Source organism: Chlamydotis macqueenii, chromosome 22 (assembly GCF_036417535.1).
Source record: "Chlamydotis macqueenii isolate bChlMac1 chromosome 22, bChlMac1.mat, whole genome shotgun sequence".
Taxonomy (NCBI): domain Eukaryota; kingdom Metazoa; phylum Chordata; class Aves; order Otidiformes; family Otididae; genus Chlamydotis; species Chlamydotis macqueenii.
In genome coordinates this window covers 2,512,975-2,744,883 of record NC_141577.1, presented here as the reverse complement: position 1 = coordinate 2,744,883, position 231,909 = coordinate 2,512,975, and the positions used below count along the sequence as shown (strand labels likewise).

Here is a 231,909-nt window from a genome sequence, read left to right as displayed (position 1 = left end):
TAGTCAGGGTCATAATTACAGGCATCTTATGACCTGTGGAGCAGCACATTTCTTTCAACCGAAAAAGAAAGGAGTCCTAAAATAGATGGTTTGGTCTTCTGCAGAGCTTTGGATTAAACCTAAATGGATTCTAACAAGCAATGGCGATCTCCAGCAGAATGCTTTCTTCGTTTGTTTGTTGGTTGCTTTTTTTTTTTAAATCTAGAACAAACTGTGCACAGAAGTGACGTGGCAGAAAAGCAGGGATATAAATTGCCATTCCCTGGGCCGGAGTAATGGCCTATTTCGCCCTATATCCTGTCCCCTAACTGCCTGCCTCCCTGAATTTCCTCCAAACTGACAGTGGCCAGCGTCTTTTTAATGAACTGAATAAGTAACTAAATGGGTAATTAACCAAATGAGCATGACGATAATTTGATTGCGTTTTCCCCACTCTTAAAGCACAGGAAATAGTAAGAAAAGTAATAATTCAGTGACCAGCAGGAATTCAAGGAGAAGAACAGAGCTAGAGGAGCTGGGGGGAGCTCTCACTAGATGCTGCTGTCTATAAATCTCCCACAACACCGGGGAAACCTCTGTTTGTTTTGTTAAACATTTTGATTTCTTGATTTGTGCCTCCTCAGTGGGGGGAAAAAAAAAAACAAAACAAAACCCTATCGAATGGCTTGAAGCAGATTTTCTTCTTATGGTTTAACGTTACAATTAGCAATGGTTATGGAACACATCATCCCGCTGGACCCCGCAGAGCCGTACAGTTACGCACGCAAAGTCAGACGTCGTATCGGGATCACCAACCCGGTTTTGCAGAACGGAGCTTTTGCAACATTAGCCTGGAGCGCCCGTTGCTTCCCCGCCTCACCGAGAAGGTTTAAGCGGCAAATCAAACTGGGAGAGGGAACCAAAAGTTAACACAGCGGCAAGCAGCCGTGATGCTGCTGGAGAGGCTCCAGAAATGGGAAAACTGGGAAACAACGCTCCCTGGCCCTGGCCGTCCCAGCCTTTTGCGGTGAATGTCCTCTCGCCCACCGCAGGGAGACAATGCTGAGCACCGCGGAACCGCTCGGGAAGGAGCACCCCGCCGAGGAGCAGGGCCCCAGCTGGTCCCTGCAATGTTCTCACCTGCAAGATCAATCCTGCCAGAGACACACGGAAGCGCTAATCAGCTCTGTTGACACGGCAGGCGGCGGGTGACAGTCCATTTTCACCTGCACACTCCAATGGATGCCCCGTTCTTGCCATCACAGGTGGAGGGTAAACACTCTGCAAGGGACCTGGGACCGGGGAAGCAGAGCAGCTCGCTCGCTCGCCATCAGTAGCAGGGGGCCGCTGCAGGACGTGGGCAGCATTGAGGCTGCCAGACATCGACATTTCCTGACAACTTTGGGAAGAAGGAGGACTCTCAGGAAGGAATTTGGCTGGCAGTGGGCAAGGAGGACACACTGCCTTCACACCCACCTCAGCCTGGGACACTACAGGAGAGGCGAGTGGGGCCTCCCACGTGCCGAGCAATCCCTCCGCAAAGCTGCCGTGCGCCGAAAGCAAGCGCTGCAGGGAGATGCTGACGGTCCGCTCTGCGTCCCAGGAGAGCCAGGTCATGATTTAAATACCACTGACAAAACCCCTCCATCCAGGTAGCACCCATCTGTGAGGACACACGTGAAAGAAAGACTCTGCAACTTCTGCTAGCTGGAACTTCAGCAAGCACCGCTCTCCGGCGATCCAGCGGCACCTTGGTGGGGAGGACAGGGGCAGAAACAGACTGGCACCAGGGGCTGCCCACCAGCCTGGGCACGGAGGAACGAGGCAAGGTTTGTCCCTGCCCATCCCTAGGGAGGATCTGTTTAAATATACCATGCTTAGGCCCATAGAAAGTCAGCTTGAGGAGCTCTGTGGAGCCCAGACAGAGAGATTAAGCGCAAAGCTCCCTGTAAGCCTTGCAGAGTTCATTCCGGGGTTGTGTGATCCAAACGGCACGCTTGAGCAGCTAGAGAGGAGCTCAGTGAATCAAGACGTTTCTATTCCTGTCCACTCCGCTAACCTGCCCTGTGATCTCCACTAAATCACATCTCCTCTCTGCGCCTTCATTTCCTGCACCTGAAATAGCAGGAACACCAGGATCCTTTTCTTCTCTGGAAGCAGCAAGCTCATAGCAGGAAACCTTGTCTAGGCATTACAGTAACAGTAACATCGTCTTTACGAATACCAGATTGAGACAGACGACAGCAGAGGGCAAAAGCCAGTGCAAACACCAGTCAAACAATCCCTGGAATGAAAAATACCTGCCGTGCTGCAGTTGTGCACTACACCACAGCCCCACGGCTGCCGGGCTGCCTCGGGAGCTGGGGACAGAGCAGAAAGCTGAGCTCAGGGGCTTCAGGCCAGCACTGCCCGGCTTTGGTTTAACACCAGGCAGCGGCAACGCACCCAGGAGGGCTCAGCATCGCTCTTCTGGAAGGGAAACGGAAACTTGGGATCACCAGATTGGGAGCCAGAGACACAACCTGCAGTTTTCCTCCTCGTCTGCCACATTTAGGGCACTGTGTCCCCTCTAAAAAATGTTCTGCTGTTCTCACAGGTGGAAGAGCGACGGATGCCAGTCGTCAAGCAATTAGCCAGTGGCCTAGGAGTTGCAAAGACAGCTTATGTCTTCATGGACACTTGTTTTCTAACTGCTGATGATGCTGATGACTTTCTAACGACTTGTTCATATTTTCTGCTCAGCTCTGGGCACTCTGCGAAGCAATCAGTACCTAGTAAAGAGACTGCAATGCTTTCCTCTGTAAATATCCCCTTAAATTAGGAAGTACCGGTCAGCCCATGTCACTGGAGAGAAGCAACCACTGCCCCACAGCTGGTGTCAGCCCAAACAGCTCCCGTGGCTCTAACAGGGCTCGGTGGGTTGATATTCAGTGTGGATCTGACCCTCCGGGCTGTCCTGAGGGCTCTTTACCAACTTCTACCACCGACAGGTTTTCCCATATGACTACTTGTCTGCCTCTGCGTAGAAAACATGAGAAAACATGACAGCTGTTCATCCTTGATAGCTTTTCTACCTATTTCTCAGCCCTCCTGGTTTTCCCTTTCTCAACCAGTCTGTCCTTGCTGAGTTTCCTTCGTTGCAACGGATCTTCACACGGATTTGTTGGTGTAGAGCAGTCCAGGGAGTTATGGCAAGTTACAGGATAAATTCAAGCTGTTTCCTCCTTTGTGGGTGATCTCTTTCTCCCCCCACCCCCCCACCCCTCCCCCTTTTAGGGTTCCTTACAGGATCAACCTTCATTTTTAAGGAGGGAGGGCGAGCTCCTGTCTCTGTCACAGCTCTCTGTGCTCCCATTCCTGCTTTGGACTGGGAGGCTTCAGCTCCGTAACTTATGTGGGCCTACAGAGAAAAGACACACTCCGGACCACGGAGGCTTTGGATATCTCCGAATATTGGGTACAGGACCTCGGAAATTGTATCTTGTGTACCAGGTATCTCAGGACATGTAGGAGTTTTACCCGGGCTGCTCAGCATCCCTGCGCTATTCCCAGCTTTTGTCCTCAGAACAACCCCCGCCAAGGTTGTGTAGCACACACACGCGTGTATAAATACACATATCTGCAATATTTGCCTGGAAAATAAAACGGGCGAACACACGTTCAATTCTAAGACATACTGCAGCCTGGACAATTTCCCTCTAATGATGGAAAATATTCCCCGATTCCTGCTAGGCGGAGATGTGCTGTTGCCCTTCTTACACCGACGTAACACTGGCAGAAGCTCCCTCACCCCAGGAAGAGAGGTAGGTCTATACCGGAGGCGTGCGTGCTTCCCAAACAGGGAAATTCAATCTGTCAAGAAAATTCAATAACAACTTTACCATTTAATTGTACCCCAGGGCCCAATAGAAATCAACAAGGATGGTAGTTGTTGATTTTTCGTTAACCTTCTCTTAAAAAGGTCTCAAAAAATAACTGTGACGTTTGGCTGGCTGGCTGCATGTACCTGTGCAAGACGTACGGAGATCTACGGGGAAAAAGGTGTTTAAAGCTGCAGACTGGATCCACACAGAAAACACTTAAGCACTGGCACAGCGCGTGGCCATTGTTAGGTAAAAGAAAACACCCTGGTTTGATTTACGCATGCAGCACTCGATTTAACAAGTGTAGCTACAGGCAATTGGAAAACAGTCAAAATGGTGAATTTGCTGCTTACACTCATTTCGACTGTTTCCTGAAGACAATTTGCTGTTGCTTTTTGGCACGTTTAGTGTTTTTTCAAACCACACAAAGGTTATGCCCAGTTCTCGTAATTACACAGCGACTTTCTTGGTATAGGTGCAGCTGGGCGCCTGCCATGCGCTGCAGCATCCAGGGTTTTATTTCCGGGGGCCGCCTCCTTCACGGCAACTGCCGGGGGGTTTAATGCTTCGGTGGCCCCTTTCATCAGCACGGGGCCGGGCCTTTGCGGAGCTGCACTTAGCGAACGTATCAGACGGGGCTGAGGCAGGGGCAGTCTGATCAATAAACCAAGCGCCGGCTGGAGTTACTCTGCTTGCCAGGATGGCGCCTGCAGTTAGACAGTGCCCAGGCAATTGGAGTACTGGTTTTGTTTCTCTTGTTATTAACTGTTTACATTGCAGCCATACCTGGAAGCTTCTGGGTGTCGCACAGCCACCTAAGACAAGATGGTTTTTGCCCGGAGAAATTTAAGTAGATTGAAAGTTGGGGGTGGGGGGGGAGAAGGGAAGAGCAGAGAACAGCATTTGCTGACCAGTGGCTGTCAGAACTCACGTCCAGCCGGGTATGAAACAGCGACGCCATCCAAGCTCTCTGCCTGAGCTCACAGAGCAGCTCTGAAGCCCTCAACTGACAGGAAAATCCTGTCACATTTGCAGCTCAGGAGTTTTCCCTTGGTGGTTGGCATGGACAAAAAAAAATCCTATATTGGCTCAATAGGCGAGTCAAGCTAGGGCTTGCCCCTTTGACTGTGGGGGATTCTGCTTGGGGTGGTGTTTGGGGCGGCAGGAGGGACTCCAGGCTGGACGGGCTCAGCACTCACTCCTCGTTTTCGGCTGTGGACTGGCAGGCTATCACTGCAGACAGTGGCAGCAGCCGCAGGGAGCCCCACACAGCAGCTCAGCGCTCAGCTCCGCACGCAGCTAGCACTGCCGGCTATTCCTGACACAGAAAGATGGGCAGCAAATCAATCACTCCATCGCTCCTGGAAGGGTTTCACTGTCTCTTCACAGTTCAGTTCCCTTTGACTACAGAGACCAGACGCCGCAGGAGCACAGTCGTGCTATCTCCAGCAGAACCTGTGCCCAAGGAACAGCTGCCGCACAAGCAGTTTCGTGTTTTCCGTTCCTCTTGGACCTCCGCAGATGGCCGCAGCAAGCACCCGGCCACCTACTCTGGCTGAGACGGCCAAGCCAGTTCGGTTTGATTCCACAGAGCGCAGGGCTACACCAGGCCGTGCCATCATCACCACTCCCTCTCCTGCACCGAGACTTTGCCTCGGCATCGCGCCCTTCAACAGCAAACACCGTGCGCTCGGGCAGGAACGGCGCCAAAGGCCCAGCCTCACAGGATTTTTGTCCCAAATCCAAAACCTAGGCCCGACGGGAGACCCAGGTTTGCCTGAAACCCCCGCGGTCCCCACAGGCCGTGCCTAGGGAGGGATCCCGGCGGACCGAGGCCCGCGGGACGCTGACAGAGCAGCCAGCGCCTCACGCCACCCCCCTGCCCCTTGCAGGTGCCGCTCGTTAGGCCCAGCCCCGCGAACGGGGCCCACAAAACGGGGAAGGGGCGGGGGGGGGGGCAGCGCTTCCCCTCGCCGCCATGGCCCCGGGCTGCCCTGCGCCACGTGATCCCTCTCGCGAGCGCCGGCGGTGGCGTCATCGCTGCGCGCCGGCGCGTGCGCGGGAGCGGGCGGGGAGGAGGCGGCGGCGGCGGAGCGACCGGTTCGCTGTGTCACGGCCCGGCCCGGGGGGACGGCGCAGCGCGGGCGGCCATGGAGTACCTGATCGGCATCCAGGGCCCCGACTACGTCCTGGTGGCCGCCGACACGGTGGCGGCCTCCAGCATCGTCCAGATGAAGCACGGTGAGAGGCGAGGCCCGCGGGCCTTAGCTTCCCTTAGCTCTGGCCTCCGCGGGGCAGGCCCGGCGGGGAGCCCCGGCCCTGGGCGGGCACCGTGCCCCTGGGCTCCGGCCGGGAGCAGGCGGCCGGGGACGAGCTCCGTGCCCCGGGTGCCCCTGGGCTCAGGCCGCGGCTGAGAAGAGGCCGTTAAAGGCGGTGCGGGTGAGGGGGGAGGCTGCTGGGCCTTGCGGTTTGGGTTTCATTCGCCGTAGGGGCCGCTGGCCGGTCTCTGTCGCTCTCAGCGAGCCCGGGTCTCAAAGGGCCGGTTGGTCAGAGGAAAGTTTCCAAATCTGAGCCGATATAACTGCCCTGTGCCGGGCTGTCACCTCACCTTGCTGATTCAGGTAAGCACTGGCTGGTTAACCCAAACCTTGCACTTTACCATCGTGTAGATGTGCTAAAAAACTGCACGGGGATAACAGCGGGTGAGATAAAATGCTTGGTTGTGTCTAATTCACTGGTAAAATATAAATCGTGGAAAAAAAGGAAATAATGGAAGTAAAAGCATCACTGAAATCTGTAGCATGTGAGCCAAGCTGTACTGAGGTTTTGGTTTCTTCCTGTGGTAAAACACGTGGGGGATTATCAAGCTCATTAAATTCTCTAAAATGAATTTTTCTGCCTACTCTTGCAGTACCCCGGACCGGAACTTGTTTACAAGACATAGATTAGAAGCTTACTTACTAGATGTAGTGACCTTTTAAATCTAAATACTGTGGTTTAGAAACTCTCTTTAAAAAAAAAGTTGTCCATTGCCGTATTGGTAAACATCCCATAATATCATGAATGTTGTAGCTAGCAGTGCTTTTACCGAAGATATTTAACTTCAGGTCTGTGAAAGTCAAGTGGAGTAGTGTTAGAAAGCTGGCTGCGAAAGGTGGTGGCACATACAAAGATAACGACTTTAAACAATTTTTTGTGAGTTCAGATTGGTTCCGAGTAGGTTTATTGGGAAACTTTAAGGAAAATATACTTAGGATATGGCATTTATTTGTCTCTGGGGGAGAAAATCCCCCAAATTTCAGGTATTTGTTTAGAGTACTGGCATTTACTAATACTTACTTCAAATTGCAAATCGATTGCGAGGGCTGCTCAGTGTCAGTGGCCGTTCCTGAGCTCTCAGACGCGCGGCTGCTGGCTGCTTTAGTAACTCTTGAAATCGTCTCAGATTGTGACACCTCTTACCTCTCTTGCAGCACAGATTATTCAGCAGCCTTTAGTGAAATGAAAGTCAAGTGGAGGTGGAGATGTACTGTTGTTCTCTGGACCTACCTTCAGCGCAGAGAAGCGGTCTTCCTTCAGCACCAACAGCTTCGGTTTTTCTGTCTCGGATATCTGGGTGCTAGTCCGCTCTAATTAGATGAGACCGCAGCGTTAGAGCGAGCGCAGAATTGCCTTCAGCGTTGGCATCCTAACAACGTGGATTCCCTCACACGCAGACCAGTTTTTTTAAAAAACTGCAGTTTCAAGTGAAAGTAATTGTTATGATATTGGTAATATATTCTTTCTCATGACTGTGGCTCTTAATGTTGTTTTGCTTTGCCTAGACCACGACAAAATGTTTAAGATGAGTGAAAAGATCTTGCTCCTGTGTGTTGGGGAGGCTGGAGACACTGTGCAGTTTGCAGAATACATCCAGAAAAATGTTCAACTCTACAAAATGAGAAATGGTGAGTTAAGGAGAATGATTACTCGCGGAGGGTTCGGAAGCGGAGTTAGTGAGAGGTGTAGTTTGCGCTTGAATGTTTGGGAAGTTCTCAAAGCTTCTCTAGCTTTAAGGATTTCTGTGTTTTTAGTGTCCAGCAAAGCTGGCAGTGAAGGCGGGATGAAGAAATGGAGATTGGGTTATATAGTATAAAACAAAAGGGTTATCCAACGCCCAAGCTAGCCTGTTTGTGATATAAGTGACACAATGATAGGTTTGTTAGTAAAATATTTCTCTTAATATGTCCATCCCGCTTTCCTGATATACCGGACTGAAAAATTCAGGCTGCATGCCCACAGTATTTTAATTTTTTGAAGCTATATATTTTCATGATGTATACAGATACGACCTACCTGGATTTTGAGGGCCCTTTTTATGCTTGTAGCTTTCAGAATAAACTGAAATTTGATAAGTGAGAATTTATTATAGAATATCTTGTTCTTTCAAAATGGGAGTGAACACGAATATAGGTTTGTACTGTTATCAAATACACACATTTCTTCTCCAGGTTATGAATTGTCTCCTACTGCAGCTGCGAACTTTACACGACGAAACCTAGCTGACTATCTTCGGAGTCGAGTGAGTAATAGCTGAAGGATTTTGGCAAAGGCTTACGGGGGAAAATGTCCGTTTTCAAATAACGGAGTCTGAAAAAGGTGGTGGCTTCTGTCTTTAGTGATGGATTCACTTCGCTGAAAGGATATTTTATTAACAGATGACTTGATTTGCTTATTTAAAAAAACTTATCACATCACTTACCAATAACTGATACAACTGTAGTCTTAAAATTCCAGCCTTGGGCCCAATAAGCACTTTGTCCCAAGCACTGCAGACAGCTAAGTGAATTAAGCCTCTTTAACATCGAGATAAGGTTGTCAGTTTTCATGCAAATACACTGAATCCGTTTAATCTTCTTGGAAAACGATTTAATAGAGCAAAGCTGTTTGATGTACTTAGCGAAACAAGTCCCTTTTGTAAACAGCAACGTGAGGCTTTTGGTAAATATCAAACCCAAGCTGGAGCTGTATTTTCAAGTTGCTACACTGCAATTACTGATTTTTCTCATGGTAATTTTTTCAAAGTATGGAAAGATGCTGTGAAGGGGCAAACAGACTTTTAACGATCTGAGGTCAGGAAGCGTTTCATTAGCATTCTTCTCAATGTGCTATGTGAAAGAAAATAAGAAGAAAGAGGATGTTGGGAATGAAGTTGAACAAACCTATTGGGGATAGGGAGCGGGGTAAATTAAGTTGGTATTCTGCACAAGCCTGAAGTGATGTCTGACAGTAGCAAATAAAGGCCAGCATTAACTTCAGAGCTGTACTGTGGAGGATTACGTGTGTGAGGAGTGAGGCCCATTCGCTTCAAGAACTCATCTGCAGGAGCGACCCGCGGTCGTTGTTCTTGTCTCTGACGTGGATGACAGGTGAAGGTAGCAAGTCTTTGAGTTACTAAGGTTAGAGTGAGGCAGTGGAAGAGCTGGGTGCGGGGTCCTGCCTCAGTCTCATATGTGAAACGCTGCTCTTCTGGTTTAAACTGCTTCAGCCAGCTCCATGGATTGAGCCTGGTCGGTAGGTGGTGGTGGGCAGTGATGCTGCTTGCTCTAGCTTTTGGAAGGTCGGCGTGCGTTTAGCGGAGCTGTGTGCTGGTTTGGGGGTTGCTGGGAAGCGGTAGTGCTGGCCCAGAGGGCTGCGGGCTGCCTGGTGCCACGGATTGTCTAAAGGGCTCTGACCTGCCCGAAGGGCGCGGGTGGGGCTGACGCTGAGTGTCCTGCCCGCTTAAGCAGATGCAGCCGTTTCTCACACACGACTCCAAGTACCACGGACAGGAGTAATTTAACAGGCTTTTTGGTAAATTTGGCCAGCAGGACGTGACATTGATGTGGCACTGTCACCTTCCTCTGTGCCATGTCCCTTGAGTCCTGATCCTCCCTGCGTCTCCCCTCCTTCCTGAGCCCCTGCCTGTCTTCCAGCTCACCTGCTCCAGATGGGTGGCACAGTGGGGAGGACACTGGCACAGGCAGATGTGTTTATTTACCGGAGACAAAATGTTGTGCTGTTGCAGATGGCAATGCCCTGGAGCAAGTGGTGCACTCTGACACCGCTGTCACACTACAGTGATCTCTGTACTATAGGGAGAACTCTTTTTCTTTCAACGTAGCACTTAATTATTTGTTTGTGGGATTTAGAACTTGGTGATACAAACCTTGCCATCAGAATTTTTTTCCTGTGGATTGTGTTACATTTTCGTAATTTGTGGAATACCGGGAGGATTAACACTAGCTCTCTGTGTCTATTTAAATTGCATGTGGGATTCCTGGAGGCTACTGATTTAATTATGTGGATGATAAAAATAAAACGAAAAGGTAAAACATGCCACTGCCTCCTGTTAGGAGCAGGAAAATAGTTTAGAAGTAAAGTTTGGTGGGGGAAAGGTGGTTTGTTGCTGTGTTGCCATTTGCCATGTGAAGCTGTTCCTGTTGTGGAGGACTAGAAAGTCTGAGCAGGGGAGTGGCTAGCGCTGAAACGGTAGTTCTTCAGGCATTGTTCAGTTGTCTAGGCCCAGCCCAAAACAGAGCTTGTTCTGCTTTGTTAATCACAGTCTGGGTTCCTCTCCATGTAACCTAGTTTGATTTAATTTGTGAACCTTGTGGCTCGTGTAGCCCAAGTTCTTGATATCCTGGGAACAGCTGTCTTGTAAGGCAATGCCTCCAAGTTGTTCTTCAGGTGGAAAGTATCAAGTGCAATGACATTGGGCTTGTAACTTAAGGCCATTTCATTGCTGTGCTCTTGTCTTTAACTGAATAGTCAATATATGGGTTTTATTACACTTCTCTTTTCAAAACATGGGGTTTGTACTCCAGAGTGGATGTGAAAAGGATCTTTGTTGATTTCAATTTGTGTTGCAACTGAGGCAAACCTAGAAACTGCTTTGGAGCCAACTGGCTTTCACAGAGGTGAGTGGTGCTGCGCTCCCTCTTCCATTGTTATCTACTTCAGCACCTCACTTGGTTCACCTGCTGAACCAAGTGCCAAGATTTAGTACGCTTAATACACTACTGAGGTTGTGGGGTGGTGGGGAACAGGAAAAATAACCCCTTGCCCCTGCAAACCTGGTGGAAGTTCAGTTTCTTGTTGCGATGCTGTGTTTAATTATAGGTGACAGGGTCTGGCTTGAGTCCACGGGAAGAGTGTCAGTTCCTCTCTCCTTGTCCGCGCTTGGTGGGATGCTTCCTCACGCCCACCTTTCCCCCCTTGCTGTGACTTTGGCTTCCGCCAGATGTCACGCCGCTGCTTGTCACCACCCAGCCTCCCGCTGCTGAGCTTGTTGGTTTAGCGTATTTATCACAACTGTTCTCTTCAGCTGCAGATTCTGAAGAATTTCACACATCTCTTAATTGCTGTAGTTATTTTAAATCAAACAGCATAAAGTGCAAAGATACTTGGGATGGGAAATATTGCCTCTAATAGGAAGGCAAGTTTGGAAAAAAAAAAAAAAATTACTCTATCCTGGAGTGTCAGTCATCCACTCACTTGGTAGAAGACAGCAGTCTTGGATGGATTTAGTTATCCAAAGCCGAGGCTGTCTTTGGAACGGACGGAAGGATTGAGATGTCCAAGGAATGCCAGTCCCAGCATAGAGATGGTAGTCCCACTAAGACAGCGCTGAGGTGCAGTCTGCAAATTTCACTTGTAATCATGGATGTAGTAAATAAATCACGTATATTTTCTAACGTTTAAATCCTACCATTCTTGAATAACAGGAAGGCATGGAGGACACTTTACTTGCGTTTGAGTTTTTAGAAGTTGTCTCATGAGCCGTTAGCAGGAGAACTTGCATCTGAAAAACAGCTTAGATTTGTTTAAGTCTAACACCATTTATTTATGGTTGAGTATCTCACATATGCCAATGTTGGTAATTCAAAGTCACACAGTAATTTGAGTGATCTTGTGTCATGGCTCTTAAATATCAACTTGTGTGATGTTTCAGAATAAATGATGAAATACAGACTAATTAAATGAATACAGCTGCATGGTAACTTGGTTCCAAATATTCTTGAATGCTTTGAAGATTAAATCACATAAATCACTTATGTTTGATATATAACTGTAGTCTACTTTATTCTTTCTACTATATTTTTACTTTTCACTGGCTAGTATCTTGTGATTTTTTTTTTTTTTAGTGCAATTTCACTGTGCTTAATATCATAGGAAAAAGTTCATTTTGATAAAGTTAATGTTTTGGCTTTAGGGTGAAATTGTGCTTGCTTGTTCTTTCTAATCTGTTGTTAGTTGCATCATCATTTTTTTCTTATTTTGTTGATCTAGGCTTTCCAGCATTTTAAGAGAGATCCTGTTAGTATGAATAATTTAATAAGAAACATTATGTAAATATGAAAATACTGGAAGTACATAAAGGCTGTTTTAAAAATATATGTATATACAATTCCCAAAGTTTCTTCTGAGCTTACATTTAAAAATAATACAGTGCACGCGTGTTTTGTGATCTTAAAGTACCCATCTTGGAAGATGATGTGTAGGGACATCTGCTTTATTCATTATGGTGGAACACACTGAACCTAAAACATGAAAGAAACTGCTAGGGAATTGCTAAATTTTCTACTTTAAGAAAACTGTTTCCAACCAAACAAAAAAGCTACTGCTAAGATAATGTTGCAGTCTCTTAGTAGTCAGTTTTGAATAGAAATGAACCGGTTCCTCAGATCTTCATTCACGTTGTCAAGTTAGCCTAATATTAAAGATTCAACTTGGTATGTGCAATAAAAAATCTAACTGCCAATTAACAGGACAGCATAACACTGTATAGAAGTGTTTACACTGTATGTAAGCTTTCATATGTGCGAAAATGGCGTGTGGTTAACAGCAGCGTGACTGAGAAAAGAGCATGCTAAATTAATAAAGAAGTTCTTATAAGCTGCAAAATGTTCACATTGTGCTCACATGTCGACAGTAAAAATCCACAGGTTTTGTGTTGAGATGAAAGAATCTGGTGTGAGAACTTGATTGAAGTTTTCTTAAGTTTGAATGTGCCATGAAAGCTTTTGAGGAAAAAAAAAACCTCACACACTAGCTCTCAGAAGAATCAGGGGTTTATGTTTTTATTTGCTTATGCATTCTGTGTTACCAAAAGACCTAATCATTTTTAGCTTGGGACCCATAACCTGCAGACAGCTTTGATGTAGTTGGTAGTGGCATCTTATGGTGAAGAACTGTGCAACAAACTGTTGCTGTTCTGTAGGTGGCATGGGGAATTAAAACTCGGAGATTTGGGTGTGCCTGCTTTAATGAAAGCATGGTTTTTGTTTGTAGACCCCTTACCACGTCAACCTTCTCCTGGCTGGCTACGATGACCACGAAGGTCCTGCCCTTTATTACATGGATTACCTCGCGGCTCTGGCTAAAGCTCCTTTTGCAGCACATGGGTATGGTGCATTCCTTACCCTCAGCATCCTTGACCGCCATTACAAGCCAGGTGAGTTGAGTCTATGGAGAAGAAAGTTCTCCTGTTACCGATTAATGAATTAAAGGCTTAAACTGAGAGACTGACATTTGCTGAGTCAGAAGATCCAGCACAATTGCTGTAGTGCTACAGATTTGAACTTGACTTTTTGTTAGAATGAATGTAGCTTTAAAGATTGCCTTCTGTTTTTGCTGAAAAGGTAATGTGAAACTAGTCAACTCCTTAAAGTGTTTTCCTGTTTAAAGCACAACAGAGTGTAAGTGAAGGAAGTTCCAATTTATTCTAAAACATGACTAGACTTTCCTGGGCCATTAGCTGTTAGCAGTCTGTTTCTAATAAATAACATTTTGATAACTTTATCTTCTGCTTGCTTGTCTGTTGGCTGTGACGTGTACATTTTCCCAGAGTATCAATCTTCAGAGGGTGGTCCCAGATCCTGTGGCTCTTGGATTGGCTTTGTGTGTGATATGTTAAAAACATAAAGTGAAAAGATATTCCTGGCGAGTTTGTCTTCGGTAATCTGAAGTGGTGGTAAAGATTGGTTGGTTTAGTTTACAGTTTTAAGCGTATGGTAGCTGTTGATCACAATTCTTGTACGTGTCTGTACCTGTCTTAAGTTTTAGTTTTAGCATCATAATCCAGTTCTTACACTGCCAAGGAATAAATATGGCCCCATACCCACTTTACCGATGTACAAATCTTGGAATATTGTTAATCTGACATCTTTGGCTTTAGTTACAAAACTACTTTATTCCTGTGTACAAAGCTGAGTTTAATCTCATAGCAGAGAGGTTTGCTTGGTAACGGTTTCATCTGTCTCCTGCAAGGAATGTAGCAATAAACTGACAATTTTATTCTTTATTCAGACTCCTGCCTGAACAGGGGATGCAGCTCTGGAGCAAACTCTAGAAACAAGTTTTGTGAGAGCTTAGTTGTTTTCTGGTCATGTCCCTTGAAGATTATACTGCTCCATTTCCACCATTCCTTGTGAAAAGAGAAAAACAGTGAGCCACAATACGTTGTCATGCCTTGTCATCCCTATAGAGTGCTGGATTTTATCCTAATGTGTGAGAACAGTAGGGGCATCACACACGTGCCTTTCCCATTATTAAAACCAATACCCAGCAGGGAACGTAGCACTGAAACCAATCTCCGCCTACTGTCACTGCCTTGCAGCCGGCTGTGGACAGATGGAGCTGATTTGAAACTGTAATAAACTCGAGGAGAGAGAGACGGCTGGACTTCTCCGAAGCCCAGTCTCTGGCCATGGGAGGCAAAATTCCGTCATGCTTCCCATTCGGTGTAACAAATCGATTCTCAATGGCTTGTTGCAGCATGAGCGCTTTGGTGCAGGACGTCCTCGGTACATCTGGAAAGTGTTTTCTGTGAGCTGGGAAGGAGAGGTTTTGGTGCTCAGCTGAAAAGTTGTTTAAATTTAATAAAGTTTCTGTTGCGAGAGATGGCCTCTAATTCAGTCAATCTGTGGATGTTTTCTTTCAGGTATGACACGTGAGGAAGCTGTGGAGCTCCTAAAAAAATGTCTAGAGGAGGTGAGTTTCCAAACTTAGGCCCTTAAAATCTTGAGAAAGGAATGTTTGTTTGCATTCATTTGCTGATATTTTCCTGTTCCTCTTGTAGCTTTTTTTTTTGCTATCTTTGCCAGAAGGAGTAATAAATGCACATAGACCAGATGTGGAATAGCTACTGAGGAAAAGGATTTGTGGGCACTTGCGTTGTCTTAGCGTGGTTCATGTCCTCTAGAATGTAAACTTGAAGCTTAATTGGTTTCCTTTACTTCTGCTTCTTCCATGCTTAGCATAATATTGGTACAGATAGTCTTTGACTTTTTTCTTTTGTGTTTATTCTGAACATAAACTACGCTCTTCTCTTTTATTTAAGCTTTGAATGAATCTCATCTCTTTCTGTCTTTTGTTGAACAGCTTCAGAAACGCTTCATCCTAAATCTGGCTTCTTTCAATGCCCGGTTCGTTGACAAAGATGGCATCCATGAAGTGGACAATATACCCCTTCCAAAAATGACATCCTAACCCCCGAGATCTTTCTTCAACAGTCGTCTTTGTTCACTTTTGGTTTTTTCTATTAATTTGAGGCTCAAAGTCATGTACTGCACTGGGAGATCAAATAAAGATTGACGTTTGTATAGCCAGTTTTATCTTTTTATTCCACTGATCCTTCCTGAGACTATTTAAGTAAATTGTTAATTACAACGAAGGTGAAACTTGGTTTACTGTTGATGGGTACACATTCAGGTTACTTTTTCTTTCCTTTACTCGTCCCTCCCAAGTTTATTTTTCCAAAGATGCTACTGCTGTTTGCTTTATTAAATGGTAATAATCAGGTTTTCAAAGACTTAATTTGCTTTTCTTTTGCTTTGTTTCAGTTTAAGTGAAGGGTGAAGGAAAAGATTTTCAAGTAGAATGGATTTTGAATTGCTAGTGGCACTTTTAACTCAGCTGGCCATGCTTCTGTTACTAGGAAGTAATATTCTCCTGCTGGCACAGTAGGCTCCTAACTACATTAAGTATTTTAAATATAAACTGATTTATCAATTGTGATTTTTTTCTTGATGTATATGTACATCTAGAAGTATGTGAAAGCAGTTAATTGAGAAATAAAATGGCAGCACTTTTCATAAATCTTTGAGTTACTCTCAGCTAGCTAGAGCTTTGTTTCCCTGAGAACAATCACTGGTCAATCTGGGCTCTGGATGATGTTTCCGTGTAAAAACTCCATTCTTAGAACAGGCTCAGATAACTGTCATAGAACGGTTTGAGTTGGAAGGGACCTTTCAAGGCCATCCGGTCCAACCCCCTGCACGGAGCAGGGACATCTCCAACCAGATCAGGTTGCTCAGAGCGAAGTTCTCAGTTGAGAAAGGTAAGTGACAGACCTGACTATATTTGTCAAAGCTCTTTTGATCTTGCCTGAGTCATGTGTTTTACAATGTTAGTCTCTTCCCCAAAAAGTTGTCAAGTCTTAAAGACCAAGTATTCCCATTTTACTGAACAGGTGAGAACTGGGTTAGAGACTGATACTTGCTTAACTCATCTGCCTCTTAAGAATTAGATTTAAGGGTGGGCAGTCTTAACTGAAGTCTCATCAGGCTTTGTAGTTTAATTCTTTCCAGAATGAGTTTAATTACCAGCTGGTTCTGTTGTAGTCATGGCTGCAGTGGCTTTTACTTAAGGCCAATGGCATGTAACTCTGAAACATTTTGCTAAAATTTAGTCTCTTAAAACTCTTATCAAATTTTTTTCCAATGTAAGAAAGGGAGTCCCCAGCCTGATTATTTTCTCCTGGCAGGTCACATCTAACCTGAGTAGAGGAGGAGTTCTAGTTCTGCGACTGAAATCTCACCCCTTTGTGTTGCATTAATGTATTTGTTTAGCTTACTATGCAGCATCTCTTAATTTATTTTACCACTGATGCTGAATGTTTTTGCAGGTTTCCTGTCTCTCTTTTCAAAGTCATTATGGCGGAGTGCCTGAGCTGTTGTGATATGTTTGTCACTGCATATCAAAGTAGCAATGCCTCGTTATTGGAGATAGTCGTGATTTCAGACACCAAAACCGGGGTGTGGTGCTATCAGATCATGTGAGTCTGGCAGAGAATCCGCCTGGAGTTTTTATTGGCACCTATTTGCATGCAGGTGATTAATAAACATAAAACAATTATTCCCTTGCAAACACCCTTCTGGATCCAGGTTGGAGTGGAACATATGTTTTGCCCGAGGGCAGGGTGCAGGATCTGAATCCCCCTTTGAGTGAAAGATACAGGAGTTGCATCAGAAGCCTCCAGAGCAGCAACCTCGAGGAATGAATAGATACAGACCTCTGTTGCGAAGCAGTAGAACAAAAGAATTGGCCCACAATGAGCCTGGACTCCAGGCTCTAATGAAGTAGATTCTTTCGAGGACTTTCCAAGAATTTACACTTTCTAAGGAAAGGTATAATGCTTTTGCTGTGTAACTTTGGATTGTTTTAAAGGTCTACAGTGCTGATCTTTACTTTTGGAAATATTCAACTTTCCTTTTAACACTAATATATGGAATTTCATTGGTTTTTTTCAATGTTTCAAGTTTCCCGTTTGCGTTACTTAATGAGAAGAAAACCTCTTACCTGCTTCAACTTTGGCCCTAAAGCTTTTGGAAACTGTATGTTGCCTAAAACCTAGGAATAGCTTTTGGAAAGAATTCACTTTTCAATTTGAAAAGCATCTGTATTTGTCATGACAGGCCTCTCTCTCTCATAAGAAATCTCTGAAATAATTGAGCACTGCAAGAATGTACTGCTTTGTACTAATAAGTTTTTTTGTTCTTCATATTATTTTTTAAAAATCAATGTAAACCAAGGTAACGTATTTCTAGGGCATTGTAGCCACAGTGAGCTGTTCTGCTTTGCTTTGGCCGGTAATTCTGACCATATGTTTTACTACCAAAGCCTCAGGGCCCAAAGAGTTAACAAGGCACTTTTTCTCGTTTTAGGTTTCCTATTTAAAGACGGTCTCTTCCTGAGCCCTGTGGTGTAACAGATCATTGCACCGGCTCATCTCTTCAAGAGCTTGGAGTTCGCTCTAAGATCTGTTTACAAGGGAACGGAGCCTCTGTGCCTTAGGCCACGTTACTTTGGGAGCGCTTTGCTGAAAGAAATATGTGAGTGTAGGTGCAGTGCTCGTAGGTATCTTTCTTGGTGTTAATTAAACCTTTTTCAAGGAAGAAAATCTGCATCTGTAGACCTTCGTGCTTGCTAGAAACATTGGCACAGAGGAGGTCATCAGTACGCAGACAGCTGGCTGGTGTCATTGTACTTAGCACAAGTTTGTAGTGTTGTCAAGACAGTTCTGCAGTCCTAAAAGTGACTACTTCTGCGTAAACCTGGGAGCCCTCAGCAGGTCTGCTTATGAAAGTTAGTGAGCCAATGTAGAGACTACACAGCAACAGAATAATCAAAGATAAAGAAATAAAGTGTGTTTAGAGCAATCCTGTACAGTGTTCTCAGCAGTCTGAATTTGACTCCTGTTGATGGTGAAGGGATTAAACAATCGCTGGCAGAAACTTTGTTGGTAACAAAATGGAGCTGTCACTTATCAGAGTAGAGATGTAGGAGCAGAAGGAGAGATCAGGCTAAACTATGCCAAGGATGTGTTTTCAGTTGCTCTTGTTTCTAGTTTAGACAGGAGATTCCTACACAAGTATTAGCTGATGCCACAGCTGACGTTACGGATTATGTTCGTAGTGCTTAGGATTTGTTGATTCCATTTTCCAACCTGAAGCAGGGACGGAATATTCCTTTTGTATAAAATGGCTTGACATCTAAGGAAGGAAAAACCTCTAACTGCTACCCGTGAAGCACTGTACATGCTATGTCTGTAAGGAGAAATAAATTTAATCCTACTCATAAAAACTTTATCCTTCAAGCCATTTTCAATTATTTTTCTTTAGATGTTTAGCCTTATACAGAGTTTCTGTGTGTTATCAGTCTGCCATCAACAGTAATTAAGTGCAGGAAACTTTTTGTGTGAGCACTGGTCAAACTAAACAGACATAAGTTGTTTTAACAGATTTTAAAAAACAAAATGGAAACGGTGAAATTAAAGCATGCATCTTTTTCCCATGTTCTTGACTATGTTGATTTGAACCTCTGTGTACTCCTGACTTGCTGAGAACTGTTAAAAATAAGTTAGTTGTCTTGAAAATGTGAAGTGACAGTTTAAGTGTGTTGTTTCTGTGCTAATGTGCAATTAGGTAGTTATCCAATAAGCTTATTCGTGTAGTCTAACTCAAGACAGCTGTGGAAGGAATAGAGAAAGCCTTTTGCTGTTGAGGAATAGAGAGAGGGGAAAGGATGTTTAAAAGGATCTCTTCCAGAATTGCCAGTGTGTAATGTAGGAAAGCATTAAAGGTTAGCAAGATTTGAGAAAAATCAAATTCTGCTGATCAAATCTATAGAGAGGTGAAACTAAATGTGGACAGATCTGAATGCCAGCAAGTGTAGTGTAAGCGTGGATCTATAAATTAACTGTAGGGCAACCGTGCAAGGTGGGGCCAACCTAATAACCTAATTGGCTGAAACGATGACTAACTAAGTGTATTTTGATTTGGGTGAAGTACCTGTTGCTTAGTACAGGATTTTTGATGTCATCAAATACTTCTAGTGTTTATGTACAAACATGAAAATAGCACATCTCCTTTAGTCAACTTGCGGAAGACAAAGCTGGCTCCACCATATTTTGTGTTGGTGTTCTTAGGATTATTGGCTGTCCTGCTACAGTACCACCACAGCGGCTGTGGGCTTCAGCGATGCTTGATCTCCTCTTGCTAAATGCTGAGCTTGAAATGCAGCAGATGCCACTCCCTGCCACCAGAGCTCTTGGGACTCTTAGTTTGTGGAGAAAACCTGTGCACCTCTCGAGCCTCTTCCGTTCAGCAGAGGGCAGTGATCTTGCACGCACACCACTGCCTCCTCCAACTTGTTTGGCCTCTTCATCTCTGTGCAGATCATCTGATGGTCACAGAAACTCAGCCTTACAGAGAGCAGATTAATGCCTTGTCCAGCAGCAGCAAAGAGGATGTACAAGGTTGTTGCTTTCCTTGGGAGATGCACATTTTATTTTTCATGAGTGTTGGACAGTTGTCCCATGAAGCAGGTATTTATCCATGTTTTCACATGAGGGCTAAGATAGCTAGTGACTTGCCAAAACCACCAAAAAGACTGACTGGAATCCATCCTCTGCTAGCTAGCCCAAGCACTAATGAACAGGGACATAAAGTACATCTTTAAGTTTTTTAAAGATCATGCCGTTTTCCCTTGCAAAAGTGCTCTTGGCATTTACTACCATGTGCTTGAAGTGAGGATGCTCACAGGATTTTATCAGCAACAGCATGCTGGGGAGGAAAAGCTCCAGCACCATGTGATAGCGTTTTCAAAGAACTTCCTGTGATCCCGCAGGAAAAAAAAAAAAATTGCTTAAGAAAAAACATCAGGAAAAGTCTGAAATGGCTGTTTTGGAATGTGGAATGCTAGAATACATTCATCGACTTATATTCAACAAGCATGTAGTGCACTGGGGCCATGACTGAAAGATACCATGATGGTCCTGGGTTTAGCAGCAAATCCACTTGTCTGTGTCATTAAAATGTCCCCAGTTGGAGTACATGGGAGTTGGAAACATTAAAGTACGTAACCAGACTCTGACATCTGGGAACTGGAAAGACATTTCCTAAGCTGGCAGATAATTTTGTGGTTTTCTTTTTTTTTTTGAACAGCAGTTCTTGAATCTTTGAGACTTTTGTTACTGGGCAAGGCTTTACAGGATGTAAAATGATCTCCAGCGTTTACTTATTTCTTATTTTAAAGTGCTGAAGTTCATTTAACGCGGTAAGGTTCAAACCTGTTTCTCTTTTTATTTTTTTTTGTTATAATCTTTAAAATCGTATAGCTCTGAGTGGGCACCTTGAAGAAGAAAACAATTAAGACTGGGCTCCAACTTCACTTGTCTTACAGTATTCACTCATGAGGAACCTGTCCAAATCATCACGCTTGGGGCTTTGCTCTGGTACATGTGATGTTCCTAGGCTGATGTGTGAGTATTTGCCGTGGTGTTTATTGCCCGGGCTTTGATGAAGCACCAGGAAGGCTGGCTGTGTGAACACTGCCAGAGGTCAGCTTGCCTTCATCGCAGATGTTTACATAAGCTGCTTAAAGATTTGAGGTTAACCTCTGCTGATGTTTTTAGGAGCTGTATAGCCATACGGTTTTGGTTTTGGTTTCCAAATTGGCTTCAAAATTTGCAGAGAACTAAACCAAAAGGGTTTTTTTAATGTTCAGAAATTGTGAAAAAGCTTATTAACACATGGCATTAATAGGAAAAAAAGTGTATTTGCCCTAGATGGGACTGAACAGAGCTATTTTTCCCCACAGCACTCGCTGAATTACTCCTTAGCTCAGCAGAATCAAAGGCAGTGACAACTTTTTTTTAAGAATACTTCAAAACAGGAACATTCCTTTTTTTTTTTTTTCCTTAAAGTCTTCAGACTTTACTAGGTAAGACCTATAGTGTAAATTCTCTAAGCCACCCATCTTTCTCCCAAATGTTATGAAAGATGCTCCATAGGGTGGTCAGGTTTCCTATCTCTTTTGCCTCGTTTTCCTGCAGACAGCTGGAGGCTTCCCAGTTTCCCTGAAGCCTGCCTCCTTCCCTGGCGCACCATGAGGCGGTGATGGGCTCCCCGTCCCACGCAGGGCTGCGGATGCGCTTGCTACCATTTTGGCCCTAAGGAGCTGTGCCAAACCCTGACTTCCTTGCAAAGAGATCCTGAATGGGGCAGAGTGAGATTTATCTGTGCTAAAAGGCTAGCGTGGTAATTACTGTCGTCTTCTGGAGGCTCCCTATGATGACCAAATTAGCAGGAACCTCTAAAAGCTGTAATATGCTCCTGATGCATGACAAGGCTGGGGGAGAGGAAATGAAATGAAAATGGGTCAGGAGTGGGAGGCCGGGGCTGAAGCAACTCCCTGTGGTGCCAGGGTCCATTTAAGAGTCAAAACAGCGGCGCATTACCAAGAGGGTGTAGAAAGGCTCTTTTCCTCTGAACTGAGCAAACTGGCCTTTCCACTAGCCTCCTCCTCAGCCGTGCCTGTAGCACCTGCAGCACCAGCATTTGGCGTGCTGCCTTCCTGGTCGGGATGCTTTTCCACCTTGGTTTTTGCAGCGAACCAACAGGCAGCGAGGTAGAACAGGGATTCTTAAAGGAGATAACTTTTTATCATTGGAGATAAAATAATAAACTTATAGACTGTATCTTTGTCTGAAACAGACTGATGAAACTAATTTGGGGGGTTTTTTGTGGTTATGGTGCTAGACTTGAATTACGTGTGTTTGGATCCCAGCTTTTTCCCAAACTCCCCATGTCTCCCTCTGCAAATCGCTTTAACTCCGTATGTCCCGTCTATTTTCTGTGAGATGCAGGTCACTCTTTCCTTTGTAATCTTGTCTACTGAAACAGAAATTCAGGGGTGAGATCTCTTTGCCAGGACCTAGTGCAATGAGGATTTGATGTCTGATGGCACAAGGCACTACTGGAATGGAAGTGTCACCGTCCTGAAACACGGTCACATATGCTGACTGGATCGGATTGGATAAAACAGTTTCATAGGAAATGCTCCTATTCTGAAAATATTTACTGCATGCTGAGAAGTAAACCAGTTGGAAAAGAAATATCCCTGGATGATACAATCTGTGCAGGATCATAGAATCATAGAATGGTTAGGGTTGGAAGGGACCTTCAAAGGTCATCTAGTCCAACTCCCCTGCAAGGAGCAGGGACATCCCTGACTAGATCAGGTTGCTCAGAGCCTCATCCAGCCTGGCCTTGAACGTAAGTCCTCAGGTTAGAATTCCTGTACCTGTCAGAGCAAAGTCTCCAAACTGTGATGACTTTCATGAACTCCAGAATAAAAGCGTGCTGTGTTTCACACTGATGTTCTAAAGCTCATCCAGTAAAAAAAACTCCATGGATCCACCTTGATCTACTTGATCTCTAATGGAGTAGGAGTCTTACTATGGAAGACTTAGAGTGTCCAATGGGAAGAATGTGATTTACTTCTTACAGCATGCACTTGAGGATAAGTAAATCCAAGATGCCATTGTGGAATTAGCTGAAACGTATCTGTTCTGCGAGATCATAAATGGAATCACATAGAACACGTGGAATTTTGGGTGTGGACAGAGGAAGATGGTGAACTGATTATTCGGTTTTGTTGAGTGCAGGTCATTCAGTCACATCAAGAAGTTGCAGCCTCTTGGGATTCTTTGGCCAGTTTAAGGCTTTGTACAGTGGAAAAAAAAAAAACTCGAGGGCAACCCAAGGCACTTCTGCACGACAGACCCATCATGAGGTGAGAAGGCTGCAGCATCCAGGCACATCTCGACGTGCTGCTGAACTTCGTGACGTGGAGCAATAGCTTGATCTTTCTCTGAACTCATTTCACACCCTGAAAAAAGCTGAGTTGTCTCCATTTAACCAATCTTGTTTGGCTCTAACCTTTGCTACTAAAATGAAGCCGTCCTTATGGGAAACGCTTCTGAATTTCAGGGTGTAATTTTAGCCTTTTCTCTGCTGAAAAGAATCAAATGAGAAGCATCTGAGGGTGTCAGGATAAAAACACACGAAGGAGCCATCCGGAATAACCCTGGCATCAGTTTTGCTGCCTGCCTGCCTCTGAGGTTACTGGGATGCCTCAGCACTGCGATGATGGGGTCAAAGCCTGGGTGTACGTTCAATGTCTGGAATTATTATTGCTCTTCGTGGTATCCCGGTTTAAAATGCAGTGATCCTCAGGTGGCCACACTGGGAATTCTTTGCAATGTAAAGGAGGTCAGACAGGAAGACCAAAATGACACCTTCTGGCTCCGCACGTTCGGATTCGGCGTAATGACTGGGTTAGACTCTTTCTCCCAAAGTCTGTTCGGATAATTAAGGCTGTAGTCGTACGCCACACACGACATTGTGCTTATCTGTCTAGGCTGCTGAATCAATCGTCTCTGAAATGAGCACTTTGTCACCCTTGCAAATAACACTTGGTTTACTGCCTGATTTAAAAATATTTTCGGTTTCGGTGTTTTCATTCAGCTGCACTGACAGGAAAAACTTCCTTTGCTCACTGATGGCGTGGCTCCTTGGATTCCGTATGCAAAGTCTGGAATTTAATGGACTCTCTCATATATGAAAGAATGCATTAACTACAGGTCAGCAAAGTCAGTTTATTGTGTTGTTTTAGTATGGAGAGCTATTATTATGCTGTTGCTTTTAAGGTAGCCTGCTTAAAGGTGATGATTTAGTCTATCCAAAGCCATGCGGATGCCAACACAACGTCTGCTTGTTTACATTAATGTTACAGACTCACAGGTCAAAGCTAACCTCGGTTTACCCTTGGGATAGCTGACTGTTAGGGAATTCAGAATTTTTGTTAATGTTCTTCTTCTTTTTCACTTGTCAAGGATTGTCATGTGGTTTCCCTGGACTTGTCATTCATTCAAAACTAATTCAAAGAAGATTTTTTTTTTTTTTCCCCCAATTCCCCTTTAGGATTGAAATTCCAGCATGTTCTATAACAAGCGTAGAAACCATGAGCCTGGATCTATTTTTACTCTTTGACACAATCCCACGTATTTTCCCACGACAATATTTGTAATCAGTGTGGGAATTTATACCAGGGTTGAACCCTGAGTTGTGTAAAAAAATGCATTTTTTTGCCTCTTAGGATGGAAGGGCAAAGAACACACCAGTGGACGGCCGTGTTTGACAGCGAGCCGGGAGGGGAACTCAGTACTGACTCATTGCAAAGGAGAATTGGCCCAGCACAACCTCTGAAAGCTGTGCTCTTCTCAGACATCTCTGTGGACCTGCAGCAATGAAGGTGTCCAGAATTTCTAGTCCTTTTTGGAAGTGGAGCTCTCAAGGCATTTAGAAAGTTGATCCTACATGACACGTCCACCGTCAGGCTTGAGCATCTGTGGCAGAACCAACAAGTGAATTCAAATCATCAAACTTCCTCCCAGTTAAAAGGTAATTGGTGGCATGCTGGTCTTTCTGGCACCAGCCTCTTCCTCATAAAACATTCAAAAGCCTTGCAGTTACCCAGAGAGGAAAATGAGGAGGGAGGTATTTTTCCGCCCGATGGACGTGGCATGTAATTACTGTGGGCAGATCCGGATTCTTTGTGTTGCTCATGGCTGCTACGTCTAAGAATTCCTTGATATTCAAAGAGTGCCCTAACCAAGTCGGGTTTCCAGAACATGATTACCTTACAAAATTATTTTCCACGCCTGCATATTACAGTGTGCACACATACACTTTCATCACGTATTGCAATGGCGTTTGCTCTCCTCTGATATCTGGCACCAGAGGATGTCTGCAAATTGAATTACTTCAGGAGAGTTATCCTAAATAACCCCATGTAGGGAAACCTGTATTGTAGCACAAAAGCACCTTACTCTTCTTTATCATAATCCATTTTAAACATGGATTATGCTGATGCAGAGCAGGGCACTCCTCTTTTGGAATAATTTTAGACAGGAATAGTTTTTGTGCTTTCGGCTCACACCCTGCATTATCCGGAATAGCTTTGAAGTGTAAAGAAGCCTCTAATGTGTCTGTAGTATTTCCATTCTGCTCCCTGGCTCCTCCTGCTTCCCTGGCTCTTCCTTTGGGAAGGTCCAGAGCCAAACCAGACCTGCAGAGCCTGTCATTTAGGTCTTTGCTTTCACAAATTTCATACCAAGGGACGTTTCCAATCCGATTCCTGATTTAAATGCATCCCTGAGCTTCTGAGGGGAGTGTTCGGATGCAAGTTTCTGACTCGGAGCCATCCCCACAAATTGTGTTAGTACGTAAAACGTTTCCTTTCACACTTCTCTGAAAGGGAGAAGGGTTTGTGTTTCTAACCTCCTGTGGTTCCTTTTGGGACAGTTTGGAGTTTTTTTTTTTCCTCTGTTATCGTCAGCCTGTTCTGCAACCTCCAGAGAAAACTGATGGGTACAGCTCTGAGAAAGCCCCGGTATAACGAGTTCTGCGATGGCTCAGGCCTGTGCCCATCTGCCCAGGCTCTGCCTGTGATGAGCGATGGACGCGTAGGGGACTGCAAACGTGCTCTCTAAAATCACCCCTCTTCCATCGCGTCAAAAGCCGTTTACACACCCGCTTCCATGAAACACCACGGCTTCTCTCTTGTCTTCTGGTCATCTATCTAAACCGGCTTCCTGGCTATTATTTGGTGTCCTGCTCTAGTTTTAGTGTCATCGCTCCCTGTTTGTTGTCACTCCTTTACAGCGTTGTTTCCCATGCCTTTGCCGTGTGCCGCTCGTGTCCCTCACAGGCGGCGCGGCTCTGATCCCCTCCCTGCCCTCGCACAGGAGTCGGTTCCCACCCAAGATCTCCCTGGCCGAGAGACGTGGGGCTGCCCAGATCTGCAAGCGCCGTTCAGACAGAGCAATACCGTGCAAGCGCAGGTATGTCACGTGCTATAATCTGTTTTCTGCTTTGTTAATCCTTTTTTTTTTTTAACATTTCCCATCATTTTGTTTGTATTTCCAACCTCCTGTGAGTACGAGGAGGCTGTTCTCATGCCACAAACATAGCAGCTAATCTAGAGCTTCACTGCATACAGATTAGCAGGGTTATTTTATCTGCTAATTTATCGCTCGTTGTCTTGATAGCACAGGGTCCTTCTGCAGCTCCTCGCAGACAGGTTTAGATCTGACTGTCCGGAGCAGCTCAGAAACATCCACAAACACATCGTTTCACTGTTCATCTCCGGCATCCTCAGAGGCGCCGGCCGGCTCGGCTGCGACGGCTTCTGAGATCAGGGCATCGCCGCCAGCTCCTGCCATTCCCTGAACTCTGTGACTGCGCAGACCAGTCAAACGCCAGCCATCCAACTGGAGGATGCAGTTTCTTAAATCTATAGAGTATTTCGAGATACTGCCGCAGAGGCAGAAGGATCCTTGTTAACAAAGACGACGGAGGTGCTCTCTTCAAATAAAAAGAGGTTTATTAAGATAATGAGAATGACATCGTAGTGTGGGTGTTGTACATCTATTGCAGCATTAAGAGAAACAACAGCAAGTACAAAATCCTGCAGAACTTCTATAGTCATCATCATCACAGCCTAGCTTGTCCATGCTACAGTTTTGTGTACCCAAAACTTCATTCCCATTTCTAATGGCAGAAAATCCAAAGACTTTCATCTTTAAACAAAAAAAAAAAAAAAAAAAACAAACCCCAAAACAAAAAAAAATTTTAAAAAAAGGTAAAACAAAAACCCCCATTCAATTTGATATAAATAACTTGCACTGGACATTTTAAAACTTTTGGATTTTAATTACACATAAATAAATATATACAGATCTAGAACAGTTCAGTTTGGCCTGGTTCAAGTTCTGCTCCTTGTGCTTTATTAATTATCATTAGTTTTAGAAACTCGTGTGCTGTTATCTGTGGGTTTTGGAGTTTTAATAAGTCCTGGGTTCAACTTCACCTGCTTTATCCCCGGCTGTGACCGCGGCGGTGGGGAAGGCTCTCCTCGCTCGGTTCCTGCCCCGGGAGCCGTCGGCTGTGCGGCCGTACAGCTCGGGGCTCCTCAGCCCCGGGGAAAAATCCGCCTTGAGTCTCAGTTTGGAAACTGTAAACGAAGTCTGAAGCTGCTTTCAATCCAAAGCAGCTCCACTGGCGGTAGGAGTGGGCTGTAGGTGGGGAAAGAGGAAGGTTTCCTGCGTGTTTGCTGTCAAAACCAGCTGGTAAATCCCAGTACAGCCAGCGGTCCAGCCCCCTGCCCTCCGCTGCTCGCGCCTCTGGTTCCTGCATTGATGAGGCTTCTGCTCGCTCTTCTCAGTTTTTCAGTGGGAACAAATTCCTGGGGCGTGTCAGGATTTCGCTGTGGGTTTTTAAAAGAACAAAACAAAATAAAATTGCACATGACTTGGCTTCCTGCATCCACGATTTTTAAAAAAAAAAAAAAGGCAAAAGCCATTAACCTGGCTCATTTTCTCAATCTCTCTATGTCCATTAGAGTTGTTTTGTTTTCTGCTTAAATTCCTTAAATCTTTTTTTTCTCTTTTCTTCGTCTGCTTTACGAGTTTCATCCCAAGTTCAAATGTAGCACTTCAGAAAACAGTGCACTGGGTCCGTTTGCCCCCCCAGTGCTGCTTGTGACTGGGAAAGCTCCCGCCGGGGCGAGGGAGGGGGACGGCCCGTTATTTCCGATGCTTCACTTCTTTTTCTGACGCTTTGGAGTCTGCGGCCGTGTGCCCGTTCCCTGTGCTGTTCATGAACATTTTATCCAGCCCCTTGAGGGACTCCACCAGGTAGTTCTGGAAGGCCGTGAGCGCGGCGCAGATGGCCGGGCCCCCGAAGCCGTGGGTTATCAAGCTGAAATGAGTCAAACAGCTCTGGACGCCGGGCTCCAGGATGAGCGAGGGGCGGCTGTTCCCCAGCGGTGAGCGGTCCTGGGCTATCAAGTCTGCAAACTCTTTACAAATTTGCCTGAAAGAGAAAGGGTGGCGTTACCGTAAATGCCGTTGGAACGCCGCAGGGACACGGGTGTGTTTGGGGGCTCTTTTCCTGGGGCAGCACCCCAGGAGCTGCCTCCCCTCTGGGAGTTTTCGGCTCCAGGCTGGGGAAAGCCCCTGGGTGCCGAGTTGGAGGTGGTGCAGCTCGAAGGGGGCCGTGCGGCAGCGCCGAAATGCTCCCTGGGGTCAGGGTGACCTCTCCCGTGTAGGAGCGAGCCCTTTGATCCATCCAAACTATTCACCTCACTGCACACCTTCCCGACTCACGTGCAGCGTATGAGACCATCTCCTCCCCGCAGGAGGGTCAGCTTTTGGGGCTGTTGCTGCCTCGTTGCCGCCTGTACTCACTTGGTAGCCAGCAGCATGTTTTTCCTGGTGTGGAGCTCCGTGGGGTCGGAGTGCTGTCGGCACAGGTACTCGGCCGCCGCCTTGGCTGGGAACTCCGTTTCGCAGACGTACCCGAAATCCCGAGCCAGGTGAACGGCTTCCCCTGCGAGCAGGACAGACTATGAGTTTCTCACACTCATCTGTAGGACAATTAGTCCCCGTGGGTGCAAAGGAACCATCGCCGGCTCTAACAGAAGCTGGTTCCTCCCTTCGCTAGCTTCTAAAAAACCACCAAGCCGGTGCTGGCGTCGCAGCGGGACGAGGTGGCTCTTGGGCTGCTCCTCCAGAAGGAAGAGCGGCAGAGGCATTTCTCACTCGGGCACTGCCCTTGCTGCATCTTTCCCTCCCCACTTCTTCCAAAATTTCCCGCTTGGCCTCTCCGCTTTGAGCAGAGATTTAAACAAGGGGCTGGAGGGCGGAAAAGTGACCTTAGCCCCATGACCACGAGACAAAAGGGGGATGTGAGAAACGGGCAGAAGGACGGGGTTTACATCCTCCCGCAGCGAGCGGGGCCCTCGGGCCGGCCGTGCGGGCAGCGTATCCATCACCCCGTGGAAATGCCCACCCACTGACGGGATTGATCCATCTCCAGGCGTCCCCGTGGAAATAATCGGAGCTGATGGCAATTGATCATGCCCCACACCCCAAATCCCGGTCAGGCAGGCAGAGCTAATTTGACTGGCCCCCCCGCTGCTCACACGTATGAGGCCATCCATCCTAACGGCATTAACCTAGATCCCGGCACGGCCTCCCAGCTCCCGGAGCGCGGTCCGTGAAGCCATGTTATGGGGAAGGTGTCCGTGCTTCCCGTACGACTGCAACGCTTATCCTGCTCCTCCAAAGACGGAGCAAGTGAGGTACACCTAGAGAATTGGCCCTGCAGCTGTTTGTACGTTAAAAAAACAACCAGAAAGTAACGGCTGCTGAAAACCAGTTCTTGTGACAGTAAAAAAGAGCTGTGTGAGCTCCCGGTGAGAGCCAAGGCTGGAGCCAGGGTTTGTTTCCTCCGTGAGTCTGTGAGTGGCTACGTGGCTGAGCGTTTCGAAGGCAGCGTGGATGCTGGCTCGGAGGGGTTTCAGCAGACGCGGGTTCAGCTTTTGTGAGTGGTGTCAGGGCTCAGGAGAGCGCGCGGGGGGCAGGAGCCCCCGGCAGGCAGGGCGGCCCCGGGAGCCTCTCCGAACCCGCACCTCTTTCTGAGAGCTTCGGGCTGTTTCGGAAACTGAACTCCAGCCCTGCCGCTCGCCTGGGTCGGTGCTGGAGCTGCTCCCACGGAGCAGGTGCCCGAGAGAGGGCAAGCACTGGGTGCGCGTGGGACGGGCTCCCAAAGGAGCCTTTCCACCCTCGGGGTGCTCCCTGCCTTCCCGGCACCCGCTCTCCCCCAGCCGTACGAGTGGCTCTGGGTCAGTGTATAAAAAGTACATCATTAGTGCTCAAAAACCCACCCAGGATTTTTTTTTTAAATGAAGAGGCGTTGGGAAGGCAGAGGGGAGAAAACAAGTTCAACCAATTCAGCAAATGTCCAGGAAAGAGGGTGCCTGGGGCAGAGGGCACAAGCCCGTTTCTGCATGCTGAGTAACGACAACGTAACAGCACCTTCCTCTGCGTGAGGCGTCTCCAGTACCACCACACTTACGCACAGGAGGAAATAACATCCAGCGAGCGCGCGTGGCACCACGCTCTTATTTACTACGAGCTGGCAAGCAGTAACCAAAACATCAGCAGCCACCTGAAATCGAAACGGACATTTCTTCCTTCCTTTCTTTCTTCCCTTCTTTTCTTTCTTTTCTTTTCATGGAAATCAGCCTTTCATTCAGCACGAACCAACTGCCCTCAGTAACAACCTCCGCCTAATGAAGCGGGTCATTTAATTTGCTGGCAACAATGGAGATGATTTTCTATTCAGAAACTGCAGGCAGCTGCCTCCAGCACGCCGGGCGCAAGCACAATGGATTCCAAAGCTCGAAGGGAGTCGGAGCTGTCGCTGCGTTTGTTGGCGCCCCTTTCTCCCAAGATGCGGCAGCGACCTCATCGTTTCCACAGCGCGAGAAGTGGGAGGGGAGCAGATACAGCAGTGGCTTCACGCAGGGGCACCTGACGCAGGAGGGCGGGTCGCCGAGGCCGTGCCACGTTTTCCGCCGTTACCCCTTCACGCCGTGCTCCGAACGGCCGCCACGACCTCTACCTCCACCTGCAAGAGCTCGGAGCTGCGCGGCGTCTCCTCCGTGTCTCGCCGGACCACGTTGTCCCGGCGGAGGAGGGCAGGACTCGGACACGGGCCGCCTCCTTCTCGCGGGAGACGAGGATCGGACCCGCGCGTGGGGACGGAACGGGGCGACGCTGCCCGAGGGCGGCACAGCCCGCAGCGCCCCAGTCGCGTGGGTGCACAGCCCCGCGGAGGAGCTGCTACAGCCCTGGCAGCTTTAGTCAAGCTTTTTTTTGTGTTTGGTTTCTGATTGAGCGCTGTTAGGAGGAGTTCACAGAAGTGAACGTACGCTCGGATGTAGCCGAGAGGAAGCGCGCAGCCCCGGTCAGGCTGCGGGCGCCTTTCCCCCATGGGCTGCGACCGGTCCGAGAGAAATATCTGAGTTTGGGAAGGCAGCCGTGCCTGAATCACGTGGACACTTACACGGGGCCATTTCAGCCGCAGCCAGCGCTGACCACGGCATACATTAAGCGTTCTCGTTTGTGGAAAGCTGCAAATGAGGGGAATTGGAAGTTTCCGCACTCCCGTCCTCCGCGGGCGCGGAGAGCGACTCTTACCTTCCACGAGGGACGTCAGCAGGGTGACGTTGGCAGCTTTGCGCCTTCCTGCAGGGAGATTTAGTCCGATTTTCTCTAACCTTTCCCTCAAACACCGGCCGCCGTTTTTTGATTTTGCTCTGAAAAAAGAAAACAAGGAGCAGAAAAAAAATTATAATGTTAAAGTAACTATAACTAATCACAGCTTAAGCTTTTAGGTTTGAAGGGAAAGAAGACAAAGCAAGAAAAAAGCCATTCCCCAATATTCCACACCCCAGAATTTCCCGTCTCCGTCAACCTGAGGGGCAAGAGCTGGTGCCGAACACAAAGCTTGTTCGGCGTCACCCCCTGCATTTCTGCCCTGCGTCCTCGGGCTGTCCCGGGGCTCTTAGGAGCAGCGTACCTGCGGAGGACTCCTCCGAGGAGAGAGGCGTTGAGACACTCGGGGGGCGAGAGCCTTCTCTGCACCTCCCCGACCGTCACCTTGTACTTGGAGGTGGAGCTGAGAAGGGAGAGGCGGCCGGGCACGGAGCAGAAGACCTCGTTGGGATTCGTCACCCCTCCGATCAGGCCGTCCTTGTTCATGGACAGGGTGGAAATGGTGGTGCCGTTGGCCTTCGAGGGGATGGGCACTGGGAGACAAGGGAGGGAGAGAGAAGAGGAGAGGGTGGCTGAGAGACTCCGGAGCCGGGGACGCAGCTCGGTGACTCTCCTGGCAGCTCTCCGGCCCCAGCACCCGTGCGCTGCCCTCCGCGGGCGCCAGCGTGGCCGGCTGGGGTATCTCACTCCGTTTCCCATTTCCCTCAAGAAAAGAAGAGAGGTGGGGTGATGGAACTAAACTAAAAAAGAAAACAAAAAATATGGAAGAAGCCTGGACTCTGCTCTCGCCTGCTTTCCCACGCCGCCCGGCCCTGCTGTAATTAACCCCACGATTTGGGGTTGGTCTCCTGGAAGGCTGAGGGCTGCCCGCAGCATCTCCGTCTGGACCTGCGACCGGCTTCCCCTCCCTGTCTGCCCCGGGCACCCGCAGAGGTTCGGTGGCAGGGCGAAGCGCTGGCTCGGCGCGCCGGCGCGGGGGCCGCTCCTCTCCCGGCTTGGGGACGGGATGGCAGCTGCAGCCCAGCTCCGTCCCACCGGACAGGATTGGCGGGGCTGAGCCTCCACCTCCACACCCTCCGTAAACCCGGGACACGCTGGCGGGCCGAGGGCCGTGTCTGCCAGCGTGCGCCCACAGGAACCAGTGGAAAGAGTTTCCTTGACTTCAGCTTTGGGATTAGCCCCACAACAAGCTGCAGCCCTAAACTGCCACCATACCAGGCTTAAAGGAAGCTTGAGAAGATGGTAATTAATCCAGCACAGACTTCCTTTTACTTAACGGGCAGAAGCCCGTTAACACAAGAGGTTGGATGATGGTGGTGGTGAGCGCGGCACCGCACCGGGCCCACGGCATCGTCGCACTGGGGCGAAGCGGGCACGGTTTTCCCGTACGTCATTCCAGTAAGAGACGTTCTTAGAAGCCATAAAGCTTTATGGGTTAAAACCGGGGCTGAAACTTGTGCCAGGTCTCTTTGGCTTTTACGTTCTGAAATTAACAATCAGTTCAGCTCTGGAAAAAAAAGCAGGTTTTGAAGGAATCCAGGGAGGACCGCAAACGCCATCGCTCCGCATCATCGCGGCCCTGGCGTTCTTCGTGGTTCCTCGGTAACCACTGTTCCACAGCCACGTTCGGATGGTTCCCGCAGGTAACGCGGCAACCACTACCGGGGCGAGAGGCAGGCTTTGTAAAGGAGAGACACACGCCCAAAATGGAACAGAAAATTAACCGGGGAGGGGACATCGGCTGGAGCCGTCAGGGGTGCTTACAGTCAGCGTGTTGTAAACAGAGCTCAACAACTTGTTGGTCTGCCAATAAAAAAGTCTGAGGAAAAAAAAATGGGTTTAGACTAAGAGATGAGTGGAAAGGAGCTGAGGAGACCAAGTTTCCTCTCAGCGTGAAAGCTGGACAAAGCCAGGGGAGCGGCGGGCGAGGTGCACCCACGGTGCTGGCGGCAGGTGCGGTGTTTGCCGTGCTGGGGGCCGTTCAGGGAAGAACAACTACGGGAACGTCACCACGGGACGTAGGAAACCAGAGCTATTTCCAGGAAGCAGCAGCTTCAAAGCTTTCTTCCCCAGCCCAGAACAGGTTATATCTGTCTCTAGGGAACACCCTAAAACACAAAGTTTCACAGAGACCCGTGCGTTGCCGCCGAGGCATGTGTGGCGGCAGGGCCAGGGACCAGCGGATGGGGGTTCTGCTGCAGCAAGGGTCCCCAAACCCAACCCCCCTGCGGAGCTGGCGTTCCTTGCAGCATCAAACGCTCTGTCTGTCCACGAAGAGCTCCGCGTGATTTACCTCCTCGCGTATTCGTGCGTGCCTGAAATCATGCGGTGGCGTGCGTGCGAGCCGCGTGCATGGCTGGGGCCCGGCATACGCACGGGGGGCTGAACGGCCATGCGGGAGAGAGGGGGATCGTGCCCCACGGCACGTGTCCGTGCGACGTGGCGCCTGGGGAGGGGGCGAACCCAGCAGGGCAGGGTGGTGGGGAGGCGCGGTGGGATGCTGATGGCATGGAGACACCACGATGCTTTTGAAACGCGTCGTGGCGTTTTTAGGAACGATGCTACTGTCGGGAACGAACCCCCTGGAGAGCTGGAGCCCAGAGCCCACCCCTGCGAAGGGTCCGGGCAGCCCGGCTGCGCGCCGCCAGCAAACCGTGCTGGCCCAGCGCCCGTCACGGAGCGTGAACACGGGCATCGCTCTTCTGCCTGGAGGCCGGAGCCCCGCCACGCTCGGCACGTGCAGGCGTGGGACGGGGCCGCCCGCGGCGCGGGGCGCTGGCACCCTCAGCAGCCGGGCGCGCGGAGGGAGGGAGGGAGCGGGCGGCCGGCCCGGCATCACGCAGAGGTTAGCGGCAGCGCTGGAAACTGGGCCGGTCTCTGGAGCCCTGTAACAGTGCTTCAGCCGTTAGACAGCGTTGCCTCAACACAACAAGGATAAACACAGCCACGTTCGCCATTAATTATTAATTATTGTTATTTGGCCTCACCTGCTGCTGTTTGCCTGGTCTGATCTGCAGCTTGTTTGCCCATAAACATGCTGCAGGAGGGAGACAAGCTACCGTTAAAGCCTGACAGCTTTGTTTCCTTGGCTTTGGGGGAACCAAAATTGTCTCTCGTCATCTGAGTAAACCAAAAGTCCCCCTCGATCTTCAGCTGCTGCTTTCCCGTTCCCGCAAGCAGCAGGTGATCGGAGCACCTGAGCCAGCCTGCAGACAAGAAGGAAGCATGAGACCGGTGCGGGTCGGCGCGGCGCGCGGCCGACAGCCCAACGCCCCGGCGCGCGAGCACGCCGACCCCCTGTGTCCGCGGCGGGCGGGAGCTGCCGGCCCCTTCCAAACCAAGCCGGGCGCATGCGGGCGCCTGGCCCCGCCGGGAGACACGTGCCGCTGCGCACGGCGAGGGTTCGCCCGGGCTATGGGGCAGAGAACTGAACCGCTGGGGCGGTGACGGGGTTTTCACGGGCGCCGGACGGCCGCGACGTGGGTGGGAGGCACTGGGTGCCGAGTGGAGGAGCGGCTGGACGCAGCATGGACCTGAGCCCACTCCCACCCGTGACCGTCGAGGACGGGGTTCCCAGCAGAAACACGCCCCAGAGACGCTCATTCACACCGCGACGGACCGACACATGACACAGGCTGACAAGGAAAGGGTCAGGCGCCGGTGCCCAAACCACCGGTGCCCAGGTGCTCAGCCCCCTCCCTCTGATCACTCACCCTGATGACGAGTGGGACAGGGCTCAGCTGGGGCACCCCACCCGCCCCACCCCACCCGCCCCACCCCACCCCACCCCACCCCAGGGAGCTACAAAGGGCGAGACCCAAGCTGCCGTTCCCTCTGCAGGGCTGTGTTGGAGTAGATTCAGCCAAGGAAAGGGGAAGAAGAGGAGGATGTTAGGCTTTTAGCAACTGCTCAGAAAACTCCTGAGGAGCGTGAGGTTTTTTTTCTCTCGTGCCTTTGTTATCTGCTGTTACTATTTCCTAACCGGCCCTGTATGAGTTCTGCGTGCTGTGTGATGGATGGGCGAGCTGGGCAGCCTGCAGCCATTCCCAAAAGCTGGGACCTGCAGCCGGACCCACTGGTAACTGTGGCCCCCGGCCAGGAGCCTCGTGGCAGAGCCGCGGCTGAACGAGAAGGCGAAGGACCGCGCTGTGCTGCCACCAGACCTCTCCTCAAGCAAGAAATGCTGGGAGCGCGGGGGGCTTTCGAGAAAAGGAGCCGCCACGTGGGTCAGCATCACCTGGGAGATGGGGACAGGGGGAGAGGGACTGGAGCCCTGGGCATGGTCCTGGCAGGGTGAGCTGGCGGAGAGACCGTAGATGTGTCTACATGGGGAGGGGAAAAAATAAAATCTTATCCTGTTCCCTGAAATCCCTCTGTCATTGAGGTTTGGTTGCTTCACTTTGTCCCCCTGAAGTTTGGGGTTTTTTTTTCCTCTCTTTCCTTAGCTGCCAGGTGCTCCTGAGGGGTTTTTTCTCCGTGGGAGGGCTGCTCACTTCAGATCAATCCTGCTCCTTCTAATTCAGCAAATCCAAACGGCCTTGACTGCTGGGGCTGACCCCCAGCTCCTCACACCGAGGCGAGCTCGGCTGCGGATTTCCCAAACCCGAGCCCCGGTGAAGCGTTTTGCCCCGATGAGCCTCCAGTCCCAGGGATGCTGCGGGGTTGTACAGCGCACGGGTCAGAGGGAATGGGTTTGAAAGGGAAAACAAAACTGGTTTTGAAATAAGGTTGTGCTGGCAGACCTCAAACAGCTTCCAGTGTTGCTAATCCCCAGCCCAGGGCTGGTACAGGACCAGTCACTCCAGTCGTTAACTGGTGTCTGTGTGAGCTGGGGAGAACTGAGGCACAGAACAAGTGAGATGATTTACCAAAGATCAGGCGTGTGGGCACGATCCGAATGCGGGCACGATCCGAATGCAGGCACTTCTGCGCCGCGGGAACGCTTCTCGTAAGCGATCGGGGTGTTGCAGCACTCGCTGGCGCTTGGGCGGTAGCTACAGAAAACCGATCGGGCACGGCCCCCGCTTTTGGAACTCTGTCTTTTCAGTGCAGTGAGATATTTGTCACTGCGTCATCTCGTCTCATGATGCTCTTGTATTTTGAAGTTTGGCGCTGAGCGGGGCAGCGTGCCAATGACAGGCGTGCGACAGCGTGCTGACTGCGGGAAGGGGAACCATCCTGGCTTCTGCTGTGTAATGCCACGGGAAGCGTTTCCGTGAGGCCGTGCATCTCGCTGCCGCTTTTAACGTCGCGAGGCAGGCACCGCCTGCGATACGCTACGTCTCTCGTGCATGCAGCGAGCAGCAGGGCTGTGACACCAGCTCCCGCGCGCGTCGCCTGCCCTGGTGCTGTGCCGCAGGTACGCGCGGCTTCATCCTCCCTTCGTGCTCTCGCCTCAGAGATGCCTTCTTTGTGCTGAACCAGCTCTTGTTTGCCTTTCAAACACACCAGGGGTGAAAACCCCCGATTCGGAGAAAGCGAGCGATTTCAATGCAGTTCCTGGTTTCCAACGGCTTTCCTGAGCTGGAGCACGCCCTGCCTGCGCCCCGCTGTCCCTCAGCGTCCCGGGCAGCCCGCAGGCTGGGACGGCTCTGCTTGGGGGATCAGGTTTATAATGTCTACCTGGGAGGGATGCTATGTTACCCGGCTCAAACTTGTCAAGCGATCCCTGGGTGAAAGGCTTCTCCAGGGGAGAAATCCCTGGGTGGTAAACGTCGCCTGAAGGGGTTGGGCTGGCGCCCGCGCACGGTGCCAGTGATGCTCCCCAGAGAGGCGTGGGAAGGCGATGCCCGTGAACGCGAGGTCCCGATACCTCCAGCGATGCCGCGGGAGCGGTGGGATGGCGCAGCCTGGTTTCTGCGAGGGCTTTTCGGGAGACACCGGGCAGCAGGGTGGAAGAGAAGAAACACCTCTGAGCTGATGTCACTCAGTTGTGAATCTCGCTGATGCAGCAAGGAGCCTTGCGCCTTCGCGGTGTCTTGAGATAAAGCACGGAGGTTCTGACACTCTTCTGCTTTGCAGGGGTGGGTCCTTTGGCTTTTAAGTTCCAGGCACAAAGAAGGAGCAGAAGCAACACGTTCTTCAAAGGCTTTTACCCAGGGAGCTAGAAAGCCTCACAGAATTTCCTGCTTTTCCTCAAGGAGTTTTGCAGGGACCCGTCAGCAGCCCCGTGCCTCCGCTGCCATCTGGGGTGACGACGCTCTGTCCCCGAGCCCCTGCGCTGCAGCCTCGCTCCCTCTCCTTCCCTGTCTGTGTTCACAGGCGTTTGTGTCTGAAATTACCACCGTGACTCCCGAAAACGGCCACTCTGACACAAAAAGTGGTGCCCGTGCCCAGGGCTGGCTGCGTGCCTTCTGGCTTTTCTAAGGGAAAGGAGATTTTTCCCAAGAAAAAGAGAAAGATGGAGTGCTGACTCATTTCCTTATACCTGCTTCCAAAATGATTTGTAAGCAGGAAAATTTGTGGTATTTGGACATGGAACCGCTTATCCTGGTGTTACTTGTCCAGCTCCGTTTCCAGCCGGAGCTCAGGGGGCTGCAAGGGGAAAAACAAGCCCAGCGGGAGCGTACGGATCGCTGCCCCTCTTACCAGCCTGTTTTCTTCCCTCCTTCGATAGGTTACAGGTAAATCCTCTTCCTCAGCAGCACCGAATCCCTGGATATCAGAGCTTTTGTTGCAACATCCCTTTCAAAAGTGGGAGTGCGCTGCAGCTCAGACGGCGTTTGAAGGAGGTACCGGTTCATCCTCCCGGGAGCCCACCTGGCACAGAGCAACCTCTTCTTTTCAGGCACAGCGCTGTCTCCAGCCACCCCAAAAGGCTCTCAGCCCCCAGCCCCTCACTGGGGCCATGCACTGGTCAGTTCGGCCTCATTGGGCATCACTGCAGATTCGGGGCAGCAAAAAAAAAAAACCTGTGGGAGGCTCATGCCGTGTTGCCCCGGGAAGGGGACCCCCGCACCCTGCAAAACTCTTCCAGCTGCTTCTCGCCACAGCTGCTGCGGTTTGCTTACGCGGTGTTGTGGGTCTGGGGACGGCAGCCCTGAGCCCCCTGTCTCGGCTCCCTGCAGCCATGGGGGGGGTCCCTGCGGCTCGGCGGCGGTGGGAAGCTCTGGTGATGGGCGCTCGCGTGTCGCCCCGGCGGAAGGTGAGGGATTACTGCTGCCTTTCAGGAAGAGCTTTCAGTGAGCTAACCTAACCTTCGTTTGAATGTCTGTGATATAATTTATAGGATGGATACAGATACAAAGCGGTAGCTGCGCGTGGGCGTGAGCTGGAGGCAGCTGCTCCTGCCACCCCTCGAAAAGCCGTTCCTCACCGGGGAGCTGCTGCCGGGTTCGGCTGCTTCCGTTTCCCGGTGTTTCAGCAGAGAGGTATTTATGGACGGGCCGGGGAAGGAGGTCGGTGCCATCAGCTGTATTTCAAACCCCAGTCTGTAATTATCCCTTCTTCCCGGAGGGGGTTATACAGGTATTTTCTTTATCTTGAATGCACAACCTGAACCGAGTCCCCGTGTCAAAGAGCCTCTCTAGGAAACGCTGTAATCTCCTTGAAGGCCTTTTCAAATGGAAGGATGGAAAGAATCTTGTGGGTTTTATCTCTGGGCTTTCCAGATTGCCAAGTCCTGATAGGGAAATGGATCTCGGACCCTCGGAAGAGGAGAGGGAGCAGGGACACAACTCAGCAGCCGAACTATTCCCATGAGAAAGCTCATCAGGAGCGGTCCCATGCCTATGCAAAGCTCCCGTACTTAACATTTTGTTTCCAATGCAAATCAATACATTAGGTTACCAACTAAATGTGAAGGTGCCATGTGATACGGATTGCATTTTTATCTTTCTGTGCCTCTGTTTTACCCAGCGAAGCGTGGCCACGTGTCATGGCTCCTGGGGAGCTCTGGGCCGGATCGATGGGGCGGGAAGGTTCAGCCTCCCTGAGGGCGGCAGACGCGACGTCCCAGTTAAGGACGGTACCTGTGTAGTACGTTGTGCCTCGATAGGAATGGCCAATCGATGCAACAACAAAATTTCCTCTGCAAAAGCACCCCAAGCTCCTTCAGGAGTGGGAAGGGGATTAGTAAGTGGCTTGCAATTAATAACTTCAGCTAATGCATTTCCCTGCTTCACCGTTTAGGAGTGGCTCTGCCTCAAAATGCGCTGCTTGCTCAGAATATTTTGTGAATTCTTTGGGAACTGCTCACAAACAGTTTGCTGTGAGTTCCCACGCATTTTCCTGCTGTATTTCATTTTATGGATCGGGCCGTGCTGCCTGGGGAGCCTCCGGCGCAGTGGCCGGAGCAGCAGCCTCAGGAATACCCCGCCGGAAAGCAGCAGTACCAGTGGTTACGACATCCTCCAAACGAGTGAAACCTGCGTGCCCAGACCTTCAGGGAACAAATGGAAAAGGATTTGGGTTCTGCAAGTATTTACTGCACGTGGGTTTTGCCCTCATGCAGCAGAGCCCCCGTCCCCTCCCCTAATGCTGCACTTGTTCCCTTTACGACTTCCTTTGAAAAGTTGGTTTGGTGCAGTTATTGATTATTTCACTGCCCTGACTCAGTGATTTTTAATCTGTAGCTAAGTCCGTTCACATCTGTGTTTAAAAAAAAAAAAATAATTTACATTTCAGTTCAATTTAAACTGCTCCAGATGGATCCAAGCAGCTCCATCTCCCCTCGTACGGCATACGTGCTTTTGAGGAAAGGGAAGGTGAGAAACTGAATCCAGAGGCTGGAGAGCCCTGAGATCTGAACCCGAGGAACCGGGAACCTGTGCTGCTCCGTGCTGACACCAAGGCAGCGTTCCCATCAGCGTCACCCCAGCCCGGTCCAACTGTGCTGCGTGGCAGCGAGCGCTCCCAGCCTCACGCGCACCCCTCCGCTCTGCCCCGTGGCGTTAACCATCGCAGGTTTATTCAGTTACCAGCACAAACTCCCATTACGTCTTGGCAGCCAGTCTATGGGATCTTTATGCGTTTAAACAGCGTAATCCATTTTACAGTGACATGCTTGAGAGGTTTTCCCTGTGTTCCCTACAGAAGCGCCTGAATTTGTGCGGCTCGGCTCTGCGTAATCTGGGAAGGCAGAACAAAGGTGCAGCGTCTTCCGCGAGCGGCAGCGGATCCCGCGTAAGCCACGGTAACGTTGCTATCAATTTGTTAAAGTGCATTCAGATTATTGAGGGGCAAAAGACCCTTCAGCAAAGATTAGACGTGAAGAATAAAGGGGAAAATACTTCTCTTCACACGGAACACGCTGCCAATCCGCAGAGGGTGCGGGAGGGTTTCGATGGGAGCCTCAGACCGCAGCCCTGTGAATCCGTCGGCTCGCTTGCCTGGGGATCGCTCTGGGGAGAGGCACCGCTCGCCCACTGTCACAGCAAATGCACTTTTATTTCTCCTTGCTTGGAAGATGCCCTGGGTTCCCAGCGCCTGCGCATTGGCAGGATGTCTGGCAAAGCGCCGTGCCCCAGCCAGGACGCGCGTCCCGGGGCAGGCGCTGGGAAACCCCTCTGCCACAGCCAGGCCCCACCGCGGTGCCAGGGAGGAGCTGCGGGCACGGAGCAATGTCCGTGTCTTCCCACAGGGAAAGCTCCAACCAGCCACAGAAACAGCCTGGGAGAAGCCAGCCGGCTGCACGGGAGCGTGCGAGCGGCTGGCGCTGCTCTCGCAGTGCCCACAAACCCTCTGATGTTTCTTCAACAACTGGCCCCGTCTCTCGCTCACTTGGGTCTTGTGCTCGAAGCAACGCTAAATGCCCTTGGTCAGACCCTCTGCTCGCACCCCACCAGCCCCAGGACCGCGACCGCGCTTCCCCCGCTGCGTGGGGCCATCTCAGGGCTCCCCGGGAGCACACCATCCCCACGCAGCCGCCGTGCTCCCTGGGACCAGTCTGACCAGTCCCGAGGGAACAGGGCCTGACCCGGTCCCTCGCTGCCTGGCGCCTCGGCCCTTGGGTGACTGATGCCAGATAAATGCCTGAGATAGAGGGTGGGGAGACACGGCCTGGCTGGAATCTCAAGCATGTGCCGCAGATGCTGCAGAAGCTGCGATGGATTTTTCGGCTGCGAAGGTGAACCTGCTCCCTGCACCCCTTGTCCCACTCCAGAGCCCCTTACTCCCAAGCTGTGGGCGCGCACGGGGTGTTCTGGGAACATTGAAGTGCAATGGGTGCTTTGGGCTCATTTCTGGAAGCCCCTCCTTGCTCCCTCGTACTCCTCCGCTCTTCCCCACCAACCCCCTCTCAAACCGAAGGCGACACCCGGACACGGCGGAGCTGGGCATGCAGCAGCTCCGAGCGCTGCATCCACATTTGCTAATTAGTTTCTCCATTAAGAATTAAAACAAACAAACAAACAGGACAGCAAGAATGAGTAATTCCCTAGGATCACACAGGAAAGGGTGGGATGGGTTAGTGGTTAGGGTGCCAGTCTAGGACTTCAGAGAACCTCGTTTAGGCTCTTCAGATAATTAAGAGAGATTGCAAACAATTTTTTTTTTTTTCCCCAGAGATCACATATCTTGGAATATTACTAAACAGGGAGGAATGGTCTACGTTTTGCAGATTTGGTGTGACCCGGGGCTGGAGGCAGGCAGGATGGCTGGGGACAGCCAGCCCCTGGTGACCCCCTCGCCCACGAGCGCGGATGCCTGCAGCCCTGCCCGCCCCAACAGCAGCGTCTGTGGCAGCTGAGCACCGGCCAACCCAGCGGGCAGCAAAAATAGAAATCGGGGAAACCAGGAAAGAGCCGCTCCAGCGCACCCGCGGTGCCTCGCTGGGCGCTGTCCCATGGCGAAGCCTCACCGCGGGTCCAGCTCCCGCTGTCGATTTGACTCGTGAGCCGCACGCCAAAAAGCAACCCAAGCTGGCTTTTCTGAACCTGCCCTTTAAGAACTGCTCTTTCCTTCTAACGAAGAAAAAACAAAATTCATTTAAAAACATCTAATTAAACAGTAAGTCATGACAAGGTACGTGAAAGTTGGAGATAACGCGTGCCTGGGGGCACCGGGGAGGTTGAGACAAAGCCCAGCGCCTTCACCGGTACCTGCGTGCGCTATCTCACACCAACACACACCTGGCTTCATCCTGCTGCAATTAGAGGACATTAAAAAATATAATTTTAATGGAGGAATGGTGATCTGGATGCAGTTCACAGCAAAAACTTTCTTTTAAGTCTCTCTGTTTGATTAGGAGGTGTTCCTGCATGCACGCATGTGCGCGCGCGGGGGAAGCGCCTGGATCGGGAGGCGCGAGCGTGTTTCGACGAACGCTGCGTCTCGCGGTGTGCGCGAGGGCTTGCCTGCACCTCCCAGCCTTCGCGAGCGCCGCTCGGGCAGCGCAGCCGCCCGTCAAGACCCGGCTTGTCCCCGGCGAGCCCCTGCTCCCAGCCAGGTAAAGCTGCAGAGAGCCGGCAGGGCTCTGCCCTCGGAGCCCTGTGCCCGTCTGGCGTCCGCGCACCTCCGCCCGCGGCCGTGGACAGGCTTAGAACAGCCGTGTCTTCGCAGCCCGGGGTGTTTTATAGGATGACCTCATTTATTACCTCGCTCGTCACAGGAAATGATGTTTATCTAATCTACCATTCTTTCAAGATTTTTTTTTTTTTTTTCTCCCCTGCCACCTCTGTCTTCACGTGGCATTTCTTACAGCTCAATTCCTCCCCACGCCGAAACGAAGGGGAAACAGCACCGCTGCCGCCATGCCGGCACCCTGGTCCCGCTGGCAGCCCCGCACGCGGAGCCCACGGGGGCATTTTTGCAACAAACCCTGGAGCTCGCGCGCGGGGGTGAGTGGATTGAGGGATCTCGGGCTTAATCTCCCTCCTCTGCTGCATTCTTCCGTAGTGACAGCTCCCTCTCGCAATACCTCTAAGCGTGGGCTCGGAGCCCCCGAGGCACAGCTTTCCGTCCGTCCAGCGTCCCGCCACACGGGTCCACCTTCCCGAGCAGAAACGCTAGCCCTGCCACGGCGGAGCGGCTGAAAACCCTCGGATGGAAGTTTACACAAAACCCAAACACAAAGGTGAACGCAACAGCCCCATCCTGCTGCCCCAACGCCAGGCCAGGGTGGCGCTGGGCCCTGGGGCCAGCGCGAGCCCGCACTAGCTGCACCCTGCTCCGTCGGCGCTCCGGGTTGTGCCGCGCTGCAGCCAAAACCGCTCGCCCACCAGCGGGATGCGCAGGCCCCGGCGGCTCTCCCCACTCCCATGGCTCGCAGGGCCCCGGCCCACCGCCAGTGGGACCCCGGGGAAAGAGATTTGTATTTTATTTGCAATTAAAAAGGCTCCAGCAGAAGCCTTTTGCCATGGCAAAGCAATAAAACCCCTCCTTATTTTACGACCGAGCTGCAGGATTTTTTTGCTACCGAGCGCAATGGCGTAACGCTTGATTTCCTCGGCAGAAAATCGCGCTCTGGGCTGAGGGAAGGGCCCACGCCAGGAGCACCGGCTGCTCCGGCCTCGCTGGGTCTCTGACCGTTCATCGGTGGGGTTTCGCGGTGGGACGCGAGTAGCTGTCACGGGGGTTAAAAAAAAAAAAGGGGGCTGCAGCTGAGCAGAGCAGAAAATACCTGTAGCTGCTGTCGCCTAAAGCAGCCAGAGCCCTGGACTAAACTTTTTCAGAGTTGATTTTACTGTTTTCAAGTCAAATATTTTCCTGGTCTTATATAAATATTTGGGAGGAGGGGGGAAAAGAAAAATAAAAGAAAAAAAAAAAGAAAGAAAAGATAAAACCAAAAAGCCCAAATCAAACAAATACAATAACAAAAATGAGTCAGAAAATAATTTCCGAAGCACTTTCGAAAAGGAGGAAGAGCAAACAGCCGTGTATACAAAAATATTAACAGAATCTCTTCTACCCTCCTGGTTTTACCCACGCCTGAGCGCATCCCCGCTTGCCACGCCAGCGCAGCCGGGTGCGAGCGGCGCAGACCCCCGCAGCGACATCAGACCGCTGGGCTTTGCTTACAACGGAAAAGGGGGGGAAAAAAAAGGAAAAAGCAAACCCGCGAGCAGGGACGGTGCATCCCGCACCGGGCAGCGCGAACCCCGCAACCGGGTCATGCGGGGGGGACACGGGCGGTGACAGCCCCTCAGCCCAGTTTGGTGCTGGTTTTGACTGGGGGGTGCCTGCGCTCGGCTGGACCGCGAAGCGCCTGCAAGCCCGGGAGTTAAGAGGTGGATTTCTTGGGGCAGGCGAGTGAATATTTTGTTGAACCGGGACAGCAGCATCTCGGCAACCGACTGGGGAGCGACGGAGCAGCGATTGCCGTCGGGTTTCTGTCCGACGGCCGCACCGGCAGGAACCCGAGGGTTACTCATCCCCAGTGCGGTCATCGGAGATCCCGCGGCGATTTATGACAAAACCGCGCTTTTTAACGTTTCCCCTCGCTCCCCACTTTGGGGGGGGTGGTGGGCGGAAAACCCCGAACAACTCCCCGCCTTCGCCGCCGGCCTGGACACCGCTTGGGATCGGCGTCGGATATTTTTATTTTGGTTTTGTTTGTTTGTTTTTTCGAGGGTTTAATTCACCCCGGCCGCGGGGGCCGGGGCTTCCCCTCGGGCTCAGCCCCGGTGTGGGTCTGGGGGTCGGCTCGGAGAAGGCGGAGCCGGGGGAGTAAGAACGACCCCGTATTATATATTAAAAATAAAATAAAATAAATGAAGCGGGCTGCAAAGTAATTCGCCTGCTCCCCACCGCAGAGCAACCGGCTCCGTTATTTCGGGGACCCGACGGCTCCGGGGGTGACCGGCTGCCCGGGCTGCGGCGGGATCCTGAACCCCCCCGGGCTGCAGCGTCCAGAATTCCCCGATTTTTCTCTGTCTTTGTTGATTTCTCAGTTGCTCCAGCAAACTCGGGGCTTCCAGCTCCCGAGTAGCGGCGGGGACGCGCCGGCAGCATCGCCCTCCGGGATGCGGAATCCGGTTATTCTCCAAAATACGCTTTGCGTCCGTATTCCAAACACGGCAGGGAAAAAAAAAAAAAAATAAAAAAAAAAATAAAAAGAACAAAACAAACACACCCCCCCCCCCAAAAAAAAAAAAAAAAAAAAAAAGAGAAGCGGAGTGGGAAGAGCAAGTGTCCGCAGGGACTGGGCTGCAGATGCCCTGCACCCGAGGGCCCAGCTTTTCTGGGTGATTTTCTTATTTTCAAAGGAGAGACCGGAGGATCGGCAAGCGGATATCTGGCACTAAACAACAACAAATCCTCCCAAAGGCGAGGAAAGCGAAAATTTCGAAGTAATGGCACGTTTTGGGGAAAAAAAAAAAAAAAAACCAAAACAAGAAAAAAAACAACCAACCACCAAAACAGAAAAACCCTAAAACGTACTGGAACTTCAGCCGGCTTCCACACGAATATCCCCATTTTCTGAACGCGCGCCCGGCACCCCTGCCCAGCTCGTCGCAACCGTTTCTCACGGGGGATATTTGCCCAAACGCCTCTCGTGTGTCCTCATTAAAGCTCAAACAACGACGGTCATTAATGCTCCGCGGAGCTGCCGCCCGTAGCGACGCCGTGTCCCTGGAATCGCGATTTTGGTAGAAAAGGGACCGTAACGATCGCTGGTTGGTTTTGTTGGTTTTTTTTTTGGTTTTTTTTTTTTTTTTTCCCCCGGATCAGCGTGGCCGGTGGGCTCCGGCCAAGCCATGGGAACGACCCGTCGGGGCAGGGACCCCCGGACGGTGCCAACGACTCGAACCCTCCCAGTGTCGGCGGGGCTCTGCCGGGGTCGGGGGCAGCCCCCGAGGTGCTCCCGCTGTTTTACCCGGCGGTTCCGCACCGGCAGCCGCGGGGCCGGTTTCCCCAGCTGGAGACCGAGCCACGGAGCAGCAGCTTAACCACCTCCTTTCTCCTACATCATTTTGTTAAACAAAACAAAAAAAAAAAACCCACAGAAAATCGCGGGGAGAAGCCGAGAGCAGCGCTTGAACATTGCACGGAGCCGCGGCCGCACCGGTCGCTCCCGGCCCCGCCGCTCCCTCGGTGAAGTTTTTAATGAGAAAAATATTTTAGGGAGTTGAGCTGCTCTCGCCACGGGCTTTGTTCGGAAGCGGAGGGGCCGTTCAGCAGATCGGGAGGGTCTGCAGTGAATTGGGGAAAGCGGCGGGAGGCAGCGGGGACCGGACGGGTCCCCCGCACGCAGCTCGCACCCGCCGCTCCCAGCACGAAATCCCGTTCCTGGAGTCTCCGTAGCCCCGGGATGCTTCCCGGGCCGGGGGGGTACGGCTGCCCGGGGATCTCCGGGATGCTCCCCCGGCCCCAAGCACCGGCAGCACCGGTTCCAACGGACGCGCCTCTCGTTAAACGCATCGTTTCCCCCCGGTACGAGCCCGCTCCGCGCGCGGGGCGAGCCCCCGGGGGTCCCCGGTAGCCGGGGGTGGGAGGACGCGCAGGGATCCCTCGCTTTCGTTTCAGCCCCGACGGGAGGGGAGCGGCCCCGCGGGGGGGAATCAAATCCCGACGCGGGGGAGCCCCGAGGGCAGGAGAGGGGCCCGGGGCCCGGTGCCGCGTTCTTACCTTTCTTGATCACGGACTGATCGAGCAAGTTCATCCCACCGTCCTCCACGGCCTGAAACAACCGGGGAAAAAAACACCCGTCAGCCGGCGGCTGCCGCGGCCGACGGGCACCGGTGGGGGGACAGCGCGGCCAGCAGGGATGGCTGGGACACGGACGAGCCCCGGTAACGGAGCTACCGGCCCGGCTGCCCTCCTTGCCCGGGGGTACGGACGCCGAGGGGCCCGACCCATCCCGTCCACCCGTCTCTCCTCCGGGCCTCCCTCCCGGCCTCCCTCCGTGTCCCCCCTCCCTGCCCCTGGTACCTGGATGTCCTCGATGCCGTGGTGGCCGAGGCCGTGGAGGCCCAGCGGGCCGTCGGGGAGGCCGTGCCCGCCGTCGGGTAGCCCGTGGAGCAGGCGGGGGACGGCGGGGTACTCGCGGCGGGGGTCGAGCCCCAGAGCCCGGTGGGTCTGTGAAAGCAGCCCCGCTTCGTCCTGGCGACCCCGCTGCGGGGGCCAGGCGGGCTGCTGGTGCTGGTGCAGCGGGCTGAGGGCCGCGTAGGGGTCCCCGAGGTGCGGGTACCCGGGCTCCTGGCCCTGCGGGTAGGGCAGCGGCGGCTGCGGGTACGGCGGGGGGAAGTAGGGCGGCTGGAAGTCGGCGGCGGGCGTGTGACAGAGCGGCGGGGCCGAGCCGTAGGGAGCCTGGTTGAGCGCGGGCAGCTGCGGCAGACGGGCCCCGGCCGGTGCCCCGGGCAGCCCCTCGGCGCGGTCCTGCGGCGGCGGAGACAGCGGCGGTGAGGCGGGTGCGGACCCCCGACCGATCCCCCCCCGTCCCGCCCCGTCCCGCACTCACCATGCCCGGGTAGCTGTGCACCAGCATCTGTGCGGGCCCGCGGCGAGCCCCGGGCGGGCCGGGCCCCGGGGGTGCCCCCGCCTCCGCCCCCTCTTATCCCGCCGGAGCGGCGTCTCCCATCGCCCTCCCGCTCCTCTGCGCCGGCCCCGACTCCATGCCACGCCAGTTATAGCGGCGGGGGCGCGCCCGCCGCCACGGGAGCGCGCGTCAGAGCGCAGGGCCGGCTACGCGCCGCCCGCTCCCGTGGGGCCCCGACGGCCGCGACCGCTCCCGTGGGGCCACGACGGCTGCGACGGCCCCGACCGCTCCCGTGCGGCTCCGACCGCTCCCGACACCTCGACGACCCTGACGGCAGCGGAAGGCGGCCGCGGCGGGGGGCACCCACGGCCCCCTCGAGCGCGGCCGGTGCCGCTCCCCGCGCCGTCGGGCGGCCCCGCTCCCCGTGTCGCACGGTACCGCACCCCCAACCTCCCCCTCCTCCTCTGGTGCCACCCCTCGGTCCCCTTGTCCCGGGCCGCGCCGCTCCGAAGCCCCGTCGGGGAGCCCCGAGGACCGGGAGGGCCCGGGGGCGCGGCGATGCTCCGCGGTTTCACTTTATTAGAGGAGCAGGGAGTGGGTGCCCCGGCCGTGAGCACAGCGAGGGCCCCGGCCGCAGCCGCAACCTCCGCCCGACGGCAACAGGAGCAGGGCCCGGGGCCGGTCCTGCCGGGAGAGCCCGGGGCTGCCCTCGGGGCGTTTCCCCTTCCTCCCCGACGGGGAGCGGGGAGGCCCAGCCCAGGCCCGGGGAGAGAGAAAAGGGTCTGGGAGTGCTCCGGGCCGGGGTCCCTGCCCGGGGGCACGGGCGGGAGGGCGGGCGAGAGAGAGCGAGAAAAACCGGGGAGCAACGGCAGGCAGCGCGCCCGCCTCCCGGCCCTCCCCTCCCTCCTCCGGCCCTCCTCCTCCTCTCCATCCCTCTTCCTCCTCCTCCATCCCTCCCTCCCTCCCTCCGTCTGGGCCCTCCCTCCGGGGCAGGGCGAGGCGGGCCCGCAGCACCGGGTCCCTGAGCACCGAACACCGGCGGGGCGAACCGGCCGGACGGGGCGGCCCCGGGGGGCTCAGGGGCGGCGGCCCGGGCAGCGGCACAGAGTGATCCCCATTGACCCCCCCCCCCCCTCCCCACGGTAACACGCCCACGCGGGTGCGGGGATGCACGGGGATGCGCGCCTCGACACCCACTCGCGGGACCCGGACGCCCACGGACAATGGCGCACACTCGCTCGCTCCCCGCTCCCCCTCGGCCCACGGGTGCCGTGGCCGGGCTCCGGGGCTGCCGTTTCCCCCCGCGGGGTCCCCGCGGCCTCACCGTGCCACCCGTGGGGAGCGGGCTGCCCGTCGCTGCGCAGGGGTTTCCACGGGTGGCAGCGCGGCATTTGCGTGCGAGCGGAGAACAAACCCTCCACCCCTGGCCGCGACGTGGGATCGACATTAAAACACAACCCCACATCCCGTTTAATTTAATTCCACTCTTCCCGCCCCGAGCTACAGCTCCCTTCATTTTCATTTTTCCTCTGAATTCCCACAACTCAGACCTCTTTGATTTCCAGGTTTAATTAACAATGCTCATTAAGTGAATTTTTATTCATTTCTTTTAATATTACCCTGCCACCTGTCTTTAGGAGGCAAGGGCTGATCATTTATTCTAATTTATTTCTGTTAAAGATGGCATTTAGGGGAGGAAGGAGGGATGCGAAGGGGTGTAAAGGGCCGAGCTATTCAAATCTCTTCAGCCCCCCTCCAACGCTGCTCAAGGACGCTGCTCCTGAAAGTTCTGGTTTTATTTTCCACCAGATCTGTTTCATTTGCTAGGAAAAATGGGATTGGACACGCTGTATTTTGCAGTTGTGTTCCAGTTTGCTCTTAACGTCCCTTGCTCGTCTCATCCCTATAACGCCGAGTCTTTATCCATCGGAAAGAGGTGAAACTGCACAAAATCCGGGTGGGAAGGATGAGACTGAGCAGAAGAAACCCGCAGCACCCGCAGACAAAGGGAAGGAAAAACAAAAGGCAAAGCTGCCACCACTGCCACCAAACGCGCTGGGCAAACTGGGCTGGTTCTTCCCCAGAAGCCCGGCTCCCATCGACACCTCAGAGAAATGTGGCTGCTCCTGTCACTTCCCACATCCCCTCCCCGGGAATCCGGGCGCAGAAGGAAGCTCCTTGCTATGGGGCTGGAGAGCTGGGCAGGGCTTTGGGAAGAAGGATGGAGCTCCCATGAGGGGTGGGCAGGGACCGGGGCAGCCCCCCGCGCTGCTCAGGCCTCGCACCCCCACCACCCTGCGACATCTCACGGCAAGAAGTTTGTGGAGGGGGCTGTGCTCAGCTCAGCTGTGCTCAGCGTGGCAACCAAATAACAGCCTTAAGAAATATTTAATTTTATTCCCAGTGCTTTTGGGGCAGTGTGAATGAACATGGTAAGAGAACGTCTGCTGTGGCTGGCTTCGGAACGGCATTATGACATTTAGGCGAAACAGAATGTGCATCTGCTCCTCTGGGGCCTCATCCGTCTTGTCCAAGCCACGGCGAGCGATCGTCTTGTTTCTGGATGCTGGAATGCCGCGGTGTTGAAAACGCACTGGGAGATAAAGCACGGTTTGCTCCGGGATCCTGCTCTGTGCTGGGATCTCAAAGCGCTGTGGCAGACACGGGACATTTGGTGATGCCATCATCCACCTTCCTGGCGCTAGGGGACCGATGCTCGCCAACGCCAGCCGCTGCTAGCAGAACCCGCGGTCGGGCTGGCGCGGAGTAGCTGAGGAGGCAGCTCGCAGCCTTCGAAACCACCTTTGATGGGGCACCACCTCCTTCGCGCCAGGCTGAGCCGCCCCAGGCATGCCGGGACCTGCGAACTGGCACGAGCAGAGCCAACGGAGACGCCCCCGTGGCAGGAGGCCTCTACCAGCTCCAGTGCTCTCCCCTCCTGAACATTTTGTGCTCCTTGTTGTCAGAGTCCAGGGGTCCCGGGGGGGTGGGGGAAATCAGCCTTTTAGGGGTGCTCTGTCCGAGAACGTGTTTGGGAAGCGGTGTCCTGGGACAAGGAGCCCTGGCATCTTCTCTGGCATTCAGCCCACTGGCACCCCGGAGCAAGGCTGGTGTGTCACCCCGTCCTCTGTCAGCTCACGGGCAGCCAGGAGGAGCACGTTTCATGCTGTGCAAAGAAATAACTGCATGCCGAGCCATCAGGGTCTCTGGGAGGGTCCCACTTCTCAAGGCACGGATGGTCCATCTCACACCTGGTGGGAATTTCCACCGAAGAGTGGGAGAACGAGGGACAGGTGCTTCTCTCCAGGTACCTGCTGGTGGCCAAACCCCACTGCCCTGCGATGTGGTGAAGGATAAATTGGAGGACTTTGCTGGGTTCTTGGTTTGCTCCCAGGTAGCCTGCTTGGGACTTAAAAGACCAGTAGCTAAAAGTCTCTGGGTCTAGGACTGCTCTGGTCTTGGATGGGGTCCAGACTGGATCTCCAGTGAGGTGTTGTGGAAGCTCCTACCACTGCCCGTAGGGATGAACAACGGCCAAGCCAGCGCTGCGAACCACAGCGAGCCCAGTGCAGCGTTGGGGGAGAGTGGAGAGCGTCCTCCTGCTGATACAGGCGCGTATCTCTCATTAGCACTAATGATAGCCTTTTGTTAATGGGAAGCCCACACCCTTTGTCCAGAGGCTGAAGGGCACATAGGACTGGGAATGGTTGAAGGTAAGCATCTGAGGGTTTGGAAGTTTTCTCTGACAATCTGAAACGCGCTTCTGACTCTTCCAAGGCATTGATGTTTCCGTGGGGTGTAGGGATGAGGTGTTCCTGGCAGGACGGGGAGACTCTCCCAGCCCACGCTCCAGCAGAGTTATGCTCTTTTCCAAGGCCAGGAAGCTCATTTGCTTGTTTGGCTTGCATCGCTTTCTCTTGGTAGCACCTACCTTTGTTCCGACTTGCATTAACACTTCAGGGCCGAGCAGGAAAGATCAGATGCTTTTCCTGAGCAACAGCAGATGCCTCCTCTCTGGTTGTGTAAGGCGTTTGCTTTCACAGAGTGGCGAGCTAAAAATACAGCATAAAAGCAAGAACGCACCCAGACTCAGCCCTCCTCTCAAGGCGGGTCCTCACTTGATTTTCCTTCCATCGCGCGATTCCCCAGCCCCCCCAGCATGAGTTTCGAGGGTAGCCAGGAGAGCCGTCTGTCCCCGGCGAGACTGCTGCTCCCAAAGAGCTCCTCGCCTGACACCTGGTGGAAAAGCCTCCCTGGTCCGGGCTGCAGCCCTATCAGGCAGCTCTGCTCCGGACGGAGTCATCCTCCATCAGACAAGCTCTGGAATATCGCTCCGTCCCGGCTGCTCTTCCTGGGGGTTTCTATGTGTCCAGGCTCATGGGCTGCCAGCCCAGGCGCAACGTGATTTACTTCCCCATCGCACATGTGGGTACATTTTTATGCCTGGCCTTCCTCTCTGTAAAGCAAACTACTTCTCAGGCTGTCGGGAGTCCGTGAGGCGTAACTCACTCACTTCTGCTCTTGCAATCCGTACCTGACGGCTCTGGAGAGAGCCAAGGCCTTTGCAGGTTGAAGCCCTCGCCTTGCAGGAGTGGAAAACTCCCCCTGCACATCCCACCCCTGCAGCGAGAGGGAGCCCGAGCAAACGCAAATCCCCAGGGCCGTGCCTCCTGCGGGTGTTCTACAGGGCAAGGGGTGCTGTGAAGGCTTTCTAGGCACAAATTTGGGGTGACGGCACCAGTCATGGACAGGAGCAGTGGGGTTGTCCCACAGCACAGCAAAAGACCTTCTGTACATCTTCACACCAGGAAGGGACAGGTCTGTGCCAAGTTACAGGGTCATTCTCCCTGCTAGCAGTATATTTTAAAGCTTTTTCTGGTTTTGCCTTTTGCAGCCTTCTACGTGCAAGGCCAAGGTAGTTCACTAACATGTGCAGGCTTCTGACATAAAATAAGGTGACATCCTGAGAGACTTACTGTGAGAAAATCAGGAGAGTATATTAACGGGAGAAGCAGGCAACCTCCCAGGGCCCCGGGATGAAATAAATGCCAACAAACAAAGTAACAAAAAATATCTTTAATAATAATAAAAAGTACATTTTTGCAAAAAAAAAGAATACTGACTGAAAGTCAAGCAGATGCATGTTGAAATGTTCTGAGGCAGCAAGGGCTCTGCACATCAGGCTGTGGACAGTGCAAACCCCGCTGAGCTCTGCTGCGCCACTCCAGTTTGATAAAGTTTTGTTAAAATGTTTGGGTTTTTTGTCCCTACCCAGCACCAAAGGGTGCAGGAGAAACGCTGAATGGATCTCGTGCAGGTGTCTGGCTTAATTTCCCACACCAGGGTGCTGCTGGCTCTTCACTGCTCAGACAGACACTGTTCCAAAGCTGCCATGCCGTAAAGGTTGGCCCACTCCGCGCCGCGGTGGGACAGGATCACGGCCCTGCACGGCTTGCTGGCTCTGGCCAGCTCTACCAACACGCCCTGGAAAGCAGCAATGAGCTCAAAATCCACCGAAGCTGGAGCGACGTGGGTCAGGAACTCCGAGAGGCTTTCCAGCCACTGCGCCTCGAGGACGGCCTGTGGCAGCCAGGGGAAAAGCGGCACGCAGCCGGCCAAGGCCTGCATCCCCAGGAACCAGAGCTCACGGACGTCAGCCCAGGCGCTCGCGTAGGCAGGCGACACGGCCGCGGCCAAGCGGCTGCTGCCGGGGTCTGCTTGGGCGGCGTGGGCCTGGGACAGGAAGCGAACGGCGGCTCCGAAGAACTCTTTGGCAGACTGGGTCCCCTGAAGAACTTGGAGGGGGAGGAAGGAAATGAATGACTCCGTACAGAGCTCGCTCGCCCAAAGGAGGGACCCTTGGGCGGGTCTGCCTGCAGCAGGGCTTTCAGGGAGAGCGCAGCACCGTCCTCCTGCCCTAGAAATCTCTTAATCCCAGCGCGCTGAATTTTCTGCATATTCCTTGCCCCTCCAGGTTTTTGGTTTTGTCACTTTTCCAACAGACCTGTTTCCCTCGTATTCGCTTTCTCTCCAGCCCAACCACTCAGACCTCAGTCTCTGCCCACGCAGAGCAACGCGCGGCTTTGCCAACGGGAACTTTCCTTACCTGCTGCGCTTGCGAGGATCCTGGCCATCATCAGGCCTAGAGTGGCAAAGTTTGCCGCGAGAACCAGGCGATCTTTCTGGGGCAGCAGGAGTGGAAGAGACTTCAGCAACATGTCCATCAAGGAGGAAAAGGCTTTGTCTTGCCTAGAAAGAAAGCAAACCCTCAGACACATTTCCTGAGCGGAGCCAGAAGCACCTGAAAACGTCAAGGCTAAATGCAGCACTAAAAAAGTAACGTAACTGGTATTGAAAAATATTTTTCAGCGTAGTGTCCTAAAACATCCTGCAAGCTCATTTCACAGTGAGCTCATTTCACCCTCTTTCCTCCCACCGACAATCTCGCGGCAAGCTCCTGCGGCTCCGTTACCTGACGAGGTGCGGAGCTGTCACGACCAGGTTAAGGAAAATCCCACACGCTGTCTGGAGACTCATTTCAGTGCTCGTCAGAGCAGTCAGGGACCCAGGCTCGGCAGTCAGCACCTCCCACTGGCGCAGGAAGTACTCACACAGCAGTGCCGGTGCCCCTTCTGAGATGAGGATGTCCCGGGGCCTGTCCTCTGCTGTTAAATGGCAAAAGCCAGGTAGCAGAAATCTGGAAGGGGAAAAAAAATCAGAAAAACAAGACAGAACGGGTCTAAGCCCTGCATTTATATCCACCTGGGGGTGGGGGGAACAAGCTATGGAACTGGCACAGTGGGGAGAATGGAAAATAGATAAAGATTTGAGCATTTTGTGCTAAAATGCATCAACTCTGTGCTTAAAATATGCACCTCAGAGCATCCTGGGGTAAGCCAGAGCCTTCGGTGTTGACCAGCTCCGGTTGGGGAAGGCTAGCAGCCGGGTTGCCCTCTTTGAAAAGCTTCTTGGCATAATGAACAAGGAAAGGCAGGAGCTCACAGATTTCCTGCTTGAGGGAGGACGTCTCTTCTGCCATCCAGGCTCCAAGGATTCGAACAGAAGCAAATACGAAAGGATCTTGTAACTCCTCCTCTTTAACCTGCACGAAGAGGAAAGCAGACAGAAAATCACACGTTAGAGCCGCTGTCCTAGCGAGCTACTGCAGGTATGAAACCACAGTGGGCCAAGACGCACGTTTCACCCTACGCAGCTACAGCCACGAGCTGCTGAGCACCCACGAAGCGTCCCAGTGAACAGCTATCAAAGCCTCCCACAAAAACACACACAAACACGCTCTTTGCTCGAAAGCCCTGCGTCACCTGTCTCAAGTAGAATATCACAGCTCCAAACGCCTCCTCCATGATCCTCATGAGCTGCATTTTCTGCACCTCTTCTAGCAGCGGTTTCTCTTCTCTCAGGCACTCCTGAATCCCCATCTCAATGAGGACATAGCAGGCTGTTACCACCTCTTTTTTCCCCTCCGCCTCCAAAGGATCCGGCTCTTCCAGGGTCAGGCGGACCTCCACACAAGCCAAGTTCACCAACAAGGCCAGGAACTTGCTTCCAGCACTCCCTGCTGGGATCCACTCTGACCCACAGGCCTGCACGAGGCAGGCAGCAAGCTTCAGAGCAGGGTCCCGCTGCGACTGGCTGAGTTTACTGCCCAAGATGTCGGCCAGCCCTTTGTAAAGCCTATGGAGGCACTCGCAGCCCTGCGAGTCCTGCGTGAGCAGCAGCGACGAGGGGATGAAGTGAGGCAGAAGCTCACACAGCTCAAATTTGGTCATGTCTTCAGCCTTGAGAAAGTCATCGGAGAGCTTGCTCAGCACAGCCAGGAGGTGCGGAGCGTCTCTCTGCCAGCACTTCGCCTCTGCTACGGCCAACAGCCCCAAGAGCAGCGCCAAGGCACGATCAGAGCCATAATTACAATTCACGTAGGCCTGGCACAGGGCAGACACCGTCCCTTTGGTCACCAGCTCTCTGGGGCCCCTGGCAGTGGCCATGACAGCGCTCAGACACTGGTATACATCATCGATCATGGACGTGCCGTCCGGATCGCAGGGGGAAACCAGGACATCGTTGAAGGTTGGGATTTTGTTCAGGATCTGGGAGTGACCAGCTAACTCCGGATCGGTGCAGAAACACGCCAACAGAGTGAGGCCCAGCGCTCGGAAGGTGTGTGCGGGGCAGCCTGCCGGGGGCTGCCTGGAGTGGAGCAGGCGATTCGGAAACGTGAATCCAATAGCGTCAAAGATCTGGCGACGGGTCTTAGCGTCTACTTCTCCGGCTCTCACCGCTTTGGTCACCTGGAGGGCAAACCAGGGGTGAGCGCGCAGCACAGCAAGAGGCTTTGATAAATTTACGGGAAAAATAAGAAGCCTAAATAACTTTGATTAGTACGGAAAAGCGAACCCCTGGTTTGGTTTAAGTGCTGATCCAGGGCTTTACCACAGTGCTCGAAGGGCGCGGCAGCACTGACCAACGCTCAGCACATCCCAGCCGAGGCCAAGCTCCCTTCGCCGTGCCGATGGCCTCGTCCCGAGGTTCCCAACGCCAGCAGGCACCGCTGCAAAGGCCGCTCGGTCGCCCCCGTTCCCAGCGGCGGCCTTCGCCTTCCCCCTGCCCCGACCTGAGGCGACGGCGCCCGGGGCCGCCGGCCCGCAGCGGTTCCTTACCAGGAGCAGGGCTGCGAACTGCTCGCTGTCGTTTCTGGCGTCTCTGAGCACACCGAGGCACCTCTTCAGCGTGGCGTGCCCGTCTCCCGAGGGCGAGGCCATGGCCGGGGAGCTCGGTTTGCGAACGGGGAGTAAAACCGGCGCCGCCGCCACCCGCGGCCTCTCAGCCCCTTCCCTCACCACCGTGCCGCCCGGCCTTCTCCCGGCCCCGTGCCGCCTCTCAGCCAATCCGCGCGCCGCCGCCGAGCCACCGGCCAACCGCCTGCCGCCTTGTTGGGCAGTCCCCGAAGCCACCGCCTGCGAGCGGCCTGTGGGCAAATCACCTGTGGCTGCGCGGCCTCCTCGCCCGGTGGCTGCGGGAGGGCGGTGCCGCCCCTCCCGCCCCTCCCCTCCCCTCCCCTCCCCGCCCTGCACTGAGCCGATCCGGGACAACCGGCTCCGGAGCTCCGGCACCGACCGGACAGCGCCTGTAGAAGGGGTCCCGGTTCCGGGAGGCGGCGATTCAACTTCCGGGTGAGGGGTGAGCGGGCCCCCGCCGCCGCCGCCATGGCCGCGGGGCAGGAGGCCGCGCTGCCCCCGGCCCCGCCGCGCTGGAGGCCCGGCCCGGCCCCGCCGCCCGCCTGAGGCCGCCGAGGAGCCGCCGAGCTCGCCTCGCCATGCGCCCCTGGTACGTGCCCGCCGCTCTCCCTCCTCCCGGCCGCGGGCCTCCGCCCTCGGCGTGCCCTGCCAGCCGGGCAGGTGCGGGGCGAGCCCGGCTACTCGGCGCCTACGCCCCGGCCCCGAGTCACCGCGGCCGGCGTGGACCGAGCCGTGCTCGTCCCGCGCGGGCAGCCCCCGTGGGGACCCGGGGGGTCGGGAAGTTTCCTTAACGACCTCCTGGCTGAACAGCCGCGGTTTTACACCTCCCCCCGTGAAGTTTTCTTCCCGCGTCCGTCCCTTCCAGCGCTCCTGCAGCTCATCTTCGCTGCCGGGCAGCTGAGTGGAATTCCCTCGAGGTTTGAATATCTTCAGCACTAATCATCGTAGAACGGTTTGGGTTGGAAGGGACCCTAAAGCCCATCCAGCTCCAGCCCCCCTGCCCTGGGCAGGGACACCTTCCACCAGCCCAGGGCACTCACAGCCCCGTCCGGCCTGGCCTGGGCAGATCTCTGACTCCTTTTAACTCTTCAGAAATGGCAGATTTAAGTCCTTGTGCCTAACGGTGTTTCATTACTCTTTGAAAACACATAATTTTTATTATTTGTGACGTAATTAATATCACATCACCTGGAGCTAATTTAGATTTGGGTAATGTGTGGGGCTGTAAAAGGGCCTTTGGCATTAGAAAGGCTGAGAAGGAGGATCAGGGCTTTCATGATCTCTGCCCTGCGGAGCAAAATACGAGGCAAGCCAGGTCTTTATCTCCGTGTTTCTCAGCATTGCTGTATTCTTGTCTCTTTGTTTCTGACTGGTACCAGCCAGCGCCAGCGTGCAAGTGATGGCATTGCCAGGCAGATGTGCTGCGTTTATCAGTGCCTCTGTTGTGCTCGGGCTGGCTGGGTGTCCATTGCCTGTGGCACATTACAGACTGAAATTTCCCAAACGTGTCTTTGGAGTCCAATAGGTGATGATATTAAATATTCTGCCACGGAAAGTGGTGGAGGAAGAAGTCACAAGGGTAATGGGAAAGGCCGTCGTGGTGGCCTGCTGCAGTTCGGCACTGGAGACTTCGCTGCTATGGATTTCGTTTTGGTATCGTACACTGATAGTCACTTAGCAGCAGCTGGACTAAGTCACAGCGGATAAGATAAGACATTGCTTTTCCTGTGCAAATGCTCTGTGCTCTTCATAGTGTCGACTGGATCTGTGTAAGAACATATCAATTATCGGTCAATGTTTTGTTTCTTGTTTGTTTCCAGAACCCCACTGCTGCCCACAAAGGCCATGGAGAAGAGATTGGAAGCCAAGTCCAGCATTAGCGCCCGATTTCTGTCACGATACTGCCTGGGAAAACCTGGGAGGGAGCTGAGAAGTCTGCAGCTGTTCTTCCTGTGTGCTTGCCTGTGTGCCTTGTGCTCCTCAGCAGGTGATTCTTCTGTGCTCTCTGGGGCTGTGGCTGTGTTTTTAATTTTTATCCCTCTCACTTGCTTAAAATATTCTGAGAGGAAAGTGAAATTATTTGCTGCTAGACGTTGTGGCTGACTTAAACAAACAAACCCTCACCCTTAAGAGTTACTAAATGAGCTGTCAGAAGGGTAGGAGAGATGTGGGAATAAGAGAAGTCCTTTCTTAAAACGCTGCGTGGTTCTGATAACCAACTGCTGTTTTGAGTAACCGGGTGGTCAGCAGCAGGGTGTCTGTCTGTCCCACGCAGCTACTGCTGCACATCTTCACACGCAGTACTGGCTTTCAGGCGCTTGTCTGTACCTCCTAGAGAGCTTTCTCTGAGCTGAGAATCTTTTTTTTTTTTTTCCAGAATTAACAAGGGATACTCTGGAAAATAATTTCAGCTAAGGAATACTTGAAGCAAGTTAGGGAGGCAGGAACGTTTTTTTTTTTAAGACTCTCCCCAAACACACTATGTCAATAATCTGTATTTGCCTACAGGCAATTGTTATGTTTGGTTTTTTATTTCCTGTTCAAGCTTGAGTAACCAACCCTCCTGCTCAAGTAAATAACCAAGTTAATGGCTTGTGTGGAAGTTTTGGCGTCATAGATTGTGTGGGGTTTTTGTGGAATTTAGAAAGTTCAGATTCTGACTTTTCAGAGAGGTGCGTTAAGTTCCTGTCAGTGTTTTGAGGCCACATCTTCACCAGGAGGTGGCATTTTCCCCATGTGTACATGTAGCCCTCACCAGATCTTAGTTAAGTTTGTTCTGTGCCATTTTTCCCCCTCTTTGTTCAAGCTGCAGTGAATTATAGGTTTGAGGCAGTGGTGACCTCGGTGTTTATCAGCCTGCGTGACAGCTGCTTTCCTTTTGCTCTCTTCATGGCAGCAAGGTATGAAAAGGGGATGCTTTTGCTTTGTTTTTCAGTTGTGTGGACACGTTCTCTAGGCTGCTGCAGCGTCTCTTGTTTCTCCAGGCCTTCCTGGATACTTAATGAGTGACAGATTTGATTAAGCTAATGAGCTATGTGACCTTAATAGCTAATTTAGAACCTGGAAAGGCATATTCGTATTCCTGGTCCTGGTCCTAGCAAAGGGTTCTCAGTGCTGTTTGGATGGTGTGTCACATGGATCACGTGTTTCCTTGTAGACTGGGCTTCCTGCTTGGTATTTCCTGTCTTTAGCAATATCTTAGAAGTCTGGAGCTAGAGCTGTGGATCCTGTGTCGCTCTTGGAGGGTGTCTGGGACAGTGCTGCTGTGTTTGAGGGCTGGTCTGATTGGGAGAGTTAAACCACAAAGGCTGATGCCTGTGCAGAAATAAATATAATTATATGTGACACTTGTCCTGCCGTGGACACTTTTTCCACTGTAGAGTTTTTGTCTTTTTGTCTTGTTTGTGTCACTGAGGCAGCAGAGTTTGTTGAACTGAGGAGGAATTATGACTAGAAGTTATAATTACCCTAGAAGTTAGTGTGATCATGTGGAGTTAGGTAAGAGCAGCTATGTTGACATAATTAGTTACATGTGACAGATTTTAAAAGTCTGTAGAGTCAAGTCTTTAATCATTAATCTGCTATCAGGAGGGATTAACTGCCTGAGCAAATCTGTGATCTTATTAATATAAACTGTTCTTGTCCCTTCCGTTCCCCTGCTGTTCAGCAAAGCTGTGAGCTGCATCACTGGGACAGGAACTCCCGAGTTCCTGAGAAGAGCAGCATTTTTTGTACTGATATACTAGGGAAGGAAAAAAATGACAAAAACATTATTAAGAAGTGACTAAGCACACCCGCTGTGCAGGCGTCTTGTGATTTGTGTTGTGCAAGGCTGGGCAGGCTGCTGGGGCTTCGGAGGGAGCTCGTCCTTGGGGCCGTTCCTGCTGATGGGTTTCGTGTGCTTTTCTTTGAAGCTGCTGGCATTGCTGCAGTCGGTGACCGGATTTGCTGGCCTGCTGGTCTGACCCAGCCTGTGAGTTCCTGTGTGCAGCTGCTGCGTGTGGTTGCACGGGGTCCAGCACAAGGGACTGGAACGGACCGAACAGGCTGCTCTCTCAGTGAGCAGGAGTTAGTAACTCTGCCAGGACTCACAGCTGCCTTCTCTCCTTTGGTGCAGGTCCGTGTCTGCTTAGTGCAGTGCTGCACCAGGTTCTATGGAGGTCCCCGTTTGCGGTTCCCCGTGACTTGGTCAGAGATCTCAAGTGTGTTCTGATGCAGCTGATGCTAGCTTTCTGGAGCCTTGTCTTTAAACTGCCTTTGCTGAGATGGCTTGACGATAAGCTATAAATTTGCTTCCTGCTTTCTGATGTCTCAAAACCAAACTTTTCCTCATGGCGGTGTGAGTTCCCGTTTTGGGTTGAAATTTTTGGTGTAGCAAGCGATTCCACGCAAAAGGTAGATGAGTATGACCATTGTCCTTTATTTTAAGCAAGTCATACGAGGTTATAGAAATGCTGCGACTTTCCCCTTCCTCCTGTGCCTGGGGCGTGGTGCAGGAGAAAGAGGAAAGCCACAGCACTTTGATATCACTGACTTTGGGTGTCAGCTGTGATTCAGAGGTCAGAGTTCCTTGCCATCTCAGTAGTCTGAGGTTAAGTGTCTTTCTGGCTGGAGTTTAAAGTCCTGAAGTCAAATGCTTCAAGTAGCCTGGACCAGGCAGAATGGAAGAAACCTGCATCCATCTGTACTGCTCTAGTCTCACAGAGAGTTTTCCAGGCTTGGTGCTTCAGGAGGTTGAGGCTGACCACTGCTTGTGAGCTCCAAACTTGATTGGAAAAATACCTCCCCCTCTGCACTTCTGTCTGTGTTGTGTTTGACACTTGGAAGGCTTCCTCCTACGTGAGCCGGCTGTGGCTCAGCAGGGCTGTTGGAGTTGTGCCGGGCAGCGGGGACCTTGCATGATGTCTTCCAAGAATCACAAAACGCGCTGCAGTGCCATCACCAAGTTACTTTTATTTGGTGGATGAGACATGGAGATCTGCGTGGTCTCGGCATGTTCCATCCTTAATGAGTTTGTAACTTGGAAGTGGCAGGAGAAGCAGGGTGGGACAGGGGAGATAGATCAGCAGCCTCTACATCCATGCTTGTTAATTTGTTCAGTTCCCACTGTAGTGAACGTGGGCATAATACAGCAGGAAGTCTGTATTTGTTCAGAGTTACTGGAATAGTAATATGTTACTGAGCTTTTCTTTGTGTGCTGTCCAGAAATGGAGATGAGGGTACTATAATTTAATTTCAGACTTCTTTGTTTTAATGGAGAAAAAAAGCTTCCCATTTGTGTTGTGTTCAAGAACTCCATTCTTGGCAGGCAGGGAGCCAGACGTGGAGCATGTTCTCCAGCTGCACTACTCAGAGTCCAGTGACATAGTTTGTAAAGTAATCTTCCAGTGACCTATTATCCCTTGGATGCTGAACACAGCACAGCGTAACAGTCCCGTAGGTCGTTAGTCTATTTTTAGGGAGTCCTTAATCTGCAGAGCTCGGAATTTTGGAAGCCTTCAATCCACTGATCCTTGCAAGCACTCTTAATTTTTCAGGCTAAGGAAAAAAAAAAATATCCATATGCAAAGCAGTTGCCGCTTTACTGCTGATCTGAGATCTGAAGTAACTTCGCTCCTGAAAAAACATGTTTGGCAGATAATTTCTGTTACAGAAAGCACTGCAGCAGAGCAGGTGGCGAGGACAGGCCTTGCAGACCTCTGTGGTAGAAGCTGTAATGACTTCTCAAATGGAGCAGTTTCAGCCAAAATAAGTGACTGACCTCAAACATCAGTGTGGAAGAGGAAAAAAAGCCCTTACACTATGAACCAACCCAAACTTGGTTTCCGTAGTTCTTCAAGGCAAACTGTGGGCAGAGAGGTGATGCTGTTTACTGGTTAGAATAAGAAACTGCAGTTGGGATTCCTGGGTTCAATTTCTGGCTCTTAACTTGCTGTGTCACCTCTGCCTCACTGTTCAGTCTGGGCCTTGCAGTCTTCTCTGAAACACAAGTGTTTCTGTTTTCTTTTTTTGTTGTAGATAGTTAGCTCCGTTGCCATCTTCTTGACGGCACTTTCTTGGATGGTGGTCCCATTGATAGGAGATTATTGCTTAAAAACTTGTACAAGTATTGGATGCTGAGGCCAGTATAGATTCTGAGAAGCCCCCATTTTACTCTCCTGTACGCTCTCTCCTGCATTACTCCTGTGCCCTAAATTCATCTTGACAATAGTGATGAGCATCTGTTGTCCACCGCTTTAAAGGACTGAGAATTGCTTTTGTCTTCCCTCTCCTTTCCCAGATGCAAACTGGAACGGATCTAAATGCGAGCCAGGGAAGATCCTGCTTGGTGTCCATTTGAGATCGTGGGAAGATCACCGTCTACAGCTTCTGGAGGGGTTTCACACTGTACAGTCCTGTCAGGCTGCCTGCTGCCAGAGCCCCACCTGTGATGCCTTTTGGTTCTTGGAAAATACATGCATACAGGTGAACTGCACTATGCCTGGCGCGTGTCAGGCAAGCAGGACTGGCTTTTCTGACTCCGTTTTGGTGTTTATAAAGAAATCAAAAAGCACAGAGCACTTCTTAAATTTTCAAACAGAAGGTGATGCGAAGACCTCGTTTCACAAGTGGTTGGACTGGGTCATCCCTGTCCAGTGGAAAAAAAGACTGCGGAGGTCATTCCAGAAGCGGAGCTTGGCAGGTAACAGGGTGGAACTCCTGGAAAGGGATGTAGCAGCAAGTCCCAGCAGTGAGGCCGCAACCAGAGCGTCAGACAGCAAATCTAGAAGCATCCAAAGTGAAGCAGAGCACTTGAAGGATCAAGTACTGAGGCGCTTGGTGGCAGACAGACCTGTTCGTGAAGGCCGTCCAAGTCAAAAGAAAGACTCGCTGACGAATGGACAGAATCCAAGAGAGGAGAAAACCAAAAGCCCGTTCCCTCCTAAAAGCAATAATGTGAACAGATCAAGCGATGCAGACGATGTTAGCTTGCTGCAGGTAAGTGGCATTGCTGGGGCTGAAATGGGACTGCCTTGGACAGCTGTCACCTTCCTGCTCAATCTTGCGTTACGGAGACTTTGACTTAAAACTGCCCAAGTGATAAGATTCCTTTCTGGATGTCTGCTTGCAGCCTCCCGTCAACAAGGCAAGGCCAAGGGTCAGGGGTTTTGTTTGGTTTTTGGGAGGCAGGGATTTTTTTCCCCGCTCTTCGTAGCTGGGATAAACTGTTTCTAGGAAGGTGAAGGGAGACGGAGGTGATGATAGTGCTTATCCATTGTATTATCGCACAGCGTACTTGCCAGATGGGAAGGAAAGATGAGATGTGATGTCAGTGTTACCTGTAGAAGTACCTTTTTAGATCCAACAGTTCCTTAAAACCTTTTGCCGTGTGTCTAGGATTTGGCACTGCTGAAGCCTCATGCCTTCTGGAGACTTGACTGAATTTGTTTCTTTCCTTTGTATTCAAATCTTAATTCCAGGTAGGGCTGTGACTGGTTTGAGCCACCACCCTGCAGAGCAGGACGTGGAGAGGAGCCAAGGGACAGCGCTGAGAGCTGCGGGGCGGCCTGTGTGACGTGTGAAATCATGCACTAAAACTTTTGCAAATGTTTGATTTTCCAGAACCCCACAACACTTAGGGCTGTCTCAAGAGCTTGGCTTTCTCTCTCCCATGCAGTATTGCAGCATTTCCACCTTGCCTGTTCTTTCCTCCTAATATTTGAGATTTACACAGTGACCCCATTCTCTCAGTTGTTACGCATGCGATGTCTAGGGAGACTTTTTCACAGCCGGTCTTAAACGTCTTCTGTTGCTCTTGGGTAATTATCGTTCTGTCTCCCTGCCGGTTCAGTTTGCAGCGTTGCATTCTGAGCTGTCACATTTTTACTGTTCAATGCCTGTCCAGTAAACTGCAAATATTAAATAGCATGGATTAATCAGCTCCTGAATATTGCTAAGTATCCAGGATTTCCCATCTTTAGGAAGCTCTCTCCGTTGTCATTAAGGTGCGCTTTTGGATGTATGCTGAGGAAAGGTTTTTCTTCTCCTTACTGGTTTTTGCTAGCAAGAAAGTCCAGATTTCTTGACAAGATGCAGGTTCACAAAAATAAAAACTTCTTACTAAAATATATTTGCTGTGATGGAATTCCTGGCAGTCGCATTTCTGAGGTTTAAGATACAGTTTTTGAGGAAGAGAAAGGATTAAAAAATCCACCTTAACAGGAGAGTTTAATTGAATCTGGTTTTAGCCAGCCCTGGGCTAATTCCCTGGTTATTGAACCATCCAACTTGCACTGGCAAAATATAAGGCAAGCTTTGCAGGCGTCCTTGCGTTTCTGAGCTGAGAGCAGTTTAATTTAGGGCAAGGATCTAACATCCAAAGCTGTGTACTTGGGACGTGGCCAGCCTTTGCCGGAGGGAGATGTTAAGCAGGGAGTTTTCCAAGTTGGGTTGGTTATAGGCCAGGATCAGTAAAGTTACGCACGTGCTGGTATCAGTAGAGTTTCACCTGAGCTAGATTTGGTCCAGTGCATGGAGCACATGGCTGCAGCAGGTGAATGTATTTAATGCTATATCCTTAAGGAAGATTTGGAAAGTGAGGAGAATACTGGATCATTACTGCGTGCAAAGCAGGTCATACGTGGGAGCATCAGACATCTCAAGTGGGAAAGGACATTTGAGGTCAAAGTGGCTCTTAACTCCTCTCTAAAAGGAGCAAAAGAAATGAATGTGCATATTCTCCCCTTCTGCTGATGAGTATTCAGCGTGTGGCAAGGCACATCTTTTCCTTTGCTCCGAGAGACTCGGGGAAAAGTCAAGTGACTGTTTTAGGAAAGTATTGCCTTGCTGAGTTGTGATTTTCCTCTTACAGTTCTGGTAGCTCCGTAGCCATCTGCAATGTCCTTTGCTAATGTGCCGCTAACATTAATTTGTGGTTTTACTGTATCCGTGCTGCGGAACCAGGGATGGGTGAAGGAGAGGATAGACTGCAGTGCACCCTGCTCGTCAACCCTTAAGGAAGGGTTCTCTTCCCTTAAGGAAGAGAAATCTATGCTTTTCTGTAAGTGAGTGACATTTTCCAGGCACCAGGTTGTTTTTCTGCCTCGTGGTAGGAATACTTGTCAATTTTAAAATATAGCAGTGCATTTAATAGCCAGTTGGGAGAGGTGTTTAAGCGCAGCACTGCTGATGAGAGGAGGTGCTGCAGCACTGCAGCAGCTCTCCAGGCAGACTGGAAAAGGCTGCAGCCTTTAAAGTGGAGTTGTTACAACTGAGCCAGAGAGCTCCTTCCTGCACTCGCAATTCTGGCTGCTACTCTTTGACTCTTGCTGTCGTGCTTCCTGCTTTTTACCCCACGAGGAAGAAGGAAAGGTCATTCTTCACAGCCAGCCCTGATTCTTTAATGGTTTGTGACATTACCCACGTTTTTGTATCTTAAGGGTCTTTGTAGACCTAGTGCAAACAGCTGGGAGCACGATCTACGCTGGGAAGAGCCCTTTTTGTAAATTCAGACCAGGCTTAGCAAAGAAAGGCCTGTTTAAGTTAAAAAAATAAAATTCTAGAACACAGATGTTTTTCTTTCAGGTAACTTGGGTTCAGTGCAGATTCTGATGTGCGCAACTGCTCTAGTTCCATCTTACAGGTACAGGACCCAGCCAGGGAGACCAGGTTCCTTATCGCAGGCCAAAGGTAGTTAAGGGTCAGAATCAAAAGTGCCTGGTGCTCCTACAGTCACTCTCAGGCCAATATGCCACTTCTGTCTATTTTCTAAGCTAATGAGATAGGACAGCTGGCAAACTCCTAGTCTCCTCATTTATCCCCAAGAATGAAATCTTCTGTTCTTTACTCTAAAGAATTCAGGATTATGGAGTAAAGATAAGAAATGTCTCAACTTGCAAGCATTAGAGGCATTTTTGAACTGTTATGTTGCCCCAGGCAAAGCTTATCTAATTCAAGCTCTCTGCAGACATCTAGCCGTCAATTCATCCTGAAGACTTCTGGGAGAAAGAGGATCTCTCTTAACTGTAAAGTTTTGTTGTTGGTGGTTTTTTTTTTTAGGCATTAAAAAGTGAGTCAAGGAAGCATCCGGCTTGCTGAAAATATTGCCGGGTGAAGTGGAGACTCCGCCGCTGCGCCCGGCGGGCGGATGCTGGTCTCCTGCACGCTCTGTGACAGCTGTTCCTGGGACATGTCTGGGCTGATTCGTGCCAAGCAAAACGTGGTTCCCCATACTGGCATGGTCATGGAGACTTTCTGCTCCTGTGCCTTTCCTAAAGAGTCTGTCTCAAGTTCCCACCTGGCTGTTCCCCTATTGTTGTGCCGGTGTTTCTAACTTTATCTTATTCGATTACTTGGCAAAAGGGAGTCAGTATTTGGAGCTGACCAGAGTTAGGGATGGGTGTAAGATAGTGCTGCGTGGGACAGCCAGCTGTCCTGAGGCTGCCGATGGAGAGCAGCACAGAGCAGTATGCCAGATTTTGCCTGCATCTTTATTCCAAAGAATCCGTAGTTTCGTTAAGGATAAAGGAAGCCGATCAACAAGCAAGCAAATGGAGAAAAACAGCTTATATTCATCATGCTAATAAATAGTGTTTGTTTCTTTGGTCCATGAAGCCCAGAAGTGAATCAAACATATAAATAAATAAATAGAGATGTTTTACATTCTGTGACTAGGGGAAAGTTAGCTGAGATGTGGAGAGAGGAAATGATTCGCCCAAAAATGCAAAAAAAAAAAAACTTATTGCAGAGAAGCCTTCGATACCTTCATTGCTATTCCTGGCCAGGCTGGATGTTGCAGTATGTGCAGGATGGCTTTATTTTTACAACTGGCATTTAGTGTTTTCTGAAGGCCATCCCGTTTACAGACGAGGATGTTGCCTACCATGGTCTGGAGCATTTTTACAGTTCCCATTTCCTGGACTGAATGCCAGCAGCATGGTATAAAAGCTTGAGAATACTTGCTCCAATACGAGCTTCTGATCAGCTCCTGTAGCGGGGAGTAGTAGTGGGCGATTCAGCTCTAAAACCCTTCTCAAGTCAAAGGTAGTAAATTGCTCTAGTTTAAATATTTAGCAGATGTTCTCAAAATAGTTAGCTCAACAGAATGTGCTACACACATGTACTTCACGGTGGAAGGTCAGGTGTCAAGAATATTGCCTGGCAAACTAAGAACTGGAATGGGGCTAGGTACTGCAAAAGGAATTTTCTGATGAAAGAAAGGAAATTGGTCCTGCCACTTTGATTGTTTTCAATCAAGTGGCTCATCCTGGATGGACGTGAGCAAACCTTCTGCCCGCAAGCGCAGCTCCCTGCCCCAGCAGCGTCTCCTGTGGCATGCACGCAGGGAAATGTTTGTGTCGGGTCACCTTGCTTTGAAGAGCGATTCTGAAATAAATTTCCTCTTGCTGCAATTATTTGATTATTACATAGAAATGCCATTGCAGTCCTCGTGCTTTATGCTTGCCAACTGCGCGGCTTTAGAAAAAGAAATACGTGACCAAAATAAATGGCCCAAATGAACCCCAGTTCCTGGTCCTTGGTTTTTGCTTCTGTCTCGTTCCACGTCTCCGTTCTTTTAGCTCCACTCACTGCAATTTTGAACCTGGATCTTCTGTCAGGTTTGCCGCATCAACAGCCTTGGTACTTAAGATGCTGTAGTTAAATCTATGGTCTTAACTGGTGCTCAGCTGAGCTAGAAATGGCCTGTGTGGTGTGTAGGAAGAACATGGAGAAACAATTCAGAAGAGAAAGCAGTAAAACTTCCTGCTTCTGGGAAAAACAAACCAGGACTTCTCAGCCTCCCTAACCGGAGGAGGTGAAGTGCAGCTTCTGGTACAACAAACACCATAAACCAAAACTGACATTCAGTGTTCAGTCAAACTAAGGTAACTTTTTCTTTTACAGATCCATGCAGGAACATCTGCACCAGAACCATCGGTGTTGGCTACCTTCTCCAGTCCTGGAGCACAGGGCTTGACAGCCGCAGGAAAGACCGAGAAGCCTGGGCAGCCAGATGACGCTTCGGTCCATCCTGACTCCTCAGATATGTTGCCCACAGTCAGCTCTGTGCCAGGGAAAAGCACAACGAAGATGCAGACAGCTACTTCCGAGCCAAGTGGAGTTCCCACAAACGACAGTGTTTCTACAGTCCAGACCAGCGTCGCTACGTCACCAAGTACTACTGCCACCACGCCAGGTGAGAACACGCAGTGCTCCAGCAGAAGTCATCTGTTCGGGTGTTATTGACAAGCCATTGCAGCATTGAAAAATACGAGATCATTTTTACACTGAGGGTGGTAGAACCCTGCCTCAGGTTGCCCAGGGAGGTGGTGGATGCCCCATCCCTGGAAACCTTCAAGGCCAGGTTGGCCGGGGCTCTGAGCAACCTGATCCGGTTGGAGATGTCCCTGCTCCTTGCAGGGGGGTTGGACTGGATGGGCTTTGAAGGTCCCTTCCAACCCTAACCATTCTATGATTCTATGACTTCAGGAATTATTTCTTTGAAGAAGTGCTGAGATACATGCTTCAGCGCACATGCTGGTTGGATCCCATTAAGTGGAGGTCTGAGAGTGGGACTGTGGCCCACGGTGGGACTGATGCTTTTCCATCCCTGAAACGTCTGCGTGGTTCAGCCATGGAGGAAAGCAGCGTACTTGGCCATTAGCCCATGCTTTGCGGCAGAATGACGTTTCTGTTCACATTAGTGTTTCTTAAAACAAACTATACAAAATGTATAAAAGCCAAAATGCGCTCTGGACAGCTCGGATAACTCACCCAGGCCTTTAGCTCACGCTCTTGTGTGCGTACAGTGAATGTGTACTGGTATACTGGTCGTGTGGTACCTCAGAATTCAGTTAATCCCGTGTGCTGAAGTATTCACAGCTCAATTTCTTTTGAATTTAGGGTTCCTTTCCCTTACAAGGGAACAAATGGAAATTGTAAAAGGAACGCTGCATCCAAAGACATTTTTGGCAGGAAGCTGATTGGATGGTTGTGCTAACTAGTTAGTATTCTTTTTAAGGGCTTACCCCAGCGACAGTTGGAAAATACGTTTTAAACATCTCCAGTGGCTTGTGTTGGAAAAGCGATGTACTCAGGGCCTCCTTGTTTTGCTAAGTAATACAAAGATGATGTGAAGGGTGGTTTTTTCAAGTGAGGTTTTGGGTTTGTTTTTTTTTTTTTTGTGGGTTTTTTTTTTGTTGTTTTTTTTTCTTACTGAGATCAGATTTCTTTTTGCCTTGGAACTCTTTGCAGCTGAAAGACTGATGGAGTTGTAGTAGCCCAGGATCTGGAGTAGCTGAGAGGGGAAAAAGAGAATTTGGTGAATTTGTTTTCTTTTAGTTAACTGGTTAATTCCAGTAGCTAATGAACAGGTGGAAGAAAGGCTAAATGTTTAATGATATTTTCCCAGTCTTTTTTAACTTGGATTTTTTTTGTGCATATCTCTGAAACGTTATCTTTGACAGGGTCAAACTAGGGTAAAGCAGCTTTATTTCTTGTTTTCTTTTCATAATTCCCGGACCTGATAATAAAAAGATAAAAATAAAGCAAAAGGGAAGGGAAGAGGAGGATGAGGAGGCTGAGAGGTACTCTTAAGAAATGTGATCAACTTCCTGCTTACCTAAATGCTAATAACAAGCAGAAAAAAAAATGTCACTGGCCATAGTTTTCAAGTCTTTAAAAACAAACCGCCTGTCAATTTCTTTGGAATGGAATGGCAAGAAAATTCTTAAAGCACGGGTTGAAGAAAAAATACAAATAAAAGGAATGGGTTTGTATTTTGAGTTTCCATGCTCAGTGTGGGAGTTATGCAGTTTTAAAAGAATTCTCTTAGCTCAAAGCAGTTTTTCAAAAAAGAAATGCCATGGATTCTTCATGTATTTGTGGAGATCTGAAATTGTAGTTTGGAAAATAGTGCTGTTTGTCTTGCTCTGCCATGAGACTGCAGCTGAGGTCTCTGCCAAAACCTGTCAGGTAAAACCCTTTCCATCCCGCTGGACCTGGGTGAGTAGATTCCTGTACAGCGCCCAAGAGTCACGTTTCAGCTCTTTAGAAAAGGAGCAGGAGCTGCGCAGGATTTGCAGAGAGAGAGAAATGACTGAGTAATTTTGGGCTTGTCTTAAAACTGTAAAAACCCATTAGTGCTTTTGCAGTAACAATGAGAGCGAAACCTGAAACAGGAGCTGTTTTGAGTGACGGGATGTTTACAAAATACAGCCGTTTGTAGCTGGTTTTTATTCCACAGACTAAAGCCAAGGTGCTTTTTATGTACATGTCTGGTTTGTTTTGGTTTTTTTTTTGTTTTGTTTTGGTTTTTTTTGCTATTCCTCTTTCAATTCTGTGCTTCTCCCTCGCAGTTATGAAGGAGCTGGTAGTTTCCGCTGGAGACAGCGTCGAAGTGACCCTGCCAAAGAATGAAGTTCAGCTGAATGCATTTGTGCTTCCTGAACCACCACCTCGTAAGGCTTCCCTGGGAATTCTGCTAAGGGCTTGTGATGGTGAAATGGCAAACAGGCATTGTATGCAGCATTGAATAAGGACAATCTTGAAAATGTCTTGTCAGAAAACACTTTCCTGCAGAAATCTTTCATCCTGTGCTATTACCTCATGCTGCCTCTCACAGAAAATAGCATGACACACAAAAAAATTGAAGTGCAATGAAGTTATTAGATTTGGGAGATGGCATATTCTCAAAGTGGTGTGTGAGGAAGCAGTGGATCTTCAGCATCTGTTTGTGATATTTGCTGATAGGTGACGAGCTGTCTTAGCGAGTGATCTCTCATTTGTTGGATTGAAATCTGATTTGGGGGGTTAATACATTGAGGAACACATCTTTATACTCTCCTCATTTCGTCATGCAAATTGTTCACAGGTATTTGTAAAGTTCTTACCTGCAGCTCTGTGCACAGTGGCAGCGAGAGACTGCGGAGAAGCCGCAAGCATGTTACGTATTCTACAGCAACGGGGATAGATGAGATGCATTCCTCTTCGGAAACTGGCATTATGTTGTGTCTGCAGGATTTGAGGGCACAGTTTTTCTCTCTTATTATCCTGGAGCTGTGATTGTTCCAAAGCTCTTTAGTGCCTTAGAGGCTGAAAGATGGATTTTGGCTCCAGAGTAAATGTGTTTAGAAGCACAGATTGTCTCTTTTCCTGGGTATATTCCCCAAAAGCTGCAGCCAAAATTCCAAGCTGTCTCATTTCTCCATAGTGCAGCAGAATGTGCCTTGTAAATGTTTAATACCTTTGCTTTTCTTTAGCATGGCAGAAAGGCAGTCTTTTAAAAACTAACGTCTAGACTTTTTTTTTTTTTTAAGGAACTACTTACTCCTATGAGTGGGAATTGATTACTCATCCAAAAGACTACAGTGGAGAAATGGAAGGGAAGCACTCCCAGACCCTTAAGTTATCTAAGGTAAAGCTTTTGCTGCTTAGTATCCTGTTGTGTGAAATACCAAGTGGAGAAGTCAGGGACCCTGGCAGCCAGGGAAGACTTGTATGTGATCTCAGGATGAATAGGAAATTGCACGATGGGCAGGCAGCCAGCGTTTTACTGCAAGCCCTCTTCTAAGTCTCTTCCAAAAAAGAGATTGATCTGGCGTGAGAGAAAGAAGAAACTGATTTCAGAATCTAAAAGCTGCCTACAAGCAGTGTGTCAAGCCGTACAAATGCCACAATTTAACATTAACAAAGGGTTGTGAATATTTCTGCTACTGACGCAGTGTGGTGGTCTGTTCAGGTCTGAAGCCTTGTACTACCCACCGAAAAAGGGACTTGCTGGTTCCATTAACGAGAGCTGTGGAGTACCTCGCAGCACGCTGCTTTTAGACAAGCTCTGACAGTGAAAGGATTGCCAGTTTCTGCACATGGGGATTCTTAACAAGGGAATGGCCTTAAATATTGTGTGAATATACAGTTGTGTATTTATGAGACGTGCCTTTGAGCATCTTGGATTCTGCTGCACTTGGAAAAAATCTGCAGGCTTTAGTCATGATAACATGCAGAGAAAAGCCCTTCGAAAGGAGCGTGTCTGTCTCTGTCAGGGTTTCAGCCTTTTGGATACCATGATTGTTGTCCAACACCTAGTCCTTCGCTCCCTCAGCTTGGTTTAACAGTGAATGATGAGGTGACTGCCTGACTCATGCCACCTCGAAGAAGAAATGCTTTCTTTTGTAAAAACACACACAAGAAGAGATTTTCTTCTTTTGCTTGCAGCCTTTCTCATCTCAAGTGCAATCTGCTAGTACAGATTCCTGTGGCCAGACAACCTGAACTAATCTTTGTTCTCTCTCTTCTGTTAGCCTATTGTTGCTGGAAAATAAAGCTTGGCTGACAATCCTGTGGCACCTGTGGTAGAAATATTAGTGTTTGATTGCCACATAGCCATTGTGAACTAAAAGATATGTAACACCGTTCTGGCGTGGAAACAGTCCTTTGCTGTGTGTGCATGAGTTGAGGTGTAATTGCCTGTATTTTAGATTGCTAATGTGCTACTGTGCCAAAGCATGGTAACTTGACCTTCTAATAGCTCCTGACAAGGTGCTACCATCCTGAAATTAAATAATCTTTTGTGTTTACTTCCAGCTTACTGTTGGTCTGTACGAATTCAAAGTCGTCGTGGATGGGGAGAACGCACGTGGAGAGGGTTACGTGAATGTAACGGTGAATCCCAGTGAGTTGGTGGAATTGTATCTTTTCTTAACTTCGTCTCTCTGACAAACCATGATAACTTCTTCACGGTGTTTTGCATATTTGACTGCACCCTGGTTTAGCGGAGTGAAAATTCCTTGTGAACTTGGTGTATGTGTATGAAGTCGTTTCCTGAGATCTGAAACTGTTGCTAATACACGTAGCTATTTCTGCTGTACTGCATACAGGCCAACCCCGCAAGAAAAGAGCTGGAATACTGATACAAAAGTGCTTAGCAAATGCCTCGCCCTGGAAGGCCACTGCTTCAATAAAAACTAGCTGTAATCGGGTAAAAAGCTTATAGCAGCAGGAGCAAAAAATGAAGGGAAGCCAGAGCTTTGAAGCTCCTTTGGAGGTTCTTTTCTTCCCTGTCCAGTAAAGAATATAATTCCCAGCCACGGGCAGGTCAAATCTCATTCCTTACTGCAGGCCATGGTTTGCAGATGAGCTGGTATTAGATACAGGAGCTTGTGCTGTCTGTTCCACCAGGCCTCACTCGATAGATGGCCTGTGTAAAGAGGCAACCACGGGTTCTGCATCTCCTTTTATGCAAAAAAGTCTTTATTTTGCACACTTCAGCAAGACTTTCTACAACCTTTGTAGGCAAAGAAGTGCTCTTGCACTCCCTAAATTAGCAAGAGTGTGTGGCAGGCCTTCTGGATGCTGCTGCTGATCGTTTCCTTATAAGCAGTGAATCTGCAGCTGGCAGCATGCATCAAAATCATTCATTTTTCAGAGCAGCAGCCAAACTTTGGCAAGAAGCTCTAGGTGCTGCTCTGTTAGAATGGTCTGTGCTTGAAGGCTTGACCCAGTATGGGAGAACTGATGCAGTGCAGCCATTTCCAGAGCACTAGTGTGGTGGCACTGCACCTTCTTGATTTTTTTTACATCCCTTTTATTAGTACTGTTTCCCCGCGTTGGTGTGTAACTTGCTGAAAGCATGAATCGCTGTCATTAATTGAGCAGTTCTCTGCAGTTGGTCTGATCAGTGGCTGTCTTGGAGCAGTTCCACGCTTTGGACTCCTCTCCTGGATGAGGGGTTAGATAGGGCTGGGGAGAGGGAAGAGGATATGCAATATGTCCTCTGCCTTTGTGCACCAGGAGTAGCAAGCAGAATAGTTTTGCGGAGTTCCTTGGCCAGAGCTTTTTATCGTGATCTGCCTGTAGATGTCCTTGTAACAGCTCGGTTATTGTTACAGAGCCTCGGGTGAATCAGCCTCCTGTTGCCATCGTGTCCCCACAGTTCCAGGAGATTTCGCTGCCAACCATTTCAACTGTTATTGACGGCAGCCGTGAGTACCTGCAAGCCTGGTTTCTGTGTGTGTGGCTCTGGGCTGGCCCTTTGGATAAAGTTTCAGAGGAACTGGCTGTGACACTTACCAAACATACTTTAGTGAAAAGAATCAGCCTCTCTTGCCAGGAGAGGGGAATACGCACACGGCAGCACCTCTCCATATTTCCTTTTGAAGAGCACTGGCCTTAGCCATTCTCCTAAAAAAGGAAAAGCTCTAGAGGTTGCTACTTAGAATTTTTAAAATTACTGTCAGTCAAAATTACTGACTTACTGTATTAAGCTTCAAATATATTAGTTTGCTAACACATCACCTTTACTGATCCTGGCCTGCACTAGAGATTTCAGGAGTTTCTTTAAATATGTTAGAGTTATCTTACCCCCCACTAGTATTATTTTGTTAGCGTTTTGTTTGGGGTTTTTTTGTCTTCCCCCAGCACACAGACAATCCTGGGATTAAGGGTGCTGGAGTATACCTGGGAAGCAGGGTAGAGGAGAGTATGCGGTTTGGGTATCTGAGCATAAGAGAGACCTCTGGGCTTGGACCAAAAACGCCTTTGCCCGCTGAGCCCGGTACTTAAGTAGGGGACTGAACATCTGGGGTTTGTGAAGCAGTGTTTTCCATCTCCTCATATGTGCGTTTTCATCTGTAATTGAAACAGAAAGCACCGATGATGATAGAATTGTCAGCTATCACTGGGAAGAGCTGAAGGGTCCTTTGCGGGAGGAGAAGGTTTCTAGCGACACTGCCATATTGACGCTGACCAACCTGGTACCCGGGAATTACACGTTCAGGTGGGTTATACCTGGAAGAGTTGATCGGTTCTCATCTCTTAAGAGTAAAACGTATAGGAAAACCCCACAGGGAGAGAACTTTGTTTTGTGATGTACTCTCTCCACTCCCAGATAAATGAATAAGGCCTAATGGTTTCATGCATGTACCTGAGTAACAGATCGCAGCTGATTTTACTTTAATGTTTGGTTTATGTTTTTCCTTTGGTCTGCGTTTTGGTGTGATGTCCGTGTGCACTGCAACAGCAGTTTTATTTAAAATAAAACAAACCAGAGTACCTATAACTGAACACTGTCCTTAAGTGTCTTAAGTTTCTAACTCTTCTTTTGCATTTCAGTTAACTCCAGCCAGTGTTTTGTATTCAGCTCTGATTTTAATTTTTTTTTTTTTTCCTCCCTCCTCTTCAGTCTAACAGTAGTGGACTCAGATGGTGCCAGTAACTCCACCACTGCAAACTTGACTGTGAACAAAGCAGTGGATTATCCTCCAGTGGCAAATGCGGGCCCAAACCAAGTGATCACCCTGCCTCAGAACTCCATCACCCTCTACGGGAATCAGAGCACCGACGATCACAACATCGTCAGCTATGAGTGGCTGCTCAGCCCTAACAGCAAAGGGAAGGTGATGGAGATGCAGGTCAGTGCAGGTCTCAAGTACTCAGCCTGGATTACTGGCTTTTTTTTTTCTGTAATCAAACCATTTTTAATTGACTGTTAGCGAATATCTCTTGTAATCCTGTCAGGCGTGTAATGATTAAATATATACTTAAAACTAAATCCACGTGAAGCTGGTGTTGGCTTAGTGGCTGAGCTGGTGCACCGCTCTAGCCGCGGGTTTTCCCTGGCGTCCTGCTTCCTTGCTTCAGCACTGCAGTTTTAAATGCTGCTCGAGAATGGAGGGTTGAGAGGAATCAGAACTTAATGGCTTTGGATTCTGATGTCCCGTACAGCAGGTCTCAGCACAACTTGCTCACACCCACGTATCTCACTTTAACCTATGTGACTGCTAGGGAAGTGTGTTCTTTCTCTGTTCAGCTGCTGACTTCTCAGAACCTCAGAGATGGCTAAATCAATGATGGTATAAAAGGGGTGCTTAAGTGCTGTCAGCGGGCGTGGAAGCCAGGCTGTGTGATCTTTTAGGTAACGATCAGTCAGGATGGCATTTAGATGCACAGGATAACCCGTTGTGCCAGGTCATGCGTTCCCTAAACTGGGCAAACACAGTGAACAGGATCTTTTGAGTTGGACCTTGGAGTCTAAGATTTACTGGTACTGGCCAGACTCCTCAGTCCTAAACAGTAAAAGCTAGAACTTGTGTCCATATCATCATTTTTCTTTTAAAGATTATTACTACTCTCAAATTCATGGAATAGGAAAGTCCATGGTGAATCAAGTTCACGATGCGTATGATTCACACAGAGCTCCCCAGAGGTTTTGCTCGAGTTGCTAACTACAGAATCTCAAAAGGTCTGAACACCTGAATGGCATTACTCTTGTTACGTTCCACAAGAGTTTCCTTGTTGCTGCACATAAATTTAGCTGTAAGTGCCTTGCATGCTTAAGTGGCACAGACTTCTGGCCCCGTAGCAGACGTTAGTAATAAGCCCCTAGAATTTGCTGATAATAGTTGTTTTAGAACCAGAGTCTTCTGGTCTATCATCATCTGTGTAAGAATTCTTCTTAACCCATGAATGTTTTCTCCAAGGGGGTGAGGACGCCAGTCTTACAGCTCTCTGCAATGCAAGAAGGTGATTACACTTACCAGCTAATAGTGACTGATTCTGCTGGGCACCAGTCCACTGCAGAGGTCACCGTAATAGTCCAGCCAGGTAAGCTGCCTTTAGCTGCTTTTGCCACTTCCATTCCAGGGGTTAGAGGCGAGTATCGACCTGTCAACATACTCTAGATCTTACGGTATCTTTCTGCTGCTCTTTCAGAAAAGCTGCTCTAATTTAGGACCATTCCAGGCTAGTGTATTTTCGATAAACCAACGAAAGTTTCTAGGAATGTTGCCTTTCTAGGCTGTTCTCTTATTTTGCACAACGTAGTCCAAGTGACATTATCCCACCGTAATGGCAGGATTGTATTTCCAAGCAGCTGTCTCTGCCCACAGTGCTAGGTCCTGGGACAGGAGCAGGAAAAGTAGTGTAGTACTTAGAGAATGAGAGCAAAAGATCAGAATTCTAGATTTCGTTCTCATTTTATTGCAGATGTGTGAATGAAACACTGATCTGAAATCTTAACTGCTTTTAACCTTACTTCCTCTGAGTACAAGGTTGAGATAGTGGGCACAAAATATACTAGGGATTCTTAATGCGGGGGTTTTAAGCTCCACTTTTATGGTGTGCGTATGAAAAATACGCCATCCTTTTCCAGAGAACAATAAGCCCCCAAAGGCAGATGCTGGTCCGGATAAAGAATTAACTCTTCCTGTGGACAGCACCACTCTAGATGGCAGCAAGAGCTCAGATGACCAGAAGATCATCTCCTTTCTTTGGGAAAAAACACGGTGTGTATAATCTTCCAGATTGTTCTTAAACAAGTATCAGAAGCTTTCATTTAAAACAAGACACACCCCCACATACCTCCCTTGTGTTAAATCCTGGTCACGTTGGGCCCGACAAGCTTTACCAGTGGCTAGAATGAGACAAGGATTTATTTTTCATTTGAGAGAGGTGGAGTTTTGTTTGGGCATTGGAAATGGCTTTGCCTTCGTCTCTAGGCCTGATTCCCATTCTCAGCATGGTTGTGGCTTGTGAAGGAGACCAGCCACGTTCGATTCACAGCGGTGTAATGTGATCTTGGTCTTATGAAGAGACTGACTCTTGTAATCAAACAACAGCAAGGCCTTGTAACTTGGTGCTTTTGCAGTATGTTTGAATGAGGCAGTGCTCTGCTCTTCTCATTGTCATGCTTCCCTTCAAACTCTAAATTCCCTGAAGTGCTTTAGGGAATTCATGAAAAAGTCTGAGCAATTTGCAGGAGCTTTTTCTGTTTGCTAATGCAAAGTCTGTGCTCCTGTAAATGAAGGAACTATTTTTGCTCTATACCTTTTCTTAAAAAAGCTGGCTTATTGTGCAGTTCACAAGGCAATTTGGCTGAAAGTACAACTTTTGTAAACCCTACTTAAATGCTGGTATCAGTGCTCCCCAGGTTTAAAAAGAACAAAAATACTAAACCACCAGAAATTCTGCTTTTTGTTCTGAACGCTGCACTTAATTTTTTTATTATCTTGCTGTAACTGGAGAATAATTTTGCTTTTTGTCCTGGACTCTCTATTTCCTGGCAACTCTCTGTTTGCATCTCCATAAACCTTTCTTGAGCTTGAGCCTCCTGTTTAGTGTGAGGCTAGCTCCTGTGGTCTGTGCAAAGTTTAAACTGATCCTCTTGTGCTTTGGTTAGGGGCCCAGATGGTGTCAAACTGGAGAATGCCAACAGCAGCATTGCCACTGTAACAGGCCTTCAGGTTGGGACGTACGAGTTTACTCTGACAGTTAAAGATGAGAGGAACTTGCAGAGCCAAAGCTCGGTCAACGTCATTGTCAAAGAAGGTATGTCCAGCCATGAGCAGAGCTGCCTGAGACACAGGTTATCTCTGAGTAGTTCAGCAAAACCTGTGCTTAGATGCACAATAAGAGTAAGGAATGGGTGCAAAATAATGTGGAGAGCACTGAAATGTCCTTCTCTAAGTCAGGGGTTTACTCTTTTCTAGAGGAACACTATCTTCAGCTGAATCCTGCAGTATGTCATTTCCCTTCTCTTCCTTCAGGGTTAGAGATTTCTGGGTTACAGTGGAGATCTAATGTCTTTGATTGGGCAGAACCAGATTTTTCTCCAACTGCTTTCTTTCTGTTTGCTTAGAGATAAACAAGCCACCAGTTGCAAAGATTGCTGGTAATGTTGTCATCACCTTGCCCACAAATACAGCGGAGTTGGATGGATCAAAATCCTCTGATGATAAGGGAATTGTCAGCTACTTGTGGACCCGGGACGAGGGGAGCCCTGCTGCTGGGGTGAGGTTTATTTTTTAAATGACAGTCTGCAGCATCACAAAAGTCAGTGAGAGGTAGCGTTGACAGCTCCTGAGGAAATATAAAGCTGATCGTTGCACCTGTTACGTTGTAGTGATATCCTCATCCTTTGTTTCCTGATACTTATTTTGCTCTACCTTTCAGGAAGTCTTAAATAATTCAGACCATCATCCTGTCCTTCTCCTGTCCAACCTGGTGGAAGGGACCTACACATTCCACCTCAGAGTAACAGATGCCAAAGGAGAGAGTGATGTGGAAAGGACCACGGTGGAAGTCAAACCTGGTGAGTCTGGGTTTTGTGCTGTACCATATTTGCCTACAGTGCACTAGCAAGCCCTCTCTTTGTCTGAATACAGTGCACTGAGATCAAGATGTGTAGTCTAGTCCAGCTCAGGACTGTAAAAGTAAAAAGTTTTGGCGGATGTGATTGTATTTTCTTGTGGTTCTTGGGGGCTGACTCTTACTGCTTGCTGTTACCTGTGGAAGTCATAGACTTGCATCCCTTCCTACAGAGTGATTCTGTAATTTTATGTTCAAAGCAGAAACATTCTAGAAAGACACTTAAATAGAAGTTCTAAAGTTCTGTACTATCTACGTTGTCACTAGATCCTAGGAAAAATAACCTCGTGGAGATCATTCTGGATGTTAATGTGAGCCAGCTGACTGAGAGGCAGAAGGGTATGTTCATCCGACAAATAGGTGTTCTGCTGGGGGTCCTTGACTCGGACATCACCGTGCAGAAGATCCAGCCCTACACTGAGCAAAGGTAGGGTTTGTCTGTGAGTGCACACGGAGGGGGATTACTTGAGGGTTTAGTAAACCAAAGGCTCTTTTCTTTTGGGAAGCAAATTGGATAATTGGAACGTGTGGAGATGTTGCTTAATATTGATGTTCCTGCCTGCTCAGGTCGGAGAAATGTGTGGCCAAGCAGGTCTTTCCCCTCTGGAGATGGTGCATTGTCCTCAAAAATAGTTTGCTGCTGCTGTTGTCTTTGCCTCCCAAATCTGTAAAATAAGAACTAATCTTATTTAGTTTTGAAAATTGTGAAGAAGGGTGTTCTACAGCTGTGATTTATGACTGGGGAAATAAGGAGGCTTGCCACAGGAGTAGTTTGGTGAAACGCTGACGCCACGCCAGAGGCGCTGCTGCAGCAATCCCCTTAGCAGTAGCCCTGCACGCCAGCTTTGTGCGGGCAGTAAAGCTAGTATTAAACTACATCAGCTTCAGTTTAATGTAAAATTAAATGTTGAAAACCAGTGTCATTTTTGTCTGAAGAGATAAGGAAAACTTTGGTTTGATTGCCTTTTAGCTTACAGTAAACTCCAGCTGATCTCTGTAGACAATAGAAGTTTGCTTATAGGCAGGGCTGTGGGCCAGGGTCTTGCTGCCTGCCTGGCCAGTGTTGCTCAGCTCCAAGTGCAGTAACCACCAAGTCGTACAAGGGAGGTCCAGCCCAGCTGGATCCTGGCCATGCTGCTTTGCCCTTAAAATACCTGCCTGAGTTCAGCTTTCCGCCTCCGCGCAAATGGCTGGTCTGGGAAGCTCACTGTTCTGCAGAAAAATTCAGCGACTGCTGCCGTGGTGTTGTCACAGCAACAGCTACTCCCTGCTAACAGCAGTCCGTCGCTACTGTAGGTGTGTTTGTGGACGCCTGAACGTGCATGGCAACAGGCTTACCAGGGGCAGAGAGGTAATCTCTTGAAATAAGTGCAATACTGCACTTAATTTTTACTAAAAGTGGAGTAGTTTTAAGGTATATTAAGCACTGAAAAAGATTTAAGAGATGTGCTTAATTCATGCAGCAAGTCAGCAATAAATCTGGAGTTACACTTTACACTTTCCTGAGTTCAGTAATGTTCCTTCGTGTCCACGTTGCCTGCTGTAGCAGTAAAATCAGAATTCATTGTCTGTGCACACCTAAAGAGCTCAGAGCAGAGGAGCCAGCACTTTCTGATGTAATATTACCTTTCTGTCTGCCGTGACCAGGCCAGTTGCCACTGTTCTTCGCTGAGTAAGGCAAGTAAGGGATTCTTGTAATTAATGCTTCATCTGTTTATATGTTTATTAAGTAGAAAAACGAGTGGGAAGTGTTATAAAAGAACAGAGATTATTTTCTGACAGATGGCTTTAAGATCCCATTTTTGCCTCAACTGTCAAAGTAACCTGTACTGTTTGAAAAAAGATCTTTTTCCTCTGGCTGCTAGTTTTTTTTCCCCACATACTCTGAGGGCTTCACTAATAATCCTGTTGACTCATAGGCTCACTGGCAATAATAAATCTGAAACATTCGTGCATCCTCTTGTGAATCTGAAGGATACACAGGGCTCTGCGAGGCTAGCGAGCCTAAGGGAGCAAGTTTTTCCGTTGTAAAGTTAACGGAATAAAAGATACAGAATACAGTATCCTCTACACTTGTGCTTTTTTCTGGCTGTAGCACTTTGCGCATTCAAACTAAGCTTTGCAGAAGACTGTAAACCTTCCCTGTCTCATCTGATGCTGGAGCTCTGTGCTGAGCAGTTAAATGAGCCCCCAAGTTCCACATGTAGTAAGGTCTAAGGATCCTACAGAGAGGGAAGGAAGAGATTATGGAAATAGCAGGACCTTAAAGTTTGGGGGTGCGGATGCTTGGCATGAACATGCAAAGATGTATTTAATTAGCAAACCATTAGCAAACGTGAGAACAGTCCAGCCCTAGCTTTGAAAATATGGATGGATCAGATGTCCCAAAGGGTTTTCTACTGCATGACCAGGTCTACCGTTATTGCTTTCAAGATGGAGCCAGAAGTGTAGTCTTCAGGTAACTTTGGGATTCTGAGTAAGTCCCTCTAATGACAGACTGAGGAGAATTGCTCTCTACCTGATGTTTGGAGAAGCAGCAGATAATAATTTTTGTCTGACTTCCAGCACGAAGATGGTGTTTTTTGTACAGAACCAGCCTCCCCATCAGATATTCAAAGGACGAGAGGTAGCCTGGACGCTAAAAAACGAACTACGGAAACAACAGTCGGACTTCCTCATCTTCCGGGCGTTAGAAATTAACACAGTCAGTAAGTAAGAGTCGCTGTGGTACAAGCTAATGTCTTTTCCCTTCTTCTCAGGTGCCTGCCAGAATAAGGACCTTTGTGTGTGCTAAAAACGCTTGCGTGTGCACACGCATACACTCACTCCAGTAGCTTTTTTGTGTTAGTAAATGGGAAACAGAAAGATGAGTTTCTTAGACTATACAGTCATCGCTTTTTTCCCAATTGATTCTGTCTGTTCACTATTCAACTTCATGTAAATAGTTACTTGTAGTGCTGTTGGGAATATAAGAATTTGCAAAATCAAAAACAGATTGATACTTAGGAAACAAAAATATGATGTTAATGGAATACATCCAGAGTGTCATACTGGAAAAGATAAAACTACAGATCTCGGTAGCTGTGAACATACTCATTTTCTCTGCAGCACATATGTCAGTTTGAAGGAAATGTTTCCTTTCTATCATTTTTTTTACAACTTTATATTAGCACTGGGTGCTTTTTGTGGCCTTCAAAAGCCACTCTTCAGTTCTGTTTGGTCACTTTAAAGGATCTGTTTGCTTCTTGTAGTCTGTGTCACAGACTGGGTTTGCATTTGAAAATCAATCTGATTTAAAAACATTTACTTAAGAAATTCCATAACTTTTATATCAAAATCATGGTTTATTAGGCAAAATTTTCCTAGCATGTGTTATGTTGTTAGTAAAGCGGGAGTTTTTTATTTGGCCTGAGGCTTAATTTACACTCTTAAGGCTAAGCTAAGAGGATGAACTATGGAGTGATGAGATTCAAGTTACAGCCTATGGGGGTTGGCTGTATTGAGCTCTGCTGTCCCATTTTTGCCTCATGTGCACGTCGTTCTGTTCACCTTGCTGATTTTGGTCCCTAGCGTGTCAGCTGAACTGCTCTGAGCATGGCCGCTGCGACTCCTTCACCAAGCGTTGCATCTGTGATCCCTTCTGGATGGAGAACTTCGTCAGGGTGCAGATGGGGGACGGCGAAAGCAACTGTGGTACGTGCAGGCTCCCGGGGATTGTCCAGCTTTGGAGAGCAAACAGGGCTTGAAGCCCAGGGCGGGCAGAGTAACAGGTGGCTGCCTTCTCCTGGTGTCTCTGACATGGTGCTCGCACAATGAGATGGTCCCTACCCTGGTCTCACTGCGCGTTACCTTCTAGGCAGGCGATAGTTGATAGGGAAGCAACTCCTCTTCAGACCCTCTCGGTGAACACTTCCTAGGAGTTGAGTCCATCCTTAGCGTATAAATCACCCCTCTTTTCTGTCGTGCCCCTACAGAGGCTTTCCTGCTACAGGAAAGCAGATTTTATAAATGAACACCCGTTGCAAAATGCCCTTGTACAGCAAGTCCGCACACTGGATCTCAAGCCCCTGGCTTGCGTAGGTGAGTTAGTGGTGCTGGCAGTGACGGATGCTAGCCTCTCATTCTGCAAAGGGTCAGGCCTTTCTTTTTCTTTCCCCCAAGAACAGTAATCTAAAGCGCACACTGTCAGCTGTACGAGGTGCCAAAACGTCTTTATCTCTGGGGTGTTTTGCTTTCAGAGTGGAGCGTGCTGTATGTGATCATTGCATCTTTCGTCATTGTGGTCGCCTGTGGAATCTTATCCTGGATGGTGATCTGCTGTTGCAAGAGGTGGGACTGGGGCCGTAACCCCCACTGTATCAGTGCTTCAGAGACGAGTAGCTGCGTTAGGAGGTGAAAGATTCAAACCCATCGTCCCAGCAGGTCGTCTGCTTCGCCCTGGGATGTTAGTTTTTGTCGCTCTGTTTCAAGTGAAAAACTGAAGTCCTGGAACTCTGGGTTCAGTTAAGAAGCGAGATTTGGATTAGCCTATAAACGTGCAACTAAAGCAATGTTTGTAATGTTTTGCTTTGTGATACAAACATAATTTGAAATAAGCGAGCACTCTAGCTTTGAGGATCAGAGTTGTTTTATCTTCCAGCTTTTGTAGAAATAGACTGCCTCTTAATTCCCTTTCTTCCCCTTTAGACGAAAAGGAAAATCCAAAAGAAAAAGCAAGTACAAGATTTTGGATGCAACAGATCAAGAAAGCCTGGAGTTAAAACCAAATCCCAAAGCAGGTAAAACATGAGAGGGAAGAGCTCAGCGTTTCCAGAATGCTGACTAAGAACGTTTAAGTCTGTGGACTTAAAATCACAGTGTGAAACAAACGTGGTGTTAGGCACTGACAGACGAGTCTCAGGAGATCGAAGAGCTTGTTTCAGATCAGTATACAGGGTGTTTAGTCGCGTTATCTAACTCTTGAGTTTGGAAACTGGGGCTGAAATGGGCCTGGACCTGATGCCTCCGGTGCGTATCACAGAAGTACTACGTGGCTGCCTGTGAGCTGTGCAGACCAGTCTGATCCAGGAAGCCCCAAACTGGGTCTTCGCTATAACTTCTCTTGCTCTAAAGTTTTCCACTGGCTCCTGGCAGTTTGCTTCTTGCCAGCGTGCAGTTCCTTGGCCTCAGTCTAAAGCAAAGCATGAAGTCATGTCACTAAGCATTTCGCTGAACTGATCAAGTTTGGCTACTAAGCAGAGAGATACCTGAAAATGCTCATGGACTGGAGAGAGCTATGTTTATTTCTGCCCCTGTATTCTTACACCCCAAACGACTTGTTCATAAACTTATTCATTCTTCTCCTTGTGAGTATCGGGTTCTGAAAGTTCCACGTTTTAGCTCATCCTCCAGTTTTTCCAGGAAGCAAAGGCTTATCTTAGGAGGGGGACCCATGAAGTCCTCAGTGCTCTGTGTGGCTCCAGGCCCCTTGGCCCATTCCTAAAGTCAGTAATTTGTCTTCAGTGTGCTTAGCCAGCATTTTCCTGTGCACATTGCTGTCCTGGAGAGTGCTAGTCAGGTGCTTTGCAGAGATCATTGAGTTACTTCAGGCTGGAGCAGTTTTGCTGCGGTTGTATCTGATACCTGAACCGAGCCGTGGTCACCTGCTGACTGGCCAGGAGAGGAGGAAGATGTGGGAAAGTGTGTGCGAAGCACAGCCCCACCAAACGTTGGGGAGCACTTCAGCTGCTGAAATACACGTGTCAAATAAGAGCGTGCGTCCTAGTTTTGGTTAGAGGAGGAGTTATTTTAACTGTGCGTGGAAAATAGTCCCTGATCCTTGTTTTCTGCTGGAAATGAACTGCTCATCCTGATATTATCCCGTGTAATGGTGTTCCAGCAAAGTGAGCAGTGCCCAACGGCAGCATTGGAGGGCATGGCAGCGACAGAGCTGATCAGACAACTCCTCTGAGAACCAGGCCGTCCCAGCTGCACAAATAGGGGTACTCTTGAGGAGAAACCCAGTGTTTTTTCCTCCCTCAGCACCCAACTCTGCTTTAATCTGACCATCTGTCACCCTGCACAGGAGAGCCCCGCTGTTGAATAAAGGGCACATTGTTCTGCAGTCTGTAGCAAGTGTGCCTCAACCGTTTGCTCTCTGTTTACTAAACTCATCTTGCTTCTTCCGAGGCTGGCTGCTGACTGAAGTCTTTCTCCCTGCTAGATATGTCCAGGGAGCTTTCTGCTAACCGAGGAAATGTTGTATTTCTCCGTTCAGGAACAGCTAAATTTAAGTATTTCCTCTGCTGACAATGTCAGTAAATGTCTCTCTCCTGTCCTTGTGCGTTAATCTAAATTCAGCCCGCTAATTTATCTCTCTTCCCTTTCAGGCAAGAGAAGCAGGGATGAGAGTAGGGAGGGTGGTAAGGATGCAGCGATCTTCCCTCGCACACTTGCGTGTTCTCTTTACTACAGCGTTAGCCCTCAGAGAGCTTTCTAGGCAACGCCCCGAGCAAGGTCAGGGAGACAAAGCTCCCACGTATCCTCACAGCCCCTTCTGGAAATGTAATTTGCTTTCCTACCAGTTTTGGTGCTTTGCACTATCTTGAAGTGTCTGTGTGACCTCTGTCATGCCAGAGTATCTGAAACAGGATGGCTTTGGCTTCAGCGTTTGAAGGAGTAAGTGACAGACACAGGAAAGTCTGATTAGGCTCCCCCTTTGACATGGTAGGAAAACGAGACTTAAAAGAGAGAATGGAGTAAGGTGAGGTGGTTGACCGGCATTAAAAGTGTTTTTAACTTAAGAATCTTTCTCCTTCAAAGGCAGCAGACAGAAAGCCCAGGTCCTCAACACTAGCCTGATGCACTCGGAATCTGAACTGGACAGCGATGAAGCCATCTTCACGTGGCCTGACCGCGAAAAAGGGAAACTGCTGCGTAGCCAGAATGGCTCCTTACGCAATGGGCAAGTGATGCTCAAAGCCAAGAACCAGAGGGAGGAAATTCTATAGCTCCCCTCAGGCCTTAGCTGCAGCTCAGTGGGCAAGGCCACCCCTGTCCCTATCCTACAAGGGCCTTTGGAGGCCAGTTTGATTAGGACAACGCTGCTAACTTGTTTCACAGAAAATAACTTTGGTTTTGTGGGTTTCTTTTCATTCATTTAAAACTGGTTGTACTTGAAATTGAACTTCAAGGGAAATTAAAGGGAGGAGAAGGCAACTGTGAATCCCAAGCGAAGCATCAGAAAAGACAGAGCTGGCACCTGGAGAGCGGCAGGACAGAACCACTTGGAACGACTGTGAATGTGCAGGACCCTCCTAGCCCACCTCAGGCTGCCGTGGAGGAAACACCCGTGGACTTGCAGCTCGCTTGCCCTGGGAGCTCCTCGGAGAAGGAAGGTCAAGGCTGTGCTTTGAGCTGTGCTCTGAGCTCCCTTCAGGCTCCAGTAGCCTACCACGGGCTACTTCTGCTGTTGAGCAGCTTTCTTCTCTCACTCCCACCTTCCCGAATGGTTTAAGCACTATTTTAATTTAGACTTGTCTGTTCACATGCACTTGGCCGCTTTTGGAGCGTAGAGGAGGGGGAATGTAAACACTACAGTCACACTCCATCAGCTTGCAGGTAGGAGAGGGCTTTGTAGCTGTTCTAAATTATTGTCAGGCTTTTCTCACTGGGGATGTTGATGACGCAGTGCCTGTTCTGACGTGAAAAGCTGGCCTGTCTGTGGTAATTGGCTGGGCTAGAAGACCCCCTCCTGCAGCAAGCTCCTGCTGGGTACCAGAGCCGGGAGGGGACCCCGCCTTTGGTACCTGTGTTTAACATCTGGCCTAATTCCAAAGCTGTGAGATGTTGTTCAGTGGCCCCAGCACCTTCTGTTGGTCGCCAAGCCGTCCGTGAGTCTGGACATTAACCATATCTGTTATGAAACGCCATACACTGGGGGTTTGGGCTTGTTTTTTATTTTTTTTTTCTCCTTAAAATTTGCACAAGCCTGGCAAACAGGGGTTGATATCTTCAGTCCTCAGCAGCTGGCAGCTCCCTCCGGCTGGCAGCTTCGTGGCCTCATGTTGTTACGGCTGAAGAGTCCTGCGTGTTCCTAACGCCGTGCGAAGTACGCGCCTGGTGTCCTTTAATCGGTGGAAAAGGGAACTCTGGGTACCTGAGGGCATCGCGTGGTGGGTGCCAGCAGCAAGAGGCGTCGTTTCTGCCGCCCGGGCTCTGCGAGGCAGGTCCTTTCTCGTACCTGCTGCGTTATCTCACTGTGCTGCTTTCGTGAGTTGCACCCCTGTCCTCGGGCAGAAATTGGCCTCTTGCTGGCGTGAAGGATGCCACTGCTCCTCTGTGGATGGGTGGGCAGTTTATTGCCTGTCTTTGTGTTTAATTTAAAAACTGGAAACTTGTTTAATTGGCTTTTTTTTTTTTTTTTTTTGAGCTATGAAAGCCAGAAGGCTTTAACTTCCTCGGTTCTATTTATATTGCTGCACTACTGATTTGTGTTGAGCTAGATGAAGATTAAACACTATTGAATGCGAGGGAATGTTCCGTCGCTGAATGTGGTCGTGGCTGCTGCTGAGTTTATTTTTCTGGGCAATCAGCTGGCTTCCTCGGGCACCAGCGCCGGAGCCTGCTGCTCTGCCGAGTCCCGAGGCATCCGCCTCCTGCCCTCCCGCCTCTGCCAGGCACAGGGCTTGCCTCTCGCTCGCCTGCGTCACCGCGCGGGCCACCCTCCGGCTTCTCCGTCACCAGCCAGGCTTCCCCTTCCCGGGCTGCTCCTGCACCCGCTCTCCCAAGGGCTCCTTCCCTCGCAGGCGCCTGGGACCACACACGGGACAGCTGACCCCCCGCGGGTGCAGGAGAGCTGGGCGATGGCCGGACACTTAACTCTTGGGTGACGCCGCACTCGGATGCGTTTCCCTTCTTGGGATGTAACATGAACAGACTACGAGAAAATGAGGTTTTGGAGCTGCAGGGATGGATCAGATGTGGTCCTGGGACCGTGCCTGGGAGCATTTTCTGCTCTCACAGCAGAGCTGTTGGGCTCTTGCTGGTTCTGGCCCTGGGGCTCGTGTTTTTGAGCCTCTCGCTCCCGCCCGTCCCAGCGAAGTCCCCCCTGCAGCAGGTCGGGGCTGGGTGCAGGGTTCTGCCATCAGGCGTTTGTTGCTGCAGAGATCAGCTCCCCTCACCGGAGACGCAGCGCGTGCTTTCAAGCAAGCCTGGCTGCTTGGTGCAGAGCCAGGAAGAATTAACATCCATGCAGCTGTTGCCGCCAGCACCTTTGTTTAGCTGAGGTTATTGTCTTCGGCCTCACATTTCACTGTGGGGTAAGGAGCGTTTGGGTTGGGGTGCTGTGGTGAGCTGGCAGCACCGCCCGCCAAGGCTGGATTTTGCGGTGGGCTGTGGCGTTCCCTCCACGCCGAGTTAATCGTTTGTCATCGCCAGCGCAGGTTTGTGACAGCAGGAGCTCCCAGTAGACTCCCAGCTCCCATTAGTATTCCCGGCTGTGCAGCCTCCTCCTCGCTCCGCGTGTTAACCCTCTGTGCCGCTGAGCCCTCACCGTCACCGGGCTGCAGGAAACAGGGACGCGCAGCAGCCGCGCCCCGGCCGCGTGGGAGCACGAGGGCCTGGGAAGCGGGCGGAGGCGCGGGGACCCTCCCAGGTGAAGGCGGTAACTTTTGGCCCGACGCGGGGACGGCGCGGGCTCTCTGCTTTGGCGCGCCGTTAGCGCCGGCCTCTCCCCAGGTGTTATTTTGAAATCCCTCGCCGCCCTCTCCTCCTGCCCGGTGGCGTCGCTAAGATCGCGGCGGGTCTTCCCCGAGCGCCGGGAGCGGGGCAAGGTTTCTGCATTGCTATGCAGTGTGATTGCACAATTAGGGACGCTGGTGACGAGCTACCCGTGAGTGGAAGTTAAAAGCTGAGACATCTGTCGGATGAACCACCGGCTTCACTTGGTTTTCTTTTCTTCTTTAACATGTTCAAGCACTGGTGAAGATGTGGGGGGCAAATGTTGTGATCTAGGTTTAAATAGTTTGCTCTTAAGTCTTTTCTTTGTTCTTGTGTGTAGCGGGGGCTGCTCAACCTGCCTGAACTTTGGTTTAACGATGTTTGTTGATTGCAGTGTCACTTGGATCCAAGTAATTTTTTTTAAAACACAGTATTTCTTGCAAATAAACAGGGAACATGTTTTGCTGCTGCTCAGCTTGCTTCTTTTCTTTCTCCGGTCTCAGCTGGGAGACGGTTCCCAGTAACACCACCGTGCTCTTTGGGCAAGAATGGGAAGTCCTCTCGCATTCCTCGCGCCCAGTGCCTGGCAGCAGGGTCTGGGCGGGCGCTGCTGGCCGAGGGACGGCCCTTGTCCCTGTCCTGTGGCATGCAGCGGGGCTGTGGTGCCAGCACAGCTAAGGGAGCTGCCAAGAGAGGGCCAAGTCCGCTCCTCACTCCGCAACCAGTGCAGCCACCTCTGCGTGCTGGTCGCTGTGCCTTGCGTAGGGCGCAGGAGAGGCCGAGCCTCGCGCGACGGGCCCTGCGTTTGTGTTTTGACCCCTGGTTTGCTTATCTGCCCCCACTTCAGCGCAACCAAAACTCGCTTCTGCTACTCGAAGCTGCCTTTCAACCGAAGCCCTGACCGGATTCGGCATCCCTGGCCCACCCAGGGCTCTTCCCTGGCAGCCGAGGCAGGACAAGACTCTTGATTTCACTGGAAAGCGAAACAGCAGCAGCGTCGGGGCTCAGGCTGCACCCCACAGGGATAACTGTTTCTCCTAACGGAGCAGAGGAACACTTATTAATTAGTGGAGTCCTTGAAGGCGATGACGAAGGCTGCCCAGCTGTCGCTGTGGCTGGCTGCTGTGGGGAGCGCTCCTTCGCGCCGCGGCGGCCAGAAGGGACCCGACGGCACCGCAGGACGCGGGTTTTCCGGAGAGAGGAGGAGGCTCACCTTCAGCGCTGCCCTTCCGTCCGTGGGCATCTCGCTGGGGCCCTTGGAGTTCACGCTGCTCAATGTCACCCAAGGACGTGAGAGACCAACTGTGCTGGGCTCCCCAGCCCACTGCCTCTGCCCACCCACGCCGCAGCAGCTGCCTTTGAAGTAAAGCCCCCCCATCGCCCCCCGGGCACCCACAGCTCCCCATGCCTGGCAGCAGCCAGCCCTTGCTGCTGGAGATCCGAGGCAGCTGGAGGCTCCTGCCTGCCACCGCTGTGCCATGGGTGCCCAGCTGGGTCCCTTCCCCTTGTGTCACCCAGCTCTGCTATTTTTTTTTTCCCTTCTCCTCGCTCGCTGTCCCTGCGTAAGCTCTCCAAAGGGCTGCCCTTTCCCGGCTGCTCCCAGCCGCCTCCCTTTGCTGGCTGCTCGGCATCGCTCCACGTGTGCTGGCTCCTTGCAGAGGTGCGGGCGGAGACCCAGCAGGCGCTCGCTCACTGCAAGGGAGCCCCCGTGTCCCCCAGCTGCGGGCTCTCGGGGCTCGGCTTCTGGGGGGGAAAGCTTGCCACAGCCCCGGGGCAGCGCGGGTAAGAGCCGGGATTGCTCGCTGCCCCGAGGGCAAACGCTGCTCCTGCCTCGGAGCCACCCCAGCTTCGTTAGCGGAGAGAAATCTCGGAGAAACAGATTTTGTTGCAGGAATTTCACAGCTCAAGAAACTGAGGCAGCGGTGACCGCGGCCAAGGCAGCAGCTCAAGGGCTCTGCGCGCCTCTGCGGTGGCCGTCCCGGCGTTTTGGTGGTTCAGCGGCACGGGGAAGCCCCGGGGTCCCGTGGGGAAGCGGGTGCGTGGATGTGGCCCCTGGCACGGCGATGCTGCAGCCGACTGAGCCTGAGACCAGAGTGCCTGCGGGGCTGCAACGTACGGAGCCGCAAATTCAACCCCGAGCTCCCCAGCTCCGCCTGGCCCTCCCTGAGCAGTGCCCGTGCCTGGAGGAGTTAAACAAGAAAAAGGCTCTTTCTGGAGCCTCGAGGGAGAGCGTGTTTTTATTCTCAGCCCTCTGCCTGCGCTGTCCTTGCTCCGAGCATGCGGATTTGGCCCTGCTCCCCAGAGCCTCCCCGTCGTTGGGATTCCCTGGATGGCTGCTGCTTCGCCTCTTCCAGGCGGGCTCTCCCCGGCCTCGGCGCCCGCGCTGCCAGGAGCTCCCACGCCTCACCCGGGAGAGGCCGGGGTCCGCAGGGTGCTCAGCTGGAGGAGCCACCCCGGCTGCTCTGGCTGCGCCCCAGCCCTGGGCCGCAGCACCCTGTGCGTCCCTCCTGCCCGGACGCGGACCCGCCGTTGGTCCCTGGGTCGCTGCTGGCCCAGTGGGTCGGTTCCCGGCATTTTGGGGAGAGCGCGGGCTGGCTCGGGACGGGGGCTTTGCCCAGCAGCGCCTCCCCTCTCCGTGCCCTCGCCTACCGGAGCGGGGCCCCGAGGGGCGTCGGGGTGCGATGCGGGTGCTGCCATGCGGGCCCACGGGCACCGTCACCCTCCGTCCGTCCCTCCGTCCGTCCGTGCGGGGCCCCGCGCGCCAAGTGAGTCCATCTTTCCATTGTTCAAACAATCTCTTTTCCACACGCGGTGCCAAAGCCTCCCCGCTCGCTCCCGCGCGCGCCAGTATATTTAGCTGCCTCTAAGCCTCTACCTTTCCTTATATAGGAGAGGCCAAACGAATTTCGCACTCTCATTATTAATAGCCTGAGAGGAGCTCTTCGGAGCCTGCCAAAAATAGCAGGCAAACAGAGCGCACCCGGGGCGGGGAGGGCGTCGTGGCAGGCGGGGAGCCCCGGGACCGCGGCCGCAGGGACGCCGTGCTGCTTTTTCTGGCTTTTCCCTTTGGGAACCACAATCAGGTGTCTCCCAGCATCCTGCCCCCGCCGCAGCCCCGAGGTGGGGGTTCCCCTCGCCCTGCCAGCCCCTCACAGGCAGAGGTAGGACCGGCGGGAGCGCGGGGGCGGCGGGGTCCCGGGGTGGGCAGAGCAGCCCCGCACCCCCGGGCTGTGCTGCTCCGGATGCTGGAAGAGCTGTCCCATGGGTGCCGTGGCCACCCAGAACGGGTGGCCCAGGGCAGCCCGGGGATCCCCGGCCCCGTAGGATCCCCCCAGCCCAGGGGAGTCCCTATGACTGCGGGGGTGGCAGGTTTCGCCCTCCCAAGAACCCCACGGGCTCCGCTTCGCCCTCCGACCTGCCGCGGGGCCCAGCAGCACGTGTTGGCTCTCCCCATGGCGCCGGTCCAGGACCCCAGCGGGCACCCGGGGGACGCGGGGCAGGGGTGCCTGGCTGGGTGCTGCTGGCTGCCCCAGCTGGGAGGGAGAGGATTTCCCAGCAGAGATCACCCACACGGCATCCCCGAGCCGCGTGCCGGGGCATCGAGCCCGGGACGGGGCGTGCGAAGAGGGGGCCGCGGGGCGCCCAGCAAGCGGAGGGTCTTCACTTGCACCCGGAGGCACCGGTAGCCCAGGCAGGGTCTGCCTTAAATCCCTCCCTCCGTGGCAAGGAACTTCTTCAGCCAAACTGGAGGATGCTGCAAGCTGAACTGGAGGATGCTGCAAGCTCCTGCGGACGAGCCGGAGGAGTCCTGTGGCAAAGTCAAGGCGAGCGGGGAAGCGGCGTGCTCGTGGCGGGTGTCACCGCAGCCCGCCGTCACCAGCCGAACCCGCACCCGGCTGGTGTCACCTCCAGGACCGTAAGTGGCCGTGCGGGGTGAGAGGTGCGGGGTCTGGGGGTCTGCGGGAGGCGGGGGGGGCTCTCCCTGCCGCCAGCGTTTAACCTTCAGCGAGGTGGGCTGGGGATGCTGCTGCCGCCTGCGCTCGGCTCCCGGCAGCGGCTCGGTGTGGGCGAGGACGGGGCGACCCCCCGGGCTGGGGGTCACGGTGGCCCTGCACTGCTCGGGGTAGCGGGGGCGGAGGAGCGGGGCGGCAGCGAATTCTCCATGGGGCTGAGGGGGGCAATGGGGCACCCCCGGCCGGTCCCGGCTGCAGGGGGGCGGTGGGTGGTGGGTGCTTGGGTGGGTGGGCAGTGCAGCGGGGCAGAGCCCGGCCCGGCCGCCTGTGGGTGCCCCCCGGGAGCTGGGATGCCCTCGGCCACCCAAAACGGGGACACCCCACGCCGTGGGACGGGGCGGGAAGGGAAGCCCAACTCCTCGGCGCCTCGGTGTCGTGTTTTGGACACGCGTGGTGGGGGGAAGCGCTGACCCCCGCGGCCGGGGGCACCAGGGCTCCGCAGGCCACGTGCCCGCAGCCCCGAAAGGTGTGATGCCCACAGGCGAGGAGGTCGGGGTGCTCCCCCAGGCCCCCCCACCAGCGCTCCCCTCGCACCCACCTCCCTCCTCCTCGCTGGGCCTCTTGGTGTTTTTTAAGGCGCTCAGCGGCTGCCGCAGTGGGTTTGCTGGGGGTGGCCGGGCCGGGGGGAGCCCTTTGCGGGGGGGGGGGGGACATCGCTGAGCAGTAAAACTTGGAAAGGCCCCTGCGAGGCAGTGACCGCAGAGCCCGGCGGGGCACGCGGCGCTGGGGGGAGCAGGGAAGAAGGATGCTTCCTTTTATAGCCAGGCTGGGGCTGCTGGGTGCCGTGCGAGGGTGCCACCATCGCCAAGCCGGCACCCCCCGGCTCCTCTGCCCGCCCCCCCACCGCAAGGCCGTTCGCCCCCCGCACCCACAAACCCCTGCCCGGGGCAGGGAGCTGCTCTCGGGGTGCGTGAGGGACCTGGGGGCTGCCCGGGTTGGGGGGTCCGGGGAGGGGCGTCTGCAGCCATCAGCGTGGGGCGCGGGGCTGCCTGCGGCAGTGGGGGCACCCCCAGGGCTGCGGGGGGGCTTGCGCTGATGCGGGGGCGCAGAGAGAGCGGTGGGGCAGAGATGGGCCATGGGGTAGTGCAGGGGGGGTGGGAGCGGGCAGGGGCGGCCCACGCTGGGGCTGGGGGACATGGGGTCCCCCGGATGCGGGGAGCATCCCGTGGTGCTGGGTGCGGCCCCCCCAAGGTCACTGGGAGCGCCCGCCCGAGGGCTGTGGGGGCTGCGCCGTGGGACAGGGCTGTGTGGACCCCCGGGCTGGGGTCCCTCCAGCACCGCAGTGGGAGCCCGCCCAAGGTTAGCCCAGGTGGCTGGGGCTGAACTGGGCCGGGATGCCGCAGCCCTGACCCTGCGCCCTGGCTCCGGGGGCTCGGGGTGAGCGCAGCTGCCAGCTTTCGGCTCCCGCTGGGCCCCGACGGCCCCCGGGATCCCGTGCGGCAGCACCCCGCCACGCTGCGGGGCCGGCGGAGCCCGAAGGGTTACGTGGGTGCCTCTCTGGAGCCTCCAGCCTTGGGACACCCGCTCAGTCTGCTTTTTGGGGGACAGGGGTGCTGGTCCAACCCCACTGCTGCTGCTGGGCTGGGGACTTGGGTGCTGGGAGCTGTGGGGTGCCCAGCGGCGGGTCAGTGGGGACCGGCCACGCGGGAGGCCGTGGGGTGCTGGCGGAGCAGCCGGGGGGGGACGGCGGCCATGCTGGCAGCACCAGCGGTCTCCCAGCAGCATCGGTGCTGCCCGTGGGTGCCGCGAGCGGGGCCGGCGTGGTGAGGGGGTGCTTGGCACCCACTGGCTCCTTGCAGAGCGGCGCAGCGCGTGTGGCCATGGCTCCCGGCGCTGAGTCACAGCTGCACCACGCACAGCCAGCCCCGCATCCCTCCTGCCCTTGGCCCGCCCCCCCCATGCCCCCCTCGTGCCCCTGTCCTGGGACTGGCAGAGCTGGGACCCCTGGGACCCTGGCACTCGCCATCACTCCCGGGGTTGGGAGGTCACCAGGGTCAAGGCGCAGAGGGGCTGTGGTGACGGTCACCCCCTCCGTCGCCCTGCCCTTGCCGAGGGGCCCCCCCCCACCCCACTATGGTCTCAAGCCCCTCAGATCTCAGCCGAAACACCCCCCTCTCGTGGGCAGAGGCATCTCCGGGCTCAGACCCCCGGGCGGGGTGGGTGGGGGCGCGGGGGTCACCCAGCCACACCGAGCTGCACGTGCTACTCTGGCACACAGGGCACAGGGACGGGGACAGGGTGGTGGGGGCAGCCACCCCCCAAAATACAAGGCAGCGAGTGCATCCCCAGGCTGGGCACCCTCTAGCCGGCGCGGATGCCCCGCGTCCCAGGCACACGCGTTGGCCGTGGCACTGTCTCGCTCTCTGAACACGCGGGTCCCCTTGCTCCGGCGTGGCCGTGGGCGCCATGGGACCATTCGGGCAGCGCCAGCGCCGGGACGTGCCCGTGGCCGCCGACTCCCTCCGGGGTCCCAGCCTCTCCCTCCCATCCCTACATACTTCTTCATATGCCCATATGGAGTCGGCCGGCGTTATGGAATGTTAAGAAGTATGTATTTTTGGGCTGGGACCCCCACGTCGGGACCCCCCCGCCCCCATCACCAACGCCGGCCCAGGTGGTGCCTGCGGAGAGACGGTGCGTCCCTGGGGCTGGTAAAAAGGAACCAGATCAACTTGCAACTGGATTTGGTCCCCTTCAACCAGCTGCAGCGGCGCATGAGCTACGGCACCCGCTGCGCCCCGGCCCGAGGGGGCCGCGTCCCGTCTGAGAGGGCTCGGGGTGGGGAGTGGGAGCCGGGAGCAGGGGAAAGGGGGTTTGCGAAATAGGACTTTGGTTTTTGAGGGTGCCAGGTGGAGGGGAGGCAGCTGGAGGGGCTGCACCTCGCCTGCCAGCCCCTGGAGATCTCCGCGCTGTCCAGCCCACCCACGCTGCCCAGCACTGCCCCATAACTAGTGTGCCGTAAAGCCCCATAAACGCCCCGTAAGGCCCCATAACGCCTCATAAATACCCCATAACACACCATAATGCCCCATAACACCCCACAGATGCCCCATAGGGCCTCATAAAGCCCAAAAATGCCCCATAACACCCCACAGATGCCCCATAGGGCCTCATAAAGCCCCCAAATGCCCCACAACACCCCACAGATGCCCCATAGGGCCTCATAAAGCCCAAAAATGCCCCATAACACCCCACAGATGCCCCATAGTCCCCATAAATGCACCATAAAGCCTCATAAAAGCCCCACAGATGCCCCATAAAGTCCCATACATGTCCCATAAAGCCCCATAAGGCCCTATAAAGTCCCATAAATTCCCCTAGATGCCCTATAAATGCCCCATAAAGCCCCATAAGGTCCCATAAATCCCCATAGATGCCCCATAAAGCCCTATAAGTCCCCATAATGTCCCATAGATGCCCCATAAAGTCCCATACATGTCCCATAGAGCCCCACAAATCACCACAGATGCCCCATAAACCCCATAAATGCCCCATAAGGCCCCATAAAGCCCCATAGATGCCCCATAACTCCCCACAGATGCCCTATAATGTCCCACAAAGCCCCACAGATGCCTCATGAAGCCCAGCCGCCACGGCAAGGGGCGTGAGGAGCCTCTCTCCGCGCCCGTCGCATCGTCCCCTCCGCAGCCCCGTCCCCGAGGGGGGGGGTTGGGGCGGGGGGCAGGGGCAAAGGGTCCCCGCGGGGAGCAGCCCCGGGGTCCCACCCTCCCCGCCCCCACGCCAGCAGAGCCCGGCCCAGGCGGGGTTAACCCGAGACGGACCGGGAGCTCGGGGAAATCGAAACTCGACGGCACCGTTTCCCGGGGATTTGTTGTGCTGACGTCATCCAGGCCCCGCCCATGGCAGCAGATCCTCGCGGGCAGCGGACGGAGAGGTTCGGGGGCCGGGGTGCTGGGACCCCCGACGGGTGTTTGGGGACAGCACCCCCTTCTCGGGGTGGACGGGGGGCAAAAGCGGGGGGGCTGCTCGCCGGGGGGCTGCTCTCCAGGGAAGTCCTGGGCTGGGAAACAACGCGGGGTGTGGGATGGGGGGGGCTCTGCTTTTGTGGGGTGGCCGGTGGCTCGTGGCGGGGGGGAGAGGGAGGCCGGGCAGGAGAGCGAGACCCCCACGGACCCCGCTCTCCGCCCACGCAAGAAATTCTTCTTCCCCGAAGGAGCGGCCTCCGACGGGACACCCCTCTCTCCAGCAGCCCCCTTCGCCGTCCCACCATGGGTGAGCTCGCGTGGGCCGGGCCGTACCGGTAAAGCTGCCCCTTTCCCGGCGGTTTTGGGGCAAGGACGGGCGGCTGCCCCCCGGAGGGAGGCCGGGGTGGGGGGGCGGGATGGGGCTGGGGCCACCCCTGGGAGCTGACCGGCCCCGCTCTCTCCCCTGTCACAGATTTTCTCAGCTCTGCCATCGGAGCGACCGTGGGCGTGGGTAAGGAGCCGGTGGGCGCGGGGACGCCTGACGCCGTGCAGAAATAAATCGCTTTAACGGGGCTCCCCGCTGCTGCCCTGCGCACACAGACCCCCTCCCCAAAACGCTACCCTCCCGCAGACCCATGGGCAGGACCCCATCGATGCCCCCGGCTGGGGGGGAGGTGGGGTTGGTCCTGGGATGCCCCGCAGCACCCACCCTGCTCTGGGCTGTCCCGGGCGAGCCGGAGCTCTGCCTCTGCACCCCACTTCCATTTTGGGGCTGGGGGACACGGGGGGCTGAGGAGTGACCCGAGGGTGAGGGTTTTGCAGCCTGGGGACACACGCGTGACTGTGGGAGCGTCGCCGATGCTGGACTCGCTGTGGCTGCGGTGCCAGCAGCCCTGGGTGCTCTGGGCTTTGCCAGAGCAGGAATCCGTGGCCACCAGAACACTCTCTCCAAATCTGTGGCCACCAGAACGCTCTCTCTAAAAGCCACGGCCAATGGCTGCCGTAGCGCAGACGCTCTGTGAGCACTCCCGGCGCGGTGCCGCGGGCGACCGTGGCGTCACCGCGGTGCGCCCCATGTTTCGGCCTCCCCAGGGGTCCCTCAGGGTCTCCCCCGCTCTGGGGTGTCCCCCCGGCTGTGGGGACCCCCGATGGCCCCCAGGGAGGTGAGGTCTGGGCGGGGCTTCTCCTCCTTGGGGGGCTCCCTCAAGAAGTGGGGCGCAGCGGGGGCTGTCCCTGGGCTGGTAGTGGGGGACCCGGTCAGGCTGGGGGGGCTGCGACTGGCGGGGCTGGGGGGACTTTGGGCACAGCTGTGTGGGAAGGGGTGGCTCTGGCCTGGAACTCTGCACCCGCTGCTGCAGCCCCCCACGCCTCTCCTCTCCTCCCCGGGGAGGGGGTGTCCCCATCCCTGCACCCCGCAGCCCTCGCTCCCCGCTCTGACCCCTCTGTCCTTCCCGGGGGGCCGGATCCGGCACACTGGTGGTAGATGTGGGGTCGCAGAGACCACCCTAACGCCGCTGCGTCCTGCCTGCAGGAGTGGCACTCGTTGGCATCCCGGCAGGCATCTGCGCGCTGGGCTTTACGGGAGCCGGCATTGCCGCGGGGTCCGTGGCTGCCAAGATGATGTCGGCAGCGGCCATAGCCAACAACGGAGCCGTGGCTGCCGGCAGCACCGTGGCCGTGCTGCAGTCCATCGGTGAGTGGGGAGGGCGGGGGGGCTGAGGGTCATCCCCGGAGGGTTGCGGGGCAGGGGGGGTTATACGCGTGGCTTGCTGGAGAGCCAAACAAAGCCTTTAGCCCACGGCTGGGCTGAATCGCCCAAAACTGTGGGGAAGGGACAAATCCACGGACGCGGTACCCGGTACCACGACGCGGTAGGAAAAGTCAGGACGAGCTGGCGGGTAGGGCACCAAGGCTGAGGACGTCAGGGTGCAGGTAGGTGTCTGCTCTTCTAGCAAGAACAAACCTGCGTTTGTCGGCAGCGCAGGCCAGAGCCAGAAAGGGCCAGCAGAAACGGGCTGGCTGTGCCCGGGGGGCCGAGTCTGCTCCCAGGCAGCTCCCCGGCACAGTTTGGAGGGGTCCCTGGCTTTCTCTGCCTGGTGCTCGGTCCCTCAGCAGGCAGCAGCGATGCTCCCAGGCCATCACGCCTCTTTCTGTCTCCGCAGGAGCTGCAGGTCTCTCTCTTGGTGCCAAAGTTGGGCTGACATCTGCCATGGGCTCGCTCGGTGCAGTCATCGGTGGCCAGCTGTTTGACGGGGGAGACGGCTCGGAGTGACGAAGGCTGCTGAAGCCAGGAGGGTGCCTGAGCCCGAGGTCCCTGCCAGGCCGCGTGGCAGATGCTGGGAAGCCCCCCACAAACCACCCCCCTCTTTCCAACGACTCTGCGGATCTGCGGGAGCAGCGAGCGCGTTGAAACCAATAAAGTTGCTTTACGAGTGCGCGGTGCCGTGGTGGTCGGTGTGTGGTCGGGGCGCCGTCACCCCTCCGGATTCGCAGTGCTCCAGGAACAGACCCACACTTGCAGTTTTTTCCAGTCCTGCGCTCTCCCCCCGTGAAAAGCTGAGACGCTGGCAAGGCTGTAGGTCGGGTTTTTATAAACTGCGCTCAATTCACGTTGTGCCCAGAGCTGTTTTCTCAGCAGCCTCTTTAAATCCAAAGGTTACACCAGCTGCACAGGCACTCACCTGGCTGTGGGTGCACCAGCACAATTCAAAACAAGTGTAAACTTACTAAAAAAACCAAAATACGGGAGGTAAGTGATGGCGTTTCCATGTCACTGTGGCTCTTGGGCGACTCCGGCCTTCCAGGACGACAGAGCAAAGGAGACGCTGGGTCCCGAGGGGTCTCCTGCTCACTGCCGGCATCGGGCACCGCTCCAGCAGCCGCCGGTTCCCCTGCACTCGGTTTGGGGGAAGGCTGTAGCAAACTGCTGGTGACTGATCCAACTACAGCCCATCGCAGAGGCTTGGAAGGGGAGCAGAACTCGGTGTGAGCTGCCGTACGGCCACGCAGGGAAGAGCAAGGCTTGCTGTGAAGATATTAAGCTGCTGTTTTAATGCTGGCTTAAAAACAACTGAACCGTCCCCCGCGCAAAATCCGTGAGCTTCTACTTTTAAACTTAGATTCCAACATCATACAGGAAATGAGGATGTACTCTTTTATTAAGGTTAAAGGTTTTTAATCACTTTTCCAGAATACAGATACGATTCAAACAAAAACTATTTTTGGGGTCTCGATAATTCACTTATTAATACCATACATCGAACTCTATAAATTCTCATATAAGAAAAAGTCTTTTTAATATAGGTTAGGATGCACTGGTGACCTATTTAAATCTTTTGAAGTAACACTTTGCAGTTATATAGCACCTTTCATCACGGGGCTGCAAAGCATCCTACAGAATTTAGCCTCATAATGCCCAAACGAGGTAGGAAAGTCTGGCCAATTTACAGATGGGTACAACCGAGGTACGGACTGGCATGGGACAAAACATGAGGCTTCACCGACACAACAGCAGTGACGTGACGCGTACGCTGGATCCTGGGCTGTGTAACGAGTCAGTGGCTCAACTGGGGAGAAAGCCAAGAGTGGCCACCCACACCCTTCTCTTAAAGAACGAAGCCTGGCTCCCAGCTGGTCGAAAAGACCTTTCCAAATCCTTCTGGCTTTTTGTGGTATAAATACATTAAAAAGTCCAAGACTCGTAGACCTAAGACCCTAGGTATGCCATTCCTTGGCATGTCTAATAGTGACCATGACCATGCCCACATTGGCTAATTTTTCTTAACAGCATCCAGTTGAGATGCTTTGAATAGAAAAATGATGAAACCTAGACACTCAAATATTCGTACTAGTTTCCGGCCGTGCACAAACGCCCACCTGCCCAAAGCACCCTTCCCAGTACCCTGCAATGGCTCCTCTGCTACCGCTCGCTCCGTTATTGCTCGTGCTTTCTGGCATGTCCAAAATAATTTCCTCATAAAGCACAACAGAAAAGAGAAGTTATCAAATGCTTCTTGGAATGGCAAGGGCAGGAAACTGAAGATAAAAATTCAAGATCTTACGGCTCAGCCAGGTGCTCTGGGCTTGACGTGGGAGCCACAGGATGAAGTTAGGAGGGATCTGCTCATGCTAGTGGTCAGACTTAATGAGCAATTTCCCCCTTAAGTTTAAAAAAAATCCTACTTTTAAGAAAGGGCTGGGGTCAACTTCTTAACAAATGCAATACTGTTGTGCAGAAACACCCTGTCCTCCCTCTCCAAGCCAACCGTTTCCTCCCAGGGAAGATACAAAAGCAGAGTTAGTCCTACCTGCCCGACAAACCTGCAGCTGTCATGCTGGGGAAAGAGATTTCTCACAAGCAGCTGGCCACGGTAAGAGGAGAAAGGAGGTGATGGTGTAGGGACCGGTCTTGCTATTTCATCTGCCAAGGATGAGGTGAAAAGCGGTGGCTCACGCCTGCTCCACTCCTACCAGCCATCAGCGAGGCAAGACCTGCAGCTCTGAGAGGCAGAGGACACTGCCATCCAGCTTCCTTGCTCCTACAACTCCTTCTAGACTTCCTCCTCAGCAACGGTCCGTGATTTTTACAGATTTTTGGTGCTCACGCTTGGTAACAAAACACTGTCCTCAAAACTGGATAGTTTCTCGTGCAAAAGAAAGGAACAATAACGGCTAGGCAGCTCAACCGCTCAAAAGTTGTTGTTTTTGTAATCTTGTAAGGCTGATGACGCTACTGGGGACATAGCGCAGGCAAGCAGCTATGTAACAGAAGACAGCAAATCTTAATTTTGCCCCCGCTCTGTTAGGAATGTTTAAAATGGATGACTCACAAAAGAAAAAGGAGGGTTGTGCTGATGGGAGCAGAACTCCAGCACAGACAGAAAGCACAGCCAGGGTGGTTTGAGAAAAGGACTGTAAGGATTTCGTACTGGAGCATTTGTTCTGCTTGTTGTTTTTTTTTTTTAAGGCAACAGTGAAACTATTGGTCAAGGGACTGCGAAGAATTACTGAGATTCTTACCAAAAACCAAAGACTTTATTGCACGTTCAGAGTCACTTCCATGACCCTGGCACTGGAACAGCACCGATGGAGCCGCGCCGCTGTGGGAGCACGCCCCGGGGAAACGCAAAATGGGTGACTGTGCTGCTGCCGTATTTCAAGTCTCTGAGGAGCCATCACTCAGCTGGAGACCACTGCCAGAGAAATCCAGGGGTTTCTTGAGGATCAGTAGTTCGCAGCAGAATAATTCACAAGACAATTTGACTTCTTTTTGCACCTAATCCTGTGGCATTCAGCGTGTCCCCAGTTTCCTTCTTTACTCAGCCAAAGCCAGGACAGAGCAGCAGGTTTGCAGTGAGAACTACCAGGAAACCGCCAGCACCGTGGATGTAAGTCGCACTCCAGAAGCATTTTAAACAAAATTCTCTGCAAAATCCAAAGACTTGCATTAGCAGCCAGAACTGTGAATACACCTGATAATGAGTAACACGACACGCTCACGTCCAAGCTCTCGAACCAGTCTCAAACAAGGATGCCACCAGCCCTGCCCTCTGAAAATGAAGGAGAGATAAATAACGTGTCTAGCAGTGGGAAGGCGTATGACAGAAACCCTGTTAGCAGGAAGCATCATCTTCTGTTTTTCCTTCTCACACTCATCTTTGTCGTTTCTCTGTCCACACTGAGACTACAGCAGGGTTTTTCTCCTTAAAAGAATATTTCAAGCAATAAACATTGGTGCATGGCCAGCAAATGACTCAGATATGTTTATTATAAACAATTTTGTCTAAGTGTTCAGAGCTTTGATCCTGGGTGCATACTCTATAAATATATTTTAATCCTTCAAGGTAATGCATTTTATAAGTCAGTGTGAACTCTGGCCAGGCTGACTAGAAATTCCTTGAGAGGCAGACAGCCCAGGCACACCCCGGACAACGCACGCCATCGCCAAAAGGCCTCCAAGCAGAACGTATCTGACCAGAGAAACTGAAATTACGACAACTTGTTCTGTTAATTATATCATGGAAAGACACTGCACGGAACCCTTTCTCATCTCAGAGCCGTTAAGTACAAGGAGTTAGCACAATGTTCAACAACTTCGCCTTCAGCCAGTCAAGCTTAACGCGATTTCCTTGCTGGGAGAACGTGAGGGGCAAATATCTTTCATTCCAGGTACCTGGAAAAAACTAATGTATGTGAAAGTGTTCACAGACAAGAAAGAGCGAGAGTCTTCTGAGAAAGAAAAGTCAGTAAGTTACCCATAAGATACAAATATACTACTTTATTCTATGGGAATATTTCTATTAATGTTTGCTAAAGGAAAACTCAGATGTGGTATTATTTTTCAGACAATCCCCACCCAACAGCTTGTCCTAACTGCTGCCTTGCTGATTGCCCGGGGGCGGTCAGGGAGGGCAGGGCGTGGGCAAGGGCAGCCGGCCGCCGACAAGAACGGTACACTCTTGCAGGGGGTGCCCAGGAAACACAGAAGTTCCTGGATCCTTCCCCTCTCCTACCAACATCGAGGTCTGGGCAAACCTGTGTGCGACAGACACGGCTCAGACTTCTTTATCCGCTACAGACCTACACACTAATCTTTCCAGAATAATTTTATTTTCCCTGAAGTGTTCTATCAATCATCACAATCCAAAATACCGTGCCTGCTATTTCTCTATTTTAATGTAACTCTAGAGAGGGCCAGGTGAGCGTTCACAGAAGATGAAATCAGCCTACGGGAGCACCACTGAGCCTCCAAGTGCCTGGGTCGACTACTGGCAGGGTACGTTTTATGGCCAAAACACCTCCCTCAGGAGTGCTGGGCCAGGGCACGGAGACAGCAGTATCTTGGATCAGAAACGACAGACACAGATGGGCTTTGATCAGACAGAACCAGGGGCAGGTTTACTTTTCACATAGTTTTCTGTATTAAAAAATACATCAGTGAAATCTGTTACAGGCAGGGACAGGACTACCGAGTACACAACGTCAATAGACTACTTTCTGATTTTATTTTTGTTAAATTACTTTCGTTACTGCTAAAAAAATAATTAAAAAACAAAACCAAACAAAACAAAAAAAAAAGGAAATATAATTCAAGGCTGTTGATTTTCATCTCTTGAAATTTTAGTGACAAGATCAAATATCAGACCCCTGTTACAGAAGATGGATAACTGACCAGAGCTAGATAAAAACCATACAATTCTCTTCTTTAAAAATAGTCTGGGTTTCCAATGAATTTGTGACCACTGGTCATCAGAAACACACATCTACAGCTTGAGAAAACGGAGATACAGACAGTATCTGATAATGTCCTGTCCCCTAAGCACAATGAGGGAGCTTTTCTCTTAAAAAAGACGCAGTAACAGCCAAGCCTTAAAAAAATCTCGTTCGATTTCCAACACTATGACTAAATCTCTTTGGGTGGGGTGGGAAAAAACACACATGGTAATTTTCTACCACAGTTCTGCTGTCAAAAGTAATACTGCATCCTTTGTACAACACTGCACGTGTTGCAAAGGCGGGAAGAGTGCATGTATCTTCCATTTGAAATGACAAGGCCCTCCAGATTTGCCTCATAAAGTAACCAAAAACACAGGAGTAGGGAAAGAGGAGAAAGGAAAGCTGCCTTAAGGGAAAAAAAAAATTTCCGCGCACCACAGTATTTGCTAGATTATATCGACAGACTGCAGAGCTACTGGGCTAGGTAAGGGATTTTCTGCACATACCCCAGGACAGTCACTCTCCTGTACATACCCCGGAAATGTTCGTCCCGTAACATGATCAGTCTGAAGTTTGACCTACAGCACCTCTTCCACGTCGCAGACCGAACAGAGCTAGAGTTGGTATCAGCCCGGACCGAGAGCTAGATTCTGGCGTCGTGTGACCGTTTAACAGCAGCCAGACAGTTGTCCACTTAGATAGCTTCCCTGGCAGACGCGCCAGCGGCTTCTGCCTTCCTAACATTGATCCCGGTTTCAAAAAAAATTATAAAAGCATTTGTGTATGTGTATTTATAACGGAAGGTGTCTGTTTGTCTAAATATCACCATTTTCTCTCTTGTCCTCGTGAAGAGCTCTAGGATCTCCACGTGCTCTTTGGCAGCAAGGACTGCCAGCCATCAAGCTGAGAAGTCACGTGAGCCACAATCTAGCTCTCCATGCCCAACATTGTTATGGTAGATTTTACACAACCATTTTCCTTAAAAATATCTCACAACTTTTAAAAATCCTAAACAGATAAAGGATTTATGCACCACTCAAACAGGTTAGTTCATCTTGAATTTGTTCAGAGGATTTATCGGTGCCACAGGACGTTGTTTCTCGCAGCTTACACAGCTTGCTTCCTTCTAGTTCCAGTTTGTACATCCACTGTGGTTCAAAATATGCCTGTAAGTGACATTATCTTGGCTTATTTGATACACATTTTCCAAAGGCTGGACGTATTCACAGATTGGTGCTTCTGATGTGTATTCAAAGGAAAACACCCCACTTCGCTTAGTCTGATAACTCAATATCAGAGTCCTCTGATTTGACTTTGGCAAGTTCTTCGTGTATCTCCCTCACCATAAGAATACGCGTTAACATGATGTCCAAGGTTCCTGGGTCTATTGGCAATGTGGAATACCACATGGGGCTATTGGGTACACAGGAGCGCTCAGGCTGAAGGTAAAATACATCACTCCTCTGCTTCACGCTTTCAGAACTGTCAACGTAAAGAAAGGAAGAGCACATTATCGGAAGGCTGCATTAACAGTCCTACTCACAGAAACATTAAGGAGAAACAGGAATGAAAATAAAAGTTATATTGAGATGACGACACTGTAACTTAAACAGCATAATTAAAATCTTTTTGTTAGTGACTTGGTTTCCCTCCTTCAACTCAAGAAACAGCTGTTTCCAGGTCACTTAGCATTAGTTGCTTACAAAGAAACAGAGAAAGTTAGAGTGACTTCTTTATAGATGTGGTTCTTCAATCATAGTATCAGCTAATTAATGGCATGCATCTATCAATCATGTCAAGATGCTAACCTGACATTCAATGAAACTGGTTCTAGTATTCCAGAATTACTGTGTACTTTGGTATAGGGAATGTTCAAGAGCTAGCAAAACTTAATCCTGGCTTGCCTGCTCATGGTGCAAAACGCTTAAGCCCATCTACTCAAAAGACCGACTGAGTCTGAGGCAGCTTTCAGGCTCTGGCAGGAAGACACAAAGCTCTCTAGAGCAAGGAGCTCTCCTGTCTGGCCTTGGAATATTGACATTAAAAAAGCAAAGTGAATCTTTACTGCTACTTGCACCGTTGTAGGGGCTCAGCTATGATATATGATGAGCATGAACATGTTTTCCCAGCCCAAGGACAGCTAAAAGCTTCTAATGATATGCAAGTGAAGACAAAGAAGGTAATAAGGAGACAAAGAGTCAGGACAGCTGCTAGGCACGCCTTTGCCTAAGTAACGGGACTATTTGTAGAAAGCTCATTAGGTGCATTTTTGAGGGCAAGTGATTTGAGGTTTAGCTGATGCTAATGAGATGCTCTTTCATTTTGCATGTGCATTTTCTCTGAAGAGAGAAGATCATATTCCACCTGCTCAATGATCTAACTAAAGTTTATATAGCAACAGGAGAGACAAAATCACTTATAACTATGTCCTTGCTATACAGTCTCCTTTCTAACTCCTAAATACAAGTTAATCTCCCAATTCAGCCGGCAAAAGCTATCAGCAGCTTTAACCAATTCACACTTTTCCTACCCTCTTTCACAAGGAACATGATGTCAGGGTATTAGTTATAATCTTCTCAAAAGAAGGATCCTGTATGAGGATTAAGGGAGATGACACTGTCACGGTCACTGCAATAACACCCCACGTTTACATTTACACCCTGCGGATGCGTAAACAGGCATTTGAAGAGTACAGCTCTGTAACTCCACTCTTGACTCACCACCAGTAACACAAACTGCCTATTTGCTGAGCCTAACAGCAGGGCTGATGCTGGAAGTCCTGTCAGCAAGCTTCGATTCACACCAAGGGACCAGGAACCGGAGAGAGGAGCCCACAGCACAGGCACAAAAGGTCTGAGTGGGATCCTTGCCCAAACGCCTGTTCTAGTCTATATACAGATCAAAAATCAAGCTCTGTCACTGACCATTTTGATAAGTAAAATTCATAAAGTCGAACTGGACATCGCAGGGGATTATCTGTATTTTCAGCCATTTCCACCGCTGCTGGAACCTCCTCATCTTCACCACGTTTCCTTTTGCCTACAGATAATTTATCTGGATACACAAAAACAACATACAGACGTTCAGTGAAAAACAGCACTTTCAAGAATAAGCCCGTGTCACTTAGCCTAGCACCCAGCGATGGGACTTCGCATCACCCAGAAACACACTGCTGGAACTGATTCTCTGTTACATATGCAAGTCAACTGGTCTGATCTCTTCGATGGGCAAAAGATTGCATACGCTACAGGCTGTCCACAGCCCATTCCTCTTCAAGAAAATCAACGGAAACTAGTATCTAGCAGAAAAATAAGGAGGATATCATTTTTCTTAATAAAGCAGAATTCATGTAACACACTGGAACTATTCACTGAAGAAGCCAATAGGATCAAAGGCTTCCCTTTTCCAAATATAAAAAATTAGCTGCGAACAAAAATCTGTCTTTGTCTCTGAGGTCAAGAGGATAGTCCCTACTTATATGCAAGGCCCTAGCTTCCTCTAAACTGCTGTTCTCCATTTGGGCTGCCTTGTTTGTTCGCCACACAGACCTAGGATAAATCTGGGCATTAAAAGGGCATGATAAGGGTCTGGACCTCAAGAATACGAAGTCCTGAGAAAAGGACTTCAGAAAGCGCTTTTAGCTCATGCAGTAGTTAATAAAACTTCATGCAAGCCTAGGATGTTACAAAATAAAACAAATTTGCAACCAAATGCGTGGCACCTCTTTTGTAAGTTTTTACTGGATGCCTTGGCTCATGCAGAATTTCTCTTTAAACCTTACTAGGGTGAAAAAAAAATTAAAATCTACAGGATAGCAGAATATTCATAGCTCTGCTTACTGCATAACATGTTTTTCTCCCCAGTCCTTTTTACAAAAGGAGCAGACAACACAAATATGATTGCCAAAACTCAGATGATCAGAAAGCACCCACCTGATTCTACCTCTTGTTTTTGAAAGGGTGGGAAAAAACGTAAATATGTCATCTTAGTGTTATACTTCAGAGTTCGGGTGCGTCTCATAACATGGGCAAAGGAGAGTTTCAGGTGCTCACTGACATTCTTTAGTTGGAAGTATTTGGTGTTGAAGAATAAAAGTGTGTTCAATAAAACGATAGGGGAATATGCACCCAGCTGTTTACATTCCCACAAGTGTTCCTCTTCAATTCTTGAGAACATATAACCTAGAAACAACAGACACAGAAAAAAAGAAGAGTTGTTTATGCAGTTTTAGGGCTATCCCCATATTCAGTTACAAATGAACAGCTTTTACAGGCTGATGTCTAATCTAGCAGATTTTCTGAATTTTCCCACAGCAAGGAAAACATCATCCATGAACAGGGTGGGAAGGCAGAAGTGAGTAACATTAGGCTGGCAGATTTTGCCAGAGATGCAGGTAAGTCCTCTTCCAGCTAACCTTCTATATTAATGAACCACATCAGATCAAATTCAGACCTAACATAAGCAATTGTAATTCCAATAAAACCAAGAACACCTCATGCACAAACATAAGAGGGAGCATGGATAACCAAGCTGTGGAACAGCATGATCTTCCAATACCTGAAGAATGGAGAGACGGATAAAGATGAAGACACCAGCAGAATCTCAGTAAGTTCTAATTTCACTGTACTAAACCACAGTCAGCCAACTGCAAAAATGTATAATTCCTAAGACGTGGAGCGTGATTTTAAACTGTACCATCTTTATATACAAACAGCCCACTGTGATTATTGTAAGTCAGTTATGAAAAGGAAATATGGGGGCCTATAAGAGATTTGTTGTGAAAAAAAAACCACACCACTGTATGCGGCAGTCTATAAGTAACAGGATTATTTCTGTATTAAACAAAAAGTTCATTTTCCAAATGAAAAGCCAGTCGTGGATACATGTATGGAGTTGCCAACATCACTCAGGTTTCACTGATACTCCGAAAAAGGTCTTACATGCTAACACGGCAGGTGCCCAGCTTTATAAACTGCATGATGATACTTGAAGACCAATTAAAAATATCTGCAGAATTTGGGAACTCTTAATTTGTTAGTGACTGAGGCGAGAAGAACTTGGAAGTGAGGAGTGGAGACAAGATTCTAAGGATTTGCTAATGTGACCCTCGGATTTATCAGGAGGAGTATTTTCCAGTGCTGATAGGGAAATACCAGTGCAACTGTACACAGTGTTTGCAGTAACTCATCTCAAATACTATATACAATCCTAGCTACCTGTATTCAAAAAAGATTTGCTAAAAATTCAGGGAAGAGAAAAACTAGCATGTTGACTACTGGAATGGGGAGCCCTTCTTTCAAAGGAGCTGAGAGATTGATCAGAAGTGAAAATATATTGAAGTGTAATCTGTAACTGGTAGAGACAGACATAAAATCCATGATGCTAGTCTACCACAAACAATTACATGGTGGAGAAAGAGGAGACTGATGTGAATGCCTCAGATGACATTCTTCTTCATGGCATTGAGAAAATACTAATTTATAATATGGCTTTGTCATGCAGCTACACAAAACAAAATAATTGTCCTACCATTTGGAAGAATTGTAGGTTCCCAGATTTTCAAAAGTTTTGTAAGTTCAATCATAAACCTGGAATAGGGCTCGGTAAAAATGTTATCTATTCTACCATTTTCAAACAGGTACTACAAGAGAAAAAAAGGAAGACATACAGTTTGTGATTATATAACATTGCAGAGAGATACAGGACATCAGATTCTTTCCCTTTCTTATGTCCCAGTGTCTTATGGTCCAAAACACTTCGTTGAATTCTTCAGTAAGATATCAAATCAAATTGTCTGCAGGGACTGGGACATCCCCAGTATGGAATGAGAGATCTAGGCAAGAATTACTGTCAATATTCCAAGCTCTAGAGCTGTTTTCTGAAAAATCATCATCCTCTATGTGTCAAATATTCTTGAAAAAAAGTCTGCCTATAAAAAACAGAAGAGTTATTGAATATCCTTCTATTGAAAACTTCACATACTAACACCTCCTGACAACAGATATAGGCCCAGTACTAGGCTGCTGAAATAGCTCAACTTACAGCACCAGTGTGAAAGTTCCTTAAATGCTTGTCAAGCAGCAATTAAAAAAAAAAAAAAAAGTTTTCTACAAGCCAGGAGTGTGTATCAGCAAATAAGTCAAAACTGGAACACACAAAAAATGCTGATACCCCTAGACCTCATCAATGGCACTTTGAATTTTAACCCTTTCTACATTTTTTTCAAGCACAGCCAGGAAAAAAAAAAAAAAAAAAAAAGATAATTCTATGCCTAGTCAAGCAATGGATTTTACATTACAAGTAGGTTTTGATTCCCTACATCCAAACGACTGTTTAAGGAAAGGCAAACAAGCTATTCTAAAGAAAAGCTCCTAACAGAAATATACTGAACACTTGAGTTTTAAACAGAAATTAATATTATACTAGGGTTGTATTGCAACTGTTTCAAGGCAGGTAGCAAAGCAGATGGCAAGGACTTACTACATTACTCTTCTCACTCATTAATTACAATGCTATTATTCCCACTGGATTTTCTCTGTAAATACTGCCCACACAACAGGTATTTGTCTAGCCACTGAAGAAGCTCGGTCTTTGCTGGGTGACCTCTTCCATGTAAGCTTGTATATTAGAAAAGAATCGGGCAACTATTTTAGATCCCAAATATTCCACCATAAAGCAGATATTTCTGAGGATCAAATGTTTCCTATACACGAAAAAGCATCAAAAAGGTACGAAACCCAAAGATCTGCATCTGGGTGGAAACACCTAGCCCTCCATGCCACATTCCTCCCAAGTACAGAAGAAGCCTGCTCACTCTGATAATAAAAAGGTCCACACAAATTGGTCAAATATAGAGTTATGACAGACCAAGAATAAAGTACAAAAAGATACATTCTCGCCTCCTCTACAAAAACCAAGCAGCTATATGGGACTGTGGATATAAAGCATAAATAACCACAGTAAGTTTTGCATGTTCTCAGTAACACCCCAATTCTCCGAGTTACCTGCTGAATTCCAAGGCACAAGTATAAGATGCTATCAGGATCGTATTTTTCTCCATTTGGTCTCCGCACCTCTTGAATAAACTGGCACAAGCCAAAACTCAGCTCAGCAAAAGTGCACGAGAGAATGTCCTCCTTGAGTTTCACAGGACGAACTGTGGCCAAGAAAATTATTAGAAAAATTAACTTAATTCAACAGATTAAATCTTCACATATTCCTCATTATTTCATGTGCACAGAACTATTAAATCTTCTACCTCATACGTAAGTACTCTATATGAATAAATTTGTGAATTATTTCCTATCTGGTGGCTAACAATTAAATGAGGATTTAGCCAATAAAAACCAAGCCATCTGCGTGTGCAACCAGTACAAAAGCTGCAACTGGGCAATAAGGCTGCAGGTATTTAAAAGATAAAGCATCTAAATGTTAGGGAGTCTGCTGAATCCAGATCTTTCTTAAACAAGCCCTGCCACGCTTAGTTCTTTACACTGCAGAAGTACTCAATATTGTTTGCTCTCTTCCTCACCGTCCCCAAAAAGCTCAGTTGTACTCTCAACTTAGATTCTCTGCTTGACTCTGAAAATTTGTCCACAAAACTCTCAGGGCAAGCATGTTACACACATCCATGATCAGGGAAAAGGGGAGTTGGACACTACCAAATCCCAGGGCTGCTGTGCTTTTGTTAAAAAAAAATAAAAAATAAAAAAATCCATAATCAGAAAAATAAGCAAAAGTGACATTTACATTGCCATTATCATCTATCACCCTAGTGAGACACAGGGAACATTTCAGCCTTTTAAAGTTAGTTTCAGGCAGGTTGCAGCACAGAAAAGGTAGACTTTTGGAAAGTTTCTTTCCAGCTCTGAAGCTTAGAAATAAGGTGTTAAGATTTTTATGTTGTAGCACAGAATTATTTTATTGTTATGCTCACAAACAAACACTTTGCAAATGAGTTAACTACAGTTTAAAAAGATGGGGCCAAGCTGGTGCTGTCAACTTAGAATTACGGTTCAGTAAAGCTCTGCAGCTGCATAAAGCAGCTCTTCTACAAACAGAATTACTACATGCAAAAGAACACAAAGTGGAGGTTAAAAGACTAACATTTCTAATGTTGAAAATAAGTCTCGTATTTCAGAGCCTGTTTTAATACGTAACAGATCAATTAAGAATGTAATAGCCATGATTTTTAAATCCAGGACAAGACGTAAGACAGTATTCCATAAAATCTTTTCTCCACTCACGGGTATTTTAAAACTCAGTAATATCTAATCCTAACTTTTATTCGAACAATGTATTAGGTCAAGTGCTCTTCAACTGAGTATTTCTGTTTTCACTGAGACAGAAAAATTTACCTGAAAACTTCAGGTCCCCTTGTTCCTCCCGTGCGTTCTTCGATTGGACCCAGTTTTTCCAGGCGTTTACCCCGTACATATACTTTAGTGTCATCCCAGAAACAGAGCATCCTGGGTAGGAGCCCTGCATCAGATTCCGGGGCTCTACAGAAACTACAGACTTCTTCCGTCCCTACAGGCAAACAAACAAACCAAAACAAATAAACATTTAATAAGCTCTTCATCTACGGATGCTTAACTTGATCTCATATAAAAAGGCTATTATGCTGACATGATAACAAAATCCTACTCTCATGACACAATCTGAATGGATACGTACGTATTTTTAATATGTGGACAAATATTAACCAAATTTTTCAGAAAAGGTGCAATAAAACACAATAATTCTCACTGTGAGAAATAGGCACAGAAATACATTCCTCTCTAGCTACACAAGAAAAAATTGATTCTTTCCTGTAGATTATGACACTACCTAAAACACGTATCTTTTCGAGTTTTTTGAAATGATACACATTTTAAAAAATATTCTGCACTAAAAAGAGCATTTATTCTACCTTGTTGCAGAGTGGAGGGAAAGAAAATCTTATCTCATATAGCAGAACAGGAAAAGATACACAGCGTCGTTAAACCGAATTCTCATTTTCACCCCGGAGCAGTATTTTACTTCTGAGAACAAGCATGCACATAACCTTGTTACTCCAAATGCAAGGAACTCATGTTCCAGAAGTGCTTTCTTACCCGTCGTTTCGGCTGTGGGAAGCCATCTCTATGTCTCCGTCTCGCTCGTGAACGTGAATGCAAACCCAGTCCTTTACTGAGAGGGTCAAATGAGTCTGAAGTCAAATCAATACCATTAAGAGTTTAATTACATGATTTACCAGCCCAGGTAGAAGTGTCACTTAGATACTGTGGAATGCCTTACAGTTGGCAATCACACCTGTATATTCAAATCATGCTTTACCTTTGAATAACTAGGCAATTTATGTACTTTCTGTACAAATAAAGTAAATTCTCAGGAAAAAAGCGCCCCCAAATCGTGAGTGTATCTATTCAGGCAAACTGATATTCCTACGCACCGCTCACATGGATCACACCTAGGGACAGCGAAACGATAAATTCAGAGGAGTCAAAAGCAAGGCTACCTGCTACTCCTGTTGAGGATTCTGTAGAATGTTGTCTTTAAAGATACCAGTAATATTTTTTAAATAGTAATTTTTAGTAGAGTTGATATATTACTGCAGCTTTAAATACCCAGTTTTACCACAGGAAAACACATACCCTTCAAAAGTAGGCAGTTGGTACAATGCTTACTCAGAAAATTGTGTGTACTTTTCTACAACAATGCATGTTTCTTCACGCTACACTGACCTGATGGAAAATCTGCCTCCAGGTCCTGTTCCACATCACCTTTGGAGAACTGCTTCAGCTCTGGATCTGGTTCTGGCAGGGCATTTGATCGTAAGGCATAGTGATTTAACTCATCCTCCCAACTATGTGGAGTGGACACTGCTTCGGATTCTAGATCTCCGCTATAAGTGCTACCTTGGTCTGTAATGAGAGTGATCAGATATACCATGTGCCATAGGAAAGGGCAGACAAAAAGAGGATTTTGCAAGAAAAGATACAGCAGGATCAAAATCCGTTTGGGAAAAAAAAAAAAATAAAATCTAACTGACCTTTCTCAAATATCTTGGGGTCCAGGAGGAGCTCTTGCTCAGATGTCTGAGATCCTTTAGAAAAAGAAGGAAATCCGTATCTACAAATGACTTCACAGCTTACATAACTAATACAAAATACTTTGAACACCAAAAAAACCCTATGTATTAGGTCACAATACGAATACACATGATGCACCTTCTCCTCCACTAGAGTTCTCCTAACAGCTTTCTACCTTGGTCATGCTGTTATGGGAGAAACAGAAATGCAGAACTAACCCATGTTTGCTTTTCCAAATGTTTCCATCCCTCCGTGTTTGTTATCTGAATCATCTGCAGAGAAGTACGGTATCTTGTTCATCTCTTTTCAGCTTGTTCCACTTTTATTATATGGGATGATCGCTATCCAACACACTCTAACCTGCACCACCCTCCAAGAATCCACCATAAAAAGCCCAATAGGAAAATATTCTCGTAAAACAGTTGCTCTGTCTTCTTGATTTTGATGCCTTCTGCTAATGCATGATGTACTGATCTGGAGATTACTACCTTTAGTAATCTGTTACTGTCAACAAAAGTCAAATCAGCACCTAGGATCAGGGAAAGGGAATGCAAAGACATTTAAACCACCGCCAGTGCTCAGTATCTAATGTGGATTCTACGCTAAGCATAGCTCTACTGAATGGTGACTGATAAACCTCTGTGAAATTACAAAAGCTTCAGAAAGGTGCAACTATATGCAGCACTTGAGATGAGAACTAAGGAGGAAGAGTAAATTAATCTTAAAAGAAAATACGTTTTCAAAAAAAAGAATAGAATATTGTACACAGAGGCAAAATTATCTCCAAATATACAGTTCAGCTGAATTCCCTGAAGGCTTCCTCACTTTTAAAAAGTAATAAAAACTGCTAACACATGACATGAGCCTTATAGTCCTGTCGAGGCTGGCACTTTACCTGCAGGAACACTTTCATTGTGGAAAATAAATGTTGGTAAGACAACAGGACCATTTAAACCAGCATGCATGCTTGGGAAGCAGCCAATACAGGCCCTACACCTACTTCTCTATTTTCCATGATGGGAGGACCTTCTTCCCACTCATTTGCTTTCCTTTTTAAAAACACCACATACCACTATGAGAGTGTGTTTTTTCTTTCTCCTCATCTTCTGCAATCATTTCTGCCATCTGAAGGAGATCAGCTTCGAATGGATTTGTGGGAATCTTTTCCTTGATATCCTGAATAGTTTCAATGATCTTATCAGCATTATCCAAGGTAGTTGGGAAGAGCATGGGAACTGGTACCTGTGGAACACACGGGAAATACTAGAACATGTTTGGGCATGAAGAGAAACAGCAAATACACAAGGGAGATGCCTCTCAATTAATCTTACATATATTTCAGGACTACTAAATTTAATTTTAAAATAACTCCAGACCGGAAAACTTGTTTCATTGCTGCAATAACCCTACCAATTGGTAGTTTTGTGTGATGATGCTTAACCAAACATGATGCGATAAGGAAAGAAATGACTTCAACGACTCCAAATACCACTTGGTATGGTGGTATTTGCTCTCTGCCCTGTTCAGAAACAAGACTGTGAATCACTTCTCTGGTGAACGGAGGTGTAACTTACAGGTACTGGCATCCCAAGTGGAACTGGTGTGTACTGAGTGTAGAGGTGAAGGGGCACTGGCACAAACACTGGTACAGGAACAGGTACCACAATGATCTGGGGTTGAACAACTTCTTCTTCTGCCATACCAAAAATAGAACAAAATAAAAATTGTTTAACCGCATGACTATCCAGTACACTCCAGAGTGTCCACGACAATTGTTTGGACTTCTGTTTGTAACTTAGTAGGCACAGTACCACGTTTTGGCTCATAGTCATCTTTAACTTTGGCATTGTTGTAACAAGTACTAATACTACAGTTTGGAAATAAAAAGCACTGTGACTATATACACAAATGCCGGGAGGAAAGAGAGTGGAAATAAGTATGAAACATCAAGGTCTGCATCCAAGTAAATGGTGTGTTATTGCAATTATCTCACAACTAACTACAAGACCATAAGAAGGTACCATCAAAAAAACAACTACAATCTTCACACTTAACTTCACCTTCCTCACAGAGAAGTTTACATCCAGGCTAGACACCTCAAGCTCCTTCTATAGTAACAATGATGAAAAAAGCACTCCTCGATGGCATTGGGACTATGGAATACCCTTTGAAGGCGCTTCTGCTTCCTCCCAGCTCTCCTACAGTGGGAGCCTAGAGCACATATGAATCTAATGAAAAGTGAGAGCTGAAATAATCTCTGGGAAGTCATACACTTTATTAAAATGAGTCTGCTCCTGTAGCTTGAGCTGTGAGAGCTAAGAACTTACAAATTCTAACCTCAGGAAAACAAGTTCCCTTCATAGCCTTCTGCATGTCACTTAACTGTTGCACTTCATTCCCCACAGTTAAGATGACTGCAGAATGCTACAGATGAGTTAAAGCAAATGTCAAGATCCAAAGAATAGCAAATGTTTCTCACCTGTAAGGAAACCGCTACTTGGAAAATACCGTACAACAACCTGAAAACTATTTAAGGTTTTAAAATATATTTTAAAATATTCTCTGTTACATAAATCATGCGTTACTCTCTCAACTGCAACATGAGACTTTTATAAAATGGGTAGGAGATTAGATACATACCTGTCTGGCATTCTTTGTTTTGTGTGTGAGGTTTGCAGGAGGTGGCCTTAGTCTGTGTAATTGGCTTGCACAATAATGCTTTGTTTTTTAGAAGCCTAGGTGGTTGTGATGGTGGTAGCTTTAGGGCATCTGTCTGAGTACTAGCCTGTTTGGAAAAATACAAATGAGGGCAAAGTCAGTATTGGTTTGAAGAATATTGTAAGATTAGTATTCGTTCTCTACTGTGTGAGGTTGAACAATTTCAAACTCTCCTTGCCGATAAAAATGATCATTTAAAAGCTATTGCAAAACCAGCTCGATAATGTATTTGGTGCTTTCTGGTCTTCACCTCAATTTATTTTAACCAAATAATAGGCTTTTTTTGTTGCTGTTAACAGTGTAGTGAACAAATCTCAAGAACATTTGGTTTCTGTAGTCAAACAACCTCTATAAACTTCTGACCTTGGAATCTCACTGGTGGCAAAGATATAAAGAGGAATTATGTAAAGATACTTTTAATGACTAAAAGTCTGGCTGATACAGACAGCCAAAAAACTCAGTAAACCGATGTGAAACCACTGAAAATAAATAAAAGTAAAAAATGAACACAAATGCTGACAGTATCAGTATCACTTCCTGATAACACACAGACTATTCGTCCTTGTATTAATTTCATGTCCTGCTAACTGTAATTTTCAGTCACACATTCAAAGAACAGGATCTATTTCACTGGGGAACATTCATACTCTAATCCATCAATGACACTTCAGGTAAAAGCAAGGGTGCCAGTCTTCCAGAACTTAAGAGCTACATAATAAATGCTAAAAGAATTGCAAGACGTATACCACATACTTCAAAGAGCTCAACAGGAACTCTAGGAGTTATTCATGGATAAGCCATGACAATGGTTCTCCACAGCTCCGTCACCACACAACTAGGGAGCGGGGAAGGAAAGCTAAGCTGCAAGAGCTTGGTCATGTCAGCCCCAGCAGTCCACGCTGGTCCCCTTCCTCCCTTTTGATGTCACATCCCACTTCTACATACAAAAGGTAGCCTCAAGTACAGAAGCCACACATGAATTGCTTGAGATCTACAGATATCTCAAGAGCTACAATTTGACAAGCTTTGTCTTAAAATAGCTAACCAATCTGTCAGTGGACAGAAAAAGACTTTTATATCACACAAGTTCTATCTTAAAAAAAAAAAAAAAAAAAAAGCATGTGCAAGCTGGATGAATTTTAAATCCCAATCACAACCAGGAAAAGCAGTTACAAAATGATGGCGCAAAATTCTTGGATACTTTACTTGTTATTGATACAATCTGGGCGAAAGTGAGAAAAAGAGTCTCTCGTAAAACTTACATCTCCTATTATTTTTGCTGTCACAGTAGGGACTGCACCTGTGAAGAAAAAGCATATGCTAGCCTCTGTACTTTTCATCAAGGACCATAACCCATACTCTCCCAAGGTCAAGAAAAAGAATTCCCATTAAGGACATGGACCTGTTGGAGTGAGTCCAGACGAGGCCACAAAGATGATCAGAGGGCTGGAGCACCTGACAGGCTGAGAGAGTTGGGGCTGTTCAGCCTGGAGAAGAAGAGGCTCCGGGGAGGCCTTGTAGCGGCCTTTCAAGACTTAAATGGGGCTACGAGAAAGCTGGAGAGGGACTTTTGACAAGGGCACGTCATGATAGGACAAGGGGCAATGGCTTCAAACCGGAAGAGGGTAGATTTACATCGGATATAAGGAAGAAATCCCTCACTGTGGGGTGCTGAGGCGCTGGCCCAGGTTGCCCAAAGAAGCTGTGGGTGCCCCATCTCTGGCAGTGTCCCAGGCCAGGCTGGACGGGGCTGTGAGTGACCTGGTCTGGTGGAAGGTGTCCCTGCCCAGGGCAGGGGGGCTGGAGCTGGATGATCTTCAAGGTCCCTTCCAACCCAAACCATTCTATGACTCTATGATTAAATCTAATTTTCTGGTATAAGTCATTACTTATACCTAGGTAAAGGAAGGACAAAACTGTAACCATCTGCAGTGAAGTGAAGCATAATGAAGAAGTAGCTATTGAGCTCGGTGTTAAAGTTCCCTGAACAAATATAAACATTCAGGAATACAGATTTAAAAATACAGGCATCATGTTCAACAGTCTTACCCTGTAAAACATTGTTGGAGTTAACCGTAGGCTGGGCAGCAGGGGTGCTCGCAAGGGACACCACATTTGCTATGACAGGGGTCGAGTCCTTTCTCAAAGAAGGAGGGCCTGATGAGGAAGCTGGTGCCATAGAAAGGTTTGCTGGGCAGAGTGAACAGAAGAAAACTAAAATAAGCAATAAGATAATTTATAAAACAGCATTTCTGAAACGACACCCACCCTCCACATTTATCTCCAAAGGAAAAAGCCTGCTGTATGAGAAGGGAATGTAGGTGTCAAACTGCAGTGTTTCAATTTAAACAGGAGCCGGTTCCACAAGCAAACTTAAGCTGCTTTCCAGTCACTGAAACATTTCAGAAGTTCACCATAGCAGAAAGCAGCTTTCTCTTTGTAATAGTATGTGTATTACAGGAGCACTCAGGAAACAAAACGACTGGATGCCTCACTATGCTCGGTATCGAAGAAAAGTAGTATAGGAGACCGCTGAGATCCTGACAAATAATGAATGAGGTGAACTTTATGAGGCTCCCATGGTCAGAGGAATTATTAGGTTCTTTCCATTTGAAAGCACCATGCATTACCACATTACCATGAATTACCACATTACACCAAAAAATATTTTCCTGAGGCACTCCATTATCCTGACAGCCCCCAGTTCAGAGAGATGCCTGGAGACCAGCTTTGCAAAGGCACTTCACGCTTGCCTCAGCTGAAGCTGCAGGCACATTACTGAAGAAGCAGGCCCACCACACATTTTGCTATCCTTACTAACAGCCAAATGTACTGACAAGACCAGGAATGTCACATGGCATAGTTATGGCCTGAAAGGATAAAGTTACTTATGTACTAATCAGGGAAAACAGCTCCCACCAATGTAAGCAGCAGATGTGCACAAAGCTGAAGGGTTGAATATGGCCTGGTGCCTATGATAAACTTTCAGTTAATATTCTTTATTGCTTGTTGGGTACCTTACTGTTGCAGTCACCATCACTCAGTGGGAGATTATGCCCCTCTTTAGGATCAGGGCTATTTCTACCCTTTGTTTCGCCTCCTCTTCCTGTCTTTGTGGGCCTTTCTTCCTTTCTTCCCTTTGCATCTCATTCCCTACAGAAACTCACAGTTCCTATTCCTGTGGGCTTCATTCCCACCCTCCTTCCCATTCCATCTGCTAAAATAATGAGCAAGGAAACAGCTAGAGCACACATTAATCTTAGCATTGATACTTCAAGAACCAACACTTAATGACATGGAAATGGTAACTCTTCACATGCCTACAGGCTACACAGAACTGCCTATTTTAAGTGCATATATGGAATCTGTATTTACAACCATTAAGTCTACTAATTCCACCACTTGATTTTTTTGTTTTAATGAGCACTAACATTCTACCATATCTGGATATGTGTTATCAAGTACAGGAGACAAGCTAGGTATTTAATATGTCTTCAACAGGTATCAGTACATTTTACCCCAACAAAATGGGCCTTTGTTTTATGACAGTGATTAAGAAGCAAGTGCTTCTGTTTCATCTCCTTTAAAATCTCAATCTAGTTTTGGTATAGGAAACAATCTCATTTCATACCCACAGAAGTCTGAAAGTGTCTGAAGTAAGAGGGAGATCTAAACCTGAGCCAATTCAATGGCAATGGGCAAGCCCCCATAGAGGATATATCTTCAAAGGTTCACTGAAGTGAGTTTCCAAACAAATGTTCACATCACTATTGTGCACACCAAAATGCCATACTGCTCGCAGTCTGTTTTACCTGTGTTGTTTGGGGGTGGAGGGTCAGAAACGTTTTGCTGATTACAGAACAACAGAATACAAAGCAGATTGCAAAAATGCTTGATCTCCCCTTGCCATTTCATGGACTCACTGAGTTTACCTTGTCTCTTACAACCATCACACTTTGCCATCTAGGAAAACAGAGTGAGGGAGAAATTAAACACACTTGTAAACAGCAACAAAGAGTATCTGTATAAAAACCTCTCTGCACCCTGCTCAGCAAATCCAGTGTAAAGAAATCTGTAAGGGTGCATAATTTTTGCAGTGTAACACAAAGCAGCAGAACATTCAGTGTCTGTCTTCTCAGAACCCATATTAGGTTTTCTCTATATAGAAAACTGGTACTCCAAAGTTAAGAAGGATTTACTCATCTCTCATATATATGCAATATATTCCATGGATACAGAAGTCAACTACAGGCAGTTCACATAGCTCCTAATATACAAAGATTCTTTTGCTAACATGTTTATATTCTAGATGATACTATGTGAGAGTATTGCTTACCTGGTAAAACAAAACTGTGAATTTAGACATGCACTCCTCTGAGCAAAACTCCTCCATTTTCCCCCCAAAGCGATTCTGGACCAGTTTGGGGGAAGCCTGTAAACAGTAACTGCACATTTTACAGTGGTTTCCCCAGCGCTTAGCCAAGTCATGTTTATAGAGCAGTTTACAACCTAAGAGAAGAGGAAAAAAAGCAAAAAACCAAAACCATCCTTCAATATCAAAATGACATTTGCTCAGCACTTCTAGTTCTTGTATCGAGTTATTTCTATATTTCTATATTTGTTGAAACATACCATTAAAATGTAAAGTGCCAAGAAAGTTCTGTGTTTCTAAACCTAAAAAATAGTTTTCTAATCTAAAAAGATTGTTTCTCTTAGCATCACCAGTAATTTTAAGGCAAAACACTTCTGACCTGATTTGTCAGAAGAGACAGTCTTGCCCTTTCTTACCTTCACTGCAGAATGTTTTATCGACGCCTGAGAATCGAACTGTCTCCTTGATAATTTTCTCAATTCTGCAGTATTCACACATTGCCATTACACTGCTCCTCTTCTTATATTCATCACAGCAGGTCTTCCCACAGAACTGGAACATTTTACCCTGCAACAAAGCCAGAATGCTTTGATTTCAATGTTTTACATCCCAGATAATGCACTTTAATTGTTAATAAAAACTCAGAAGCATATGCCCTTGGAAATCAACAACAGACAGCACCAGCAAATAAATCTCCCCATTTAGCTTTATAACAAAGACAGCACAGTTTTCTGCAGAAAGCCCTCACCAAAGCGCTTTGTCCTGAAATTAAAAGGATCATCTCTGGGACCTGTCCTAGCCAGGCAATCATAGGGTTTGGGTTTTTTGGAGGAGTTCTTTTTCTGCTTTTAAGCTCAAAGAGCTAGTATCAGTAATAATTTTGAAAATGGTTAAATGATACCAAAATCAGTTCCAAATTCCTCCACAGCAGGCCATAGTAAGCAACAGAACAGTACTGACAGACCATTCCATATAAGCTACAATTTCTTGGTTTTCTGTTGAGAAACACGAGCTTGAAAAGCCCTAACCTTTATTACCTTGTAGTCAAGCAGTTCTGGTTTGGTTGCGAACAATCTGTTACAGTGCTGACACCTGAGTTTGACAACAGGGCGGGCAAAAGTGACTTGCTGGGACTGGGCAGCCAGCCTCTGTAGACCAGCTGCAGCTGAACTGCTCATGGAGCTGGGGGACACAGTCGAGGTGGTGCCACCTGCCGATACCGTTGCCCCTGAGGGAATGCTTACAATGACTTGACCTTGCGACAGTGGTACCACTGAGGAGTTCACTCCTGCAGGCTTGTTGAACAAATTCTGCAGGAAAGCAAATCGAGGAAGATACTTTATTTTACAGTATTACCTATTTTACCCGACATCCCAGATATTTACACCATCAACTTATTATTCTATCAATTCAGCTAAGAAGAAATCCTAGATGTCACACCTGAAAAGCTACTACACAATTGTAGCTGCAAAAATTGCGTATGCTCCCATCTGACATAGCCAAGTGATACTGAGGGTTTGCTGAAGTTTTACAGCTGTTGCACTGAACTTGAACACCTGAGGGTGAAACAGAGAAGAAAAAGTGATTTATGCAACATCAAGTTGTATTGCAGGTAGTTTTGCACTGTGCATACAAAAACATGGAATCTGAATGACAAGGCAAGGTACACACAGAAGCTCATGATGAAGTTTCTACAGATTCAGAAGCAGACACTGCAGCTGCAGTGCCTGTTGCTTGCCAGATCCTTTAATTAATCTCCCAGTATCCCTAGGATGTCAGTAAGCATTTTTCCATTTTGCAAGAAAAATAGCGGAGAATATGTTTGCCTAGCTCAACGCAACACCAGGCAGAGGTAACTAAGCTAATCGCCCCAGAGAACACGGGGCAGAACAGTCACAGTGGTGGTATGGCCTACGTCCACTGGGTGGATTTGTCTAGCTGGGAAAGCCATCAGCTGCACTTGCAAAAGCAGGAAATAGATTAAGATGTATCATCATGTTTAAGCTCTCTAAAAACAAAGCTGAAAGGGCTGTACTGTCACTGTTAGGTTCATCTATGACAGAAAGTCCTTATGTTCTCATCTTTTTTTTTTTTTTTTTTAAAAAAAAAAAGCCACTTCCCATCAACATAAAAAAGAATATCAGCCTTAACTTTCAAGACAGATTAAGTCTGGGTATGAGCTACGTGAAATTACGCTTCTAAAGAAGTAAAAGGATAAACTTACCTGCAGAAGTAACCATTTTCACTCTATATGCTGACAAGCAGTTAACAGAGCAAAATAGTTCAGTTTTTCCCAAGTTATTCGCGCTCTCTATCATCTCGGCTGAAGATCTCAAAGATTTACACAGTGTGCAAGGTGTAATTTTAGCTGACTTCTGTGGAAACACGGACATCTGTCATTCATTTGAAACTTAGTATTTTTATTAACCTGGAAATGAATTGCTAACATATAAAACATGTACAAAAATGACTGCCAGTGCACTCAAAACAGGACTTATTTTACAACTGTATTATTTATGATGCAGACATACTTATGTGAGCTCTCCAGTACGCTAGCTATATTCACTTTGACCACCTGAGACTTGGGCTATCTCCCATTCAGGGCAAGCACTACCTTTGTAGACCAGTTTAAACAGTACCCAGGCTGTCAGGGCGAAGGCCTCCAAGTGCAAACAACACTGCATGCTGTAATAGCACGTACCAAGCACCTTGTATCAGAAAACATTTTTGCTGAGAAGTAGCAATTTGCTTACGATTTTTAACACATCAGCTATATATGCAAGTAATATTCCCATTTAACAGATCAGAAAAGAAACAGAGGAGGTTCCTCTCTGTCCCACAAAACCCCAGAAACTATTAGAATGTATCTGAGAGTGGAGTTGAATGCTTTTTAAAAATCAACAAAAATAGATAAGACTTTGAATGGACTGTATTTTCAGGAAGACTAACATACACAAAGTTTTGATGTGAGATGCAAAAGCAGCATAAATCCCTCAGCCTTCTAGATTATTTAATTTGATTTCCAGATTTGTTTCAGAGGACAACTAACGTTGTACGTAATTTTCTGGATTAAATACTTTTACCAGATTTTCTTTTAATGCATTATGCCTCTCTTGGCCTAAACGGCCTGAATAATGGGGCAGCAGAGTCAAGTCACAAAACGAAGTTACACTATCTTATCAGAGGGCAATTTTTCCTGAAGTAATTGCATTAAAATAAGACAGTCAAAAGTAATTGAACTATTATAATAAATTAAGGTTCTCTCAAGAGCTTAGCTCTTTAAGAGGCTTCATTATGATAAAAATTAAAATATTAAAAATTTTAAAATCAAAATAAAAATTATCAACTAATTATTATTTTTCCTCTCTACTTAATTGAAATGCTACAACTTAATAGAGAGCACTCAAACACAGAGAGCATCTCAAAAGCTAAAAAAAGTCACAGTGGACTGCTGCTGAGTGGTCCCACTGTGTCTTCTCTCACACTGGAATGCTCTGGTAGCCGTTCAGCACTTAAGAGAAATAAAGCAACGTGTTTGGGTAAAGATTAAACAGCAAATGGCAAAAGACCAAGACAGTAACTGAAATAATGAACTAATAAATTCAGTGTTTCTTAAAACACTCAAAATCTAATCAAAGATGTATTTTAAATATTCTATCAAAATACACCTGCTTGTACGCTGTCACACATGCTGAACTGCAGAACTTTTTTGACTGTCCTTCTACTTGAAGCAGGTGACATTGGCCAGAGCCACTGTAGCAGTATCCTCCACAATTCTCACAGCAGTTCATGGTCAAGTTGTTAGCCGAGCGGAACTTGGAGAAGCAGGCATCACTGCAGAGCTTGTGTACAACGTTCTGGTAATTCACTTCGTGTCTAATCTAGAAGAAAAGAAAGAATTTATAACAAGGACAGAAAGAATATGTATGTTCATCTCCAAGACAGCAAGTTGTCCTGGTCTAAAGGAAATTCAAACAAAAAAGAAGTTTGCAATTACCACCGCGTTCTTCTGGCACATGCTGCACTTGGTTGAAATGCTGTTAGTGTGAATAGTAACAACAGGTTTCCTTTTCAGTTCATACGTAGAAAGACAGGACTGGCTGCAGAAATCCTTACTGGAGTTCGTATTGTCAAACTGGGCAGTGATTACATCCTTTGGATTTAGAATGTCTCTATGGAAAAAAAAGAAAAACAAACAAAGAGATAAAGAATTAGTGTTGGTTTCATGTCAATTTGCTGTTCTTTCTTTTTCCGCAGACTAAACATTCTCCAGAAGAGGGTGGATTTATTTAATTTAAAGCTTTTCTTTTTGCTAAATACCTGACTTCTTTTTTCTTTTTCTGTTAGGAAAATAGTTAAGAAGTACAATTCTCAAGTAGATATTTTGTGAAACATTTTGTACCTGGACTTAGGCGTGGCCTATAAATACAAAAGGTCACAATTTGTAACCTCCATGTAGTTCAGTCCGAAACAGCCTGACTAGTAGTGTAACTTTCCATCTCTTATCTCCCATCTACAGTTTTGTTTATTTGTTGCTGGATTTAACAAAATAAACTTTCTCCTTATTTTTTTTCTCTTTTGAAACAGTCATCCACAGAAAAGTTCCAAAGCCCTTAAGTCAAAACGCTCGGAGGAAATATGTATATAACTTTCTCCGTCGGAAGGACGGCTCCTTCTCGCTTGTCAGAGGTAAACAATTTTTCAACAGAATAAATACAAATTACAGCCAAAACTGCTCAACTTTATTACAAGGCCTTTTCACACTGACACAGCACATGAAAAGAATAATTAATTGAAGTCTTAAGTTTAAGTTCAGTTGACCTTGTAAAACTGAAAGTAATAGATTTGTTGTTGAAGAAACGATGAACAAAGCAGCTCTCCTTTTGCAAAGTAACTTTCATAACTACAAAAAAATACTAATACACATGAATAGTTCTCCACTATAAACAGACAGTAGCACAATCAGTCTGCAAACGTATTTTTTTAGAATCTAAGGAAGTATCTTGCCTCAAATATATTAATTTACCCATGCTCTATTTCATTTTAGGGATTCAGTAAAGCTATTTTAATCTAGAAGAAATAATACATAAAATATTTTTTGAAAATGTACTCCTGTCAGTTGTTTCGAGAGCACAACAACGTTTTTAAATGGCAGGAAACTCTAGTACCTTTTGAAATACAGTTTTTCATATTTGGTTCATTTAAATAAAAAAAAGGACAAGATGTACACTTTGCAACAGAGGCTTTTAAATCTATATGTATGTAAAATCCCATTAACAAAATGGAACTGAAAGTGGACATGCTGCGTAAAAAGAGAACTGACGCCTTCTATTACCTGCTTGAATATCAATTATTACTAGAACAAATTAAAACACTGTCCTACTTTGAGCAGCTTGAGCAGGTTTTCTTGGTAGAAGCTGGTGGGCGAGAAGCTGGAACAGTGTATCCAGTGAGGCACAGTGTGGAGCAGAAGAGCTGGGTAGAGCCTTTCCTCTGGTATGCCGTTTGCCCCTTCTGCAGGATTTTTTTACAGCCAGAACAGGAAACCCGAACAGCTGTGGCTGGAACTGAAGGAAGCATTTTACTCATGCCAGAGGATGCCACAGCAGGCTGGAAACCTGATGACAGCTGTGGAGCTAAAAAAAAATCCCAAAAACACAACACAGAGAAAACATAGAGTAACTGTTATAGATGTATTGCACATAATTCATTCTGTGCAGGAGGCAAGCACAAAGCTTATGACTTCATTTGGGCTGTCAGGGGCTACGGGAGAATTAAATAGCAGGCGAACTCGCCATAAATACATGCCCTGTGCTGGTTTTCTGCATAGCAGCTTGTTTCAACTACTATTAAGACTGAGAAAGCATTTTTAACATCCCTTTCACATTCAATTTTCCTGTGCCTCAAAAATACAATTATTTTATCATCTCTGAATTTCATTGTCTCTAAAAGAAACTAGTTCTTTTTTTCTCCTGGGGTCAGATATAGCAAAATAAATGCAGAATAACCTGTAAGACTATTTGCAAAGGTGACATATTTTACATATTTAAATAAAGTTAGTCTTGCCTATTCCTTACCAAGAGGACTGCCACTGACTGAAAATACAGCACTGATTTTCAGCTCCCCTTCCTGAGATTTTGGCTGTTGGCCGTACTCCTAAAACAAAGGGAAAGGAAAAGGAAAACAAATACACATATGTAATAACAGGTTACGTGATTTCTATTCATTCATAATGCTGTATTGACTCTTACAGAAGAGTGAGTCTCCTAAGACTGCTCCAAAGGCCAGGTTTACAGATGTGGCCGTGTATGAGCACCACTCACAGAACCTGCTCAGCGGCTCACAGAAAACTACAGCTGAGGGTGTCGTGTAGAAACGGAAAAGCACGGTCGCCTGGTGCATTCCCCCTTCCAGCTGCACTCCAAGACAACTCAGAACTCAACCAGACAAATCTTAACAGAAACCTCTGCTTTCCTCTCACAGAAACTTTCCATCCATAAGTGCTTTGCAATCCTTGCCCTTACTCTGCGAAACAAGCCTTATCTTCAGATTCGTAGATAATAATAACGAAATAGAGACTGGGACCTAGATGGCGAGAAGCGCTCTGTACTTAACCGTGAGTTAAGTACCCTGGAGAAGCTCCGTGGCAGATCAAAGCTGGCACCGCTAGAGCCAGACCATCGCAGTCCCTGCTCAAACCGGCTTCAGTGAGAGGAAAATAACCTCGCACTTTCTACAGGACGAGAAAATCCCTACGGACGGTCGCTTGTGGAACAGCTGACATACTACAAGTTACGAGCTTACTCCACAGCAGCTATTCATACTTTGACACCATGCTTCCTGCCTGTACTCTCCCTAGAAATCTGAACCACAAAGCAGCTTGTAACACTCCACATGTAAATCTTAATAGGCTGAAAAGCATAATCTCCTGGAACTACAGAGATGATAAGATTTAACCTACTTACAGTCATTTGAGAGCAGCAAGGGCATGATGTCATGTTAGGACTGAGCTAAATTCCCAGTTGCTGTCTGGCTGCAAGGTAAGCCAATTCAGAATCACTAAGCAAAATTAAGCTCTCGCTTCTCAGCGGCAGTGAACTGCTGCCTCAGTTTAAGCCATCTCCTAAAATCACACACTAACATCCACACAATACATGCTAAAACTTCACACTTGCCTTACTCCTGTGGGAAAATTACAAGTTTCTACACAGGACAAACTAACTATTTCTCAACAGGTTTCCCAGGAGGACAGGCAATGGTATTTGTTCATCACGTGAACTATCAGAATGAAACATTCAAATCTCAAACAAGAGAAGCTTTCAAGCTCTATATGGGCATGCTGTGAGGATGGGTTTTAAAGCTTTTTTTAAAGTTTTTTTTTTTTGAGTTATTTACAGAAATACAGCGTTAAAGCACTTTAACCGCAGTATTATCCCTAGTCAATACCAGCCAGAGAAACGGAGGCAAATCCTGACATCAACTGTGCATGACCAAGCATAGCTTCACAGCAGCGTAAGAGTACTGAAAGCCAAGAACCTTCAGCTCCAACTACCGGTTATAGCAAGAAATGCTCTTATCTTTCAGGATACATGAAAAAAAAACCAAACCCAAAACCTACATTAATTACAATGTAAAGCAAAACAAAATGAACTTTCATCAGTTCTCATACTTTTCCTGTATCAGGCAGAGTTGATAATTACAGGATTTTACTCCAGGTACTATTATTTTGAACAATACGATATTTGATATTTCAATTCTTCAAGTCTTCACTTTTACTTATTAAAACGATCTTTGATAATCACAGACATCTTGTATTGCATTCCACACAAATCCACACAGCAGATGCCATCTTGGGAGGACAAAAGAATAGACAGATTTCACTAATTTACACGTGGTTTGACATTTTATACGCTTAAGGAAAAACAATAACCAAACAATATCATGGACACTGAACAAATTAGAAGGGCAGTGAAATCTGAATAGTTTCAAACACTTAGTTTACTTCTTTATTTCATTAAGCCAAGAGGATTATGGGAAAAGAAGAAAAAATCTTGGGAAGACAGGCCCAGAGAGAAGAGGAGGTATAGCAGAAGTACACAGAATGATGCCAGAAAAACTAATGCCTGCGGAAGAACACCAGCACTCCAGCACTGATGTAAGTGGGATGAATCACCCTGGAAAGCTTTGCACACCTTTAACTGCATGTAAAGTCCGGCATGTAACCAAAATATTAGCAGTGAGGAGACAGGAATTGCAACACAGATCATTTCCCTGGTGTCACATGGCAAGCCAGTGGCAAAAAGACCAGTTAGAGCTCAGCAATCCTTGCCCCAGCACCACTCAACCCATAGGTCAAGCTTCCTCCATTTTGCAATTACTGATCTTTTACCTGTATCGTCATAAAAAATGTCAGTCTCAACGGAAAGTCACTTAAACACATGCTTAAATTGATATCACTGATGTGTATGTATTTAAATATTTTGCTAAGGTAAGACCTCTAAGTGTTAAATAAATAAATAAAAAACCCCAAACAATGAAGCACTGTGCTTGGAAAGATAACCTTTAAGAGGGAAGTAGCAGGAATGGCACTGTTTCAACTACACAGCTCTACCTGTGACAACTCAAAATATTCCGTCAAACATGAATGCATTTTATTTTCTAGTGAGACAAAGTTGAGATAAAGTGTCTATACTGCCACATATTTAACAATGAAAGCTTTAGTCTCTAACTAAAAATCAAAACATTTTCAGTGACATGGTAACATGACATCAAAAAGTTGGGGGTTTGCGTTTCATGGTAGTGTAAGAGGGAAAAATCCTTCTACTAAACTACGTTCTTCAAGTTAAATTTTGGTCAACAAACCAAATAAACTGCTGAATTTACGTCCAGCTTATGCGGTCAGCTGTCAGACCAAAATGAGAAATGCAATGGGAAACTTACCTCAGAATTATCAGGTTCATCTTTAATTTTGTCTAATAGTCCCTGCTGTGGGGCCATAGCTTTATCATATTCGTCATCCAAAGGCTCCTCCTTAATTCTAATATTTGGTGGAAAGGAATTCCCCAGCTCTTGTCCAATAGATTCCTTACTAGAAAATAGGTAGCTAGACTCCTGAAACAATAATATGAAAAAGAATTCACCCTCCTGCATCTGCCATGAGGAGTTGGGCTGCTGCCAAGGGGAGTTTCTGTTGCAGACCAAGAGAAATAGGTCCTGCCACTGGAAGGTGGGAGAAACGATGGGCAGCAGCTGCTGCCTCTACCTCCCTGCAGCACCCTCTGTCATCCCACCCCCAATCTTTTTTACTCCTCTGGACAAAGCAGAAGCCACCCAGCTCTCTAAGTTGGTTGTCAGTAGGGGCATTCGGCTGTTTGGGCAGTGTCTCCTGTTGATACAGCTGTTCCCTGTCTCATCTGGAAAAAAAGGCAGCAGGTCAGATGGATGCATCCAGGTCTAGATTCGGCTCACCAGTCAGTCAGACCATGCTGAACGTGAAAATGGCTATCAAAAGAATCCTCAATCCAAAGAGAGGGTCAGCAAAATTTTACAAAATTATGTGTACCGTTTAAGTAGCAAAGATGTCTAAGAGTCAGAAGATCAGTTTTCTTGATACTCAAATTTACACTCAAATACAAAATACGTATTTTGAATTAATCCAGTATATTGCTGCACTTGCAAAAGTGTTTGAAAGATCTATAGCTTACCCTGAAGTTAGTTTCTGGAGTTTGTGGCGCTAACTGCGTCCGTAATGTTTCTTCTACTTGATTATGAACTGAGGAAAACATATACATTAAATATAAATGAATACAGATTCCAACGCATTTCCTTTAAAACTATCTACAGTCTCATACCGATCCCCAACCCCATAGTCCGACAGCACCTCAGAAGTATTAAACCACTCCCTTTCTCCTCCCTGCAAATAAGATGCTAATCCTGAAAGAGAACTGATATGTTTTTTTTATTCTATTGGGTCTTTATTTTCCCATTCCAGCAAAATGTTTGTAAAATTCTGAGGCAAATTGGTCATTCAGAATTTTCTGCACTCCAGTGGGTTCTGAACTCTCCTGTGTCTCAACATTTACATCAGAAAATATTTTCCAGAGCAACAACTTTCATCCTTTTCTTTGCTGTTCTGGTCTTTTCCCTTTTCTCCTCTTCTCAGGAAACAGTAGCTTTTGCTTGTTTAGCGTGTATCTTTTAAAAATTCTGCATTTGCCTGGATACTGGATGCTGCCTATGAGCATTTACTATTGCTGTTTCAATTACCAACTACCTCAGGCTGCACAGCTTTCAGCCATAATCTTATAACTGCAGGTATTCACAATTTTCTGAAATACATCTTTTGAGCAGAAATATTCTTTATTTCTACCTGAAGGTAAAAGTAAAGAGACATCTTTAACTCTTCTTCATTTTAAAAACTTCTGTATTGCTTCTCTACGATTTGTGCAACCTAAGAGTACTGATTTTTAAGATGCTGCTACTGAACATACAAAGTTTAAATATCTAAATTGTAAGCTGTGAATCTGAACAAGTAGCCAGGAGGCTGTCACTTGTTGGCCAACCCTCTCTCCATACAGTCTTCTGAATAAAATTAAATCACGTGTTCCAGCCTGGTTATTTTTAACTCCTTTGTTCACTGTCCTACTGTAGCTTTCAGAGCTTGGGAAGTCAAAAACAAGTGTGTGGGCAGCAGATGAGTGGCGACTGTCAGGCTCCCTCAAATGAGAAATGGATTACAGGCATCTGTGGTTATCTCCGTGTTGGCTGGACAAAGTCCAAGACACAAGCATCTGAGGAAGAAGGAGAGCACTCTCCCAGGAAAAGCAGATCTCAAGTTACTCCCTGGCTGACTTCCTGCAGACACTAATACATTTCCAGCAAGTCTTTCCATGATGCTACTATCAAATGCATACTGCTTTAAATACATATACAGTAATGAAAGATTGGTACTTCGCTCAAAAAAAATCTTTCCTGGGCATCAACTTAACATAAACTTAATCATCTTTTATTTTAAGGAGTTCCAAGGTCTATAAAAAACAGTAGGAAAAAAACAAAAGGAAGCTTGAATTGTCACCCATCTTGGTTTAGTAGACCACAACAACAAGGGGTGTGTTGAGGCTTTGAAACAAGCTGTGGAGGACGAGACCCTCCCCTAACGCTGCCAGGCCCTTCTGCAAATCCTACTCCTAATACAGAGCTCATTGTATTTCGGAGATCTTTATAAAATGCTTCCCTACATACAGCTGCGCATATTCTCTTCAACGAGATGATGGTTTTAATAACTAGCCCTATTGCTAATTTCTGTCTAGTTCTTTCTTCCTCTTTGCTGGGTAGCCTGGTCTACGATGTCAACAGTTACCTGCTTTGTCAAGAAAACTGCTTTTCAACCTAGAATCCATATCTTTAGGGATTTTTTCCAACCGTTTTTCACGTTCCTGAAAATGTCCTTCTCTATTCTTGTCCTTTGCTGAAAAAGTCTCTTTGCCATTATCTCTTGTTACGCTAAAATCTTTTCGAACTGATTTAAATACATGGCCCTGCTCAAATGGTGAAGTGAGATCCTTTTGGATTGCGTTCTGAATCTGAATTTCTTTTTCACTGTCCAATTCATGTTCTGTAACTCTCTTGCCCTCTTCCAGATGGTCTTCATCATGAATCGCTGAAGAAAGAGTGTCTTTTGGAGTGAAATTCTGATCATCTTCATTGTCACTCCCAACAACAGGTATGCCTGCAAGATCACCAGAGTTCAGAAAATAATCATCGTCATCATCATCCAGCAGTGAGTTTTCAGATCCTGTTCGATTCTGTATTCCATAAGATAAGCTGTCGAGGGCAGGTGTTAAGTTGTGGTCAGTGTCCTCAGACATTTCTGCATCCAGAATTTCACCACCTAGGGAGGAAAAAAAAAAACATAAGAAGTCAGAAAATTCATCAACTTTATGTGTAACAAAGGACAACTGTTAAGTGTCCTTTGCTAATCTGTCTGATGCTGTAATTCCTTGAGTATTCTAAGTTTTTTTGGGCCAACATTACTGGTAAAACATTGCTGACACAAGAAACAGTTCTGTCCCACTAACCACACAGTGAAGCAGGAGATAAACTGAGTAAAACTAACCAAAGAAATAAAAAACATTAACTTAATTCATCTCATTTGTAACACTTGTGGAGAAGACAATGCAGTGAGGGAACAAGAAGCAAGGGCTAGACAAAGGGCAAGACAGTCTTTTTCAGCAGCAATTATACTTCTGAAAAACATTTTGTGAAACTACAGCCTTATATAAATAAAAATAAATACTTACATTTTTCTGTAATATCAAATACTGCATCAGATTTATCTTCAAACTGTAAAAAGGAAAGCACTATGTCATTATCTTGGTCAGCTGCCACATACTTTGCTAAAAAGTACCCGACCAAAACCAAACCAACAAGAAGGATCACAACTCCTCCTCCTTCCTTTCTTGCCCCAAGCAAAGTTCTATGAATTAAGACTCTTACGCTACCGAGAAGTCATATTTAGCCTAACACCTTCAGAAGTATACAGAAAAAGCACACAATGAAAATTTAGAATCAGTGTTGCTTCCCAGAGAAAGCAGAGGAGATAGCGGAGGGAAGGGAATGTCAAAATTTTCACTTCTACACGAGATACTTGCACCAGGTCAAGATCATAGATTCATCATCACAAGCCTTCATTTTCTCTGAATGTTATAAACAGAAAAATAGCAGGACACACAGCTTCCACTGACAGGCTTCACAGCTCCAAAGGTTTCATCTCTCTAACAGGGAATGTATCCTTTCCAGGAACACTGAAATGTAATGCTTAACTTCCTAAGAGTAATAAGACAATGAGTGTTGTCAGTATGAGCATAACCAAAGAAGAATCAGACGATGACTCTTAAGTGCTGTACAAAACATCTGTTTTCGCTACACATTCTCTGACAGATGTTAAAGTTAATGGTATGTTTGAATGCTGTCTGAAGAAGTATGCACACTCAGAACAATTAAAGTTTCCTTTAGAACGTCCAACTCATCAGGATCCTTCCTTTCTGCCTAGAAGACACCAGCAACTCATTTAAGTCCTCTCTCCCTTCTCTACATCTCCAGCTTTACACTTTCTTTTCTGGTAGATCCTGCTCACACTTCAATTCTTAAGCCATCTTAAGGAAAGTAATGGGATTTGATAGCAAAGGGATGATCTCTAATTTCATTTAACTCAAGTCATTTAGTTGATAAATCCGATATTCCACAGGACTGTGATGGGAACTATCAGTTCAGAAGCTGCCAGCTCCGGGAAAGGATGACAACGTACTGTCTCAGGGTTCATCTGACGGCAAAAAGTCCATCAGTCTCTTCCCAATATCACTTGCAGGTCTACAAACACCAGTTAGCTCCTTCAGCTTAATTTGGCACACATGGAACAATGAGGACCTGTGCAGCATTGTGAATATCAAGAGAATTTGAAACAGCACCAAAACCTTGCAGCTTCTCTGAGCAGATAGTTGAGGCTGGAAAAGTGCAATACAGAACCAAAAGAAAACTAACGTTACACTTTTCCACAAGGCTGATGCAAGTCTATTCATTGTAACTATCAAGTGGAAAAAAAAGAGTAAGGAAACACCTTCCAGGAAGGTTTGCAAGGCTCTGTTACAGCTAGAATGATCCTATGAGCGTCTCCAGAGATGCAAGTTTAATGTTGATCTAGAAGTCCATTTGTAGTCAACTAGGTTCACAATAGCGTAAAATGAATCGCCATAAATACTGGATATACTTAGCACTAATACCAGAAGCTGAGGACAAGGATAGCAGTGGTGTACTGTTTTTACAGAACAGAAAAAGGAACTTGTTGGCATTTGGTAGTAATATCAGAGTACGAAGCCTTGGGAGGCAAAAACAATAGCCTAGGTCCTTTTCTTTTCGCTGACCTTCCTTGAGCCTTTTCTTGCTTCCTGTCAGGAGTGATCTTTCTTCTCCAAAAAAGTCTCAGGCAATTTGCTGCCAGGGTGAGAGAAGTTTTCAGTTGAGACGAAGCATTAGATCATCCTTTTAGTGACGCAGGTTTATATCAAAGTAGTTCTTTAACTCCTTTGAGGTCCAGAGTACCTGTGGGAAAGTATTCAGGTTCTACCACAATCCTGTTCACCTTATACATCCAAATCCTAGGTATTCTTCCTCCTCTGGTGTTAACAGATCTTTTAATAACACGTGACAAAACCAGAAATATTGTTCTTAGGAAAAGAATACATTCTGCAGTCTGGACCTCTCTAACTATTTCATTCAAAGAAATGACAACATGCAAGTCAGCACAAGGGGCCACCTGCAAGAGCGCATTACAGACTACCATAAATATTTTGGACAAGTTGGAAAACATTTACAATCCACCTGGAAGGAATCCAAGACACTTCCCAACCACAAGGTCACAGTAAGAAAAAAAAAAAAAACAACCAAACCATTTTGTTTCTTTTCTCTTTCTATTGTGAGGCTATCAAAATAAGAGATCATCTTTAATATTTTCCTCTTTTAAAAGGTTTTAGGGTACAGATCTGTGTCTGTAATCAAAAACTTCCATTGGAAATTCCATTTATAAAACAGGAACTTCAGCATCTGGTAATACTAGCAGTCCTATCTAAGTCACCATCTAGTTTCTGATGGTGAACAGCATCAGAACTCCAGCATGGTATAAACCCAATGAGGAGAAACTAGGGGAAGTGTTTGTATGCTTCTGTGTCCGGATACAAATGTATCTACCCAGATAAAAACCCACATATATCTCCCCAATAAATTACTCATTCCATAACAGTCTATAAGCAGACTATGCCCTGAAACGAGGGCTCATATACCTTTTTTTTCTGAATTACTGTGAGATATTCTCTCAATTACATACACTTCTATTCCCTTCTTTAATTCTATTACAATCTTGTTTAATGCGATCTCAGGAAGGTATTTTGTATATCAATAGTTACATAAAAATACACCACCTTAATCTGCCATATAAATTGGCTTTCACTGGATTATGGCCTCGTATTACAAAGAAATGTAAGTAATAATGCCCGATTTACTATTTCCATATTATTCGGTTGCATTTCTGCAAGGAATTCCCTCTCTCACCAGTCCTCACACTTCCTCCTTTGATTAGTCCTCATCACTCTTAATTCCCCTTATGTCTTCTGCTTAGATTTTTTAAGATTTGGTGATTAGTGGAAGAAAAGTACTCTAGAGGCAAACATGAAACTGATTCATCAGATGGCGTTTCCTACGGGTCATTTTTGACAGATCTAAGAAGAAGCATCTCAGTACCCCAGATTAAGTCCTAGGTAACTACAGAATGGGAAGGATCAGGAACAGCAAGTTTTCTTTTAAAACACTCTAGGCTCCAACTCCTCAACACAGTCCTCAAAACACACTTGTATTTGTAAAACAAAACTCAAGAATATAATATTTTAAAACACCTTCATTCAATCGCTTTTGGCTACTGTTTTGCCAGAGAATAACTTAATGGTACTTGGTGATTTTAAGTGCTGAGCGTTCCCCAAGAGTTTAAGACAGAACAGGTTAAGTTTGAGATTAATAAAATCAAATGTTTTACGACACACCTTTCTTAGTGATTCTTTTTCATTAGTTAGCATTGCACACAAAGCAATGCTCTGCCTGCTCAGGTTGTAATAAATAAATAAATGAAACAAGAATACAGAAATGGTGACAAAACAATTAGGCATTCCTGGAAGCAATGTCTTTTGCTTTAAATAACTACTCTTTACATAAACACAGCACTGCTTTTATTAAAAAAAAAATATATTCCACCAGCTATGTCACTATTTGTTTATAATTGTGTATTAGACTCCAGGAGAACAGTGTTACACCCTCAGCACTAACCTGTTTTTGCTTGGAGCGGGTGACAGAAGGACACTGTCTACACTTTAATACAATGTGCTAATTTGATATAACTAAAAACCTGTTCAATACTTTAACACTGTTCAGAGTTGCCATAGCATCCATAAATCAAACAATTAATAGATTATGTTTGTGCAATATAAAGAGAGAAGGTGCTTATGGCTACAACCTTGTTTTGTATGCGAAATAGATAATTTCTTAAAAAAATAAACAAACCAACATAACAACTTTACATACACAGGCACATATATTTCTAGCAAGCCTTTTGAAGTTTCATCCCAGGTTTTACTGCCTTCATAAGCAAACTGCGGAAAGGAAGATGTTAAGAAAACTGCAATTAAAAATGGTCAGAGATGATTCTTAGTTTCTTGATGGTACAGTTTCCTTCTTCCTATATACACAGTATAACCCCCCCAGTTCAGAATTCATTAAACTAATAAGGAACACACCATTTTTTTTTTTTTTTTAAAAAAAGTAATTTAAATCGTAATTGCTATTCATGAAGAAGTGCGGTGAGCTCAGGAAGCATCCCCTGACCTTTTACACATGACATCCCTGGAAGGGATGCCAGGCAGCCAGCCAGCCGCGCCGCACCTCTGCTACGGGAAAACTCCACAGCGCGAGCGGAATTCAGCAGCGGGTCTCTCCCGGAGCTGCTTCCCACCGAAACACACACAGACCTATCGATTCATACCTTCGGAGCACCTAGGGAGGGAAGAGCAGAGGGTAACAAAGAGCCAGCCTGCTGCAGATACCTGCTACAGGAAAAGAACCGCTGCGGCAGGAAGAGAACCCGACGGGGTCAGGCGAGCCATAGAGCGCGAGCGCGGTGCTGGGCCTGCAGAGCCCCCTAGCCGCCCCGGCTCCCCGCCGGACAGCTTGCCCCCCCCCGGCCAACCTGGGGCCTGGCACCCCGAGAACACGCGCTTCACTGGTGGGGGACCACGCGTCGCCCTTCACGGGTGAGAACGGCTCCCCGCTGCGCGTGGGGAGAGGGAGAGCGAGAGCGTGAGCGCGGCAGATTCGTGAGGTGTGTCCTTGAGGCTTCCCTGGGCGGCTGAGCCATGCCCAAGACTTCGAAAGATTATTTTTAATCTAGTCTAAGGGTAATTAAATGGATACTATCACAGGTATTTTTAGAGGCAAATCCCAAACAATCACCTATACATGTAAAAAGACAAAGGGAGGCATTTTTCTGTTTCTTGCGGTCCACAGTTTTCCTGTTCAAGAAACACAGTTTTACCTTGCATCTCACTCACTTATGCATCTTCAATTTTTAAGTTTCAGGAAAGAAGAGACAGGCATGTGCTGCTGCCATTTCATCTGTGCATTTTCAAAATTCCGCGTGATTCACCAGAAATCACAGGGAGCAGCTCAGAAAGTAAGTGCATCATCCCTTTCCATCCCCAGGTTTTTCTGACATTCCTGAGTTTTCTGAATACTCACAGGCCAATTCCAAACAAAGCCCCATCGACCTTACGGTTTCCACATCCACCAAACACACACACACACGAGCTGCACACTGTTACCAACCTATATGGGGCCAAGCAGATGAGTCTGTCTAACACACGGGAAGTTACAGCGTGCCTTACTTTTTCTGAAAGATCGGTGGTTTTAATCTATAACTACAAAAAACAGAGGGGGATCCAAGCCCTTCTCGCGTCCACCCACAGAACCATGGATTTGAGAAGGAACCAGCTCTACACGGGAAGGCTTCACCTTGCAACGGTTTTTGCAAAGACACCAGAGTTTGATGGGTTCATCTGAAGCCTGCTGGACGTGTGGGCTTTGCAAATTAAGAAACACACACAGACACAAAAAAGCTCATCAGACAATAAAGACATCCACAATAAAGGCTTTCTTTTAAAACCAAAGAACTTCTCCCCTCAAAACCTCACCCCTGACTACGCACCAAACTTTCCTGCTGCTGGTTAAGACACTCTACAAATAACCACTGATGCTGGGATTTTAGTTACACTAAATCTTAAAGTGAGCTGAAGTAAAGATAATTCCTATTTCTCACAGCATAGGTCTAAAAAATTAAACTGAAGTTACATGGATATAAAAATCACCAAAATGAGAGCAAGGTCCATACCATAGCAACCTATGTTTCTGCTGCAATACTCAGCAAGTCATTACGCCAAACCAAATATTTCAGTTCAGTTACATATTTTAGCATCCCCAAAGAAAGACAGCATTTCTCAAATGACAAGCACATACTTTCGGTCAAAGCTTTCAAAAGTACAGTTATTCAGAAGATTATGTTCTGCAAGGTACACAGTCCCCTCCATTCCATTTAACTCAGAAGCTGAGTAGCTCATTGTGAGAGAGCCATCATGGCGTTTTTTAAGGGAAAGCCAGTTCACACAAAACAACTCAGAAGCAATGAGGGTAACAATGTGGGGTGGAGGACCAGCATAAAACCGCGGAAAGATCCCTCTACTCGATGTCTCCTCCAAGAGGATAGTTAACCTTGTTAGTAACTGCTTGCTACTAGTTATGTTACTAATAGACGGAAAAAAAACCCAACCCTCTGTAAATTAATCTTGAAAGAAAGTGAAACATATAAAACCCAAGTTGTCTGCTTTTTATTATAATCTGTCCTCAAACAAGAAGCCTACAAGATAGCTTTGCATGCAAATGGAGAAAATTTACAAACGTAGCACCTCCTCCTTGTTGACAAACACCGCACGGATTATCGGCTCTCCTTCACAGAATGGTTTACGTGTTAATAGGCCCACACTGGTGAATCATCCCATCTACCAGTAGGTACTGCAAGGTTTTTCCCTTCTTATTAAGAGTTCGGTGCCAACAACAACAATTGGGGGAGAAAACTGGAAAGCCTGTACGTAAATGTAGTTCTCTCTCTTTCAGTATTTCTGCCCTTTGAGAAAAGCAATCATGTGATATACTTTATTCTTCAAAGCACCTTCCTAACTCGTGTTTTCTTTTTGCCTGTTCCACTTGTCTTCCACATTCCTGTACAGTTCTACAATTTTCTCCTCTCCTGCTCTTACAAAAACTGGTATTTCTCTCAGGTGGCTACAATTCCAGTCCCATTTGTAGTTGTTGCCCTAGTTGGCTGCTACTTTTTCTTTTCCCGTGAAGAAGCGGTTCTTACAACAGGCAGCTTAGTCGAATGTTCCACCTTTGCAGATATTATTACCCAAGGCTCTTCAGAATGAAACGCCTGAACACCTGTAAAAACAGGCAGAAAGCCCACTAGCACTGTGTGATCAGAGCTCTCAGCAAAGCTGAGATCGCTTCACGGAGCGCTTGAGAATGGCCCGGTTACAGGAACAACAGGACTGCACAAAACACCTGCAAGGACACGAACAACTATCACAGCAAGACAGTAAAACATACTGACCCACATCTGCTTGATTCTTCTGTTTGCAAATAAGTGATGGAGGTGAAGATCGCCTGACACAGGCATCCTCCCTCCCACGGAACTTTCTTTAAACATATTTAACCAACTAATTTGGTAAGTTCCTAGATAGCAGAAATTTTGCCAAAAAACCACAAAAAAAGTGTAATTTTTTTTCATGGAGCACTGTTAACAACTCCTACCAGGCAATATTAAACATAATAAAGACCTGTTAATAATCTGCATTAACTAAACTGTATTTCACAAAAGCCTTTTTGAGCAAATACAATCACAGAATGGTTAGGGTTGGAAGGGACCTTCAAATAGCAGCATTTAATAAAGATGAAATCTTTCCACATACTTTTTAGACTGTTTTAACAAATACCAAGATTCAAAAAGGTACACAAACAAGTTATTAAAAAAATAATAAAAGAAAGCAAGGACTCCAAGATGTCTCCTGTAAGAATAACTCTGTACAGCTGTGCTAATTCTGTCTCAGGTTCTTCTCACATAAATTTAGACAATTAAGCGTTAGTTTATTAGGCTAGTGATTCAGGTTTCCTCTCTTTCCAATGGAAATGAAGAGATTGCTCCAGCAGCAATTCATCCTGCCCCGGGACTGAGCAGATGATCTTTCAGAGATTGCTATCTCTTACACTGGTGGCAGAAAGAGTCCAGAGATCTCGGGTGACGCTAGACAGATGTGGGTACCGCTTAGAGTGTAGAGATTGCAAATGCAAAACATTTATTTCTACACTTTCCTTTACACTGCCAAGAAAGTAAAACCAAGAATCTCCTACCACAACTGTTCGTCCTGTATTTCTCACCTACAATTTCACACAGTCGGCAAAGACCGTTTCAGCACAGGCACAGCAGACTGACGCACAAAGGCAACTTGCCAATGTCTGTGGGTTCAGAAGAGTCCAGGATTCTCGCACCTTGCTTGTGCTCTACTGTGCCACCCTCCAGGTGAGTTTGCGCTTTCTGACCGCCACTGTGGACAGCAAGTCTAAGACATAAAGATTGAGTCTTAAATAACTGCTGATCCCGATGGCTCTCAGATCCTGGCTAACTCAGGACCAAGACTCGAGATTTTTGATACTAAACTTCTCCAAACTCTTAGAAGACTTCAAATATTTTTCTGAATGTGGACCAGCTGTCAAGTGAGAAAAGGACCAAACATAAAATTTAAGTTTGGGTTTTGTTACCAAAAATCTGATGTAATAAACCTTGGTTATAATGATAACTGATTATCATACATGTTTTACTAAAAACTTCGAAGGTATTAGACACAACACACTTTAAATCTACCTAATATACATGTAAGCCCTTCAATACTTCAAGCTACTTTTAAAATGAAACAGATCTATCTAAAGCAGATAGCAAATATGGTAACCAAAACTAAAGACACTACCATAATTCTTCAATCAGTATTTACAGAAAGGACAGAATATGTAACACAATTTTTGGATCAGTACCAGCTCGGTAAAGCAAAATTACAGTCTTTTAAACTTATTTCCCTTGAAATTTCTGAGTTGCACTTCCAGAGAGTCAAAGGAAAATAGTATGGTGACATAGGTCATACACTCCAGGTCATGAGGTTAGCACCAAGCTGCAGTCTGCTCAACACTGAAATGGGTCTCCTTTTTCCTGACAAGGTTCAAGAGCAGCTCGTGACAGTAGATTTCAATCTCTTCCCAACTCAGCTGCCACGTGGCTTTAGCTTCAGCCTCGTATGAGCTTCTAGAAATAAAGTAATTGCTCCTGGCATCAGCAACATGCAAGGATTGGTTTATCACAGTCTCAAACCTACAGCGCTCATTAAACACTCTGCTGGACCTTTCCAATAACAGTTCATTTTATCCTCAAGTTGTTTTTTCCAGATTGACTCCTGCTCACTCTCTTTTTTATGTTTCCACCAGACAACTAATTAAAAACCCTAAACTTGCGGGTTGAGTCTACTCATCTGCCTCTTTCGCCCCTGTAGAAACACAATTTTTTCCTATTAAAGAACGCAAGGCAGAACCCAGGCTAAGATGGTAGGCACTGAGAGCCCACACGATTCTGCTAACATGCCCTTGAAGTATCCTCTGCTGCAGGAGCCTTATTTTGAAGAGTTTAGATGACCACAGAGAATAAGCGTTACAAGGAAATGCAGGAGTGAGTTACAAGAGCACTGCTTTTCTGCCATTACAACACTTATAAAATGGATGATGGAAATCCTCTGAACAGAGTCAGTCGTTGACAGGAAGCCTTGAAGAAAATTCACTAAATAAAACTTGCTACAAGACTTGTTTAGGGAAATGTCAACGTGAATTGGAATGTCTAGAAGGAATGATGAGATACAACAGTCATTAAACGAGAGAAAAGTGGAGATAACCTCTTCAAGAACATTGGGAGTGATTTCAGAATTAATTTCAGCTATGCTAATCATGCAAGGGGTCTTGAAGCGGGCATAAAGAGCTTACTTAACTTTTCTGTATTTTACGCTACGTGAAAAGTCCTAATATAAAAGACTGAAATCCATTACACTTATTCTTAGAAGGTGAATTCAAAGATCATGACATCAAAGCATCCTTCGAGAGGTGTACGAGCCTTTGCAGAGAAACATTTTCATCATCTCTGTACCATTCAAGAGCAGTTCAGTAACAAAACTTTCTAAATGAGATTATTTCCTTCAATTTTTAATTAAAGCCATGCAAAATTTAAAATCTTTCGCAAACAGCTGTTTTATTGATGTAGACACCCAGCTGTTCATCTGTTCAAACAACATTAATTTCCAAGAGCCCAAGTGTCGAATTTCAGTAGTTAGCACTGCACGCCCCAAATTGTCCTGTCTAGTTCAATGAGTCGACAGAGCACTGTCGTAAATAAATGATCATTCTATTCAAAATACACTCTTCAAGACACTCATGTTATATACAAATTAAAACTGAAATGCCACAAATATTTTAATAAACTCAATAAAAACCATACAAGTAGGGACGTTTCAAGTTCATCTTGATACAATTCAGTAAGTATGAAAAGTTAAATATGCTGATATATTTTCCTTAGACAACACAAGAGTTTTGATTCTGGGCAGAAATTAACCTTCTCTAAAATTACGATTTTGCCATATGAACTTACCAGATACTATTAAATATCAAAATTGGACAAACTTCTATGTCAGTCTTACACTGGCGAAACCTTTACTTTTTAGCTTGTTGCTCATTATCATGGATTGAGCTAAAATACGGCAACTGCTTATCAACGGGTCTTGCGGAATGCCAGTTTCAGTATAGGCGCTTCTGGAATAATAATCTTTGCGAAAGATTTTAATATTGAGAAGAACAATTCTGAATGTGCCAGCACTTGCTAACTTCCTCTCTGAATAAATTATTAAATCAGTCTTTATTTTTCTCCATATGAAGGAACAGAAATTTTCATAAGAAATGCTCATTATTCCTTAGGCAGAGGATATGGAAGAGTCCATCATCTTAACCGCCTGTAGAAGTGGAACTGGACCACTCAGGGGCAGAGAAATGGGATATGCGGGTTTTCCAAGACCTCATTAATTTCGGCTTTAATGCAAGACAGACAAGCGCACAGTATTTACGGTATGCTAATCTCATTCTTCACAGGTTCCATCGGTCATTTGAGCAGCCAGGAAGGATTAACTTCTCCCCATGTTCTCCAAGAACACCTTGATGCATAAACTGGTTCTGGGTTGGGACAAGGAGATGAGGAAATTCACCTCTCAGACTCTGAAGATCACAGACTGATAGAATGCAGGAGCCTTTCTAGCACAGCTAAGATTAACCTCACTGTCAGACTTGGGACCAAGACGACATTTTCCTTCAAGCTAGATAGTATTTCCTCCTTCCTTACTACTCTCGCTTCACTTGCGGCAACTGCCACTTTCCTGGATCATCCCCACATTTCACCAAACAAGTTCCCTCCGTTCCTGCAGGAACGGAGGATGCTGACAATGCCAACAGCACGAGATGCTTTCCATAAGGTACACGGCCATGTGGAGCAATAACTGGTGGAGACTTCTGGACCTACCACTTGGTGGATGATTTGACAACCAATAGAGAAGTGATTTTTCCGGAGACCAATTAAGATGATACTAAATTGACAATACTTTTGGTTGTTCCTTAGCAGATAATTGGCAAGCTTAAGAAGAAGAAAGGCAGTAATCTTTTCTTCTGTTGGTAATACCAGGTAACTCGACCGACAAATTGAGTGTATGGAGGCAGCGAGCACAAAGAGACCGCTAGACAGAAGCGTAGAGATCGCACAACCTCTCTGAGCAACTCGTTCTGATGCTTGATTGCCCTCATTGTGTAAACGTATTTCCTTATGTCCACTAACATTTCAACTACTAGGAATGAAGTTTAATTTAAGATTTCTTAAGTTATTGTCTTACATGCAGCCACTTCCTTAAAAACTTCTTGCAGTTAGCCAAAATCTCGATCCCCCAAAGACTTACACATTCATGTAATATTTGCGAGCGGTTCTGCAAAATTCTTCGAGTTTGCTCATAAATAAGTGCAAGTGTCTGAAAGACATGGGTCTGAGATGATGCAGTGATGTTCATTTCTGTGCAGCTCCTCCAATTAGACCCTGAAAGTCAACTGTTCTGTTTAGCAACAATTAGTTTCACCGCAATCACAAGTTGCATGTTCCCTGAGACAAATTCAGCAAATTAAACTTCTCTCACATATAGGAATGGAAAACTTGAGCTAGTGTTCTTGTCTTTCTCAAGGCTGGAGAACGGGAAAACTTCTTCACCTTTGGGAAAAGGCAACTGGACAGCTCAGAGTCTTGTAGTGGCCTACGGACCCTTCCACACAACTTCAAATGTGGCTTGACCGCCTTCCTATCAGAAAGCTTTCAGTCAAAAGTCACATGCGTGAAGGAAAGAGGACGTGATTTGATGCAAGATTAAAAAGTTACTCTCCTTCAGTTACTTCACAGGCTACAAAGCACAGGCAACAAAGAACATTCCATTTTTTTAAAGGACAGAGCATTTCTTCAAGTAGATGAGGGTGCCCAGTGCACTGACAGACCAGGCCTCAGGATTAGCGTGGCTAATGGTACTGACACAGCGGCTGCAGCCCGAGTACCTACGAACTGGATGAAACTGTCCTCTTGACTCACTACAGCTTGACATGGGCAACTGAAGTAAATTTTAAAAGAGCAGCAAGAACATTGTGTTTTAAACAAGGAGAGAGATGGTGATGATGGATGCTAGTTAGCTGTAAGTTTGTCACAGAAGTGATGCCAAGACGCTTACAAAAATGATGCCTGGACACTCCGCTCAAGGAGAAGTAGGAGAAAACTAAGCAAACCTGGAGGGGCAGCGTGGCTCAAAGGCCAGCGGGGACAGCACTGCTCGCCGGCCCGGAGCGAGCGGGCAGCTGAAGGCCCCGGGCTGGAGGGGGCCCCGCACGCCGGGTCTGGCCACCCTGGCGCCTGGGGAGGCTGCCGGCCCCCCGGCCCGGCGGGACCGCCTGTCAGGGCCCTGGACAGTGGCGGGGGCCGCGGCGCCCCGCACGCTGCATCCCCGCTCAGCGATGCCCGGGCCTCGGCCCCCTCCCGCCCTGACCCCGCCCCCTGACCCCTCCCCTTTGACCTCCCGTCGCGCCCCCCACTCACCCTGGCGCGGGGGCCGGGCCCCTCCTCTTTGGCCTCCGCCATGTTGCGCCCCCCCTCAGCTGTCCCAGCCCGGGGCGAGGGGCCGGGGGTCACTCCCTCTCAGCCTTCCCCTCCCTTCGGGGGGCGCCGGGGGGAGGCTCCACGGGGTGCCGGGGCCGGCCCCGCGCCGTGCTGCGGCAGGAGGGGGCTGGCGCGGGGGCCCGGCGGCTCCCTCAGGGCGGCGGAGGGGTCGGACCCGCCAGGCCGCGAGCCCTCTTAAAGCTGCAACGACAAGCCCAGCGCGGGGCCCTAGCGCGCATGCGCCGCGCGCTTGCGCACGCCTGCGCGTCCCCGCCTCCCGCGCCCCCCCGCGCAGGCGCAGTGGGGGCCTCCTCAGAGCCAGGCTGGGTGGCTCCCCCGGAGCGGCCGGGGTCGGGGGGCATGAGGGGGGGCCGGGGCCTGGGGAGCGGCCCAGCACGGGCACCCCCGGGCGGGCTCGGGGCTGGAGGTGCGAGAGGTGCGAGGTTTGTCCTGGGCCATGTCAGGGCCTGGCGGGCCTCGACTGGCCCCATGGTGGCCGCAGGGCCTGCGACCTCGTGGCATGGCCGCCAGGCCTGGTGCGCGGTGGTGACGGGCAGCGGTGACCCGCTGCGGCACCACGGGCCGGCCGCGCCTTCGCACTCAGCCGCAGGCCAAGGCTCTGTGGTGCGTCTGGCCACGACACGGCGCTCCCGCCTCGGCGCCGCCAGCCGCAGCGCCCGCCTCACGACGTCGCACCTCCGTGGCGCAACGCTGACGCCGTGCTCCCCGGCATCCCGCCCGCCCCCGCGACACCCCGCCTCGCACGCGGCGTCTGGGGTGAGGCTGCCCCGTGGGACAGCGCCAGTGGCGCGGGGTAGGCCAGGATTGTTGCGACTTCCCTTCAGGAACGCTCCAGAAGGTGACACATTGGACTTGCGGCCTTCCTGTTGGAGAGGGTATGTATCTGTTTATTCGACAGGATACTCGACACAGTACACACCATAATTTAACAAAGTAATTGCGTTCCAAACCCAAAGCAATGAAAAGTTTTAACGTGCCTTCCAGCCCAAGTCTGTTCACTTTTAAGTTTGTACTGCCATGGAATCTAGAAGCGCTTCCTTCCTGTGCTCAGTCTACTGCACAGTGGTTTTGAAGATGGCATGGAGCATTTGCAGGACGTTTGGTTTGTTCCCTCTGTTGGAATCAGCCTGAGAATACAGATCAATCTGGTTTTTGTTTGTTGTGCTTCTGCTGTATCACTCATGGATGAACCATTATGTAATTTTCTAGTTAATTTAACATTTGTTGGTACAACTGTAAAACAGCCATGTTTTTCATGTGGGAATGGATGGTTTATATTTGACCACATTTTTCCTCATCTGGTGTTGATCAAAAGTTCATATAAGGGTTGTTTCTACAGACTCAGAGGACTTAATCCCACGAAGATTTGCATATCTGCTTAACCTGAAATACCTGAGAGGTCACATTTCGGTTGCAAAAACCAGTGTAACCTTTCAAGGTTAAAACCTAAATATTTAAAGCTTTGTAATGTTGCCTGTCGTTTTCATACTTTCCAATAATTAAAACACTCAAAACATTAGCAAGGCATAGGCCTGTTAAGAAACAATTTGAAACCATGCGTAAGATACTGATGATTGCCTTTTTTATTGTGAACCATGTCAAACATTACCAGCAACCACAAGCAGTTGATAAGAACAATGTGTTCCCTTCTCCTTGCTACTGAAATAATCTAACTGCTAATTAAAACTTTGTCTTAAAGAGAAATCTCCGCTTCCTAGCTTTATCTGATATGCACAATTAAAGGGGTTTATTAAGCAGCAGCTGCATTTCAGTGGTGAATGAAGTGATCCTTACGTAAACGCTGTCCTTCATCTGGCCGGAAATGCTGGATACATAATATTGGGATTCAGTTAGGAAATCCTGTCAGGTCTGTCTTTAGAAATGACTGCATTCCGATGACAGTGAAATAATTAATGTAATGATTTAATAAGTTATGAATAATGCTTTTCACTTATGCATTAATCCTCATGCTCAGCTATAAAACAATTCCAGCTGATGAGTTATTTTGTGAAATTTCTTACAGAATTTCGGATTTTTTTGTGACAATACATGTTCTAGGTAAACTGTGAGCGTGATATGAGGTTTAATAATTATTCAAAAAGGACTTTTATACTTAGATAGCCACAGAGGAAAAGAATGAATATTTTAGTGTTTTTAATTGGCACAAAATACAGTAACAAGAAAATATCTTAATATGACTTAATATTTATATTGGTATTGCTTTTTGAATAGCTAGAAAATCTAATATAGCCTAAATATAGGGCTGCCACATGTCACGGTTCCCTCAAACACGTCCGCTAGTGCCCTGAGCAGACGGCAGGACATGTGGCTGTTGTGCATGAAAGGCCCCTGTGCCTGCAGAGATTTCCCAAAAGCATGTGTGTAACAGCACAGATGTGCTGTGCATGTGCAGATCATCTGAATTCTGAAAAGGCACGTATTTCTGAATGGGATTTTCTAGGCAGAAAATACGGAGAGAAAGAAGAGGCAGTAGCTGTCTTACAATATAAATATTTATAAGTTACCTAAACAATTAGTAACAATGTTGAGAAATCCATGTGTTCAGAAGTCAGGAGGAAGACCTTAACAGATGAGGTTGGTTTAAGTATTAAGATTAACAAACTTGCATTTTCTTTTTGACCTCTGGTTCCTGAGGCATTATGGTGCACTGCCCTCACATTTTCAGGCTTAAATTTAGAAAGTATGTTTGTGTAGGGGGAGTTGTTTGGTTGGTTGGTTTAATTAAACCTGTATTTTCATATAGTCACAACTCAGGCGTTCAGAATAACCTCAAATACCATGAGAATTCCAGCGGTGTCACAAGACTTGACAAAACTGTTATGATTTCTTGGGGCTACATTGTACATTTCCATAATATTTTATAAAGTGAAAATTTTGTATAACTTGTTCAAGCGATGTAACGGGAACAAACATCTTTATTTCATTGCGTGGTTCTCGTTAGTAAATTAGGGAGGTGATGGAAATACTCAAACTTTCAACGTGCAACTGAAAATGCTTTCAGTCCACTAAACAAACGATTTTGTTAGAACTAGATCCTGTAATTGAAGTAGATCACAGGACGACCGTATGCTGTTGAAGTCTGTGCCTGACGGGAGGTGTGCTTAAGCCGATACTGTGGACAGATGCGAGGGCGACAGTAAGCGTGGAACATTTAAAACGAGATCAGCCCTGGCGTGTTCTGTACACACATCTCAGCCCGTTCTCTGGGTAGGGCATTTGAACTAATGCAGGATGTTTTCCAGCTTGTTCAGACCTAACTTCTGAGTTTAAATGAACTGTATGTGTACTACTGTGGATAAAAAAGACACTGTATAATACATAGATAATGTGGTCATGGCTGGTGCAGAACAGACTGAGATAAATGCCTGGATAAGGCAGGGAAAAGAGAAGATTGTTCCAGAGTATTGTTTTTTAATTTCTTTTTAATTTACCCCTGGAGTGCCCATATTATGATCAGCTGCACAATTCTGCGTGAGACTATTCATCTTTAAAACAGTGACATTTAAAAAAGAAACCGTGGAACCCCTTCCACGTGCGGGCTGCAGTTCAGTGAACTGGATGAATGATCTTTCCGCATACCCACGGGCGCGCACAGCTGAATACAGATCACCCGGAAAACCTGCCAGCCGTACATGCTGAGATCTAGGCACTCCTTCCTCTCTTCCAGCACAGGTTCTCTTCAGAGAACGGCAGTTGCAGGTGTTTACAGTGCCGCAGCGTGTTTTGGGCCAAACACAGATTAATAACAATGAATAATCTTGTTTCCTTTCCAGTGAGCTCAGTGAGCGTCCAAATAGGACAGGCTTTGTAAGGTAGGCTGAGAAACATGGGTGTTGCATCCATTGTACCCACATCCGGGGCCCAAGGAGAGACTCAGAAGGACAATGTAGGATGTAGTGTATAAAAATATGGGACTTTGGAGTTAGCAAAGTGTTATCTGTCCTGACTTCCGAGATACTGCATTAGGAAAGGTTGAACCAGCATCCATTAGACCAGTGTAGTTACACTGGCAAGTCGCTCCTGAACAAACATGCTTTGTGCTGGTAATAGCACAAAGGAGTTGCCTGAGTGAAAGCCAGAGATCCTTTCAGGTTGTCCTCAGTTCCTGTGCAAATTCCACCTTTTCCCAGAGCGGCACTTGGCCTCCGCTGGACACCATGACACAAGGACAAGCATCTAGTCCAGACAACAGGCACAAGACTTGTTAAGAGCAGCGTGCCAGTTCGCTTGGCACATGACACCAAGGATGGAAGCAGCACAGTGCTGGCTGGTTGTGGGATGAGGTGGGCTGAGAGCAGGGATGGAGTGATGTGAAAACTGAGGAAACGGAACTTGGAGATTTGAGGGAATGTGAGAGCTGAAGGAAAGGAAGGCTTGAAATGTGGTGCTTTGCGCACTTCTTTGTCCCCATCGTTGTGTCGGATTGAAACTGGATGTGATGAGAGGCCAGTTCTACATCAAGTGTGAAGAGATGTACTATGCAATGCTAACGAGAGCGGGATCTACAGCCTCTTAGAGGCTGTCCCAGTTGTCAACACATCTGGCCTGGATGCACAGAGAAGATTGTGTTTCAAGCTCAGAGGGAGCTCTAATGGGGAATGAGGTTGAGTCTGGTCTGGGTGAGACAAACTGGAGCCTGGCAGCTTTATTTCCTACCCTCCGTTAAACCTAGAGGCGCATCCCCAGCAGAGCGGTAGTGACAACTCTGGAGGAGATAAGCAGCCAGCAGCCTTTTCTGTCCCAGTGATGAACAAAACTGGCGAAACCTCTTAGTTTTAGGTGGCCCTGTACTGCAGACACTTTCAAGGCAGAGCTATAATTATGTCAGCAAAACCAGCAGAAAAGAAATTGTAGTGGAGTCTCCTCCTGGGGCCTGAGCAGACTGGGGGGACAGGCAGTCCCAGGGGCAGCAGCGAGGTGGGTTTGTTTCCCAGCTCTGGAGCTGGTCTGGCTTTGTCCCTTCGGCTTATGGGGCTGGCTCGCCGGCTGGGATTTGCATTTCCCTGGCGCTGGTCCTGTCAGCGGCCTGCCTCTGCGAGGTCTCCGGGGCTGTAAGGACAAAGGGGAGCAGGAGGCTTGGAAACAACAAAGATCAAGGAAAGAGAAAAGCCAAGTTTGAAAAAACAACGCATTCAGCGTGCTTAGTCATAGACACACAAATGCAGCAGGGCTGGCAGAGGCCTATTTTCATCCTGAAACTCCCCCTCACGTCCCAGACTTGCTGGGCTGTGTTTGCTGTTGAGATAACATCCCCTTCCCCCACCACCCACAGATTACTGAAGGAGCAGCCGTTGCAAAAGGAAAAAAAAAAAAAAAGCAGTTGCCTTGCTCTGCCTGCAGGAGAAATGTCAGGAAGTGTCTGATGGTGGGTGGGATGAAAGGAGGAAGCTGAACTCTACAGAGAATGTTCTAGCTCTGCTCGTGCAAACAAATGCCCCTCTGTATTTTGCTTGATAAGAACATCCAGGAGCAGGTCTTCCTGCATGCAGGACCAGAGTGGGGTGATCATACATCTCTGAGGGGTTTGCTTTGTACACGCTGCCTTATCCAAAGCACTCCGTGAACTGGCGGGTGAAAAGATGTAAACAGCCAGGAAGAAATACAAGTGTCATCAATAATTAACGGTGTCTTTTTGTAATGAGAATTATCCATTATTAATTATGAAGTTCATTTCTATTTGGATGGATTTGTGGGTGTATATGAGATTTGGACCAGGATTTAAGTTCAGTGTAATCATGCTTTTATTCTAATTACAATAATTCTAAATCTATTCTACATCTTCTTTTTAAGTCTAACTAATACAGGCTTTTGTTTCCAAACATGCCAGACATCAGTATTTGCGCACCAAATATGGCAGTTCTCAGATCCCCAAAGCGAATCTGGTTATAAATACAAAGGAAATTGTTTTCACTCATTGTCACTGTGCAACCCTGCAGAAATGCGAAAGTAAGCCTGGAACATAGATAATGATAAGTATACTGGATTTCTAAAATCACAGACTCACAGGCACTTAATTGCATGCTTCATGAAATATTTAAACAGAGAGTGACCAACATGTGCACGTGTGGTGTCTAGACTTTTACACCTAGTTCTGTATTACAAACAGCTGATGCTACTCTGTGTCAGTGACTCGATCTTTTTTACTCTGTAGCCTTAAAAATTGTCCCTAAGCTATCCACAAGTCACTGTTTCTTGCAGTACTTTTTGAAGCTTATTTTTTTTGTGCTACGTGATCTATGGTGGAAGAGTCTATGGCAGAAGCACGAAACTCAGAGGGAGAGGAGAGCTGGGTTTCGTGTCTAGCAATGGATCATCAGCTAGATACATCCTCGAGACGTTAGTGCCTCTAGTCCAGAGCAGATTGCGGGTGGAGGTTAGCACAGAGCAAGCAGAAAGCTCGTCGTAGGCATTCTTACATGGCCATTAGCTGTTCTGCAGCTATATTCAGGTCTTGCTTGTGCTACAAGTGTAGATTTACTGACAAGTTTTTCTAATGGAGATCCAGTTTATAGTGGCAGTAGTTTTGTACCAGGCTCATAGCAGATTCTTGTGTCAAGGCACAAGAGAGGAAACACAAATTTTCTCTTTGGTTTTGTGTCTTTGCTTTTGTTTTTTTTATCTGCTCTTCTTTCCTTGATGAAAATCTAAACTCTCACCCCACGTAAACTTCCTTCCTGCGATACAACCCTGTGCTACTTGATCAGCAGTGGAAGAGTTGGTGTTGGCAGCGAGCTGCATCTCTGAGTACCCAGGCTAAGACAGCATGAGATTAGTAAGACTAATGCAGCATTGTTTCAGGCTGCTTGCAGGCTCTGCTAGGCGTTGGGATACAACGATGTTCAGAGAGTATTATTTGCCATAGTAAGATGCCAAAGCTACTTAAAAAAAAAAAAAAAAAGTGAACTGTTAGACTTTTGCAAAATCTGAGTGTGCTCAAGGTCACAAATTTTGCCTGGGATAGGCATCAGGTTGTCAGACCTGTAATCCTCTGGGAAGTCTGTTCAGCTGCTTGATGCTACATCAGTATTAATTTTATCTTTGTCTACTGAGAGTTACTGGAGAATGACGTGAATGATCTGTGAAATTGTTTGACCATTTCTGTTGTTTTGAGATCTCCTCTTGATTCTGTATTTTAAGTTACGCAGGAGTGCCTGCTTACAAATACTGGTTGCTGCTTTTTAACGTCATCCTGAATTTCATGCTGTGACTACATCACTTTTTACAAATGCAGAGTAAAACTGTTTATTTGACTACTTCTACCATTTTCATGTTATGAAAAAAAAGGTTTTCTGAATTTTTTGTGGTTATCTCCAGTATGTTTCCAATATTCCCCCTTTTGTGTGAGTTTATGTTTTAGAAACAACAGTGGCTTAGAAAAAAATACACAGAGAAGACATTGCTAGTCTTTAAATTTTTAAGAAAGCCATGGCAGTCTGATGAAATACAGCATTGTGAGTCTACTCGCTTTTTCTGCCCCACTTACATTCTTTGCATAGCCAAACATTAACCAGAACTGCAGCTCAGAACTGCTGGTGTTTTTGCAGAGCTGATGTATCTGTGTTCTGTTGAGCGCTTGTCTGATCTGTAAGAACGAAGAACAGGATTCTATTTAACAGCTGCCCCCCATTCTTGTCACGTATTTATTGTCAGTGACAAAATTTTACATTCTCTTAATAAAATAAATGGAAGCCATTAACTGGAGGGCAGCGGGATAAGTTTTAGTTATGCATATCTCGTTTCTCTCCACAGCTCAAGGAAATGTGTAGATTGATGGCTGTGTTGTACGACTGTGCTGAGTGCTTCTGCGAGCCAGTGAGCATCCCTAACTCCAGTTGACTTCATTGGAAGCGGAGGGCTGTCGGAGCCTCTTGGAAGACAGACTTGGCATGCTCAAAATTGTGAGCACACTGCAGACATGCACAGTGTGTACAAGCATCACTCTGCCCACTGGCAGAGCACAGCTGCTGCTGAGAGAGGAGAAAACAGGCAGCCAGGGGAGGGAAAGACCAGTTGTTCCAGTGCTCGAGACACCAGATTCCTCTTCTCGCTTTTCTATGGATTGTGTGATCTTGGACAAGTCACGGGACTTCCCAGTCTCGGAGCTCTCTGTTTTTAAGCCAGAGTATGACGTTAAACATGCTAAAGGTAGTGTGATGGTCAGATACAACGGCAGTGGGAACTGTGGGAGTGTGAATGATAAGTGGTTGTACTTCTCAGGTTATAATAGTAGGGTATAACATTCCCTTCTTGGGTTCAATGATTCCACTGATTCTTTTTTCAGGCCCAGTGCTTGTCTTACCCATCCAGTCTCGCCAACCAAACCCTCCCTCGTGGAGGCTAGAACACGGTGTCAGAAAAACCACTGAAGAACAAAACAATGTTCTTGGATCCACCAGACAGTGCAAAGTCATTGCAAACAGGCTGGAGATTCCCCCTGTGAGCTTCCTTGCCCATCGTAGGAAGGGTAGGGAGAAGCAGGAAAGGGAAAGGGAAAATAAAAATAGGGGACATGACCGGGGAAGCTTCCTGTTGCACTTCCTTCCTGGTCTGCTGAACGTTTCTTTCACAGAAGAGCTTGTCTTTCTCTTATGTGACGTCGATGCTAGTTTGAATTTTGACAGATGACTCAAAATTGCTGCTACTCAAGACATTTCTTTAACTTGATTTAGTTCAGAGAAATTAAAAATGGAAAATATTGAACTTTAACCCTTTCAGGTTGAGAGAACATAGTCTCCAGCAGAAGTGTGAACTTTTGGTGTCAGTAGTGTTCAGATAGCAGACTTCCCTGCAGATCCAATGCTAACTTTTTTTTTTGTAGACTCTTGGGCCTGATTCAGATCTCTTTTATTCCACTAGGAATCAAGATTATGTGAATGATGTTACTGTGCAAAGACAATCAACCCCTCTGTCCCTTCTTTCAGGCTCCGCATTTGCTCGACTGTCACTGTAATCTCTTATCTGGCCCTGCATTACTTTCACTCATCTGGGTTAAAAAGTGGCCTACAGCCGTATTTGTGGTGGTATACAGGAAACACCTCTCAGAGAGCAGATTTAATCAGTACTCAAGGAGGGAGTGAAAACAGCACAGGAGGGAGGGAGAGGAGATCTCTCATCATCGAGTGCCACAGGAAAGTTGCCGAATAGCCGTTACAGCAATTAGCCACTCCTTTCATCCTGCCTCTCGGCTTTCTGCGCCAGATGTTGCTGTAGGCGTTTTACTTGCCCTTTTATTCTGTAAAGGTGACGCTGTTATTCGTGAAACTGTGTTGAGCCCTAAATAGTGAGGCTGTTCTGCAGAAATCCCTGTTGTTCCAGGCAGGTTTATCCGAGCGCACCACAGACTTGACTGGTAGAGCCTGCAGCGGGGCAAGGATGCTAGCCCGCACCTTCTGGGTGCCCCGCGGCTCTGATCTGCCTGTCCACTCCTTCTTTTGCTTCCTGGTTTTTAAAATTCCTGAGCATCTCTAGTTCTATGACATACTTGAATTTGTGCAAACAGCCATGAAGCTGTTTCCCTCGAGGTCAAACGTGCCACTCTTTTCCACCTTCAATCTGCAATTAATAATACAGAGATAATGCAGATTTCTTCTTGCCGATCTTTTGTTTATGTTTATAGGAGGAGGAAACAGTTTAGGGAAAAATCTAAATCAGCCACCTGCTGAGATCCTTGCCTTTCTAACCTGAAGATTACCCTGCCCTTGATGGCAGCTGAGATATCTGTAACTTCAGACACCTCAGCGTCAGCCTGATCCGCTTTTTCATATGTTCCTCTAAGGCCTGCTGCAGGTCTTTGTCTCTCTTCAGTCATGGACCGCTGCTTGCCGTGGCCAAATTCTCTTTTGCAGATTGGTTGCATGATATAAAAAATCTTCAGAAGACCTAACACTGGTGTTACCTTTTAAGTAGATATTAGTATCCTGGGGCAGGGAAGGGTCTTCAGTTCTCCCTACTTTTTTGCTTTTCCTAACAGCCCCCGTGAAATAAAATGCATGTTATGTATGCACTAACCATCCCAGTAACTAGATCAATGTGAAGTATGGAGAAATACTACAGATCTACTTCAAATGTTATCACAGTTGTCATGAAGAGTTTACAGACACAATGTTTGTTTATAGTGGAACATACTGGGGAGAACTTCTCAAGCTTTCTTCCTCAGTGTTTGTTTTTGTATGAGTACAGCAGCTGCCTGGTGTGAATATTTACAAAATAGGTGAATGTTACCAGAGGCCAATTTTTTTTCCCCGAGTCCTCATAGCAACATTGATGTTTTTTTTTATTTCAAGCTCAGGATAAATACTCATATTGCAGTTACAAAACATGCAGTCATATCCTGGCCTCTGCTAGATACATGGAAATTCAAAGCTACTTTGTGACTTCGGATAAGTTGTACAGATTTATGCAGGACTGGGAGCAGAATTATACTCTTCACTTCTCTTAAAAGATGCTAAAAATTAATAGCTCCCTAAGAGTATAAGTGTGTCCACTTATACTTAGGACACAACAGGCGAAAGCAACCCTTTTATGCTCAATATTTTTTGTTGTTTGCTGAACAGACATAACCAGGTGTGACAGCAAGGCAATGCCAGTTGTTTGTGTGCGGTAAGAGCCTGTCCCACGTTTCTTCTTCCAGCGCTCTAACCTCTGAGACACCTCGTGGTGGAAACATTTACTGCTCTCAGAGAGGGGCTGACATCTTGGAGAGAATCCATTTTAAAACAACTTGGGACTTCCATTCTGCTGCGCTTGGAAGTGGTCAAAGTCGTACAGCCAGTGTAACGCTGATTTGGGCAAATTTTTATTTAAAAATGTAAGGCCACAGAGAAATTAATTTAGGTCAGAATGAAACAGCCTTTGACTTCACAAACAGCCTAGGGCTTCACAAATATTTATGAGATTGATTGATAATATTTTATCACAACAAGGCAACAGTTACAGTTTCTGTGCAAATAAAGCAAGCATGTGGCTTTCCTTTGGGTTTCATGGGAGGTTTGGTTCTTCAGACCTGAAACTGAATTGAAACATCAGTGGGAGCTTGGGAGGGTGATGGATGGAAACCCACCTGAAGTGGAAGCGTAAAAATGTCACATTGTTCCAATGCTAGCGCGTCTCCAGTGCAACGCCGCCGAAACTAGTGACATTGAATAGACGGAAAGTATCTTTGGCCCGTTTTCTGTATTAGAACGTGGAACGCAGCGACTGTAACCGCTGTGACTTTCTACAGGTGCTTTACTTGTCTACTGAGACTGTACTGTTCTAAATCTGGGGGGACCGAGGAGGCAGAGCACAGAGCTGCACCCTGCATTTTCGGGGAGCTGGTAGACGGTGAGTGGCTGTTCTCAGTTGAGAGTTCACACGCGGCGCTTCCCTGTCTGGCTTTTCAGACGAAATGGAGTGAAAGCGGCCTCCCACGGTGGAGCTGGGTTTCCACGGCCACCCCTGAATGAATAAATAGCATTTTTATATCAGATTTGCTTTGAAGTACAAGCGAAGGCTGTCGACCGCATTAAAAGTAGCCAACCACGTTTATTTGAAAATACATTTATTGGAATTTTCTCCAGCTGAAGCCCGTGGCTGCGCAGCCGGGGGTACCATAAGGCCCCGCAGCTCTGTTCCGCGCACGGCCCCCCCCGCCCAGGCCCGTGGCCGCTCGGAGCCCCCAGCCCAGGCCCAGGGCCGCGGCTTGCGCAACGCGCGGCTCCCCCGACCCGGCTGCCGTCCGACTGACTCCACACACAGCCAATCGCAAGCCGAGCTTCTTTCGTGACTTCGCCTCCCGCCTATCAAATTGTCCAATCAGCACACAGGAGGTTAACGGATTATCCCGTGCCAACGTAGGCGATCAAATGAGCCAATCGGCAGAGGGCAGGTTCCTTACCAATGAGATCAAAGAGTTACCGAAATCGGGACGTGCTATTGGTGATTCCACCTGTCGGTCATTGCCGCGAAGGCTGGTGGTTGGCTACCGGGGAAGAGGGGGTGGTTTCCGGGGGCGGGGAAACTATATTAGGGGCGGACAAAGGCGGCGGCGAGGCCGTTCAGCTCGCCGCCATTTTGAGAAGCGGGCTCTGAGGAGCAGCGGTTGCGGCCGGAGCACTCTCCTCCTCCTCCTCTCCACCACCAGCACCACCATGTCGCGGGATCGGTTCCGTAGCCGTGGCGGCGGAGGAGGCGGTTTCCACCGGCGCGGCGGCGGCGGTGGCCGCGGCGGCCCCAACCATGATTTCCGTTCTCCGCCACCCGGCATGGGCATGGGCCAGAACCGCGGCCCCATGGGGGGCGGCCCGCAGGGCCCGGGCGGCCCGCCGGGCGGAGGACCGAAGCCTGAGCCTCCGAAGCCGCCCGCATCGACCTCTGCTCCGCCTTCCTCGTCCTCTTCAGCCACCGCCACCACGACGGGGCCTGCCGGCAGCCAGGCCGGCCCGGGCGCACCTCCACCGTCCACGCTGCCCGCGGGGCAGCCGCCGCAACAGCAGACTCCGGTGTCTGCGCCCTCCTCGGCTCCCTCCGGCCCGGGGGGGCAGCCGCAGCCCAAGCCGAGCCCCAGCCCCACCCCAGCCGGCGGCCCTAAGAAAGGACAAGGACAATCGCCCGGCGGCGGGCCCAAGGGACCGGGCGGCCCCCAGCAGGGGCCCGGCGGACCGCACAAGGGCGGGCCGGGGCACCGCGGCGGGCCGGGCGGAGAGCCGCGCGGCCGCGGGCAGCAGCACCAGGGACAGCAGAGCCTCTCCTCGCAGCAGCAGGGCTCGGCCGGCAGTGGCGGCGGCAGCGGCGAGAAGCTTTCGGACGAGGTGAGTCATGGCCCCCCGCCTCCGCCCCTGCCCCCTCCCCGAGCCACAAGATGGCGGCGGTCGCGGACGGGCACGGCGGCGCCGCGCGCGCTGGCCGCCATCTTGAGGGGAGGAGCGCGGGGGGCGGGGGGCCCGGGACAGGGGCGGTGGTGGGCGCAACCGGGTTGCGGGGAGGCCTAAACGGACTGTGCGTGTTCCCTAGGTGCCTAGGCAGCTCCCGAGTGCAGCCCGAGGGGTCTGTGGCAGTTCGGGTTTGTATTTGTGCCCTGGAGGAGCTCTGGGCTTCCTGGCGGGAGAAGGCCGCGGCTTGGCGGTGCGGCTGCACGCAGTGACGGCTCGAACTGCTCTGCTTCGTTGTAGGGATTTAAAGCAAACCTCTCTCTTCTGAGGCGACCCGGGGAGAAGACCTACACTCAGCGTTGCCGCTTGTTTGTCGGGAATTTGCCTGCTGATATAACAGACGAAGACTTTAAAAGACTGTTTGCCAAATATGGGGAGCCAGGAGAGGTTTTTATCAACAAGGGGAAAGGCTTTGGATTCATTAAATTGGTAGGCTTTCGTACTGTACGTGTGCCCATTTAATTCTCACTAAACAGTAAGTTACAACTTGGTTTTCTAAAACTGGCTCTTAAACTTCCCTTAGGAATCTAGAGCTCTTGCAGAAATTGCGAAGGCAGAACTGGATGATACCCCCATGAGGGGTCGACAGCTTCGTGTTCGGTTTGCCACACATGCTGCTGCTCTTTCAGTGCGTAATCTTTCACCCTATGTGTCCAACGAGTTGCTCGAGGAAGCTTTTTCCCAGTTTGGTCCAGTGGAAAGAGCTGTTGTGATTGTAGATGATCGAGGTAGATCAACAGGAAAAGGCATTGTTGAATTTGCATCAAAGCCAGCTGCAAGAAAAGCATTTGAACGGTGTACTGAAGGAGTGTTTTTGTTGACGACGTAAGTATTTTGCTGCTTAGCACTTTTAGTTTTAAGCTGAGTAAAATCATCAGCTGCCAGTTTTTCGGAATGGAAATTCTTATGGAAAAGTGAAATGAGAATTCTTTTGTTCAGCACTCCTAGGCCAGTTATTGTGGAACCGTTGGAGCAACTGGATGATGAAGATGGTCTTCCAGAAAAGCTTGCTCAGAAGAATCCGATGTATCAAAAGTAGGCACTCTCTTTTGGTGTAAAGAGTGTATAATAGTAATTTTTCAGAAACAGAATTCTTTGGTTTTTGGGGGGGTAGTAGTTTGGTTTTAGATAATGCAGCGTACTGGTTTGTTTAGTATATTCGCTAAGCATTACACAAGCAATTTCCTACATTGTATCACAGAGAAACAGTAAAGCCTAAATAGCAGGGCATGGTTTTTGGTGTATGTAGAAACTCTTGAAAATTGGACTTCAGCTGTTCGCTCATGCTGTTGTTGAGAACTGTTTCTCCCTTAAGGCGTATCTCGTGTTGATGATCCCGTAGGAGATTTACAAACTGATGTTTATGGTATGAAATAAGAAATTAAGAAAAAAATAAACTCATTCCACGATTAATAAAAACGGATTGCCTAGGGATTTGCCTTATAAGCTAACCACTGGGTTTAAAAGAGTAGGTGCGAGTCTATAGGAGCCTTTCCTTAAGTAGCAGTTTTAGGTTAGGATCTGTATGTTAAACCTGTTTGTTGTGGAAATTATATACTTTCCCAAATCACAAAAGGAAGCGAAGCGGGGAGATGCAGTCAGTCTTGCTTGTGTGAGAAAGTGTTCAAAATTACTTGCTTTGATCAAAACCTATAAGTTTAGAGGCAGTGTCTTTGAAAACTGTAGCTTATAAAGCTTTTGAGCTTTCCTAGTTTTGTTCCATTAATTACTGAATCTTAGACTCTGGTTTCTTTATATGACAAAATAAACTGTTGTCCCTCAAGCATTTTAAAAACTACTTAAGTTAGTGAAGATTGTTACTTGCCGTTGACACGTAGTGCTTTGGGTGAGTCGGCACTGAAAAAAGCCATCTCCATATGCTGCTGTTTTGAGCAGCTGTACCTACTTGGACAAACGCCTGTCTTGTTTGAGAATTTTGTACCTGGTGGTTGCCAGGACTGGGGTGCCTAAGGAAGCTTCTGAGAACAAAATAAAGATGTAGTAGAACTGTAAGTGGGAAGACTGGCTGGATGTGGTAGTACAGGAGTCTCTGTATTTGCTGCGGTAGTCATAGAATTTATTTATATAAAATACTGCTGTTTAAGTTCGTAAAATGCTGTTACCAGCGTTCTTTCGCAGGAGGTATTCTGTCACATAGTTGTAAGGTAGCATTTCAACATTGCCTTTGATGTTCCCTGGTAATTCCACTTACGATCTTTTATTGACCTTCAGTTTCCAGATTTACCCAGTCTGAATGAGCACCTTCTTTTCTGCAGGGAAAGAGAGACTCCTCCCCGTTTTGCTCAGCCTGGCAGTTTTGAGTTTGAATATTCCCAAAGGTGGAAATCTTTAGATGAAATGGAAAAACAGCAGAGAGAACAAGTGGCAAAAAACATGAAAGATGCCAAGGACAAACTTGAAAGTGAGATGGAAGATGCTTATCACGAGCATCAGGCAAACCTCTTGCGTCAAGGTGATTGGCTCTGAATTCTCTATCATCTTTTTGCTTTAAATGCTAATTTAAAGGTTTAATGAATAAATTAGTTTCCTACTGCTGACTTCAGAATTTCAGGCCTAAAAAAGCAGCTAGCAGTTTTTCAGTTTTAACTTAAATGAAGTATCGTTAAGAGTAGTAACATTCAGAAGGTAGCTGTCTGCCATAGTGCAAATGAGGTTGGTCTAATACGAATCTGAGCTTAAATCTGCAGTGAGTTTGTGAAATATCTGCTGACAAGGTTCATTTCTGCAGACCTTATGAGGCGTCAGGAAGAGCTGAGACGTATGGAAGAACTCCATAATCAAGAAATGCAGAAACGCAAGGAAATTCAGTTGAGGTTGGTTTGGCTTTCATGGTTTTTTTTTTCCAGTGTTACATTTGGTTTTTAAATGACTCATATATGAAAGTTTTTATTTTTTCAAGAAACACCATTGCTGCTTCAGTTTGTGTATGAGAAATTGAACTGCAGTGTGAGTTTTCCCTTGAGTATTTGAGCATTGTGGAGTATCTTTTTTTGCTTGAGTGTAATCATTCAGTGCCTTCTAAAATTACTCGTGCAAGTGATGTTGATGAGTGTTGAACCTGTTATGCTCCTGGGGTTTAACAGTCTGCTTTGGGATGATCAGGCAGGAGGAGGAGCGTCGCAGGCGGGAAGAGGAAATGATGATACGTCAGCGAGAGATGGAAGAACAAATGAGAAGACAGAGGGAAGAGAATTATAGTAGAATGGGTTACATGGATCCAGTAAGTGAAATCATGATGTTTTTTGGATACATTACCATGCTTAGGAATTTTCTGGATGTATTTTAAAGATTGATGTGTTTTACTTCCTTTATAATATGATGTCTTTGTGTAGGCGAAATGGTGCTAGTTGACTGTACGTGTGCTTTATCTCCTGAAAGGTATGGATTTCAGTAGTTGGGTATCCATGCTAAAAGTTGTTTCTTCTATGCAGAGGGAGAGAGACATGAGAATGGGTGGTGCCACCACAATGAACATGGGAGGTAAAGAATTTTTAAATAACTACTTTATGTGGTCAACTTAGCAATTGTCAGAATATGATTATATATTTCTCTTTCTTAGATCCTTATGCTTCTGCAGCCCAGAAATTTCCACCTCTTGGAGGTGGTGGCGGCATAGGTTATGAAGCTAATCCAGGAGTTGGCCAAGCAGCCATGAGTGGTTCTATGATGGGAAGTGACATGGTAATGTATCCTGTGGTGGCTTTAGTTTAGCACAAGGGAAATGCCGTGGTTGGGAATTGCCAGTGTTCGGATGGTTGTGAAAATTTCACTGTTAACTGCTGACTTTCTCCTCAGGTGTTTAGCCTGAAGACTAGTGCGGCAGTATGTAGTACTAGATTAGTTCTTAACCATTATGGTAGCTTACACAGTCGGAAGTTGTTTGTAAGTGAGTTCAAATGTGCTGTTAAGCATATTTGCAATTAACTCTGACTTTATTTGACTTTGGAAATTCTGCGTCACTGGTAGGCTTGGAAGGATTTTTATAAATTCGAGATAATCTGATGAATTTCCTAATAAAAATACATAATGTAGTTTTTCAGTAATTTGCCATTCTGTACTTATGGATGAGATTTTTGTTCTCCTTTCCGATGTGTAACATTGCATTTTTTTTTGGGCCTTCCAAGCCTAGTTAGGATTGATGCATGTTGGTATGGGATGCTGTTAGTTCAGAAATCTGCGCTCATGTCTATTTAAGCAGCAGATTGACTTAAGTCATGAATGGTAAACAGCATAACACTTACTCTGTATGCTGATGTTTGCCATAGAGAGCAGAAATGCTGTTTTTTAGCTTTAGGCACGTTCCAGTGGTCCTTGACTGTAGCCATTTTGTGGTTCCTGTCTCGCAAAGGAATGATAGCCCATTCTTGTTTTCCTGTGTTGGGCATGACTATATAGGTAGCGTTTGTTAAAGCTATGACATACCTCATCCTCTGAGGTATATTTCCAAACCGCACTATTTTTGGCACACTATACGTGTGAACGGGCTTTGAGCCTGCTTGGTGTTAGCACACTGAAGCAATATGGATGTAGATTAAAGAAATGCTTAATGGGGAGGAAAGAAATCTATGTTGACTTAGGTGGCGATACTGGTGTGCTCTCACCCTCCTGAAAGGGTGTACCCTCTGCAGCACAAGCTGTACTAAGTAATTTTTGGGTGGGTTTAGGCCTCTGGCTTAATGTGGTGAGCTACCATAGTAGCTTGTCAGGTATCTTCTGGTTTTTTTGGGGAACTGTATCTTCGGAATGATAACTCTGCAGAGCATCATTGATTCAGTAGACAGTGCCGTTGGCCTTGATGTATCTATATAATCTACTTATATTTAAGCAGTTCCTAAGTTTCCCGTGAACAGTTAGGCAGTCTTTGGTGAGTGCTGTGTACATTTTTCTCCTGGAAATCACGGTACAAGTGCATGCTGAACTTGTGTAATACTTGAAAATGTGATATGGTCAAAAGGTGTGACAGTAAGATGGTTTAACTGTCTTGAGTTTCTTAGGATGGGGATCTCTGCCACACAGTGCTGTCACAGTTACTGGGCCGATAACTTTTAAACAGAATTGGAGATAAGCTGCCATGAATTGGGCAGAAAGAACCTAGGTAATCTTTCTGAAATTCCTTTCTTGGAAGGATAGAAACTGACTTTCAGAAGTCAAGAACTTGAAGTGTGAATTTTCAGTTGCAGATATTTTTTGTAACAAACAACCTACCATTGTTCTGCTACTCAGTAGTGGAAAAGTTGATTGAAACGAAAGTTTAAAGCTGTCTTCGACATTATAGTTTGTCAGTTCTGTAGACTGAATGCTGATCACAGCTACTGATACAGTAACTGAACGAAGTACGTGCAACTAGAGGTACTAGTAAAAAACCTGAAGTCCCTTGCTTTATTGCAGGGAATTTAGCTTTTGCATCTCGGTGTGAAACCTTCCAGTGCTGTGAAGTTGTGAATTTTCCAAGAGCTTGTGGTGAAGGTGGGGTGGGAAGGGGGAGATACTGACTGGATGCACACAACTCGTTGTGCATAGTTCTAACTCAGAACACTGGATAAATTGTAGTTCTCTGAACACATTTTGCATATTATACACCAGCAGTTGTGGAGTACGTGAGATTTTAACAAATGCAAGTCTTTTGATCGAGCAATTGTGTTGGTTAGTAAATCACTGGTCATTAGCTTTTTTCACATTTTTTTTTTCTTCTTGCAATCCAGTAGTGCTCACAATCAGTTTTGGTTACTGCCTAAGGCCTCTGCAGTTTAGTCAGCAGACCGTAGTCTTAACCCCATCTTGAAAAGCCCATGGTCTCTATTGCAGCACATGCCATTAACTGGTGAGTAGGCATTCTGTTTACAATGGCATTTTACGAATGTCAGCTCATACTGCCAGTGAACTGAAGATACTTTCTCTGGCTAGGCTTATTTGGAGATGACAGTGATGTAATCTAAGCTTTTGCTGCACTAAAGGTGAGAAGTTTGCGAGCTATTTGCCTTAACTTGGTTGAAAATTGCTAGAGCTCATTTGGAAAAGTCGTTAATTCACATCTGCACTAATGCTTACATTTCTAGCACTGCAGGGAGGATCTGTTCTTTGTAACAGATGTATGAGAATGCATCAAGTGGGAACATACCTCAAGGCATGTATTACAATAAACTAATTTTTAAATTACCCTTTTTTCCTTTCTATGTTCCCGGTACCTGTGGATCGGCTCAATGGTGATTGTATCGACGAACCTTGACTGCGGAACCTTCTAAAAATATATACTTAACACACATGGACATCAACTACATTTAATGAACTGTTAATTCTGTTCCAATAGCGTCCTGAACGCTTTGGGCAGGGAGGTGCGGGGCCTGTGGGTGGCCAGGGTCCTAGAGGAATGGGGCCTGGAACACCAACAGGATATGGTAGAGGGAGAGAAGAATATGAAGGCCCAAACAAAAAGCCCCGATTTTAGATGTGACCTGTAGTTTCATTCCAGTTTGTTTTTGTCTGTCTTGTTTAGACACCAACTTTTTAATTCTTGCATTTTAGTAAGAAAGCTACGTTTTTATGGATGTTAGAAACTTACTGACCTAATATTTGTAAGTGGTCTGTTTGGGCGAGTACAATTTAATTATGTAATGCAGTGTTTCAAAACAAATTTAGCTGTTTTTTTGATGTATAACGTCCCTAACTTGATGGCAGTGTACCTTGTGCCACTGAATTCCCAAAGTGTACCAACTTTTTTTTACTGTGCTTCAAATAAATAGAAAACTAAATGTAGTAACTCTTCTTGCCATTCGTGGTTGCACATACGAGGCTAAGTACCACACCTTCCACAGTAAACAGTCTGAGTAGAGGTCGAACTAGACCAGGGTGTGGAACTGGAATGAAGAGTGAGATCTCTTCCCGTAATGCCTCTAGCTTAAGATTGGGTCAAATAGCCTAACTTTCCAGTAGGTGCAGATTTTTTTGAGCATTAATTGTGCTGCAATAAGGAAGCAAATGGAAATCTTGCAAGTGCTGTGCGATACAGTAATTAAAGCTATACTGCAAGCATTGCAGTAGGTAATGAATTTCATATTTTAGCTATGGATAGTGGGGTGGTGGGATGGTAGCACTTACTACCTTGGCAGTTACTGCTTGGAATCTTTCAAAGACTTTAAGCAGAAGACTAGCAATGGTTATTTTAAAATAAATTAATAGAATTACTTGTATTGGCTGACTTCCTAACTAAAGGATTGTTAATGTGATATTTATATGCTCTTAAGCTGTCTGAGATTACAGGATCTGGCCTTACTCCGTATTGTGTACTTACCTGAAATTGCTTGGCAAAAAAAACCAGAAGTGTTACTTGAGTGATTAAGGTTAACTTGCTTATGTCCTCATGCTAATTGAGTGGGCTAATTTGCATAGTTCGGAATACAATCATTTGTGTTATGGGGACTGCAGGAACTATTCTTAAATCGTGTAGCTGGTGGGCAAATCCTAAAAACCTGTATGTAAAATACAGAAATTAGCTTGCTTGCATGATGGCTATCGCTCTTTTATTATTGATGTTTGGAGATAATGCATCAAAAGTAGTATCTGAATCTGGAGTTTAATAGTTAATACTGCGCAGTACAAATAAACTCCCTTTAAGGTTCTTTTGTAGAAGATTTGATGAATTCGTTAGCTTGCTGTTCATTTTGTTAAGCACCAGAAGAATTTCAAAGCATTCTGGACTCACTGATAAGGTAGTTGCTTTGCTTATTACTACATTGTACCAGATAAGCTGGGAACGTGACTTCCCAGTGCAAAATACCTTGGTGTTAATGCAGGATACGTCAGCCTGCTTGGCACAAAGTAGGTTAACTTAGTTTGGCTTTACCTTCACACGATTCCCCAACTACCAAGCATTCTGTGAGTAGCTTTATTCTTCCAAAGATCTTTCCATTCCTTGTGTTAAGCATTGGCTAATTCTAAATTCTATGCTAAATTTTCTCTGTGGTTAAAACTTTGGTGTCAGATTGCAGTATTTTAGAGTGCAGATGATCCTTCTTGAAGTACTCTAAGTGCTGTTACTCCTTAAATGAAAAAATAGCATGTCGTGAAATGCTGATACCAGGTAACACTGAATATTAAGCACACTAAATAGCAACTCAGTTTGGGGAATGCATCTTATTTTCCCAGAAAAGTTTGGGGGTTGCTAACATGCTACAGCAATGAATTGCTCTTCAGGAAATTCTGAATTGGCAGTTCTTAAACTGCGGGCCAAGTATTTGGGAGTGCTTGTATTGGACACTTAGTTTAAAAATCAGCAGTACCGATGCAATTTGCTTTATTGAAGTAGTGTTAAATAATGCATGTGTTTTCTGGAAGGGTGTTCATGGGACACCCGCAAAAGGTGAAGGTGTCTGAGATGGGGAATTCTGAACCTAAACATTAAATTAATTTTTTCAGTTTATTTTTCAGATTACATGTCATTCTTTGTTAAAGAGATGCTGGTGCATATCCTAAAGTATGTTCTTTTGTAGTTCTGTAACTCGGAAGAGTGAAGGATGCTGATGTCCTTATACCTTACAGAGGTTGTCTTTTGGTACCCCTGTTTTGTACGTAAGCTACTGTTGATAGGTATTTAAAAACAGCTGAGTTGCAAAACCATTATTAGTAAATATATTGAAAGATTTGGCAGTTTTCAAAACATTTGGAAGTTTGGTTAAATCTGGCTTTGTTTGTAGCTACATAAGCAGAATTTGTAAACCAAGTTCTGCTTTGAGTTGCATGTATTATACAGGCATGTGATTAACTAGACAAATTCTTTTCCAGACCTTTTAAAGGTGGTGTCTTAAAAGCTGGCAAACATATCCACTTTAAAATCTGATACAGTTGCTAAATGTGGGAGGCGAGAAAGTTACGTTCCTTTGATCTGTTTCTATGAAGTTTTGGACTTTTTTTCATAAAATCAGATTTATCTAATTGAATCTTTAAAACCATTGAGAAAAGTGCTTTGGTCAGACCTGGTTTTGGATGGTCTGGATCACGTAACACATTTTTGTACTGGACTTGGAGGACACTGGCTGCAATTTAGCTTGCTTTACCAAAATTGAGCCCATTTTGACACTTAGATCTCTTAAAAACCGCAGCATGTAGAAACTGGTATTGTTATACATATATCTTCACATTTTCTCAGAAATGAACATAAAAATAATCTTACCTTCTGGTGTAGACACATTACACTAATCACTTATACAGCTGATGAGAAACTGAAACTGCTTTTGAGATATTGTGGTATTTTTGTGGTAGAAAAATTCTTGGCTTCTCCTTGGCAACCGTTTACTGTGGCAGCAAGTTTTTGCTGGAGTTTGAGACTGCAATTTACACTTAAAACTAGTGGCCTGCTACAGAACTGCACTTAGCCAGCATTTCTGCAGTTCATAACTGTGAGGAACGTAGTACCACAAATGGCAATGGACATTAGGACCCGGATGTAGTATTCCTGCTTGCTCCGAGATTCTCATTGCCGACTGCGTACAGGTAGGTAACAAGCAATATAATATAACTTGGTGACTTTCTATGTAATCTTATACTGTGGGTATTCTGACATCACACTTCTGACTGTGGAATTACAGTGCAGCACTCTTCGTACCTGTATGTTAAGCTTGCATCAAAGCTGCGTGGTTTTCGGTTTAAGCTTTGTCTTGTTCAGAGTCAATAAGCAACTTACTGTGATTCTTAGATAAGTATTTTCAGACCCGATTCCTTTGTACATATGACTCGGCTGGTGTGGATTTTTCTTAGTTCTGATGTAACGAAGATACTCTTAAAGGACCTCTGTGGGGAAGAGGGACTGTGATCTTACACATTTAACTAGTCGACTAGGTGCTGTTGGTGCCTAGAGAAGAACTGTTTAAACTTTCTGTAGTGACAAAACGGCCCATCTGCAGCGCATCCCTTTGTAGAGTCTTGGCTCAGTAGGAAATGCGTTAACGATGGCTGCTCTAGCCTTGCGTGCACTATGTGGTGGTCACTTTAAGCTTGCTAATACAGTCAGCTTTGAGATTGGTTTGGAATATTTTTGAGGACTTCCAAATGAGTACTTGAATTAATATCCCCGTGAGTAGTTTCACAGAGCTTATTGGGCATTTCCGTTGTCTTTATTTTAATCTTTGATTGACAGGCATAATACATTCTTCTGCCTTTAATTGACAGTGATGAGATTCTGTATTTCTGCCTCATAGAGTCTTCTTGGTAGTGTAATGCTCAATTTCATTTTTCATCAGTCTTGGGAATGTAATTCTAAACTCTTCATTACTAAAATACTGAATGTCGTGTTTCAGGATTAACGTGCTTACATTTCCAGACATCCAGACATGCTGATCTCCAGCTTTTTTACATTAGCTCTTGAACCTGAATTTCAAGCTCCCTTATTTCAGCACATGATCTAGCTCTTGTCTGATGTTCAGTTTATTTCAGAGGTGTTGTAACGTGTTTTCCCGCTTGTTCTGCAAAGTTCTGCTTTGCGTACTTGTTTGTGGTATTATTGTCACATTCGGGACCCTTCTGTGTTATCTTCCAGGCAAGACTCTTGCTGGTGAACAGGGGATCTGCTGGACAGCCTTGCCCTCTGCTGTAGCTATCTCTTTGTGTTCCATTGAAAGCTTGACAGCTTGAAGTAGCGGCTGCACCTTAAGATCATAACAACAGGTCTTTGGTTACACCACAGTGAGTGTAGCCGAACTCTAGCTAGTCAAGCAGTGACACTGCTTATCACAAAGTCAGTTTGGCTTTTTTGATGGCTTACTCTTACCTGTGGCTAGAATTCAGTAGCAAAACTGGTGGCAGTATGCGTACTGTCGTGTAGCAAAACTGAATTATTAATCTTTCAACCAGTGCTCAGATCTGACTGTTTTTTCCAGTGTGCTCTGGATACTTGACTTGACCTGCAGGAATGTCGTGGAGGGGTTATTGGCACATCTGCCTCGTTCTACGTACTTTAGCAAGTTTTTGACACTCCTGGAGCAAGCAATTTGTGACTGAACCATGGGTCTCATACCAGCTCTGACTGTCTGCAGTAATGAAACTTGGTGTGGTAGCTAACTTAAAAGCAAATAGTCATGTCTGCTCTAAGTCAGTCTGTAACACGTGGGAACAAGAAGTGACATTAAAGTGCTTGCATTGTGTTTCATCTTGGTTTTACCTGTGTATGAAATACACTTTTTCTCAAGCTTACCTGAAGCTCAGAAGTGTGGTGTCAGAATACATATGCGTACCTGCTAGGCCCTCAGATCCAGAAACTGGTGCTGTCAGGAAGAGAGCACAGCATATAGCGTGTATGGGGGCTTTACTGTAACATTAAGCATACAAAGTGTTGATTTGCTTGCAGTTTTCCCCATAGCTAAACACCGAGGCCTGTGAGTAGTTCTAGGACTGGAGCAGTAATGGGGTTGCATGTCTCTGTTAATCATTGCCAGCTGCAGTGACATGATCAGGAAGGCCAGTGTTTTGTTCCATTATGTCAAATGAGGCTAAGCATGTTGGAAAGGATGCATCAAAAGTATGCTGTTCTGGGTAATTACATGGTTTCTTCCACTACTACTAGCAAGTTTGGAATCGGCTAATTAGCTTCAGATTTTTTTTTCTCTCCATACCAGCTAGTGGGACTCTTAAATAGCTGCTTACTGGAAAAGGAAATAAGGGGAGGATTGGCCTTCTCCCACCTCTGTCATTGCTGCTAGGTAATGATTGACACGTTAGGACTTGGCTGTGCAATCCTGCAGTGGTCTGTGAACACCCCATCTATAAATGTTGCTTCTGAACACCAGTACTGAAGAGCTAACTGGGGAGGGTTGGGAGGAGTGTGCCTATAAGTGGATCTGGAGTATTAAAAGGATGCACAAAGATATAGTATCCCTTATGCATGGTGTTTGTTGCTATGGCAGAGAAAACAAAACGTGCATACTATGCTTCTGCTCCTGAGGGCCATGATAAAACCCAGGTGGTGGGTTTGAGACTAAACTTGAACTTCTCCCTGCCTGGTCAGACCCCATGGTGTGAACTACCTCCCAGCTAGAGGTGTGCACAGAACCTTGTACTCCCTCCCTAGCTGCTGACCGTTGCAGTTTGCCCTCAGCTTAGCTATATAGCAAAACGGGGGGGTCTTCAGATGGGAAGAATCCGTTACCGAGAATAAAAGCAGTAGACTGACAATGCTAACCTCTAGTGTCTTCCTTTTGGCTTTTGAAGCACTGCTAGGAGGCAGGGACATTGCACTCCTTCATGAAGGGGAGGAAAGAGGGCATTGCTATAGGAGAGAAACTAGGGTAAAATGGTAGAAGTAGCTTGACAAAATTGTTAATGCCTTCACATAAGGGATAGTATACCTCTGGCTGCAATCAAACTTCGTTCTGCTCAGACTGGTGATTTACGGTTTGTGCTCAGACAAGGTGCAGTTCTTCAGTCAACTACCTGCATATTCTTTCATCTCTTTACAAGTGTTTAGGCTAGCCTATTTCTGCCCCTTATTTTTCCACTTAATATTTTGGAATAATTTGTAAATTCCCCCTCATAACTAATCAGTCCATGTATCTTAAAACCTTATTTTTAAGTTAGTTTTGAAATGGTCAGAATTTCTGTGTATTGCTATAATAACAACTTCAATTGTTATCCTTTAGGTGAAGATGAAAGCTGAGTGAAACTGGAGTGCTCATCTATGGGAAGTAAGCATAACTTCTAGTCTTGTTCTGAATGGGTGAAAGAGTGGAGGCTTCTGGACACTTGATGTTCAGTCACTGAGTAACTTTGAATTGGTGAATGCTGAGAAATCGGTACGAGTGAATATGTGAAATGCGTATGGCAGAGCTTGGTACCTGCTGTCAGGCTCTGGGGTGAAGCACCCAGACTCTGGGCTTGCTATCTTGACAGCAGTGGTTAAAAATACGTTTCTAGATGTGGATTTGTGCAAGCAATTTTTAAATCCCTAGTAGCGTAACTTCTGAATATTTTTCCAGTTTGGGAGCTGAGCATGAGCACATGCAGCACGATGCCCAGTGATATGTGGAGGGACCAAGATAAGGAGTGAACAAGTAAGTAGTTGGTGTCGTTGTACTGCTGTAAGAGCTCAGTAGCCTGTCACCCTGGGATGCGTTCTGTAGTTCCTGCCTGAAATCTGCCCATGATTAATCTCAGTTTATATAAAGTTTCTGAATCTTTCTTTTGTAGAGCCAAGATGTAACCATTGTTTGAGGCTTTTCAGCTCTGCAGCATCAAATAAACTCGGCCCTCTGAATGCTCTAGGTGGTCAAACGAGAAATGACCGTTCTTACATTCAGGCTCCAGTGAAAGGAATGTGAATGGGGTGGGTGATTGTCAGCAAGGACAAAGGGGAACAATAGAGCAGCTGCTTCTCAAATGTTAATCCAACTGAAAGTTGTTTAAAAGCTACTTTTCTGAAATATTTTAATGAACGTTGAACTTTCAAAATAACTTGAAATACAAATTAGCATGTACTAGAGCACAAGCAAATAGCGATTTAGGGAAATAAACTTACTTGCAGAGCTGGAATTAATGAAGTTTCCCTCTAATTTACTGCTTAAACTACAAGGGGGAACTCAAGATATTTAAAAACTTGTGTGAGGAGCAACATGCATTTACCTTAACTCAGGAGTGATGGGTAAGTAACAGCTTAGATGTGCCACAGCTGACCCTGTAAGATGTGAAGTCGCTGAGGTTCAGTTGGTGAACTCTTGATGAATTGTGTGATTTGTCACTGCTGCTCTTGTTTCTAGGGTAATAAAACTCAAAGCCATTTCAGATCTTTGAAACTTAGGAAGCAGATGAAAATGTGAATGCTATTCATTTAACATCAAGTCTGAGAACTTGCCATCCTAGAGAACACTTGCCAGGTGCATGGCCTGTTGTGATGCACTGATTCCCTTGCCATGTGTGATTTCCGCTGGTGTTTCTCGTGTTCTTGCTAACGTGTGCTTTGTGCTTGCAGAAGATGGTGAAGTCAGAATGCAATGAAGAGGAGCCAGGAACATACAATTTTTTAAAAATAAAATATTTACATTTTTTATAAATGACTTGTGCTTTATTGTGTGTTCAATGAGTAGGCAATCTGTTCAGCATAACGTGATATGGATGAATTTGAGAAACTGCCACAAACGAGGCCATGGAAGGGGACACGGAATGTGCTCGGAGCAGTGAGAAGGGCTTGCGTCTTTGGATCCTGCTCGGGCGCATGAAAGATAGCCACTTGTAACCAATAAAAAACTGACAAAGACATAATGCAGTATTTTTTCCTGGTGGGTTGTGCCATGGGCTTCCCCTTGTAGTTAAACAGCTCCAGTTTTCAGGGTAGCTGCATTCCTGAGCAGTATGCAGGCACAGCTGCTTTTGCTAAGTGGCTAGCTTGACTTTTTTTTTTTAAATTACACTTGCACCTAAGGCACTTTCTGGAAGTTTCACCCATTCCTTCCCCCATCTCGAGTGCTGTGCACTGCTGTATTTTTAGATTATAGAATTCTGAATGTTTGTGTGCCTGGTTGGTTTTTAATAGTTTTCTTGATGATGACTGTAGTTAATTGTGCCTGAGATGCCAAAGTTAAGGTTCTGTGGAAGCCAGAAAAGTGCTGGGTTTAGCTCTTGCAGCACGAACTGCCATGTATTGCTTCATTTGATTTTTTTGGACAGCTGTACTGTGCATATAGTAGTTCATGCTGTCGTTTATTAAATGCAATCCTCTGTTTAAATATCGGGTAGTTTAATGTGTCAGAGTCGTATGAAATGCTTGAGACAGGTCTGGGTGTCCAGGGGGGCAGGATTAGTGCCTGGCTGGAACATGACTCACCTGTGCCTTACCTCCCAGCCAGGAATTACATTTTGCTGTGGCTTAAATACTGTTTGTTAACTTCCCTCTCAGTTTCACTAACAAACCATAAAGTTGGCCAGAGCTGTTGTAGCTGTGTTTCTGATGTTGGCTCGGTGTTATTTTATAGCTGTAGCTGTAGATCAGCAGCCTTGGTGCTCGCCTGCGCTCCCCCGGTGTGGCGGGGGCTCGGACAAGAGCAGCAGCTGCACCCCAGGCTCCCGCATCTCTGGTGGAGGGGAAGGACCCTGGCAGCCGTGGGGGGAGAGGGGTGGTGCTGCATGGAAAGCTGCTCACTGCTGCTTTTCACTTTTTCATGTAATCAAGTGATGGGGTGCACGACCATCTGAGGTATTTCACTCTTTGCTTTGACTTCTTTGTGGTATTGTCCAGATTCCGAAAAGGCTTCAGAGAGAAGAGCTGCACTGCAATAGCTGCACTGCAAGGGGCTGGGTTTCAGTGTCTTTGTCTCCACAGCTGCTGCAGGCTCACACAGCCTTTTTTTTTTTTTTTTTTTCCCCTCAAATTCTGTTATTTTCCAGTAACTTGTCCTAATTTCTTTGTTGCAGCATCGGCTGCTTCCTCTGTGAAACTGTTTCCAGCCTGAATGTGATTCTTGCATGCGATGTGCTGAACTTCCCCTCTTACATTTCCCTTTGTAAGCAGTGTTTTGCTTTCTGTATTGAGGCAGGGTGTATTTTGGAAAACGGCAGAAAGCACCCCCGATTCTGTGTCTGTCAGCCATTCTCGTCACCTTGTAGGTGACTGTCGCGGAGGTTTTCCTCTGAGGGCTGGGCACTGCGCCGGTGGGTCCTGTGGCTGGAAAAGCTGATGATTTGGTTCTTACCAAGTGTTTCATTAATTAAAACAGAATTAGCGGCTGAGGGCTGGCACGGGGTACCGTGTGGCCGGTGTCCTGTCCCAGTCAGCGTTTGTTTGCCATCGTGTCCTGCTATGAGGGGTTTCTCCCGGCTGTGGTGCCGTGGGGCTCGGAGGTGGTGCAGGTGCCCCCCCAGCGGTTACGGGGCAGCCCTGGGCTTGGCCCTGGCCGCCTGGGAACGGCAAACGCAGCGAAAGGGTTTTGCAATGTTTGCACAAACCCAAAACCGACCTGTCTGAACTGAGTGGGCTCTGCTCTGTGGCGGGGCCGCAATTCCCCTGTGAGAGAGGAGCTGCTGTTTGAGCAGAAGGAAGATCATTTCTGCAGGCGAGCGTCTCCCTGGCTCCCTTGGACAACACACCCTGGCAGCTTTGACAAATGCTTCCTGCGCTAACGCCAACGCACTGAAGCCACGACCCTGCGCTGCAGCTGCCGCAATCCATTGTTCAGCATTTGGGGTTTTTTTTTTTGTTTTTTGTCCTTTTTTTTAATCTTTTTTTCCCCAAGGGGCTTTCTGAGACAAGAAGGGCTGCAGCCTGCCCTGGCCTGTTGCTGTTTATTGTTCCTTGGCGTGCAAGCTGGAGCAGGGAGAAGCTCCAAGTCATCGTGAGCGGCTCCTCGGCTGTGCTCGCTGCGGCAGGCGAAGTGAGCGATGCACTGCCAGGAGTAAAAATAGTGCGGCCATCGGCCGCTGCCGCACCCCTGTGAAGCCAGGCACCCGCGGCAGCCCCTGCAAGATCCAAGCCGGCAGTGCTTCCTGGTGCCTGGGAAGTGATTCCTGCTCTTCCTGTGATTTATTGACATTAAACAAAATCCTTCCATGTGAATTACGGTAACGTCGGGGCTGCCGCGGCTCCCCTTGGCCCCGGCTCTCGCCAACCCAGGGCTGCCTTTCCCGGCGGCCGAGGCGTGCTGGCGCAGGCGGTGACGCAGGCCCGGGGAGCGCGAGGAGGGCGACAGCCATCTCCGTCACCCCAACCGGGGCCTCCCTGGTGCCAAAAGGAAAAAATCTTTCCTGCCTTTGCCTCTTTCACCAGCTTGCTGCGGGCGGGGGGGCTGCCCCAGGGGTCCCTGCAGCCCCTCGCACCGCAGCCCTGGCCCCAGCCACCTTTGTGGGTGCTGGCACGGAGCACAACCGTGGCGAGCGCGTGGGCATGGCACCCACAAAGCCCCAGCTGTGGAGTTTGGGGTTTTTTTTCGCCACTTCTTGTTCACTCAGCTCTGGTTTGGTGGGAGGATGGTGCTGGCCGAGGTGGGGAGGGGGATCACAGCCCCGGGCGGGGGGGTGAAGCTGCAGATTTGAGCAGCCCTTTCCCAGCAGCACCCCATGGCTGGGGGGGGGCGGAGAGGGGGAGGATATCCCTGCTCCCGCCTGCCCTGGCCGGGACGGGGCTGCGGGGGCCGGAGCAGAGCCGAGCGGGGCCGATCCGCCCCGCCCCGGCCCCCGCCCCGCCCGGCCCCGCCATGGCGGCGGCGTTCACGGTCCTGCGCGTCCTGCTCGGGCTCTTCTTCCTCCTGACGGGGGCCGCCAAGCTCTCGGAGCAGCTCTCGGCCGATCTGCACCGGCACATGGTGAGCGCGGCCACGGCGGCGGGGGGGCTGGGGCCGCGGGGGTGCGGGACTGAGCCCCTGGGGTGCTGGCTGAGCCCTTGGGTGGGGGGGGAGTGAGCAGGATGGGGTGCAGGGCTGGGGACTTTGGGGTGAGCAAGCCAGAACCCCTTGGGGTGCAGGATTGAGCCCTTTAGGATGCAGGGCTGAGCTCTCTGGGATGCAGGACAGAGCCTTTCTGGGAAGGGGCTGAGCCCTTTGGGGTGCTGGGTGCAAGGCTGAACCCTTTGGGGTGAGCAGGGGCAGGGGGCTGAGCCGAGCAGGACCTGCCGGAGGGGTCTGTGCCCCCCAGCCCCGGGCTCAGGGCAGCTCCGCTCCCCTCTCGCCCTTCCCAGAAGTCGGAGTTCGTGCGGTTCGCCGAGGTCTTTCCCCTGAAGGAGTTCGGGTTGGCGCCCGAGCCGGGCCGGTACCTGGAGGTGGTGGGCTGGACGGAGGTGGTGGCAGGGCTGCTGCTGGCGTTCGGGCCCCAGCTCCTGCAGGAGATCAGCAACTTCGTCCTCAGCGTCGTCATGATCGGTGAGAGCCCCGTGCCGGGTCTCGGGGTGGGGAGGATGCTCCGGGAGGGACCTCGGTCCCCACGCTCTGCTCCTCGCCCAGGTGCCATCTACACGCTGCTGGTGCTGCGGGAGCCGCTGGCCATGTGCGCCCCTGCCACCCTCTGCCTCGGCCTCCTCCTGCTGCTCAACATCCGTGGGCACGCGCCCCCCCCCAAGCCCAAGTTCGAGTGACCGGTGGAGGGAAGGATGGACGGCTCGGCGCTGGGAAACGATACCCTTATGGTATTTTTGGGGGACGGCATGGCGTCCTGTGAGGTAACTTGCCGCTGAGTCACGGTACGTCCTCTCCTGCCGCTGCCGGGGACGCTGGTGCCGGTTGTCCCCCCGCTGCGGGATGGTGGCCGTGGCACTGCCACCGCCCCGGCAGCTCTGTTGCTAAACTCGCACAACGTGGCCAGTCTTCCTGGTGTTTGGCCATGTCAGGCTGGGGCTGGCTCTGCTCTCCTGGAGGTTTTTGTATTTTAGAATAAAACCTCTTGTTTTTCACGTTTTGCCTTCCTTGTTTATTTCTGCCTCCCCCACGCTGTGGGGGCCGAGGGGACATCCTGGTGCTGGAGGCCCCGGACTCCCGGAGCAGCGCCTGGGGACAAGGCCTGGGGACAGGCGGGAGCTGGTGGCAGCTAGTGCGGGGGCAGACAGCCGGTGCGGAGAGCCCCCCGGCCTCCCAGAGCCACCCAGCAATGTGCCAGGCCAGGGGGGCGACAGCAGCAGTGCGAACCCCAAAATCACATTTGAACCCGGTGCGTCTCCCAGCAAGGCGGCTGGGATGGTTGGGGGGTAGACCAGCTGTCTTGGGATGAGCAGGGCGGGTACAACACCCTTGTACCCCCGGCGGGACCCGAACCACCTTGGGCAGGCACCTTTGATGTCCCAAAGGAGCATCCACAAATTGCAGGACCGGGCAAAGCAGCGAGTTGAAAGCTCACGGGGCTTGGCAGGGTGGGAGGTGCTGCTCCCCCTAAATCCAGCTTTGAAATGAACAAAAGCACCAAGGGCCGGGAGCAGGCGGATTCCAGCTTTGATCCCTTTTGGGCTGGGGGGCGGCATCTCCCTTTTCCCCCAGCTGCTGGGTACAGAAACTTGACCCTTCGCTGCTTTCGTCCCGGCGTGGGTGGGAAAAGGGGCCTGGGAAACGGTCCTAGACGGGGGCTGGGGGCGCCCAGGGGGGCTGGCTGCGCTGGCACCGGTGCGGCCAGCTCCCCCCCGCGTGCCCCCAGCCCCGTCAGCCGGCGTAGGGGGTCTTAGCATGGCTCCAGCGGGGAATCCCCCGTTACATACACACGCAGGTGCTCTCCCTGCTCCAGCTGCCGTCCCACAGGCGCTGACACCCACGGGGGGCTCGGGATGGCGGCGAGGGGGGAGATCGGGCAGCCCCTGCCTCCCCCCTCCCCACTCAGCACTTAAAGCCTCCCCCAGCCTGGCTGGATCAGACAGCGCGGAGCAGCCGGAGGGGACGCAGCCGGTCCAGCCTGACGCGGTGCGGTGAGTAACCGGCTTGGCGTGGGTGCGATGGAGGGCTGGGGGGGCGCGGGGGGCTTCTGATCCTCGTCAGGCTGCGATGGCATCCTCACTGGCGGGCTCTGGCTCCGGTGCCCAGCACCTACCGCAGGCACCAGCCGGAGAGGTTGTCCTCTCCTGCCCAATGTCCCTTCCCTCTCCGCTGCGGGCTGCGGTTGGAGCACGGCTGCTGACTGTCCCCCCATCTTCGCAGGAGCCCGGAATGAACGGCTCGGTGCTGGGGGACCCCGGCGATTGCGTGCCCAGTGACCCTGTGCAGTTCGTGCTGGTGCCCACTGTCTACTGCCTGGTGCTGTGCGTGGGGCTACCGGGCAACCTGGTGGCCTTGCTGGTCTTCCTGCAGAGCGGCAAGGTGAGGAAGGCCATCCGCATCTACCTCATCAACCTCACGCTGGCCGACATCCTCTTCAACCTCACCCTGCCCCTCTGGATCCCCTACTACCTGGCCAGGGGCGACTGGCTGCTCTCGGAGGCTGCCTGCCGCCTGGCCGGGGCCGCCTACTACCTGGCGACCTACAGCGCCGTCACCTTCATGGCGCTCATCAGCTTCAACCGGTACTGCGCGGTGCGGGCGGCGCGGCGGGAGCTGCCGCTGACGGGGCGTCGGGGGGCCGCGCTGGCCTGCGCCACGGCCTGGCTGCTGGGGCTGGGCTGCGCCGTGCCCACCCTGGCCACCCGGCAGACCTTCCCCGCCCGCGCCGGGGCCACCACCTGCTTCGAGCAGCACGGCCGGCAGCAGACGTATGCCTACGCCATGGTGGGCTTCTTCGCCGCCGCCTTCCTGGTGGTGCTGGGCACCTACACCTCTATCGCCCGGGCGCTCTCGGCGCCCGCCGCTGCCTCACCGGGCTCCCACCGGCAGCAGGCGCGTGCCATGGTGCTGGGGATGCTGCTGGTCTTCGTGGTCTGCGTGGCCCCCTACCACCTCACACTGGCCCCCTGGGTGGGCAGCCGCCCCGCCGTGCCGCTCTGCGGCCCCCCCGCTGCCCTGGACGTGCTGCACGCGCTGAGCGTGGCCCTGCTCAGCCTCAACAGCTGCCTCGACCCCCTCGTCTACTGCTTCTCCATCCGGCGCTTCCGCGCCGACCTGGGACGGACCCTGCGCAAGATCAGCCCCTGCCTCCCCCTGTCCCCGCCGGCCCCCGCTGGGCCCCTGCCCGGTGTCCGCGCGTCCTCCTTCGCCTCCTCGTAGCGGGGTGGGCACCGGGGTCCTGCCGGGGGGGCGCTAGGCTGCCTGGGGGGGCTGTTTGGGACCCCGCAGCCAGCCCCGTCCCGCAGCGTGCCCGAGCCTCACACCCGCATCCCACCTGCTCTCAGCCGGGATTAAAAATGAACGAGCCGAGGGCTTCCCCAGTCTCCTTGCCAGCGGGCGCCTGTGCCGCACACCAAGCAGCGCCAGCCGCTCCTGCGCCCCACGGCAGGGCTGGGCGTGGGGCAGCCCCCGGCCCCCCAGCCCCACTCCTGCAGCGGGAGCCTGCGCCGGGGCGGCTCCCGCACCTGTGCCCCCCGCCCCATCCCCTGCCCACGAGTGGGTGGGCGCAGCGCAGCTCCCAGCCGCTCGCCTGCCACCCACCTTCCCGGTGAGCCCCGGCGTGGGCGGCAGAGCCAGCGCAGGGCCGTGGGCGGCTGCGTGGGTGGAAGATGGTGTTTTCCCAGCCCTGGCTGGTTCCTGCCGCCACCGCAGCCTCGCTCCCCAGCGCTGCGTGGACGGGAACGGCGGATGCTGTGCAGCCATGCGGGCTCCAGGGAAGGGGGACAGGAGTGGGGAACAGGGGTGCATCAACTGCCCCCCAGCTGAGGGTCTCACCCTCTGGCACCCTCCAACCCACCGGTGCCTGGGAGGGAAGCGTGCGATGTCGGGCAGCAGGAGCCGGGCTGCCCAGCAGCATGGCACGGGCAGGGTGGCAGCCGTGCAGCGGGACGGCGGGGTGACGCCGTGCCCGCGGGTGATGGGTTACGAAAGGCTGCTCGGCTGCCGGCAGGGCGGCCAAGGTGCGGGGCCAGGCCCCGGGGGGACGGGGTCTCCACGTGCCATGGGAATTGTGCGCCGTTCGTGGCACAACTGGTGTGGTGTGAGCTCACAGGATGCCGGCTGCCCGCTGGGTACCTTGCTCCGGCTCCGTGCAGCAATGCCCGTCGTCCAGCGGTGCCTCCGCTCCGCGCCCGGCCCTGGCCCAGCCGTCCTCGACCACCGCCCCGCTGCTCCCCTTTTGAAGTTCCTATGAAATTTTAATCCTTTTACATAACTGCGCAGGGAGGTGGGCTGAGCTCCGCTCCCCACGTGCAGCAGCAGCAGCCGCGCTGGCAGCAATGCGGGGCGGGGTGAGGGTGGGGGCTCACCCCCCGGGGGCAGCAGGACATTTGGGGGGCTCGCCGGATGCCAGCCCCAGCTCGGGCGGGGTGTCCCGGGGGAGGTGATGGGTGACGCGGGCCATCTGGAGATGGGGTTGGCTTTGCCGAGCTGTCGCGCTGGGGGTGCGGCCTGGATGTGGCCTCGCTCTCCCCGCAGCGCGCTGCCCCACGCCGCCCCGTGCCACCCTGGGGGGGACGCTCGTGTCCTCCAGCCCTGGCCGTCCCGTTGGGAGACCGATGGCGTGACCACCGGCATGGCCGGTGACACAGCCAGTCCCAGCGCTGGGACGTGGACACAAAACGCCGGGATGCGGCTGCTGAAACCCCCGCTCCAGGTGTGTCCCGCCGGGTCCCCGCGTGCTGTGGGCCCGGGCTCCCACGCGGCGTGGCGGGCGGCTTGGGGGGGCCAGCACGACGCCAGGGCCGGGCACGTGGCGCGGTGTGGCTGCAGCTGCCGCGCGCAGCGAGGCGTTAAACCGGGTTATTGTTCCGCTGCGCCTCTGAACCCCCGCGTGCCGTAATTGTTGTTATTAGTGAATTACACGGCGCAGTGCGAGGGGCTTGGTCGTGTCCCCGGGGCGGTGGCCCCCCTCCCGGGGCAGGCAGGGGTGAGTTAGGGGTGCCAGGGTGCCCCCACGGCCCCCCGGGGTGCCCCAGGAGGGCGCCCACGCCTGGGTACCACCCATCCCGCTGTCAGCGAGGCACAGCCGCCCCCACACGCGTGGCTCCCCCCCCCCCCACGCGTGCTCGGGGGTCCCGGGGCGCCGGGAGGCGGCGGCAGAGCCGCACCGGAGCCATCTTGCGCCGCCGCCCGCCCGCTCTGACTCCCGGGGAAAATCCACCGCCGGGTCTTGGCTGCGCCGCGGCGGCGGCCCCGCTCCGCGCCCACCCGCGCCCACCCGCGCTGCACTGCGGGGCCGCCGCCACTCGCATGGTGCCGCCCGCCACCCTCCCACGCGCGGGGCGCCGGCCCGGGCCGCGCCGGCACCGAGGGAACCCAGGGGAGCGGCTGCGGTACCGGGCCGTCGGGGGGGCGCCCGGCCGCGGCCGGGGGACGATGTAGGCGGCGGGAGCGGGGTAAGAGCGGCGCGGGGGTGGGCGCGGGGGTCGGGGTGGCGGTGCTGCCTCCCGGGGCCGGTGCCGCCGCGGGGCATAGGCGGGGGGGGGGGACGACGATCTCGGGGGGATCCGGTGCGGTGGGGGGGGGGGCTGTCCCCGACGGGGCCCCGGCAGGAGGGGATGTGTCACCCGTGGAAGGGGTGGTGCTGAGGGGGAGCCGGGGAGGGGGGGCAAGATGGCTGGGGGTGTCTCAGCGGCACGGCCGGTGCTGGAGGAAGGATGCGGGCATCCCCATCTCCCGGTGCGGGAGGCGTTGGGGAGGGGGCTGTCCCCAGCCCCCCCGGCAGGTGACAGCAGCCATCCCCGCTCCAGAGGGCTCGGGCCAAGGCCTGGGCAGGCCCGGGCCCCCTCCCCGGCCCGATCGGCTCCCCCCGGTCACCCTGCGAGGGTCGGCGCTGGGTGCGGGTGCCGTGTCCCAGCCCATGGGGTGCTGGGGGCTGGCACAGAGCACAAACCGAGCGGGGACTCTCACCGTGTGCCCGGGCCCCGGGGTACAACCCGGCCTGGCAAGCAATGAGCGCTTTTTGGGGGGCCTGGGCCCGGGTGTCTCTCTCTTCCCATCACCTTCTGCCCCCTGGACGCTGGGTTTAATTGGGGCAGTTGGTCTGGTCCCTCCAGCCCGCCCCAAACCCGTGCAGGAAGTCGGTGCCGGGACATCTCTCTCCATCCCGGGACATCCATCCACGCACATCCTCGCGGGATGCAGGGCCACACCGCTCGCGGCAGGTCCCTGCCTGCTCCTCGGGCCGGGCACAAAGCCCCGAGCAGGCTGGAGGGGACAGAGCCGGGCCGTTGAGTGCTGGTTGCTCCCGCGGGAGTTGGGGCTGGGAGCAGGCAGCCTTCCGCGCTGTCAATCGGGGCGGCAGCGCAGATTCTCTCCTTTAGGAAATGGATGTCATTTCCCATCTATTTTGGTTCCTCGCCTCCGTGCTCCCAGCACGCGGCCGCAGCTCCCAGCCCTCAAGGACCCCGTCTGCTGGGGGACGGAGCCGGGGGATGGCCGGCGGGAGACGGGCAGGGCCACGCTCGGGAGGCTGGAAGGAGGCATGTCGGCCCTTTGCAGGCGTTATTCCAGCACCGACAGGGCCGAGAGGGAAAAAATAGGCATCAAAGTGACCATGGAACGTCAGAGCTGGAGGGGGCCTTCTGGCTGCACGGGGCGATGCAGGCGGGAGCCACGTTTGGGGCAGCCGCGGGCGCCGTTACTCCAGCGAGCCCGGGCACCAGGACCAGCTCCGGGCATCCCCGCTGCAGGGGAGCAGGGTGACACAAGCGTGGCGTCCCCATCCAGCCTGGGTGAGCAGGTCCCAAGCCCTCGGTGCCCAAATCTCCCTCCCGAGTGCTGGGGCTTGCGCCGTGCGGGCTGGAGATGGTGGCGCAGGCTGGGGGGGGCAGCATCCAGCCCTCCCGCCGGATGCCGGCAAGGCACAGGGAGGGAGCGGAGGGCGCTGGGGAGCCCAGACTGGGGGTGCCTGGGGGTCCTTGCCTTCAGCCTCCCCATGGTGAGCTCGGGGTGCGGACCCGCAGGATGCGGAGCCCATGCAGGAGCCCCGAGGCTGGTGGCTGCGCGGGTGCGTGGATCTCCACGGGTCTGCCCAGCCGTGAGGGCAAGATCTGGCCCCGTGCTGGGGTCTCGTGCCCAGGTGGTGCTGCTGGGGCTGGGGCTTCCGGATCCAGGTTTTGCAGACGCTGGTGTCCAAAACCCTGGATGCCACCCAGCCAGAAACCGGGACCGGGAGCCAAAGGTGCCTCTTGGCCCTTATTGCCATCATGGGCGAAGCTAAAATCTGGATCTGAGCAGCAGCGGGAGGAGCCTGGATGCAGCTCAGGAGGTGAACGCGTGGCTTGCGCTCCTTCTGCCCATCAAATCGGATTTCCCAAAATAGCCTGTTGAAGACCAGAGCCCGGCAGGGACCGAATGACGGGTCACCAGGGGTGTGGAAGCCCCACCACGATCCTGGCTGCCTGCTCCAAGATGTTGGCAGCCAGCGATAATAGTAATATACAGTGCCACTGCCGGGAGAGCGCAGCGCCGGAGAGCTAAGAATAGCAGGCGAGACGTGCCGGCTGCCGGGGGACGCGCGGGGAGGGCCGAGGGCCAGGGGCGCGCGGGTGGCTGTGTCTTGCGGGACGTCCCGGTGACGGGGTGGCTGAAGGTGGCTGGAGGGAGGACATCCCCACGGTGCAGGTGGCATGGGGCATGGCGGGTGCCACCAGAGCCGGGACGGGGACGTGCAGAGCGGTGCCCGGTGTTGACAAGCCCGAGCAGCGCCCTTCAGCGTGGCCTCGGGGCCCCGCAATCCCCAAGAGCTGGGGGTGAAGCCTGCGCTGCCCAAATGCTCCATGGCCTTGGGATGGTGGCCGTCTTGGTGGCCTCGTAATGCCAGGTCCTGCAGCGAGCAGCAGCACCCTGGGATGGAGGAGGGGGCCAGCCTCCGAGCACAGCACCCACACTTGCCCAGCAAGATGGAGCCCCTTCTGCTCCCCCTGCTCTGCCCAGCACCCCGGGGCTGTATGGCGTTGGCCGCGGGGGGACGGAGGGGGCATGGCCGCCACGGGCACGCGAGCTGAGCCGCGACAGCCGCACGTGGCAGCAGAGCCAGTGCCTGCCAGATAAAGGAGAATTAATTTGTACTTTCCCAGTTTCAGTGGGGCTGGGGGGGCTGTGGGCGCCCGGTGTCCCCCTCCCTCGAGCGGCTGTGCTCCTGCAGCTCTCGTGCCAGCGCCTCCACAACCTCGGTCCTCGTTAGGTTTTCCACGTCCCCCCCGCCCCGGCTCACTCCCCCCCAAATGCTGGAGCGGGAAGGAGCCATGACATGGTTTCTAATCAGCTGCTGAATTCCGATTTCTCTCCTCGGAGGAGGCTTCTCGCAGCCTTTGTCTGGTGCTGCCCGAGCAGGGTGCTGCTCTGCAGTTCCCCTCGAAGCCGCGGCGCCAGGTGATGCCGGCGCCCCGGGGAGCGAGCGGCTCAGCGCTGAGCACAGAGGCAGCCGGGGGACCCTACAGAAACACGGTGCAGTTGGGAGCTGGGCATGTTCGAGAGCATCGCCAGCACCCGCAGACCCTGGCTGCGTGTGGCCACGCGGGAGCCGAAGCAGGCGGCCTCCCCACCGGCACCCAGGTCGGCAAGCACCGAGCGTGGTTGCTGCTGTTTTCCTGGGGCTCGGTCTGTGTTGGTCCCCAGGTGCCCGATCTGGCACGGCTTCGCTGCGGCCGGTGCGTTGCTGGGTTTGGCTCCTTCCCCAGCACCCGGACTCGTCGGCAGCCCGTTGTGGCTCTGAGCGAAGCCAGGGGATGCAAACACTTTCCAGCGTTGCCAAGCCCCAATTAATAGCCTGTGAATCACGATGCCGTTGGAAGAGCAGATGTTTGCGGGGTGGTTGCCAGCGCTCGGCGTTGCACGGAGGGTCTGGCTGGCCTCACACCGGCAGCTTCGGGCAGCGGCAGGAGCCTCACCGCCTGCCTGGCCCTCTCCCCCAGCAGAGCCGGGAGCCGTCTGGGCTGGGAATTAGCTGAAGTTTTTGGTGGGCAGAGCGGAGGAACAGCCTGTCCGTGGGTGTGTGGGGGTGTCGCTTCGGAGCGAGAGGAGTGCGGAAGCTGAAGGTACCGAATCCCAGTGCGACGCCTGGCAGGGGACCTGCTGGTGTCCCAGCCCTGCTGCTGCAGCCTCAGCCCGGGGCAAGCCCCCATCTCCCCAGGGGGCTGGAGGGGCTGTGGCGGGACTGGGGACCGCGGGCCCCTCGGTTTGGCAATGGTGAACTGGTTATTACTGGGGGTAGGCTACATGTCTTGGATGTGGCTGTCCCTGCCATGGTGGTGCAGCTCGGCTGGGTTGGGGTCCCCAGCCGGCGGGTTGGGGTGAGACCCCATGGTGGTTGATGCACCCCAGGTCGGTGCTGTTGGTGCCATCGGTGCAGCCGAGGCGAGGGACGGACTTGGTGTTTCGTGTCACGACGTGCTCCGGGCTCCCCCGGGCCCTCTCTGGGTGGGGGGAGTGGGGACAGCCCCGCTCCGGGGGAGCCGTTTTGGGTGCCAGTGAGTGTCAGAGCTGTGGGTGTGTGGGGGGCTGCTGGGGGCGAGGGCTGCGTGGGTGCCTACGGGGTACAGAGGAGTGCGTGGGTGGGCGGGGGGGGGGGCGTGGGGATGCTGTGGGTGGGAGCAGGGGGGGTGCGGAGTGCACAGCGCTGCAGTGGTGCCGGAGCAGTGAGGCGCGCGGGGCCATCCAGGTGCACAGGGATGCAGTGGTGCGGAGCGGCTGCGTGTCCGTCCGGGCGTGCGGGGCTCTGTGTCCGTCCGGGCGTGCGGGGCCGTGTGTCCGTCCGGGCGTGCGGGGCTCTGTGTCCGTCCGGGCGTGCGGGGCCGTGTGTCCGTCCGGGCGTGCGGGGCTCTGTGTCCGTCCGGGCGTGCGGGGCTGCGCGTTGTGTCCGTCCATCCGTGCGCGGCGATGCGGCCGGGCGGTGCGTGGGCGTGCGGGCGCTGCTGGCGTGGGCAGCCCTTTCCCGGGGGTGCGTGGCTGTGCGCGGGGGTGGCCGGAGCGCGTCGGGGAGCGTGCGTGGGTGTGTCCCGAGCCGGCTCCGCCATCGCCTCTCGCGCCAGCTGGAAGGTGCCGGTGTCGGCCCAGGCGCCCGGGAGCGTGGCCATCGCCGCGCTGCCGTGGGTGGCCGTGACCCCGCCGGTGGCCGCGGTTTGCGTGGCCTGGCCGCGGCATGGGCAGCCCGCAGGGATTTCACAGGAAGAGAGCGAATCCAGCCGCCGCGCCGCTTCCGTCCTCCGGCTTCTGCCGAGCCCAGATGGGCAACCTCGGGGCTTAGCGGCAGCGAGAGGGTGAGTGGGGGGCTGCCGGGCGGGGGGGAGCGGGCCTGGCTCCGTGCGGGGGGGACCGTGCCTCGCAGAGCCCCTCTCCCCGGAGACCCCCGCGTTTTGCCCAGCGCGGATGCATTGGGCGGGGGGTGCGGAGCTGAGACCCATAGGCCGGGCGGGGCGGAAGCCCCCCATGCAGCCCCCACCCCCGCAGAGCTGCTCCTAACCCTTTCCTGGCCGCGTCCTCCTCCCTAGCAGCCGCCCCTTCGTTTGGGCGAGCGGCGTGCGGCTCCCGGCCAGCCCTCGCCCGGACAAGCCCCGGCACAGCCTTGAAGCTTGCGGGGCCGGGATGGCGAGCTCCCAGCCCAGAGGCCTCTTCTCCCGTTCCCTGCAGCCCTGCGCTGGGCTGGGGGCTGCGCGCGTCGCGGGGGGGTGTGCTGGGGCTGGGGGCTGCGCGCGTCGGGGGGGGTGTGCTGGGGCTGGGGGCTGCGGGGTGAGGAGGGAGCGAGGTGAATGCGGGGGAAGCTTTGCTGTGAGCTCAGAGCTGGGGGGACGTGGTGGCCTTGCCCAAGCCCCCCGTGGGGTGGGTGTTCGTTTGCCGGCTGCGTTCCCGAAAGCGGAGCAGGGAGCGGAGTCCCAGGGCGGCCGGGCCCAGCGTGTCCCGGCACCATGGGGAGCGGGGCAGGGACCCTGTGGATGGAGCCGGGGAGCCCCGGGTCTGCCTGCCTGCCAGACGGCCCCGCTGCCAGGGAGCGGCACAGCCGGTGCCGACATCTGTGCCTCGAGCCCTGCCTGTCCTCGGTTCGCTTCTCGGCACAGTCACGGTGGCAGTCTGGTCCCTCTGTGCCTCTCTGTGCTTTTCCCCCACCACCTCGCCTCTCCATGAGACAGACCTGTATTCTGAGGTGTGTTTCCTTGGAGGGGAAACTGAGGCAGGAGGGAGGGATGTAGCAGAGGCCTCTCCCGATCCCCGTCATCCTCAGGCTCGATCCCACGCCTCACCCTGGCTTGATTTTTCCTGCCAAGTGATGCCAAGAGCCGCAGGGGAAGCGAGGGCGTCCTGGGACACAGCTCCTGGCCGTGTCTGCCTGGAGCCCTGGAGCCGCCCGGCTCCTCCTGCTGCCGCCTGGCACCTCCCTGGCCCGGGGCTGCCAGAGGGGCTGGCGGCGGGGCCCTGGGGCGGCTGTCTGTGACGCGTGCTGCCAGGCAGTGCGGTGATGATGGTCACCATGGTGGCTGTGGCAGCAGGGGCCATAGTGGCCAAGGCAGTGGCAGTGGCGGCCGTGGTGGCCATGGTAGTGGCCATGCTGTCTGTGGTGCCGATGGTGGCTGTGGCAGTGGTAGCTGTAGTGGCCATAGTGGCTCTGCTGACTATGGCAGCGGTGGCTATAGTGGCTATGGTGGCCATGATGGTGGCCATGGTGGCCATAGTGGCCATGGTGGCTGAGGTGGCCCTGCTGGCCATGACAGCAGTGGCCATGGTGGCCATGGTGGCCATGGCGGTGACCGTGGCAGTGGCGGCCGAGGTGGAGGCGGGCGGGCGCTGTCCGCGGTGCTGATCACCCCGCCGCCGCCCACCGGGCCCCACGCTGCGTGGCCGAACCGGCAGCGTGTCCCGACCCCACGGTGCATTCCGGGGGTGCCGATGGGCACAGTGGGGTTCAGAGTCCCCCCGCTCCCTTGGGGACGTCCCGCCCTGCCCCTGGCCTTTGATGTGCAGCAGCTCCAGACAGGGCCGGCGGGACGGGCAACCAGCCCACGGCCGTGCCCGTCACCCCACGCCCTGCCTGCCCGCCGCCGGGCACTGCTGCTGGCCCCGCTGCGCAGGTTGGGTGGGGACGGGCGCCGCGAATCGGGCTGGAGAACCAGGCAGGGCAGAGCAGGGCGCTTGGGGACATGGGCCACCAAGGCTCCATCACTCCTCGCCGGGCTGGGCGCGTACCGGAGAGGTGCTGCCGGCTCCGTTCGGGCCACCCGGGTGGGCGCAGGGTGGCCGATGCGGCGTGCCCGGGGCCAGGGACACTGCGCCCACCTCCGCGCCCCTGAGCCGTGTCCCCCACCACGGTGTGGGTGTGAGTGCTCCCAGCACCAAATGTCAAACCATGCAAATGAGGCTGCGGGAGCGGCTGATTGAAGGGCCCTGCCCCACCCCGGAGCTGCAATCAAATATGCAAATGGCTCCCGAGGAGGCTAGTGACGGCTATTAATAGCAGGGGATGAGGCTGTGAGAAAGCATGGCGTTCCTTGGGAGGATGAGGCTGGGGGCTTGCCTCACCCCTCTGCCCACTCGGGCGGGCACTCACCTCTGCCGATGCCCGGGATGGGGTGAGGGGTCCTCCCTGCGGGGAGCCTGTGGCCACCAGGTATCGCTTTGGCCACCACAACCCTTTGCAGGGCGAGTGCTGCCCGTGTGCCTGTGCTCTGGCCCAGCGTCCTGTGGAACGGTGCGTGTCACCGTGCCGAAGAGCTGGCAAACCCTGCGGGGCCGTCGCGGTCGCTGAAAACGCTGGGCTGAGATTTTCCCCTTGGGGAGTCTGACCTCAGACAGGAGGAATTTGGTACCCAGGGGGACGCGGGTGCTGCAGGGGGGGTTTGCTATGGCTGGGTCTGGCGGGGGGAGCTCGGCCTGAAGCAGGTTTCACCATTTCGGTGGAGGGAGGAGGGGGCTCCTCCTGGCCCCCCATCCTTCACCCTCTGCTTTCATCTCCCCTTCTCTCTCCCGAATTCCTTCCGTTGCCATTGAGGCAGGGGGCGTCCCACTCCTGCCAGCTCCAGTGCCAGCACGAGTGGGTTCCCGTCGTGGCGCTGGCATGGACCCTGCTGTCCCCAGTGTCCCTAGCCGGCACGGGGGGCTCGGTGCGCCTGCCGCAGCCCCTCTGCCAGCAACCGCCTGACCTTTTTAGAAGATTGTGGAAGTGATGCTGGAGACAACAGTAACTAATTATTTAAAATCTGAAACTGGAATAATTAGCCCAATTAACAGTCTCAGGTGACGTCTTATTGCATCTGATAACGGCCCGAGGAAGAGGGAAGTTAATTAACCCGTCAGCCTGACATTTGTAGGTCAGCGCCGGCTCCTCGCACCCACCGGAGCAGGGTGCTTTGGGGGTGCCCGTCCCGCTTGGTGCCAGGGCTCTGTGTCTTTTGGGGGTCTCGGGGCAGGGAGGGGGGGGCTGTGGGTGAGCCCAGGCACCAGCCAGGGGAGATGGGCTGGGGGCTGGCGAGTTGGGGGAGAGGGTGCTGTGGCCCAAGGCCGGAGTGACGGGCAGGGGGACGGGGCTCGGTGTCCCCCGGGAATGCCACCAGCGCAGGTTCGTTAGCGAGGCGGCAGCTGTAGGCCTTCGAGGTTGCTGTGGAAACGGTGATGCTCGTCACCGGGAGGAGCCTCCTGCTTCCCATCACCGCGGGGTCCGGACCCCCGCCTTGGACACCTGGGACCCACAGACCCCCGTGTCCGAGCAGGGATATGGCGAGGGCCTGGCTGTCACACGCAGGCGGGTGGCATTGGGTGTGCAGCTCCCCGTGGGCCAGACCCCCTCCCTGCCCCCTCTGGCACGGACCCCCCAGCCCCTGCGTATCCTTGGCGTGGCCAGCGGCACCAGGCAGGGCTGCACACGCATGCACACGTGTGCATCCCTGCGCAGCGCGTGTGTCAGGGTGCATGCCCCTCGGGACCCTGCCCTTGCACCTCCCCTGGCACGCAGCCGTGCGTGCTGCGGGCGCGCGAGCGTGCACGTGGGCACAAGTACCCGCCCGCACCCCAGCCTGGCACCGGGGCGGCGGGGCCGTGTTGCCAGCCCTCCCCGGCGTGGCACGGCACGGGGCCCACGGGGCGCGGAGCGTGCGGCGGCGGAGCCCCCGGCCGCAGCCTCGCGGGCGGCTCGGCGAGACCTCGGTGCTGCTGGCAGCTCTTGGAGTTTTAATGAGGTAAACGGTATAAAAAGCTCTGTTTGCCCTAAATGCCCATCCCTGCGTGAAGCCGCTGCGGCGCAGCCCAGGCCCACCCCGGGAGCTGGGCAGGGGGCTGCGGGGCCGGGCACGCGCGCCCGGGCTGAGCACGTGGCAGCGGCAGGAGGAGGAGGAGGAGGACGAAGGCGGTTTAGCGCATTTGCAATCATTTCCCTCCTCCCTCCCCAGTTTACAGCTTACCTCAGCGGCTTATCAGCCTCCAATCTCATTAAATCAGGCAAATTGTAGCATCTGATATTTTATGGAGATTAAGGTGTGCGCCCAGACTCTATAATTATCGGCAAAGATGTATTTACAATGCCTTGTTGCTAGTAAACAGAAAATAACTTGGGATCAAAGCGCTTTTACCGGGAAATAAATCTGCCCGTAGAGCCCCGCTGCGGCGCGCGGCTGGGAGACGTCGGCGCTGCCCGGGGCGGGTGGGCGTTGAGGGATGGCGATTCGGGGACGTCCCTGGTCCCGTGTGGCTGCGGCGGGTCCCGTGTGCCGGGACCGCCCCCAGGTTGGTGCCCGCTGCCCGGGTCTCCCTTGTTGGCATCTCCCATGGGTGCCCGATGGCACCCACCCCTCCGGCCGCGGCTCTGCCGGGGATTTCCATCCCGGAAAACCTCCCCGCGCCCCGGCTGACGCAGGGCTGGGATTTATCGGCACAAGCGCGTGAGCGGTGGTGGTAGCGCCTTGCCCCTCAATTTGTCACCACGGCGGGAGCGCTGCGGATTACCGATGCGGTGACGCCGGTTTATTGCTGCCTGAAGTGGATTTATCCGCGCGGCGGGGCCCGGGCTCACCGCCGGCGTAAATCACCACAGCGCGGCTGGCACCAGCCGGAGCGCGGTGGCTGCCTCCCACCGGGCCAGGGCATTCCGGCCTCCACGGGGGTTTTGGTGGCCGCGTTTCCCGTGGGGCCGTGCGCTTCGTGCCCCGTCTCGGCTGCCCGGTGGCGGGCACGGCCGTCCCTTCTCCGTCTCACTCTCCTGCCCACTGAAACGAGAATAAGATGGTGATAATGCCGCAGACGTCCTCTGGAAAGGGCTCTGAGGCAGATGAAAAGCCCTACTTAAGAGCGAGGCCATTATTATTAATAACTCGGAGCGAGGCTGTAAATTCAGCCGACGCAGCTATTACGGGAAATGAACCTGCTCCCAGGCCGGATCCAAGGCTGCCCAGGTGCGGGATGGGGCTCTGAACAGGGGCAGGGACAGGAGAGCTCCATCTGGGGTTCGCTGGGACGATTTCTCGGCTTTTTTTGGGAAGGTCGGAGGTGTGAGGGAGGGCGCCTGCAGCACTGCTCCACCCTCAGCAGGGCTGAGGCTTGTGCCAAGGCTGAGGCCTGGCTGAAGCTCAGGACAGGGGTGATGCAGGCTGTGAGGAGCGTGGCAGGGGCCGGTGCCAGGGCTGGGTGCGGGGAGAGGGGCCACGGTGCCGCAGACGGAATGGGACCTGCTGTGGCTGTGCCAGTCCACGGAGCATCCGCAGGAATATTACACCTTGGCAAAGGTTACGTTAAAATAAAAATAACCCGGTGCCGTTCGTCACCTGGCGCCCGCAGCCAGGTCAGCAAAAGGCTGCGGGCTGCCGCGGCTCCCGCTCCCTCGGGATAACTTCACCTCTGGCATTGCCGCCCCACGAGCGGGGCAGCCGTGGGGCCGGCGGGGCGCGGGTACCCGGGATGGCAGAGCTGGGTGTGGGGCTGGGCAGGGGGTCCTGGGGGGGCGCGGGGTGCCAGGGCCACGGCCATGGGCTCACGGTGCTGCCCGCGCCCGGCTCGGGAGCTTCTGCGGGGGAACGAGCTTTGATATAAATATCTTTTTGCTCAGCACACGACCTACTTTCCAGACAATGCCATTAGCCTCTCGACTCCCTCATTCATCTTCCGCCGTCCTCCCCCAGCCCGCCCCGTGGCGGCACCCGTGCCGGCGCTGCACGCGAGGCAGGACAGGCACCTGGCACCGTGGCACCGTGGGGACCCCGGTGCTGGGGCAGCCGGTGGGCAGCCAACCTGGTCCCCCCTGGAGCATCCCTGGCGCGGGGGCCGTGGCCGTGGCTCATCCAGGGACGATCCCGCAGGAGCTCTGGCGTGGCGGCAGAGGCCGTGCCGCGCAGTTGGCAGCCGGCGAGCGGCCGGTGGGATTAGGGGCAGGTTGGGCGGAGGGTGCCCGGTCCCACCGGTGTGGGGCTGCCCGACCCCGGTGACAGCCCTGGCAGCGGTTTGGCCCTGAGAGCTGGAAATGCCTCCCCGGGGGGCTGGGCGGCCCTGGGCCACCACCCGCACACCTCCACGTGCCCCTGGGCCGAGCCCCCGCTCCTCCCCTGCAGCTAAAATTAAATATTCAATTTGTATTGCTGGTAAATCCTGTAAATCTCTTTTATCTCTAAGCTCTGGTAGCAGGACTGTCGGTGGTGTAATCACACGGGGGCCGTCCCGCCGCCCTTTGCAGCTCCCGGGCTTGGACCGCGTTCCCTGTTCCCCGTGTCTCCCCATGGGACGCTTCGGGGGCTGGTGGCGAAGCAGCACCCCGATGCCCACGGCAGAGCACCCCATGGCTCCCGCCCTGCCTGCGCTGCCCGCCACGGAGGTGAGGGCGTGCGCCGTCCCCACGCTGCCCGTGACGGGGATGCCGGTGCCCAGGTGACCGATGTGATCCCACCAGCCTGGCCCCCATCCCCGCTGTGCCCCCAGCTCGCCAGCTGGGTACCCTCCCTTGCTCTGCCCCCGCACCGGGCCCCCACTAAGAGCCTCATGCGGAATTATGTATTTAAATATTTAGGTTTTCATCAGCTTTGCAAATTAAGCCCATCCATTAAAGTGGCAGTTTGGGTCCTCCACTGGCGAGCTGGGCTGTGCCGTGTCCTGCGCTCGCTGCGCCCGTCCCAGCCCTGGCCCCAGGGGACCCCGGGCGTGGGATGCAGCCTGGGAACGGGGCCCGGTGGCCCAGAGCATCCCTGCCGGCACAGGGACCAAGGGCTCTGTGTCCTCACCATTCCCAGGTCCTGCTTGCTGGGAGCCCTGGCCCCTGTGGCCTCGCTGCGGGAAGGGCAACGGCGCGGGATGGTGTTCCGAAAGGAACCGGTTGGATGGATGTTCTCTGAGGTTGGAGCCGCGTGCCGGGAAAAGCGGGGCGCGGAGAAATGCCGGCGGCAGCTGAGATGCTCACCTGGTGTGGTGAGCATCTGGCAGGAGCGGAGCTGGGGATGGAGGGGCCACCCTGCACAGGGGTGGGCAGGGAACGGCCAGAGATCGTCGCCGCTGCTGCGCTCGGCACTAACGCGGTGCCACCAAAGCAGCTTTGGAGTGATCCCCGGCTTAAGCCATTGCAGCGTGTGGCCTGGGACGTAAGTGGCTTTTGAAGCCCGGGCAGCACGGCCCGTCCTGCCAGCGGAGCGGGCAGCGTGCGGGCGCGGAGGGAGAAATGGCACAGCAGTCTGGTGGGGAAACGGGGCTCGTCCGGCACTGCCGCCAGCCCTGGCAGAGCCGGCAGCGCCTGGGGCGGCTGCCATGGCTCCATGTGCCTGGAGAAGGTCCTTGGGCGGGGATACGCCCAGCTCCCGGGGGGTGCCCAGAGCCCACCGCCCGCCTGGGCTCCGCTGGGCGCTGGAGCAACGTGCCCGGTGGGGATGTGGGCAGAGCCCCCAGGGTGAGCGCGGTGTAGAGGGGATGCCCTTGGTCATCCCGCGGGTGAACGTCGGGCTCGCTGGTGTCGCGTTGGCTCTGCGTCCCGCTGGGCTCCCCGGGCACCGGGGAGGGGCACTGGGGGAGCACACTGGCTGCCGCCAGCCCCGGGCAGCGCGGGCAGATGTTGAGTGCGTCCGTGGGAGGGAAGCTGTCCGTGGGCATAACCAGTGATGGGTGCTCATCGGTGTGGTGCAGCACCCATGAGCCCTGCACCAGCTGGCGTGGGCTGGGGTCCCGAGGGCCCTGCCTGGTCCGAGGGTCCCTGCAGGGTGGTCTCCCGGCTTGGCCGGCTGCGCTCCTGCCGCTCTGGCTGTGGGGTCCCAGCTCCGGCAGTCGGCTGCCCCTGTGCCGTGTCCTGGCTCCCGTGGGCAGGATGGGCGTCGCAGCGGGGTCCAGGGGGCCGGAGGTGCCTGTGCCTTGGGGCAGCTCGCCCCTGTCCGCGCCTGCCTGGCGATGCTGGCATGGCCGCTCCCCTGTGCCACCTCTTTCCTTCTCAGCCAAATTCTTTGCCGACTCTGGCTGCCGACCCCAGCTGCTGCCCACTTGTACGGGGCTTTGGAAGACGCGGCTCTTCCGCCAAGATCCGGGTTTGGGCTTTGCGGGGATGGAGCACCAGGCTCCCTTCTCTGCTGGCTTTGCCCTGGGATGCTCCGGCTCCCTCGCGCGCCCCGGCATGGGAGCGTGGCTCTTGCCCCGGGGGATCCGGCTCCAGGGAGCGGGGTGTCTGGGCTGCGCGTGCTGTGCAGGGCGGGGGGTCCCGCTCCCCCCGCGGCGGCGGCGGCGGCCGGAGGCACCTGCGTTGTGGCGGAGAGTCCCGGTGCTGGCGGCCGTGCCGGGATCCCTGGCAGCTGGGGCGCGTCGCGGCCGTATTTCCTCGCTCTGCTCCAGGAGTAATTGCTCAGATGGGGACTTGGGGCAACTCCCATCCCGCTGCCGGCATGGTAATGAGTCGAGAAGACTCAAAGACAAATGGCTCATTAAGAAGCAGTGCTGCATTGCAGGATTTTTCATCCCACCAACCGCTGCATCAGCAGAGGCAGCACCTCTCGCGCTCGCTCTCCCCAGCCCTGGAGAAGGAGCTGTCAGGCAGCTGGGGCCGCTGCCAAAATTAATCATGTGCTTAATAACCTGCCCCTCGCGTCGAACGGCCTATCCTCAGCCTCCCGGTGTGTGGAGCGGGGCGGCGGCGCTGGGCTGGAGCCCCGGGGGGCACCACGGGTTTGGTCCTTGGGAAGCGCTCACCGAGGGGGGACGTGTTGGGCAGGGCTGGGCCAGGGGAGATGCCCCCCTGGCGTCGGGGTGCCGGGACTCCCAGCCCCGCTCCATCAGGGTGCCGGCCGGCCGTGCCGGGCTCTCCCAGCAGCCTGGGTAAACGCTCCTCGCTCCGCTCGCGTTTGCAATTCTTCAGCTGGTGTTTGTCCTTCATGACTTTTTAAAAATCTCGCCTCATCCCTTATTTACAGTGGCTGCCGGGCGGCTCCTGCCCCTCGCAGCCCTCTCCAGGCAGCGCCCGCCTGCGGCCCGCTGGCTTTTCTTTCATTGCTGGTTGCGTTGAGCGCCTTTGCTGCCATTTTTGCATCCCCTTCCCCTGGCCAGCCCTTACCTGCCGGCGTGGCCGGCCTCTCTAACGATGCTTTCTCCCCTGCCTGACACGACTAATGAACCGTCGGTGAGCTGCTTTCAGCTAATTCAACTTTTAAGAAAATAATGACTCAGTGCAGAATTACGTACTAAATTAGGCGATCGCTTACTAAGCCGTCCCTTTTTTTTTCCCCGAGCTGAGTAAATTTTACTAATACAGCCTAATAAAATAACAGAGCAATTAGTAATAAAATAAAATGTTTGCTTTCTACAATCCCTCTCGCTTACGACAGGTTGGGAAAAAGTAAATAGATTAAAAGCGCGGTGGAAGCGACCTGGCGGTATTCCATATTTATTTTCTTCCGACGACCATAGAACAAATTTGTTCAGCTCCTAAGTGGGAAGACCACTTGATTTTTTTATTTTTGCCAGGCTCCAGCTTGTGCGCGGCGCTAGGCGCTCACGCGGCGTGTTTGTTCTCTCCCGCTTTCATCCCCAGCCATAAAGATCCCCAGCAGGACCCGCGCTGGCAAAACCTCGCGTTCATTTGCAAAGCAGAACGGGCCGAGCTCGCGCCTCTGCCGGGCCGGTGGCTGGAAAAAAAAAAAATCCCTTTGCTCGCGCCGGAAAGCCGGGGTGGCTTTGTGGAGCATATGGCCGGATCCGGAGCAAATCAAAGTCAACGGCAAGGCGGCCGCTGGGCCGGCTCCGGCGCCCGCTGGCAGGGAATTGCATAAGAGGATGGGGCTGGGGATGGTTTTGGGGCTAAGCTGGGCGAAACACGTGTCCGCGGCCGCGCAGAGCCGTCCCTGGCGCTGCTGGCGCTGGCAACGCTGCCGATGGGGCGGAGGAGGGAAAGCTGGGCTGCTGAACAAATACCCAGGGAGTGGGGTCAGGCTGGTTTTGGGGGAGAACACCCTTGCTCTTCCTCCCTGGGCTTCATCCCCTTCGTGTTGCTCCCCGCAGAGCCTGCTGCCCCCGGGACACCCAGCGTGGAGGAGCCGCCGCCGGCCGGGGCCATGAGGACAGCGTCCCCCTGAGCGCCGGGCGGTAAGTGCCGTGGCGGGGGCTGCGTGGGAAGGGTGGGGAGCCGGGACCCCCCAAGCGTGGGGCTGCCCGCCCTGGCTCTGGGGGTTTGACCTGCAAATCTTGGCAAGCCCAGCTTTGCCCTGCGCCGGGGCGGTTTGCCGGGAAGCGGAGCTGCCTCTGCCAAGTGCCCCTGTGGGAAATTAAGTGGGGGCAGGCTGGATTTCGGGGTGACCCGCAGTGCCGGGGGCTGAGGGCCCCTCTCCTCCCTGCGCTGACCCTCGCGGCGGGGCGAGGCGCGGCGGGAGCAGGCGTCAGAGGGAAGGTGGCGGTGGGGGAATCGCCGGTGGGAGTTTCTCCAGGCTTTGGATGCAATAGAGGCAAGAAGTGAGTTATTTGTAATGGTAATTACGCTCTTCTAGTTTATCCTAGCACATAATTGTGTGGGCGGTAGGTTCCCACTGGTGGCAATTACCCTGGTGTTAAATGGCACAAAATTCAGCCGGGCTGGGTTTTTCCCCCATTTTTCAGTCTGCGGTTTGGTGGCGCACAAACCCTCCTTCCCGAGGGTTCAGCGGGATGCGGCTCCGGCTCTCGGCCGCGGCCCTCTGCCCAAGAGCCACACGGCCTCCTGCCCGCGCTGCCCGCCCTGGACCGGGCTGAGGAGGGGGTCCTGCCCTCTGCGTCCCCACTGGGACATGGGGATGGGGACCCTGGCCAGGGCGCAGGCACTTGTGTGGCTTTGGTGAGCGGGTGCTGGCTGGGACGTAGCATCCGTCACCGTGGCATGTCCCCATCTGTCACTGTGGCGTGTCCCCATCCTCTGCCCCGTCCCGCTGCCCCGCGGCTGCAGGAGAGCTGCGGCATTGCCTCGCCGGCATGGTGACCGGTCCCGGCTCTGTTTAATTCCCGCGCCTGCTGAGCACAAAAGCTCGCTGGGCTCGGGGTGATGGGCTGCTCGGCTATTTTGACTCCTTCCCGCCGCAGCGGCAATATTTGGATCGGCTGAGAGCTTCCCTCCCTGAGCAGGTGATGATAGCTCAGCCCGCGCAGGCAGAGCAGGGCCGCAGCCCGTCTGTCCGTCCGTCCATCCTGCTGCCCATCACCGGCCGGATCTCGGGGCAGGGGAGGCAGCCCCCTCCCACACCGCTGTGCCTGCTCCTCCTAGCAGCTTCTTTTTGGAACAGGCTGCAGCATCAGTCGGTGAAGACGCAGCAATTAAGGAGCCTCGTTAGAGCAGGAGCGTGATTCCGAGGGCGGGGGCAGAGGCGCAGGATCGAGCCATCCAGCCTTGAAGCCGGGAAGGAAGGCGGCGGCGGAGGCTGATTAGGGCAGACACGTTCCCCGGGCGCTGCCGCGGCCCCGTCTGCCGCTCGCTGCCGACGCCAGCGTGGCCGCCCGCCCCCGCGCCCCTCGGGGACCTCCGGCTCCTCTTCCCTCCCAGGGCTCCTCCAGCACGTGGCCCCTCCGTCCCCCGTGCGTCCTCAGCCTCCCGGCATCCCTCGTTTCCGATCCCCACGTGTCTGATGGACCCCGTGTGCCACGGGGACCGTCCCACGGTCACCCCGCAGCCGGTCAGGGAGACGGGCTGCCCACAGCACCCTGCCCAAATATGATAACAGGAGCGTTAACGATGCCTGCTAATTAGCCAAGCTACGCTGGAGAATAAGCAATTGCCTCGTTTGCAGTCATACCAAAGGTGGGGCCGTTGAGGGACCCTGAGGGAGACAAACCCCTGCGGGGCCGGGGGGCGGCAGGTCGCGGGGCTCCATCCGCGGTCGGGCGCAGCGGCCGGGGCTGCGTGAAGAGGAGGGGCTGGATGAAGACATCAGAGCGCATCCCCGCTCCGCGCCCCGCCGCAGCTCATTAGCGGCTCTGTGAATCGCAACGGCTGAAAAGCTCAGCCAGAACCGTTTTCCTAATGGAGAAACACTTCATAATATTTGGTGTCGGAGGAGAAAACAAGTTTCTGATGATGGCAGCACGTCCTCCCTCGCCGTCTGTGGGCCCAGCGCTGCCTGCATCGCTGCCGGTGGTGCTTTCTCCTTCCCGTTCCACCCCTGCACTGCCCTCTCTGAGCAGCCAAGCCAGGATGACCCCGGGTGCCTGGCCCCGGTGCCGTGCCCCCTTCATCCCGCGGGGAGCCAGGTTTCTGGCACCCCAGCCCGGAGTGAGGGGCTCAGCTGGGGCCGAATCCTGCCCTGGGAGCTTCCCAGCGCCCTGGGTCAGTTCCTGCGGGACAGCCCCGACGTTTCGCTGGCGGTGGGGCGCGGAGGGGAGCGTGACGCCGTGCCTGTCCCTGTCCCCGCAGGTGAGCCCGCAGGGATGTCCCTGCAAGATGCCGAGGCTACGGGGCGGGCGCTGACGCCATGAAGGGCTACCATGGGGAGCGTAGCCAGGCACAGCCCTCCTCCGGCCACCGCTGCCGCTGCGTCCGAGAGGACTGCGAGCGTCCCGCCGACTACGTCCAGCACGGCCCCGAGTGCCAGCCGCCGTACCTCCTCAGCCCCAGCGAGCCTTGTTCCCTGGAGCATCCCTACTGCCCGGCGCGGAGCCCCGGCGCGGCCGGCGAGTGCCCGGGCGGGCCCCTGAGCGAGCCGCCCTCCGCCAGCGCCAGCAGCACCTTCCCGAGGATGCACCACGCGCAGCAGCCCTACGACTCCTGCGACGAATGCATGGCGACCGCCCACCCCGCCAGCAAGATCAACCGCCTGCCCCCCACGCTGCTGGACCAGTTCGAGAAGCAGCTGCCGCTGCACCACGACGGCTTCCACACGCTGCAGTACCCGCGGGCCGGCGGCGCCGAGCCCCGCAGCGAGAGCCCCAGCCGCATCCGCCACCTCGTCCACTCCGTCCAGAAGCTCTTCGCCAAGTCCCACTCCCTGGAGGCGCCGGCCAAGCGGGACTATAACGGCACCAAGATGGACGGCCGCGGGGACGGCTACCACCACCACCACCACCACCACCATCACCACCACCAGTCCCGCCACGGCAAGCGCAGCAAGAGCAAGGACCGCAAGGTGGACTCCCGGCACCGGTCCAAGATGATGGGCTGGTGGAGCTCCGACGACAACCTGGACAGCGACAGCAGCTACATGGTGTCCGGCCGGCACGCCGCCGACCAGGGCACCCAGTACTGCGTGGACGCTCCCGAAAGTGCCTTCAGAGACTTGACCTTGAAGAGTCTAAAGGGCGGCAGGGAAGGAAAATGCCTGGCCTGCGCCGGCATGTCCATGTCTCTGGATGGCCAGACGCTCAAGAGGAGCGCCTGGCACACCATGACCGTCAGCCAGGCCCGCGAAGCCTACCCCAGCGCCGGCGGCACCGAGAAGACCTTGATGCTTCAGGAGGCAAAGGCCAAAGACCGAGCGTTCCAGTACCTGCAGGTGAGGGACCGGACGGAGCAGGGGGCTGCCGCCCAGCGGACCGCGGCCGGCGGTGCCGCGGGGTGAGCCGGGGCTGGGACCCTCTGTCCTGGCAGCCTGGGGCGGTGCAGGGATGCTCCACGTCCTCAGCGCCTGCGCCCCGTCCCCCGGGGTCCCGCGCCGGTCCCCGTTATCCCCCGTCTAAGGGGGGCACTGCTAAGCCCCATCTGCCACCTCCGGCCCCGTGCCCGCTGGATTTGGGGTCAGACTGGCTCTGTTGGCTCGGGGCTGCCGGCAGCCCCGCGCCCGCTCCCTCCTCGCGGCTTTTATCCCGCTTGCGCCTGGCTGGGTGCCACCGCCTCGTCACCAGGCTCCCTTCTAGGTCACCCCCCTTCCAATTAAAAACTAATTAACTCTTCTCTCCCTTTCCCGGGGGAAGGAGACAGGGAGTGGCAATGCCGCGCTGGCTGGGGGCGGGGGGCGGCCGGGGCCCCTCTCCACTGGCAGCGGGGGCATTGGGGCAGGGTGACGGCCCCGCCACCCTCCCCATGGGGCTCGGGGGATGCCGTCCCACCACCCACTGCCCGGTAAGGACCCCGTGGTGCCAGCGTCAGCGCCGCGTGGTAGGACCGGCAGCCGCTACGTCAGCCGGGCGGCCACGCTGGCATGGGTGGGATTTGGCCCAGCCGCGCCTGCTGGGGGGGCTGCGAGGTGGGAGTTTTGGGAATGGCCCCGCATGGGGCATGGGGAGCCGTGGCTGTTAGGAGAGGTCAGCTCTCCTGGATTTAGGGGCTTTCCTGGGGGGGTCAGAGCCCCCAGGGTCTGCCCCGCAGCCTCGGGGTGCCGTGGGGAGGGCAAGGGGGCCATGGCGGCACACGCGCGCTGGGTTTGGGCTCGGGCTGGCACGTGCTGCATGGCGGGCGCGGGGCTCGGCTCTGCGTCCCGACCGTGGGAGCCCGGCCACCGCGTCCTCCCGCGCTTGCCTCCCGCCGCAGGTGCCGCAGGACGAGTGGAGCGGGTACCCGGCGGTGGGCAAGGACGGGGAGATCCCTTGCCGGAGGATGCGCAGCGGCAGCTACATCAAGGCCATGGGCGATGAGGACAGCGCCGACTCGGACGCCAGCGCCAAAATATTGCCCAGGGCGGCCACGCGGCGAGACAGCTACCGCCGCTCCTCCAGCGCCGACCAGGCCAGGACCAAGTAAGGGCTGTCGCCTCCCGGCCCCGTCTCAGGGCGGCCGTGGGCTGGGGCTCCCCGGGAGCCGTCCCGGCCCTTGGAGGGCACTGGGGGAACGCGGCGGCACTCAGCTTCGGGGCGGGACCTGCTGCTGCGGCCGTGAGCCAAGGCTGGGGAGGAAAGACGCGTTTAAACGGAGGCGACTGGGATGTCACCCCGTCCTGGCGGGTGACAGCCTGGCTCCTCGTCCCCAGCCCGCTCCGCGCCCCTCCGGCAGCCCTGCGCCGCTGCGGGACGGCTCTGTACCCCCAGGACGGAATTTTGGGCGGATATGAGCGGGGCAGGCAGTGGGGGCCGGCGGGAGCATCCCGGCGGCTGCGTTTCCGAATGCTCTGCTGGACTGTGTTGCTTTTGGTGCGATCCCTTCTGTTCCCACTGTCTCTCATTAGGTTTGCAAGTAGGCACTATTCTGATTCATATATCTGTAACTGTCCCAGCTGCTGCACGCCACCGCGAATGCTCCCGCGGGGACAGGGCTACGGGCGCTCCTTCACCACCGGCCAGGTAGGGTCCCGTGTCACGGGCGCCGCGGGGCAGGTTGGGGCGGGGAGGGCGGCCGACGCTCCTCTGAGCATCTCCTGCCCCGCTCGGCCCCGGCTGGCCGCCCTCAGCCTCACCCGCCGCTCTCCCCAGATCAACGACGAGCTCAACCACCAGTTCGAGGCCGTCTGCGAGTCGGTGTTCGGCGAGGTGGAGTCGCAGGCCGTGGAGGCGCTGGACCTGCCCGGCTGCTTCCGCATGCGGAGCCACAGCTACCTGCGGGCCATCCAGGCGGGCTGCTCCCAGGACGACGACTGCCTCTCGCTCTTCTCCATGTCGGCTCCCGCCGGGCCGCCCATCACCAGCAGCATCCTGAAGCCCAGCACCTGTGAGTCCCCGGGGGGGGGTGGTAGGGGCTCAGTCGCGCAAGGGACCCCCGCATCTCCCCGCCTGCTTGCCCAGGCGCCCGCCAAGGGCTGCTGCTGCCCCTGCTCCTGCCCCCGGCCCCGTGCAGCCCCCGGCACAGGGTGTGAGCATCCTGCTCAGGGCACGAGCATCCCACTCGCAGCTCAGCCCCGGCGCGAGGTGTGAGCATCCAGCTCGTGGCCCTGTGCCCCCAGCACCCCTCTGCCCTTCTCTCCTTCCCTCCACTTCTTTCCCCCTACTTCATTTCCCCATCTCTGCCCCTTGCCGGGAGCTGTAGTAGCATGGCCCGCGTGGGTCTAGGGGGGTTTCCAATCCCTTTCTGGGGATGAACTGGCCAAACAGCCCCTCTGAGCTCCAGCCTGGATCTCAGGCAGCCAAGGTGCAAACCCCCGTTCCCCCGGGGCCCCCCCGTTCGCGGTGGGAAATGAGCAAGTGTCTGTGTTTTCACGCGCCTTTTCATCCTGCGCCTCTCCCACAACAGCCTTCAGTTACAGAAAAGCTCCACCTCCCATCCCTCCAGGAACCAAAGCCAAACCCCTCATCTCCGTCACGGCGCAGAGCAGCACCGAGTCCACCCATGAGAGCTACCTGCCCGGCGAGGTCGCCCGCAGCCCCGCCTGGTCCAAAGACGCCGCGGCCCGTTGCAACTCGGCCGAGAGCCTGGAGAGCTCCAAGGTGTCGGCCGTGGCCCTCGACCTGCCTCCGGTCCAGCCCCGCGCCGCTCCCAAGCCCTCCACGCTCATCATCAAGGCCATTCCCGGCCGGGAGGAGCTGAGGAGCTTGGCTCGGCAGCGCAAGTGGCGACCCTCCATCGGCGTCCAGGTGGGCTTCGCTCCTCCCTGCGGGCTCCCAGCCGGCCCGAGTGGCACGGGCGATGCTGAGCCACCGCGCCGCATCTCACGGGCCGCCCTCCAGTGCTCTTTCTCTCTGCCCCTCGGCAGGTCGAAGCCATCTCCGACTCGGATACGGAGAGCCGGAGCCAGAGGGAGTTCCACTCCATCGGGGTGCAGGTGGAGGAGGACAAAAGGTAACCGCGCGGATGGGCTGGGCTGAGACCTGCCACGCTCGCTGCGCAGGGGGATTGCGTTCCCTTGGGGCTCCCTGAGCTGCCCCGCAGCATCTTTGCCCTCTCTCCTCCGGCTGAGGCTCCCAGAGCTCAGCACCACCCCCACTGGGGCAGGATCTGGCCTTCCCCCTGCCCTCGCACCTCGCTGCTGCAGCGGACTGCCCGGGGAGGGGGCTCCCCTGCTCCTGCCCTGTGCTCGGCTCTCCTTCGCTGGGGCTCAGCCCCGGGGTTTGAACCCGGCCCGGGAGCCTTTGGGCTTTTCTGCAGCTAAACTTGACGTTTTGGCCGGGGTGGGAGCGCCGTGTGCCGGCACCTGCACGGGCCACGGGAGGGGATCTCTGGCAAGGTGCCCACACAACCCTGGTGCAGGCTCCTCTCCATCCTTGGTCCAGCGCCGGTAACCATGGAAACGGGCAAAGAGCAGAGGGAATGAGGGACTGGCGGGTTGCAGCAGCTCAGGGCCGTCCCTGTGACCCCGAATGCTCCGGGATCCAGACCGGCATCCCCAGCCCCATCCCGCCTGCGGGCACCCCTCACCCTGCCCCTGCCCGGCGAGGGGACGGCGCAGCGGGGCTGCGCTCGCTGGCGGCGAGGGTCCCCACGCGCTCTCCCTCTCCGCAGGCGAGCGCGCTTCAAGCGCTCCAACAGCGTGACGGCGGGCGTGCAGGCCGACCTGGAGCTGGAGGGCTTCGCCGGCCTGGCCGTGGCCACCGAGGACAAAGCCCTGCAGTTCGGGCGTCCCTTCCAGCGGCACTCCTCGGAGCCCGAGTCCGGCCGGCAGTACGCCGTGTACAAGACGGTGCACACGCAGGGGCAGTGGGCGTACCGGGAGGACTACCAGCTGCAGTACGACACGGTGGAGGTGCCCCGGCGGGATGCCTGGATGGAGCGGGGGTCCCGCAGCCTCCCCGACTCCGGCCGTGCCTCTCCCTGCCACCGCGATGGGGAATGGTTCATCAAACTGCTGCAGGCGGAGGTGGAGAAGATGGAGGGCTGGTGCCAGCAGATGGAGAGGGAGGCTGAGGACTACGACCTGCCGGAGGAGAGTGAGTCGGGGGGATTTGCGGGGTCGGGAGGGGCTGGGGCTGCCGCGGGGCTGGGGGACACAGCCGTGGTCCTGCGGTGCTCCCACCTTGGAGCCAAGGCTGAAGAGGTTGGGTTGGGGCAAGAAACAGCGGGGAAACCCTCTGGGACTCAGACCTGACCGTCTGCTCTCCCCTCGCCAGTCCTGGAGAAGATCCGGAGTGCGGTGGGCAGCGCCCAGCTCCTCATGTCCCAGAAGGTGCAGCAGTTTTACCGCCTCTGCCAGCAGAACATGGTGAGTGCTGGGGGTCAGCCGTGGCAGGTGGGGGGTCTCGTACCCGTGCCCAATGGAAAAGGGACTTGGTAACACCACTGGGGAGAGTCGGACAGAGCCCCCCCGGCAGCATCGGGGTGGGATGGCCAGCAGATCCACTGTCCATGTGGCCGACACTCTGTCCCCGCAGGATCCCAACGCGTTCCCCGTGCCCACCTTCCAAGACCTGGCCGGCTTTTGGGACCTCCTGCAGCTCTCCATCGAGGACGTCAGCATGAAGTTCGCGGAGCTCCAGCAGCTCAAGGCCAATGGGTGGAAGATCGTGGAGCCCAAGGTAAGGGCAGGGCTGTGCCAAGCCCACTGGGACGCCCGTTCCCCGGAGGTCCCGGCCCCGTGCCCGCCCTGAAGCCCCCGTTAACTGTGCAGGAGGAGAAGAAGGTGCCTCCCCCGATACCAAAGAAGCCGCCTCGCTCCAAGGTGCACCCGGTGAAGGAGCGTTCCCTGGACTCGGTGGACCGGCAGCGGCAGGAGGCCCGCAAGCGGCTCCTGGCAGCTAAGCGAGCTGCCTCCTTCCGCCAGAGCTCGGCCACCGAGAGCGCGGACAGCATCGAGATCTACATCCCCGAGGCGCAGACCCGGCTGTGACCGCGGCCTCCGCTTTTCTACCCGGACTGGACGGCACGGCCGTAGCTCACTGTGATGGGGGCTGCGGGGACACCCTGGGGCAGCTCTTGGCCCCGCTCACAGCTTCTCTCTTTTCTATCTTAGACCTTTCGTGGATCCGACGGCCAGTGAACCGGCAAGCCTGGTTCTGCCCCGTCCCATTGCCCCCCGCCCGCATGCCCCTGCCAGCCTCTCCCGGGGTCCGGGGCTCTCCCTCCCTCCGCCCTCCCGGGGGCCGCGTCCCCGCTCTCTGTCCCCTTCCCACCCCCCAGCCCTTCCGCACACCCCCCCCACCCCCAAAAGAGAGGTGACCCTGAGCCCCCAGCCCCGCCGGGCTGGAGGGGAGGGGGCTGCAGGCAGGCCCCCCGCCTCTCTGTACTCAGTGCAATCCCCCGCGTGCGGTGGGGACGGGACCCCTCACCCCAGCCTGGCCAGAGCCCCCCCCAGCCCCGCTCCCCGGCCCTGCCGGCACGAGGCTTTGGGATGCAGCGGGGCCAAGGGGCTCCCTGCGCTGCCCCCACCTGCCTCCTGCTCGGGTGCCGCGGGGGGACCCGGGGCTCCTTCCCCTCTATACATATATAAATATAACCTGAGGAATAAACCAGAACCTACACGTGACCAGCGCTGTGGTCTGGCTGGTGGGACGGCCCAGAGCCGCAGAAATCCCCCCGTCCCGGTCACGGCGAGCCGTCCCGCTTCCCTCGCACAGAGCATCGCAACACGCTTCTCCCGTTCCCGCTCAGCCCTCCTTCCCCATCCGTCTGTCCTTCCGTCCCACCGTCCTGCCAGCCTGGGAGCACCTCTGCAGCGTGGCGCTGCCCGGGGATGGGGGATACAGACCCCCTCACGCCGGTGGGATGCGCTTCCCCCGGTGTGCGAGCGAGGCGGTAGTGGCGGGGAGACCTGCCCGCAGCCCGTTTGCACCCGCGGGGCCGAGGACCGCGGCGGCTCTGCCCCAGGCCTGGCTCGGTGCTGGCGCGTGGGATGGAAGCGTGGACCTGGCCGGCAGCAGCCCCTTGGGTGCAGAGCTGCTAGAGGTCACCCCGGGGCGTCACCCCTTGTCCCCGAGCTCCCGGTGCCCCGCGGGGATGGGACACCCCAGGATGGGGCTGTCGTGCGCCTGGTGCCCCGTGGGACCAGGGGACACCCCGGGGTGCTGCTGCTCCCAGCTCCCCCACTGCTGTGCACAGACCCGGGAGCAGGGCAGGGGGTCCCCAAAAGTCCCCTCTGGGGCAGAGCAGCAGGGCAGGGTGGGGGGCTGCATCTGCCCCGTCCCTGTCCCCATCTCTGGTCCCTCTCTGAGCATCCTGTCCCCCCCACAGTGTCCCTTTTGGTGGCAGAAATGGGTAGGACCCCATCTCTGTCCCCCACCCCGCCACGCCAGCAGCCCCACGCAGCATCACCAGCCACCCCCCCCAGGCAGGGCCGGTGGGTGCCGGGCAGCTCCCAAACCCAGGGCCAAGCCTCGCCCAGGCCGGCGGGATGGGAGGCAGCTGGGGGGACCCAGCTCGTGCCCCCCACGTAGCAAGGGGGGCCGGGGCCGAGCAGGGGGACGCCTCGCCGGGGGTCCCTCGTCCCGGGGGTCTGTCGGTGCTAAACACCTCCGGGACGGCAGCGCCCGCTCAGCCACCCAAAGCCCTCTCCCGCCCCGCACCCCGGATTTAGGGATGTGCCTGGGAAGGGCCCCCCGGCCCCCGCCCCGGCCAGCACCGTGCAGTGACCGTGACACGTGGCTCCCTTTTTATTGTAATGAACCGCCGCAATTAATTAATAAAGACGACTTTGGTTACTCTGGGCCAGTGGCCACCTCCCCGTGGGAACACAGCCGGCATCGGGCTCGCCTTTCCCCCGTCTGCTGCCCCTTCGTGTCCGTGGGGTGGGAAGGGGGTCCGTGGGGTGGGAGGGGTGCTCGTGGGGTGGGAGAGGGGATTTTGCTGGGGCGGGAGCAGGTCTTCCTGTGGGGTAGCTGGGGGGTGTCTGCAGGTCTCCCCGTGGGTCTCTCCCCGTGGGTCTCTCCCCGTGGGTTTCCCCATGGCTCTTTCCTGTGGGTCCCGTGGCGGATCTCCCGTGGGTCTCCCTGTGGGTCTCTCCCCCACGAGTCTCTCCCCGTGGCTGTCCCCGTGGGTGTCTCCAGGTGGCTCTGTCCCCCAAGTCTCCCGTGGGTTTCTCCCCCTGGCTCTCCCCAGGGGTCTCCTCCCGTGGGTCTCCCCCCGTGGATCTCTTCTCCTGACTCTCCCCGTGGATCTCCCCCCGTGGCTCTCCCCGTGGGTTTCTTCCCGTGGCTCTCCCCCCGTGGCTCTCCCCCCGTGACTCTCCCCGTGGGTTTCTCCCCCCGTGGCTCTCCCCCCGAGTCTCCCCCCGGGTCTCCCCCCGTGGCTCCCCCCGTGGCTCTCCCCGTGGGTGTTCCCGCGTGGGTCTCCCCGCGGGGCGGCCTCAGCCCGAGCCGCTCCTCCAGCGCCGCCGCTCCCGCGCTGTCCGCCAGGGGGCAGCACCGCCCTGCCCGGCCGCGGCGGCGCCTCTCTTGGCCGCGCTCCTGCCCCACACCGCTGACCGGAAGGGGCGGGCAGACGGCGGCGGTGGCCGGGCCCAGGTGAGCGGGGGCCGCCGGGGGCTCGGTCCGGCTCTGGGTCCGGTCCGAGTCCGGGTCCGGCTGCGGGGGGGCCCCGCGGGGGCCGGGCGGGGGTCGCAGAAGCAGTCCCGGTTTCCTGTGAGTCAGTGCTGAGGCCCCGGCGCGGCCTTGCCCGGTGCGGCCTTTGCCCCGCCGGAGCCTCGGCCGGGCGCTGCCAGCCCGCAGGCCGCGGTGGGGCCGGGCCCGGCTTGTGAGCGCCGCGTTCCGGCCCCTGCCAGGCGCAGCCCCCGGCGCCATGTGGTCCGTGCTCTGGGCGGCCGTGCGCTCCAAGGCCCCGTACGTCACCTTCCCGGTGGCCTTCGTGGTGGGGCTGGTGGGCTACCACCTGGAGTGGTTCCTCCGCGGCCACCCCCCGCCCAGCGCCGAGGAGGAGAAGAGCATCTCGGAGCAGCGGGAGGACCGCAAGCTGCAGGAGATCGCGGGCAAGGACCTGACCAAGGTGGTGAGCCTGAAGGAGAAGATGGAGTTCGCCCCTCGGGCCGTGCTGAACAGGAACCGCCCGGAAAAGAGTTAATAAAGTTGGTTTGGGCAAAGGCGGTGCCCTGGAGGGACTGGCCCGGGGCTGGGGCCGGCTGCTAGAGGGCACCATGCTGGGCACTCCCCTGTCCCCTGCACACCTTCCCCCAGCCTCCCTCCAGCACCGGAGCGTGCCTGGGCGGTACGCTGCACCCGCTGCTGCTCTTCACCCTCCCCGCGCCCTCCAGAGGGTCAGGATTTGCCCACCCCGTGGATGTGCTCACGACGCGGCAGCCAGACCTCCTTTGTGGGAGAGCATGCAGGGAGCCATGCTTTGGAGGTGGAGTGGGACTGAAACTCATCAGCTCTTGGACCCGGAGCCATGGAACCCTCTGGACCCGGTTCCACCCACGGCTCTTTAGATTTGGCTTCTTCCATGGCGTGAAGGTGGAAGAATCTTGGACTTGAGCCTCATGGGGTCGGGGTCAGGCTCACCGCCTGGGGCAGGAGGACTTGTCGTCCTGCTTCAGCTCTCCTGTGGCTCTGCCAGCCCCGACCACAGCACCGTGCTACCGCGTTGCCCTTGCAGGAGCCGGAGCAGTGGGGGAGATCTCCGGGAAGCCCCAGGCTTTGCAGCAAAGCAGGGAGATGAAGAAGAGGTGGATGTCCTGGCCCTGCTTCCGTCGTGGAGCTCTGAGGGCGGCAGTGGCTTTGGGCTGGCCTGTGGAGCACGGGGAGATCTCTGCCCTGTACGGGAACAGCCAGAATAAACTTCTGCCAGTCCTTGGGCCTCTGTGTCTTCTGCGTCAGCACCTGGCCCCAGCCCTCGCTCAAAGCGTGTTGGTGCGCCCGTGATTTCACCAAGCAACCCCTTCTTCGATGGGAGAGATGCCGTCATTGTCCCTGGCCAGGCACTGGCGCGGCTGGCACGGGGTGGCGGGCAGGAAGGAGGGGGAGGCACGGGAATCCCAGCCCGTGCTGCGGTTGTGCCTCCCTCCCAGCTCCCCCAGCCACGTCATCTGCTTCCCTTCGAGCGCCTTATCTAGACAAGAAGGGCTGTGGCAGCGGCGGGTGGGGTCCCAGGGGACCGGAGCGGGGGCCGGCTGGGCTGCTGAGCAGGGCAGCGCGTGGTGGGAGAGGCTGGCAGCGAGCGCTGGGGACCGGTGGCCGGTGTCCCCTCCAGCCTCGGGCATCGCTGGCACAGCAGGGCCCAGCCCTGGCGAGGGCTGCCTGAGCAGGGCCGGCCGGTACCGGTGCTGCCGCTCTCTGCCGGCAGCGTGCCGGGGCAGCAGCTGGGGTTATCGCTCTCTCCCGGTTTGTTTTTTCCCCTGGTGCCTGAGTGAGGCCTCGTCGCTGCCCCAGCCCAGCCTTCCCCTCCCGGGGACAATAAATCTGTCGTGTCTGGTGCGAAGCCCTGAGGTCAGCAGCCAGTTCAGCATTTCGCATCGCTTCGTCCCGCTTCCTCGGGGCCAGCTCCTGCGCCGCTGACAGCTTTACCGCCGGCGCTGCCCGGCCATGTTTACCTCCCGACCCCGCTGCCCTTGGGCTGGATCGCCGCCGGCCGGGCTCGCAGCCCGGCAGCGCCGGGAACTCGCAGGCCTTTGCCGTGGCGGTGTGTGAGGGCAGCTGAGGCTGGGTTAGGAGGTGCAGGAGGAGTCTAGGGGCGATGCAAGGGCTGTCCCGGCCCTGCCCCACTGCTGTCTCCTGCTCTGGGGCTCGCAGCACTTCTTGTGCCACCGCCTCGGTCCCCCGGGCAGGCTGGCACTGTCCTCTGAGGCAGCCCCTGCCCTTGGCTCCTTGCTTTCCCAGCCTGGCCGCGGGGGTGACGTGGGGCGACTGCTGTTCCCTATTGTGTGCTGGGGTGGGAACGGTCCTGTCCCTTCCCCCAGCTGGGACCAGCCGGGCTCAGCTTGGAAATGTCTTCCGAAATGCCTTTGTTCACCCCGCGGCGGAGCGGCTCCCTGGGCTGTTTATAGCCCATTGATCTCCCCGTTCCCAGGGCCAGCTGGGCACAATTGGGCTTTGTTGGGGCCTCGCTGCCCCGTTTCCTCCCCTGGGTGTCATTCATGGGGGGGCTGAAGCAATGTCCTCGGGAGGGACTGTGCCCTGACAGTGGCTGTGAGGGCGGCGATGGCACCTGGCTGGGCAGCCTCGGCCGCTGCCCTGCTCCCGCCGTGGCTGTCTTGCTGGTCCCGCCGTGTTTCCAGCTGATCCCGGGGATTCCCGTCTGTCCCCACGCAGATGCCGGCGTTGCTGCGGGGCCGTGGTTCCCTGCAGGCGCTGGGGCAGGGGTGACGCCGCTTCCCAGAGACAGGTCGCAGCGCGGGAGAGTGCCGCTTTTCTCCTAAACCCTCGGTGCCGTAAACCCACCCTTCCTCCCATTGAATCCCAACAATGTGCTGCCTGGGAAGCGTCAACTGGACAAGAATAGGAGCCCAAAAGCTGTTCGGGCTGGGGCGAGCAGCCACAGTGGCTCACAAAGAGCGAGAGGAAGCTTTGTTGAATAAACTATTATGGCAAAAATCTGGCTTCCCGAGCCTGCATGCAGCCACTCAAGTGCAAGGCCAGCACTGATCCAGCTGTTCCCAGCATGGCACAGCCGGGCGCTGCAGCAGGAGCGTGGCAAGGAGCCGTGTGAGCGGGAAGCCTGTCCCCAGGCAGGGAGTCCTACGCCTGGCCTGGGAAGCCAGGAGATGCCTGGAGAGCATCCTGCCAAGGCTTGTCCGGCTTTGAGGAATTCCCTGTGGCCGGGCCGGCTGCGGCTGCTGCGGAGCAGGGACCAGATCCGGCAGCTGCAGCAGTGCTCCGTGGTGGCCGTGCCCGGGGTCAGGAGCAGCAAGCCGGCTGCTGTGCTCTTGGCACTCCCTGGCTCCCAGGGCAGCTGCAGCTCCCGGCTGACCCTCTGCCCTGCCCGGGGCCGGCGTCGCTCCCGGGGTTCCGTTGTGACCGGTTTGCGAGAGGAGCAGGTGGCGGTTTCCAGAGGCAGGATGCAGGGAGCGCGCCGGGGCTGTGTGTGGGGGGGCCAGCTGTGCCCTCCGCGCTGGCTGGGGGTCGGCCCGGGGGACTGGGCCAGCGGCTGTGTGGGCAGAGGCAGTGAGAGCCCCCCCGGGCGCTCGGCACACCTGGGCGGCCGCTGCGGATGTCCGGTGAGATCAGAGCAGGGATGCACCAGCTGCGTGGGGCTGGGGACGCTGTGACCCTGCGCTGGCACGGGGCTGCTCGCAGCCACCGGTCCCCTTCCTGCGAGGCCTGGGACCAACGCTCCTGTGTCCTGGCCTGGAGCGGCGCGGTCACGCCGGGGCACCCAGGACCTGCAGGCACTGCGGTGTCCCGGCAGCCGTGGGACACGGAGGGTGCTCACACTGGCTGCACTGCAGAGCAAGCGGCGCATCCCCTGCGTCGCGTCCCCCGCAGCCCCTGGGGACATCCACTCCCTGCCCGGCTAGCCGAGGCCGTTTTCCCAGGATCTGGTTTTGCCCTTTCCCGGAGCGCGGCCGGGTCCTTTCCCAGCCTCCCTGTCTCCCCGCTTCCTGCCACAGCCCCACGGTGCAGATCTGCCCTGCTGTGCCCAGCGGCTCCTTTCTATGGCCCTGAAGTGCTGTGAGAGAGGAACAGCTATGGTTTGCCCCGCGATGCATCCCCGAGCCCTGGCTGGGGACAGCTACGACGGGACACGATCCCTTCCCGGGTGGCATCACCTCTACTTGCGCCCGCAGCCCAGGGCCGAGTCCCCGTCCCCAGCAGCCCTTGCTTTTAGACCACATGGGACTCCACAGGCCAGAAAAGCCCCCGGCTGTGCAGGCAGCAGCCCCTCCCCGCTGGTGCTGCACTGGGACGATGCCCTGAGCCACTGGCAGGGGCAGGACCCATTCCGGAGTGGGCACGGGGTGCCGGGCGCCACGGTCCCCTTCCCTCCATGCGAGGAAGCGGCCGGAGGGGAGCTTGTCGACAATGTCAGGATGCGGGAAGTCGTCGGGGCTATTGAGCGCGTTTCCTCCTGCCTGCGGTTCTCACACGGGGCTGCATTGTCTGCCGTGCCCGCGCGTGGAGGGCTAAATATAACCCTGCGCCGGGGCCGGCCCGTGGGAGGAAGGGAGCTCTTTGGGGTTTGCTTTTCCTCCGTTGTGCGGTTGGCAGCGGCACCGGTAAGGTACCTGCTTTGGTGTTGCCTCGATAGTGGGTGCTCCGGGCACGGGGTGCTGGGGTTTGGGGTCTGTGCCCGGCCCAGGAGGATGCTCCTGCCTGCACCCCGTCCCCCCGAGGGGCTGTGGAAAATAGGGGGCTGTGGGCAGAGCCCTGGGCACGGACCGAGCCCCGGTGGGATGGGGGGGACCATGCTGTGGCCCCGGCTGGCATCCCCCTGCCCAGCCCTCAGCCCTTCCTCCCCTGTCAGCTGTGATTTTTGCTCCCGCTGTGGCTCTTCCTGCGAGCAAGTCGGATTTAGACGCTTGCTATTTTCTGTTTGCTGGGAAAGCTTAAAAATAAACTCCTTGGTGCCTGGCCAGCGCCTGGGACAGAGCCTTGCAAGCGTGATAAGTTGTGGCAGTCCTCATGGCTCCTCTTCCCCAGTCTGAGGCAGGGGGAGCCCAACAGGGACTGGTCCTGACTGGGAGGAGGGCAGGAACCTCCCTGCAAACTCATGGCTGTGGGGCACTCACTGGTGCAGGCTCCTGGGGGCCGTGGCTGGCATTAGACCCCATGTCCCCGGCAGGAATTGGGCTCCCAGGACTGGCAGAGCTGCCCCAAAGCCTTTCCTGACTCAAGGGGTGCTGCAAGTGTCCCCCTCACACCTCTCCAGCATCCTCCCAAACCTCTGGTGAGGAAGGCAGCCTGGCTCCTGCACCGTGGCTCTCGCTCGCAAGGTAGTTCTGGGGGTGGGGAGGGTGCTGCAGCATCCAGCCTTGGTTTGGGATAAACCCCACAAGGCTCTTAGGTGGGATACGAAAGCTGCCCTCCCCGAAAACCCGTGCTGAGGGCAGTGCCAGCGAGGGGGTCCCAGCCTGTGAGTGGCCCTGGGAACAGCCCCGCAGCGCTCCTGCCCCGTGGCTGTGCCCAGGGATCCCTGCCGTCCCGGCTGCGGTGGGTCCTCGCGCATCATGGCGCGAACCTGGGGCTGCGCTCGCTGCCCGTTGTCCCAGAGCCGGATCCGGAGCCGGGTCACCAGGGTGCCCACGGGGAGCCCCTCGCTGCAGCCCCGAGGCTGCCGAGCCACCGCAGCGCTCAGCGTCATGGTATGGGGCTGAGCGTTGGGGCGGCGAGTGCCGTTCCCAGAAAGGGACCGGAGGGGCCTGTTTACTCAGGAGGGCGCGTGGAGGTGTGAGAAAGGCCGTGTGTGTCCGGCCGGCCGCTATCTGTCCCCGGGCTGTGCCAAAACGCTTCGCTGGGCCAGCTCGCACCCTTATCAGCCGCAAACTTTTATTTGCCTAAGGGCCGCCCGCCCCGACTTCTGGGGGGCTGCTGCCAACACCGGCCCCGCTGCCGCCCCCGCCGCGCAGGTGAGCCCCTCGCTGTTGTTGTTGGCGTGCAGGTCCCGGCGGCGTGGGGGTCACACCGGCCACCCCGAGCCGCCTTGTCACAACACGGGAACAATAGCGGGACGCGGAGCCGTGTTTGCTCAGCGCCCGTGGCCGGGCAGCGTGTCCGGGCAAGGGGGCTCGCGGCTGTCTTGTTTTCCACCTTGCAGGGCCGTTCGGAAAAGCGTGATGCTCCTCCAGTGCCAACAAAAATATCAGCCCAGGCGAGCGGGGGAGAGCTGCCGGCGGGTAAACACGCGGCACGGCTGCACCGTTACCTTTCACACGGGCATTTCCTCCTGGCCCAGCGCGCTGGGCTGCTCTCCCCAGAAAGTCGCAGCGCTGCGGGGCTTTGCAGCTCTGCTGATGGCTGGTGAGCGCTGGGTTGTGGTCCCCATTGCACTGGGGTGCACTGGGGGGGGTCCTCACTGGGCAACAGTGGGAGCAGGACAGGGTCCCTCTGGAGATGGTGGGAGCAGGGCAGGGTCTCTCTGGAGGGGACCTACCCCAGGACCCTCGTGGAGGGCATACGGGAGGGCTGAGAGCTGGCAGTGTGCACCCCAGACCCCCGCCCCAGGGGATTTTACTCCCCCCATCCCCAGCAGGGAGGGGAGCCAAGGGCGGGCTGGGCCGCCAGCCCGGGCTCCGCACCAAGGGCAGCGCAGCCGGGTGCCTCCCTCTCCGCTTCCTCCAGTGGCCGATGGCAGGGCTATCGCCCCGTGTCACCCATATTTCATTTTCTCCAGGGTATTTTTAGTCTGTCCCACCCTCGCTGAAGAGGCCCTCAGCCCAGAGCAGGCTCTGCCCTGGGCTGGCTTGGCTGGAGAAACTAAACAACAGCCCCAGCTGCATTGTGTGCCTTTATCTGCAGCTCATTTCCACCTATTATCCACCACCGGCTCCGTGGCCGCCACCGCGTTTGTCCGCGGCAGAGCCGGGGCTCAGCCCTGCTTTGGGCCACCGAGAGCCTGCGCTGTGGTGGCCCCGCGACAGCCCCTGGGCTGGAGGGGCCGGGACACCAGAGCAGGGAGGGCTGTGCTTTCAGGGGGTGAGCGGCACCAGTAGCACAACTGGGAGCCCACGCTCCCCTCACCCCAGCCCCATCGCCCACAGGACGGCAGCATCCCTCTCCCTCAGCCCCAAACCCTACCCCCCCCCCCCCCCCCCCAAGCCAGCCAGGGGCTGCGGGAAGCACAGTCACACCAGACTTTTTGCCTTTTTTCCTTCATCCGACTTTATTCAACAAGACACGACACTGAGTCTGCCAGAGGGAGAGGGAACGGCACAGAGGGCAGTGCCCACATCCCACGCTCCCGCCTGGCTCACACAGCACCTTCCCCTTTCCCAGCATCCGTGGGCTGCGGAAACCGAGGCGACGGCTCCTGTGGCAGCAGTGGGTTCTTCCATCCCTCCCCGGCACCTCAGCCCACAGCAGGAGATGACCAGTGCGTAGTAATAAAACCAGTAACCCCCCAAACCAGCAGTTGCTAGGGTAATTCCCCCCCCCCCCCAAAAAGAACCCACAGGGCGCAGTGGCGTGTGGCCAGGATGGACACGGCTCCCCAGATCCCCACGCAACTGCACCTTTAAGGCAGAAAGCTCCGTGCTCAGGCCAGCGGGTTAAAAATAACTTAGACACACACATCACATAGGAAAGGGTCCGGGGCCAGGAGGCGGGGAGGTTCGCGCTCCCGGGGCACCCGAGCGGTGACCTGGCAGCCGTCGGTCACTGCAGAGCCCCAGCTCGGAGTTGCACTGGTTTAACGCCCCGGTACCCCGTGGGGAAGGGGCAGCACCCGCAGCAAGCTCCGGGCAGGAGCTGCTGGCTCCCGGCCGTGGTGACGGGAACAGGACGGGGCTGGTGGCCGGGACCCATCAGGCAGCACTGCCCTAGCCCAGCTCCCCCCGGCCCTCCCAGGCTCAGCCGGCTCCGTGCGGAGGCTGGAGGCGAGTGGCTTCCCACGGCCAGCTCTCACGTCGGCGAGGGCTCCGCAAGCCCCGGGGTCCGGCCGAGCCGCGGCTCCTGAGGGCCAGCAGCCTCCTGCCGCGGCCCCAGGGACAGCCTGTTCCCAGCCGCTTGGCTCCAGGGATTTCTCGCTTTCCCACGGCGAGGCAGGCAGGACACGCTGTCTCGGGGAACTTTCTGCAGTTTCCTTCCTTGCAGGGTCTGTGGGGAAAACAGGAGAGAGCAGAGGCTCCGCTCCAGGGCACAACGCTCGGCCCCGCTCCCGAGCATCACGTCCCAGGGGCAGGCAGGTCTCCGCTGGCACAGCCTCCGGAGCAGGACCTGTCCGGCACAGCACCAGGCAGGAGGCAGCTGCCCGCCTGCCACCAGCACCTTCGCAGGCACGAGGGGCCACGGAAGGTCCCCTCGGCCGGCCGGGGCCAGCCCGGCTCTAGACATACTGCTTTTTGGAGGCTGAGCTTCCAGGACGGCTGCACACCTTCTCCTCCGAGGCGGGGGCTTCGGCAGCCCTGGGGGCGTAGGGGTCCAACAAGGGGCTGCTGCCCTTGCCCAGTGCCAGGTTCTCCTCGTTGTGGAAGTTGGCCCAGTTCTGCTCGCTGGAGAGCTTGTTGAAGGCCTGGTAGGGCGGCATGTGGCTCTCGGCCACAGGCAGGAAGGGGTAGTGCTTGGGTGGGTAAGGACCCAAGACCATGCTGTCAGCAAAGGCGTCCTGGCTCGGGCCGGCCGGCACCGACACCTTCTTGATGTTGCTGAGCATGTTCTTGCAGCAGAGGTGGAAAAGCTCCAGGAGGTTCAGGATTAAGGAGATCAGGCCCATCACCAGCATGAAGATGATGAAGATGCTCTTCTCCGTGGGGCGGGAGATGAAGCAGTCCACCTGATGGGGGCAGGGGTCCCTCTTGCAGACGTAGCGGGGCACCATGGAGAAGCCGTACAGGTACCACTGGCCAACAAGGAAGCCAGCCTCAAAGATGCTCTTGCAGATCACACTGATGGTGTACGTCCACATCAGCGCCCCACGGATCCTGAGCCGCCCGTCCTCTGTCACATAGATCTTGGACATCTTCTTCTCCACGGCTGCCAGGGCCTGCTCGATCTTCGGGTCCTTGCTGTGGATAGCCCGAAGCTCGCTCTCCTGTTGCTTCAGCTTCTCCTCCTTCTGGGAGAGATAGACAACATGGCCGAGGTAAATCAGGGTTGGGGTGCTGACAAAAAGGAACTGGAGCACCCAGTAACGGATGTGGGAGATGGGAAAGGCTTTGTCATAGCAGACGTTGGTGCAGCCCGGCTGCTTGGTGTTGCACACAAAATCCGACTGCTCGTCCCCCCAGACGGACTCCCCAGCCAAGCCCAGGATGAGGATACGGAAGATGAAAAGCACGGTGAGCCAGATCTTCCCGATCACGGTTGAGTGCTCCTGGACTTGGTCCAGAAGTTTTTCCAGGAATCCCCAGTCGCCCATCTTCTAGGGAATGTCGCGCCTCTGTCAGCAGAGAGGAGGGGAGGAAACCTGGTCAGTTCTCCGTTCCCACGTTGGAGAGCCTGGGGCAGACAGGGTTACCTAAACCCCAGGCTTTCTCAGGACACGGCTGCTCCCCAGAGGGTCCCAGCAAACCCACCGCGGAGCATCCCGCGCCTGGGGGGGGGAGCCAGGCAGGATTTCTGCACCCAGGAGTGCTGCTCCTACACCCCACTGCCCAGTGCAGAAACGGGGCTGAGGCAGCGCTGGGATTCGCCTCCCTCAGCAGCACCCGGCCCAGGGCACCCACAGCTTGTGGCCGTCCCGGCTCCCCAGCACCAGGCTCCCAGCGCCTGGTTTGGGGCCGTGGCAGGGGGCTCACAGGAGCAGCCCAGATTTGCCTCTCCTCGGGCCCACTGCCCCGGCTTTACCGAAGGGCAGGGAGCAACGGGGTCGTGGGGAGGGGACGCGCAAGCCCCCGGGGTGCAGCAGCCACCCTGACACCCGTTCAGGGCTCACCCCAAACCACAGGGACGGTCCCCAGCCGGCTCCCTCGCTGTGGGGCGATAGCACCCCAGCCCCAGCGCCCTCCTCGTTGCCCAGGGCTTCTCCTCGACCCCCTGAGACCACCCACCGCACACGGACCCCGTGCCACCCCGGGGTGCCTCGGCCTCACCCCCGGCTGCTGGCGAGCCCAGCCCGCACCTCCCGCATCCTCAGCCCCGCAACCCAGCTGGGAGAGAGGAAGCGGCTACAGCCCCGGCTCCTAATTAACCTCTGCCAATTAAGCAGGCAGAGGTGCCGGCTGGGCCGTTAAAGGGACACCCAGCCCCGGCGGGGCGGGGGGATGCTCGGACGCAGAAAGCGGGTGCAAGCGGTGCCCCGAAGCGGGTGCAGGCGGTGGGGGGTGTCCCCTGCCCACCCAGCACGGTGTCCCCGAGCGGTGCCCGGTGCCCCGGGGGTCCCGGCCGCCCCGGCCGCCCCTCACCCACCTCCGCCGCGCCGGGCACGTCCCGTCTGGCTCGGGCCGCGCTGGGTGTGAGCGACCGGACCGGGCTGGGGCTGCTCCGGCCGTGCGGGGCCCGGGGGAGGAGCGCGGGCAGGAAACCGGGGGCCGGGGCTTGGGGCCGGGCCGCAGGTGTGCGGGGCGGGGCGGGGGCGGGGGTCCGCCGAGCAGGGCCTGGCTGGGACCCTTGGGACGGCCGAGATCCCCACGGAGGGAACCAGGACCTCCCGGGGCAGCCAGGACATTGGGGAACAGCCGGGACCCTCGAAGGCAGCCGGGACCCCCTGGGACAGCCAGGACCCCTAGGAACAGCCGAGACCCCCACAGAGGCACACGGGACCCCCTGGGAACAGCTGAGACCCCCGGGGACAGCCAGGACCCCCACGGAAGCACCCGGGACCCCCACGGAGGCATCCGGGACCCCCCGGGACAACCAGGTCCCCCGGGACACCCGGGAAAACATGGCAGGCGGGGGATGCGGGGCCTGTGGCAGGGCTCCGCCGGGGATGCCCAGCCCCCTGCCCGCCGCTGCGGGGCTCGGCGGGTCCCCACGCGGGTCCTTGCGGCGCGGCGGGCGCTGGGTGGTGCTGGAGCCACACCAGAGCCCTGCCCTGCCCCCGCCCCGCGGCCCCTGCCGCCCCCCGGGCCCGCCTTCCCCGAGGGTCCCGGGGCTGGGACCCGCCACCAGCCGAGCTTTGCCGTCGGGGGGCTCGGGGGGGGGGGGGGTGCAGAGTCACCGCGACAAGGAGCGGGGAGGGGGGCAGTGGGTGGGCAGATGCCGGTGTTTTACCCACGGGCTTAAGTCCTGCTGGCTTCGGGAGGGGGGGAAGCCCCTCGGTGTGCCCCCACGCACCGTCCTGCAGCGGCTGCAAAGGGCCGGCACGCTCGGCACGGGGTGCGTGGGGCCGGTCCGCGCACGCAGCTGGGACCTGTGGCCTGTCCCGCACGCAGACGTGGCGTTTCCTCCTCACAGACAGTGCCAGGGCTGAGCGGGGGCAGAGCCGGAAGAGCGTCATTATATTTCATATAAAATAATTGCCATACCTCAGGTAGCGCCCACGTGTCGCTCCACGCCACGGTCTCAGGGCGCTGTGGAGCCCAGTGCCCACCTCCCAGTGAGCCCACCACCAACTCTGCTCCACCCTCCCACCACCCCTGGGTTGTCTCTGCCCCAGCGGCATGGTCCCCGCCTCGGCACCTGGCCCCAGCAATGCTCTGAGCCGCGCCGGCCCTCGACGGGTGGAAACCATCCCCTCTGGGGAGCTGCTCCCAAACTGCGCAGGAGCCGGAGCTGCCGTCTGCAGCGGATGTGCCGCCTCCCACGCTGCTTTACCCACCACGAGAACCGTGCCTAGCATGGGCTTCACCCACACCGGCCACAGCTCCCCAAAGCAGACCCCCATGTGAGTGCCGGAGCCGCTTCCCGGTCGGACGCCGTGTCCTTTTCAACCTCCTGGAGCATCTTTCCTCCGTCCCAGGTTGCCCCGTGCCACAGGTGACACCGTGCTGGGGTGCCCATGGGAGCAGCTCGTGCTGGAAGCGCTTTTTCCGTGTCCCAGCACAGAGACACGTCACCCTCCCGGCAGCGTGGGCATCGCTGTCGTGGCCTCTGGCAGCGGCACAAGCAGCGCACGCCGTGACACGCTCACGGAGCTGGAAACGCGGCTGGCCGGCGTGCCAGCAGACCCTCCGCTGCTTAAGGAGAGATTAAATGGAAATCATTTCTATTTATTGTAATATTTATCAAGGTTTAGTAAATAATTGATGCTGATCCCTCCTTGATTTCCTCGGGGGCCGGCGTGCGGTTCTGGTGAATTAAAGTTTAACGGCGCGTGACAGGCCAGGAGGAGGTGAGTGGGTGGACGCTGGGCCCGTGCTGCCCCGGTGGGGTGGGAGTGAGGGGCACCCAGCTGCGGGCTCCTGGGGAACCTCTGCAGATCCATTTCCTCTGCCCTCACCAGTCCCCTCGATTTACAGCGTGTGGAGCAGAACCCGGGGTCTACAAACAGCACAGCGTTTACTGCCTTCGGATCCGTAGCTGGTGCTGCGCGTGTCGCGTCCGTCTGAGGCGAGGGGGGACGCAAAGGCGCGGGGGGAAGCGGCAGAGCTGTTCAGGCAGTGCATCGGCACAGCGCCTGCATGAGGAGGTGGCAAACTGGGGACCGTCACCGCGCTGGGTGACACCAGCCCTGACTGATGTGCTCATACCCAGCATGGCAGCAGCAGAGCTGGAGGACCCAAGAGAAGCTTTTGGGACACGGGAGCCCCCACGGTCCCTCCTGCCAGTGCCAGTCCCGTGTGCCCTCAAAGCTCAACAGCTCCATCCCTGCAGCTTTTGGCCGGGCTCGCTGCCGGGCCGTTGGCGCTGGCTGTCCCAGCGGGGCTGCTCGGCGGAGTCGTGCACGGTGTCTGTCTCGGTGTGATGTCCAAGCCCTGTGGCACCGCCACGTGCAGCCGGCAGAGCTCTGGGGCTGCCCTCGCCCCCTCGCCTTACCTGCGTCTGCTCGGGCACCCACGGGCCTCTCGGGGGACGTTAGTTTGTTGGGTTCAGTCATTTTTCACGCGGGTCGACTCTGGAGGGTTTGGGGGCTCAGCAGGCTTGAACAGCTGCCGGGCCAAGGGGAGGGCGAACCGGCGGGGCCGGGCAAGCTCACAGATCCTCTCCTCTGTGGAAAGAACAGACGCCCTCAGGAACGGCCACGGCAGGCGGCACCCACTTGCCGCCGAGTGTGCCCGCACCACCGGGACACCAGGGGACATGCCCACAGCCCCAAGCAGGAGAGTTCCCATGCATGTGTCCCCCTCCCCTTTAGAGCCATCGAGGTCCTGGCTGAAGAATCTGGTGGCGGCATCACCAGTGGCCACCTCTGGGGCCAGCCACGCCTGGACACGTCTCCCTCCCTCTTCCCCTCCCAGCACCCTGTCAGACAGCGGTCAGGTCGGGAGCCGAGGCCTGCACAGCTGCCACACACCTAGTCTGGGACTTGTCCTTCTCCTCTGTCTTGAGGTGGCACCGGCAGGTGGAGGCCTTGCTGTAGTTGACGGAGCGCTTGGTGGACTTCTTCCACCTCCGCGCGCTCCGCACAACCCGCTTGAAGATGAGGTAGAAGATCTCACAGATGGTGAGGACGATGCAGATGGAGGAAGCTCCCACCATGAAATAGGTGAAGACCCTTTTCTCGGTTGGCCGAGCGATGTAGCAGTCCACGATGTTGGGGCAGGGCTCCAGGTTGGAGCACTTGACCAGCCGCGGCAAATCGAAGCTGTCCCACATCTTGTGGAGGAGGTAGAGGAAGAGGATCTCTATGATAAGCTTGAAGAAGAGGCTGAACAGGTAGGTCCACCACAGCCCGCCGTGCTTCTTGCCTGTGTTGCTGTAGAGCTTGGGGCAATTTTCCCCGTTCTTCTCCCGGTTCTTCTTCTCGCGGTCCTCCCGGTAGGCCACGTGCATGATGACCAGGAGGGAAGGGCAAGTGACGAAGATGAGCTGCAGGGCCCAGAGGCGGATGTGGGAGATGGGGAAGAAGTGGTCGTAGCAGACATTGGTGCAGCCCGGCTGCCGCGTGTTGCAGTCGAAGTCCTTCTGCTCATCTCCCCACACGCGCTCGGCTGCCACCACGTAAACCAGCACACGGAAGACGAAGACCACGGAGAGCCAGATGCGGCCGAAGGCCGTGGAGTACTTGTTGACCCCGCTGAGCAGCGCCTGCAGCGTTTTCCAATCCATGGCGGCCGGCGGAGGCCGGAGTCACCCAACCTGGAGAAACAGCAGCAGCAGGAGCAGGTGAAGAGATGCGATGGAAGGCAGCAGCGGGGCAGCTCGTCTTTCGCTGCACTTAATCTCGTTGACCTCCCAGACTCCGTCCCTCACCATGTTACACTCCTTTGGGGTGGGGAGATCATCCCATTGCGGCCAGTAAAGCCCAGCCCCGCGCTCTCCCAGTTACCGTCACAGGTGACTCAGCCTCTGAGCTCCCCAGGCTCGTCCTGCTCCCTCCCCAGGGTTCTGCGTGGCTCAGCCGCACGACTGAGCGTGCTTTGGGGATGGAAGGGGACCTTTACCATCAGAGAGATTCCAGGGGATCTCAGGCTTGCTCTCAGCTGGTCCCAGCCTTCCCTGAACCTCAGTTTCATGGGTCAAATGGGCTAAACTGGCCGTTGTACTTTGCTAATGTTGGGAGCCAAAGGGGAAGCAGCTGCTGCAGAGCTGGGATGCGGGGACAGGCCAGGGACCGGTTTTCTCCCTTGCAGGTGATGCCCGAGGCAGCCCGAGAGCGGGGCTGCTGAAAGCGAGAGCCCGTGCGCGTCGCCTTGGCCGGCACCCCGCTCCCGGCAGCCCCGAGGCCTCGCGCCGGCCAAACCGGCTGCGCAGCTCAGACGGGGCTGCCCCGGTGCGAGGAGGGCGGCGCGCTAAGCCTGAGCCGGAGCTTCCCTGTGCCTGGATTTAAGAACCCCGGGTGAATTTTGCCCCGCGGTGAGCTGGCAGCTGCTGGCTGTAACGGTGTCTCCCCTGACACAGGGTGTCACAGCACGGCGGGCAGCCTGCACCGCGGCTGGCAAACGCTTCCAGGGGCAACGCGTCCCAAGTATCACCAGCCCCGGCATTTTATTTCTGTATTTTCTACAAGAGATGTTTTGCCTAAGAAAGATACGGGGGTATTTTTCAGGTGAATGCTGTGTTTCTGGCTGCTGACCAGCCTGCCCGGGGAGCACCGGACAACCTGGGAGCAAACGGGCTGCTCCAGTTTCAGGCCACATAGAAGGCTTTGTTCAACCCCAGTTGGCTCCTTCAATCCCAGCTCCTCAGGTCCACCAGCGCTGCGTGCTCGCCCTGCCCGCTCCCGAGGCCCGGCTGCCCTCCCAGACGTACCTGGGGGAGGCTCAGGCTCCTTCCCCGCTCACCGGGGGCTGCGAGGTGGGAAGTGCCCAGCGCGGGGCATGGCCGGGGGCACGGTGGCACGCAGGCGATCAGGGTCCCCTCGTCTGGGGAGGGGTCCAGGGTACGGCGTCCTGGGGCTGCAGGGAAGGAACAGAGCCTGGAGCGGTGCCCGGAGCTGCGGGGCTGCCCAGAGCCCATCCCTGGCTGGGGTCATCCCGCAGCGAGCCCCCAACCCACCACCACGCTCCCACACTGCTCCCCGGGGACGCACCGAGAAGCGCGGCTGAGCCGAGCGGGGCCAAGCTGGGGTCCCCGTGCCAGCGTGTGCCGAGTGCCAGGGCAGTGCCTCTGCCCGTCCATGTGCACCTCTGCTTGCCACCTCGTCTGAAAATGGGAGATCTCCTCCCTGGGAAACCCGTGGCAGCTAGCTGGGGTGGGGCGCGATCCCAGCGCTCCCGCTTTAAAAGCTGGTGCCGATGGTGGAGCCCATAGCCGATGGTGGAACCCATAGCCCCTGCCTGTTCCCAGGGCCGGCCCCCCGGCGCCATGCCAATTCCCCCATACCCCCATCTCCAGGGTCCCGCAGGTGATGCTGCCGAGCACCCACCTGCCCGGCACCCACCTGCCCGGCTCAGCCCAGCGCCAGCTCCGGCCGTGGCCCCGCGGCGGGGCGGGAAGGGGTTGGTGCTGGGGTGTGGTACACGGTGCCGTCGGAGCCCCGCAGCCCACCCGGCGCTGGCTGGCAGCCAGTTGGAGCCGGGGCAACACTCCGGGTGCGCTCGGCTCTGCCCGCAGCGCCTGTTTGCCTCCAGCGAAGCCCGGCACCCTCGCCAGCCCGCGGCGTGCCAGCCCGCTGCGTCACCGCCGGGTCCTGCCCTGTGTGGGTGCAGGGCGTTGGGCCCGAAAGCGCCCGGCTCCTGCCTGGGGTGCGAATGCTGCAAAGTGGGGCTGGGCCCGTTCTGCTGGGGGGGCTCAGGCTCTTTCGGTCCCCGGGGAGGGTGATGGGACAGAGGATCAGGGCTCTGGGTGGCCATTCCCGCTCCTTGGGGCGCCACGCCTTGCCACCTGCCTGCATCGCCCCCCCGGGGGCACAGCTCCACAGGCCAGGGACCCCCGTCAGGGGTCTCAACGTGGCACTGAGCGCTGTCGGGGTCCCCACCTTTGGCCACCACAGCTGCTGTGATGCAGCTCCCACCTGCACCCCGTCGGCACCGTGGGGTCCTTCCCCCCACCACTGGCAGCAGCCCTGTGAGCACCCCGCACCTTCGCCCCGGCACGCTGGAGGTACCTGTCCCACCGGTGAAGGGCCAGAGGGAGGTGGCCGGATCCAGGCACCTTTCAGAGTAGGGAAGCTCTTTCCCCGCTGTCTGGTCCGCAGCCCTCCTGCGTGCCCAGCGCCGAGCCTGTGCCGGGAGGGGAAGGGTGGTTTGTTCTCTTCCCCGTAACTGGGTGAGTCTGGCAAACAGCTCCCGCAGAGCTTCTTGTCTGTGCACATGCACGCACACGCTGGGGTTGAACAATAAAGGCGGGTCAAATCCTGCCCTGAGATCAGTGGAGCCAAATTCCTCCGTGAGCAGCGCCAGCAGCTCCTGCCAGGTGATGCTCCATCCCCTGCTGCAAACCCAACGGCAAACCCCGGGCGAGACCAGGGCGGCCGGGGACTGGCGTCGGGCTCACACCGTCCCCCAGCTCCGGGTCAGCCAGCAACCGCTGCTAAGAATCACGAATTGCGCAATTATAACCCACTTTTGAAAGGATTCTGCCTTAGTAATAGTTTCGCAACAGCACGTCGGTATCTCCAACTTCCAGCTACCTGCAGCCACCGCCCTGCCGACGCCGGGGCGTCCCAGATGAGACCTTTCCCAAAGAGTCCCAGGGACCCCTGCAACGGGACCCTGCCCTGCCTCCAGTCCTATCCCCATGGGACCTGGGGTGTGTCCCTGCGGGGACTGTCCCTCTCCCCAGGTGGCTCCCAGGAGGCTGAGCCCCTCCCTGCCCGGGCAGCCGGGTGCCCCTCTCAGCCCCTCTCTCCATTCCATACCTCTGCAGACATGGTCCAGGCAGGGATGCGTTCCCACTCGCCCATGGTTTCCCTGGCCTCTCGGCCACCCCAAGGCTTTCCCAGCATCACCGCGGCGTTTCCCCGGCCCACGGAGCCCCACATGCTGCCTTGCCGGGACCACCCCTCCCGCGGGGACATGTTTGAAGAGCCGCACTGGGTGCTTGATGCCGTGAGAGGTTTGCTCCCTGCACTCGTGGCAGATGAGGAGTCGCTCACCCAGCAAGTTTTTGGCTCCAGGAAGACAAATAAAGCGTGTAGGGGTTTGCCAGGCTGGGGACATGGCAGGGAGAGGCCATGGGAATGGGGGCCCGGGAGACCCAACGCAAACCCTGGTGGGAGCCTGGGGGTCCGGAGCGGGGCGAGCCCAGAGGAGGGGGCAGACACAGGCACCCTCATCCCACAGGAGAGCAAAGGGAGGGCTCCGGAGCAGCCGGGAGCCTCCCGTCACTCAGGAGCTGCCGTTGCGTGGTTCTATCGGCAGGATCAGGAATTCGAGTTATGTTAGAGAGAGCTGGCGTGGCAGGAGCTCCGGGAGGAATCTGGGGGCTGTGGCTTTCGAGATGAAAAACCCAGGAGGGAGGGAAGACGGCGAGAACCGCAGGCAGGTCTGGTTTCTTGCTAAGGCAGGGGCGGGTGAAGAGCAGGGTCAGATCCCCCCAGCAGCCTCTTGCCTGCGATTTCGGCATTCCAGGCCACGGTGAGAAGGTTCAGGTGCCTTTTGGCACGGACAGGAGCTTTCCCCTAAGGCAGCTGGGTGGGGAATGGAAACACCCTGTGTTTTGCAGTGCTGAGCCGGGCATTTGGGTTTCCCAGCAAAGGGCACGTCCCTGCTCCCCCACTGCGGTTCCTCTGCCAACTGACCCGGTGCGGGCACAGGGACACGGTGCAGACATGGTTCGGCAGCTCGCAGCACCAGGGAGCCCTCAGAGGAGCTTTGGGTACGTGCCCCGGGCACGTCACCCCGCTGTCACCCTGCTCCGCCTCGGTGAGGTGATGGGTGAAAGGCTTCAGGGCCAGATGCGAACACCAAAAACACCCAGTGACTTCCAGCAGCCTGACCTCGGATTCTCCATAAAGAAAAAAAACGAGCAGTGGAGCAGGCAGCTGCCAAACCATCAAAAAAACCTCAAAGTCTCTTTAAAAAGGCCCTGAATGGGGCATTGCAGGAGCAGCACTTGGCTGCCGGCCGGGGCTGGGACACAGCTCTCTGCCTGCCAACAGCATCCCGGCCATCCCGGCTGTCCCGCTCTGAGGCTGCGTCCCCAGGGAGGAGACCTCCCCGCAAGCGCTGGGGCGCAGGAGTCACGGGAGCCTGGGAGCAGGGGCAGCCGCTCGCTCCAGCATCCTGGACGTAAACCAGAGAGTTTCTCCCCAATTCCCAGCAAACAGGCACTTTTTGGGCGGGGAAGAAACAAGCCTCCCTCGGGAAGGAGAGGCTGCTCCCGACCTGCACTGCCGCGCACGCGAGCCCCTCCGCCTCCCTGGCTGGGCTGGAGTTTGCACTGGTTTTGTTTTAAATCCCCTGTCCTCAAAATTCAGGGGGCTTTCTGGGCACCGCCACAAGCAAATGCAAATCCCCTTGTATAATGATGCAAAGTCGAGGAAATATTCAGCTTTTACTGTGGCATTCCCCAGTTTGTTTGCTTTGTCACCGACTCTGGTCCTGGCTCCGAACCCAGGGCTCTGCGTCCCGGGAGGCGGCGCGGTCCCTCATCCCCATTTCTGCAGCGCCAGCTGGGGCAACCTCTGCTCCCCTGGGTGCAGAGCGCAGAAATGCATCAGAAAGACGATGACAAACATCCCCGTTTGCCCAGCCAGCCATCGCTGAGCCCAAGCCGGGATGGTGCAAGGCACCCGGAGCTTGGCAGAGCGGCTGCGATGCTGGCTCGGAGCGAGACGATGCAGCGCAACACCGACCGGCAACGGGATCGTCAGGTCCTATCGCACGGGGCAGCGGCCCCAGCGCCGCCTTGATGTACAGAATTGGGGCGGGTGGCTGCTCCGGGTGTCATCTCCACCGTGATTAGCGCTGGCAGCTGGGGAACACCTCTGGGTTTTGCTAATCGAGGGCAAGCCTTGATCAACAGTGGCCAGCCTTGGTGGAAAATAAACAGCCCAGCCCTAGCTCTTTAAATGAGAGGCAACGGCTCTCACACAAAGAACAGCTTGTATCCTCTGACGTTAAAAGCTTTGGTAAGAAAATTTTTGGGTGGATAATCCAGCAAACACAGCAAGGAGAGCGGTCAGAAGAAGGGCAGAGATCAGAACGGCTTCGCTCAAAGGAGGTAGAAGAGATCCACCTGTATTTCCACCTCTCTTACCCCAAAGGTCTCCAGACTCACCAGTGTCTTTGCAAGGAGCCACTGTGTGCCCAGAGGGTCCTGGGCCGGGGGCAGGGATCCCCCCAGGGCTCCTCCACCATCCCCACCCTCCTGGATCCCTGCCCCCGGCATCTCCCCGGCTGCAGCGGACCCTCCACCTCCCCCTTCAGCGCGCCCAGGCTGGGCTGTGGGAGGGGTCCAGCTCTGCCCACCGAGGGTCTCAGGTGGGAGCTGGTTCCCCTGGGTCAGGGAAAAGTGGCAAAGCGGCAGCAGCTGCAGTGGCCTGATGCCGAGAAAGGCCCTGCTCTGAAAGGAGGCAGCAGCAGCATCCCTGCCCCGTGCCGCTTCCTTTGCAGCAGGGCCAGCGAGTGCTGGGGCTGCCGGCACACACGGAAAAAATAGTGATCGCACCCTCTAAATAAAGCGAAACCAGCAAGAGATCGAGCTGCATGTTCAATGTTAACGTTACTTACGAGTGCATTTGCCATGAAATTATTGTTAATTATTCATCCCGGCTAATGCTCGTTACCGTTGATGGCCTTAGAAATTGCCGTGCCGCCTGAGTCACGGCAGAACGCAACGTATTACCGCAATAAAGGAGATCATATTCTGCCATTTAATGTTATTGTTTAATCAATGGTTGGGGTGTTTTTCCTCTCCTTACTCGGTTGTGTAGCTGGGGTGTTTTTCTCCGGCCGGGCAGGAAGAGGCAGCAGCCCGCGGCAAGCTCTGCCTGCCCGGCCGGATCCTCACGCCTGCGCTTTCCCACCGCAGCTGCCACGCCAAGCACATGCTCCCGTCCCACTCAGCTAATGAGTGCTATTAACAAGGACCGCAGCAATCCCAAATGGCCCTGTGGTGCAGCTTACGTAGGGTGGGGGGTGCGGGGTGCCCCAGTGAGGCCAGCCCTCCTCTGCCACCTCCACGCTGCTTTGCGAACTCGTGACACGTTTAAATGGCTCCAGCCTGTCCCCAGCAGCCCACGGCCGCAAAGGGCTCTCAAACCAGCTGGGTGTGCCCACCTGCACCCAACACCTCGACTTAAATCAATAATTTAATTTTTTTTTTTTTTTTAAAGCCAGGGATTACAGAGAGGTAATTAAGCCATCCTCCTTGCTTGCCTGCAACCAGTGCCTGGTGAAGGTGGCGAAAGTCTTGCCGTTCACTCGCTGGGTGCAAGGACAAGTCCTTCCCCGGGCAGCGCAGGGCTCGTCACACCCGCGCATCCCAAACACCGCCTGCCCGGCCACATCACTGCCGCCTCCGGCCAAAGCCATCGCTTGTGTTCCAGCAATCTGGAGCCCCCGGCCACCGGTTTGGCAGCGCAGCTGGTCCAAACCCATCCCGGGGCTGCTCGTGGGAGCAATGCCTTTCCGGGGGTGATGCAGCCCTTGCTCCCTCCTTGGCGGTGTTGTGCCCAAGGAGCAGGGGAACAACCGCTTTGGCCATCACTTTGTAGGGTGAGAAATTTTTATTCATGGCAAGGATACACCCAGGACCAGCTAAGCCAGCCCGGCTGGGACGGGCTCAACCTCTGGGCACTGCTGGTGGTTCAGAGCCACTGTGGAGCCGCTTGTCCCTGTCGGCTCTTGAGGACCACACGTGTCCTACAACACTGGGTTACCCCAGGTTCAGCAGAACGTAACGTGGCTTCCCTGGGACGGAGAGGCAGGGAGCCCCCGGGCACAGCCCCACTCTCAGGTGCTGCCACCCCCAGCGCTCCTGGGCCAGGGGGACAGAGGAGGATGAGGAGGGTGCAGGGCAGGCAAGCGGCTCCAGCCTCCTCCTGAGCAGTTCTAGGGAAGAGCCTCCTCCTCGGGCAGCGTGCTGGGGCTGGAGGTGGTGTTGGAGATGGAGGCCGTGGGGGGTTTGTAGTCTGTCCCTTGGAAAACCTGCCCCTCCGTGCCCGCGGGCTCGGCGCGGGAGAGCGCGCAGTCCTGGCTGTGCTGCTGGCTCACCCCGTCGCCAGTCATGAGGCACTCGCGGCACCGCTTGCCGATCAGGTAGGCAGCCTCGACGAGGCTCAGCATGATGCAGACGCAGGCGGTGACCACCATGAAGAGGGTGAAGATGTTCTTCTCGGTGGGCCGGGAGATGAAGCAGTCCACCACGTTGGGACAGGGGGGCAGCTCGCACTTCACCACCCGGGGCAGGGTGTAGTTCCTGTAGAAGTGGTAGAAGATGTAGAGGAAGACCACATCCACGCCAGCCTTGAAGACAAGGCTGAGCAGGTAGGTCCACCACAGCCCCCCTCGCTTCTTGCCGGGGTTAGGGTAGATGCGGCGGCAGTCATCCCCGCCAGCGGCACGGAGCCTCTGCTCCTTGGCCTCCCGGTAGGCCACGTGCATGATGACCAGGAGGGATGGACAGGTCACCAGGATGAGCTGCAGGGCCCAGAGGCGGATGTGGGAGACGGGAAAGAAGTGGTCGTAGCAGACGTTCCTGCAGCCCGGCTGCCGCGTGTTGCAGTCAAAGTCCTTGTGGTCATCGCTCCAGACCCGCTCAGCCGCCACCACGTAGACCAGCAGACGGAAGATGAAGACGAGGGAGAGCCAGATACGGCCGAAGGCTGTGGAGTACTTGTTGACCCCGCTGAGGAGCCCTTCGAACACCCCCCAGTTCATGGTCCCTTGATCCTGTTAGCTAGCCTGGGAGGAGAGAGAAGATAAAGTGACATCGAAGAAGCAGCAAGAGGTCCCCATCAGAGCACCTGCACCCCCCAAAGCACCGAGACACGCTCCTGCCCAGGTGGCCTTGGGACCTTCTCTGGCCTTTGCTCGCGCACAGGAACATGCACAGACCTGGTCTGGGCGATGCGTCTCCGCAGAGCACCATCCCCTTCCGTGGCATTGCGGGGACACGACAAGGCTTGCCAGTTCCGCCGCAGCAAAAGCGGCCTTCAACCACCCCCCGCTACAATCCATGGCTCAGCGCTCTGCCATCCCGCGCCACCCGCCCTGTCTCTCACCTGGTTGCCCAGGTATTTGTTATTAATATTCCTTACGTTGCCAGGCCTGGCCCAGGTGGATGACAAATAGGAGCAGCCGGGACGTGACTCACCCAGCAGCTCTGCGGCTCCACCGCCGCGTCCTCTCCCATCACTGGAATCCGCCGTCGCCTCCGCTCACCGGCCCGAGCGGCGCGGGAGGAGGCTTGTGCCGACTCGCCGGGGAGGCTGCGTCGGGCACGGCACAGCACGGCGCGCGGGCACGGCAGAGCGGAGGCGAGGGGTGAGCTGAGGGGGGCTGCACAGCCCCGGGCAGGGCTGAGGTGCTGACCCGGGGCTGGGCGGCCGCAGTGACCGGTTCTCATCAGCTCTGACTGGTCTCTGCCCGTAGCGGTGCCAGGTTTGATGCTGCGTCGCATCGTGCCGGACGGACACACCTCACACGG

General features: G+C 52.4%; 14 protein-coding genes and 1 long non-coding RNA gene across 37 annotated transcripts; 9 read left to right on the top strand and 6 right to left on the bottom strand.

Moving 5' to 3' along the window:
• Positions 1-5,915: 5,915 nt before the first annotated feature.
• Positions 5,916-15,472, top strand: PSMB2 (proteasome 20S subunit beta 2). Its single transcript, XM_086765261.1, has 6 exons — positions 5,916-6,083; positions 7,667-7,789; positions 8,333-8,403; positions 13,155-13,317; positions 14,806-14,855; positions 15,246-15,472. The coding sequence occupies exons 1-6, from the start codon at positions 5,993-5,995 to the stop codon at positions 15,351-15,353; spliced, it is 606 nt and encodes a 201-aa protein (XP_086621387.1). The 5' UTR covers positions 5,916-5,992; the 3' UTR covers positions 15,354-15,472.
• Positions 15,473-22,927: 7,455 nt separating this feature from the next.
• LOC147598074 (uncharacterized) lies at positions 22,928-27,104 on the top strand. Its single transcript, XR_015260938.1, has 3 exons — positions 22,928-24,072; positions 24,588-26,334; positions 26,542-27,104. It is a non-coding gene; the product is annotated as an uncharacterized LOC147598074 (long non-coding RNA).
• Positions 27,105-28,077: 973 nt separating this feature from the next.
• Positions 28,078-47,983, bottom strand: TFAP2E (transcription factor AP-2 epsilon). Of its 2 annotated transcripts, XM_086765246.1 has the most exons (8): positions 47,957-47,983; positions 47,428-47,874; positions 47,125-47,176; positions 34,605-34,823; positions 31,922-32,150; positions 31,540-31,658; positions 28,741-28,882; positions 28,078-28,366 (listed from the first exon to the last, which is right to left on the bottom strand). In XM_086765246.1, the coding sequence occupies exons 1-8, from the start codon at positions 47,981-47,983 to the stop codon at positions 28,078-28,080; spliced, it is 1,524 nt and encodes a 507-aa protein (XP_086621372.1). The 2 variants fall into 2 exon arrangements, with proteins under 2 accessions (XP_086621372.1, XP_086621373.1); XM_086765247.1 differs by lacking the exon at positions 34,605-34,823.
• Positions 47,984-53,035: 5,052 nt separating this feature from the next.
• NCDN (neurochondrin) lies at positions 53,036-56,846 on the bottom strand. Its single transcript, XM_086765245.1, has 6 exons — positions 56,653-56,846; positions 55,297-56,283; positions 54,850-55,076; positions 54,447-54,671; positions 54,081-54,223; positions 53,036-53,769 (listed from the first exon to the last, which is right to left on the bottom strand). Exons 1-6 carry the CDS (start codon positions 56,752-56,754, stop codon positions 53,333-53,335), a joined length of 2,121 nt encoding a protein of 706 aa, XP_086621371.1. The 5' UTR covers positions 56,755-56,846; the 3' UTR covers positions 53,036-53,332.
• Positions 56,847-57,155: 309 nt separating this feature from the next.
• On the top strand, positions 57,156-88,385 carry KIAA0319L (KIAA0319 like). Its single transcript, XM_086765243.1, has 21 exons — positions 57,156-57,319; positions 58,551-58,717; positions 63,011-63,708; positions 68,614-68,905; positions 71,067-71,168; positions 72,027-72,124; positions 73,294-73,381; positions 74,598-74,690; positions 75,352-75,484; positions 75,890-76,118; positions 77,187-77,310; positions 77,858-77,990; positions 78,884-79,032; positions 79,343-79,494; positions 79,657-79,795; positions 80,119-80,278; positions 82,417-82,559; positions 83,422-83,544; positions 84,090-84,180; positions 84,538-84,629; positions 86,653-88,385. The coding sequence occupies exons 2-21, from the start codon at positions 58,576-58,578 to the stop codon at positions 86,838-86,840; spliced, it is 3,369 nt and encodes a 1,122-aa protein (XP_086621369.1). The 5' UTR covers positions 57,156-57,319; positions 58,551-58,575; the 3' UTR covers positions 86,841-88,385.
• Positions 88,386-97,151: 8,766 nt separating this feature from the next.
• LOC147598072 (interferon alpha-inducible protein 27-like protein 1) lies at positions 97,152-99,924 on the top strand. Of its 2 annotated transcripts, XM_086765208.1 has the most exons (5): positions 97,219-97,458; positions 97,738-97,796; positions 97,962-98,000; positions 99,021-99,182; positions 99,652-99,924. In XM_086765208.1, exons 1-5 carry the CDS (start codon positions 97,424-97,426, stop codon positions 99,759-99,761), a joined length of 405 nt encoding a protein of 134 aa, XP_086621334.1. In that variant the 5' UTR covers positions 97,219-97,423; the 3' UTR covers positions 99,762-99,924. The 2 variants fall into 2 exon arrangements, with proteins under 2 accessions (XP_086621335.1, XP_086621334.1); XM_086765209.1 differs by lacking the exon at positions 97,962-98,000 and having other exon boundaries at positions 97,152-97,458.
• Positions 99,925-102,254: 2,330 nt separating this feature from the next.
• Positions 102,255-147,005, bottom strand: ZMYM4 (zinc finger MYM-type containing 4). 9 transcript variants are annotated; one of them, XR_015260937.1, is made up of 30 exons: positions 146,760-147,005; positions 134,167-134,209; positions 133,227-133,757; positions 131,572-131,639; positions 130,808-130,978; positions 127,945-128,023; positions 127,251-127,503; positions 125,865-126,039; positions 125,536-125,748; positions 124,092-124,242; positions 123,308-123,423; positions 122,905-123,177; positions 122,284-122,434; positions 121,832-122,004; positions 121,308-121,458; positions 119,545-119,685; positions 118,758-118,795; positions 117,418-117,562; positions 116,352-116,470; positions 115,848-116,019; positions 114,738-114,791; positions 114,430-114,609; positions 113,800-113,894; positions 113,062-113,233; positions 111,709-111,860; positions 110,234-110,345; positions 108,637-108,885; positions 107,629-107,758; positions 105,239-106,186; positions 102,255-102,913 (listed from the first exon to the last, which is right to left on the bottom strand). XR_015260937.1 is itself a non-coding variant. In XM_086765254.1 (30 exons), the coding sequence occupies exons 4-30, from the start codon at positions 133,732-133,734 to the stop codon at positions 105,979-105,981; spliced, it is 4,449 nt and encodes a 1,482-aa protein (XP_086621380.1). In that variant the 5' UTR covers positions 133,735-133,757; positions 134,167-134,209; positions 135,787-135,964; positions 146,760-147,005; the 3' UTR covers positions 103,230-105,978. The 9 variants fall into 9 exon arrangements, 8 of the variants coding, with proteins under 8 accessions (XP_086621380.1, XP_086621381.1, XP_086621377.1 ...); XM_086765254.1 differs by lacking the exon at positions 102,255-102,913 and adding an exon at positions 135,787-135,964 and having other exon boundaries at positions 103,230-106,186; XM_086765255.1 differs by lacking the exons at positions 102,255-102,913; positions 146,760-147,005 and adding exons at positions 135,787-135,964; positions 138,290-138,501 and having other exon boundaries at positions 103,230-106,186.
• Positions 147,006-158,890: 11,885 nt separating this feature from the next.
• Positions 158,891-173,815, top strand: SFPQ (splicing factor proline and glutamine rich). 9 transcript variants are annotated; one of them, XR_015260887.1, is made up of 12 exons: positions 158,891-159,649; positions 160,010-160,198; positions 160,293-160,594; positions 160,709-160,804; positions 162,046-162,242; positions 162,519-162,603; positions 162,893-163,010; positions 163,222-163,270; positions 163,350-163,471; positions 172,414-172,458; positions 172,750-172,824; positions 173,739-173,815. XR_015260887.1 is itself a non-coding variant. In XM_086764795.1 (11 exons), the coding sequence occupies exons 1-10, from the start codon at positions 158,990-158,992 to the stop codon at positions 172,432-172,434; spliced, it is 1,839 nt and encodes a 612-aa protein (XP_086620921.1). In that variant the 5' UTR covers positions 158,891-158,989; the 3' UTR covers positions 172,435-172,458; positions 172,750-173,815. The 9 variants fall into 9 exon arrangements, 3 of the variants coding, with proteins under 3 accessions (XP_086620921.1, XP_086620919.1, XP_086620920.1); XR_015260888.1 differs by having other exon boundaries at positions 173,343-173,815; XR_015260891.1 differs by adding an exon at positions 170,659-170,826 and having other exon boundaries at positions 172,750-173,815.
• A 3,085-nt stretch (positions 173,816-176,900) lies between these two features.
• TMEM35B (transmembrane protein 35B) lies at positions 176,901-178,139 on the top strand. Its single transcript, XM_086765091.1, has 3 exons — positions 176,901-177,060; positions 177,432-177,612; positions 177,694-178,139. Exons 1-3 carry the CDS (start codon positions 176,953-176,955, stop codon positions 177,822-177,824), a joined length of 420 nt encoding a protein of 139 aa, XP_086621217.1. The 5' UTR covers positions 176,901-176,952; the 3' UTR covers positions 177,825-178,139.
• A 1,234-nt stretch (positions 178,140-179,373) lies between these two features.
• LOC147598070 (platelet-activating factor receptor-like) lies at positions 179,374-180,363 on the top strand. Its single transcript, XM_086765278.1, has one exon. It carries the CDS (start codon positions 179,374-179,376, stop codon positions 180,361-180,363), a length of 990 nt encoding a protein of 329 aa, XP_086621404.1.
• Positions 180,364-182,487: 2,124 nt separating this feature from the next.
• Positions 182,488-208,020, top strand: DLGAP3 (DLG associated protein 3). 2 transcript variants are annotated; one of them, XM_086765094.1, is made up of 12 exons: positions 182,488-182,600; positions 197,632-197,715; positions 200,003-201,077; positions 202,052-202,257; positions 202,683-202,797; positions 202,927-203,161; positions 203,681-204,021; positions 204,141-204,226; positions 204,887-205,311; positions 205,492-205,583; positions 205,753-205,896; positions 205,989-208,020. In XM_086765094.1, the coding sequence occupies exons 3-12, from the start codon at positions 200,061-200,063 to the stop codon at positions 206,205-206,207; spliced, it is 2,880 nt and encodes a 959-aa protein (XP_086621220.1). In that variant the 5' UTR covers positions 182,488-182,600; positions 197,632-197,715; positions 200,003-200,060; the 3' UTR covers positions 206,208-208,020. The 2 variants fall into 2 exon arrangements, with proteins under 2 accessions (XP_086621220.1, XP_086621221.1); XM_086765095.1 differs by having other exon boundaries at positions 182,495-182,600; positions 202,731-202,797.
• Positions 208,021-208,792: 772 nt separating this feature from the next.
• Positions 208,793-210,093, top strand: SMIM12 (small integral membrane protein 12). The gene has a single exon (XM_086765241.1). It carries the CDS (start codon positions 209,090-209,092, stop codon positions 209,366-209,368), a length of 279 nt encoding a protein of 92 aa, XP_086621367.1. The 5' UTR covers positions 208,793-209,089; the 3' UTR covers positions 209,369-210,093.
• A 5,673-nt stretch (positions 210,094-215,766) lies between these two features.
• Positions 215,767-219,300, bottom strand: GJA4 (gap junction protein alpha 4). Its single transcript, XM_086764981.1, has 2 exons — positions 219,241-219,300; positions 215,767-218,272 (listed from the first exon to the last, which is right to left on the bottom strand). Exon 2 carries the CDS (start codon positions 218,249-218,251, stop codon positions 217,220-217,222), a length of 1,032 nt encoding a protein of 343 aa, XP_086621107.1. The 5' UTR covers positions 218,252-218,272; positions 219,241-219,300; the 3' UTR covers positions 215,767-217,219.
• A 1,666-nt stretch (positions 219,301-220,966) lies between these two features.
• GJB3 (gap junction protein beta 3) lies at positions 220,967-225,851 on the bottom strand. Of its 4 annotated transcripts, XM_086764986.1 has the most exons (4): positions 225,397-225,851; positions 224,125-224,270; positions 222,227-223,011; positions 220,967-221,920 (listed from the first exon to the last, which is right to left on the bottom strand). In XM_086764986.1, exons 3-4 carry the CDS (start codon positions 222,979-222,981, stop codon positions 221,905-221,907), a joined length of 771 nt encoding a protein of 256 aa, XP_086621112.1. In that variant the 5' UTR covers positions 222,982-223,011; positions 224,125-224,270; positions 225,397-225,851; the 3' UTR covers positions 220,967-221,904. The 4 variants fall into 4 exon arrangements, with proteins under 4 accessions (XP_086621112.1, XP_086621108.1, XP_086621110.1 ...); XM_086764982.1 differs by having other exon boundaries at positions 220,967-223,011; XM_086764984.1 differs by having other exon boundaries at positions 220,967-223,011; positions 225,422-225,851.
• A 4,461-nt stretch (positions 225,852-230,312) lies between these two features.
• On the bottom strand, positions 230,313-231,436 carry LOC147598068 (gap junction beta-5 protein-like). The gene is made up of 2 exons (XM_086765060.1): positions 231,318-231,436; positions 230,313-231,164 (listed from the first exon to the last, which is right to left on the bottom strand). The coding sequence occupies exon 2, from the start codon at positions 231,138-231,140 to the stop codon at positions 230,313-230,315; it is 828 nt and encodes a 275-aa protein (XP_086621186.1). The 5' UTR covers positions 231,141-231,164; positions 231,318-231,436.
• Between the last annotated feature and the right edge of the window lie 473 nt (positions 231,437-231,909).

Excerpts from the sequence above, each read along its gene's own strand:
- SMIM12 (XM_086765241.1), top strand. The coding sequence starts at position 209,090 with ATGTGGTCCGTGCTCTGGGCGGCCGTGCGCTCCAAGGCCCCGTACGTC.
- NCDN (XM_086765245.1), bottom strand. The coding sequence starts at position 56,754 with ATGGCCTCGCCCTCGGGAGACGGGCACGCCACGCTGAAGAGGTGCCTC. Across the intron at positions 55,077-55,296 it reads TGATATTCTACTTGAGACAG|GTTAAAGAGGAGGAGTTACA; the intron begins GTGACGCAGGGC and ends CTCTTCGTGCAG. Across the intron at positions 54,224-54,446 it reads ACAGCTCCGCACCTCGTCAG|GCAAGACAAAGCCTTTTCCT; the intron begins GTAACGGAGCCG and ends CTTTCTTTCTAG.
- ZMYM4 (XM_086765251.1), bottom strand. The coding sequence starts at position 146,801 with ATGGCGGAGGCCAAAGAGGAGGGGCCCGGCCCCCGCGCCAGG. Across the intron at positions 123,424-124,091 it reads GAAAATGGTTACTTCTGCAG|GTGTTCAAGTTCAGTGCAAC; the intron begins GTAAGTTTATCC and ends TTTCACCCTCAG. Across the intron at positions 122,005-122,283 it reads TAAAACATTCTGCAGTGAAG|GTTGTAAACTGCTCTATAAA; the intron begins GTAAGAAAGGGC and ends CTCTTCTCTTAG.
- DLGAP3 (XM_086765094.1), top strand. The coding sequence starts at position 200,061 with ATGAAGGGCTACCATGGGGAGCGTAGCCAGGCACAGCCCTCCTCCGGC. Across the intron at positions 204,227-204,886 it reads CAGGTGGAGGAGGACAAAAG|GCGAGCGCGCTTCAAGCGCT; the intron begins GTAACCGCGCGG and ends CCCTCTCCGCAG. Across the intron at positions 205,584-205,752 it reads GCCTCTGCCAGCAGAACATG|GATCCCAACGCGTTCCCCGT; the intron begins GTGAGTGCTGGG and ends CTGTCCCCGCAG.
- LOC147598072 (XM_086765208.1), top strand. The coding sequence starts at position 97,424 with ATGGCAGCAGATCCTCGCGGGCAGCGGACGGAGAG. Across the intron at positions 97,459-97,737 it reads CGCGGGCAGCGGACGGAGAG|GAGCGGCCTCCGACGGGACA; the intron begins GTTCGGGGGCCG and ends TCTTCCCCGAAG. Across the intron at positions 97,797-97,961 it reads CCTTCGCCGTCCCACCATGG|ATTTTCTCAGCTCTGCCATC; the intron begins GTGAGCTCGCGT and ends CCCCTGTCACAG.
- LOC147598070 (XM_086765278.1), top strand. The coding sequence starts at position 179,374 with ATGAACGGCTCGGTGCTGGGGGACCCCGGCGATTGCGTGCCCAGTGAC.
- TMEM35B (XM_086765091.1), top strand. The coding sequence starts at position 176,953 with ATGGCGGCGGCGTTCACGGTCCTGCGCGTCCTGCTCGGGCTCTTCTTC. Across the intron at positions 177,061-177,431 it reads CCGATCTGCACCGGCACATG|AAGTCGGAGTTCGTGCGGTT; the intron begins GTGAGCGCGGCC and ends CGCCCTTCCCAG. Across the intron at positions 177,613-177,693 it reads CCTCAGCGTCGTCATGATCG|GTGCCATCTACACGCTGCTG; the intron begins GTGAGAGCCCCG and ends CTCCTCGCCCAG.
- TFAP2E (XM_086765246.1), bottom strand. The coding sequence starts at position 47,983 with ATGCTGGTGCACAGCTACCCGGGCATG. Across the intron at positions 47,177-47,427 it reads ACGGCATCGAGGACATCCAG|GCCGTGGAGGACGGTGGGAT; the intron begins GTACCAGGGGCA and ends CGGTTGTTTCAG. Across the intron at positions 32,151-34,604 it reads GACCAGGCAAACAGCAGCAG|TGCCCATCCCCTCGAAGGCC; the intron begins GTGAGGCCAAAT and ends CTTGTCTCCCAG.
- KIAA0319L (XM_086765243.1), top strand. The coding sequence starts at position 58,576 with ATGGAGAAGAGATTGGAAGCCAAGTCCAGCATTAGCGCCCGATTTCTG. Across the intron at positions 63,709-68,613 it reads ACGATGTTAGCTTGCTGCAG|ATCCATGCAGGAACATCTGC; the intron begins GTAAGTGGCATT and ends TTTCTTTTACAG. Across the intron at positions 68,906-71,066 it reads TACTACTGCCACCACGCCAG|TTATGAAGGAGCTGGTAGTT; the intron begins GTGAGAACACGC and ends TCTCCCTCGCAG.
- PSMB2 (XM_086765261.1), top strand. The coding sequence starts at position 5,993 with ATGGAGTACCTGATCGGCATCCAGGGCCCCGACTACGTCCTGGTGGCC. Across the intron at positions 8,404-13,154 it reads CTGACTATCTTCGGAGTCGA|ACCCCTTACCACGTCAACCT; the intron begins GTGAGTAATAGC and ends TTTTGTTTGTAG. Across the intron at positions 13,318-14,805 it reads TGACCGCCATTACAAGCCAG|GTATGACACGTGAGGAAGCT; the intron begins GTGAGTTGAGTC and ends GTTTTCTTTCAG.
- LOC147598068 (XM_086765060.1), bottom strand. The coding sequence starts at position 231,140 with ATGAACTGGGGGGTGTTCGAAGGGCTCCTCAGCGGGGTCAACAAGTAC.
- SFPQ (XM_086764793.1), top strand. The coding sequence starts at position 158,990 with ATGTCGCGGGATCGGTTCCGTAGCCGTGGCGGCGGAGGAGGCGGTTTC. Across the intron at positions 160,595-160,708 it reads GGAGTGTTTTTGTTGACGAC|CACTCCTAGGCCAGTTATTG; the intron begins GTAAGTATTTTG and ends TCTTTTGTTCAG. Across the intron at positions 163,271-163,349 it reads CACCACAATGAACATGGGAG|ATCCTTATGCTTCTGCAGCC; the intron begins GTAAAGAATTTT and ends TCTCTTTCTTAG.
- GJA4 (XM_086764981.1), bottom strand. The coding sequence starts at position 218,251 with ATGGGCGACTGGGGATTCCTGGAAAAACTTCTGGACCAAGTCCAGGAG.
- GJB3 (XM_086764982.1), bottom strand. The coding sequence starts at position 222,981 with ATGGATTGGAAAACGCTGCAGGCGCTGCTCAGCGGGGTCAACAAGTAC.